The sequence below is a fragment of the Pseudophryne corroboree genome, chromosome 8 (assembly GCF_028390025.1).
Source record: "Pseudophryne corroboree isolate aPseCor3 chromosome 8, aPseCor3.hap2, whole genome shotgun sequence".
NCBI lineage: Eukaryota > Metazoa > Chordata > Amphibia > Anura > Myobatrachidae > Pseudophryne > Pseudophryne corroboree.
The window spans coordinates 46,521,427-46,809,784 of record NC_086451.1 but is presented as its reverse complement, the minus strand read 5'-3'; the positions used below and the strand labels follow the sequence as shown (position 1 = coordinate 46,809,784).

The 288,358-nt window shown below is 48.3% G+C and overlaps 1 protein-coding gene across 4 annotated transcripts; it reads right to left on the bottom strand.

Annotated features, from left to right (window-relative positions):
• Positions 1-115,777: 115,777 nt before the first annotated feature.
• Positions 115,778-247,812, bottom strand: BGN (biglycan). Of its 4 annotated transcripts, none has more exons than XM_063936319.1 (8): positions 247,321-247,812; positions 157,823-158,091; positions 138,421-138,533; positions 136,159-136,372; positions 132,799-132,909; positions 129,446-129,539; positions 122,699-122,837; positions 115,778-117,437 (listed from the first exon to the last, which is right to left on the bottom strand). In XM_063936319.1, exons 2-8 carry the CDS (start codon positions 158,073-158,075, stop codon positions 117,240-117,242), a joined length of 1,122 nt encoding a protein of 373 aa, XP_063792389.1. In that variant the 5' UTR covers positions 158,076-158,091; positions 247,321-247,812; the 3' UTR covers positions 115,778-117,239. The 4 variants fall into 4 exon arrangements, with proteins under 4 accessions (XP_063792389.1, XP_063792387.1, XP_063792390.1 ...); XM_063936317.1 differs by lacking the exon at positions 247,321-247,812 and adding an exon at positions 246,651-246,718; XM_063936320.1 differs by lacking the exon at positions 247,321-247,812 and adding an exon at positions 191,391-191,495.
• Positions 247,813-288,358: the final 40,546 nt, after the last annotated feature.

Here is a 288,358-nt window from a genome sequence, read left to right as displayed (position 1 = left end):
AGGCCACTGCTGTACCTACCTCTGTGTCGTCAAGTATACTATCCATCCATACCTGTGGTGCATTTCAGTTTTGCACAGTTTGCTGACCACCAGTATATAATATATAGCAGTACGGTACAGTAGGCCACTGCTGTACCTACCTCTGTGTCGTCAAGTATACTATCCATCCATACCTGTGGTGCATTTCAGTTTTGCACAGTTTGCTGACCACCAGTATATAATATATAGCATTACGGTACAGTAGGCCACTGCTGTACCTACCTCTGTGTCGTCAAGTATATTATCCATCCATACCTGTGGTGCATTTCAGTTTTGCACAGTTTGCTGACCACCAGTATATAATATATAGCATTACGGTACAGTAGGCCAGTGCTGTACCTACCTCTGTGTCGTCAAGTATACTATCCAAGTATCCATCCATACCTGTGGTGCATTTCATTTTTGCACAGTTTGCTGACAACCAATATAATATATAGCATTACGGTACAGTAGGCCACTGCTGTACCTACCTCTGTGTTGTCAAGTATACTATCCATCCATACCTGTGGTGCATTTCATTTTTGCACAGTTTGCTGACCCAAAACACGTGACATCCGTGAGCCAATAAGATGCCGTTTTGAGAACCGAGTAAAACCGAGTAAAACCGAATCCGCTCATCTCTATATAATATATAGCATTACGGTACAGTAGGCCACTGCTGTACCTACCTCTGTGTCGTCAAGTATACTATCCATCCATACCTGTGGTGCATTTCATTTTTGCATAGTTTGCTGACCACCAGTATATAATATATAGCATTACGGTACAGTAGGCCACTGCTGTACCTACCTCTGTGTCGTCAAGTATACTATCCATCCATACCTGTGGTGCATTTCAGTTTTGCACAGTTTGCTGACCAGTATATAATATATAGCATTACGGTACAGTAGGCCACTGCTGTACCTACCTCTGTGTCGTCAAGTATACTATCCATCCATACCTGTGGTGCATTTCAGTTTTGCACAGTTTGCTGACCACCAGTATATAATATATAGCAGTACGATACAGTAGGCCACTGCTGTACCTACCTCTGTGTCGTCAAGTATACTATCCATCCATACCTGTGGTGCATTTCATTTTTGCACAGTTTGCTGACCACCAGTATATAATATATAGCATTACGGTACAGTAGGCCACTGCTGTACCTACCTCTGTGTCGTCAAGTATACTATCCATCCATACCTGTGGTGCAATTCATTTTTGCACAGTTTGCTGACCACCAGTATATAATATATAGCATTACGGTACAGTAGGCCACTGCTGTACCTACCTCTGTGTCGTCAAGTATACTATCCATCCATACCTGTGGTGCATTTCAGTTTTGCACAGTTTGCTGACCACCAGTATATAATATATAGCAGTACGGTACAGTAGGCCACTGCTGTACCTACCTCTGTGTTGTCAAGTATACTATTCATCCATACCTGTGGTGCATTTCAGTTTTGCACAGTTTGCTGACCACCAGTATATAATATATAGCATTACAGTACAGTAGGCAACTGCTGTACCTACCTCTATGTCGTCAAGTATACTATCCATCCATACCTGTGGTGCATTTCAGTTGTGCGCAGTATATATAGTAGTAGGCCATTGCTATTGATACTGGCATATAATTCCACACATTCAAAAATGGAGAACAAAAATGTGGAGGTTAATATAGGGAAAGATCAAGATCCACTTCCACCTCGTGCTGAAGCTGCTGCCACTAGTCATGGCCGAGACGATGAAATGCCATCAACGTCGTCTGCCAAGGCCGATGCCCAATGTCATAGTAGAGAGCATGTAAAATCCAAAAAACAAAAGTTCAGTAAAATGACCCAAAAATCAAAATTGAAAGCGTCTGAGGAGAAGCGTAAACTTGCCAATATGCCATTTACGACACGGAGTGGCAAGGAACGGCTGAGGCCCTGGCCTATGTTCATGGCTAGTGGTTCAGATTCACATGAGGATGGAAGCACTCATCCTCTCGCTAGAAAAATGAAAAGACTTAAGCTGGCAAAAGCACAGCAAAGTACTGTGCGTTCTCCTAAATCACAAATCCACAAGGAGATTCCAATTGTGTCGGTTGCGTTGCCTGACCTTCCCAACACTGGACGGGAAGAGCTTGCGCCTTCCACCATTTGCACGCCCCCTGCAAGTGCTGGAAGGAGCACCCGCAGTCCAGTTCCTGATAGTCAAATTGAAGATGTCACTGTTGAAGTACACCAGGATGAGGATATGGGTGTTGCTGGCGCTGGGGAGGAAATTGACAAGGAGGATTCTGATGGTGAGGTGGTTTGTTTAAGTCAGGCACCCGGGGAGACACCTGTTGTCCGTGGGACGAATATGGCCATTGACATGCCTGGTCAAAATACAAAAAAAATCAGCTCTTCGGTGTGGAATTAATTCAACACAAATGCGGACAACAGGTGTCAAGCCGTGTGTTGCCTTTGTCAAGCTGTAATAAGTAGGGGTAAGGACGTTAACCACCTAGGAACATCCTCCCTTATACGTCACCTGGACCGCATTCATCAGAAGTCAGTGACAAGTTCAAAAACTTTGGGTGACAGCGGAAGGAGTCCACTGACACAGTGGCGTCACAAGGCGGGTGCGGGGGGTGCGGCCCGCACCCGGGTGTGACACCTGGAGGGGGTGACACCAAATGTCAGCTCCTCCGTAGTGACAGGAGCCAGGTGCTGCAGTGTGAAATTCCGCTACAGCACCCGGCTCCTGTCATAGCAGAGGAGCCGACAGCACACTGAGACCGTCTCTGGGGGAAGCCCAGCATCTCCGGAGATGCTGGGCACGCCCCCAGAGTGACGATACCAGTATCCCCGTGAAGCCACGCCCCCTAGCTGTACAGCCACGCCCCTTTTTTGCCGCGATCGCGGCAGTACATCAGGGGCGCGCACCGGGTGTCACCACACCTGGTGACGCCTCTGCACTGACAACTAAATCCCTTCCTCTTGTAACCAAGCTCCTGCAAACCACACCACCAACTCCCTCAGTGTCAATTTCCTCCTTACACAGGAAAGCCAATAGTCCTGCAGGCCATGTCACTGTCAAGTCGAGTCCTCTCCTGCCTGGGATTCCTCCGATGCATCCTTGACTGTAACGACTACTGCTGCTTGCGCTGCTGTTGTTGCTGCTGGGAGTCGATCGTCATCCCAGAGGGGAAGTCGGAAGACCACTTGTACTACTTCCAGTAAGCAATTGACTGTCTAACAGTCCTTTGCGAGGAAGATGAAATATCACAGCAGTCATCCTACTGCAAAGCGGATAACTCAGGCCTTGGCAGCCTGGGCGGTGAGAAACGTGGTTCCGGTATCCACCGTTAATTCAGAGGCAACTAGAGACTTGATTGAGGTACTGTGTCCCCGGTACCAAATACCATCTAGGTTCCATTTCTCTAGGCAGGCGATACCGAAAATGTACACAGACCTCAGAAATAGAGTCACCAGTGTCCTAAAAAATGCAGTTGTACCCAATGTCCACTTAACCACGGACATGTGGACAAGTGGAGCAGGGCAGACTCAGGACTATATGACTGTGACAGCCCACTGGGTAGATGTATTGCCTCCCGCAGCAAGAACAGCAGTGGCGGCACCAGTAGCAGCATCTCGCAAACGCCAACTCGTTCCTAGGCAGGCTACGCTTTGTATCACCGCTTTCCAGAAGAGGCACACAGCTGACAACCTCTTACTGAAACTAAGGAACATCATCGCAGAATGGCTTACCCCAATTGGACTCTCCTGGGGATTTGTGACATCGGACAACGCAACCAATATTGTGCGTGCATTACATATGGGCAAATTTCAGCACGTCCCATGTTTTGCACATACATTAAACTTGGTGGTGCAGAATTATTTAAAAAACGACAGGGGCGTGCAAGAGATGCTGTCGGTGGCCCGAAGAATTGCGGGCCACTTTCGGCATTCAGCCACCGCGTGCCGAAGACTGGAGAACCACCAAACATTCCTGAACCTGCCCTGCCATCATCTGAAGCAAGAGGTGGTAACGAGGTGGAATTCAACCCTCTATTTGCTTCAGAGGATGGAGGAGCAGCAAAACGCCATTCAAGCCTATACATCTGGCCACGATATAGGCAAAGGAGGGGGAATGCACCTGACTCAAGCGCAGTGGAGAATGATTTCAACGTTGTGCAAGGTTCTGCAACCCTTTGAACTTGCCACACGTAAAGTCAGTTCAGACACTGCCAGCCTGAGTCAGGTCATTCCCCTCATCAGGCTTTTGCAGAAGAAGCTGGAGACATTGAAGGAGGAGCTAAAACAGAGCGATTCCGCTAGGCATGTGGGACTTGTGGATGGAGCCCTTAATTCGCTTAACCAGGATTCACGGGTGGTCAATCTGTTGAAATCAGAGCACTACATTTTGGCCACCGTGCTCGATCCTAGATTTAAAACCTACGTTGTATCTCTCTTTCCGGCAGACACAAGTCTGCAGAGGTTCAAAGACCTGCTGGTGAGAAAATTGTCAAGTCAAGTGGAACGTGACCCGTCAACATCTCCTCCTTCACATTCTCCCGCAACTGGGGGTGCGAGGAAAAGGCTAAGAATTCCGAGCCCACCCGCTGGCGGTGATGCAGGGCAGTCTGGAGCGAGTGCTGACATCTGTTCCGGACTGAAGGACCTGCCAATGATTACTGACATGTCGTCTACTGTCACTGCATATGATTCTCTCACCGTTGAAAGAATGGTGGAGGATTATATGAGTGACCGCATCCAAGTAGGCACGTCAGACAGTCCGTACGTATACTGGCAGGAAAAAGAGGCAATTTGGAGGCCCTTGCTCAAACTGGCTTTATTCTACCTAAGTTGCCCTCCCTCCAGTGTGTACTCCGAAAGAGTGTTTAGTGCAGCCGCTCACCTTGTCAGCAATCGGCGTACGAGGTTACTTCCAGAAAATGTAAAGAAGATGATGTTCATCAAAATGAATTATAATCAATTCCTCCGTGGAGACATTCACCAGCAGCAATTGCCTCCAGAAAGTAGACAGGGACCTGAAATGGTGGATTCCAGTGGGGACGAATTAATAATCTGTGAGGAGGGGGATGTACACAGTGAAAGGGGTGAGGAATCGGAGGATGTGCAAGGAGAGATTGATTGCTTCTTTTTTTGGTGGTGGCCCAAACCAACCAGTCATTTCAGTCACAGTCGTGTGGCAGACCCTGTCGCTGAAATGATGGGTTCGTTAAAGTGTGCATGTCCTGTTTATACAACATAAGGGTGGGTGGGAGGGCCCAAGGACAATTCCATCTTGCACCTCTTTTTTCTTTCATTTTTCTTTGCATCATGTGCTGTTTGGGGACAATTTTTTAGAAGTGCCATCCTGCCTGACACTGCAGTGCCACTCCTAGATGGGCCAGGTGTTTGTGTCGGCCACTTGTGTCGCTTAGCTTAGTCACACAGCGACCTTGGTGCGCCTCTTTTTTTCTTTGCATCATGTGCTGTTTGGGGACAATTTTTTTGAAGTGCCATCCTGCCTGACACTGCAGTGCCACTCCTAGATGGGCCAGGTGTTTGTGTCGGCCACTTGGGTCACTTAGCTTAGTCACACAGCTACCTCATTGCGCCTCTTTTTTTCTTTGCATCATGTGCTGTTTGGGGACAATTTTTTTTAATCTGCCATCCTGTCTGACACTGCAGTGCCACTCCTAGATGGGCCAGGTGTTTGTGTCGGCCACTTGGGTCGCTTAGTTTAGTCACACAGCGACCTTGGTGGACCTCTTTTTTTCTTTGCATCATGTGCTGTTTGGGGACTATTTTTTTGAAGTGCCATTCTGCCTGACACTGCAGTGCCACTCCTAGATGGGCCAGGTGTTTGTGTCGGCCACTTGTGTCGCTTAGCTTAGTCACACAGCGACCTTGGTGCGCCTCTTTTTTTCTTTGCATCATGTGCTGTTTGGGGACAATTTTTTTGAAGTGCCATCCTGCCTGACACTGCAGTGCCACTCCTCAGAGCCGGCCTTAGCAATAGGCAGGCTAGGCATTTGCCTAGGGCATTCAAGCATGTCTAGGGGCATCCAAGCATGTCCCTGCAGCATCTCATGCTGAGAGGGACAGTCCGCAAACTAACTGTTACTTTCCAAATGTATTCAATCAGTACTTGTATACACTGCTGTTTACATTTGTCAAAAAAAATGTACACTGTGCCTTAAACTTCCTCCGACATGCTTGAATGCCCCTGACTTGTGAGACCTCAGACAGACAGCAGAAGCCCAGTAAATGCAATTCCTGGACCTGTGACATTTTTACTGACTATATAAGGTTATTACTGTATGGCTTCTTATGATAACACATGTGTATTTTGGAAGACTGCTTCACAGAAACCTGACATCACCTATACTGCTTGTGCACATGGGGGAGGGGGACCCTGCCATCCTGTGTGTGTCCCTTATCCCTGTGCAAACCCCAGGTGTCTGCAGGGACATAACATGGGCAGTGTTCTCCCCACACTTTATTTCCTAGTCAGTCCATACCGTAAAATTCCCCTGCCATCTAGCACTGTAACGTGGTCAGTAAGTTGCGTTGTGCTATTTCTATATGAAACATCAGCGCAGCGTGACTTTTGGACACATCAGACTGGAGGGCAGAGCATATCACTCCCACAGTATAAAGTAAAGTGCATGCAGTTAACGGGAGTAACAGACACCAGCAAACACACTGAATAGTGAAGAGAATGGACAGTTTCTACATGTTTGATACTGATCTTTTTGTATAACCAGCAAGTGTGGCAGTATCTGTGGCAGTATATGTGTATTATGGGCATTACTAATGTGGGGCATATGTGTAAGGTGCATTACTGTGTGGCATTATGTGTGTTATGGGCATTACTAATGTGGGGCATATGTGTAAGGTGCATTACTGTGTGGCATTATGTGTATTATGGGCATTACTAATGTGGGGCATATGTGTAAGGTTCCTTTACTGTGTGGAATTATATGTATTATGGTCATTACTGTGTGGCATTGTGCAGAGTTGAACTGGCCCACAGGGTAACCCCCCGGTGGGCCCCACTACCTGAGCGTTGCAGGTACAGATGCAGAACTAGCGGCGGAGCTAGGGGGCACCAGACAAAATTTTGCCTAGGGCATCAAATTGGCTAGGGCCGGCTCTGCCACTCCTAGATGGGCCAGGTGTTTGTGTCGGCCCCTTGTGTCGTTAGCTTAGCCATCCAGCGACCTCGGTGCAAATTTTAGGACTAAAAATAATATTGTGAGGTGTGAGGTGTTCAGAATAGACTGAAAATTAGAGATGTGCACTTGAAATTTTTCGGGTTTTGTGTTTTGGTTTTGGGTTCGGTTCCGCGGCCGTGTTTTGGGTTCGACCGCGTTTTGGCAAAACCTCACAGAATTTTTTTTGTCGGATTCGGGTGTGTTTTGGATTCGGGTGTTTTTTTCAAAAAACACTAAAAAACAGCTTAAATCATAGAATTTGGGGGTCATTTTGATCCCAAAGTATTATTAACCTCAAAAACCATAATTTCCACTCATTTTCAGTCTATTCTGAATACCTCACACCTCACAATATTATTTTTAGTCCTAAAATTTGCACCGAGGTCGCTGGATGACTAAGCTAAGCGACCCTAGTGGCCGACACAAACACCTGGCCCATCTAGGAGTGGCACTGCAGTGTCACGCAGGATGGCCCTTCCAAAAAACACTCCCCAAACAGCACATGACGCAAAGAAAAAAAGAGGCGCAATGAGGTAGCTGTGTGAGTAAGATAAGCGACCCTAGTGGCCGACACAAACACCTGGCCCATCTAGGAGTGGCACTGCAGTGTCACGCAGGATGGCCCTTCCAAAAAACACTCCCCAAACAGCACATGACGCAAAGAAAAAAAGAGGCGCAATGAGGTAGCTGTGTGATTAAGATAAGCGACCCTAGTGGCCGACACAAACACCTGGCCCATCTAGGAGTGGCACTGCAGTGTCACGCAGGATGGCCCTTCCAAAAAACACTCCCCAAACAGCACATGACGCAAAGAATTAAAGAGGCGCAATGAGGTAGCTGTGTGAGTAAGATAAGCGACCCTAGTGGCCGACACAAACACCTGGCCCATCTAGGAGTGGCACTGCAGTGTCACGCAGGATGGCCCTTCCAAAAAACACTCCCCAAACAGCACATGACGCAAAGAAAAAAAGAGGCGCAATGAGGTAGCTGTGTGAGTAAGATAAGCGACCCTAGTGGCCGACACAAACACCTGGCCCATCTAGGAGTTGCACTGCAGTGTCACGCAGGATGGCCCTTCCAAAAAACACCCCCCAAACAGCACATGACGCAAAGAAAAAAAGAGGCGCAATGAGGTAGCTGTGTGAGTAAGATAAGCGACCCTAGTGGCCGACACAAACACCTGGCCCATCTAGGAGTGGCACTGCAGTGTCACGCAGGATGGCCCTTCCAAAAAACACTCCCCAAACAGCACATGACGCAAAGAAAAAAAGAGGCGCAATGAGGTAGCTGTGTGAGTAAGATAAGCGACCCTAGTGGCCGACACAAACACCTGGCCCATCTAGGAGTGGCACTGCAGTGTCACGCAGGATGGCCCTTCCAAAAAACACTCCCCAAACAGCACATGACGCAAAGAAAAAAAGAGGCGCAATGAGGTAGCTGTGTGAGTAAGATAAGCGACCCTAGTGGCCGACACAAACACCTGGCCCATCTAGGAGTGGCACTGCAGTGTCACGCAGGATGGCCCTTCCAAAAAACACTCCCCAAACAGCACATGACGCAAAGAAAAAAAGAGGCGCAATGAGGTAGCTGTGTGAGTAAGATAAGCGACCCTAGTGGCCGACACAAACACCTGGCCCATCTAGGAGTGGCACTGCAGTGTCACGCAGGATGGCCCTTCCAAAAAACACTCCCCAAACAGCACATGACGCAAAGAAGAAAAAAAGAGGCGCAATGAGGTAGCTGTGTGAGTAAGCTAAGCGACCCTAGTGGCCGACACAAACACCTGGCCCATCTAGGAGTGGCACTGCAGTGTCACGCAGGATGGCCCTTCCAAAAAACACTCACCAAACAGCACATGACGCAAAGAAAAAAAGAGGCGCAATGAGGTAGCTGTGTGAGTAAGCTAAGCGACCCTAGTGGCCGACACAAACACCTGGCCCATCTAGGAGTGGCACTGCAGTGTCACGCAGGATGGCCCTTCCAAAAAACACTCCCCAAACAGCACATGACGCAAAGAAAAAAAGAGGCGCAATGAGGTAGCTGTGTGAGTAAGATAAGCGACCCTAGTGGCCGACACAAACACCTGGCCCATCTAGGAGTGGCACTGCAGTGTCACGCAGGATGGCCCTTCCAAAAAACACTCCCCAAACAGCACATGACGCAAAGAAAAAAAGAGGCGCAATGAGGTAGCTGTGTGAGTAAGATAAGCGACCCTAGTGGCCGACACAAACACCTGGCCCATCTAGGAGTGGCACTGCAGTGTCACGCAGGATGGCCCTTCCAAAAAACACTCCCCAAACAGCACATGACGCAAAGAAAAAAAGAGGCGCAATGAGGTAGCTGTGTGAGTAAGATAAGCGACCCTAGTGGCCGACACAAACACCTGGCCCATCTAGGAGTGGCACTGCAGTGTCACGCAGGATGGCCCTTCCAAAAAACACTCCCCAAACAGCACATGACGCAAAGAAAAAAAGAGGCGCAATGAGGTAGCTGTGTGAGTAAGATAAGCGACCCTAGTGGCCGACACAAACACCTGGCCCATCTAGGAGTGGCACTGCAGTGTCACGCAGGATGGCCCTTCCAAAAAACACTCCCCAAACAGCACATGACGCAAAGAAAAAAAGAGGCGCAATGAGGTAGCTGTGTGAGTAAGATAAGCGACCCTAGTGGCCGACACAAACACCTGGCCCATCTAGGAGTGGCACTGCAGTGTCACGCAGGATGGCCCTTCCAAAAAACACTCCCCAAACAGCACATGACGCAAAGAAAAAAAGAGGCGCAATGAGGTAGCTGTGTGAGTAAGATAAGCGACCCTAGTGGCCGACACAAACACCTGGCCCATCTAGGAGTGGCACTGCAGTGTCACGCAGGATGGCCCTTCCAAAAAACACTCCCCAAACAGCACATGATGCAAAGAAAAAAAGAGGCGCAATGAGGTAGCTGTGTGAGTAAGATAAGCGACCCTAGTGGCCGACACAAACACCTGGCCCATCTAGGAGTGGCACTGCAGTGTCACGCAGGATGGCCCTTCCAAAAAACACTCCCCAAACAGCACATGACGCAAAGAAAAAAAGAGGCGCAATGAGGTAGCTGTGTGAGTAAGATAAGCGACCCTAGTGGCCGACACAAACACCTGGCCCATCTAGGAGTGGCACTGCAGTGTCACGCAGGATGGCCCTTCCAAAAAACACTCCCCAAACAGCACATGACGCAAAGAAGAAAAAAAGAGGCGCAATGAGGTAGCTGTGTGAGTAAGCTAAGCGACCCTAGTGGCCGACACAAACACCTGGCCCATCTAGGAGTGGCACTGCAGTGTCACGCAGGATGGCCCTTCCAAAAAACACTCCCCAAACAGCACATGACGCAAATAAAAATGAAAGAAAAAAAGAGGTGCAAGATGGAATTGTCCTTGGGCCCTCCCACCCACCCTTATGTTGTATAAACAGGACATGCACACTTTAACCAACCCATCATTTCAGTGACAGGGTCTGCCACACGACTGTGACTGAAATGACGGGTTGGTTTGGACCCCCACCGAAAAAGAAGCAATTAATCTCTCCTTGCACAAACTGGCTCTACAGAGGCAAGATGTCCACCTCATCATCATCCTCCGATATATCACCGTGTACATCCCGCTCCTCACAGATTATCAATTCGTCCCCACTGGAATCCACCATCTCAGCTCCCTGTGTACTTTGTGGAGGCAATTGCTGCTGGTCAATGTCTCCACGGAGGAATTGATTATAATTAATTTTAATGAACATCATCTTCTCCACATTTTCTGGAAGTAACCTCGTACGCCGATTGCTGACAAGGTGAGCGGCGGCACTAAACACTCTTTCGGAGTACACACTTGTGGGAGGTCAACTTAGGTAGAATAAAGCCAGTTTGTGCAAGGGCCTCCAAATTGCCTCTTTTTCCTGCCAGTATAAGTACGGACTGTCTGACGTGCCTACTTGGATGCGGTCACTCATATAATCCTCCACCATTCTTTCAATGGGGAGAGAATCATATGCAGTGACAGTAGACGACATGTCCGTAATCGTTGTCAGGTCCTTCAGTCCGGACCAGATGTCAGCATCAGCAGTCGCTCCAGACTGCCCTGCATCACCGCCAGCGGGTGGGCTCGGAATTCTGAGCCTTTTCCTCGCACCCCCAGTTGCGGGAGAATGTGAAGGAGGAGATGTTGACAGGTCGCGTTCCGCTTGACTTGACAATTTTGTCACCAGCAGGTCTTTGAACCCCAGCAGACTTGTGTCTGCCGGAAAGAGAGATCCAAGGTAGGTTTTAAATCTAGGATCGAGCACGGTGGCCAAAATGTAGTGCTCTGATTTCAACAGATTGACCACCCGTGAATCCTTGTTAAGCGAATTAAGGGCTCCATCCACAAGTCCCACATGCCTAGCGGAATCGCTCCCTTTTAGCTCCTCCTTCAATGCCTCCAGCTTCTTCTGCAAAAGCCTGATGAGGGGAATGACCTTACTCAGGCTGGCAGTGTCTGAACTGACTTCACGTGTGGCAAGTTCAAAAGGTTGCAGAACCTTGCACAACGTTGAAATCATTCTCCACTGCGCTTGAGACAGGTACATTCCACCTCCTATATCGTGCTCAATTGTATAGGCTTGAATGGCCTTTTGCTGCTCCTCCAACCTCTGAAGCATATATAGGGTTGAATTCCACCTCGTTACCACTTCTTGCTTCAGATGATGGCAGGGCAGGTTCAGGCGTTTTTGGTGGTGCTCCAGTCTTCTGTACGTGGTGCCTGTACGCCGAAAGTGTCCCGCAATTCGTCGGGCCACCGACAGCATCTCTTGCACGCCCCTGTCGTTTTTTTAAAAATTCTGCATCACCAAATTCAAGGTATGTGCAAAACATGGGACGTGCTGGAATTTGCCCATATTTAATGCACACACAATATTGCTGGCGTTGTCCGATGCCACAAATCCACAGGAGAGTCCAATTGGGGTAAGCCATTCCGCGATGATCTTCCTCAGTTGCCGTAAGAGGTTTTCAGCTGTGTGCGTATTCTGGAAACCGGTGATACAAAGCGTAGCCTGCCTAGGAAAGAGTTGGCGTTTGCGAGATGCTGCTACTGGTGCCGCCGCTGCTGTTCTTGCGGCGGGAGTCCATACATCTACCCAGTGGGCTGTCACAGTCATATAGTCCTGACCCTGCCCTGCTCCATTTGTCCACATGTCCGTGGTTAAGTGGACATTGGGTACAACTGCATTTTTTAGGACACTGGTGAGTCTTTTTCTGAGGTCTGTGTACATTCTCGGTATCGCATGCCTAGAGAAGTGGAACCTAGATGGTATTTGGTAACGGGGGCACACTACCTCAAGAAATTGTCTAGTTCCCTGTGAACTAACGGCGGATACCGGACGCACGTCTAACACCAACATAGTTGTCAAGGCCTCAGTTATCCGCTTTGCAACAGGATGACTGCTGTGATATTTCATCTTCCTCGCAAAGGACTGTTGGACAGTCAATTGCTTACTGGAAGTAGTACAAGTGGGCTTACGACTTCCCCTCTGGGATGACCATCGACTCCCAGCAGCAACAACAGCAGCGCCAGCAGCAGTAGGCGTTACACGCAAGGATGCATCGGAGGAATCCCAGGCAGGAGAGGACTCGTCAGAATTGCCAGTGACATGGCCTGCAGGACTATTGGCATTCCTGGGGAAGGAGGAAATTGACACTGAGGGAGTTGGTGGGGTGGTTTGCGTGAGCTTGGTTACAAGAGGAAGGGATTTACTGGTCAGTGGACTGCTTCCGCTGTCGCCCAAAGTTTTTGAACTTGTCACTGACTTATTATGAATGCGCTGCAGGTGACGTATAAGGGAGGATGTTCCGAGGTGGTTAACGTCCTTACCCCTACTTATTACAGCTTGACAAAGGCAACACACGGCTTGACAAATGTTGTCCGCATTTCTGGTGAAATACTTCCACACCGAAGAGCTGATTTTTTTGGTATTTTCACCAGGCATGTCAACGGCCCTATTCCTCCCACGGACAACAGGTGTCTCCCCGGGTGCCTGACTTAAACAAACCACCTCACCATCAGAATCCTCCTTGTCAATTTCCTCCCCAGCGCCAGCAACACCCATACCCTCCTCATCCTGGTGTACTTCAACACTGACATCTTCAATCTGACTATCAGGAACTGGACTGCGGGTGCTCCTTCCAGCACTTGCAGGGGGCGTGCAAATGGTGGAAGGCGCATGCTCTTCACGTCCAGTGTTGGGAAGGTCAGGCATCGCAACCGACACAATTGGACTCTCCTTGTGGATTTGGGATTTCGAAGAACGCACAGTTCTTTGCGGTGCTTTTGCCAGCTTGAGTCTTTTCATTTTTCTAGCGAGAGGCTGAGTGCTTCCATCCTCATGTGAAGCTGAACCACTAGCCATGAACATAGGCCAGGGCCTCAGCCGTTCCTTGCCACTCCGTGTGGTAAATGGCATATTGGCAAGTTTACGCTTCTCCTCCGACAATTTTATTTTAGATTTTGGAGTCCTTTTTTTACTGATATTTGGTGTTTTGGATTTTACATGCTCTGTACTATGACATTGGGCATCGGCCTTGGCAGACGACGTTGCTGGCATTTCATCGTCTCGGCCATGACTAGTGGCAGCAGCTTCAGCACGAGGTGGAAGTGGATCTTGATCTTTCCCTAATTTTGGAACCTCAACATTTTTGTTCTCCATATTTTAATAGGCACAACTAAAAGGCACCTCAGGTAAACAATGGAGATGGATGGATACTAGTATACTTATGGATGGACCAGCGACTGCCGACACAGAGGTAGCTACAGCCGTGGACTACCGTACTGTGTCTGCTGCTAATATAGACTGGATGATAATGAGATGAAATTAATATATATATATATATAATATCACTAGTACTGCAGCCGGACAGGTATATATATTTATTATGTAATGACTGATGATGGACCTGCTGGACACTGTCAGCTCAGCAGCACCGCAGACTGCTACAGTAAGCTACTATAGTAGTATGTATCAAGAAGAAAAAAAAAAAACCACGGGTAGGTGGTATACAATTATGGATGGACCAGCGACTGCCGACACAGAAGTAGCTACAGCCGTGGACTACCGTACTGTGTCTGCTGCTAATATAGACTGGATGATAATGAGATGAAATTAATATATATATATATATATATATAATATCACTAGTACTGCAGCCGGACAGGTATATATATTTATTATGTAATGACTGATGACGGACCTGCTGGACACTGTCAGCTCAGCAGCACCGCAGACTGCTACAGTAAGCTACTATAGTAGTATGTATCAAGAAGAAAGAAAAAAAAAAAACACGGGTAGGTGGTATACAATTATGGATGGACCAGCGACTGCCGACACAGAGGTAGCTACAGCCGTGGACTACCGTACTCTGTCTGCTGCTAATATAGACTGGATGATAATGAGATGAAATTAATATATATATATATATATATATAATATCACTAGTACTGCAGCCGGACAGGTATATATATTTATTATGTAATGACTGATGACGGACCTGCTGGACACTGTCAGCTCAGCAGCACCGCAGACTGCTACAGTAAGCTACTATAGTAGTATGTATCAAGAAGAAAGAAAAAAAAACCCACGGGTAGGTGGTATACAATTATGGATGGACCAGCGACTGCCGACACAGAGGTAGCTACAGCCGTGGACTACCGTACTGTGTCTGCTGCTAATATAGACTGGATGATAATGAGATGAAATTAATATATATATATATAACATCACTAGTACTGCAGCCGGACAGGTATATATATATTTATTATGTAATGACTGATGACGGACCTGCTGGACACTGTCAGCTCAGCAGCACCGCAGACTGCTACAGTAAGCTACTATAGTAGTATGTATCAAGAAGAAAGAAAAAAAAAAAACACGGGTAGGTGGTATACAATTATGGATGGACCAGCGACTGCCGACACAGAGGTAGCTACAGCCGTGGACTACCGTACTGTGTCTGCTGCTAATATAGACTGGATGATAATGAGATGAAATTAATATATATATATATATATATATATAATATCACTAGTACTGCAGCCGGACAGGTATATATATTTATTATGTAATGACTGATGACGGACCTGCTGGACAATGTCAGCTCAGCAGCACCGCAGACTGCTACAGTAAGCTACTATAGTAGTATGTATCAAGAAGAAAGAAAAAAAAAAAAAACACGGGTAGGTGGTATACAATTATGGATGGACCAGCGACTGCCGACACAGAGGTAGCTACAGCCGTGGACTACCGTACTGTGTCTGCTGCTAATATAGACTGGATGATAATGAGATGAAATTAATATATATATATATATATATATATATAATATCACTAGTACTGCAGCCGGACAGGTATATATATTTATTATGTAATGACTGATGATGGACCTGCTGGACACTGTCAGCTCAGCAGCACCGCAGACTGCTACAGTAAGCTACTATAGTAGTATGTATCAAGAAGAAAAGAAAAAAACCACGGGTAGGTGGTATACAATTATGGATGGACCAGCGACTGCCGACACAGAGGTAGCTACAGCCGTGGACTACCGTACTGTGTCTGCTGCTAATATAGACTGGATGATAATGAGATGAAATTTATATATATATATATATATATATATAATATCACTAGTACTGCAGCCGGACAGGTATATATATTTATTATGTAATGACTGATGACGGACCTGCTGGACACTGTCAGCTCAGCAGCACCGCAGACTGCTACAGTAAGCTACTATAGTAGTATGTATCAAGAAGAAAGAAAAAAAAAACCACGGGTAGGTGGTATACAATTATGGATGGACCAGCGACTGCCGACACAGAGGTAGCTACAGCCGTGGACTACCGTACTGTGTCTGCTGCTAATATAGACTGGATGATAATGAGATGAAATTAATATATATATATATAATATCACTAGTACTGCAGCCGGACAGGTATATATATTTATTATGTAATGACTGATGACGGACCTGCTGGACACTGTCAGCTCAGCAGCACCGCAGACTGCTACAGTAAGCTACTATAGTAGTATGTATCAAGAAGAAAGAAAAAAAAACCCATGGGTAGGTGGTATACAATTATGGATGGACCAGCGACTGCCGACACAGAGGTAGCTACAGCCGTGGACTACCGTACTGTGTCTGCTGCTAATATAGACTGGATGATAATGAGATGAAATTAATATATATATATATAATATCACTAGTACTGCAGCCGGACAGGTATATATATTTATTATGTAATGACTGATGACGGACCTGCTGAACACTGTCAGCTCAGCAGCACCGCAGACTGCTACAGTAAGCTACTATAGTAGTATGTATCAAGAAGAAAGAAAAAAAAAACACGGGTAGGTGGTATACAATTATGGATGGACCAGCGACTGCCGACACAGAGGTAGCTACAGCCGTGGACTACCGTACTGTGTCTGCTGCTAATATAGACTGGATGATAATGAGATGAAATTAATATATATATATATATATATATATATATAATATCACTAGTACTGCAGCCGGACAGGTATATATATTTATTATGTAATGACTGATGATGGACCTGCTGGACACTGTCAGCTCAGCAGCACCGCAGACTGCTACAGTAAGCTACTATAGTAGTATGTATCAAGAAGAAAAGAAAAAAACCACGGGTAGGTGGTATACAATTATGGATGGACCAGCGACTGCCGACACAGAGGTAGCTACAGCCGTGGACTACCGTACTGTGTCTGCTGCTAATATAGACTGGATGATAATGAGATGAAATTTATATATATATATATATATATAATATCACTAGTACTGCAGCCGGACAGGTATATATATTTATTATGTAATGACTGATGACGGACCTGCTGGACACTGTCAGCTCAGCAGCACCGCAGACTGCTACAGTAAGCTACTATAGTAGTATGTATCAAGAAGAAAGAAAAAAAAAAACACGGGTAGGTGGTATACAATTATGGATGGACCAGCGACTGCCGACACAGAGGTAGCTACAGCCGTGGACTACCGTACTGTGTCTGCTGCTAATATAGACTGGATGATAATGAGATGAAATTAATATATATATATATAATATCACTAGTACTGCAGCCGGACAGGTATATATATTTATTATGTAATGACTGATGACGGACCTGCTGGACACTGTCAGCTCAGCAGCACCGCAGACTGCTACAGTAAGCTACTATAGTAGTATGTATCAAGAAGAAAGAAAAAAAAACCCATGGGTAGGTGGTATACAATTATGGATGGACCAGCGACTGCCGACACAGAGGTAGCTACAGCCGTGGACTACCGTACTGTGTCTGCTGCTAATATAGACTGGATGATAATGAGATGAAATTAATATATATATATATAATATCACTAGTACTGCAGCCGGACAGGTATATATATTTATTATGTAATGACTGATGACGGACCTGCTGAACACTGTCAGCTCAGCAGCACCGCAGACTGCTACAGTAAGCTACTATAGTAGTATGTATCAAGAAGAAAGAAAAAAAAAACACGGGTAGGTGGTATACAATTATGGATGGACCAGCGACTGCCGACACAGAGGTAGCTACAGCCGTGGACTACCGTACTGTGTCTGCTGCTAATATAGACTGGATGATAATGAGATGAAATTAATATATATATATATATATATAATATCACTAGTACTGCAGCCGGACAGGTATATATATTTATTATGTAATGACTGATGACGGACCTGCTGGACACTGTCAGCTCAGCAGCACCGCAGACTGCTACAGTAAGCTACTATAGTAGTATGTATCAAGAAGAAAAAGAAAAAAAAAACCCACGGGTAGGTGGTATACAATTATGGATGGACCAGCGACTGCCGACACAGAGGTAGCTACAGCCGTGGACTACCGTACTGTGTCTGCTGCTAATATAGACTGGATGATAATGAGATGAAATTAATATATATATATATAATATCACTAGTACTGCAGCCGGACAGGTATATATATTTATTATGTAATGACTGATGACGGACCTGCTGGACACTGTCAGCTCAGCAGCACCGCAGACTGCTACAGTAAGCTACTATAGTAGTATGTATCAAGAAGAATGAAAAAAAAAAAAACCACGGGTAGGTGGTATACAATTATGGATGGACCAGCGACTGCCGACACAGAGGTAGCTACAGCCGTGGACTACCGTACTGTGTCTGCTGCTAATATAGACTGGATGATAATGAGATGAAATTAATATATATATATATATATAATATCACTAGTACTGCAGCCGGACAGGTATATATATTTATTATGTAATGACTGATGACGGACCTGCTGGACACTGTCAGCTCAGCAGCACCGCAGACTGCTACAGTAAGCTACTATAGTAGTATGTATCAAGAAGAAAGAAAAAAAAAACCACGGGTAGGTGGTATACAATTATGGATGGACCAGCGACTGCCGACACAGAGGTAGCTACAGCCGTGGACTACCGTACTGTGTCTGCTGCTAATATAGACTGGATGATAATGAGATGAAATTAATATATATATATATATATATATATAATATCACTAGTACTGCAGCCGGACAGGTATATATATTTATTATGTAATGACTGATGACGGACCTGCTGGACACTGTCAGCTCAGCAGCACCGCAGACTGCTACAGTAAGCTACTATAGTCGTATGTATCAAGAAGAAAGAAAAAAAAAACACGGGTAGGTGGTATACAATTATATATATATTATATGCAATTATATATATATATATTAAACTGGTGGTGATTAATTAAACTGGTGGTCAGGTCACTGGTCACACTATCAGCAACTTGCAAGTAGTACTCCTAAGCAGACAATCACAATATATACTGGTGGTCAGTGTGGTCACAATGGCAGTGTGGCACTCTGGCAGCAAAAGTGTGCACTGTACGTTAAAATATGTACTCTTGCTCTCAGACTCTAACTGCTCCCCACTGTCTCCCCCACAAGTCAGATATACAGTCACACTATCACTTCAGCAAGTAGAAGTACTCCTCCTAATGCTCCCCAAAATTACTAAAGTAAATACTGTGTCTCTCTCTACTCTAGTCTCACTCTCTTCTCTATAAACGGAGAGGACGCCAGCCACGTCCTCTCCCTATCAATCTCAATGCACGTGTGAAAATGGCGGCGACGCGCGGCTCCTTATATAGAATCCGAGTCTCGCGATAGAATCCGAGCCTCGCGAGAATCCGACAGCGGGATGATGACGTTCGGGCGCGCTCGGGTTAACCGAGCAAGGCGGGAAGATCCGAGTCGCTCGGACCCGTGTAAAAAAACCTGAAGTTCGGGCGGGTTCGGATTCCGAGGAACCGAACCCGCTCATCTCTACTGAAAATGAGTGTAAATTATGGTTATTGAGGTTAATAATACTATGGGATCAAAATTACCCCCAAATTCTATGATTTAAACTGTTTTTGAGGGTTTTTTGTAAAAAAAAAAAACGAATCCAAAACACACCCGAATCCGACAAAAAATTTTCAGGGTGGTTTTGCCAAAACGCGTCCGAATCCAAAACGCGGCCGCGGAACCGAATCCAAAACCAAAACACAGAACCCGAAAAATGTCCGGTGCACATCACTAATTATGACACATCGGTATTGTATCCGTCGGTAAATCAATTGCTACCCCTTCCCACATGATATTTTCCTTCCCCATGAATCAGAATTCCATGGAGCTTTAGATACACCCGAGACAAAAACAGGTCTTTCCATCGCATTGTTGCATTTTTCGGCACTCCGTACCGCTAAGAAAATATTTTTACTTGTACCACTGAGAGTACCCCCTCTCTCTGCGCCACTACCTGTCCTTGCGTGGGATTCCTCCGGATGCTACGGTTTCCTCCCACAAGCCAGAAATATACAGGTAGGTTGTCTGGCTCTCGTTAAAAATTAACCCTAGTGTGTCCGTGTAATGGGCAGACTAGATGGGCCATATTTTCTTATCAGCCGTGATATTCTATGTTTCTAAGTATCTAAGAAAGCAGAAAAAAAGCAAAAAAACCTCTAATGGACATATTTATTAAAAAATTTTTTTACTGAAATATTGTGAAAAAGGGTGTTTTCTGTTTTCTGCTTTCACACCCTTTTCACATTATTTTAGTATCATCTGAAGGTATTAAAGGGCTTTTGGAGCAGATTCAGATGGCTGACCGAATACCGCAACTTCAGCTGACGTAATCAGGGCTCACTGTGAATCCTGTAACCCTGCACAGCTTTCTCTTCCCCCTGGCAGAGATAGTGGAGCGGGGACCCGGCCAGTGTGATCAGCTATGTGTGTACGATGGACACACAGGCTGATCACAGTTAAAAAAATAAAAAAATTAAATCATAGTCACCTACCCAAGGACCATTGTCCAGTGCCCTGGTGCGGGCTGTCGGTCATCAGGGCTCTCTGCTGCTCCTGTGACCACCGATGCAGTAAAGTGAAGCTGCAAAACGTCAGCTCACTTTACAGCACCGGAGGTCACGGCAGCAGGGAGCCCCTATGACCAGCAGCCCCATAACCTATCCCCGGGTGTTGGTGAGTATGATCACAGTCAGTGGGGGGTCGTCATGACGGGTGCAGGCGGTGGTGGTAGCAGCGGTGATGTCAGGCAGCACATGCACAGCACATAATCAGGGTATTTTTCTGAAAAATACCCCGATTTGGTGCCGGAGAGGCATCGCAGGGACAGAGCTTTCTCGCAATTGTGATAATTGATAAATCTATGCAATGTAATCAATTATAGCGGATTGGGACAATATTATCACAGCGCATCCGCACCCTCAGATGAGGAGGGTGATAAATCGGCCCAACAAAACTTTTTTTTACTCTTTACTGATTTGATAGGGAAACCACCTGTATAAAAATCACTGGTTCGCAAATTTGATCCTAAATGTACCTTAAAGCTGGGCATACTCTATACCACAGGTTCTCAAACTCGGTCCTCAGGACCCCACACGGTTCATGTTTTGCAGGTCACTTGTAGATTTTTGAAATGTGACAGTTGGTGATACACAGTGCAGCTGCTAGGTGACATGGAAAACGTGAACCGTGTGGGGTCCTGAGGACCAAGTTTGAGAACCACTGCTCTATACAATGGTCTAACAGACCATCTGTTCAATTTCCTGTGTTCGGTAGCAAATGGTGCTTTGTCATTTGTCCCCATACATTACCTGAACCCTATTTCCACCGACCAGATTGGACAGATGGTCTTCCAGATGGCTGTATAGTGCATGTCTTGCTTAAAAGTCCAAGTTTAAAGGTTTTTCATGCTTGAGCACTGGTGATTTAATTAGTACCTCAGTCAGTTTGATCATACTACTTGTGCACAGGTGCTTGTGATGTCGCTGATTAAGTTTACGCTGAAAAATTGGGGAGTAATGACGCAATAATGACTAAGTAGAGGTCTCAGCTCATCCAATGCATACTTACCTACTTTGCTGCCCCCTCCTCCGGGAGGAGACAGCGTTGTAGATGCATGGGGGTGTGGCCGGCAGCAGGATGGGTGTTCCGGGGCGTGGCCAACAGGGTAGTGGACAGTCTGGGGGCGTGGCATCAGATTGCGTCATCGTGGCTCCGCCCCCCCCACTATGCAGTGTCGAGAAAAGAGGCGCTGTATAGCAGGGGGCGGAGCTACGATGACGCGATTCAGTGCGAATCGCGTCATCGGACCCCCTTGGACCACCCACTAGTTCTCTGCTGCGGGCAGCCGAGGAGGGTCGTGGAGGGGCAGCATGGAAAGCGGGAGGCTTGTCCACCTTTCCGGGGGGCCGGGAGGGCCACCCGATTTTCGGGAGCCTCCCGGCCATTCCTTCTAAACAGTAATTATAGTAATGTTAGCATAAGTTGGGGTGTACTACCTTATACCGACGGTTGGGATACCGACGCCCAGCATACCGGCGCCGTCAGTGGGGCAAGCACAAAAGAGCCCCTTGTGGGTTTGCTGCGTTTGCCACGCTGTGGGCACGGTGGTGCGACGCTATTTATGCTGAGCGCCGGGATCCCGACAGCCGGCATATGGAATGCCTCCTCATAACTTGAGATGGGCCTGTATTGTTACTTAGTAGATTTGGTTTTAGTATAACTGCACTTTCAGCTCCATTCTAAGGTATTGCCTGTAGATTTTGCTTTCAGGAGTTTTAATTTGGAAACAGCTATGAATGGCTTACAGTCATTACACACTCATCAAAACCCAGTCTATTTAACACAGATTACTCTAACTAATACCCAGTCATTGCTTGGCTCCTCATTTATCCTGCTTAATTGAATGTGGTCAGCAGAGTTATTCACTGATTGGCGGAATTGCCCTAAAGTTATCTATCACTTATTTGACAACATCTGTTTTTTACTTCATAATGTACCTCACTTATTTAGTAACAGTTTCTTATATAGCGCAGCATATTGCGTTGCGTTTTACAATTGGAACAACAGTAATAGAACAAAACTGGGCAAAAACAGACAGACATATAGGTAGGAGGGCCCTGCTCGCAAGCTTACAATCTCCAGGGAACTAGGCATTGATACACAAGGATAGATGCTACCTATTGCATAATGGTACACCAGATTGCTAGGTTCTTAAAGGGCTGTTTGAAATGCTCCCCCAGCAAAGTTGGAGAAGGGTCAGGAGGGTGTGAAAGTAAAAAAAGACAAAATATGTGAGGTTGTGTGGACTGTACAGAGAGGATGTAATTAGATAGGGAAGTAATGAAGGTTATGTGGGTGGGTCCGTAATTTGATAGGCTTGCCTGAAGAGGTGAGTTTTCAGGGAACGTTTAAAGGTTTGCAGACTAGAGGTGAGTTTTATTGTGCGTGGGGAGGGCATTCCACAGAGTGGGCGCAGCCCACATAAAGTCATGTAATTTTGAGTGGGAGCAAGTAACGATGAGAGACGCAGATCTTGTGCAGAGTGGAGAGAGAGGTCAGGTAGGAAAATATTTTGAGATGAGTGAAGAGATGTACAGGTATGTTGGTGCAGTTTGGTTAATAGCCTTGTATGTAGGTAAGAGTGTTTTATATTGAAACAGGGCCGTAACTAGGGTGGTGCAATGTTTGCCACTGCACAAGGCACTGCAAAGCAGTTATGGACCATTCCTATTTTGTCTCTACATAAAAAATCTAAAATTAAAATAGCAGGCATAGTAATTAAAATGAGTAGAAAGTTATTGAAGCCACTTGTAAGTCTGGAGTCTACACAGCACAGCCAATACAACAGGGTCCAGTGCACCATACAGCAGCGTGTCCCCTATACTCTGACTATACACAGTACAGAGCACAGCCACTTTGAAGTCTGGAGTCTCACACAGCACAGCCAAAATAGCAGAGTCCAGCACAGCATACAGCAGTGTGTCCCCTATACACTGACTACACACAGTACAGAGCACAGTCACTTGTAAGTCTGGAGTCTGACACAGCATAGCCAATACAGCAGAGTACAGCACAGCATACAGCAGAGTGCCCCCTATGCACTGACTATACACAGTACAGAGCACAGACACTTTTAAGTATGGAGTCTGACACAGCACAGCCAACACAGCAGAGTACAGCGCAGCATACAGCAGCGTTCCCCCTATACACTGACTACATACAAAGCACAGCCACTTTTAAGTCTGGAGTCTGACACAGCATAGCCAATTTACAGCAGAGTACAGCGCAGCATACAGCAGCATGCCCCCTAAATACTGACCATATATAAAGCACAGCCACTTGTAACTCTGGAGTCTGACAGAGCATATCCAATACAGCAGAGTACAGCACAGCATACAGCAGCGTGCCCCCTATACACTGGCTATATACAGAGGACAGCCACTTGTAAGTCTAGAGTCTGACACAGCACAGCCAATACAGCAGAGTACAGTACAGCATACAGCAGCGTGCCTCCTTTACATTGACAATATACAGAGCACAGCCACTTGTAAGTCTGGAGTCTGACACAGCACAGTCAATTCAGCAGAGTCCAGCACAGCATACAGCAGCTTGTCCCCTAAACACTGACTATACACAGTACAGAGTACAGCCACTTTTAAGTATGGAGTCTGACACAGCACTGCCAACACAGCAGAGTACAGCGCAGCATACAGCAGCGTTCCCCCTATACACTGACTACATACAGAGCACAGACACTTTTAAGTCTGAAGTCTGACACAGCACAGCCAATAGTACCGCACAGCAGAGTACAGCGCAGCATACAGCAGCATGCCCCCTATACACTGACCATATACAAAGCACAACCACTTGTAAGTCTGGAGTCTGATACAGCACATCCAATACAGCAGAGTACAGCGCAGCATACAGCAACGTGCCCCCCTATACACTGACTATATACAGAGCACAGCCACTTGTAAGTCTGGAGTCTGACACAGCACAGCCAATACAGCAGAGTACAGCGCAGCATACAGCAGTGTGCCCCCTATACACTGACTATATACAGAGCACAGCCACTTTTAAATCTGGAGTCTGACACAGCACATCCAATACAGCAGAGTATACAGCAGTGTGCCCCCTATACACTGACTATATACAGAGCACAGCCACTTGTAAGTCTGGAGTCTGACACAGCACAGCCAATACAGCAGAGTACAGCACAACATACAGCAGCGTGCCCCCTATACGCTGACTATATACAGAGTACAGCAACAGGTAAGTCTGGAGTCTGACACAGCACAGCCAATACGGCAGAGTACAGCGCAGCATACAGCAGCGTGCCCCCTATACACTGACTATATACTAGAGATGAGCGCCTGAAATTTTTCGGGTTTTGTGTTTTGGTTTTGGGTTCGGTTCCGCGGCCGTGTTTTGGGTTCGAACGCGTTTTGGCAAAACCTCACCGAATTTTTTTTGTCGGATTCGGGTGTGTTTTGGATTCGGGTGTTTTTTTCCAAAAACACTAAAAAACAGCTTAAATCATAGAATTTGGGGGTCATTTTGATCCCAAAGTATTATTAACCTCAAAAACCATAATTTACACTCATTTTCAGTCTATTCTGAATACCTCACACCTCACAATATTATTTTTAGTCCTAAAATTTGCACCGAGGTCGCTGTGTGAGTAAGATAAGCGACCCTAGTGGCCGACACAAACACCGGGCCCATCTAGGAGTGGCACTGCAGTGTCACGCAGGATGTCCCTTCCAAAAAACCCTCCCCAAACAGCACATGACGCAAAGAAAAAAAGAGGCGCAATGAGGTAGCTGTGTGAGTAAGATTAGCGACCCTAGTGGCCGACACAAACACCGGGCCCATCTAGGAGTGGCACTGCAGTGTCACGCAGGATGTCCTTTCCAAAAAACCCTCCCCAAACAGCACATGACGCAAAGAAAAAAAGAGGCGCAATGAGGTAGCTGTGTGAGTAAGATTAGCGACCCTAGTGGCCGACACAAACACCGGGCCCATCTAGGAGTGGCACTGCAGTGTCACGCAGGATGGCCCTTCCAAAAAACTCTCCCCAAACAGCACATGACGCAAAGAAAAAAAGAGGCGCAATGAGGTAGCTGACTGTGTGAGTAAGATTAGCGACCCTAGTGGCCGACACAAACACCGGGCCCATCTAGGAGTGGCACTGCAGTGTCACGCAGGATGTCCCTTCCAAAAAACCCTCCCCAAACAGCACATGACGCAAAGAAAAAAAGAGGCGCAATGAGGTAGCTGTGTGAGTAAGATTAGCGACCCTAGTGGCCGACACAAACACCGGGCCCATCTAGGAGTGGCACTGCAGTGTCACGCAGGATGGCCCTTCCAAAAAACCCTCCCCAAACAGCACATGACGCAAAGAAAAAAAGAGGCGCAATGAGGTAGCTGTGTGAGTAAGATTAGCGACCCTAGTGGCCGACACAAACACCGGGCACATCTAGGAGTGGCACTGCAGTGTCACGCAGGATGTCCCTTCCAAAAAACCCTCCCCAAACAGCACATGACGCAAAGAAAAAAAGAGGCGCAATGAGGTAGCTGACTGTGTGAGTAAGATTAGCGACCCTAGTGGCCGACACAAACACCGGGCCCATCTAGGAGTGGCACTGCAGTGTCACGCAGGATGTCCCTTCCAAAAAACCCTCCCCAAACAGCACATGACGCAAAGAAAAAAAGAGGCGCAATGAGGTAGCTGACTGTGTGAGTAAGATTAGCGACCCTAGTGGCCGACACAAACACCGGGCCCATCTAGGAGTGGCACTGCAGTGTCACGCAGGATGTCCCTTCCAAAAAACCCTCCCCAAACAGCACATGACGCAAAGAAAAAAAGAGGCGCAATGAGGTAGCTGACTGTGTGAGTAAGATTAGCGACCCTAGTGGCCGACACAAACACCGGGCCCATCTAGGAGTGGCACTGCAGTGTCACGCAGGATGTCCCTTCCAAAAAACCCTCCCCAATCAGCACATGATGCAAAGAAAAAGAAAAGAAAAAAGAGGTGCAAGATGGAATTGTCCTTGGGCCCTCCCACCCACCCTTATGTTGTATAAACAAAACAGGACATGCACACTTTAACCAACCCATCATTTCAGTGACAGGGTCTGCCACACGACTGTGACTGATATGACGGGTTGGTTTGGACCCCCCCCAAAAAAGAAGCAATTAATCTCTCCTTGCACAAACTGGCTCTACAGAGGCAAGATGTCCACCTCATCTTCACCCTCCGATATATCAAAGTGTACATCCCCCTCCTCACAGATTATCAATTCGTCCCCACTGGAATCCACCATCTCAGCTCCCTGTGTACTTTGTGGAGGCAATTGCTGCTGGTCAATGTCTCCGCGGAGGAATTGATTATAATTCATTTTAATGAACATCATCTTCTCCACATTTTCTGGATGTAACCTCGTACGCCGATTGCTGACAAGGTGAGCGGCGGCACTAAACACTCTTTCGGAGTACACACTTGTGGGAGGGCAACTTAGGTAGAATAAAGCCAGTTTGTGCAAGGGCCTCCAAATTGCCTCTTTTTCCTGCCAGTATAAGTACGGACTGTGTGACGTGCCTACTTGGATGCGGTCACTCATATAATCCTCCACCATTCTATCAATGTTGAGAGAATCATATGCAGTGACAGTAGACGACATGTCCGTAATCGTTGTCAGGTCCTTCAGTCCGGACCAGATGTCAGCATCAGCAGTCGCTCCAGACTGCCCTGCATCACCGCCAGCGGGTGGGCTCGGAATTCTGAGCCTTTTCCTCGCACCCCCAGTTGCGGGAGAATGTGAAGGAGGAGATGTTGACAGGTCGCGTTCCGCTTGACTTGACAATTTTGTCACCAGCAGGTCTTTCAACCCCAGCAGACCTGTGTCTGCCGGAAAGAGAGATCCAAGGTAGGCTTTAAATCTAGGATCGAGCACGGTGGCCAAAATGTAGTGCTCTGATTTCAACAGATTGACCACCCGTGAATCCTTGTTAAGCGAATTAAGGGCTGCATCCACAAGTCCCACATGCCTAGCGGAATCGCTCCCTTTTAGCTCCTTCTTCAATGCCTCCAGCTTCTTCTGCAAAAGCCTGATGAGGGGAATGACCTGACTCAGGCTGGCAGTGTCTGAACTGACTTCACGTGTGGCAAGTTCAAAGGGCATCAGAACCTTGCACAACGTTGAAATCATTCTCCACTGCACTTGAGACAGGTGCATTCCACCTCCTATATCGTGCTCAATTGTATAGGCTTGAATGGCCTTTTGCTGCTCCTCCAACCTCTGAAGCATATAGAGGGTTGAATTCCACCTCGTTACCACTTCTTGCTTCAGATGATGGCAGGGCAGGTTCAGTAGTTTTTGGTGGTGCTCCAGTCTTCTGTACGTGGTGCCTGTACGCCGAAAGTATCCCGCAATTTTTCTGGCCACCGACAGCATCTCTTGCACGCCCCTGTCGTTTTTTTAAAAATTCTGCACCACCAAATTCAAGGTATGTGCAAAACATGGGACGTGCTGGAATTTGCCCATATTTAATGCACACACAATATTGCTGGCGTTGTCCGATTCCACAAATCCACAGGAGAGTCCAATTGGGGTAAGCCATTCCGCGATGATCTTCCTCAGTTGCCGTAAGAGGTTTTCAGCTGTGTGCGTATTCTGGAAAGCGGTGATACAAAGCGTAGCCTGCCTAGGAAAGAGTTGGCGTTTGCGAGATGCTGCTACTGGTGCCGCCGCTGCTGTTCTTGCGGCGGGAGTCCATACATCTACCCAGTGGGCTGTCACAGTCATATAGTCCTGACCCTGCCCTGCTCCACTTGTCCACATGTCCGTGGTTAAGTGGACATTGGGTACAACTGCATTTTTTAGGACACTGGTGAGTCTTTTTCTGACGTCCGTGTACATTCTCGGTATCGCCTGCCTAGAGAAGTGGAACCTAGATGGTATTTGGTAACGGGGGCACACTGCCTCAATAAATTGTCTAGTTCCCTGTGAACTAACGGCGGATACCGGACGCACGTCTAACACCAACATAGTTGTCAAGGACTCAGTTATCCGCTTTGCAGTAGGATGACTGCTGTGATATTTCATCTTCCTCGCAAAGGACTGTTGAACAGTCAATTGCTTGGTGGAAGTAGTACAAGTGGGCTTACGACTTCCCCTCTGGGATGACCATCGACTCCCAGCGGCAACAACAGCAGCGCCAGCAGCAGTAGGCGTTACACGCAAGGATGCATCGGAGGAATCCCAGGCAGGAGAGGACTCGTCAGAATTGCCAGTGACATGGCCTGCAGGACTATTGGCATTCCTGGGGAAGGAGGAAATTGACACTGAGGGAGTTGGTGGGGTGGTTTGCGTGAGCTTGGTTACAAGAGGAAGGGATTTACTGGTCAGTGGACTGCTTCCGCTGTCACCCAAAGTTTTTGAACTTGTCACTGACTTATTATGAATGCGCTGCAGGTGACGTATAAGGGAGGATGTTCCGAGGTGGTTAACGTCCTTACCCCTACTTATTACAGTTTGACAAAGGGAACACACGGCTTGACACCTGTTGTCCGCATTTCTGGTGAAATACCTCCACACCGAAGAGCTGATTTTTTTGGTATTTTCACCTGGCATGTCAACGGCCATATTCCTCCCACGGACAACAGGTGTCTCCCCGGGTGCCTGACTTAAACAAACCACCTCACCATCAGAATCCTCCTGGTCAATTTCCTCCCCAGCGCCAGCAACACCCATATCCTCCTCATCCTGGTGTACTTCAACACTGACATCTTCAATCTGACTATCAGGAACTGGACTGCGGGTGCTCCTTCCAGCACTTGCAGGGGGCGTGCAAATGGTGGAAGGCGCATGCTCTTCACGTCCAGTGTTGGGAAGGTCAGGCATCGCAACCGACACAATTGGACTCTCCTTGTGGATTTGGGATTTCGAAGAATGCACAGTTCTTTGCTGTGCTGCTTTTGCCAGCTTGAGTCTTTTCATTTTTCTAGCGAGAGGCTGAGTGCTTCCATCCTCATGTGAAGCTGAACCACTAGCCATGAACATAGGCCAGGGCCTCAGCCGTTCCTTGCCACTCCGTGTGGTAAATGGCATATTGGCAAGTTTACGCTTCTCCTCCGACAATTTTATTTTAGGTTTTGGAGTCCTTTTTTTACTGATATTTGGTGTTTTGGATTTGACATGCTCTGTACTATGACATTGGGCATCGGCCTTGGCAGACGACGTTGCTGGCATTTCATCGTCTCGGCCATGACTAGTGGCAGCAGCTTCAGCACGAGGTGGAAGTGGATCTTGATCTTTCCCTAATTTTGGAACCTCAACATTTTTGTTCTCCATATTTTAATAGGCACAACTAAAAGGCACCTCAGGTAAACAATGGAGATGGATGGATTGGATACTAGTATACAATTATGGACGGGCTGCCGAGTGCCGACACAGAGGTAGCCACAGCCGTGAACTACCGCACTGTACTGTGTCTGCTGCTAATATATAGACTGGTTGATAAAGAGATAGTATACTCGTAACTAGTATGTATGTATAAAGAAAGAAAAAAAAACCACGGTTAGGTGGTATATACAATTATGGACGGGCTGCCGAGTGCCGACACAGAGGTAGCCACAGCCGTGAACTACCGCACTGTACTGTGTCTGCTGCTAATATATAGACTGGTTGATAAAGAGATAGTATACTCGTAACTAGTATGTATGTATAAAGAAAGAAAAAAAAACCACGGTTAGGTGGTATATACAATTATGGACGGGCTGCCGAGTGCCGACACAGAGGTAGCCACAGCCGTGAACTACCGCACTGTACTGTGTCTGCTGCTAATATATAGACTGGTTGATAAAGAGATAGTATACTCGTAACTAGTATGTATGTATAAAGAAAGAAAAAAAAACCACGGTTAGGTGGTATATACAATTATGGACGGGCTGCCGAGTGCCGACACAGAGGTAGCCACAGCCGTGAACTACCGCACTGTACTGTGTCTGCTGCTAATATATAGACTGGTTGATAAAGAGATAGTATACTCGTAACTAGTATGTATGTATAAAGAAAGAAAAAAAAACCACGGTTAGGTGGTATATACAATTATGGACGGGCTGCCGAGTGCCGACACAGAGGTAGCCACAGCCGTGAACTACCGCACTGTACTGTGTCTGCTGCTAATATATAGACTGGTTGATAAAGAGATAGTATACTCGTAACTAGTATGTATGTATAAAGAAAGAAAAAAAAACCACGGTTAGGTGGTATATACAATTATGGACGGGCTGCCGAGTGCCGACACAGAGGTAGCCACAGCCGTGAACTACCGCACTGTACTGTGTCTGCTGCTAATATATAGACTGGTTGATAAAGAGATAGTATACTCGTAACTAGTATGTATGTATAAAGAAAGAAAAAAAAAACACGGTTAGGTGGTATATACAATTATGGACGGGCTGCCGAGTGCCGACACAGAGGTAGCCACAGCCGTGAACTACCGCACTGTACTGTGTCTGCTGCTAATATATAGACTGGTTGATAAAGAGATAGTATACTCGTAACTAGTATGTATGTATAAAGAAAGAAAAAAAAACCACGGATAGGTGGTATATACAATTATGGACGGGCTGCCGAGTGCCGACACAGAGGTAGCCACAGCCGTGAACTACCGCACTGTACTGTGTCTGCTGCTAATATATAGACTGGTTGATAAAGAGATAGTATACTCGTAACTAGTATGTATGTATAAAGAAAGAAAAAAAAACCACGGTTAGGTGGTATATACAATTATGGACGGGCTGCCGAGTGCCGACACAGAGGTAGCCACAGCCGTGAACTACCGCACTGTACTGTGTCTGCTGCTAATATATAGACTGGTTGATAAAGAGATAGTATACTCGTAACTAGTATGTATGTATAAAGAAAGAAAAAAAAACCACGGTTAGGTGGTATATACAATTATGGACGGGCTGCCGAGTGCCGACACAGAGGTAGCCACAGCCGTGAACTACCGCACTGTACTGTGTCTGCTGCTAATATATAGACTGGTTGATAAAGAGATAGTATACTCGTAACTAGTATGTATGTATAAAGAAAGAAAAAAAAACCACGGTTAGGTGGTATATACAATTATGGACGGGCTGCCGAGTGCCGACACAGAGGTAGCCACAGCCGTGAACTACCGCACTGTACTGTGTCTGCTGCTAATATAGACTGGTTGATAAAGAGATAGTATACTCGTAACTAGTATGTATGTATAAAGAAAGAAAAAAAAACCACGGTTAGGTGGTATATACAATTATGGACGGGCTGCCGAGTGCCGACACAGAGGTAGCCACAGCCGTGAACTACCGCACTGTACTGTGTCTGCTGCTAATATATAGACTGGTTGATAAAGAGATAGTATACTCGTAACTAGTATGTATGTATAAAGAAAGAAAAAAAAACCACGGTTAGGTGGTATATACAATTATGGACGGGCTGCCGAGTGCCGACACAGAGGTAGCCACAGCCGTGAACTACCGCACTGTACTGTGTCTGCTGCTAATATAGACTGGTTGATAAAGAGATAGTATACTCGTAACTAGTATGTATGTATAAAGAAAGAAAAAAAAACCACGGTTAGGTGGTATATACAATTATGGACGGGCTGCCGAGTGCCGACACAGAGGTAGCCACAGCCGTGAACTACCGCACTGTACTGTGTCTGCTGCTAATATAGACTGGTTGATAAAGAGATAGTATACTCGTAACTAGTATGTATGTATAAAGAAAGAAAAAAAAACCACGGTTAGGTGGTATATACAATTATGGACGGGCTGCCGAGTGCCGACACAGAGGTAGCCACAGCCGTGAACTACCGCACTGTACTGTGTCTGCTGCTAATATATAGACTGGTTGATAAAGAGATAGTATACTCGTAACTAGTATGTATGTATAAAGAAAGAAAAAAAAAACCACGGTTAGGTGGTATATACAATTATGGACGGGCTGCCGAGTGCCGACACAGAGGTAGCCACAGCCGTGAACTACCGCACTGTACTGTGTCTGCTGCTAATATAGACTGGTTGATAAAGAGATAGTATACTCGTAACTAGTATGTATGTATAAAGAAAGAAAAAAAAACCACGGTTAGGTGGTATATACAATTATGGACGGGCTGCCGAGTGCCGACACAGAGGTAGCCACAGCCGTGAACTACCGCACTGTACTGTGTCTGCTGCTAATATAGACTGGTTGATAAAGAGATAGTATACTACTAATATTATATATACTGGTGGTCGTCAGGTCACTGGTCACTAGTCACACTGGCAGTGGCACTCCTGCAGCAAAAGTGTGCACTGTTTAATTTTAATATAATATTATGTACTCCTGGCTCCTGCTATAACCTATAACTGGCACTGCAGTAGTGCTCCCCAGTCTCCCCCACAATTATAAGCTGTGTGAGCTGAGCAGTCAGACAGATATATAATATATATAGATGATGCAGCACACTGGCCTGAGCCTGAGCAGTGCACACAGATATGGTATGTGACTGACTGAGTCACTGTGTGTATCGCTTTTTTCAGGCAGAGAACGGATATATTAAATAAACTGCACTGTGTGTCTGGTGGTCACTCACTATATAATATATTATGTACTCCTGGCTCCTGCTATAACCTATAACTGGCACTGCAGTAGTGCTCCCCAGTCTCCCCCACAATTATAAGCTGTGTGAGCTGAGCAGTCAGACAGATATATATAATATTATATATAGATAATAGATGATGCAGCACACTGGCCTGAGCCTGAGCAGTGCACACAGATATGGTATGTGACTGAGTCACTGTGTGCTGTGTATCGCTTTTTTCAGGCAGAGAACGGATTATAAATAAAAGTGGTGGTCACTGGTCACTATCAGCAAAACTCTGCACTGTACACTACTGAGTACTCCTAATGCTCCCCAAAATTAGTAAATCAAGTGTCTCTCTAATCTATTCTAATTCTAAACGGAGAGGACGCCAGCCACGTCCTCTCCCTATCAATCTCAATGCACGTGTGAAAATGGCGGCGACGCGCGGCTCCTTATATAGAATCCGAGTCTCGCGATAGAATCCGAGCCTCGCGAGAATCCGACAGCGTCATGATGACGTTCGGGCGCGCTCGGGTTAACCGAGCAAGGCGGGAAGATCCGAGTCGCTCGGACCCGTGAAAAAAAACATGAAGTTCTGGCGGGTTCGGATTCAGAGAAACCGAACCCGCTCATCTCTACTATATACAGAGCACAGCCACTTTTAAGTCTGGAGACTGACACAGTACATCCAATACAGCAGAGTACAGCAGAGCATACAGCAGCATGCCACCTATACACTGACTATATACAGAGCACAGCCACGTTTAAGTCTGGAGTCTGACATAGCACAGCCAATGCAGCAGAGTCTAGCACAGCATACAGCATTGTGTCCCCTATACACTGACTATACACAGTGCAGAGCACAGCCACTTTTAAGTATGGAGTCTGACACAGCACAGCCAACACAGCAGAGTCCAGCACAGCATACAGCAGCGTGCCCCCTATACACTGACTACATACAAAGCACAGCCACTTTTAAGTCTGAAGTCTGACACAGCACAGCCAATTTACAGCAGAGTACAGCACAGCATACAGCAGCGTGCCCCCTATACACTGACTATATACAGAGCACAGCCACTTGTAAGCCTGGAGTCTGACACAGCACAGTCAATACAGCAGAATACAGCGCAACATACAGCAGTGTGCCCCCTATACACTGACTATATACAGAGCACAGCCACAGGTAAGTCTGGAGTCTGACACAGCACAGCCAATACAGCAGAATACAGCGCAACATACAGCAGTGTGCCCCCTATACACTGACTATATACAGAGCACAGCCACAGGTAAGTCTGGAGTCTGACACAGCACAGCCAATAGAACAGAGTACAGCGCAGCATACAGCAGTGTGCCCCCTATACACTGACTATATACAGAGCACAGCCACTTTTAAATCTGGAGTCTGACACAGCACATCCAATACAGCAGAGTATACAGCAGTGTGCCCCCTATACACTGACTATATACAGAGCACAGCCACTTGTAAGTCTGGAGTCTGACACAGCACAGCCAATACAGCAGAGTACAGCACAACATACAGCAGCGTGCCCCCTATACACTGACTATATACAGAGTACAGCAACAGGTAAGTCTGGAGTCTGACACAGCACAGCCAATACGGCAGAGTACAGCGCAGCATACAGCAGCGTGCCCCTATACACTGACTATATACAGAGCACAGCCACTTTTAAGTCTGGAGACTGACACAGTACATCCAATACAGCAGAGTACAGCACAGCATACAGCAGCATGCCATCTATACACTGACTATATACAGAGCACAGCCACGTTTAACTCTGGAGTCTGACATAGCACAGCCAATGCAACAGAGTCTAACACAGCATACAGCATTGTGTCCCCTATACACTGACTATACACAGTACAGAGCACAGCCACTTTTAAGTATGGAGTCTGACACAGCACAGCCAACACTGCAGAGTCCAGCACAGCATACAGGAGCGTGCCCCCTATACACTGACTACATACAAAGCACAGCCACTTTTAAGTCTGAAGTCTGACACAGCACAGCCAATTTACAGCAGAGTACAGCGCAGCATACAGCAGCGTGCCCCCTATACACTGACTATATACAGAGCACAGCCACTTGTAAGTCTGGAGTCTGACACAGCACAGCCAATACAGCAGAATACAGCGCAACATACAGCAGTGTGTCCCCTATACACTGACTATATACAGAGCACAGCCACTTTTAAATCTGGAGTCTGACACAGCACATCCAATACAGCAGAGTATACAGCAGCGTGTCCCCTATACACTGACTATATACAGAGCACAGCCACTTGTAAGTCTGGAGTCTGACACAGCAGAGCCAATACAGCAGAGTACAGCACAGCATACAGCAGCGTGCCCCCTATACACTGACTATATACAGAGTAGAGCCACTTGTAAGTCTGGAGTAATTTTGCCTCAAAGTGGAATCCGAGTCTGGTGGGAAAACCAGAGCCGCGGTTCGTGAAGACTCCGATCTTGGAAGCTTGGAGCGGCTTGGATTCCAAGGGACCCAGACCACTCATCTCTAGTACACACTGGGTGATATATTGGCCGTGCGAGCGAATGGCCAATATACAGTAGAGATGAGCGGGTTCGGTTCCTCGGAATCCGAACCCGCCCGAACTTCAGTTTTTTTTACACGGGGCCGAGCGACTCGGATCTTCCCGCCTTGCTCGGTTAACCCGAGCGCGCCCGAACGTCATCATCCCGCTGTCGGATTCTCGCGAGGCTCGGATTCTATCGCGAGACTCGGATTCTATATAAGGAGCCGCGCGTCGCCGCCATTTTCACACGTGCATTGAGATTGATAGGGAGAGGACGTGGCTGGCGTCCTCTCCGTTTATAGAGATTCGAGAAGTGAGTGAGACAGAGAGAGACACAGTAGTAATTTGGGGAGCATTAGGAGGAGTACTACTACTACTAGTACTTGCTGAAGTGATAGAGAGAGATAGTGTGACTGTATTATCTGACTTGTGGGGGAGACACTGACAGTGGGGAGCAGTTAGAGTCTGAGAGCAGGACTCAGGACTCAGGAGTACATATAACGTACAGTGCACACTTTTGCTGCCAGAGTGCCAGCCACACTGCCATTGTTTGTGACCACACTGTGACCACCAGTATAATATATATTGTGATTGTCTGCTTAGGACTCAGGAGTACTACTTGCAAGTTGCTGATAGTGTGACCAGTGACCTGACCACCAGTTTAATAATCACCACCAGTTTATGAGTTTAATATATATTATATATATATATATATAATTGTATATAATATATATATAATATTGTATACCACCTAGCACCTACCCGTGTTTTTTTTTTTTTTCTTTCTTCTTTATACATACTACTATAGTAGCTTACTGTAGCAGTCTGCGGTGCTGCTGAGCTGACAGTGTCCAGCAGGTCCGTCATCAGTCATTACATAATAAATATATAATATATACCTGTCCGGCTGCAGTACTAGTGATATTATATATACATATATATTGATTTCATCTCATTATCATCCAGTCTATATTATCAGCAGACACAGTACGTTAGTCCACGGCTGTAGCTACCTCTGTGTCGGCACTCGGCAGTCCATCCATAATTGTATACCACCTACCCGTGGTTGTTTTTTTTTTCTTTCTTCTTTATGCATACTACTATAGTAGCTTACTGTAGCAGTCTGCGGTGCTGCTGAGCTGACAGTGTCCAGCAGGTCCGTCATCAGTCATTACATAATAAATATATAATATATACCTGTCCGGCTGCAGTACTAGTGATATTATATATACATATATATTGATTTCATCTCATTATCATCCAGTCTATATTATCAGCAGACACAGTACGTTAGTCCACGGCTGTAGCTACCTCTGTGTCGGCACTCGGCAGTCCATCCATAATTGTATACCACCTACCCGTGGTTGTTTTTTTTTTCTTTCTTCTTTATACATACTACTATAGTAGCTTACTGTAGCAGTCTGCGGTGCTGCTGAGCTGACAGTGTCCAGCAGGTCCGTCATCAGTCATTACATAATAAATATATAATATATACCTGTCCGGCTGCAGTACTAGTGATATTATATATACATATATATTGATTTCATCTCATTATCATCCAGTCTATATTATCAGCAGACACAGTACGTTAGTCCACGGCTGTAGCTACCTCTGTGTCGGCACTCGGCAGTCCATCCATAATTGTATACCACCTACCCGTGGTTGTTTTTTTTTTCTTTCTTCTTTATACATACTACTATAGTAGCTTACCGTAGCAGTCTGCGGTGCTGCTGAGCTGACAGTGTCCAGCAGGTCCGTCATCAGTCATTACATAATAAATATATAATATATACCTGTCCGGCTGCAGTACTAGTGATATTATATATAAATATATATTGATTTCATATCATTATCATCCAGTCTATATTATCAGCAGACACAGTACGTTAGTCCACGGCTGTAGCTACCTCTGTGTCGGCACTCGGCAGTCCATCCATAATTGTATACCACCTACCCGTGGTTGTTTTTTTTTTCTTTCTTCTTTATACATACTACTATAGTAGCTTACTGTAGCAGTCTGCGGTGCTGCTGAGCTGACAGTGTCCAGCAGGTCCGCCATCAGTCATTACATAATAAATATATAATATATACCTGTCCGGCTGCAGTACTAGTGATATTATATATACATATATATTGATTTCATCTCATTATCATCCAGTCGATATTATCAGCAGACACAGTACGTTAGTCCACGGCTGTAGCTACCTCTGTGTCGGCACTCGGCAGTCCATCCATAATTGTATACCACCTACCCGTGGTTGTTTTTTTTTTCTTTCTTCTTTATACATACTACTATAGTAGCTTACTGTAGCAGTCTGCGGTGCTGCTGAGCTGACAGTGTCCAGCAGGTCCGTCATCAGTCATTACATAATAAATATATAATATATACCTGTCCGGCTGCAGTACTAGTGATATTATATATACATATATATTGATTTCATCTCATTATCATCCAGTCTATATTATCAGCAGACACAGTACGTTAGTCCACGGCTGTAGCTACCTCTGTGTCGGCACTCGGCAATCCATCCATAATTGTATACCACCTACCCGTGGTTGTTTTTTTTTTCTTTCTTCTTTATACATACTACTATAGTAGCTTACTGTAGCAGTCTGCGGTGCTGCTGAGCTGACAGTGTCCAGCAGGTCCGTCATCAGTCATTACATAATAAATATATAATATATACCTGTCCGGCTGCAGTACTAGTGATATTATATATACATATATATTGATTTCATCTCATTATCATCCAGTCTATATTATCAGCAGACACAGTACGTTAGTCCACGGCTGTAGCTACCTCTGTGTCGACACTCGGCAGTCCATCCATAATTGTATACCACCTACCCGTGGTTGTTTTTTTTTCTTTCTTCTTTATACATACTACTATAGTAGCTTACTGTAGCAGTCTGCGGTGCTGCTGAGCTGACAGTGTCCAGCAGGTCCGTCATCAGTCATTACATAATAAATATATAATATATATCTGTCCGGCTGCAGTACTAGTGATATTATATATACATATATATTGATTTCATCTCATTATCATCCAGTCTATATTATCAGCAGACACAGTACGTTAGTCCACGGCTGTAGCTACCTCTGTGTCGGCACTCGGCAGTCCATCCATAAGTATACTAGTATCCATCCATCTCCATTGTTTACCTGAGGTGCCTTTTAGTTGTGCCTATTAAAATATGGAGAACAAAAATGTTGAGGTTCCAAAATTAGGGAAAGATCAAGATCCACTTCCACCTCGTGCTGAAGCTGCTGCCACTAGTCATGGCCGAGACGATGAAATGCCAGCAACGTCATCTGCCAAGGCCGATGCCCAATGTCATAGTACAGAGCATGTAAAATCCAAAACACCAAATATCAGTAAAAAAAGGTCTCCAAAATCTAAAATAAAATTGTCGGAGGAGAAGCGTAAACTTGCCAATATGCCATTTACCACACGGAGTGGCAAGGAACGGCTGAGGCCCTGGCCTATGTTCATGGCTAGTGGTTCAGCTTCACATGAGGATGGAAGCACTCAGCCTCTCGCTAGAAAAATGAAAAGACTCAAGCTGGCAAAAGCACCGCAAAGAACTGTGCGTTCTTCGAAATCCCAAATCCACAAGGAGAGTCCAATTGTGTCGGTTGCGATGCCTGACCTTCCCAACACTGGACGTGAAGAGCATGCGCCTTCCACCATTTGCACGCCCCCTGCAAGTGCTGGAAGGAGCACCTGCAGTCCAGTTCCTGATAGTCAGATTGAAGATGTCAGTGTTGAAGTACACCAGGATGAGGAGGATATGGGTGTTGCTGGCGCTGGGGAGGAAATTGACAAGGAGGATTCTGATGGTGAGGTGGTTTGTTTAAGTCAGGCACCCGGGGAGACACCTGTTGTCCGTGGGAGGAATATGGCCGTTGACATGCCTGGTGAAAATACCAAAAAAATCAGCTCTTCGGTGTGGAAGTATTTCAACAGAAATGCGGACAACATTTGTCAAGTCGTGTGTTGCCTTTGTCAAGCTGTAATAAGTAGGGGTAAGGACGTTAACCACCTCGGAACATCCTCCCTTATACGTCACCTGCAGCGCATTCATAATAAGTCAGTGACAAGTTCAAAAACTTTGGGCGACAGCGGAAGCAGTCCACTGACCAGTAAATCCCTTCCTCTTGTAACCAAGCTCACGCAAACCACCCCACCAACTCCCTCAGTGTCAATTTCCTCCTTCCCCAGGAATGCCAATAGTCTTGCAGGCCATGTCACTGGCAATTCTGACGATTCCTCTCCTGCCTGGGATTCCTCCGATGCATCCTTGCGTGTAACGCCTACTGCTGCTGGCGCTGCTGTTGTTGCTGCTGGGAGTCGATGGTCATCCCAGAGGGGAAATCGTAAGACCACTTTTACTACTTCCACCAAGCAATTGACTGTCCAACAGTCCTTTGCGAGGAAGATGAAATATCACAGCAGTCATCCTGCTGCAAAGCGGATAACTGAGGCCTTGGCATCCTGGGTGGTGAGAAACGTGGTTCCGGTATCCATCATTACTGCAGAGCCAACTAGAGACTTGTTGGAGGTACTGTGTCCCCGGTACCAAATACCATCTAGGTTCCATTTCTCTAGGCAGGCGATACCGAATATGTACACAGACCTCAGAAAAAGAGTCACCAGTGTCCTAAAAAATGCAGCTGTACCCAATGTCCACTTAACCACGGACATGTGGACAAGTGGAGCAGGGCAGGGTCAGGACTATATGACTGTGACAGCCCACTGGGTAGATGTATGGACTCCCGCAGAAAGAACAGCAGCGGCGGCACCAGTAGCAGCATCTCGCAAACGCCAACTCTTTCCTAGGCAGGCTACGCTTTGTATCACCGGTTTCCAGAATACGCACACAGCTGAAAACCTCTTACGGCAACTGAGGAAGATCATCGCGGAATGGCTTACCCCAATTGGACTCTCCTGTGGATTTGTGGCATCGGACAACGCCACCAATATTGTGTGTGCATTAAATCTGGGCAAATTCCAGCACGTCCCATGTTTTGCACATACCTTGAATTTGGTGGTGCAGAATTTTTTAAAAAACGACAGGGGCGTGCAAGAGATGCTGTCGGTGGCCAGAAGAATTGCGGGACACTTTCGGCGTACAGGCACCACGTACAGAAGACTGGAGCAACACCAAAAACGCCTGAACCTGCCCTGCCATCATCTGAAGCAAGAAGTGGTAACGAGGTGGAATTCAACCCTATATATGCTTCAGAGGTTGGAGGAGCAGCAAAAGGCCATTCAAGCCTATACAATTCAGCACGATATAGGAGGTGGAATGCACCTGTCTCAAGCGCAGTGGAGAATGATTTCAACGTTGTGCAAGGTTCTGCTGCCCTTTGAACTTGCCACACGTGAAGTCAGTTCAGACACTGCCAGCCTGAGTCAAGTCATTCCCCTCATCAGGCTTTTGCAGAAGAAGCTGGAGACATTGAAGGAGGAGCTAACACGGAGCGATTCCGCTAGGCATGTGGGACTTGTGGATGGAGCCCTTAATTCGCTTAACAAGGATTCACGGGTGGTCAATCTGTTGAAATCAGAGCACTACATTTTGGCCACCGTGCTCGATCCTAGATTTAAAACCTACCTTGGATCTCTCTTTCCGGCAGACACAAGTCTGCTGGGGTTCAAAGACCTGCTGGTGAGAAAATTGTCAAGTCAAGCGGAACGCGACCTGTCAACATCTCCTCCTTCACATTCTCCCGCAACTGGGGGTGCGAGGAAAAGGCTAAGAATTCCGAGCCCACCCGCTGGCGGTGATGCAGGGCAGTCTGGAGCGACTGCTGATGCTGACATCTGGTCCGGACTGAAGGACCTGTCAACGATTACGGACATGTCGTCTACTGTCACTGCATATGGGCCCTCATTCCGAGTCGTTCGCTCGTTCTTTTTTTTCGCATCGCAGTGAAAATCAGCTTAGAGCGCATGCGCAATGTTCGCACTGCGACTGCGCTAAGTAATTCTGCTATGAAGAAAGGATTTTTACTCACGGCTTTTTGTTCGCACCGGCGAACGTAGTGTGATTGACAGGAAATGGGTGTTACTGGGCGGAAACACGGCGTTTTATGGGCGTGTGGCTGAAAACGCTACCGTTTCCGGAAAAAACGCAGGAGTGGCCGGAGAAACGGGGGAGTGTCTGGGCGAACGCTGGGAGTGTTTGTGACGTCAAACCAGGAACGACAAGTACTGAACTGATCGCACAGGCAGAGTAAGTCTGGAGCTACTCTAAAACTGCTAAGTTTTTTTTGTTCGCAATATTGCGTAAACTTCGTTCGCACTTTTAAGATGCTAAGATACACTCCCAGTAGGCGTAGACTAAGCGTGTGTAACTCTGCTAAATTCGCCTTGCGACCGATCAACTCGGAATGAGGGCCATGATTCTCTCCCCATTGAAAGAATGGTGGAGGATTATATGAGTGACCGCATCCAAGTAGGCACGTCACACAGTCCGTACTTATACTGGCAGGAAAAAGAGGCAATTTGGAGGCCCTTGCACAAACTGGCTTTATTCTACCTAAGTTGCCCTCTCACAAGTGTGTACTCCGAAAGAGTGTTTAGTGCCGCCGCTCACCTTGTCAGCAATCGGCGTACGAGGTTACTTCCAGAAAATGTGGAGAAGATGATGTTCATTAAAATGAATTATAATCAATTCCTCCGTGGAGACATTGACCAGCAGCAATTGCCTCCACAAAGTACACAGGGAGCTGAGATGGTGGATTCCAGTGGGGACGAATTGATAATCTGTGAGGAGGGGGATGTACACGGTGATATATCGGAGGATGATGATGAGGTGGACATCTTGCCTCTGTAGAGCCAGTTTGTGCAAGGAGAGATTAATTGCTTCTTTTTTGGTGGGGGTCCAAACCAACCCGTCATTTCAGTCACAGTCGTGTGGCAGACCCTGTCACTGAAATGATGGGTTGGTTAAAGTGTGCATGTCCTGTTTATACAACATAAGGGTGGGTGGGAGGGCCCAAGGACAATTCCATCTTGCACCTCTTTTTTCTTTAATTTTTCTTTGCGTCATGTGCTGTTTGGGGAGGGTTTTTTGGAAGGGACATCCTGCGTGACACTGCAGTGCCACTCCTAGATGGGCCCGGTGTTTGTGTCGGCCACTAGGGTCGCTTATCTTACTCACACAGCTACCCCATTGCGCCTCTTTTTTTCTTTGCGTCATGTGCTGTTTGGGGAGGGTTTTTTGGAAGGGACAACCTGCGTGACACTGCAGTGCCACTCATAGATGGGCCCGGTGTTTGTGTCGGCCACTAGGGTCGCTTATCTTACTCACACAGCTACCTCATTGCGCCTCTTTTTTTCTTTGCGTCATGTGCTGTTTGGGGAGGGTTTTTTGGAAGGGCCATCCTGCGTGACACTGCAGTGCCACTCCTAGATGGGCCCGGTGTTTGTGTCGGCCACTAGGGTCGCTTATCTTACTCACACAGCTACCTCATTGCGCCTCTTTTTTTCTTTGCGTCATGTGCTGTTTGGGGAGGTTTTTTTGGAAGGGACATCCTGCGTGACACTGCAGTGCCACTCCTAGATGGGCCAGGTGTTTGTGTCGGCCACTAGGGTCGCTTATCTTACTCACACAGCTACCTCATTGCGCCTCTTTTTTTCTTTGCGTCATGTGCTGTTTGGGGAGGGTTTTTTGGAAGGGACATCTTGCGTGACACTGCAGTGCCACTCCTAGATGGGCCCGGTGTTTGTGTCGGCCACTAGGGTCGCTTATCTTACTCACACAGCTACCTCATTGCGCCTCTTTTTTTCTTTGCGTCATGTGCTGTTTGGGGAGGGTTTTTTGGAAGGGACATCCTGCGTGACACTGCAGTGCCACTCCTAGATGGGCCAGGTGTTTGTGTCGGCCACTAGGGTCGCTTATCTTACTCACACAGCTACCTCATTGCGCCTCTTTTTTTCTTTGCGTCATGTGCTGTTTGGGGAGTGTTTTTTGGAAGGGCCATCCTGCGTGACACTGCAGTGCCACTCCTAGATGGGCCAGGTGTTTGTGTCGGCCACTAGGGTCGCTTATCTTACTCACACAGTTACCTCATTGCGCCTCTTTTTTTCTTTGCGTCATGTGCTGTTTGGGGAGGGTTTTTAGGAAGGGACATCCTGCGTGACACTGCAGTGCCACTCCTAGATGGGCCAGGTGTTTGTGTCGGCCACTAGGCTCGCTTAGCTTAGTCATCCAGCGACCTCGGTGCAAATTTTAGGACTAAAAATAATATTGTGAGGTGTGAGGTATTCAGAATAGACTGAAAATGAGTGGAAATTATGGTTTTTGAGGTTAATAATACTTTGGGATCAAAATAACCCCCAAATTCTATGATTTAAGCTGTTTTTTAGTGTTTTTTGAAAAAAAACACCCGAATCCAAAACACACCCGAATCCGACAAAAAAAATTCGGTGAGGTTTTGCCAAAACGCGGTCGAAGCCAAAACACGGCCGCGGAACCGAACCCAAAACCAAAACACAAAACCCGAAAAATTTCAAGTGCACATCTCTAATATACAGTACCTTGAGCCAGTCACCAGGTGCCGTGCCCCATTATATGTTTGTGAACAATGTCGTTCACAGACATGTCGCATCGGCTGTGCAGAAGATATATTAGCGCATCTGGCTGTGCTATGGCTCGCACTTGCTTTGGGAACTGAAGTCAAAGCTTGGTGGGCAAATTCAAATGGCCGCCCAGATGTGTCTTCAGGACAACACAAAGAGTGGCCATTCGGTAGGTGTGTATACATACCTAGGTTGCTGATAGATGGTAACTCGGCCGTCAAGTCGCCCAGGTGTGTACCCAGCTTAAGAGGCTGATTGTTTGCTCTTTTCTACTTCACTACTTTATTTCTCTCAAAGGAATGATACATCTCCCCCTTGGAGTGATTCTGTAAAATCAAACGTCGCACCCAGTGCGCCCACATATCACCAACTAATAGTGTTGTACAAAAAATCCCTTCAAAAACGGAATTCCCAGATGGGAAGCAGAAGGGCAGATGCTGCATACCAGGCTTCTTACGTCAGCGGTCTCGTGTGTAGCATGTAGCAGGCATCCTATGGAACGTCTGTACTTCAACATATAACCCTCCTAATTATGGGAATTGTGAAATATATACAGTACCTCATGGTATAGTATGTAAATATGAGCACATTTATTAGGCCATGAACTGCACAGACAAACATATAAACATATACAATCTTGAAACAAATGATAAAATCAATTAGTGATGTGCACCGGACATTTTTCGGGTTTTGTGTTTTGGTTTTTGGATTCGGTTCCGCGGCCGTGTTTTGGATTCGGACGCGTTTTGGCAAAACCTCCCTGAAAATTTTTTGGTGGATTCGGGTGTGTTTTGGATTTGGGTGTTTTTTTACAAAAAAACCCTCAAAAACAGCTTAAATCATAGAATTTGGGGGTAATTTTGATCCCATAGTATTATTAACCTCAATAACCATAATTTCCACTCATTTCCAGTCTATTCTGAACACCTCACACCTCACAATATTATTTTTAGTCCTAAAATTTGCACCGAGGTCGCTGGATGGCTAAGCTAAGCGACCCAAGTGGCCGACACAAACACCTGGCCCCTCTAGGAGTGTCACTGAAGTGTCAGACAGGATGGCAGATTAAAAAAATTGTCCCCAAACAGCACATGATGCAAAGAAAAAAAGAGGCGCAATGAGGTAGCTGTGTGACTAAGCTAAGCGACCCAAGTGGCCGACACAAACACCTGGCCCATCTAGGAGTGGCACTGCAGTGTCAGACAGGATGGCACTTCAAAAAATAGTCCCCAAACAGCACATGATGCAAAGAAAAAAAGATGTGCACCAAGGTCGCTGGATGGCTAAGCTTAGCGACCCAAGTGGACGACACAAACACCTGGCCCATCTAGGACTGGCACTGCAGTGTCAGACAGGATGACACTTCAAAAAAATAGTCCCCAAACAGCACATGATGCAAAGAAAAATGAAAGAAAAAAGAGGTGCAAGATGGAATTGTCCTTGGGCCCTCCCACCCACCCTTATATTGTATAAACAGGACATGCACACTTTAACAAACCCATCATTTCAGCCACAAGGTCTGCCACACGACTGTGACTGAAATGACTGGTTGGTTTGGGCCCCCACCAAAAAAGAAGCAATCAATCTCTCCTTGCACAAACTGGCTCTACAGAGGCAAGATGTCCACCTCCTCCTCATCCTCCGATTCCTCACCCCTTTCACTGTGTACATCCCCCTCCTCACAGATTATTAATTCGTCCCCACTGGAATCCACCATCTCAGGTCCCTGTGTACTTTCTGGAGGCAATTGCTGGTGAATGTCTCCACGGAGGAATTGATTATAATTCATTTTGATGAACATCATCTTCTCCACATTTTCTGGAAGTAACCTTGTACGCCGATTGCTGACAAGGTGAGCGGCTGCACTAAACACTCTTTCGGAGTACACACTGGAGGGGGGGCAACTTAGGTAAAATAAAGCCAGTTTGTGCAAGGGCCTCCAAATTGCCTCTTTTTCCTGCCAGTATACATACGGAATCATATGCAGTGACAGTAGACGACATGTCAGTAATCGTTGGCAGGTCCTTCAGTCCGGACCAGATGTCAGCACTCGCTCCAGACTGCCCTGCATCACCGCCAGCGGGTAGGCTCGGAATTCTTAGCCTTTTCCTCGCAGCCCCAGTTGCGGGAGAATGTGAAGGAGGAGCTGTTGATGGGTCACGTTCCGCTTGACTTGACAATTTTCTCACCAGCAGGTCTTTGAACCTCTGCAGACTTATGTCTGCCGGAAAGAGAGATACAACGTAGGTTTTAAATCTAGGATCGAGCACGGTGGCCAAAATGTAGTGCTCTGATTTCAACAGATTGACCACCCATGAATCCTGGTTAAGCGAATTAAGGGCTCCATCCACAAGTCCCACATGCCTAGCGGAATCGCTCTGTTTTAGCTCCTCCTTCAATCTCTCCAGCTTCTTCTGCAAAAGCCTGATGAGGGGAATGACCTGACTCACGCTGGCAGTGTCTGAACTGACTTCACGTGTGGTAAGTTCAAAGGGTTGCAGAACCTTGCACAACGTTGAAATCATTTTCCACTGCGCTTGAGTCAGGTGCATTCCCCCTCCTTTGCCGATATCGTAGGTAGCTGTATAGGCTTGAATGGCTTATTGCTGCTCCTCCATCCTCTGAAGCATATAGAGGGTTGAATTCCACTTCGTTACCACCTCTTGCTTCAGATGATGGCAGGGCAGGTTCAGGAGTGTTTGCTGGTGCTCCAGTCTTCGGCACGCGGTGGCTGAATGCCGAAAGTGGCCCTCAATTCTTCGGGCCACCGACAGCATCTCTTGCACGCCCCTGTCGTTTTTTAAATAATTTTGCTCCACAAAATTCAATGTATGTGCAAAACATGGGACGTTCTGGAATTTGCCCAGATGTAATGCATGCACAATATTGGTGGCGTTGTCCGATGTCACAAATCCCCAGGAGAGTCCAATTGGGGTAAGCCATTCTGCGATGATGTTCCTCAGTTTCCGTAAGAGGTTGTCAGCTGTGTGCCTCTTATGGAAAGCGGTGATACAAAGCGTAGCCTGCCTAGGAATGAGTTGGCATTTGTGAGATGCTGCTACTGGTGCCGCTGCTGCTGTTCTTGCTGCTGGAGGCAATACATCTACCCAGTGGGCTGTCACAGTCATATAGTCCTGAGTCTGCCCTGCTCCACTTGTCCACATGTCCATGTTTAAGTGGACATTGTGGACATAAGTGCATTTTTTAGGACACTGGTGACTCTTTTTCTGACGTCTGTGTACATTTTCGTATCGCCTGCCTAGAGAAATGGAACCTAGATGGTATTTGGTACCGGGGACACAGTACCTCAATCAATTCTCTAGTTCCCTGTGAATTAACGGTGGATACCGGAAACACGTTTTTCACCACCCAGGATGCCAAGGCCTTAGTTATCCGCTTTGCAGCAAGATGACTGCTGTGATATTTCATCGTCCTCGCAAAGGACTGTTGGACAGTCAATTGCTTACTGGAAGTAGTACAAGTGGTCTTCCGACTTCCCCTCTGGGATGACGATCGACTCCCAGCAGCAACAACAGCAGCGCCAGCAGCAGTAGGCGTTACACTCAAGGATGCATCGGAGGAATCCCAGGCAGGAGAGAACTCGTCAGACATGACAGTGACATGGCCTGCAGGACTATTGGCTTTCCTGTGTAAGGAGGAAATTGACACTGAGGGAGTTGGTGGTGTGGTTTGCAGGTGCTTGGTTACAAGAGGAAGGGATTTAGTTGTCAGTGGACTGCTTCCGCCATCACCCAAACTTTTTGAACTTGTTAATGACTTCTGATGAATGCGCTCCAGGTGACATATAAGGGAGGATGTTCCTAGGTGGTTAACGTCCTTACCCCTACTTATTACAGCTTGACAAAGGCAACACACGGCTTGACACCAGTTGTCCGCATTTCTGTTGAAATAATTCCACACCGAAGAGGGGATTTTTTTTGTAATATGACCAGGCATGTCAATGGCCATATTCGTCCCACGGACAACAGGTGTCTCCCCGGGTGCCTGACTTAAACAAACCACCTTACCATCAGAATCCTCCTTGTCAATTTCCTCCCCAGCGCCAGCAACACCCATATCCTCATCCTGGTGTACTTCAACAGTGACATCTTCAATTTGACTATCAGGAACTGGACTGCAGGTGCTCCTTCCAGCACTTGCAGGGGGCGTGCAAATGGTGGAAGGCGCCACCTCTTCCCGTCCAGTGTTGGGAAGGTCAGGCATCGCAACCGACACAATTGGACTCTCCTTGGGGATTTGTGATTTAGAAGAACGCACAGTTCTTTGCTGTGCTTTTGCCATCTTAACTCTTTTAAGTTTTCTAGCAGGAGGATGAGTGCTTCCATCCTCATGTGAAGCTGAACCACGAGCCATGAACATAGGCCAGACCATCAGCCGTTCCTTGCCACTCCGTGTCGTAAATGGCACATTGGCAAGTTTACGCTTCTCCTCAGACGATTTTGATTTAGATTTTTGGGTCATTTTACTGAACATTATTTTTTGGGATTTTACATGCTCTCTACTATGACATTGGTCATCGGCCTTGGCAGACGACGTTGATGGCATTTCATCATCTCGGCTATGACTAGTGCCAGCAGCTTCAGCACGAGGTGGAAGTGGATCTTGATCTTTCCCTATTTTAGCATCCACATTTTTGTTCTCCATTTTTTAATGTGTGGAATTATATGCCAGTAATATATCAATAGCAATGGCCTACTACTATATATACTGCGCACAACTTAAATGCACCACAGGTATGGATGGATAGTATACTTGACGACACAGAGGTAGGTAGAGCAGTGGCCTACTGTACCGTACTGCTATATATTATATACTGGTGGTCAGCAAAATTATGCACTGTCCTCCTACTATATATACTGCGCAAAACTTAAATGCACCACAGGTATGGATGGGATAGTATATTTGACGACACAGAGGTTGGTAGAGCAGTGGCCTACTGTACCGTACTGCTATATATTATATACTGGTGGTCAGCAAAATTATGCACTGTCCTCCTACTATATATACTGCTCAAAACTTAAATGCACCACAGGTATGGATGGGATAGTATACTTGACGACACAGAGGTAGGTACAGCAGTGGCCTACTGTACCGTACTGCTATATATTATATACTGGTGGTCAGCAAAATTATGCACTGTCCTACTACTATATATATACTGCGCACAAAAACTTAAATGCACCACAGGTATGGATGGATAGTATACTTGACGACACAGAGGTAGGTAGAGCAGTGGCCTACTGTACCGTACTGCTATATATTATATACTGGTGGTCAGCAAAATTATGCACTGTCCTACTACTATATATATATTGCGCACAAAAACTTAAATGCACCACAGGTATGGATGGATAGTATACTTGACGACACAGAGGTAGGTAGAGCAGTGGCCTACTGTACCGTACTGCTATATATTATATACTGGTGGTCAGCAAAATTATGCACTGTCCTCCTACTATATATACTGCGCACAAAAACTTAAATGCACCACAGGTATGGATGGGATAGTATACTTGACGACACAGAGGTAGGTAGAGCAGTGGCCTACTGTACCGTACTGCTATACATTATATACTAGTGGTCAGCAAAATTATGCACTGTCCTACTACTATATATATACTGCGCACAAAAACTTAAATGCACCACAGGTATGGATGGATAGTATACTTGACGACACAGAGGTAGGTAGAGCAGTGGCCTACTGTACCGTACTGCTATATATTATATACTGGTGGTCAGCAAAATTATGCACTGTCCTACTACTATATATATACTGCGCACAAAAACGTAAATGCACCACAGGTATGGATGGATAGTATACTTGACGACACAGAGGTAGGTAGAGCAGTGGCTAACTGTACCGTACTGCTATATATTATATACTGGTGGTCAGCAAAATTATGCACTGTCCTCCTACTATATATACTGCGCACAACTAAAATGCACCACAGGTATGGATGGATAGTATACTTGATGACACAGAGGTAGGTAGAGCAGTGGCCTACTGTACCGTACTGCTATATATTATATACTGGTGGTCAGCAAAATTATGCACTGTCCTACTACTATATATATACTGTGCACAAAAACTTAAATGCACCACAGGTATGGATGGATAGTATACTAGACGACACAGAGGTAGGTAGAGCAGTGGCCTACTGTACCGTACTGCTATATATTATATACTGGTGGTCTGCAAAATTATGCACTGTCCTACTACTATATATATACTGCGCACAAAAACTTAAATGCACCACAGGTATGGATGGATAGTATACTTGATGACACAGAGGTAGGTAGAGCAGTGGCCTACTGTACTGTACTGCTATATATTATATACTGGTGGTCAGCAAAATTATGCACTGTCCTACTACTATATATATACTGCGCACAAAAACTTAAATGCACCACAGGTATGGATGGATAGTATACTTGACGACACAGAGGTAGGCAGAGCAGTGGCCTACTGTACCGTACTGCTATATATTATAAACTGGTGGTCAGCAAAATTATGCACTGTCCTACTACTATATATATACTGCTCACAAAAACTTAAATGCACCACAGGTATGGATGGATAGTATACTTGACGACAGAGAGGTAGGTAGAGCAGTGGCCTACTGTACCGTACTGCTATATATTATATACTGGTGGTCAGCAAAATTATGCACTGTCCTCCTACTATATATACTGCGCAAAACTTAAATGCACCACAGGTATGGATGGGATAGTATATTTGACGACACAGAGGTTGGTAGAGCAGTGGCCTACTGTACCGTACTGCTATATATTATATACTGGTGGTCAGCAAAATTATGCACTGTCCTCCTACTATATATACTGCTCAAAACTTAAATGCACCACAGGTATGGATGGGATAGTATACTTGACGACACAGAGGTAGGTACAGCAGTGGCCTACTGTACCGTACTGCTATATATTATATACTGGTGGTCAGCAAAATTATGCACTGTCCTACTACTATATATATACTGCGCACAAAAACTTAAATGCACCACAGGTATGGATGGATAGTATACTTGACGACACAGAGGTAGGTAGAGCAGTGGCCTACTGTACCGTACTGCTATATATTATATACTGGTGGTCAGCAAAATTATGCACTGTCCTACTACTATATATATATTGCGCACAAAAACTTAAATGCACCACAGGTATGGATGGATAGTATACTTGACGACACAGAGGTAGGTAGAGCAGTGGCCTACTGTACCGTACTGCTATATATTATATACTGGTGGTCAGCAAAATTATGCACTGTCCTCCTACTATATATACTGCGCACAAAAACTTAAATGCACCACAGGTATGGATGGGATAGTATACTTGACGACACAGAGGTAGGTAGAGCAGTGGCCTACTGTACCGTACTGCTATACATTATATACTAGTGGTCAGCAAAATTATGCACTGTCCTACTACTATATATATACTGCGCACAAAAACTTAAATGCACCACAGGTATGGATGGATAGTATACTTGACGACACAGAGGTAGGTAGAGCAGTGGCCTACTGTACCGTACTGCTATATATTATATACTGGTGGTCAGCAAAATTATGCACTGTCCTACTACTATATATATACTGCGCACAAAAACTTAAATGCACCACAGGTATGGATGGATAGTATACTTGACGACACAGAGGTAGGTAGAGCAGTGGCTAACTGTACCGTACTGCTATATATTATATACTGGTGGTCAGCAAAATTATGCACTGTCCTCCTACTATATATACTGCGCACAACTAAAATGCACCACAGGTATGGATGGATAGTATACTTGATGACACAGAGGTAGGTAGAGCAGTGGCCTACTGTACCGTACTGCTATATATTATATACTGGTGGTCAGCAAAATTATGCACTGTCCTACTACTATATATATACTGTGCACAAAAACTTAAATGCACCACAGGTATGGATGGATAGTATACTAGACGACACAGAGGTAGGTAGAGCAGTGGCCTACTGTACCGTACTGCTATATATTATATACTGGTGGTCTGCAAAATTATGCACTGTCCTACTACTATATATATACTGCGCACAAAAACTTAAATGCACCACAGGTATGGATGGATAGTATACTTGATGACACAGAGGTAGGTAGAGCAGTGGCCTACTGTACTGTACTGCTATATATTATATACTGGTGGTCAGCAAAATTATGCACTGTCCTACTACTATATATATACTGCGCACAAAAACTTAAATGCACCACAGGTATGGATGGATAGTATACTTGACGACACAGAGGTAGGCAGAGCAGTGGCCTACTGTACCGTACTGCTATATATTATAAACTGGTGGTCAGCAAAATTATGCACTGTCCTACTACTATATATATACTGCTCACAAAAACTTAAATGCACCACAGGTATGGATGGATAGTATACTTGACGACAGAGAGGTAGGTAGAGCAGTGGCCTACTGTACCGTACTGCTATATATTATATACTGGTGGTCAGCAAAATTATGCACTGTCTTACTACTATATACTACAATGCAGCACAGATATGGAGCTTTTTCAGGCAGAGAACGTATAATACTGGTGGTCACAGGTCAGCAAAACTCTCCACTGTCCTCCTATATAATACTGGTGGTCCCCAGTCCCCACAATAAAGCACACTGAGCCCAGATATTTGCAGCACACTGAGCACAGATATGGAGCGTTTTTCAGGCAGAGAACGTAGATATTTGCAGCACACTGAGCACAGATATTTGCAGCACACTGAGCACAGATATTTGCAGCACACTGAACACAGAAACTGAGAGAACGCCAGCCACGTCCTCTCACTATCATATCCAATGCACGAGTGAAAATGGCAGGGACGTGCGGCTCCTTATATAGAATACGAATCTCGCGAGAATACGACAGTGGGATGATGACGTTCGGGCATGCTCGGGTTAACCGAGCAAGGCGGGAAGATCCGAGTCTGCCTCGGAACCGTGTAAAATGGGTGAAGTTCGGGGGGGGTTCGGATTCCGAGGAACCGAACCCGCTCATTACTAAAATCAATGGAGGTAATGCTTTACTGCCAGAGATTGACTCCTTAGTACTAAGGCATCTGCAGGCCACCTCTCTATACTGGTGCCCAGTCACTCTGGTCTGCTGGACTGCCACACTCCACTACCCTCTAGATATCCGCTCACTGTCTTCTCTACTTTTCCCAACTCCTCCTCTCCTGCACTTTCTGCTCTTTCCTTCTCCTCCTCTCCTGCACTTTCTGCTCTTTCCTTCTCCTCCTCTCCTGCACTTTCTGCTCTTCCCATCTCCTCCTCTCCTGCACTTTGTGCTCTTTCCATCTCCTCCTCTCCTGCACTTTGTGCTCTTTCCATCTCCTCCTCTCCTCCACTTTCTGCTCTTCCCATCTCCTCCTCTCCTGCACTTTCTGCTCTTTCCATCTCCTCCTCTCCTCCACTTTCTGCTCTTCCCATCTCCTCCTCTCCTGCACTTTCTGCTCTTTCCATCTCCTCCTCTCCTGCACTTTCTGCTCTTCCCATCTCCTCCTCTCCTGCACTTTCTGCTCTTTCCATCTCCTCCTCTCCTGCACTTTCTGCTCTTCCCATCTCCTCCTCTCCTGCACTTTCTGCTCTTTCCATCTCTTCCTCTCATGCACTTTCTGCTCTTCCCATCTCCTCCTCTCCTCCACTTTCTGCTCTTCCCATCTCCTCCTCTCCTGCACTTTCCATCTCCTCCTCTCCTGCACTTTCTGCTCTTCCCATCTCCTCCTCTCCTGCACTTTCTGCTCTTTCCATCTCTTCCTCTCCTGCACTTTCTGCTCTTTCCATCTCTTCCTCTCATGCACTTTCTGCTCTTCCCATCTCCTCCTCTCCTGCACTTCCAGGAACCCAGGTGGAGGACTCCTCATTAACTACTTTCCCCCTATGGTGAGCCCTCTGAGGATGTAGTTTCTGCTCTACATCAGACTGTGCTGTCTCAGAAGTCCAATGACTGTCCTTTGCAGATCCTCCTGCCAAGTATGCAGACGGGGTTACATAAACCCCCTATCGTCAGATGTGAGATAGAGTGTCCCCCACATTAAGCCATAACCCCCCTTAACAATAAAATCTAAACTTATCTAAATAACGACACTGACAATAGAAAGGCCATTAAAATTGGTCAAACTTTTATTCTATTATAAAGAAGCTTTAAAATTAAGTATGGTGGCAAAAAGAAAGAACGGCCAGCTGCTCAGTGACATTACGACTTACGCTTATACAATGTCCACGACATTTGCTTAACCCAGGGCCGGCTCCAGGCACGTTCCAATAGATCGACCGAACAGGGCGCCACACTTTATGGGCTCCGCTAGCTCTGACCACCATATTGGAGCCTGGAGCCGTCCCTAGAGAGCAGCAGTGTCGCCTACTAGCAGAGACTTGCTGTGCCGTGTGCCCTGCATCAAATCCCACAGCCCAAACCCCCTCCCCGCTAACTGGCCCGTGAGCCAATCAGAGCTCTCGGTCCGGCAGCTGAGGCTCCTGATTGACTGCCGGACCGCGAGCTTTGATTGGCTCACAGACCGGCGCCTAGTTGGAGTCAAACACCACCACGGCCACCGGAGACAGGGGCAGGAGACGCGCACGCTGCGCTCTCCTCCCCACCCTCAATTTAAGAGCAGAAGCCAGCAGCAGCCTCCCCGCTCCTCAACACACGAGATGCGTGGTGAGCAGCCAGGGGGGGGACACATATCTGGCACTGGGGACATATCTGGCACTGGGGGCATATCTGGCACTGGGGCATATCTGACACTGTGTAGGGTCATGTGTATCTGGCACTGTGTAGGGACATGTGTATCTGGCACTGGGGACATATCTGGCACTGGGGACATATCTGACTGTATAGGGACGTGTATCTGGTACTGGGGACATATCTGGCACTGTGTAGGGACATGTGTATCTGGCACTGGGGACATATCTGGCACTGGGGGCATATCTGGCACTGGGGCATATCTGGCACTGTGTAGGGACATGTGTATCTGGCACTGGGGACATATCTGGCACTGGGGACATAGCTGACTGTGTAGGGACGTGTATCTGGTACTGGGGACATATCTGGCACTGTGTAGGGACATGTGTATCTGGCACTGGGGACATATCTGGCACTGGGGGCATATCTGGCACTGGGGCATATCTGGCACTGTGTAGGGACATGTGTATCTGGCACTGGGGACATATCTGACTGTGTAGGGTCATGTGTATCTGGCACTGTGTAGGGACATGTGTATCTGGCACTGGGGACATAACTGGCACTGGGGGCATATCTGGCACTGGGGCATATCTGGCACTGTGTAGGGACATGTGTATCTGGCACTGGGGACATATCTGGCACTGGGGACATATCTGACTGTGTAGGGACGTGTATCTGGTACTGGGGACATATCTGGCACTGTGTAGGGACATGTGTAGCTGGCACTGTGGGGACATAATTGGCACTGGGGGCATATCTGGCACTGTGTAGGGACATGTGTATCTGACACTGGGGACATATCTGGCACTGTGTAGGGACATGTGTATCTGGCACTGGGGACATAGCTGGCACTGGGGACATATCTGACTGTGTAGGGACGTGTATCTGGCACTGGGGGCATAACTGGCACTGGGGGCATATCTGGCACTGTGTAGGGACATGTGTATCTGGCACTGGGGACATATCTGGCACTGTGTAGGGACATGTGTATCTGGCACTGGGGACATAGCTGGCACTGGGGACATATCTGACTGTGTAGGGACGTGTATCTGGCACTGGGGGCATAACTGGCACTGGGGGCATATCTGGCACTGTGTAGGGACATGTGTATCTGGCACTGGGGGCATATCTGGCACTGTGTAGGGACATGTGTATCTGGCACTGGGGACATAACTGGCACTGGGGGCATATCTGGCACTGGGGGATATCTGGCACTGTCTAGGGACATGTGTATCTGGCACTGGGGACATATCTGGCACTGTCTAGGGACATGTGTATCTGGCACTGGGGGATATCTGGCACTGGGGGATATCTGGCACTGTCTAGGGACATGTGTATCTGGCACTGGGGACATATCTGGCACTGGGGACATATCTGGCACTGTGTGAGGACGTGTATCTGGCACTGGGGACATATCTGGCACTAGGGACATATCTGGCACTGTGTGAGAACGTGTATCTGGCACTGGGGACATATCTGGCACTGTGGGGACATGTGTATCTGGCACTGGGGGCATATCTGGCACTGTGGGGACATGTGTATCTGGCACCTGGGGCATATATGTATCTGGCTCTGTGGGGACATGTGTATCTGGCACTGCTGGGGGGAATATCATGTGTATCTGGCACTGCTGGGGGCATAGCATGTGTATCTGGCACTGCTGGGGGCAAATCATGTCTATGTGGCACTGCTGGGGAGCATATGATGGCTATCTGGCACTGCTGGGGGGCATATGATGGCTATCTGGCACTGCTGGGGGGCATATCATGTCTATGTGGCACTGCTGGGGGGCATATCATGTCTATGTGGCACTGCTGGGGGGCATGTCATGTCTATGTGGCACTGCTGGGGGCATGTCATGTCTATGTGGCACTGCTGGGGGGCATGTCATGTCTATGTGGCACTGCTGGGGGGCATGTCATGTCTATGTGGCACTGCTGGGGGCAAATCATGTCTATGTGGCACTGCTGGGGGGCATATCATGTGTATCTGGCACTACTGGGGGGCATATCATGTGTATCTGGCACTGCTGGGGGGCATATCATGTCTATCTGGCACTGCTGGGGGGCATATCATGTCTATCTGGCACTGCACTACTGGGGTCATTATGGGCGGGATGTACTAATGTACATCGCCGCCCTGCGCCACAATGCTGATCGCATATGTACTAACATATGCGATCAGCATTGCGGAGGACAGCTCTTCCGATAAGAGCTGTCCTCCGCGATGCACAGCAGCAGCCTGACTTCCGGGATTCGGCCCCAGGAGTCAGTCTGCGCATGCGCGGGGTGACGGGGGCGGCCGCAGGGCATGCTGGGAGGGATCCCTCACAGCTAAAGTTGGCGGACCCCGCCGCGGCGCTGACCTGCCGGACGGGGCTTAGTACATCAGGAAAATGCGGTAAACAGGGGGTTTACCGCATTTTCCGCTTAGTACATCCCGCCCAATGTGTCTGACACTATACTGGAGACATTGGGGGTCATTCCGAGTTATTCACTCGTTGCAGATTTTCGCAACGGAGCGATTAAGGCAAAAATGCGCATGTGCATGGTTCGCAGTGCGCATGCGCTAAGTATTTTAGCACAAAACTTAGTAGATTTACTCACGTCCGAACGAAGAATTTTCATCGTTGAAGTGATCGGAGTTTGATTGACAGGAAGTGGGTGTTTTTGGGCGGAAACTGACCGTTTTCTGGGAGTGTGCGGAAAAACGCAGGCTTGCCAGGATAAAACGCAGGAGTGGCTGGAGAAACGGGGGAGTGGCTGGCCGAACGCAGGGCGTGTTTGTGACGTCAAACCAGGAACGAAACGGGCTGAGCTGATCGCAGTGTAGGAGTAAGTCTCGAGCTACTCAGAAACTGCTAAGAAATTTCTATTCGCAATTCTGCTAATCTTTCGTTCGAAATTCTGCTACGCTAAGATTCACTCCCAGAGGGCGGCGGCCTAGCGTGTGCAATGCTGCTAAAATCCGCTAGCGAGCGAACAACTCGGAATGACCCCCATTGTGTGTAAGGAACACTACTGTGGCTGCTATGTGTAAGGCTGCTAATTGTGGCCCTCATTCCGAGTTGTTCGCTCGCAAGCTGCTTTTAGCAGCATTGCACACGCTAAGCCGCCGCTTACTGGGAGTGAATCTTAGCTTATCAAAATTGCGAACGAAAGATTCTCAAAATTGCGAATAGAAATTTCTTTGCAGTTTCTGACTCTGACAATTACTCTGCCACTGCGATCAGTTTAGTCAGTTTCGTTCCTGGTTTGACGTCACAAACACACCCAGCGTTCGCCCAGACACTCCCCCGTTTCTCTGACGTCCTAGTGGATGCTGGGAACTCCGAAAGGACCATGGGGAATAGCGGCTCCGCAGGAGACTGGGCACAACTAAAGAAAGCTTTTAGGTCACCTGGTGTGCACTGGCTCCTCCCACCATGACCCTCCTCCAAGCCTCAGTTAGATTTTGTGCCCGGCCGAGGTTGGATGCACACTAGGGGCTCTCCTGAGCTTCTAGAAAGAAAGTATATAATTAGGTTTTTTATTTTACAGTGAGACCTGCTGGCAACAGGCTCACTGCAGCGAGGGACTAAGGGGAGAAGAAGCGAACCTACCTGCTTGCAGCTAGCTTGGGCTTCTTAGGCTACTGGACACCATTAGCTCCAGAGGGATCGACCGCATGGAACTGGCCTTGGTGTTCGGTCCCGGAGCCGCGCCGCCGTCCCCCTTACAGAGCCAGAAGCAAGAAGAGGTCCGGAAAATCGGCGGCAGAAGACATCAGTCTTCACCAACGTAGCGCACAGCACTGCAGCTGTGCGCCATTGCTCCTCATGCACACTTCACACTCCGGTCACTGAGGGTGCAGGGCGCTGGGGGGGGGGGGGGGCGCCCTGAGCAGCAATAAAAACACCTTGGCTGGCATATATATCACAATATATAGCCCCAGAGGCTATATATGTGATAAATACCCCTGCCAGAATCCATAAAAATGCGGGAGAAAAGTCAGCGAAAAAGGGGCGGAGCTATCTCTCTCGGCACACTGGCGCCATTTTCTCTTCACAGTGCAACTGGAAGACAGCTCCCCAGGCTCTCCCCTGTAGTTTTCAGGCTCAAAGGGTTAAAAAGAGAGGGGGGGCACTAAATTTAGGCGCAATATTGTATATACAAGCAGCTATTGGGAAAAATTCACTCAATATAGTGTTAATCCCTAAATTATATAGCGCTCTGGTGTGTGCTGGCATACTCTCTCTCTGTCTCCCCAAAGGGCTGTGTGGGGTCCTGTCCTCAGTCAGAGCATTCCCTGTGTGTGTGTGGTGTGTCGGTACGGCTGTGTCGACACGTTTGATGAGGAGGCTTATATGATGGCAGAGCAGATGCCGATAAATAAAATGTCGCCCCCTGTGGGGCCGACACCAGAGTGGATGGATAGGTGGAAGGTATAAACCGACAGTGTCAACTCCTTACATAAAAGGCTGGATGACGTAACAGCTATGGGACAGCCGGCTTCTCAGCCCGCGCCTGCCCAGGCGTCTCAAAGGCCATCAGGGGCTCAAAAACGCCCGCTCCCTCAGATGGCAGACACAGATGTCGACACGGAGTCTGACTCCAGTGTCGACGAGGTTGAGACATATACACAATCCACTAGGAACATCCGTTACATGATCCCGGCAATAAAAAATGTGTTACACATTTCTGACATTAACCCAAGTACCACTAAAAAAGGGTTTTATGTTTGGGGAGAAAAAGCAGTCAGTGTTTTGTTCCCCCATCAAATGAGTGAATGAAGTGTGAAAAAGCGTGGGTTCCCCCGATAAGAAACTGGTAATTTCTAAAAAGTTACTGATGGCGTACCCTTTCCCGCCAGAGGATAAGTTACGCTGGGAGATATCCCCTAGGGTGGATAAGGCGCTCACACGTTTGTCAAAAAAGGTGGCACTGCCGTCTTAGGATACGGCCACTTTGAAGGTACCTGCTGATAAAAAGCAGGAGGCTATCCTGAAGTCTGTATTTACACACTCAGGTACTAGACTGAGACCTGCAGATAGTGCTGCTGCAGCGTGGTCTGTAACCCTGTCAAACAGGGATACTATTTTGCGAACATAAGACGTCGTCTTATATATGAGGGATGCACAGAGGGATATTTTGCCGGCTGGCATCCAGAATTAATGCAATGTCCATTCGGTCAGGAGGTTATTAGAGACCCGACACTGGACAGGTGATGCTGACTTTAAAAGGCACATAGAGCCTTATAAGGGTGAGGAATTGTTTGGGGATGGTCTCTGGGACCTCGTATCCACAGCAACAGCTGGGAAGAATTTTTTTTTACCTCAGGTTTCCTCACAGCCTCAGAAAGCACTGTATTATCAGGTACAGTCCTTTCGGCTTCAGAAATGCAAGCGTGTAAAACGAGGGAAGAGGGAAAAAGCTACACCAGTCAGCCAGTTCCCAGAATCAAAATTCTTCCCCCGCTTCCTCTGAGTCCACCGCATGACGGGGGGGCTCCACAGGCGTAGCCAGGTACGGTGGGGGGCCGCCTCAAAAATTTCAGCGATCAGTGGGCTCGCTCACAGGTGGATCCCTAGATCCTTCAAGGGGTACAAGCTGGAATTCGAGGCGTCTCCCCCCCGCCGTTTCCTCAAATCTGCCTTGCCGACAACTCCCTCAGGCAGGGAGACTGTGCTAGAGGCAATTCACAAGCTGTATTCCCAGCAGGTGATAGTCAAGGTGCCCCTACTTCAACAAGGACGGGGTTACTATTCCACATACTGAAACCGGACGGTTCGGTGGGACCCATTTTATATTGGAAATCCTTGAACACATACATAAAAAAATTCAAGTTCAAGATGGAATCGCTCAGGGCGATTATTGCAAGCCTGGAGGAGGGTGATTACATGGTATCCCTGGACATCAAGGAGGCTTACCTACATGTCCTCATTTACCATCCTCACCAGGAGTACCTCAGATTTGTGGTACAGGATTGCCATTACCAATTCCAAACACTGCCGTTTGGACTGTCCACGGCACCGAGGGTCTTTACCAAGGTAATGGCAGAAATGATTATACTCCTTCGAGAAAGGAAGTTTTAATTATCCCGTACTTGGACGATCTCCTTATAAAGGCGAGGTCCAAGGAGCAGTTGTTGGTCGGAGTAGCACTATCTCGGGAAGTGCTACAACAGCACGGATGGATTCTATACATTCCAAAGTCACAGCTGGTTCCTACCACACGCCTACTGTAACTTGGGATGGTTCTGGACACAGAACAGAAAAAAGTGTTTCTCCCGCAGGAGAAAGCCAAGGAGCTGTCATCTCTAGTCAGAGACCTCCTGAAACCAAAACAGGTATCGGTGCATCACTGCACACGAGTCCTGGGAAAAATGGTAGCTTCTTACGAAGCAAAATTCCATTCGGCAGGTTCCATGCAAGAACTTTTCAGTGGGACCTCTTGGACAAGTGGTCAGGATCGCATCTTCAGATGCATCGGCTGATAACCCTGTCTCCAAGGACCAGGGTATCTCTACTGTGGTGGCTGCAGAGTGCTCATCTTCAAGAGGGCCGCAGATTCGGCATACAGGACTGGGTCCTGGTAACCACGGATGCCAGCCTTCGAGGCTGGGGGGCAGTCACACAGGGAAGAAATTTCCAAGGACTTTGGTCAAGTCGGGAGTCGTCCCTACACATAAATTTTCTGGAACTGAGGGCCATTTACAATGCCCTAAGTCTGGCAAGGCCTCTGCTTCAAAACCAGCCGGTACTGATCCAATCAGACAACATCACGGCAGTCGCCCATGTAAACCGACAGGGCGGCACAAGAAGCAGGATGGCGATGGCAGAAGCCACAAGGATTCTCCGATGGGCGGAAAATCACGTCTTAGCACTGTCAGCAGTGTTCATTCCGGGAGTGGACAACTGGGAAGCAGACTTCCTCAGCGGACACGACATACACCCGGGAGAGTGGGGACTTCATCCAGAAGTCTTCCAACTTTTGGTAAACCGTTGGGAAAGGCCACAGGTGGACATGATGGCGTCCCGCCTAAACAAAAAACTAGAGAGATATTGCGCCAGGTCAAGGGACCCTCAGGCGATAGCTGTGGACGCTCTAGTGACACCGTGGGTGTACCAGTCAGTTTATGTGTTCCCTCCTCTGCCTCTCATACCAAGGGTACTGAGAATAATAAGAAAACGAGGAGTAAGAACAATACTCGTGGTTCCGGATTGGCCAAGACGAGCGTGGTACCCGGAACTTCAAGAGATGATCTCAGAGGACCCATGGCCTCTGCCGCTCAGACAGGATCTGCTACAGCAGGGGCCCTGTCTGTTCCAAGACTTACCGCGGCTGCGTTTGACGGCAGGGCGGTTGAACGCCGGATCCTGAAGGAAAAGGGCATTCCGGAGGAAGTCATTCCTACGCTGATAAAAGCCAGGAAAGATGTAACTGCAAAGCATTATCACCGCATATGGCGGATGTATGTTGCTTGGTGTGAGGCCAAAAAGGCCCCAACAGAGGAATTTCAACTGGGTCGATTTCTGCATTTCCTACAAGCAGGAGTGACTATGGGCCTGAAATTAGGCTCCATTAAGGTACAGATCTCGGCTCTGTCGATTTTCTTCCAGAAAGAACTAGCTTCACTACCTGAAGTTCAGACGTTTGTTAAGGGAGTGCTGCATATTCAGCCTCCTTTTGTGCCTCCAGTGGCACCTTGGGATCTCAACGTGGTGTTGAGTTTCTTAAAATCACATTGGTTTGAGCCACTTAAAACCGTGGATCTAAAATATCTCACGTGGAAAGTGGTCATGTTGTTGGCCTTGGCTTCAGCCAGGCGTGTGTCAGAATTGGCGGCTTTGTAATGTAAAAGCCCTTATCTGATTTTCCATATGGATAGGGCAGAATTGAGGACTCGTCCCCAGTTTCTCCCTAGGGTGGTATCAGCTTTTCACTTGAACCAACCTATTGTGGTGCCTGCGGCTACTAGGGACTTGGAGGATTCCAAGTTGCTGGACGTAGTCAGGGCCTTGAAAATGTATGTTTCCAGGACGGCTAGAGTCAGGAAAACTGACTCGCTATTTATCCTGTATGCACCCAACAAGCTGGGTGCTCCTGCTTCTAAGCAGACTATTGCTCGCTGGATTTGTAGCACAATTCAGCTGGCGCATTCTGCGGCTGGACTGCCGCATCCTAAATCAGTAAAAGCCCATTCCATAAGGAAGGTGGGCTCATCTTGGGCGGCTGCCCGAGGGGTCTCGGCTTTACAACTTTGCCGAGCTGCTACTTGGTCAGGGGCAAACACGTTTGCAAAATTCTACAAATTTGATACCCTAGCTGAGGAGGACCTTGAGTTCTCTCATTCGGTGCTGCAGAGTCATCCGCACTCTCCCGCCCGTTTGGGAGCTTTGGTATAATCCCCATGGTCCTTTCAGAGTTCCCAGCATCCACTAGGACGTCAGAGAAAATAAGATTTTACTCACCGGTAAACTATTTCTCGTAGTCCGTAGTGGATGCTGGGCGCCCGTCCCAAGTGCGGATTGTCTGCAATACTTGTACATAGTTATTGTTAACTAAAGGGTTATTGTTGAGCCATCTGTGGAGAGGCTCAGTTGTTTTCATACTGTAAAACTGGGTATGGTATCACGAGTTATACGGTGTGATTGGTGTGCTGGTAAGAGTCTTACCCGGGATTCTAAATCTTTCCTTATTATGTCAGCTCGTCCGGGCACAGTGTCCTAACTGAGGCTTGGAGGAGGGTCATGGTGGGAGGAGCCAGTGCACACCAGGTGACCTAAAAGCTTTCTTTAGTTGTGCCCAGTCTCCTGCGGAGCCGCTATTCCCCATGGTCCTTTCGGAGTTCCCAGCATCCACTACGGACTACGAGAAATAGATTTACCGGTGAGTAAAATCTTATTTTCTCCAGCCACTCCCGCGTTTTTCCCAGAAACGGCAGCGTTTTTTCACACACTCCCATAAAACGGCCAGTTTCCGCCCAGAAACACCCACTTCCTGTCAATCACATTACGATCACTAGAACGAAGAAAAAACCTCGTAATGCCGTGAGTAAAATACCAAACTTCTTAGCAAATTTACTTGGCGCAGTCGCAGTGCGAACATTGTGCATGCGCAAATAGCGGAAAATCGCTGCGATGCGAAGAAAATTACAGAGCGAACAACTCGGAATGAGGGCCTGTGTGTGTAGAGGGGATGTGAAAATATATTTATTTATAGTTTGATAATGTGAAATTGCGGGGCCACGCCCACTTTTCCTGGAGCGCACGCGCCGAAGGCGCGCGCATGGGGGGGGAGGTGCTTCAAAATTTTCTTGCTCAGGGTGCTAGTAGGCCTGGAGCCAGCCCTGGCTTAACCTGGCCAATAGGCCGTTACCAATAAAACATGTTGAGGCTCCAACTCTCCCACCAATACACCGTAATGGGCCGGCCAGACAGCCAGTGCGGTTGACAAACTCCAACAAGCTAAGAAAAAATTATAATAATTTGGGGTGGGAAGGCGGGGAATGCAGGAAAAGAGGCAGACCCTAGCTAGATTAGCAACACAATACCTAACACCCCACCCTAAACTCGCCCCCGAAAACCTAACTGGCTAACAATTCCTTACCACTAACCCTAACACTCCCTGTGTGCAGGTCCCCAACCTCACACTGTCTAGGAGTTTACACTTGCTTAGGCTCAATCAAGCACTGGCTCGTCATAATGTATATTCTTCAACACAGGGGCGCTTTTTCCGTTTGGGCCCCCTCCTCTCTGGTGGCAGCGTGGAGAGTCTGAGCCCTAGATGGCTCAGACTCTACCGTGCATGTGCAGATCACCAGTAAAAGGGCCGTTTTCCCAGTGATTTCTCTACTGCGCATGCGCAGAACAACACTACCATTTTCACAGTGATTTCTCATACGTCCTAGAGGATGCTGGGGTCACTTCAAGAACCATGGGGTATAGACGGTATCCGCAGGACACATGGGCACTTTAAAACTTTCAAAGGGTGTGACCTGGCTCCTCCCTCCATGCCCCTCCTCCAGACTCCAGTTTAGAATCTGTGCCCAGGCAGACTGGATGCACACTGAGGAGCTCTACTGAGTTTCTCTGAAAAGACTTTATGTTAGGTTTATTATTTTCAGGGAGTACTGCTGGCAACAGTCTCCCTGCTTCGTGGGACTTCGGAGAGAGAAGTTAGACCTACTTCTGTGAGTTTCAAGGCTCTGCTTCTTTGGCTACAGGACAACATTAGCTCCTGAGGGTTTGATCACTAAATATGCCTAGGGGCTCATTCCCAGAGCAGCCGTCACCCCCCCTTGCAGAGCCAGAAGTCAGAAGACAGGTGAGTAGAAGAAGCAAAGAAGACTTCAGTGACGGCTTCTGAGGTACCACACAGCGATCGCGCTGCGCGCCATGCTCCCACACACAGAGGCACTACATGGTGCAGGGCGCGTGGGGGGGGGGGGGGGGCGCCCTGGGCGGCATAGATACCTCAATATAAGACTGGCAACAGGGGACATAGGTGCCAGGGCACTGTCCTAACCCCCGCCAGTATAAAGATTTTAACAAAAGTAGCGGGACTGAAGCGCGCCATTATGGGGTCGGGGCTTAGCGCTCACAGCTCACACAGCCAGCGCCATTTTCTCTTGCAGAGACGCTGGTCCTTCCTCACACTGCTGAAAGTATCAGGGTGCAAAACGGGGGTGGGGCACAGTAAAATTGGTGCAATATATGTTTAATATAAAAGCGCTGCAGGTCTGGGGACATTCTATAGTGTTCAGAACTGTTGATTAAGCGCTGGGTTATGAGCTGGCAAACTCTGTGTCTCTCTGACATGTTTGGTTCAAGTGTGTCGGCATGTCTGAGGCGGAGTGCTTCCCACAAACGGCTGTGGGAGTGACCCTGTCGGCACCGCCGACTCCTGATTGGTACATGTGTGTCAACATGTAGGTGGATGAATGTTGTTCCCAAGTGAAAACTATATTAGGGACACAGACGCGGGTGGGTGGCCCTGTCGGCACCACCAATATATGACTGGGTAAAAAATTGCATGTTAATGTGATGCATATCAGAAAGGGCTATGTATATATATGTATATATATACATATATATATATATATATATATATATATCTCCTATATAATAGCCCTATTCTGTGACCTTGTGATTCATTTGCTAACGCTGGGCGGAGTCACAACAGTGGGCGGAGTTATTCAAATGAGTCACAGAGATCTGGCCAAATCTACAGGAGACTAGGAGCAGAAGCAGATAGCATGGGCATTGGGCATGGCACAGGCAGGGGTGCAGACCTCCCAGCTTTCTGCAGGAGCTTTCTCCAGGCAGAAGGAGGGAAACACTCGGCGAAAAGGGGGCGTGGCTTCACGGGAGGGTCCCCGTTTTCGTCAGTGAGGGGGCATGCCCAGTGCTCTGTGAGCTGCTGGCATGCCCCCAGGGGCTGATTATGAGTCCGGGGGGCCCAGGGCACTTGAGACAGGGGAGCCCTATCTCATTGCTGTGCCTGCTGGGGGTTGGGGGCGTGGCCTAATCGCGGCCCGCGCGGCCACGCCCCCTTATGCAAATTCCGATTTTTGTTTTTATTTTTTTTATGGGATTTTGGCCCCTCAGCTAGGGCTAAATCCAGAGGAGGTGGTCGCTCCCCCCTACACACCCGCACAGGGAGAAGAAAGCAGGGAGACTGCTGCCTCCCTGCAACACCACAGACCTGCCAATATGCAGCAGCGTGTGCTGACTGTAGCACAATGCTGCCACTGTTGCTGGCAGGACGGGGGGGGGGGGGGGGGGCTTCTGAGCTGGGACAGAGCTACTCCAGCCGGGGGGGGCCCCCTAAAACTGTGGGGCCAACGGTACGTATCCCCCCCCCCCTTAATCCGGCTCTGCTGCTGGAACCCCCCCATTAATCCGTACCCCCTGATGCCCCCTCTCCCTCTGTCTCCACTATTCACCGCTGCTCTGCTAAGCAGAACAGCAAGTACAGGAGCTTTCCAACTGCCCCCCCCCACCGCAGGACACTGCGACCCGCGGGTGGGACAGCGGGACAGACCCCAAAAAATGGGACTGTCCCGCGAAAATCGGGACATTTGGGAGGTATGGGGGTGTGTGAGGGGTATGTCATACAGACAGACGGGCACCGGCTCACTGTGTGCTTGACCCCCCACATCGGCATACTCAGCAGGGTCTCTCTGGTGCGGAGGAGCGTCACTTTCTGACACACTCCACGCTTCTTAGCTGCAGTTTAGTGAGGCACCTGCCGCTGTGCAGGTTCCATACTGCCTCTGTTATCTCCAGCCCCGGCAACCCCACCGCTAGCTGCAGCGCTGCCACCCGCAGTGGAGTGCGCCCAGCTCATTCACACACTTTAGCTGGCGGGTAGCGCTGCAGAAATCCGAGCTGCTTGCAGGCTCTGACCCACTCCTCCCTCCAGCCGCAGCGTCTCCTGGGAGCTAACCAGTCACTCCCAGTCTCCCCTTACCACAGTGCCCGGAAGCCGTGAGGTCCGCGCCACGTGCATGCTATGACCCCCTCCTCCCTCCAGCCGCAGCATCTCCTGGGGGCTAACCAGTCATTTCCAGTCTCACCTTACCACAGTGCCCGGCAGCTGCGCGAGGTCTGCGGTGTGTGACTGAGGAGGGGGGGGAGGGATGCGGACTGGCAGAGAAAGCAGGACTCCAGCCTGAGAGAGTCAGCCATGCCAAGTCTCCAGCAGCAGCAGATCCCAACAGGTTGGAATGGAACAGCAGCAGCCAGCAGCAGTGACTCCGGTAAGACACATCTGTCTGTCACCACTGTTTTGTCCCTAATACCAATCTCTCCCATGCCCTGTGTTCTGTCATGTCCCTGGCCTTGCCCTGCCACCCTTATTCTGGCCCTTTCACCCTTATCCTGGCCCTGTCACCCTTATGCTGGCCCTGTTACCCCTATCCTGGCCCTGTCACCCCTGTGCTTGCCCTGTGAACCCTATACTGGCCCCGTCACCCCTGTCCTGGTCCTGCCGCCCCTACCCTGGCCCTGTCACCCCTATCCTGTCCCTATCATTTCTGTCCTGGCCCCGTCACCCCTGTCCTGGCCCCGTCACCCCTGTCCTGGCACCGTCACCCCTGTCCTGGCCCCGTCAACCCTGTACTGACCCTGTCGCCCCTGTCCTGGCCCTGTTACTGCATACCCTCCAACTACCTTTTATGGCATGTACAGTACCCGCAGCGCCTCCAGACCTCTCCCCAATGCACCACACCTCCGCACCTTCCCCTCCACCACATGCGGCACTCCACCCCTCCCCCACATGCTGTGCCTCCAGACCCCCTACACCACCCGTGGCTCCCACTCCTCCACCCCTTCACCACCCACAGCACCTCCAGGCCCCTTCCACCATTCACCCCCCTTATACGTCTCCCCCCACACCTGCCCCCCTCCACCCGCAGCATCTGCAGACACCCTCCTCCATCAGCGGTCCCCCCCTCACCCACCCCTCCCCCACCAATGGCACCCCTGCACCTGCCCCTCCACCACCTGCAGCACCTCCGGACCTCCTTTCCCATCCGCCGCAACACCCGTACCTGCCCCTACCCTACCCATGGTGCCTGCGGTCCCCTACCCAACCCCCGGCACACCCGTCCCTTCCCATCCCACAGCACCTCCGGAACCCTTCACCCATCCACAACATCCCCACACCTGCCCCTCTCCCACCCGTGGCACCCCTGCCCCTCCCCCACCTGCGGTGCCTCCGGACCCCTCCCCCATCTGCATCCCCCACTCCTCTGCCCCTCCCCCACGCGCAGCACCTCCCGAACCTTCCCCATCCGGGCCCCACCCCCACTTCTGCCTCCCCTCCACCCGCAGCATCTACAGACACCATCCGCAGTCCCCCCCGCACCCGCTGCATTCTGTACATCGTGCCCTGCAGGTGCTGTTCACGCCGTCGCAAGGGGCTGCGCCTCCTTCACCATCGCACGCCCTTTCATTGTGCAATATTTAACCACTAACAAAGGAATGCAGGTAATACTCCATATAATACAAATATTAAACCCCAGAAAGGCATGCAAGGGTTAAGGGGGCGTAGCCCCTTGCGACGGTGTGAAGAGTGCCCGTAGGGCGCGATGAAGCACCTAGTATATATATATATATATATATATATATATACCAGCTAGGACAAATGAGGCGGCACTCAGAGTCTTCACACAAATGAAAAATTGTAATAGTGCTATTACAATTTTTCATTTGTGTGAAGACTCTGAGTGCCGCCTCATTTGTCCTAGCTGGTATCCATCTGGTAGTTATACCTGGAAGAGGGCACCGGAGCAAGTCAGCCCCATTGCTGGGGCATTTCCTAGTGCCGGAGCATAGAACTGGCTATATATATATATATATTAAAGATAGTGATGTGCACCGGACATTTTTCGGGTTTTGTGTTTTGGTTTTGGATTCGGTTCCGTGGCCGTGTTTTGGATTCGGACGCGTTTTGGCAAAACCTCCCTGAAATTTTTTTGTCGGATTCGGGAGTGTTTTGGATTCGGTGTTTTTTACAAAAACCCCTCAAAAACAGCTTAAATCATAGAATTTGGGGGTCATTTTAATCCCATAGTATTATTAACCTCAATAACCATAATTTCCACTCATTTTCAGTCTATTCTGAACACCTCACACCTCACAATATTATTTTTAATCCTAAAATTTGCACCGAGGTCGCTGGATGACTAAGCTAAGCGACCCAAGTGGCCGACACAAACACCTGGCCCATCTAGGATTGGCACTGCAGTGTCAGACAGGATGGCACTTCAAAAAAATACTCCCCAAACAGCACATGATGCAAAGAAAAAAAGAGGTGCACCAAGGTCGCTGGATGGCTAAGCTAAGCGACACAAGTGGCCGACACAAACACCTGGCCCATCTAGGAGTGGCACTGCAGTGTCAGGCAGGATGGCACTTTAAAAAAATAGTCCCCAAACAGAACATGATGCTAAGAAAAATGAAAGAAAAAAGAGGTGCAAGATGGAATTGTCCTTGGGCCCTCCCACCCAACCTTATGTTGTATAAACAGGACATGCACACTTTAACAAACCCATCATTTCAGCGACAGGGTCTGCCACACAACTGTGACTGAAATGACTGGATGGTTTGGGCCCCCACCAAAAAAGAAGCAATCAATCTCTCCTTGCACAAACTGGCTCTACAGAGGCAAGATGTCCACCTCCTCCTCATCGTCTGATTCCTCACCCCTTTCACTGTGTACATCCCCCTCCTCACAGATTATTAATTCGTCCCCACTGGAATCCACCGTCTCAGGACCCTGTGTCCTTTCTGGAGGCAATTTCTGGTGAATGTCTCCACAGAGGAATTGATTATAATTAATTTTGATGAACATCATCTTCTCCACATTTTCTGGAAGTAACCTCGTATGCCGATTGCTGACAAGGTGAGCGGCTGCACTAAACACTCTTTCGGAGTACACACTGGAGGGAGGGCAACTTAGGTAGAATAAAGCCAGTTTGTGCAAGGGCCTCCAAATTGCCTCTTTTTCCTGCCAGTATACGTACGGACTGTCTGACGTGCCTACTTGGATGCGGTCACTCATATAATCCTCCACCATTCTTTCAATGGTGACAGAATCATATGCAGTGATAGTAGACGACATGTCAGTAATCGTTGGCAGGTCCTTCAGTCCGGACCAGATGTCAGCACTCGCCCCAGACTGCCCTGCATCACCGCCAGCGGGTGGGCTCGGAATTCTTAGCCTTTTCCTCGCAGCCCCAGTTGCGGGAGAATGTGAAGGAGGAGCTGTTGACGGGTCACGTTCCGCTTGACTTGACAATTTTCTCACCAGCAGGTCTTTGAACCTCTGCCGGAAAGAGAGATACAACGTAGGTTTTAAATCTAGGATCGAGCACGGTGGCCAAAATGTAGTGCTCTGATTTCAACAGATTGACCACCCGTGAATCCTGGTTAAGCAAATTAAGGGCTCCATCCACAAGTCCCACATGCCTAGCGGAATCGCTCTGTTTTAGCTCCTCCTTCAATCTCTCCAGCTTCTTCTGCAAAAGCTTGATGAGGGAAATGACCTGACTCAGGCTGGCACTGTCTGAACTGACTTCACGTGTGGCAAGTTCAAAGGGTTGCAGAACCTTGCACAACGTTGAAATCATTCTCCACTGCGCTTGATTCAGGTGCATTCCCCCTCCTTTGCCTATATCGTAGGTAGCTGTATAGGCTTGAATGGCCTTTTGCTGCTCCTCCATCCTCTGAAGCATATAGAGAGTTGAATTCCACCTCGTTACCACCTCTTGCTTCAGATGATGGCAGGGCAGGTTCAGGAGTGTTTGCTGGTGCTCCAGTCTTCGGCACGCGGTGGCTGAATGCCGAAAGTGGCCCGCATTTCTTCGGGCCACCGACAGCATCTCTTGCACGCCCCTGTCGTTTTTTAAATAATTCTGCACCACCAAATTCAATGTATGTGCAAAACATGGGACGTGCTGGAATTTGCCCAGATGTAATGCACGCACAATATTGGTGGCGTTGTCCGATGTCACAAATCCCCAGGAAAGTCCAATTGGGGTAAGCCATTCTGCGATTATGTTCCTCAGTTTCCGTAAGAGTTTGTCAGCTGTGTGCCTCTTATGGAAAGCGGTGATACAAAGCGTAGCCTGCCTAGGAACGAGTTGGCGTTTGCGAGATGCTGCTACTGGTGCCGCCGCTGCTGCTGTTCTTGCTGCGGGAGGCAATACATCTACCCAGTGGGCTGTCACAGTCATATAGTCCTGAGTCTGCCGTGCTTCACTTGTCCACATGTCCGTGGTTAAGTGGACATTGGGTACAACTGCATTTTTTAGGACACTGGTGACTCTTTTTCTGACGTCTGTTTACATTTTCGTATCGCCTGCCTAGAGAAATGGAACCTAGATGGTATTTGGTACCGGGGACACAGTACCTCAATCAATTCTCTAGTTCCCTGTGAATTAACGGTGGGTACCGGAAACAAGTTTTTCACCACCCAGGCTGCCAAGGCCTTAGTTATCCGCTTTGCAGCAGGATGACTGCTGTGATATTTCATCTTCCTCGCAAAGGACTGTTGGACAGTCAATTGCTTACTGGAAGTAGTACAAGTGGTCTTCCGACTTCCCCTCTGGGATGACGATCGACTCCCAGCAGCAACAACAGCAGCGCCAGCAGCAGTAGGCGTTACACTCAAGGATGCATCGGAGGAATCCCAGGCAGGAGAGAACTCATCAGACTTGATAGTGACATGGCCTGCTGGACTATTGGCTTTCCTGTGTAAGGAGGAAATTGACACTGAGAGAGTTGGTGGTGTGGTTTGCAGGAGCTTGGTTACAAGAGGAAGGGATTTAGTTGTCAGTGGACTGCTTCCGCTGTCACCCAAAGTTTTTGAACTTGTCACTGACTTCTGATGAATGTGGTCCAGGTGACGTATAAGGGAGGATGTTCCTAGGTGGTTAACATCCTTGCCCCTACTTATTACAGCTTGACAAAGGCAACTCACGGCTTGACACCAGTTGTCCGCATTTCTGTTGAAATAATTCCACACCGAAGAGGTGATTTTTTTTGTAATTTGACCAGGCATGTCAATGGCCATATTCGTCCCACGGACAACAGGTGTCTCCCCAGGTGCCTGTCTTAAACAAACCACCTCACCATCAGAATCCTCCTTGTCAATTTCCTCCTCAGCGCCAGCAACACCCATATCCTCATCCTGGTGTACTTCAACAGTGACATCTTCAATTTGACTATCAGGAACTGGACTGCGGGTGCTCCTTCCAGCACTTGCAGGAGGCGTGCAAATGGTGAAAGGCGCCACCTCTTCCCGTCCAGTGTTGGGAAGGTCAGGCATCGCAACCGACACAATTGGACTCTCCTTGGGGATTTGTGATTTAGAAGAACGCACAGTTCTTTGCTGTGCTTTTGCCAGGTTAAGTCTTTTAATTTTTCTAGCGGGAGGATGAGTGCTTCCATCCTCATGTGAAGCTGAACCACTAGCCATGAACATAGGCCAGGGCCTCAGCCAGTCCTTGCCACTCCGTGTCGTAAATGGCATATTGGCAAGTTTACGCTTCTCATCAGACGCTTTTAATTTTGATTTTTGGGTAATTTTACTGAACTTTTGTTTTTGGGATTTTAAATGCTCTCTACTATGACATTGGTCATCGGCCTTGGCAGACGACGTTGATGGCATTTCATCGTCTCGGCCATGACTAGTGGCAGCAGCTTCAGCACGAGGTGGAAGTGGATCTTGATCTTTCCTTATTTTACCCTCCACATTTTTGTTCTCCATTTTTTAATGTGTGGAATTATATGCCAGTATCAATAGCAATGGCCTACTACTATATATATACTGCGCACAACTTAAATGCACCACAGGTATGGATGGATAGTATACTTGACGACACAGAGGTAGGTAGAGCAGTGGCCTTCTGTACCGTACTGCTATATATTATATACTGGTGGTCAGCAAACTGTGCAAAACTGAAATGCACCACAGGTATGGATGTATATATACGACGACGACACAGAGGTAGGTAGAGCAGTGGCCTTCTGTGCCGTACTGCTATATATTATATACTGGTGGTCAGCAAACTGTGCAAAACTGAAATGCACCACAGGTATGGATGGATAGTATAATTGACGACATAGAGGTAGGTAGAGCAGTGGCCTACTGTACCGTACTGCTATATATTATATACTGGTGGTCAGCAAACTGTGCAAAACTGAAATGCACCACAGGTATGGATGGATAGTATACTTGACGACACAGAGGTAGGTAGAGCAGTGGCCTTCTGTACCGTACTGCTATATATTATATACTGGTGGTCAGCAAACTGTGCAAAACTGAAATGCACCACAGGTATGGATGGATAGTATAATTGACGACACAGAGGTAGGTAGAGCAGTGGCCTTCTGTACCGTACTGCTATATATTATATACTGGTGGTCAGCAAAATTATGCACTGTACTCCTACTATATACTACAATGCAGCACAGATATGGAGCGTTTTTCAGAAAGAGAACGTATAATACTGGTGGTCACTGGTCACTGGTCAGCAAAAACTCTGCACTGTACTCCTCCTATATAATACTGGTGGTCCCCAGTCCCCACAATAAAGCAGTGTGAGCACAGATATATGCAGCACACTGAGCACAGATATGGAGCATTTTTCAGGCAGAGAACGTATAATACTGGTGGTCACTGGTCAGCAAAACTCTGCACTGTACTCCTCCTATATAATACTGCTGGTCCTCAGTCCCCACAATAAAGCAGTGTGAGCACAGATATTTGCAGCCCCCTGAACAAAACTGAGAGGACGCCAGCCACATCCTCTCACTATCATTTCCAATGCACAAGTAAAAAATGGCGGCGACGCGCGGCTCCTTATATAGAATCCGAATCTCGCGAGAATCCGACAGCGGGATGATGACGTTCGGGCGCGCTCGGGTTAACCGAGCAAGGCGGGAGGATCCGAGGCTGCCTCGGACCCGTGTAAAATGGGTGAAGTTCGGGGGGTTCGGATTCCGAGGAACCGAACCCGCCCATCACTAGTTTCAACCTTTCCAGAAGGTGGAGTTGAAATTCCTCACTTGGAAAGTGGTCATCCTATTGGCCTTGGCATCTGCAAGGCGGGGGTCTGAGTTAGCGGCCTTGTCTCACAAGAGCCCTTATTTGTTCTTCCAGGAAGATAGAGCTGAATTGAGGACACGTCAGCAATTTCTACCGAAGGTGGTTTCCTCTTTCCACATAAACCAACCTATTGTGGTGCCTGTGGCTACTGACGCCTTCGCTCAGTCAAAATCTCTGGATGTGGTCAGAGCTTTGACGATTTATGTCTCTAGAATGGCTCAGATTAGGAAAACAGAGGCTCTGTTTGTCCTGTATGCTTCCAACAAGGTTGGGTGTCCTGCTTCCAAGCAGATCATTGAATGCTGGATCTGGAACACAATTCAGCACGCTCATTCCACGGCTGGATTGCCGTTACCGGTATCGGTGACGTCCCATTCTACAAGAAAGGTGGGCTCATCCTGGGCGGCTGTCCGGGGGGTCTCGGCATTGCAACTTTGCCGAGCAGCTACTTGGTCGGGGTCAAACACATTTGCAAAGTTCTACAAGTCTGACACCTTGACCGATTAAGACCTTAAGTTTGGTCAATCGGTGCTGCAGAGTCATCCGCACTCTCCCGCCCGTTCTAGAGCTTTGGTATAAACCCCATGGTTCTTGAAGTGACCCCAGCAGGACGTATGAGAAAACAGGATTTTAATACCTACCGGTAAATCCTTTTCTCTTAGTCCGTAGAGGATGCTGGGTGCCCGTCCCAGTGCGTACTGTATCTGCAGTTAATGGTTGTGGTTTCACACAGGTTGTGTTACGGTTTTGTCAGCATATTGCTGAAAATTCTTCATGCCGTTGGCTTGTGTTCTATTGAATGCCACGTTCTGCGGCATACTTGAGGTGTGAGTTGGTAAGATGCTCACCGTGGTTTAACAATAAATCCTTTTCCTCACAATGTCCGTCTCCCTAAGCACAGTTTCCTTAAACTGGAGTCTGGAGGAGGGGTATAGAGGGAGGAGCCAGGTCACACCCTTTGAAAGTCTTAAAGTGCCCATGTCTCCTGCGGATCCCGTCTATACCCCATGGTTCTTAAAAAGTGACCCCAGCATCATCTACAGACTAAGAGAAAAGGATTTACCGGTAGGTATTAAAATCCTATTTTCTCTATTGCGCATGCGCAGAACAACACTGCGCCATTTTCACAGTGATTTCAGAGCACTGCTTATGTCGGCACGGAACTCCGGAGGGTTATTTTAAAAAATGGGTGCTACGGGGGAGCCCCTTCTGGACTCAGGGGCTCGTGTGCACCTATTATAGATACGCAAGTGCTCCAACACGTCCGCTGCCACCAGGGACAAATGATCTGCTCGCGGACTTCCCATGTGTGACTGTAATCACATGGTTACTAGCCCCAAAAAGAAATTAAGTATAATGACCGCGGACAGTTCTGAGCTGAGGCATGAAGGCCCCACATGGAATGCAGGGGAAATGAAATGGTAGAGGCCTGCAAAGTATTGTGTGCACTTTTTCAAAGTGTGGGATATGACCTGCTGCTAGGGGGAGTGAGTGCAGTAGGGGGAGTGAGTGCAATATTCAATTGAAGTCGAAAGCCGCCGTCTTTCGAAAAGACGGCAGTTTTCGAGTTTTTTAGGTCGGAAGGGGTTCCGACCTTTTCAATATAACCCCAAATTATTCGACAAGTCGAGGAATTCGACTTGTCAAAAAGCACGTGGATCGGCGGAATAGCTGCCGATCCACATGCTTGTGTCGAAAACCGGGCCAAAACCGACAGGTTTTGGCCCCCTTTTCGACCATCTCAATTCCACTTTAAAAAAAGTCGAAGTGAGATGAGTGACCTGAGACCGGGAGAGCAGCGGGCAGACAGAGAGCAGCGCCGGAGGATGTCACAGCCACCGCTCACAGCAGCGTCCACCCAGCTCCAGCAAGCGAGACCTCGCTTGCTGGAGCCGGGTGGACGCAGCCGTGAGCGGCGGCTGTGATGCGGGTACGGGGAGTGGAGGGACGGAGAGAGGCAGAGAGACAGGGGAAGGGGAGACGGGGGAGAGCCGCGGACAGACGAGAGAGAGCAGCGCTACAGCAGTGGCTATATAGCCGCTGCTGCAGCACTGCTCTCCACCGTCTGCCCGCAGCTCTCCCCGGTCTCAGCTTCCGCATCTCAATTCGACTTTTTTTAAAAGTCGAATTGAGATGACATTGAATAGCCCAGGTCGGATCCATTCCGACAAATGAATGTCGGAATGGATCCGACTTCAATTGAATATACCCCTAAAGCAGACAGCGGAAGCGAAATACTCAGGTACAGACAGGAGGAGGGCAGAAAGGCTGGCACAGTAAGAGGAAGGACAGAGGGTATGGTACAGTCAGGGTAAGGGAAGAGAGGAAAACGCAGACAGTGGAAAGTGAGAGAGAGAGAGAGAGAGAGAGAGAGACAAGTGCAGATGGGATGAACAGAGACGGTGGTATAGACAGGAGAAGGGCAGTAAGACAGCAATAGCTCTAATATGGTAATGCAGCACTATTACTGATCCGTACTGCATCTCCGACACCATCAGCCGATGCGTGAGCCATGGGGTCGCGCAAGCTGGCCTCTGCATTTGGTACACCGAGGCCAGGAAATCTCTGTCCTCTGACGGAGATCCCTGGCCTCTTCCCTCCCCAGCAACACCAGCGTTCTGCCTCCATTGCAAGAAACGTTGACCGTCCCAGCCCCTTCTTATCCCCAAACGGCATCAGATTATCAATCACAGACAGCCTGATGCTGTTCCACATTTGCTGAACCGTACTGCACATGCGCAGTACAGGTCCAGTGCATGCGAAAAGTACAGAACATCGGTACTTTGCGGCATGTGCAACAGATCCTTTGGGATCTGAATGAGGGCCTGTCATTGGGATTATCAATTTCATCTCTGTGGTTGATATGAAGAATATGCTTTGATTTTGCACCCTGATTAGTCGCACAATGAGATATATTTGAATTTGTCTCCCAGGTTTTCTTCTTCTCTGTGTTTTTCTTAATTTACCCCCTATATATTGTCTTATAGTATGTAACACTTTAAGGCGCTCATAACTTTATTGTGATTACATAAACCTTTTCTTTAAGCTAGCTTATCACTAAATTAAACAACACCACACACTGAAATAAAGACACGGACACAGTAGCTGGAGTTAAAGGTCAGACAATGTTTATTAACCGCTGACCAACTCTTTAAACTATAATTGTGATCGAATTAGAATTGATTTTGAATATAGACTTAAATTTAGTTTGGAGGATGGCAAACAGAAAGTCGCTGCCAAACACCAGCACCAGTCACCTAGATGAAAACCACCAAACCAAGGAGGGGAGTACACATACCCCGCCTCCTTCCCGCATAACCCGCATTGTGCTGGCCTTACCCCTCTTTCTCTGGCAAACGTTCGGTTCCCGCAGGGGAACGTCTAAATGTCCAACCGCAAGAAAAGGACACACCTGCCGTCCTTCTAAAGAGGGAGCCCCACAATGACCACTTATGCCTGTGTGACAGCTGGTTGGTAGCGACTTCCCGCCAATCTGGCTTTCAAATAGCCAACTGCAAAATCAACAAACCGTAGCTGAAATCCGGGAGGGCGGGCGGGCATAAAATGAATGGCAAGAGGAAGTCTAGGAAAATGGCCCCCACCTATATACTATCCTAAGACCCTCCTATTAAGCTTGATGCACAACCTTCCAATCCAATAGGAAAAAACCAACAGGAAAAACTGATCTGCCTAGCAACTGCTTAGTCATTTAACAACCAATCACAAAAAGTGGATCTCTTATATGGCCTCAGGCTTATGCAGCCTTCAGCTTATCTAAGGCGCTCATAACTTTATTGTGATTACATAAACCTTTTCTTTAAGCTAGCTTATCACTAAATTAAACAACACCACACACTGAAATAAAGACACGGACACAGTAGCTGGAGTTAAAGGTCAGACGATGTTTATTAACCGCTGACCAACTCTTTAAACTATAATTGTGATCGAATTAGAATTGATTTTGAATATAGACTTAAATTTAGTTTGGAGGATGGCAAACAGAAAGTCGCTGCCAAACACCAGCACCAGTCACCTAGATGAAAACCACCAAACCAAGGAGGGGAGTACACATACCCCGCCTCCTTCCCGCATAACCCGCATTGTGCTGGCCTTACCCCTCTTTCTCTGGCAAACGTTCGGTTCCCGCAGGGGAACGTCTAAATGTCCAACCGCAAGAAAAGGACACACCTGCCGTCCTTCTAAAGAGGGAGCCCCACAATGACCACTTATGCCTGTGTGACAGCTGGTTGGTAGCGACTTCCCGCCACAAAGGTTTACAACCGCCACCGCCATCCGCAACCAGCAATTAAAACCAACTAAGAACAAACTAAATAGCCCTACCGAAAAGGACCAAAAATATCCTACAGGAAAATCTGCACTCCTTCCGGAGAAAGATGAACCCCATCCTCCTTGTAGAACTGCCTATTACGCAGCACAAGTAAAGGATGCCTGATCGCTACTCCATCTATGGCCCTAACGAAGAGAGACGCTGCCGAATTCACCTTTCTGCGGGCCTTCTCCAGCGCCGAGAAACGCACCGCAGCACGCCAATGAAAAACGCGGCACTATCTCCGACCAAACAATGCGCTTTCCTGGCCAGTGACAACGAATCGCCACCAAATCTGCCTTAACGGACAAATCAAACCTAAGCCCTTAACTCGACCTAGATCGTTACCACCTAAATGAAGGACAATCAACTAGGGCGACCCCAGCGGCGCTCCCGAGGAAAAAGGAGCCGCAACAAATCACCCCACAACATACCTCTGACACCTAACCATCAAAATTCCCAAGACCCCAAAAACTTCCGCTGCCATAAGTGCCCTGTGATGCCTTGCCGCCCAAAATTTATAGGCATGGCCAACCAGCCATATATGTTCCCCAAAATTGATGATAGCTGAAAAGAAAACATCCTAACATCAGAATTGTGAACACAATACATAGAATGCATAACATAACCAAAAAAAACCCAAGTGAAGGAGAAAAATCAAAAAACCTCCCGTGGACCTTGATGGAACAGCCAATTGAAATTAGGCCCCCTCGGAGGAAAAATTTTAAAAATTCACTTCACACCCTCGATTCCTGAACGGTAGTCGTTCAAAAACCGACGAGTAAACATGTTTTTGGGTTAGCGCAACAGGCGCACCTACAACTTATCCAACTGACATAAGCCTATAGGAGTCAGACTTCCAACGGCCCAGCTCCCTAATAGCCGTAGGGGATTAACCCATAGCTGCTGCATGGGTAGCCGTCCCAATCCGAAAAGAATGGGTACCGAAGTCCGCCCCCCACAAACCGCCAAACATTTTTTAACACAGCAGCAAATTGAAACTTTGTCAGCGGGCCAACCTGCGCGTGCACCAGCAACTGGTCGCCCCCCGGAGGCCTCCACCGTCTATACTCCTGCGTCAACCGCAGCGGGCAAGCACCCGTTTCCTCCTGGGCCTCCAAGGCCACTCCGCGACCCCGACCTGTTTGATCTGTCTTGGACCGCACAATCCTACAGAGTAAACAGGCCATCCTGCATGCGCCCCTTTCCGTAGAGAAGACCCGAATCCACCTCGAATTCCGAGGTCGCAATTAGCGGCAGCACACACAGCAACTCAGTCAGAAGTTGCACGTCACAGGTCTATGGGAGTCCGGGGGCGCCGGACGCAAACCTAGCCCAACTTTTCAGCGCTCTGGAAAGGACCAAAGACCCCGTGGGGTCCGTCGTCCCGTGGAGCCGCGAATGAAAAGCAATGCCCGCAAGGGCAGATGCCATAGCCGCTTTCGGCCTACCAATTTGGCAATGTTCCCAAACAAAGACCATCAAGGCGCAGCCGAGGACTCACCCGCTACCCCGTGCCTACTCTGAAAGACCGACCCATCGCGCCAGGTTGCATCATAAGCCCTGATAGTGGAGGGAGCCAGCGCGCACGTGGCCAGAGCGGCTAACCCGATTCTACAATCTGTCAGACAGAAGGCGGGCACAGTAAACCCTCAGCCGCCTCTCCCGGAACCAACGCCCGGAACTTGTCAAAATGGAATCGAGACCACGCATCCGCCATTCCGTTGTTGATTCCAGGAACGTGACGGGCCCTGACATTAAAACTGCGCCGCAAGCAAACTAATACTAGATGCCGTAACAGCCGCAGAGCCTGCAGGAGAGGAGGAACGCTAATTATTAATCGCATGTACCACCCCCAAATTGTCGCAGCGAAACGAGATGTCCCTATCCGCGCACTGGCAGGCCCCTAAATCAAGGGCCACTATGATCGGGAACAATTCCAGCAAAAGGAGGTTCTTGGTAAAACCTAGCGTTACCCAAGGGGACGGCCAAGCAGCAGCGCACCATGCCCCAGGAAAAAACCGTCTACGTGCACCATTGTCGCAGCTTGCTGTAACAACAAGGTGCAGGCCACAAAAACCTCCCTGATGAAGGACACCAGGAAAGAGACCAACTCCGCAAATCATACCTGATTTCGCGTGGAAGGTACATGGTGCGATGCCGCCGGACCGTCCTAGCCGTGGCCCGTTCAAGTCTGCGACAGAAAATCCTCCTCATGGGGATAATCCGGCCCGCAAAGTTGAAAGAACCCACCAAGGAGTGTACCTGCATAAGCCGAACCCCGCGTTTTTCCAAACCGTCAGTGATTAAACCCAAAAGCTTACGCACTTTATCTTCGGGTAGACGACAGCAACCCTCCACCGTGCGTATTCCAATTCCTAAATAGCTAAGACAAGTGCAGGGGCCCTCAGACTTGTCCGGCGCGACTGGCACCCCTAAACTGTCGAACAAGGATTTGGCAAACCGACAGAATATCCCCACAGATCGAAATGTCCCCCGGACCCACAAAAGAGAAAGTCGTCCAGGTATTGAGCCACCCCGCGTTGGCCGGAGACGGACTGGACGCACCAATGCAAAATTGGGCTGACACTCTCAAAGCAGGCGCAGGAGACCAAACAACCCATGGGGAGACACCGATCCATGTAAAACTCGCCCCCTAGTTTGAAAACCAGAAACCACCGGGAATCCGGATGCAGTGGAAGTAGCCAGAAATCCGGCTCCACGTCCCATTTTTTGCCAACAGACCCCCCGGACCACAATTCCGCACCAAGCGCAGAGCGTCATCAAAAGATTGATAACGTACCCTGCACTAAGCCTGCGATCAGGGTACGTTATGAGGGTGCGATCAGTGCTGTATCCGGCGGAACTTGCCCGTGGCCTGCTTGGGCACCACCCCAACGGGAGAAATGCACAAGGAGGGCAACGAGAGAAAGGCGTAGGGCCCAGACATGCGCCCTAAGCCGATCTCCCCGTCCACTTGCCGCCGGACCCACTGCAGTAATTCGCGCGCCGATCTCAAATTCCGGTGGGCCACCACGTGCACCTAATCCGAAATGGGCAAACGGACACCGTGTAGCAAACCACCAAGCGGAAGGACGCTGCCGTCTTGTCGGGGTATAAGCTCAGCCAGCGCCGCAACTCGGGAACTTGAATCGTGGAGGAGGTTGTACTTGCCCATTCCCCCGGCCTCGGCAGGAGCGGAGGGCTTACCGCTCGCCGCTGAGGTGCAATCTTTATCTGGGTGACTGGCCCCGCAAACTTACACGAGTGGCGAAAAATGACAATTCACCCCCTTGACGCACTTGCCCTCGCTGTAGGCAAACCTTCCCTTTCCCTATCAACCGGGGACCCGGAGCCCCGGCCGCCCCGGGCTTCTTGACCGTGACGTCCGGGGTGGGCTGTGGGCTTAACCTGCTACGTGACCTACAACCACACCCTGACATCCTTAAAAACCCGCGGGCAGGATGGGGTTGCCATCCTGATTACGACGGAACTTCCATCGTAATCCCGCCAAGCGAAACCCTTGGATTCTAAGTACATGTCATGTGCTAAAAACAGATATTTAACTACACTGGCATACTCCCCGGGTCACGATTCCATAAAAGAGAAAAACCAAAACCTTCACAATGACTGGTGGAAATTGCGGAAAGCACTTTCCCCAATGCCACCCGGTTTCCTAGCTGCGTCAAAAACCAGCCGCATCTCATCCGTAAGGGTGAAGATGTCAACGTACTTTTTTGTTTTCGTGCATCCGTTTATTCACCCCACCTGCAACTGCCGTGTTGGCGCAATGCACCATCTCCGTATAACGGGAGGGGTCGGGAGGCACCGCCAACGCCAGCGCTGCCCCTTTCCGCGATTCTTTCACCATGCACCGCGCAATAAGTCTAGCTAATTTACGCGGGCGCCGCGGAGAACCTAAAGATACAATGCTAGACGAGGAGGAAAAACTACTAGACTAAACAGTGTGAAGGAATAGCGTGCTCACCCGTGCTTGAAGGACCCGGAACAGCCTCGACGGATGCACCCGACTCCGGTGGCGGCCGAACCTCTCCCGTCGGTGCCGCGGCCGCGACCCTCACCGACCTCCGTCCCCTCCGCGACGCCGACCAGGAATCAGCCAGCACCTGTGAGTAGAAACATAAGGGACAACATGCGCAGGGGAGACCTGCGCGTCAACGACAATGGGGGTAACAGGAGGGGGCAGGGGCCAAACCCCGGCGCGGAGTGCCCGCGGGAAGCGGCGGGGCAGGACCCCCAACTGGGGGGTACGCAGAGGCCCGGGGGAAGGCAGACCCGGCCACGGGGAAGACGACTATGGTGTAAGCAGGACGCCATGAAGGATGCGGCAGGTACTGACTGCCCATGAAAATCCCGACGAAACCGGAAGTAACTGGGGAGGAGCCGGGGGGGGGGGGGGGTCGGCCAACCGTGCGCTAACGGATTCGCCCCAGCCAGTGACGGCCCAGAATATGAGCCCGAAAATGCAGGGGGGGGGGGACACCGCAACCCGAGGGCCGCCGACCGCCCGCGTGGGCTGGACGCCGACGCCCGAGCCGCGAACGTCTGGGAAAAATTGTGGGGCGGATGTAACTGGTATTCCTATGGGCGACGCTCCGACGGCCGTAGGGACCGCCGATGCAAGAGGCCAGGGAAGGCCCCCGGGGAAAAATTGATCCGCAGCGAACCCCTTGAGGCGCGCCCAACGTGAGAGCAGGGGCCGGGTTGGTGAAACTGCGTCGCCACCAGCTGCAACGCTCCCGGCGGGCCAGGGGGAGGAGCCAGAAGCCCGACACCCGGGGGCGACGCCACGGGATCCCGTGCAACGGGCGACTGGGAGCCCAGCCAAAAGGCTCCCGATGCGGGATTACCGTCCGGAAACCCTCGCCCTGTCACATTAGGAGGGGTGGGCGCCGCTGCAGTCCCAGCCCCGCCCCCCGCCCCGAAGATCCCCGGGCCCGCCCTCGGCCCGCCATCCTCCCCCCCATAGACGGGGGGGGAGGGCCACGGTCCCCCCTTCAGGGAGGGGCACCTGCGCCCCAGCTGCGGGTCTGGGGGCAGAGGGCACCCAACCCCGCTGCCCCAGAGTGAAAGTCCTGCTGCGCAACGGAGCCCCCCCCCTTCCCCCGCATCCCCACTGCGGCCGCCCGGCGCCACGTGTGCGCCCGAGCCGCCGCTCAGAGCCACCGGCGGGGAGGGAAGGGGAGGCCCGGCGCCGACCAGCGCGCCGGACGAGGAACAAGTGGTTGTGCAGAAACCGCCGGGGACGCTGGTGACCGCGGGCCGGCCGAGCCGTGCGTCCCGGCGGCACGAGCAGAGCAGCCGTCGTCCGCACACTTCGAGCTGGCGGGGAGAGCGGGCCGCACGGCCCGACCCCGCCGCGTGTCCGCCGCCGCTGACAGCAACCCACGTGGGGCCGCACTACGGGAGCGGGCGATGTGGTGTCCGCGGCCTCTACTAGGCGGCGGGAGGGGGGAGCGGCACGGCGTGGAAGAGGCAGCAGGGTGAGAGGAGCAGCAATATAAACCTTAAAAACTGCAGTATGACAGGGAGGACAGATAAAACGTGATAAATCCACAAGGGAACAAATATAAGAGTATTGGATATACTTATCCTTCCTGGGCCATAAAATGAATGGCAAGAGGAAGTCTAGGAAAATGGCCCCCACCTATATACTATCCTAAGACCCTCCTATTAAGCTTGATGCACAACCTTCCAATCCAATAGGAAAAAACCAACAGGAAAAACTGATCTGCCTAGCAACTGCTTAGTCATTTAACAACCAATCACAAAAAGTGGATCTCTTATATGGCCTCAGGCTTATGCAGCCTTCAGCTTATCTTAGTAGATCCTCAATTTACTGCATACGTATTGCTGAAATATTGATTATGCACATAATAGGGTAATCTAAAAGGCAGTAATCAACTATCCCGCTGTTAATGATTGCCTTACACTCGGGTGAATAATAACCTCTTTTCCCATTATAGACTCTTGCTAGACTACTTTCGTGCTATTAACACTCCTGTTTTCATCATTCCTTGTATATATTTAGTAGAGATGAGCGGGTTTGGTTCCTCGGAATCCGAACTAGAGATGAGCGCCTGAAATTTTTCGGGTTTTGTGTTTTGGTTTTGGGTTCGGTTCCGCGGCCGTGTTTTGGGTTCGAACGCGTTTTGGCAAAACCTCACCGAATTTTTTTTGTCGGATTCGGGTGTGTTTTGGATTCGGGTGTTTTTTTCCAAAAACACTAAAAAACAGCTTAAATCATAGAATTTGGGGGTCATTTTGATCCCAAAGTATTATTAACCTCAAAAACCATAATTTCCACTCATTTTCAGTCTATTCTGAATACCTCACACCTCACAATATTATTTTTAGTCCTAAAATTTGCACCGAGGTCGCTGTGTGAGTAAGATAAGCGACCCTAGTGGCCGACACAAACACCGGGCCCATCTAGGAGTGGCACTGCAGTGTCACGCAGGATGTCCCTTCCAAAAAACCCTCCCCAAACAGCACATGACGCAAAGAAAAAAAGAGGCGCAATGAGGTAGCTGTGTGAGTAAGATTAGCGACCCTAGTGGCCGACACAAACACCGGGCCCATCTAGGAGTGGCACTGCAGTGTCACGCAGGATGGCCCTTCCAAAAAACCCTCCCCAAACAGCACATGACGCAAAGAAAAAAAGAGGCGCAATGAGGTAGCTGTGTGAGTAAGATTAGCGACCCTAGTGGCCGACACAAACACCGGGCCCATCTAGGAGTGGCACTGCAGTGTCACGCAGGATGTCCCTTCCAAAAAACCCTCCCCAAACAGCACATGACGCAAAGAAAAAAAGAGGCGCAATGAGGTAGCTGACTGTGTGAGTAAGATTAGCGACCCTAGTGGCCGTCACAAACACCGGGCCCATCTAGGAGTGGCACTGCAGTGTCACGCAGGATGTCCCTTCCAAAAAAACCCTCCCCAATCAGCACATGATGCAAAGAAAAAGAAAAGAAAAAAGAGGTGCAAGATGGAATTGTCCTTGGGCCCTCCCACCCACCCTTATGTTGTATAAACAAAACAGGACATGCACACTTTAACCAACCCATCATTTCAGTGACAGGGTCTGCCACACGACTGTGACTGATATGACGGGTTGGTTTGGACCCCCCCCAAAAAAGAAGCAATTAATCTCTCCTTGCACAAACTGGCTCTACAGAGGCAAGATGTCCACCTCATCTTCACCCTCCGATATATCACCGTGTACATCCCCCTCCTCACAGATTATCAATTCGTCCCCACTGGAATCCACCATCTCAGCTCCCTGTGTACTTTGTGGAGGCAATTGCTGCTGGTCAATGTCTCCGCGGAGGAATTGATTATAATTCATTTTAATGAACATCATCTTCTCCACATTTTCTGGATGTAACCTCGTACGCCGATTGCTGACAAGGTGAGCGGCGGCACTAAACACTCTTTCGGAGTACACACTTGTGGGAGGGCAACTTAGGTAGAATAAAGCCAGTTTGTGCAAGGGCCTCCAAATTGCCTCTTTTTCCTGCCAGTATAAGTACGGACTGTGTGACGTGCCTACTTGGATGCGGTCACTCATATAATCCTCCACCATTCTATCAATGTTGAGAGAATCATATGCAGTGACAGTAGACGACATGTCCGTAATCGTTGTCAGGTCCTTCAGTCCGGACCAGATGTCAGCATCAGCAGTCGCTCCAGACTGCCCTGCATCACCGCCAGCGGGTGGGCTCGGAATTCTGAGCCTTTTCCTCGCACCCCCAGTTGCGGGAGAATGTGAAGGAGGAGATGTTGACAGGTCACGTTCCGCTTGACTTGACAATTTTGTCACCAGCAGGTCTTTCAACCCCAGCAGACCTGTGTCTGCCGGAAAGAGAGATCCAAGGTAGGCTTTAAATCTAGGATCGAGCACGGTGGCCAAAATGTAGTGCTCTGATTTCAACAGATTGACCACCCGTGAATCCTTGTTAAGCGAATTAAGGGCTGCATCCACAAGTCCCACATGCCTAGCGGAATCGCTCCCTTTTAGCTCCTTCTTCAATGCCTCCAGCTTCTTCTGCAAAAGCCTGATGAGGGGAATGACCTGACTCAGGCTGGCAGTGTCTGAACTGACTTCACGTGTGGCAAGTTCAAAGGGCATCAGAACCTTGCACAACGTTGAAATCATTCTCCACTGCACTTGAGACAGGTGCATTCCATCTCCTATATCGTGCTCAATTGTATAGGCTTGAATGGCCTTTTGCTGCTCCTCCAACCTCTGAAGCATATAGAGGGTTGAATTCCACCTCGTTACCACTTCTTGCTTCAGATGATGGCAGGGCAGGTTCAGTAGTTTTTGGTGGTGCTCCAGTCTTCTGTACGTGGTGCCTGTACGCCGAAAGTGTCCCGCAATTTTTCTGGCCACCGACAGCATCTCTTGCACGCCCCTGTCGTTTTTTTAAAAATTCTGCACCACCAAATTCAAGGTATGTGCAAAACATGGGACGTGCTGGAATTTGCCCATATTTAATGCACACACAATATTGCTGGCGTTGTCCGATGCCACAAATCCACAGGAGAGTCCAATTGGGGTAAGCCATTCCGCGATGATCTTCCTCAGTTGCCGTAAGAGGTTTTCAGCTGTGTGCGTATTCTGGAAAGCGGTGATACAAAGCGTAGCCTGCCTAGGAAAGAGTTGGCGTTTGCGAGATGCTGCTACTGGTGCCGCCGCTGCTGTTCTTGCGGCGGGAGTCCATACATCTACCCAGTGGGCTGTCACAGTCATATAGTCCTGACCCTGCCCTGCTCCACTTGTCCACATGTCCGTGGTTAAGTGGACATTGGGTACAACTGCATTTTTTAGGAGACTGGTGAGTCTTTTTCTGACGTCCGTGTACATTCTCGGTATCGCCTGCCTAGAGAAGTGGAACCTAGATGGTATTTGGTAACGGGGGCACACTGCCTCAATAAATTGTCTAGTTCCCTGTGAACTAACGGCGGATACCGGACGCACGTCTAACACCAACATAGTTGTCAAGGACTCAGTTATCCGCTTTGCAGTAGGATGACTGCTGTGATATTTCATCTTCCTCGCAAAGGACTGTTGAACAGTCAATTGCTTACTGGAAGTAGTACAAGTGGGCTTACGACTTCCCCTCTGGGATGACCATCGACTCCCAGCGGCAACAACAGCAGCGCCAGCAGCAGTAGGCGTTACACGCAAGGATGCATCGGAGGAATCCCAGGCAGGAGAGGACTCGTCAGACTTGCCAGTGACATGGCCTGCAGGACTATTGGCATTCCTGGGGAAGGAGGAAATTGACACTGAGGGAGTTGGTGGGGTGGTTTGCGTGAGCTTGGTTACAAGAGGAAGGGATTTACTGGTCAGTGGACTGCTTCCGCTGTCACCCAAAGTTTTTGAACTTGTCACTGACTTATTATGAATGCGCTGCAGGTGACGTATAAGGGAGGATGTTCCGAGGTGGTTAACGTCCTTACCCCTACTTATTACAGCTTGACAAAGGGAACACACGGCTTGACACCTGTTGTCCGCATTTCTGGTGAAATACCTCCACACCGAAGAGCTGATTTTTTTGGTATTTTCACCTGGCATGTCAACGGCCATATTCCTCCCACGGACAACAGGTGTCTCCCCGGGTGCCTGACTTAAACAAACCACCTCACCATCAGAATCCTCCTGGTCAATTTCCTCCCCAGCGCCAGCAACACCCATATCCTCCTCATCCTGGTGTACTTCAACACTGACATCTTCAATCTGACTATCAGGAACTGGACTGCGGGTGCTCCTTCCAGCACTTGCAGGGGGCGTGCAAATGGTGGAAGGCGCATGCTCTTCACGTCCAGTGTTGGGAAGGTCAGGCATCGCAACCGACACAATTGGACTCTCCTTGTGGATTTGGGATTTCAAAGAACGCACAGTTCTTTGCGGTGCTTTTGCCAGCTTGAGTCTTTTCAGTTTTCTAGCGAGAGGCTGAGTGCTTCCATCCTCATGTGAAGCTGAACCACTAGCCATGAACATAGGCCAGGGCCTCAGCCGTTCCTTGCCACTCCGTGTGGTAAATGGCATATTGGCAAGTTTACGCTTCTCCTCCGACAATTTTATTTTAGGTTTTGGAGTCCTTTTTTTACTGATATTTGGTGTTTTGGTTTTGACATGCTCTGTACTATGCCATTGGGCATCGGCCTTGGCAGACGACGTTGCTGGCATTTCATCGTCTCGGCCATGACTAGTGGCAGCAGCTTCAGCACGAGGTGGAAGTGGATCTTGATCTTTCCCTAATTTTGGAACCTCAACATTTTTGTTCTCCATATTTTAATAGGCACAACTAAAAGGCACCTCAGGTAAACAATGGAGATGGATGGATTGGATACTAGTATACAATTATGGACGGGCTGCCGAGTGCCGACACAGAGGTAGCCACAGCCGTGAACTACCGCACTGTACTGTGTCTGCTGCTAATATATAGACTGGTTGATAAAGAGATAGTATACTCGTAACTAGTATGTATGTATAAAGAAAGAAAAAAAAACCACGGTTAGGTGGTATATACAATTATGGACGGGCTGCCGAGTGCCGACACAGAGGTAGCCACAGCCGTGAACTACCGCACTGTACTGTGTCTGCTGCTAATATATAGACTGGTTGATAAAGAGATAGTATACTCGTAACTAGTATGTATGTATAAAGAAAGAAAAAAAACCACGGTTAGGTGGTATATACAATTATGGACGGGCTGCCGAGTGCCGACACAGAGGTAGCCACAGCCGTGAACTACCGCACTGTACTGTGTCTGCTGCTAATATATAGACTGGTTGATAAAGAGATAGTATACTCGTAACTAGTATGTATGTATAAAGAAAGAAAAAAAAACCACGGTTAGGTGGTATATACAATTATGGACGGGCTGCCGAGTGCCGACACAGAGGTAGCCACAGCCGTGAACTACCGCACTGTACTGTATCTGCTGCTAATATATAGACTGGTTGATAAAGAGATAGTATACTCGTAACTAGTATGTATGTATAAAGAAAGAAAAAAAAACCACGGTTAGGTGGTATATACAATTATGGACGGGCTGCCGAGTGCCGACACAGAGGTAGCCACAGCCGTGAACTACCGCACTGTACTGTGTCTGCTGCTAATATATAGACTGGTTGATAAAGAGATAGTATACTCGTAACTAGTATGTATGTATAAAGAAAGAAAAAAAAACCACGGTTAGGTGGTATATACAATTATGGACGGGCTGCCGAGTGCCGACACAGAGGTAGCCACAGCCGTGAACTACCGCACTGTACTGTGTCTGCTGCTAATATATAGACTGGTTGATAAAGAGATAGTATACTCGTAACTAGTATGTATGTATAAAGAAAGAAAAAAAAACCACGGTTAGGTGGTATATACAATTATGGACGGGCTGCCGAGTGCCGACACAGAGGTAGCCACAGCCGTGAACTACCGCACTGTACTGTGTCTGCTGCTAATATATAGACTGGTTGATAAAGAGATAGTATACTCGTAACTAGTATGTATGTATAAAGAAAGAAAAAAAAACCACGGTTAGGTGGTATATACAATTATGGACGGGCTGCCGAGTGCCGACACAGAGGTAGCCACAGCCGTGAACTACCGCACTGTACTGTGTCTGCTGCTAATATATAGACTGGTTGATAAAGAGATAGTATACTCGTAACTAGTATGTATGTATAAAGAAAGAAAAAAAACCACGGTTAGGTGGTATATACAATTATGGACGGGCTGCCGAGTGCCGACACAGAGGTAGCCACAGCCGTGAACTACCGCACTGTACTGTGTCTGCTGCTAATATATAGACTGGTTGATAAAGAGATAGTATACTCGTAACTAGTATGTATGTATAAAGAAAGAAAAAAAAACCACGGTTAGGTGGTATATACAATTATGGACGGGCTGCCGAGTGCCGACACAGAGGTAGCCACAGCCGTGAACTACCGCACTGTACTGTGTCTGCTGCTAATATATAGACTGGTTGATAAAGAGATAGTATACTCGTAACTAGTATGTATGTATAAAGAAAGAAAAAAAAACCACGGTTAGGTGGTATATACAATTATGGACGGGCTGCCGAGTGCCGACACAGAGGTAGCCACAGCCGTGAACTACCGCACTGTACTGTGTCTGCTGCTAATATATAGACTGGTTGATAAAGAGATAGTATACTCGTAACTAGTATGTATGTATAAAGAAAGAAAAAAAAACCACGGTTAGGTGGTATATACAATTATGGACGGGCTGCCGAGTGCCGACACAGAGGTAGCCACAGCCGTGAACTACCGCACTGTACTGTGTCTGCTGCTAATATATAGACTGGTTGATAAAGAGATAGTATACTCGTAACTAGTATGTATGTATAAAGAAAGAAAAAAAAACCACGGTTAGGTGGTATATACAATTATGGACGGGCTGCCGAGTGCCGACACAGAGGTAGCCACAGCCGTGAACTACCGCACTGTACTGTGTCTGCTGCTAATATATAGACTGGTTGATAAAGAGATAGTATACTCGTAACTAGTATGTATGTATAAAGAAAGAAAAAAAAACCACGGTTAGGTCACTGGTATATACAATTATGGACGGGCTGCCGAGTGCCGACACAGAGGTAGCCACAGCCATGAACTACCGCACTGTACTGTGTCTGCTGCTAATATAGACTGGTTGATAAAGAGATAGTATACTACTAATATTATATACTGGTGGTCAGGTCACTGGTCACTAGTCACACTGGCAGTGGCACTCCTGCAGCAAAAGTGTGCACTGTTTAATTTTAATATAATATTATGTACTCCTGGCTCCTGCTATAACCTATAACTGGCACTGCAGTAGTGCTCCCCAGTCTCCCCCACAATTATAAGCTGTGTGAGCTGAGCAGTCAGACAGATATATAATATATATAGATGATGCAGCACACTGGCCTGAGCCTGAGCAGTGCACACAGATATGGTATGTGACTGAGTCACTGTGTGCTGTGTATCGCTTTTTTCAGGCAGAGAACGGATTATAAATAAAAGTGGTGGTCACTGGTCACTATCAGCAAAACTCTGCACTGTACACTACTGAGTACTCCTAATGCTCCCCAAAATTAGTAAATCAAGTGTCTAAACGGAGAGGACGCCAGCCACGTCCTCTCCCTATCAATCTCAATGCACGTGTGAAAATGGCGGCGACGCGCGGCTCCTTATATAGAATCCGAGTCTCGCGATAGAATCCGAGCCTCGCGAGAATCCGACAGCGTCATGATGACGTTCGGGCGCGCTCGGGTTAACCGAGCAAGGCGGGAAGATCCGAGTCGCTCGGACCCGTGAAAAAAAACATGAAGTTCTGGCGGGTTCGGATTCAGAGAAACCGAACCCGCTCATCTCTAATCCGAACCCCCCCGAACTTCACCCATTTTTCACGGTTCCGACTCCGAGCAGACTCGGATCCTCCCGCCTTGCTCGGTTAACCCGAGCGCGCCCGAAAGTCATCCCGCTGTCGGATTCTCGCGAGATTCGTATTCTATATAAGCAGCCGCGCGTCGCCGCCATTTTCACTTGTGCATTGGAGATGATAGTGAGAGGACGTGGCTGGCATTCTCTCAGTTTCTGTGTTCAGTGTGCTGCAAATATCTGTGCTCAGTGTGCTGCAAGTATCTGTGCTCAGTGTGCTGCAAATATCTGTGCTCAGTGTGCTGCAAATATCTACGTTCTCTGCCTGAAAAACGCTCCATATCTGTGCTCATTGTGCTGCAAATATCTGTGCTCAGTGTGCTTTATTGTGGGGACTGGGGACCACCAGTATTATATAGGAGGAGTACAGTGCAGAGTTTTGCTGACCAGTGACCACCAGTATTATACGTTCTCTGCCTGAAAAATGCTCCATATCTGTGCTGCATTGTAGTATATAGTAGTAGGACAGTGCATAATTTTGCTGACCACCAGTATATAATATATAGCAGTACGGTACAGTAGGCCACTGCTCTACTTACCTCTGTGTTGTCAAGTATACTATCCATCCATACCTGTGGTGCATTTAAGTTGTGCGCAGTATATATATAGTAGTAGGACAGTGCATAATTGTGCTGACCACCAGTATATAATATATAGCAGTACGGTACAGTAGGCCACTGCTCTACCTACCTCTGTGTTGTCAAGTATACTATCCATCCATACCTGTGGTGCATTTAAGTTGTGCGCAGTATATATATAGTAGTAGGACAGTGCATCATTTTGCTGACCACCAGTATATAATATATAGCAGTACGGTACAGTAGGCCACTGCTCTACCTACCTTTGTGTCGTCAAGTATACTATCCATCCATACCTGTGGTGCATTTAAGTTGTGCGCAGTATATATATAGTAGTAGGACAGTGCATAATTTTGCTGACCACCAGTATATAATATATAGCAGTACGGTACAGTAGGCCACTGCTCTACCTACCTCTGTGTCGTCAAGTATACTATCCATCCATACCTGTGGTGCATTTAAGTTGTGCGCAGTATATATAGTAGTAGGCCATTGCTATTGATATATTACTGGCATATAATTCCACACATTAAAAAATGGAGAACAAAAGTGTGGAGGGTAAAATAGGGAAAGATCAAGATCCACTTCCACCTCGTGCTGAAGCTGCTGCCACTAGTCATGGCCGAGACGATGAAATGCCATCAACGTCGTCTGCTAAGGCCGATGCCCAATGTCATAGTAGAGAGCATGTAAAATCCAAAAAACTAAAGTTCAGTAAAATGACCCGAAAATCTAAATTAAAAGCGTCTGAGGAGAAGCGTAAACTTGCCAATATGCCATTTACGACACGGAGTGGCAAGGAACGGCTGAGGCCCTGGCCTATGTTCATGGCTAGTGGTTTAGCTTCACATGAGGATGGAAGCACTCATCCTCCCGCTAGAAAAATTAAAAGACTTAACCTGGCAAAAGCACAGCAAAGAACTGTGCGTTCTTCTAAATCACAAATCCCCAAGGAGAGTCCAATTGTGTCGGTTGCGATGCCTGACCTTCCCAACACTGGACGGGAAGAGGTGGCGCCTTCCACCATTTGCATGCCCCCTGCAAGTGCTGGAAGGAGCACCCGCAGTCTAGTTCCTGATAGTCAAATTGAAGATGTCACTGTTGAAGTACACCAGGATGAGGATATGGGTGTTGCTAGTGCTGAGGAGGAAATTGACAAGGAGGATTCTGATGGTGAGGTGGTTTGTTTAAGTCAGGCACCCGGGGAGACACCTGTTGTCCGTGGGACGAATATGGCCATTGACATGTCTGGTCAAATTACAAAAAATATCAACTTGTCGGTGTGGAATTATTTTAACAGAAATGCGGACAACATTTGTCAAGCCGTGTGTTGCCTTTGTCAAGCTGTAATTAGTAGGGGTAAGGACGTTAACCACCTAGGAACATCCTCCCTTATACGTCACCTGGAGCGTATTCATCAGAAGTCATTGACAAGTTCAAAAACTTTGGGTGACAACGGAAGCAGTCCACTGACAACTAAATCCCTTCCTCTTGTAACCAAGCTCCTGCAAACCACACCACCAACTCCCTCAGTGTCAATTTCCTCCTTAGACAGGAAAGCCAATAGTCCTGCAGGCCATGTCACTGTCAAGTCTGACGAGTCCTTTCCTGCCTGGGATTCCTCCGATGCATCCTTGAGTGTAATGCCTACTGCTGCTGGCGCTGCTGCTGTTGTTGCTGCTGGGAGTCGATCGTCATCTCAGAGGGCAAGTCGGAAGACCACTTGTACTACTAACAGTAAGCAATTGACTGTCCAACAGTCCTTTGCGAGGAAGATGAAGTATCACAGCAGTCATCCTGCTGCAAAGCGGATAACTCAGGCCTTGGCAGCCTGGGTGGTGTCAAACTTGTTTCCAGTATCCACCGTTAATTCACAGGAAACTAGAGAATTGCTTGAGGTACTGTGTCCCCGGTACCAAATACCATCTAGGTTCCATTTCTCTAGGCAGGCGATACCGAGAATGTACACAGACGTCAGAAAAAGAGTCACCAGTGTCCTAAAAAATGCAGTTGTACCCAATGTCCACTTAACCACGGACATGTGGACAAGTGGATCAGGGCAGACTAAGGACTATATGACTGTGACAGCCCACTGGGTAGATGTATTGCCTCCAGCAGCAAGAACAGCAGCAGCGGCACCAGTAGCAGCATCTCGCAAACGCCAACTCGTTCCTAGGCAGGCTACGCTTTGTATCACCGCTTTCCAGAAGAGGCACACAGCTGACAACCTCTTACGGAAACTGAGGAACATCATCGCAGAATGGCTTACCCCAATTGGACTCTCCTGGGGATTTGTGACATCAGACAACGCCAGCAATATTGTGCGTGCATTACATGTGGGCAAATTCCAGCACGTCCCATGTTTTGCACATACATTGAATTTGGTGGTGCAGAATTATTTAAAAAACGACAGGGGCGTGCAAGAGATGCTGTCAGTGGCCCGAAGAATTGCGGGCCCCTTTCGGCATTCAGCCACCGCGTGCCGAAGACTGGAGCACCAGCAAACACTCCTGAACCTGCCCCGCCATCATCTGAAGCAAGAGGTGGTAACGAGGTGGAATTCAACCCTCTATATGCTTCAGAGGATGGAGGAGCAGCAAAAGGCCATTCAAGCCTATAAAGCTACCTACGATATAGGCAAAGGAGGGGGAATGCACCTGACTCAAGCGCAGTGGAGAATGATTTCAACGTTGTGCAAGGTTCTGCAACCCTTTGAGATTGCCACACGTGAAGTCAGTTCAGACACTGCCAGCCTGAGTCAGGTCATTCCCCTCATCAGGCTTTTGCAGAAGAAGCTGGAGAGATTGAAGGAGGAGCTAAAACAGAGCAATTCCGCTAGGCATGTGGGACTTGTGGATGGAGCCCTTAATTCACTTAACCAGGATTCACGGGTGGTCAATCTGTTTAAATCAGAGCACTACATTTTGGCCACCGTGCCCGATCCTAGATTTAAAACCTACGTTGTATCTTTCTTTCCGGCAGACACAAGTCTGCAGAGGTTCAAAGACCTGCTGGTGAGAAAATTGTCAAGTCAAGCGGAACGTGACCCGTCAACAGCTCCTCCTTCACATTCTCCCGCAACTGAGGCTGCGAGGAAAAGGCTAAGAATTCCGAGCCCACCCGCTGGCGGTGATGTAGGGCAGTCTGGAGCGAGTGCTGACATCTGGTCCGGACTGAAGGACCTGCCAATGATTACTGACATGTCGTCTACTGTCACTGCATATGATTCTGTCACCATTGAAAGAATGGTGGAGGATTATATGAGTGACCGCATCCAAGTAGGCACGTCAGACAGTCCGTACGTATACTGGCAGAAAAAAAGAGGCAATTTAGAGGCCCTTGCAGAAACTGGCTTTATTTTACCTAAGTTGCCCCCCCCCCCTCCAGTGTGTACTCCGAAAGAGTGTTTAGTGCAGCCGCTCACCTTGTCAGCAATCGGCGTACGAGGTTACTTCCAGAAAATGTGGAGAAGATGATGTTCATCAAAATGAATTATAATCAATTCCTCCGTGGAGACATTCACCAGCAATTGCCTCCAGAAAGTACACAGGGACCTGAGATGGTGGATTCCAGTGGAGACGAATTAATAATCTGTGAGGAGGGGGATGTACACAGTGAAAGGGGTGAGGAATCGGAGGATGAGGAGGAGGTGGACATCTTGCCTCTGTAGAGTCAGTTTGTGCAAGGAGAGATTGATTGCTTCTTTTTTGGTGGGGGCCCAAACCAACCAGTCATTTCAGTCACAGTCGTGTGGCAGACCCTGTCGCTGAAATGATGGGTTTGTTAAAGTGTGCATGTCCTGTTTATACAACATAAGGGTGGGTGGGAGGGCAGAAGAAAGCAGGGAGACTGCTGCCTCCCTGCAACACCACAGACCTGCCAATATGCAGCAGCGTGTGCTGACTGTAGCACAATGCTGCCGCTGTTACTGGCAGGACGGGGGGGTAGCTTCTGAGCTGGGACAGAGCTACTCCAGCCGGGGGGTCCCCTAAAACTGTGGGGCCAACGGTACGTATCCCCTGCCCCCCCCACCTTAATCCGGCTCTGCTGCTGGAACCCCCCCATTAATCCGTACCCCCTGATGCCCCCTCTCCCTCTGTCTCCACTATTCACCGCTGCTCTGCTAAGCAGAGTACAGGAGCTATCCAACTGCCCCCCCACCGCCGGACACTGCGACCCGCGGGTGGGACAGCGGGACAGACCCCAAAAAATGGGACTGTCCCGCGAAAATCGGGACATTTGGGAGGTATGGGGGTGTGTGAGGGGTATGTCATACAGACAGACGGGCACCGGCTCACTGTGTGCTTGACCCCCCACATCGGCATACTCAGCAGGGTCTCTCTGATGCGGAGGAGCGTCACTTTCTGGCACACTCCACGCTTCTTAGCTGCAGTTTAGTGGGGCACCTGCTGCTGTGCAGGTTCCATACTGCCTCTGTTATCTCCAGCCCCGGCAACCCCACCGCTAGCTGCAGCGCTGCCACCCGCAGTGGAGTGCACCCAGCTCATTCACACACTTTAGCTGGCGGGTAGCGCTGCAGAAATCCGAGCTGCTTGCAGGCTCTGACCCACTCCTCCCTCCAGCCGCAGCGTCTCCTGGGAGCTAACCAGTCACTCCCAGTCTCCCCTTACCACAGTGCCCGGAAGCCGTGAGGTCCGCGCCACGTGCATGTTATGACCCCCTCCTCCCTCCAGCCGCAGCATCTCCTGGGGGCTAACCAGTCATTTCCAGTCTCACCTTACCACAGTGCCCGGCAGCTGCGCGAGGTCTGCGGTGTGTGACTGAGGAGGGGGGGAGGGATGCGGACGGGCAGAGGAAGCAGGAATCCAGCCTGAGAGAGTCAGCCATGCCAAGTCTCCAGCAGCAGCAGATCCCAACAGGTTGGAGTGGAACAGCAGCAGCCAGCAGCAGTGACTCCGGTAAGACACATCTGTCTGTCACCACTGTTTTGTCCCTAATACCAATCTCTCCCGTGCCCTGTGTTCTGTCATGTCCCTGTCACCCCTGGCCTTGCCCTGCCACCCTTATCCTGGCCCTTTCACCCTTATCCTGGCCCTGTCACCCTTATCCTGTCCCTATCATTTCTGTCCTGGCCCCGTCACCCCTGTCCTGGCCCCGTCACCCCTGTCCTGGCCCCGTCACCCCTGTTCTGACCCTGTCACCCCTGTCCTGGCCCCGTCAACCCTGTACTGACCCTGTCACCCCTGTCCTGGCTCTGTTACTGCATACCCTCCAACTACCTTTTATGGCATGTACAGTACCCGCAGCGCCTCCAGACCTCTCCCCAATGCACCACACCTCCGCACCTTCCCCTCCACCACATGCGGCACTCCACCCCTCCCCCACATGCTGTGCCTCCAGACCCCCTACACCACCCGTGGCTCCCACTCCTCCACCCCTTCACCACCCACAGCACCTCCAGGCCCCTTCCACCATTCACCCCCCTTATATGTCTCCCCCAACCATACCTCCCAACTTTGTATCTATGTGGAGCGGGACACTCGCGCGGCGAAGCCGCGCGCGCTCCCGAAAAGGGGATGTGGCCTATGAAAAGGGGGCGTGGCTTCGCGGGAGGACCCGCGATCGCGAGCCACACCCATGTTTTCGTCACTGAGGGGGCATGCCCAGCGCTCTGTGAGCCGCTGGCATGCTCCCTCTCCCTCTAACTCCACTGAACAGACGCTGTGCGCATGCGCACCGCGTCTATTCACCGCTGCTCTGCTAAGCAGAGCAGCGATTGACAGAGCCTCCCAACTGATCCCCCCCACCGCGGGACACTGTGGCCCGCGGGTGGGACAGCGGGACAGTCCCCAAAAAATGGAACTGTCCCGCGAAAATCGGGACAGTTGGGAGGTATGCCCAACACCTGCTCCCCTCCACCCGCAGCATCTGCAGACACCCTCCTCCATCAGCGGTCCCCCCCTCCCCCACCCCTCCCCCACCAATGGCACCCCCGCACCTGCCCCTCCACCACCTGCAGCACCTCCGGACCTCCTTTCCCATCCGCCGCAACACCCGTACCTGCCCCTACCCTACCCATGGTGCCTGCGGTCCCCTACCCAACCCCCGGCACTCCCGTCCCTTCCCATCCAACAGCACCTCCGGAACCCTTCATCCATCCACAACATCCCCACACCTGCCCCTCTCCCACCCGTGGCACCCCTGCCCCTCCCCCACCTTCAGTGCCTCCGGACCCCTCCCCCATCTGCATCCCCCACTCCTCTGCCCCTCCCCCACGCGCAGCACCTCCCGAACCTTCCCCATCCGGGCCCCACCCCCACTTCTGCCTCCCTCCACCCGCAGCATCTACAGACACCATCCGCAGTCCCCCCCACACCCTCTACATTCTGTACATCGTGCCCTGCAGGTGCTGTTCACGCCGTCGCAAGGGGCTGCGCCTCCTTCACCATCGCACGCCCTTTCATTGTGCAATATTTAACAACTAACAAAGGAATGCAGGTAATACTCCATATAATACAAATATTAAACCCCAGAAAGGCATGCAAGGGTTAAGGGGGCGTAGCCCCTTGCGACGGTGTGAAGAGCGCCCGTAGGGCGCGATGAAGCACCTAGTTTTTTTTAAGTGCCATCCTGTCTGACACTGCAGTGCCACTCCTAGATGGGCCAGGTGTTTGTGTCGGCCACTTGGGTCGCTTAGCTTAGCCATCCAGCGACCTTGGCGCACCTCTTTTTTTCTTTGCATCATGTGCTGTTTGGGGACTATTTTTTGAAGTGCCATCCTGTCTGACACTGCAGTGCCACTCCTAGATGGGCCAGGTGTTTGTGTCGGCCACTTGGGTCGCTTAGCTTAGTCACACAGCGACCTCGGTGCAAATTTTAGGACCAACAATAATATTGTGAGGTGTGAGGTGTTCAGAATAGACTGGAAATGAGTGGAAATTATGGTTATTGAGGTTAATAATACTATGGGATCAAAATGACCCCCAAATTCTATTTTTTGTAAAAAAAAACACCCGAATCCAAAACACACCCGAATCCGACAAAAAATTTTCAGGGAGGATTTGCCAAAACGCGTCCGAATCCAAAACACGGCCGCGGAACCGAATCCAAAACCCAAACACAAAACCCGAAAAATGTCCGGTGCACATTTCTAATATTTAGGTATCTCACTTGTCCATACTGCTCCTCCTCCCACCATGCACTGCTCCTCTTCCTCCATCTTGATCACACTCCCTCACTTCCCCATGTTGCTCCCACCATGTTTTGCTCCATTTCCTCCATCCTGTTCCCACTCTCTCACTTCTCCATGTTGCTCCCACCATGCTTTGCTCCTTTGCCTCCATCCTGTTCCCACTCCCTCACTTTTACATGTTGCTCCCACCATGCACTGCTTCTCTTCCTCCATCCTGTTCCCACTCCCTCACTTCTCCATGTTGCTCCCACCATGCACTACTCCTCATCCTCCATCCTGTTCCTAATTCCTCACTTTTCCATGTTGCTCCCACCATGCACTACCTCTTCCTCCATCCTGTTCCCGATTCCTCACTTTTCCATGTTGCTCCCACCATGCACTACCTCTTCCTCCATCCTGTTCACGATTCCTCACTTTTCCATGTTGCTCCCACCATGCACTGCTCCTGTTCCTCCATCCTGTTCCCACTTCCTCACTTCTCCATGTTGCTCCCATCATGCACTGCTCCTCTACCTCCATCCTGTTCCCACTCCCTCACTTTTCCATGTTGTTCCCATCATGCACTGCTCCTCTTCCTCCATCTTGTTCACGATTCCTCACTTTTCCATGTTGCTCCCACCATGCACTGCTCCTCTTCCTCCATCCTGTTCCCACGCCTTCACTTCTTCATGTTGCTCCCACCAAGCAATGCTCCTGTTCCATCCTCTATGCTGTTCTGACTCCCTCACTTCTCCATACTACTTCCACCATGCACTGCCCCCTTCCAGTCTTCATACTGATCCTGCTCCCTCACTTCTTCATAAGGTTCCTTCTATGTACTGCTCCTCTTCCTCATTGCCATACGCTGCACATGTCATTAGAGTGGGCACCCCAGGAAATCTAGAGAGGTATACTCCGCACCTATATGCCCATCACCGATTTCCCCCCCATATCATCATATCCTTCCTCAATCCCCCCAACTCCGTCACCTCACTTGCCCATTACCTTATTATGTCACACAATAGCTCCCCCAATTCATATTATACTACATCACCAGCATGGGCCACTGTGGTTTATAGTGAACTCCAGTTTCTGTGTGGCATAATGTGAACTACGGGGCACTACAGTGTGATTAATACATTTGTGGTACTGGGAGTATTTACACATTCTACTTTATAAAAACACCCCCAGCATATCCTATTGACAATTTTATTTGGTAGAGGTCCTAACAAGATAGTTGCCCCGGGGTCCCCACAAACCTATACCCGAACTTGCATGCGCTGCTCCCTTTCCATTCTTCATCCCGCTCCCTGACCTCTCTATGCTACTCCAACTACAGTATGTGCTGATCCTCTCTCTCTCTCTCTCTCTCTCTCCCTCGTTGGGGGGGCATTTATTAAGCAGTGATAAGAGCAGAGAAGTGAGCCAATGGAGAAGTTTTCCATGGCAACCAATCAGCACTGAAGTAACATCTATAATTTGCATACTATAAAATGATACAGAGGCGCTGATTAGTTGATGGGGCCTCTTCTCCACTGACTCACTTCTCCACTCTTATCATTGCTTAGTAAATGTCCCCCAAATTATCTCTGTCTATATCTCTTTTTATATATGTTGGACTCCAGCATCTAACCTCATTTCCAGGATCATTCCAAGCAATGTAAAATAACACTTTGCACACACAAAATGTACACGAAAGACCCAATCAGGGTCCTGGAAATGGTGGACCAGCACAAGGGTCACCACAAGTTTTGCTCTGGATCCCTGTGATGCCGTATTCTGTCTCAGCCATAACTAAGGGTGTGCAACTGATGCCTTTGCCCTGGCACAAGGCCGAGGTGGCAGCACAGTCACTGCACCAGTGGCTCTCTGGAAGGGCATCCTGTTGCTTGGAAGCGATCGGCACACAGGTCCATGCCTCTCATTGAGTGGCCCCTCACTTCCGTGACATTATCACGTCACATGTGTCGGGAGCGTCATCTGCCAGCCACGAGGAAGACCAAACTGAACAGTATTTGTGGCGTAAAAATTGTGTTGGTGTTTGTCGCCCCCTCTTCCCCCCAAAAAATAAAAAGATAAATTAAAAAATAAAAAATAAAATAACAAAAAGTAATTTTAGACTTTGGATCTTAAAAATGAGCAGACCATTTGCTTTGAGATATATCACCATGTATTATATAAGACTGCAAGAGTGGTGAAATGGGAAGAGAGGAAAATACAATTGAAGTCTATGCATCAGTGCAGAACATCTGAGTTCCTTTTCTCAAGGTTTTACATAGGAACAATAATGGCTCTGATACATCAAAGGAGTAAGCTTGAGAATTTCCGACAGCTATAATAGCCAGGCCACTGAGTTGCTCCTGTGCCATAGTGCTCCAGAGGTGGTTCTTTATCATTCTCAGCTTTGAGAAAGAAGGTTCAGCTGTTGCAGCAGCTACTGTGGATTCATCAGGAGAAGTGCAATGATCTCCTGGAGATGTGGAGAAAAGTGCAGGATTTTCAGTGAACAGAAGTTCAGCAATTCCTTGTACAGGTGATTTCCTTTCAATTTCAAGTTTCAAACAAGAGACAAATGAGAGCATTTTAGCTGGGAGAGCCGAAAATATATATCTGATTTATGTTGACGGCTGTGTTCTTCTCCAGCAGAGTCCAGGTCTGTCTCTGTTGCAGATGGAGGCCCCTTTTTCGCCAGTAGATGCTGTGGGTCCACAGCTGGTCTCCATCACTCTTTAGTTCCATTCTGTAGCAGGGCACCTGTTCAGACTCCTTACATCCCTGGGCACAGAGGGTAAAAAATGTGAAAATGTGGAAAAGTTTTCTCTGCACATGCAAGTCATTCAACAGTCACATATATTATTACCCAAGAGCTGACACTTTATGTCTGCAGGATAATCACTCTTGTTCTGTGTATTGGCTGTGTAACGTTTTCTCTACTGACCACTCCACTATCAGGTAATTTTACATTTCATTTTAAGGTCTCTCTTTCCCTCTCCCCCTCTGGTCATAGGTTTCTCACTTACATTACGATTCTCCCACTGTCTGCAGCAGTATTTCATGCGGACTGGCCGTCTGTATGGAATACAGCTGAAGATGTCCCTGCCAAAATGGCCACCAAAGAGGAGACATTATAGCGGCCCTACCTGACCTCTAGTAACAAGGAAATAATACAATACGTGGAAGTGCCGACCGTGCTGACCCACCGGCGGCCGGGAAAAGGGGGAAGATGCTGACACCTACCCCTGACAACAAGCCAGGAGAAGAGGGGAAGATGCTGGCACCAACCCCTGACAATGAGCCAGGAGAAGAGGGGAAGATGCTGGCACCAACCCCTGACAATGAGCCAGGAGAAGAGGGGAAGATGCTGGCACCAACCCCTGACAATAAGCCAGGAGAAGGGGGGAGGGGGGAGAATACTGGCACAAACCCCTGACAATGAGCCAGGAGAAGGGGAAAAGATGCTGGCACCAACCCCTGACAATGAGCCAGGAGAAGAGGGGGAGGGGGGGGGGGAGATGCTGGCACCAACCCCTGACAATGAGCAAGGAGAAGGGGGGAAGATGCTGGCACCAACCCCTGACAATGACCCAGGAGAAGAGGGGGAGGGGGGAAGATGCTGCCACCAACCCCTGACAATGAGCAAGGAGAAGGGGGGAAGATGCTGGCACCAACCCCTGACAATGACCCAGGAGAAGAGGGGGAGGGGGGAAGATGCTGCCACCAACCCCTGACAATGAGCAAGGAGAAGGGGGAAAGATGCTGGCACAAACCCCTGACAATGACCCAGGAGAAGGGGGAAGATGCTGGCACCAACCCCTGACAATGAGCCAGGAGAAGGGGGGGAAGACACTGGCACCAACCCCTGACAATGAGCAAGGAGAAGGGGGGAAGATGCCTGCACCAACCCCTGACAATGAGCAAGGAGAAGGGGGGAAGATGCTGGCACAAACCCCTGACAATGAGCCAGGAGAAGGGGAAAAGATGCTGGCACCAACCCCTGACAATGAGCAAGGAGAAGGGGGGAAGATGCCTGCACCAACCCCTGACAATGAGCAAGGAGAAGGGGGGAAGATGCCTGCACCAACCCCTGACAATGAGCAAGGAGAAGGGGGAAGATCCCTGCACCAACCCTTGACAATGAGCCAGGAGAAGGGGGGAAGACATGGGCACCAACATCTGACAATGGCAGTTAATTTAAAAGATGGTAGCCTCACTGTGTGTGCCATAATTTGCAAGGGGCATTATTGTGTAGGTCATGTTATAGTGTCGGGGGCATAACATTGTGGCATAATGTGTAAGGGGCATTACTGTGTGGGTCATGATATGGTTAGGGGCATAACTGTGGGGCATAATTGGTAAGGGTCATTGTTGTGTGAGTCATAATATAGTGTCCGGGGCATAACTGGGGTGTAAAGTAGTCTTTTCCTGCAAGGCCACTCCCCTTGTATCAAGGCCACACCCCTTTTTGGAAATGTTTGCAGTTTTTACTGTATGCTCTGGGAGCCAAATTGTCTAGAAATGGTCCTTCTCCTGTGTACCTAGCCAATGGGAGTCTTGGGGCGGGCTTATATAGGAAGGGGGACTGAAGCTGAGTGCTGCCTCCCGGGTGCAGCGGCGGCTATGATACACAGTGGCACTGCAGATCCCCGAGGTCAGAAGTCAGCACACATATTACACACCCCTCGTATTGATTAAATGTGAGTGCTGTTGATGTAATTTTGGGCTGGATTAGGGGAAGGACGTCTAGCATGTCCTCTCATTACCCAGATTAAGACACCAGCAGGTGGTCAAATTTGCAAGAATAGGTAGGAAAGAAAAGCGCAGAAGTCTGCCAGCTCTCCTGGTTCTGTCAGGGTGGTCACAATTTGTGTCTGTGATACTTGTATTGTGTATCTGTAAATATATATTTTTTGGGTTATTTTCTACTTTTCGTTCTACCACTTCTTTGACAAGTTTGAGATTTAGAATACTTGAGTGTTATGTACAGTATTCCATAAATCTTTATTATTTCCTGCCATGGTAGCCATAATATCCTGCAACTTAAAGAGCTTTAACTCATTCTGCAAGAGGAGGAAAGCATTTATCGATTATATGAGAAACTGTCCTGATATACTTATGGCTGGGTTATAAAATGAGTCTCTTGGAACACATCAAAAGAATTTCCAGAGTCATCATAATCAATATATTTTGTAAACCCACTACAATGCGGTTTAGATTCTGTTCCAATATAAGTGTCATTTTTTTCCTTGTGAGTCCACTACAGATGAGCGAAGAATATCAGGACAGGAGACGTTTACACGTTGGCATCACATGAGGGGCATCTTACACTTACACTTATGGGCCCTACACACTGGGCGAGAATACTGAAAGATATGAATGATCTCGTTCATTAATGAACGAGATACCGTTCATATCTTTCAGTGTGGAGGCACCAGCGATGAAAGATGCGCGGCCCTGCGCTCGTTTATCACTGGTGCCCCGTCGCTTGTGCATGTAGGCCAATATGGACGATCTCGTCTATATTTGCCTGCACTGCTATGGTGACGGGGGGAGTGAAGAAACTTCACTCCCCCCGTCACTGCCCCCCCGCCGCCGGATCGACAAATGTGTAGGGCCCATACCACTTAAAACCCCATGGGCATCCCACATACAGATAAAGTGACATCCTGTGCAGACTGAATCCTTGCAAAGAGCTGGATATTTGCATTGTATCACAGATAAGGGCACTCCGGGTCATGGTCCCAGTCTGTCCATGACTGGAAGTCGCTGCACCACATGGGTCTCCAGCTCTTCTCCTGCTGTGAGGAGAAGATTGGTGCTGCTGTAGAAAAGCAGCAGGTACAGTTGCCAGTGGGCCTCATGGGTGCAGGGAGGCCACAAGTCTGACCATTATATGCCATCGGATGTTTCCACATGCCCCTTATATGCCATCAGACTTCTGCACATGTTTCTTATATGCCATCAGAATTCTCAACATGCCCCTTGTATGCCATAAGGGCCCTCCATAAGTCCCTTATACGCCATCAAACTCTCACATGCTCCTTACATGACATCACATATCCCCCATATATCCTTTATATGCTCTCAGGCCACTCCACAGACTTTCCTTCCCCCACTTCACCCCACTTTCTTTTTCATCTGGACTCCAAGCAGTGGAATGGGAGACAGTGTGTTACATAGAACCATTCCCTATGCCACGCCCAGCATGCATGCCGGGAGACATGTCCAAATGTAAATTACCTTAATTGAAAGGGATATTAAAGTCCTGTTAGAAAATTACCGACTCTTAGGGGGACATTTACTAAGCAGTGATAAGAGCGGAGAAGTGAGCCAGTGGAGAAGTTGCCCCATCAACCAATCAGCAGCTGTGTATAATTTTATAGTATGCAAATTGTAGATATTACTTCAGTGGTGATTGGTGGCCATGGGCACTTCTCCACTGGCTCACTTCTCCACTCTTATCACTGCTTAGTAAATGTCCCCCTTAAGTTATCCCAAGAGGTGGGTAAATCACTGAGGTGGCCGAGTCAAAATAAATATTACTTTTCATATAAATCACACTCTTATGTGGGAAGCAGTTAGCTTCCCGACGAACGGGATCCCGGCGATTGATATACTGACGCCGGGATCCCAAGGAAGGACACAATCCTGGCGTCGAAATACCGATGCCAAATGGGATGCCGGCGTTAAAATACCGACAGCCAGCATCCCAAACGTCCTGACAGCGGGATGCGTTGCAAATCCTGTCGCGGGTGTGGGGGGTGTCTGGGGAGTTAGATTTCGGCAGCAGAAGGGGGGTTAGGCTTAGGGTGCCGACACGGGAAGGTTAGAGTTAGGGATCGGGGAGGGAGGGGGTTTGGCACATAGAAGGGGAGGGTTAGGGTTAGGCACCACCGGGGAGGGTTAGGGTAGGGAAAAGGTGAGGGTTAGGGGGCTAAATGGGGGCTGTTGGGATTCTGATGGACGGGATGCCGCTGTCTCTATACTGACTGACGGCATCCCATCCATTGGTAAGTCATACTGAACCCTCTTATGTATAGGAAATTGTAGGCTAAAGTCCTTCATATACAGTACCAAGGCTATAGATTGGACAGTTGACTCAACACTAAATTAATTAAGAAGAAATATCAGAAGAAATGTTTCAATACTTCTGGTCCATTCGTGCCCCAAGTCCGATGTCAGAGTCAACAGGACTGCAGGGATCTTCCAGTAGCCTCTATCCAGCTTTCAGGACAAGAAGTAAGGTGGACATTCGCTGCCGGTATGGAGTGACCAGGCCCGGTGACCCGCCATGAGCTGTGGAGGAGATTTTTATTTGTTTGGCCAAGAAGCCTGTTCTGCTGCGGGAGGTATATGCAGGATAAATATACTTTAAATATTTAGATTGGATATTAAGGTCCCTAATGTACTGTGGTTAGTTTCTGTGGATAACAGCAGGTACTGAATACATGCACTTCTTTAATATCTGCCCAATAACCCCCCCTCCCTTCCTTCCCCCAATAAGGTTGTATGAACACTATATAACCACACATTACATCAGCTAAATGAAACTCAGAACTACTGTATGGCCCTCATTCCGAGTTGATCACACATAGCAACTTTTTGCTGCTCGTGCGATCAACTAGACGCCGCCTATGGGGGAGTGTATCTTAGCATAGCAGGGCTGCGATCGCTTGTGCAGCCCTGCTATGCTAAAAAAGTTTCCTGCAAAACAAGACCAGGGTCAGACTTACTTACCTTGTGCGACGGATCCAGCGACGAAGCTCCCGGGATTTAGGTTTGACATCCGTCCTCCAAGCGCCTGGACACGCCTGTGTTCGGATCACCATGCCCGGAAAACGGTGAGTATCCACCCCGGAACGCCTCCCCTTTGTCAATCTTCTTGCGATCGCGCTAGCAATCACTTTCTTCTCTCTTCTGGTCGTTGCCTGGCGACGGCTGTCGCTGGGCAACGACGCACGTGCGCATTGCGGGCACCGTGCATGCGCAGTTCTGACCCGTTCGCACTGTAGCGAAGAACCGATGCATACGAACGGGTGGGAATGAACCCCTATGTACTATGGCTTAAAACTCATAACGGGGTAGGGAATTTTGGGATGCTTCGTATACATCACAATAGAAAATGCCTGCAAAACTGTGTAATAATTGTGTAATAAAAATATGTTTAAAATAGGTTGAAAAGTGTCTAATACACAACTATAAAAAAGACCATACACATTTCCGAAAGCTGTCCACCTAAATCTTGGCATCTCTCGCCTGGACGGTTGTCGCTGATGCTAAATGCTAAGACCGTTTGTGCAGCATAAACCTCTCTGCATGCCCAGAAATGTATACAGCCAAGTGTGAGCTATAGACAGTGCCGATGATTGGTTCATACTTATCATACCTGGGTGTAGCCTTATGCTTGGGATTTCAGTGTAGTGTCTCTGTATTAGTGAGTGGGAGTGAGACTGCTTGCTCCCTTCACTATTGAATATTGATTCTGAACTTTTTTTCGTCTATATTTGATAGGCCCTAGTAGTGAACACCAGTCCTGGTGGCAGCACCAATAAGCATGGAAATGGTGATACTCAGGATGAAGGTCCCGCTAGGGAGAGAGAGAGAGTGAGAGGGAAGGAGGGAGAGAGAGAGAGGGAGAGATGGAGAGAGAGAGGAGAGAAAGAGAGAGAGGGGGGAAGGGGAGAGAGAGGAGAGAAAGATAACAGAGGAGAGAGGGAGAGGAAGGGAGAGATAGATGAGTGAGAGGAGAGAGGGAGAAAGAAAGAAAGAAAGAAAGAAAGAAAGAAAGAAAGAAAGAAAGAAAGAAAGAAAGAAAGAAAGAAAGAAAGAAAGAAAGAAAGAGAAAGAGGGAGACAGTAGAGAAACTGGGAGGGAGGGGGAGAGAGAGAGAGAGAGAGAGAGAGAGAGACAGAGAGGGAGAGAAAGACAAAGAGGTAGATGGGGAAGGGGAGAGAGAGGAGAGAAAGATGATGGAGGAGAGAGAGAGAGAGAGGAAAGGAGAGAGAGTGAGTTAAAGAGAAAGAAAGAAAGAAAGAAAGAAAGAAAGAAAGAAAGAAAGAAAGAAAGAAAGAAAGAAAGAAAGAAAGAAAGAAAGAAAGAAAGAAAGAAAGAAGGAAGAAGGGGGGAGAAGATGGAGAGGGAGGGAGAGAGAAAGGCAACAGCGGAAAGAGAGAGGAGAGAGAGAAAGAGAGAAAAGAGTGGAGGGCAAGAGAAAGAAAGAAAGAAAGAAAGAAAGAAGTGGAGAGAGAGGGGGAGAGGGAGAAGGGAGAGAGAGGGAGACAGAGAAAGAGAGAGGGGAGAGAGGAAGGGGGATAAAGAGAGAGTGGGGAGAGAGAAGAAGAGAGAGAGGGGGAGAGAAAAGTGGGGGAGAGGGAGGGGAGAGAGAGAGAGAGAGAGGGGAGAGAGAAGAGAAAGAGGGGTAGGGGTAAGCTTAAAGCAAGGGGGTGATGCCCAAGAAGAGAAAAAAACTGTCAACTTGGAGAAGGGGTGACTTTCTGGGAGGAAATAAAAGAGGGAGTGTACAGGTAAGTTCCTAGGTGAAGTTAGTGAGGGAGGATCACATGTGTAGACACAGTGAAGTACTCACACATATGGGCCTAATTATATACTAATACAAAATATTACCCTGATAATTATAATTTATTATCGCTGCATATTGTGGCAATAAGAAATTATGTATATGGGCTCTGGTAGAAGCCCATCCTTACGAAGTCTAAAAACTAAAGTGGGTTCGGACTTGGCTGAGCTACTGCTCAGGATTTCATAGTCTACGATGGACTCTTCCACGATTGGTCCTTAGGCTACAAGTGCTTCAGGTACTAAAATAAAAGAAATAAGTTCTTCAAGTAGCAATAGAAGAATCAGTTCAGCTACTTGCCAGCAAATCATAGAGATGTTATGTATTATAGATTGAGGTGAGGTTTCATGATAAGACAGAAGAGCCAAAGAGGGAAAGGACAATGGCTTTAGAACTTGTGTTAAATGAATATATATCAATCACACCTACCCTTCCCAGATACAAAATGGTAGAGGCTCAGATCTCAGGAGGAACAAATTTGACATCAGTTTCATGACAAGGAACAAGGTAGAAGGGACGTAATATTAGAAAGTCATTAATTGTAGACATCTTGACATGTGCTCTCCCTTTCAGAAGATCGAGAGGCCAGATGTCAGGGATGTGGTGGAATGCTGGGCTGCCTCCAGAGAATGTAATCTCCTCTCAGTGTAATGGAATGCTTCCTCTGTAGGCCCCTGGAGCACAGTTTCCTCCTAGGAAATACATTACTCAGGTGAAAGTGAGATATATAAGGGTATGACTGAGGGAAAACAACATAAGGAAGTAATTGGTTATGAAACGTTTCCTCCAACCCTGTCTCTCTAGAGGACTCTTTTTGGACCCATGTCTCTCAGGCAATCTTTGTCCCTCACAGAGCTGTCTGTTCAACCGGGACTTTTACAAAGGTCAATTCACCTTCCTTTGTTTCATCCTAGGAATATTATAAAAGATGAGGTGGATGCTCAGGTGAGAGGGTAAAAATAGGGATCACGATGATTAGGGAGAGATAAAACATTCCTGCGCCTTTTCACCATATCACGTCTGCCGCACGATGAGGAAAAACAGGGCATAACATTACTGCGTTTATAGTTAAAGAAATGAATTCTCTCTGAAAGTAATTAACTCGCCAGTTTGTGGTTTTCGAGAACAGCATATTCTTTTCAGTAGGCAACCGCAAAACCTAAAATGTTATTCCCTACATAAAGCCATATGTTTCTCTGTAGCACAGACTGTGCGAGCGCATTCAGATTCACTTCACAGAAACCAGTGCATAAACTTTCAAGTGGATGACTCAAGGATAGGATTAAACTTTAAGGGGGCCTATTTATTAAGCAGTTTTTTTTTCTCCAGAAAATACTCTGAAAAGGGTCCAGAGGACTTAGGACCTAATTCAGCATGGAACGCTGCTGCGGAAGCCGTTCGTATGCTAAAGCCCTGTGTAGTGTACGCACGTGCAACAGCCGCACCGCGCGTGCGCACACTGGGAGATGTGACGGCATCTCACATCTGCGAACGCCTCTGCTGGGAGGGGGCGTCGCGGTAGCATTTTCGGTGCACGGTCCGGACATTGCAAGCGAGTCCGGACCGATTGTGGGACGGGCCAAGGTGGCTGCGTGACGTCACACGCCCTGTGCTGGGTCATCTTTAGGTACCAAACAGGTGATGGCATTGTAGCCTATAGATTGCATTAATGCAGTTTTTTTGGGGGTGGGAGGAGGTTTGGAGAAAGATTCGAAGGATCCCTCTCAATTAAGTAGCTGTTGCACATGTGTAACCCTATGGCTGCAAATACGCAGTAGCTCATACATGTCTGAAACAAAAGTAAAGTGACAGTGACAACATAAGCTATCATTGAGGGTTCTATTTATTACCAAAAGCATACCCAATGCGTTTTGGGTGTGATATTGACACCCAGATTTGCATTGCAGTATGCACTTACACCAGGCAGATGTATGAATGAACAATCGCAGAGATTCCAGGGCTCCCATCCCTGCAATGTGTTCAGAGGTTTAGAGTCGCAGCGGGACTCTTGCACAAGCGTGGCAGCCATTGCCGGGGAGGGAGGAGCCCTCTGCCGGCTAAATTTGCAATCTGTAGCCCATAGACTACAATGGGCTAACACCGTCTTCAGTTAAATGAGCCCCTTAACCTTTTAGCTTTCGCTTGTGGTATCCGGATGATAGGTTGACAGTGCCTAGATAGACAGTCAATAAATTGACACCATGCGCTAAGTTGATAGGGTCAAAAAGTCGCCAGGTAAAAGGTAAGCAGTGCTTAAGGTCAACAGGTTCAAAAGGTCATAATGACAATGGCCCTCATTCCGAGTCGTTCGCTCGGTAATTTTCTTTGCATCGCAGCGTTTTTCTGCTTAGTACGCATGCGCAATGTTCGCACTGCGACTGCGCCAAGTAATTTTGCTATGAAGATAGTTTTTTTACTCACGGCTTTTTCATCGCTCCGGCGAACGTAATGTGATTGACAGGAAATGGGTGTTACTGGGCGGAAACACAGCGTTTTATGGGCGTGTGGATGAAAACGCTACCGTTTCCGGAAAAAACGCAGGAGTGGCTGGAGAAACGGAGGAGTGTCTGGGCGAACGCTGGGTGTGTTTGTGACGTCAAACCAGGAACGACAAGCACTGAACTGATCGCAGATGCCGAGTAAGTGTGGAGCTACTCAGAAACTGCTAAGTAGTTTGTAATCGCAATATTGCGAATACATCGTTCGCAATTTTAAGAAGCTAAGATTCACTCCCAGTAGGCGGCGGCTTAGCGTGTGTAACTCTGCTAAAATCGCCTTGCGAGCGAACAACTCGGAATGAGGGCCAATGTTCGAAAACATATGGTCGACTCAAGTTTTTTGGGGTTTTTCACATATTTTTCAACTTATGCTTGTGGACTATGACTGGGAATAGTAACCTGCTCGAAGCGTGGCGAGGGAAGCGAATCGGCGTTGGTTTTCATTTGCACTAATTGTGGTTGCAGTTGATGAACCATAGAAAATGACACCCAAAAACGTAAAAAAAAATCTATTGACCTTTTTTGTCACTCCTGTCCATGTTGACCTTTGGACTCTGTCGACCTTTGTACCTGGTGACGTTTTCTACTATCCATCTTTTCCACGTTGACCTTTTGACCCTGTCAACCTAATGCATGTCGACCATATGGGGCCGACCTATTGACTAATTACTGTAGATCTTCTGTACCACACTTTCCGCTGGCATTGCTTCTTACTGGAGCCTATGGGAGTAATTCTGAGTTGATCGCAGCAGCAAATTTGTTAGCAGTTGGGCAAAACCATGTGCACTGCAGGGGAGGCAGATATAACATGTGCAGAGAGAGTTAGATTTGGGTGGGTTATTTTGTTTCTGTGCAGGGTAAATACTGGCTGCTTTATTTTTACGCTGCAATTCAGATTTCAGTTTGAACACACCCCACCCAAATCTAACTCTCTCTCTGCACATGTTACATCTACCCTCCCTGCAGTGCACATGGGCCCTCATTCCGAGTTGTTCGCTCGCTAGCTGCTTTTAGCAGCATTGCACACGCTAGGCCGCCGCCCTCTGGGAGTGTATCTTAGCTTAGCAGAATAGCGAACGAAAGGTTAGCAGAATTGCGACTAACTATTTTCTTGCAGTTTCTGAGTAGCTCCAGACCTACTCACAGATTACGATCAGCTCAGTCCGTTTAGTTCCTGGTTTGACGTCACAAACACGCCCTGCGTTCGGCCAGCCACTCCCCCGTTTCTCCAGACACTCCCGCGTTTTTCCCTGGCACGCCTGCGTTTTTAGCACACTCCTCGAAAACGCTCAGTTACCTCCCAGAAACGCCCCTTTCCTGTCAATCATTCACCGATCAGCAGTGCGACTGAAAATCGTCGCTCGAACACCAGCAAATCTACTAAGTTTTGTGTTGAATAACTTAGCGCATGCGCTTTGCGTACCATGCGCATGCGCAGTTAGCAAAAAATCGCAGCATAGCGAAAATTGGCAACGAGCGAACAACTCGGAATGACCACCATGGTTTGGCCCAACTGCTAACAAATTTACTGCTGCGATCAACTCTGAATTAGGCCCTATGTCCCAGGGTCTCCACAATGGTAAATAACCCAGAAAAAGCATTTCTGATTGCTGCAATTTGTGGCTATAAAGTTTGATAATTTTCATTGCAATAAACCAAGCAAAAATAATTACCCATTGATGTTTGTGATTGTTTTTTTTTGTATATATAAGTGCCCTTATTTATCAATGAGTGATAAATTTCACTGTGAGTGATAAATTGCACCAGCCAATCCGCTCCTGTCATTTTTCAAACATTGGGGCAGATGTATTAACCTGGAGAAGGCATAAGGAAGTGATAAACCAGTGCTATGTGCAAGGTGATAAATGCACCAGCCAATCAGATCCTAACTGTTAATTTACACATTGGAGCTGATTGGCTGGTGTGTAGCGCCTGTATTTACAGTGGTATTATTTTTGTCCCACTACCCGAGGGCCTACCCCTTCCTCTAGGGGGTCAAGTTCCAGACAGTGCACTCAAATTAGACATTGTTAGGGGTCAAGTATTCATGAAGCAGTGAAAAGAGTGGAGAAGTGAGCCTGTGGAGAAGTTGCCCATGGCAACCAATCAGCTGTTCCGTACAATTATATAGTATGCAAATTATAAATGTTACTTCAATGCTGATTGGTCGCTATGGGCAGATTCTTCACTGGCTCACTTCTCCACACTTTTCACTGCTTCATGAATAGACCTCGCCCTCTCTCTATTAGAGAGTCAGTTGCATGGTCTCTAATGGCTGTAAAAACCACTGTGGGGCATACTTACCTACTTTGTTGCCCCCTCCGGCAGCAGGATGGGCGTTCCGGGGGCGTGGCCAACAGGGTAGTTGACAGTCTGGGGGGGGTGGCATCAGGATTGCATCATCATGGCTCCACCCCCGCTATGCAGTGCAGAGAAAAGAGGCGCTGTATAGCGAGGGGCGGAGCTACGATGACGTGATTCAGCGCGAATCGCGTCATCGGACCCCCTCGAACCGCCCACTTGTTCTCTACTGCGGGCGGCCGAGGAGAGTCGTGGAGGGGCAGCACGGAAAACCGGAGACTTGCCCACCTTTCCGGGTTGGGGGGGGGCACCCGATTTTTGGAAGCCTCCCGGCCATTTCGGGAGGGTAGGCAAGTATGCTGTGGGGGCTGGTCTCACCCCGTGGTGACTGGTCACAGCCCTTGAGCATGGGCCCTTACTACTGCATCCCCCCCCGGTGGGCCCTTCATGCCCCAGTCCAACACTGATCGGGCCCCCTAAGCCTCTGGTCTCCATAGCAATGGCACCCCTTGCACTCACTATGGGGTAAATTTACTAAGATGGGAGTTCTATTTAAGATGGGATGTTGCCCATAGCAACCAATCAGATTCTACTTCTCATTTATCTAGAGCCTTCTAGAAGATAATACCTGGAATCTGATTGGTTGCTATGGGCAACTTCCCATCTTAAATAGAACTCCCATCTTAGTAAATTTACCCCTATCGCTACACCCATGAACCTGTGTCATTGTGTTAGGACAGGGCAGCATGGGAGAGGGTGCTACTAAGACGTGAGGAGATTGTGATGGAGGAAAGTTGGAAGCCACCTCCTGAGAATGTGTGGAAGGGACAGGGTACCCCAACAGCACATAATTACTGCTGTGAGCAGGTGTGTGTAACTAGAAAATACTAGAGCAGGCATGTCCAAACTGCGGCCCTTCAGCTGTTGAGAAACTACACATCCCAGCATGCCCTGACACAGCTTTAGCATTCTCTGACAGCAAAACTGTGTCAGGGCATGCTGGGATATGTAGTTTCACAACAGCTGGAGGGCCGCAGTTTGGACATGCCTGTACTAGAGGTTCCTGCTGACGCAGTATCAAACTCACTGAAATATGTAGCAAAAACCATTCACATGATATGTTTTCCAAATGCAGCTGTTTAGAAATAAAACATATATATAAGGCAGAATGGCAATATTTTAATATATCATAATTTGATTGTAAGAAATAAAAAAAATATATGATTAAACTGTAATACAAATTCCTAAAGTTGTCCGAAAGTATCCACAGCTGATTTTATTATTTGTAATACATAAAAAAAAACCAAAAAAAAAAACCATTTATTCATTAACACTGTGTTTCTGTATGCGAGACAAAACAAACCAACACATTTTTGATACTGTAGCTGGTGATTACAAAAACAGGTACATAAAATATTTAAAGTGTTTCACTTTTAATTCCATCACATTTTTTTTTTTTTTTTTTAGCGAGCGCCCTGCTTTCGGAGCAACGCCATTTATTTCCTCTAGGTGGCAGTGTTACTCCACTGATCCATTCTGGAAGCAATTTACAAAAGCACACAATTAAAGTAAAGCTGACTAATTTTGCATGCTGTTTTTTAATGCTGTTTGCATGATCCTGCATGAATTAGGGGTAACTAAAGTGCTGTGCCATTATTGCAGGCTTCTTAATCCCTTTACCACCAGAAGGGCGCTCCAAACTGGCAGGGAAGGAGTTAAATGCTATGCACTGCACCGTGAATGGAGTTTAACTCTTCCACGGCGGAGAGAGCCCGCCGTGCCTTGCCCTGCAAAGCACAGGGAGTGTGTTTGTGTCATAGGCGAGCATTAAAATAATTAATAAAAATGGAAAAATGAAGCAAGAAGATTCTGTGGGGTGGTAAATTTTATTCTAAAGTGTCAAGTAATTTACCAAGACCCACACTGGTCCCATCTGTTATAAGGAATGTGTGTGCTGATTACAAAACGATTGTCATTTTACTGTACACGATACGTAATGACAATGTGCAAAGGTTAACCTGTGCGGTATTGGATGCAAGCTGTTTATACATCACCAATGCGTTGCTGCCTGACTATACTGTACACAGATGGCGATAAAGTCTCAGAAGACCGCTGACATCCAGGTCTCTTTAGTGTGTGTTAGTAAACAAAGGAACTTTCGATTGTGTTTGGAATTGGATCATGTCTTGGGACATATGTTACGTGATTTATGTACTTTCAGTACAATAAACCAAAGATGGGCGTCCAATTGCAGGCCCGGGAAAGAAGCATCCTGGGAGCAGTAGTTCTTTACCATTTGGAGAGCTACAGGTCGGCTAATAAGCTCACCAGTAAGGGGTTACAGAATTATGGCTATACAGGTTTAGTGCAGCTACTACCTACCTGCAATTACATTCTGGTTACTTATACAGTTGTGCCAGAATTTAGGCAGCACAGGAACGTTACCTAAAGCGCGGGATTTAGTTACCGCTTTACACACTGTCTCGTGGCGCATCACTGGATTTATTTTTTATTTTTATTTCTTTATTTTATTGTTTTCACTCTAGTTGGATTCTTCTCTTCATCGCATTTTCTCTCTCGCTCCATCACTTCCTTAGGTACTTTGGTGAAACGCCCCCAAATTACTTCCTGTAGTTTCCAAACTGGATGGCCAAGCGGTCAGTGACGCAGCGGAAGGTGGCGGGCTGCACCTCCCAGTAAGGAACCGGGTTATTGAAGAGGCTGATTCCATTGTAGTAAGCGCGCTTCACGCCAAATCCCACTGGGCAGAAGTCATTGACGCCAATCTGGGTGATGTTGTTGGAGTGCAAGTAGATGACCTAGTCAAAATAAATAAAAAATAAATAAAAGGTGAGAATTATCAAACACTTATTCAGGCTCGTACCTAAACAACTTCCAGAACATTCTAGAAAATCCACCCTAGACAGTCACATACAGATGTTTTCTTATCAAATAGCCCTGTGCCGCAGATCATGCGACTTAGTCGTGCCATGGCCATACCACATAGTTTTGTACCAAACGTGTGTCTTATTCGCACCTCAATTACAACGGAAGTGTAAGGCATGAGTGCGACTCGGGGTGCTAACCTGGGAAATAGGCAAAAGACAGAGGACCAATACCAGTGAGCCGTCACTTGGCGTTTTCCTTAATCCGCCACTTTATACAGACTTGGTGTGCCAAAAATACAAATTCTGAGCACGCTGTCCATGATGGGATGTAGTACGGAACCCGGCAGTCACAATCTCGGCAACGGAATACAGACGGTCCCAATCCCAATGGTGAGTATTAGGGTTAAGGTTAGGAACTATGGTGAGGGTTAGGGTTAGGAACTATGGTGAGTATTAGGGTTAGGGTTAGGAACTATGATGAGGGTTAGGAACTACGGTGAGTATTAGGGTTAGGGTTAGGGTTAGGAACTATGTTGAGGGTTAGGAACTATGGTGAGTTTTAGGGTTAGGGTTAGGAACTATGGTGAGTATTAGGGTTAGGAACTATGGTGAGTATTAGGGTTAAGGTTAGGAACTATGGTGAGGGTTAGGGTTAGGAACTATGGTGAGTTTTAGGGTTAGGGTTAGGAACTATGGTGAGTATTAGGGTTAGGAACTATGGTGAGTATTAGGGTTAGGAACTATGGTGAGGGTTAGGGTTAGGAACTATGGTGAGTATTAGATTTAGGGTTAGGAACTATGGTGAGGGTTAGGAACTATGGTGAGTTTTAGGGTTAGGGTTAGGAACTATGGTGAGTATTAGGGTTAGGAACTATGGTGAGTATTAGGGTTAGGAACTATGGTGAGGGTTAGGGTTAGGAACTATGGTGAGTATTAGGGTTAGGAACTATGGTGAGTATTAGATTTAGGGTTAGGAACTATGGTGACGGTTAGGAACTATGGTGAGTTTTAGGGTTAGGGTTAGGAACTATGGTGAGTATTAGGGTTAGGAACTATGGTGAGGGTTAGGGTTAGGAACTATGGTGAGTATTAGGGTTAGGAACTATGGTGAGCATTAGGTTAGGAACTATGGTGAGCATTAGGTTAGGAACTATGGTGAGGGTTAGGGTTAGGAACTATGGTGAGTATTAGGGTTAGGGTTAGGAACTATGGTGAGGGCTAGGGTTAGGAACTATGGTGAGTATAAGGGTCAGGGTTAGGAACTATGGTGATAGTTAGGGTTAGGCTGCTGAAGGGGACAGTTAGGGTAAGCCTGCTGAAGAGGATGGCTAGGGTTACAATACTCACCAAAATTCGTTGGGGTTGTGACTGTTGGGATTCTGCCCGCCGAGATATTGTACCTAACCCTACACCAAGGACCTGATTTAGTAAGGATTGCAAATTCTGCTAAGTAGCAGAATTTGTAATGCTTTGGATCGCATGCTGGGGGCTGCCATCGCAGGGCAAGGCCGCCCAGCATGCTAACAGACGCCCACCCCCTTGACCATGCGGTCGCACCACAATTTCAGCGTGATTGCTAAAAATGAGGTAGCTTCCTGCCGGCACAGCTTGGCTGCGCTCTCAGGAGGCCTGCCACCATTTTACTGATTGCAGTGGCTGCGTGTGATGTCCCGCAGCCGTCCAGTCACGTCCTCGCCACGCACCCCAATCGCGCCTCTGTACCCCCGTTTCTCCATCGCCACCCCCGCAACGCTCCATCTCTGCCTTGGAAACAGAGTGCTGCCGCCCTCAACCCCCTGCCCGGCGAACACCTCTGCCTGATTAAGAGGCAGAGGCGATTACATTTTCTGCGGGGCACCTGCGCATGTGCCCGCATCCTTTTAGCATTTTTTGCGGGTGGATTGCGTATTGCCCTATAAGCGAGTTTGGATGCAGCTGAGATGTGACACAGATGCTAAATTAAGGCATACTGTAGGTACGAAATGGTAATGAAGGAAGAAACCATATGTCGCCATTACTGTATCTTAATTACATCACTCACCCAGGATCCGATATATTTTCTCGTCGGGCCGACATATTGGCTGGGTACACGCCGGCCCAGTGTATACCAAGCTTAAGCCAGACACACAGAAAGTATGCAATACAGTTATGGGGTCTCTTTATCTGTAACCCATCATCCAAAAAATTCCCAATTACACAGAAAGAAAAAGTGGATTTATTACTTTTTCCTGATTTTATCACTCAGCCCTGAGTTATGGTTTTATTTATCAAGCTGTGAACAGTCAATGATGTCAATTCTAAATTGCAGTGTAGAAATAAAGCAGCCAGTATTTACCATGCGCAGACTTAATATAACCCACCCAGATCTAACTCTCTCTGCACATGTTACATCTGCCCCACCTGCAGTGCAACATGGTTTTGCCCAATTGCTAACGTTTTTGGTTTGCTAACAAACACGAATAACCCCCATAGGGTGAAGGGGTTATTTAGAGTCCTGAGCAGTTTTAGCTAAATTAGCAAAAACTGCTAAGGACCAAATGGCATGCTGGGGGCTACCCAGCACAGGGCATGGCCTCCCAGCATATATGGGGCCTCACCGTGATGCCATCGCAATTCAGTTGCGATCGCATCGCAGAATCCAGAATTAGAGGCTAACCAGGCGCGCCGCTGCCATGTTTCTGATTGCAGGAAACGCAGGTGACATCATCGCCCCCGAATGCCTTTCCGGGATGCAATCGCTTAATGAAAGCCTGCGCATGTGCAATGTGGCCGTATCGCATGCGCAGACGGACGAAAAGCGCTCGTTTGTGAATTTCTCAACACTGCGTCCAACTCTGAATAACCCCCTATATGTAATTAAGAAAAGTGATCTACATTTTGTGCATGGTGAACCAAGATATTTCTTCCACATGCATATATAATAGACGGCATAATGGTTACTTAGTCCACAGCACTTATCCCTGCACATAGACATTAATGCTCGCCGTTCCCTATGGCTATTATGTGAAAGTCTTTACCTCAGATCCACCTCAGCACCAGCCTCCCCTGTGGTACAGTCTCAGACAAACTCGCTGCTCATATTTTTGACCTTTGCTAATTGCAAAGCATGGTGTTAGGCCGGAGCTGTCACACAGGACGGCTTTGAGCCGTGTGTAATGCTGTGCATATGCGGCTTTTTCCCGTGCCGGCATTGTAGTTAACAGTGTGAGGGCTAAAACACACTACCCGGCTTTTGCCGGCCGGGAAAAAGCCGGACGGCTTTTTCCCGTGCCGGCATTGTAGTTAACATTACACTGCACGGCCCCGGCCCGGCTGCCGGGTTGCAGCCGGAACTATACACTGGAAGGTCCGGCTGTCGGGCCGTCTTTGCAGTCAGTAAACCATGTGTGTGAAGGGGAGCTTTCACACACACAACGGTTTTTTTCCAAGCCGTGTCTAATGCTGCGCGCACACACGGCTCAAAGCCGTCCTGTGTGACAGACTCTGCCGGTTTCTCCCGGATGGCAAAAAGCCGGACAAAGTTTGTCCGGCTTTTTGCCATCCGGGGAAAACCGGCTAGTGTGTTACAGCCCTAAGATGTGTTGTTTGCAATCTGCAACTTCATGGGTAACCAGTAAATGGCAGCTGCACAACTCCCACCAACTCAGAAGTAAAGTTCAGCTTCACAGGAAAGTGTCAGACGGACCTGTGGGCGCAGCCCCTTCGCCTTTCACACATAAATACCGGAGAGCAACCTGTGTTTTTCCACAGCAATCCTGCCTTTGCCACATAGGACTTTTTCACTTTCTACTCTTGATTTTATATTTTCTCCCTCCATAAAAATGTTCTTGCTGTTGCCGAAAAAAGAAGGCCGCAATTTTTTGTGCTGGACTAATATTAATATTGCTAATATGGCGCAGTGCTCAGTTTTGCAAGATGGATCCACACAAATGTAATTGGGAGCAACTCTGATTCATCTCCAGGGGGAGATGTATCAAGCTTTGGAGAGAGAGAAAGTGAAGTTGCCCAGAGTAACCAATTATCTTCTCACTCTTATTTATCTAGCACGGTCTTTGAAATGACTGTTATAAGTTAAGTGTTTGCTGTGGGCAACTACTCCACTTTATCACTCTCCGGGGGAAGGAGCTGTATTAAACCGTGGAAAACAATAAAGTGGAGAGAGATAAAGTACCAACCAATCAGCTCTGTGCTGTCATTTTTCAGGCTGAGTAGGAAAAATGACAGGAGCCGATTGGTTGGTAGTACAGTAGTTTATCTCTCTCCAAGCTTTGATGTATCCCCCCAAGTCTTGTTCACATTAAATAATGCATTTGACGCAAATAGATAAGATGAGCCATGCAGCGCAATTTTCCTAAGACTTGGAAAACTTTACAGAGAACGGAAAGGAAATGAATCCATACTGTATGCATAAATAGGATATATTTAATCTTATATTTGTTTTTTAATATATAGGAATTGCAGATAACACTATTATCTAGCAGGATATCCTGAATATCCTTGGTATTGTATTTTGAGACATTTTGTAAAGTATAAGAAGCTGGAGGCAGCTCAGTGTTAAATAAACCATTACTGTACATCATACACATAAAGATACCTAATTAGTTATTTAATCTCGCACAACTATATATTACAGGGGTGTGGTATGGAGGGTCGACAGTAACTAGGTCACCAGTGTCTAGGTCGACTACTATTGGTCGACAGTAACTAGGTTGACAGTAACTAGGTCGACCACTATTGGTCGACAGTAACTAGGTTGACAGGGTTTCTAGGTCGACAGGGTCTCTAGGTCAACAGGGTCTAGGTCGACAGGGCAAAAGGTCGACATGAGTTTTTTATAGTTTTTGTGTGTCGTTTTCTTCATACAGTGACCGTACAGCTTCGCTTGCCATGCTTTGGTTACCGTTCCCAATCGTAGTCCGCGTGGATTGTTAAGTATGAAAAAGTTTAAAAAAAGGTCAAAAATGTGGAAAACTCATGTTGACCTTTTGACCTGTCGACCTAGGACATGTCAATTTAGAAGCCCTGTTGACCAATAGTGGTCGACCTAGACTGTCGACCTAGTTACTGTCGACCTAGAGACCGGATACCATATTATAGTGGCCTTGCTGTATGTTCTGGGGAAAGACACTTCCATCTTTATTTACCAGGCGATATAAGAGAAATGGACATTCAATGTATTGTGCTATACTCACTTGTAGGAACTTCAGGTCGGGCAGTCCTAGGGGGACCTTGGAGAGCTTGTTATTGTCCAGATGGAGCTCTCGCAGGATAGGGAGGGAGGAGAGGCTGCCGTTCTCTACATTTCTGATGGTATTGTACCCCAGTCCTAGCCTGAAATATTACAGACACGGTCATCATCAGATTACAAATACTATCATATGAGATTAGGGTTGGTATCGAAATACCGGCAGATCCAACAGCATAATCCCAACGCTCGGAATGCCAATGGATCCAAGTAAGTATTTTAACCATAACCCATCCCTCCTGCAGGCTAGCCCTAACCATCCACTCCGGCAGTCTAACTATAACTAACCCCTCCTGCAGCCTAACCCTAATCGTCCCCTACCGCAGCCTAAGCCTAACCCTTCCCCTAGTGCCTAACCCTAAATCTAAAACTAACCCTAACACCATAACCACCCCTCTGCAGCCTAACCCTAATCATCCCCTACCGCAGCCTAAGCCTAACCCTTCCCCTAGTGCCTAACCCTAAATCTAAAACTAACCCTAACACCATAACCACCCCCCTGCAGCCTAACCCTAATCATCCCCTACCACAGCCTAAGCCTAACCCTTCCCCTAGTACCCAACCCTAAAACTAACCGTAGCACTATAACCACCCCCCTGCAGCCTAACCCTAATCATCCCCTACCGCAGCCTAAGCCTAACCCTTCCCCTAGTACCTAACCATAAAACTAACCGTAGCACCATAACCACCCCCCTGCAGCCTAACCCTAATCATCCCCTACCGCAGCCTAAGCCTAACCCTTCCCCTAGTACCCAACCCTAAAACTAACCCTAACACCATAACCACCCCCCTGCAGCCTAACCCTAATCATCCCCTACCGCAGCCTAAGCCTAACCCTTCCCCTAGTACCTAACCATAAAACTAACCGTAGCACCATAACCACCCCCCTGCAGCCTAACCCTAATCATCCCCTACCGCAGCCTAAGCCTAACCCTTCCCCTAGTGCCTAACCCTAAAACTAACCCTAACACCATAACCACCCCCCTGCAGCCTAACCCTAATCATCCCCTACCGCAGCCTAAGTCTAACACTTCCCCTAGTGCCTAACCCTAAAACTAACCGTAGCACCATAACCCCCACCTGTAGCATAACATTAACCGTCCCCCCCTGCAGCCTAACCCTAGCCGTCCCCCACCACTGTTTCTTTAGTGCCTAACCCTAAAACTAATCCTAACACCATAGCGTCCCCCCCACTGCAGCCTAACCCCAACCATCCCCACCTGCAGTCTAACCATAACCCCCCCTGCAGCCTAACCCCAACCGTCCCCTACCACAGCCTAATTGTTCCCTAGTGCCTAACCCTAAAACTAACCCTTACACCATAGCCCCCCCCCCCCCCCCCCGGCAGCCTAGCCCTAACCATCCCTCCCGCAGTCTAATCCTAACACCATAGCCCCCCCTGCAGCCTAACCCTAACCATCTCTCCTGCAGTCTAACTTCAATACCATAGCACCCCCTGCAGCTGCCTAACCCTAACCGTCCCTCCCGCAGTCTGACCATAACCCCCCCCCCCTATCCCTAACCCCCCCTCCCACAGTCTAACCATACCCCCCCCCCCCCCCCCCCTCTTCACAGCCTAACCCTCACCCAGTGGTTTCCAAACTTTTTTGAATCACGGCGCCCTAGAATATCAGAATTTTTTTCACGGCACCCCTAGGCCAAAAATTTCTTATTGAGAAATGTAGAAAGAAATATTACATTAAGTAGATGGCGTTTATATGTCATCCTTAGGGTCAGCTGTGTGGTGAGGGACAGGATTTGCTTCTGTTTGGCCACATATTTTATGACTGACAGTCACCAGCACTGGTTTTGCCTATTATATTGACCATGAATAATTTGAATTGGTCCTGGACCACCAACCCAGGGCACCCCTGCAAGTGTCCCGAGGCACCCCAGGGAGCCACGGCACACGGTTTGGGAACCTCTGGCCTAACCATTGCCTTCCGCAGCCTGACCTTAACCCTAACCCTGAAACTAACACTAACAGTTATACTCACCTTGGGCATGCGTCGGCATTTTGAGCGCCGGGATTCTGGTGTCAGGAATCTGACCACCGGAGTCCTAACTACATCCCATGGGATTATGCACCCCCTACTGTGAAATTATAAGGATATGTAAAGTGTACAGAGCGGGAGTCCACATCCAGGATGGGCAGTGCGGCTGAGGTGTCTGTCTGCGCCATGGTGTGTGTGGTTTTGCCTACGATCAAGTTTTTTGGAGGGAAAAGAATGCAATTTATTGGGGAATCCCTGACAACCCCGTGCAAATCACTATACTGTATATAAGAACGAGGCAGTATACAGTAGGTGTAATACTTCACAGGACATAAGAGAAGTTATTATATGAAAACCAAATATAATAAATCAGTAATTTAATGACCATTGTGTTGTACTGTATTATGCATTTCATGCTCTATTTTGTGCTCAGGTATTTTCTTTCTTTCTGTGTCATGTGAGAAGGTTGTGTGGCAGACGCTGCATGCGCCCCAATACATGTATAGGACAGGACCTAGTTACCTCAGATGTGACAGAGGGGCAGATGTATTAACCTGGAGAAGGCATAAGGAAATGATAAACCAGTGATATGTGCAAGGTGATAATGCACCAGCCAATCAGATCCTAACTGTTCATTTACATATTGGAGCTGATTGGCTGGTGCCTTTATCACCTTGCACATATCACTGGTTTATCACTTCCTTATGCCTTCTCCAGGTTAATACATCTGCCCCTATGTCATGTCCCCTTTCCGGAGATCATAAAGCTGTGCGACCTCTGAAAAGCAGGGAACTCCCTCTTATAAACTCTCCCAATCCCTTCATCCACCACATCGGGATATGCAGCACATTTAGGGTGTGCACTAACATAGGGGGGGATTCAGGTCTGATCGTTGATGTGCTAAATTTAGCACATCTACGATCAGTTTCTCAGACATGCAGGGGGGGACGCCCAGCACAGGGCTAGTCTGCCCCGCATGTCAGACCCTCCCCCGCAAGGGTGCAAAAACATCGCACAGCGGCGATGCTTTTGCACCCGCTGAGTAGCTCCCTGCCAGCGTAGCTCCTGCGCGCTGGCAGGCCACTACTTTCCGCGCCCGGGGTCGCAGCGGCTGCTGGTGACGTCACACAGCCGCCGCGACCCGCCCCCACAACGGTTCGGACACACCTGCGTTGTCCAGACCGCGCCCCGCCAACGGCATTCTAACTGTCAATCAGGCAGAGGCAATCGCAGCCCAGAGATGCTTTTACTGGGCTCCTGGGGTGCACGTGCGCACTCCACACAGGGCTTCAGACTGCGGCAGAGATCCAGTCTGAATTAGGTCCATAGTCATAAGTGGGACACTCTGCACCGAGGGTGAAACAATCCTGTACTTTATTGTCAGGGTGGGAAACAGTGTATATATAAACACACATCCAATTCTCCTTCTGCAGTCTCTAGGGCTCTATTTCCTTCAAAGCTGATTGGTTGCTTGCTATGGGCAGCCTCTCCACTGGGGATTTTCTCCACTCTTTTCACTGCTTCATGAATAGACCAATGGAATCATTTGATATAGTTACATAGTCAGTGAGGTTGAAAAGAGGCAAACTGCCCATCGGGTTCAACCTGTATTCTGTGTTAATCTGTTCATTTTATAATGTGCCTGCTGAAGTAATGGCTTAGTACCAATTGACAATAATGATTCTTACCACTCCCAGATCATTTAATGTCAATATGTTAAAAGCTACAGCCCTGGATACATTTTCTAGTTAGGAATTTGTCCAATCCGCTTTTAAATACATTTGCAGAGTCTGCCATTATTACCTTCTCCGGCAGGGAGTTCCAAATCTTTATTGCCCTTACCGTGAAGAACCCTTTCCTACGCTGTGTACGGAATTTCCTCTCCTCTAGCCAGAGGCGTATCTAGGGTAGGGCGAGTGGGGCACGTGCCCTGGGCGCCTTGGCAGGCCCAGGAGAGGGGGGCGCCGCCGGCGTCCAGGGCATCATGCCCCACTCGCCCCCGTCAACCCTAAATGTGAGGGGAGGAGAGCGCAGCGTCTCTCCCTCCCCTCACCGCCGCTGCCAGCACTAGCAGCGCTGCTGTGTCCGGTCTCCGGCGCTAGCCAATTAGAGCTTGCGGACCGGCTCCTGATTGGCTGCCGGTCCGCGAGCTCTGATTGGCTAGCGAACCGGCGACAGACAGCCGCCGGAGACCTGGAGCGGTGAGGGGAAGGAGAGGCGCTGCGCTCTCCTCCCCTCACATAACAACAAGCCAGCGGCCGGTGAGTGACGGGGGGGGGGGGGGTCCGGTGGCACGGGGGGTCCGGCGGCACAGTGGGGCAAGTATCTGGCACCAAGTGGGGCCTGGCACTGTGGGGCAATGTAACTGGCACTGTGGGGCAATGTATCTGGCACTGTGGGGCAATGTATCTGGCACTGTGGGGCAATGTAACTGGCACTGTGGGGCATTGTATCCGGCACTGTGGGGCAATGTAAGTGGCACTGAGTGGGGCATGTATCTGGCACTGTGGGGCAATGTATCTGCCACTGTGGGGCATGTATCCGGCACTGTGGGGCATTGTATCCGGCACTGTGGGGCAATGTAACTGGCACTGTGGGGCATGTATCTGGCACTGAGTGGGGCATGTATCCGGCACTGTGGGGCATGTATCCTGCACTGTGGGGCATTGTATCCGGCACTGTGGGGCAATGTAATTGGCACTGAGTGGGGCATGTATCTGGCACTGTGGGGCAATGTATCTGGCACTGTGGGGCAATGTATCTGGCACTGTGGGGCATGTATCCGGCACTGTGGGGCATTGTATCCGGCACTGTGGGGCATTGTATCCGGCACTGTGGGGCAATGTAACTGGCACTGAGTGGGGCATGTATCTGGCACTGTGGGACATGTATCCGGCACTGTGGGGCATTGTATACGGCACTGTGGGGCATGTATCTGGCACTGAGTGGGGCATGTATCTGGCACTGAGTGGGGCATGTATCTGGCACTGAGTGGGGCATGTATCTGGCACTGTGGGGCATGTATCCGGCACTGTGGGCCGGGGCAATGTAACTGGCACTGTGGGGCAATGTAACTGGCACTGTGGGGCGTGTATCTGGCACTGTTGGGCATGTATCTGGCACTGTGGGGCATGTATCTGGCACTGTGGGGCAATGTATCCGGCACTGTGGGGCAATGTATCCGGCACCGTGGGGCATGTATCCGGCACTGTGGGGCAATGTAACTGGCCCTGTGGGGCATTGTATCCGGCACTGTGGGGCAATGTAATTGTCACTGAGTGGGGCATGTATCTGGCACTGTGGGGCAATGTATCTGGCACTGTGGGGCATGTATCCGGCACTGTGGGGCATTGTATCCGCCACTGTGGGGCATTGTATCCGGCACTGTGGGGCAATGTAACTGGCACTGAGTGGGGCATGTATCCGGCACTGTGGGGCATGTATCCGGCACTGTGGGGCATTGTATCCGGCACTGTGGGGCATGTATCTGGCACTGAGTGGGGCATGTATCTGGCACTGAGTGGGGCATGTATCTGGCACTGAGTGGGGCATGTATCTGGCACTGTGGGGCATGTATCCGGCACTGTGGGGCAATGTAACTGGCACTGTGGGGCAATGTAACTGGCACTGTGGGGCAATGTAACTGGCACTGTGGGGCATGTATCTGGCACTGAGGGGCATGTATCTGGCACTGTGGGGCAATGTATCCGGCACTGTGGGGCAATGTATCCGGCACCGTGGGGCATGTATCCGGCACTGTGGGGCAATGTAACTGGCACTGTGGGGCATGTATCCGGCACTGTGGGGCAATGTAACTGGCACTGTGGGCCATTTTCAGTGGCCACACCCCTTCTGGAGCGTAGCCACACCCCTTCTGGTGTGTGACCACGCCCATTTTTTTTCACCGCGCGCGCATGTGTCTTTTTATGTGGGATTTTTTTTTGGGGGGGGGGGGGGGGCGCCATTTTCCATCTTGCCCTGGGCTCCGAAAACCCTAGTTACGCCTCTGCCTCTAGCCTAAGCGAGTGCCCTCGTGTCCCATTCAGAGTTCTTTTAATAAACAAATCCGCTGCTAGCTCCTTGTAGTGCCCCTTTACATATTTGATGATATTAATATAATGTCTCCTCTTAGACACCTCTTTTCTAGTGTATACATATTTAACCTAGCATGCCTTTCCTCGTACTCCAGAGACTCTAGCCCTTTTATCAGTTTAGTAGCTCTTCTTTGAGTTTGAACTCTTTCTAGTTCCCTGATATCTTTTTTATAATATGGTGCCCAGAACTGAACACAATATTCCAGGTGCGGACGTACCAATGATTTGTACAGTGGCAGGATTACATCCTCGTCCCTTGTCTCTATGCCCCGTTTAATGCACGCAAGCACTTTACTTGCCTTATTTGCTGCACTTTGACTTTGTGTACTGTTATTAAGCCTATTATCTATGAGCACCCCAAAATATTTTTCCACCATAGTTAGTCCATGTCCCCAATCCACTATGACCGCTCCCTGGTCTGGGTAAACCATGACTGCTATTTTTTGAGCCCCCACCACTGACTGACAAAGACAGTGAATTGTTGGTGGTATATATGGGACGGGACTGGCTGTGAAAGCAGGACGGCTGGGGAGGGGTATGCTATTGGTCCAGAGATGCTCCCTGCCCTTTGTTCATTGTGTGTTTGTTGTGATGCCTGTGACTTACCTGTATAAACTTGGATACTGGCTAAAGTCTCCCATTTCAATCGCCTGGATTTTGTTGTGGTCAAGGTGGAGCTCGTTTAGACTGCTGGGGAGACCTGACAACAGAAATGCATTAACTTGGGTGAAAAACTCCACTATGTAAAAGATGTTAGGCACTGTAGGCTCATTGACGTAAGAGTATAGGGGCCAGATGCATTATCGCTTAGAAAGTGATAAAATGGAGAGTGAAAAAGTACCAGCCAATCAGCTCCTAACTAACACTTTTCGTTAGGACCTGATTGGCTGGTACTTTTGTCACTGTCCATTTTATCACTTTCCAACTGATGATGCATCTAGCCGATTATCTGTATAATGAGCTGGAGAGATCTGCCTTATGGAAGAAATGGAGAATGTTCCTCAGTGCTTGCATTACTTCCAATAGGCTCTATTAGTTGCACAATTATTAAACAGTGCTAAGCCATAAATCCTGTAACATCAGCCGTTACACAGGATTATGGGAAAGTTTAGTAAGGGGACATGTACTAAGCAGTGATAAAAGTGAAGAAGTGAGCCTGTGGAGAACTTGCCCATGTCAACCAATCAGCTTTGACGTAACATTTATAATTTGCATGCTATAAAAGTATACAGAGCAGCTGATTGGTTGCCATGGGCAACTTCTCCACTAGCTCACTTCTCCACTTTTATCACTGCTTAGTACATGTCCCTTTTTTTTGCTATTTAGTATGCTGACAGTGATATGGGGCTATTTAACCTGCTTAGCTTTTCAAATCATGTCTCTGATAGGTATGGGGAAAGTCCAGCCGGAGAAGGGTCTTCTCCCTTCCTACTAGACTGGATGCCCCTTCACTCCTTCTCAATAATAACTTTTTTTAATCATAGAAGGGCACAAATTATCTGCAGTGCTGCACATTGATGATAATCAGTACCATTTAAATAAATACAGAATATAACTACAAACATAAGCACACAGTAGAGAGTAGGGTAGAATGTCTCACTATGGCTTTCAGATGCAAGCATTAGTGGCTAGCGCAGGGTAGTAGGACGCAAAACAGCACTAAAGGGGACATTTACTAAGCAGTGATAAGAGCGGAGAAGTGAGCCAGTGGAGAAGTTGCCCATGGTATGGTAACCAATCAGCACTGAAGTAACATCTATAATTTGCATACTATAAAATGATACAGAGCTGCCGATTGGTTGATGGGGCAACTTCTCCACTGGCTCACTTCTCCACTCTTTTCACTGCTTAGTAAATGTCCCCCTAAGTGAGCCTGAGCCCATAATGAGCAGACGGACATGATCAGTCACCTGTGGGGATAAGGGAAAAAGCGTCAGGTGTAACTGCCAGGGGGCAAATTTAGGGGTCAGGCCCCCCGTAGGCACAACATTATCAGTCGCCACCCATCAAGTCAGTGCACCCTTCATGTCGGGCCCTACTGACTGCCAAAGCAGCACCAATCTCATCCCCCCACTTCCAACACCATAAGTTACTGATCATTGCTCCCTCCTCCCTCCCCAGGTACAAAATAAGTCATAATGACAACAACAAAAAAGTCACCAGGGCTCCCTCTGGCCATCGGCCAATCACTAGGGCTCTCATGAAAGTGGAGGAGGAGAGAACAAGGCAAGAGGGCCCTTCCCGTGAGGGCTTACAGTAAAAAAGGATGGTGAATTTGGAGATATAATAGGTGGGAGGTCAGAGGAACTGTATAGTGGGAAAAGTAGAGGGTATTTTGCCCCAGAGCAATTCAACAATATGCTTTGTTTAATGCACGGAACCAGTGAGATCCTAAAGAACCACGTTACATTTGATGCCAGTGTAATCCTTGCTCTTCAGTATTGTAGATGTTGCACTTGAGCTGTCTGGTAATCGCCATGCCCAGTGTTTTCACACCATAGTCTACTACAAGTGTTTTCTTGTACACTGAAAGAGGCTGTGCCATCTGTACTGACGTAGAGTGAACCATTGGGGAAATACAGGTCTTGTCTTACATGTACAGTAGCAGGACTCTCCCTAATATATTGCACCCCATTGCTCTGCCCACCCAACTGAAGTATGACTGTACGTATATATTAATTACATTTAGGGCTGTATTCAATAACTGTCGGAAGCTGCCGTCTTGTCGGAAAGACAGCAGCTTTCCGACAGAAATAGGTCGGAAGGGGTTCCGACCTATTCAGTAGGGGACTTGTCGGAAAACACGTAGATCGGCGGAATAGCCACTGATCTGCGTGTTTCTGTCGGAAATGGGGCCAAATCCGACAGGTTTTGGCCCCCTTTCCGACAAACTCAATCCAACTTGAAAACAAGTCGGATTGAGGTGACGAGACAAGCGGTGCTGCGGGCCGCGGGGGGGAGCAGAGATCGGCGGCCGGTGGGGGGAGCTGGTTGCGGGGGGACGTGTCTGCGGTGCCGGGGGGAGGCACTGCAGGGAGAGACATGTCCCCCCACAGCGCCTCGCCCCGCCGCCCCAGACATGTTCCCCCGCAGCCAGCTCCCGCCGCCAGCTGCCGATCTCTGCTCCCCCTGCGGCCCAGCTTACCCGTGCAGCCGTCCCGCTCACGCACGCCACCATCTGCCCTCCTGGCCGCTGTTGTCAGCGCATCCGCAGCCGCTGACAGCAGCGGCCGTCCATTGAATAGGGGTTTTCGGATCCATTCCGACAACTGCATGTCGGAATGGATCCGACTTTTATTGAATATACCCCTTAGTGCAGTTTGTAAAAACATAAATAGGATGGTTTCTGCAATTCGTATAATAATGATCAATGTTGATAGTCATCTAGAGCAGGCCTGACCTACCTGTGGCTCTCCAGCTGTTGTGAAACTACAAGTCCCAGCATGCCCTGCCACAGTTTGGCTGTTAGGGTATGCTAAAACTGGTGCAGGGCATGCTAGGATGTGTAGTTTCAGCACAGCTGGAGAGCCACGGGTTGGACAGGCCTGATCTAGAGCGTAATTGGTGTTTTGATCAGGAGTGGTTACAGTACAATCAGTGGATTTTCAGTGCCTATAAAAAGGGACATGGATTATTATGGCAAAAACATAAATAAATAATACATGAAAGAATATGTACAGATTACCAGGGGCGGTTTAAGAGATGAGAGGGCCGGTGTGCAGGTTCTATGTGGGCCCCTCCTCTAAGGCAGCCCAGTAGACTCAGCGGGTGGCTCGAGTATATAGTAGATATAATTGATAGTGTCTTTTGGTAGCTGGAGGATGATGTCGGAATTATGGAGGACAATAGTGTAGGGCAATGGAAGGCGCAGACGTTATAGTGACAAGATGTTGACCATGTTCCTCCTGCGCAAACTCACTTAACAGATTACAAGGAAAACAACAGATATAATTGGTTACCTTTAGGGATGCCTGACAATTTAGCTTCTGAGATTCGCAGGTAATTCAGTTTCAAACCGTCGAAAGCTCCAGCTTCAATGCCTCCATTCTGAAGAGGGTTTCCTCCCATTTCTGGAGAGAAGGTAACAAATGAAATTCTATTTAATTTATAGTTAGTTTTTTTCTTTAGTGAAAACTTCTGGTTTGCCTCTTGCTGGCTAAAACACAGGACCGGTGGAGGGGTCAGAGGAGGCGGACGTTACAATCTGTGCTCTCTGTGATGCCGCTACTGTGTGTCTGCTGTTCCTCCATGTCAGCTACAGGCTGGAAGTGTAGCACTGACCTGTCGGCACCTGATGCCTAAATAAAATAATGACTGAGATCGGCCATCTATTTAGGTCCTTACACTCTGCATTTCCTGTTCACAATTCATTCATACTTTTTGCGGAGAAACCCTTTGATACTTTTTTGCATATATGTGCAAAACAGACCAAAGGATCTATTTTGCAAATGTAACAGACAACCTTGAGGATAGTTATCAAAGCTTAGAGAGAAATTAAGAGGAGAGAGAGAAAGTTCCAACAATAAACTCCTGTAATTTTTCAAACGCAGTCTGTAAAATGGCAGTTATAAGCCGATTGGTAGGTACTTTGGGGGTAATTCAGGCCTGATCGCTCGTTAGCATTTTTTGCAGCGCTGCGATCAGGTCAGAACTGCGCATGCATACGCACCGCAATGCACAGGCGCGTTGCACAGGTACAAAGCGTATCGCCGCTCAGCGATGGGTTTGTGCGGAGAATCCATTCGCACGGGCGATCGCAAGGAGATTGACAGGAAGAGGGCGTTTGTGGGTGGTAACTGACGGTTTTCTGGGAGTGGTTTGAAAAACGCAGGCGTGTCCATGAGTTTGCAGGGAGGGTTCCTGACGTCAATTCCGGTCATGGACAGGCTGATGTGATCGCAGCGGCTGAGTAAGTCCTGGGCTACTCAGAGACTGCACAAAATCTGTTTGTACCGCTCTGCTACATATGCAATTGCACACTTGCAAAGCGAAAATACACTCACCTATGGGCGGCGACTATCTGTTCGCAATAGTGCAAAAAACCCCTAGCGAGCGGTCAGGTCTTAGACCCATTATCTCTCCACTTTATCTCTCACCAAGCCTTGATAAATACCCCTCTCTGTTAGAAATGATTCAGTACACTCTTAAGTTGTATCTACCTGGTACCTCTCACTGCCATCTTCATATTGAGGGGCTTTTTGCAAGAGGTTTAATGGGAAAAGGCTACTAACGCCATCTTACAATGGCGTTAGTTTGGCTGCCGAGGACAAGCTCCAAATAGCTACGCTTTTTCTTAGCTTCATATATTAGGTAATATCGCCATCCCCCTAGAGATGTATGGGGATGGCAGTATCCTTTGTTAACTATTAACATGGCAGAGATTAGTGAATTTCTTGGTGTTAGAGTTTTAATAAACTGCCCTGATTCTAATATGACCCTTTCTAGGGCAAAAACTGCCAGAATTATGGCTTGATAAACCTGACTCCTTTGTGGCTGGAAACCAGAAATAAATTGATCAGCTCGTCAGTTTATGAATGACATGTCTTGAAGCTGAAACATTGTTGCAGCAATAAACAAAAACTACTGTAGGTTACGCAACGTGACCGTCTCTGTCTAGTGAATTGGGAATGACGGGATATAAAAGTCCAGACGTCTAGCTTATTCAATTGAACTGATACATGTCTGCTGAACTATAGCTTACGTTCAAAGCCTTAAACCACTCTTCCTCTCTCTACATCTTTAGGGGCGTAATCATTTAGGGCGGGATGTATTAAGACACATCGCCGCCCCTCGCCGCTTACCGCAGCGATGTTGATCGTATATGTACTAACATATGTGATCAATATCGCAATGTGGTGACGGCGGCCCCCCCGCAATACCTGTGAGGTGGTCTGCGGGGGGTCTCCGTCACCTCCCAGGGGTCTCCACACTGCCTGGATGCTGGGAAGCAGCAGCAGGCTGACTCCGGCGCCTCCTCCTCCCCCCTGCAGCCGGAAGGACCTCCGGCTGCGTTGCTAGGGGGAGGAGGAGATTACCTTCCGGGAGGAAGGTAAGCTGGGGGCGGGGGGGGGGGGGGGGGGGGCGGTGTCGGTGTCGGTGGGTTGCGGCGGTCGGCGATAAGAAGCCCATAGGCTTCTAGATAACCTGGACGGCGAAAACACGGCGGTAGGGTCCTTAGTAAATTTGAAAATGCGGTAAAATCCCCATTTTCGGGGGTTTTACCGCATTTTTTCCTTTAGTACATCCCGCCCTTAGTGCCGGTTCTTTCGTCCAGGCGAAAAATGGCACTTTTCGGCTGTTTATAGGTCGAATTTACATTCGACCTATTCAATGCCCGTGCCGTTTTTTTTCAACTGGAGGAAAAAAAAAACGTCACGGCCGAAAACCACGTGGATTGGCGAATTTGCCGCCAATCCATCTGTTTTGGCGAATTTGCGGGTGTTTTTGCCGGTTTGTGGTCCAATTTCGCCCACGCCGATTCGTCCACCAAAAAAAAAAAAAAAAAGGCATGGGCGAAAAGTGACTCCAAAATGGGCGAAAACGCTCACAACTGAAGACACTGATGTCGAATTAGTGTCGTTTCTTCGTCTAGCCGAAGAAAACGGCACTAAATGAATATGCCCCTTAGCCTCATCCCTCTCCATGTTCCCTACTACCCTCTCCGCTCCTCCTTTGACCAAAACCTTTTCTCCACCCTTGGTCATTTCCTCTCACGCTTGTCCCAAGATGTCGCTCAAGTTGCCCCCATCCTATGGAACTCACTCCCATGCACAGCTTTATATACTGTACACCCTTAAAACTAACCTTTTTTATGAAAGAGAACCAGCCCTCCTGATAGCTCCTCACTATTCTCCTCTACCCCTCTTCCATATAACATTTGCAGTTCAGCCATCAACCATTCTACCAGATTGGCAAGGTGGTGGGGGGCATAGCACAATCAAGTGGGCAGTGTGGGGTAGGTGACACCAAGCTTACATCACGATGACTCCATTCAGCGCATTGCGTAATCAAGCCGTCCGGGACCACCCACTTCACTCAGGAAATGGGCAGCAATGGGTGGTTTCTGGAAGTCTTGCCTACTTTGCCAGCCATCCAGATGAGCCACCCGAGATTTGTGAGTCTCCCGGACATAGGCAAGTATGCTCTTCTCCTTTGTCTTCTTCTCCCTTTCAGTGACTCTGTTTGCTCGCCCATACATTGCATACATTTATGGGGCACTTGTCTCTGTATGCTCCTGCTAGATCCCGCAGGTTGCGCTGTAACGCAGATCTGCTGGTGAGTAGCCATGCATACGGTCGCAACACCCAGAGCAGACTTACCGATGCAGTTCATGTTTTTGAGTCCATTGAAGACATCCTTTGGAATCTTTTTGATGTTGTTTTCATGAATCCGTAGTTCCACCAAGGATTTGGGCAGGCTCTTTGGAATCTCCTCAAGGTTGTTTTTTGAAATGTACAACTTTTGCAGCTTGTGCAATGGTTCAAAAGCCTTCTCGTTAACTTTGGAGATTTTGTTGTTTACTAAAACCAGGGCCTGGATTAATTGAAAACAGATGAAGTAATTGAATTATACTGAGCGGCCTTTTATTTGCTTATCGTTACTGTGTGTCATGCTGACATAAACCTCCGCTAATGTTCGAACACTAACCCATTGTCTTGGCGTTGGAAAACTCTTCAGCGGGCGGTTGGCCCATTTGGCCGCTATAATACTACACTAAAACAAGCAGTGTACCTTTCAGTTTAAGTTTATGTGACTGTGGGAAAGGTAATATAGAGGGGCAATTGTGCACAGTGCTACATGACAACTCTCCCCTCTTCAAATACAGTATATTTCACAGAGTGTTTTAAGTGCTTATTAGAAGCTACAGGGGGAACAGTATCAAACTTTGGAGAGTGATAGAGAGGAGCGAGATAAAGTACTAATCAATCAGCCCCTGTCATTTTTCAAACGTAGCCTGTAACATGACAGTTAGAAGCTGATTGACTGGTACTTTATCTCTCCCCACTTAATCATTCTCCTATATTTGATAGGTCTCCCCCACAATGTTTGATAACGCCGGATGTGCAATAAACATTCAAGAAAAGCTGTAAAGGCAACAGCGTTAAAATTGTATATGTGACACCACAATAAGGGGCATTGGGGGTCATTCCGAGTTGATCGTAACTGTGCTAAATTTAGCACAGCGACGATCATCTTCCCTGATATGCGGGGGGACGCCCAGCACAGGGCTAGTCCGCCCCACATGTCAGTCCGCCCCCGACCCCCCCGACCCCCGCACAAATACAAAAGCATCGCACAGCGGCGATGCTTTTGTATTTGAGGAGTAACTCCCGGCCAGCGCAGGTCCTGCGGCTGGCCGGGAGTTAGCTGTCGCTGCCACTGGCCGCAGCGGCTGCATGAGACGTCACGCAGCCACCGCAGCCCCCCCCCTACGGTCCGTCCACCCCTGCGTTGGCCGTACCGCTCCCCCTAAACGGCAGCTTAACGCCGCCGTTCAGCCCCCCTCCCGCCCAGCGACCGCCTTTGTCTCAGAGGTGATCGCTAGGCAATGAAAGCTGCAATGCGCTGGTGCACTGTGGCGTTGGTGCATGCGCTGTTCCGACCCGATCGCTGCGACAAACTGCAGTGAGCGATCGGGTCGGAATGACCGCCATAATTACAGGGATATTTCTGGAAACAAAACACAGTCATTTTGGGGGGATACCAACAAAAATTGAGTGGTAAATTTACTAAGATGGGCGTTCTATTTAAGATGGGATGTTGCCCATAGCAACCAATTAGATTCTACTTCTCATTTATCTAGCACCTTCTAGAAGATAATACCTGGAATTTGATTGGTTGCAACATCCCATCTTAAATAGAACTCCCATTTTAGTAAATTTACCCCTAAGTATCCCCTAATATAAAATGGGGAGCCACATCAGGTATCTGCCATTTCCCCCATAGGCTTCTATAGGGGTTGCTAAATTGGGAAATTACCAAGCTCCGAAAAGCAAATGCCATCTTAAGTGGGCTACACATTGCAAAATCTCCTGGAAGAGGGATCACTTTGCTTGTAACACATTGAGGAACAGTTGGGGTCCCTATCAGGCGATACTTCATTTCTTGCTGCCGCGATATACGATAAAAAAATGGCAATTATCGGGACCAATAAATTGTAAATGCACCCCTAAGGCTGCAGCTTATAAAAGGTGTCCATTTACTGTAATGTTCCTAATAGCAAGCCCCAAAAGCAGTTCCAGATTAAGGGAGGGGCGACAGGGGCGGCCGCCCAGGCCCCCCACACACTAGGGGACTGCTTTTGCAATTGGAGCAGTCTCCCTCCGGTGGCTCATCTACTGCTCCGGCGCTGTCCCAGGCCAGGCTGCTGTTCCATGATGCCAGGTAGAGTGAGTGTCTCTCGTGGGGAAGTGGGGTCATCTTTGGCAGCAATTTTAGTAATGGGGTACCCACACCTTCGTTGCCCTGGCCTTATTCCGGCCCATCAGTGTAACTCATAAATAGCACAATTACATTCAGCTATGTGTTGGACCTCTGAGTTTCTACTACAGAATATAACAGTAAGTGTAAGCGTTTCTCACGTATAGGCTGGTAAGTCCCTTAAAATCGTCTTTTTTTATTTCCATTATTTTGTTGTTCTGTAGGTCCAGGAGGGTGGTGTCCTTGGGAATGTTTTTGGGCACACTTATCAGACCTAAAACAGAAATAAACATTTTGTAAATGGTTGCATAGTTAAAAACTATGGATTCTAGCTGTATGCATGCACTAAGGGGGACATTTACTAAGCAGTGATAAGAGCAGAGAAGTGAGCCAGTGGAGAAGTTGCCCATGGCAACCAATCAGCACTGAAGTAATATCTATAATTTACGGGTCTGGGACTCCAGGTCGACAACAAAATTGTCGACACACCTTAGGTCGACACCAATTGGTCGACACACCTTATGTCGACATGGACAAAGGTCGACATGGAAAAAGGTCGACATTAGTTTTTTATGTTTTTTTGGTGTCGTTTTCTTCGTAGAGTGACCGGGAACCCCAATTAGTGCACCGCGTCCCCTCGCATGGCTCGCTTCGCTCGCCATGCTTCGGGCATGGTGCCTTCGCTCCGCTCCGCTTCGCTCGGCACAGATTACCGTTCCAATCGTAGTCCACATGGATCGTTAAGTATGAAAAAGTTCCAAAAAAGAAAAAAATTGTGAAAAAGTCATGTCGACCTTTATCCATGTCGACCTTGTTCATGTCGACATTTTGTCCATGTCGACCTAAGGTGTGTCGACCAATTGGCGGCGACCTAAGGTGTGTCGACCTTTTTGTTGTCGACCTGGAGTCCGGATACCATAATTTACATACTATAAAATTATACAGAACTGCTGATTGGTTGATGGGGCAACTTCTCCACTGGCTCACTTCTCCGCTCTTATCACTGCTTAGTAAACGTCCCTCTAAGTTCCCGATGGATACAGGTTGGGGGGGAGATGCCTTGGAGAGAGATAAAGTACCAAACAATCAGCTCTCAACTGCCACTTTTCAAACACAGGGGCAGATGTGTTGTGCTGCAGGCTCAGATATTATTTGTGCGGACCCCTTCACCTCTGGATCATGGTGAAGGGGATCCAGATTATGGCAGCATGTATTAATGTCTAGTTTTCTGAAGAGGGAGAGTGTTAAATGACCTGTTCCTCATGTGCACGCTCCCTCCTTTGGCTCTTCTATATCGCGGGTTAGGCTCTGTGCGCATGTGCAGCTGTTTTTTCCCCCAGCGGCAACCACTGGGCTATTGAAAAAAATAAATAAATTATTGTTTAATCCCTGGCTGTTGAAGCCGACAGCCAGGGATAGTGCTATGCATGTGTCGACACATCGGCATGCTATCTTCTAGATAGCAGCGTTGATATACAGATGGGTCCACATTTATCTTGACCTTTAATAGGATTAACTGAGACTGACCAATCGGACTTAATCCCCTGCTGTAATGACTTAATCCCCTGCTGTATTGTTCTCTGTATTGTATTGCAGCTGAGAACAATAGATTAATGGTTTATGCTAATAAATCATGTTGTGCCTAGGCGCAGAAAACTAGTCAAGATAACCGTGGACCCATCTGTACACCGGGGCGGCCCCGTCATTACCGACACATCTCAACATTACTACATGGGGAAGAAATGGTATCAGTGTACGTAATGTGCGCTGATACCACTAAACCCCATAACGGAAGTTCATACATCTACCCCACAGCCTGTAAACTGACAGGAGCTGTTTGGTTGGTACTTTATCTCGCTGCACTTTATCTCTCTCCAAGCTTTGATAAATCCCCCCTTTAGGGGGACATGTACTAAGCAGTGATAAATGTGGAGAAGTGAGCCAGTGGAGAAGTTGCCCATGGCAACCAATCAGCATCAACGTAACATTTATAATTTGCATACTATAAAAATGTGCAGAGCAGCTGATTGGTTGCCATAGGCAACTTCTCCACTGGCTCACTTCTCCGCTCTTATCACTGCTTAGTAAATGTCCCCCTTAGTCTCTATATATATGAATCATAAGTTTTTCTGTTTCCTTGACAACTGAGGAAGAATAGTACCCACTATAACTTGTTGCTTTAATCCAACCTAAACAATTTCTTTATACAAGGTGTGCCTTGGAATCGTCTGATTTTCCAGTGACTATATGAAACGAAACGTCTGTCTAGTTCCCTACATGCAAATTGCTCTGACGCAGAGTGGGATGTACAACAGTGTATGTAGCGCCAACAAATGGACGCACGCATATGCGCTTAAGACTTGCACAATCCTGTCTCTGCATCCGGAGAGGAGGAAAGGGGCAGTACTGGCGTGCAAACACCTTGTAGCAGAGCAGATGAAAATGCACAATGATGAAGATGATGATGAGGATGGAAACCAGAAGCCTGTGCTGACGCTGTAGGGGCAGACCTGAGATGTGTACGGTTAGGCATATGTACAGAAATACAGTCCTTTGTGGTGCTCTTAGAGGAATTTACGCCCTTATTGCCAACAACTCTGCGCCAAGTTGTCAACAACTCTGCATAAGTGTTCCTTGAGTATAGTGTGGACACAGATGGCTCAGGCAAATAAAATAGTGGCTTTCTGCCATTTGCATAACATACTTACACATTTCACCTTGTTAGTTGTGGCTTTGATGCTGACGGCTGATGACATTTCCACGTTATACAACCCAAGAGTTTGCGTTTCCGCCTATTAGGGCCCCAGTAAACTAGTTCATGGTTCATCTACATCATTCGTTATGTGCGATCAGGGCCGTAGAGAGCGGGGTTGGGCCTGGGTACTGTAGGGGGTGTGGCCTAATCGTGGAAGTGTGGCCCCGTGCAGTGGCGTAAGTTCATCCCAGTCGCCCGGAGGCGAGGTGAAGTCTGGTGCCCCTCCCCATACCTCCCAACTATTCAGATTTTCGTAGGACAGTCCAGTTTTTTGGGATTGTCCCGCGGTTGGGGGTGTGGGGGGTGGGGAAGGGAGGGGGGGGGTGTTGGGAGGCTCCTGCACTCGCTGCAGAGAATAGACACTTGCGCACAGCGTCTATTCGGTGGAGACAGAGGGAGAGGGGGCATGCCAGCAGCTCACAGGGCGCTGGGCTTGCCCCCTGAGTGATTAAAATGGGGGCGTGTCTTGCAGTTGTGTCTCTCCCATGAAGCCACGCCCCTTTACACAGACCACACTCCCTTTTCAAAATTGGGTGCGGCTTTGCCGCACAAGTGTCCCTCCTCCACTCCCCTAAATGTTGGGAGGTATGCCTTCCCCCATTAAAGGAAAATAGAAAACAAATATGATGTTTGTGAGTGTGTGTATGTATATGTGTATGTGGCACCTCTCAACTTTTCAAAGGGGTTTTGTAACCCTGAAATGTTCGTATTCATGTTGTGATTTTTTCCAATACACTTTGACGTGTTGGAAGTCTCCAAGTGCCGCTGCGTTTACTCTAATACTGTCTGTTTTGATCCCAGAATAATAGCAGGCTCCATCCCATCTAATACTACAAGTTCTTTTTGTTGGTAACCTTTTAATGGACTATGGGTGGGATGTACTAACGAGAAAATGTAGTTTTACTGCATTTCCCGTATGTACTAAGACACGGCCGCTGTGTTTTTCTGATGCGGAGGGTAAGCCTATGGGGTTCTTTCTGCATCAGTGTTGTCAGAGGGATCTGATTGGATCGATCCCAGCATCCCCCTGGCCGCTGAATCCTTCTGTGCATGCGCAAATAGACTTCCGGGTCATAAACCTGGAAGTCCAGGGACCGGCGGCCATTGCAAAGGAATGCTCTTATCGGGACTCGAGAGTGCTGCCCTTTATAATACTAATTACATATGTAAGTACATATGCGATTGGTGTCGGTGCGGTGCAGCGGGATGTACCGCGCAAGGTTGGTACATGACGCCCCGTATACGAACGTCTGTGGCATATTCTTTATGAACTCAAGAGTAAGTCATTATTCAGTGATGTAGAAATAAATCATAGAAGATACCAAATTTGTATGTAATGCAGTGGCGGAACTGCGACCAAAAAGGAGGCGTGTCATCGTTGGTAGGGCATAGCCTTGCCCCCCCCCCCATCCTCAGTTACATCACTCTGGGGGCGTGGTACAACAGCCCCGGAGCTGCTGGGTTGCCCCCGGTGACTAGTGTCTGCAATGTCAGCTTCTTCTCAATGACAGGAGTCGGGCGCTGCAGGAGAATGTCACACTGCAGCACCCAGCTCCCAGTCACTGCAGAGGAGCCGCCATTTTGGTGTCACCCCCCTGGAAGGGTGACACCTCAGTACGACCCGCGGCCCCCATGTAATATAAGAGAAGAAAAATGATGGATTTATCATTCCTTTATAATTGCTGCTTGGAACCTTTAAGGTTTAACAATGCCGGAAATGTATTAAAATCCAACATATTTGCCATATTTACGTTGCACAACCCAGAGCATGCTTATGCAGTTATGTAATGCGGATTGCACAGCTGCATATTTTTAACATGATTATTTTTATGTGTTTTTTGTGTTGTTTTTTTAACATTGTGATCTTTACATTCCCAGGACTCTATCAGTATGTACCAAGGAGTTTCTGGCAAATGTCATCAGTCAGACATCTGCCACACAGGGTATCCCGCAGGGCACTTTCTCCTCCATAGGGTCAGACTTTTACCTGTTCTGCTTCTGCTCACTTAGTAAAACACATCACCCCCTTTGGTTTTCATTACCCCATGGTAATGCCCCCTCTCTGCGCTGGCCGGTAATGGAAATGATTATACAGAGCGCTGAGCATGCTGGGGGAAAGTATACAGCAGCTGGCTGGGAGTGGGTCCCACATAACTCACGTTTGTCTTTACTAAATAGGTTGTCAATTAGCAATGCCAACTTCACGGCTCACTACAGCCGCAGCCGCACCACTCGCAGCACAGTTTTTAGAGTTTGTTTAAAATTCACAGTTGCAGATTCAAATGAATCAATGGCTGACACATGTGAGCAAACATTTCCATCCACGTCTGGGTATCGGCCGGGGGTGTATATTTTCTTTAACTGAAAAGCTTGAAATTGGACAAAAAATATTTACGTAATGGGAAATGTGGAAGTGTCAAAATGTAATATGGGGGTAAAATTGGGAAAAACATTGAGGAGGAACAATTAAACGCAGAGCCGGCCATAGCTATAGGCAAACTAGGCAATTGCCTAGGGCATTTGATATGCCTAGGGGCATCAGCAGCTTCTGCTGATTAAAATGATATGCGGCATGCCTATATTCTTTGTGTAGCATTTCATATGCAGATACAGCCACAGTCTCACACAGTATATAGGCATGCTGTATATCATTCTAATCAGCAGAAGCTGCTTGTGCATCCTAGCCACATAACAATGCAAATAAGATGCATTTTCATTAAAAAATTTGCCCGACGTTAGCACTGAGGCAAGATTTATGAGGACACATCTGTATCCAAGCAGAGGCAGAGGTCACAGTGTTAGTGGAAGTGTGAGTGCTGTGTGCATGTGAGTGGGTTGGTTGTGCAGTAGTGTTCGGAATATGTGTAAGGAGCATTATGTGTGTCATGTAAAAATGCATTAATAATGTGCAACATATGTATAAGGGGCACTATGTGTGTCATTATGTGTTTAAGGGCATTAATAATGTGTGGCATACTGTATGTGTAACAGGGTACTACTGTATGTGTCATTATGTGTATAGGGGCACTAATAATGTGCATCAAATGTGTAGGGGGCACTGTGTGTGTCATTATGTGTATTAGGGCATTAATAATGTGCGGCATATGTGTAAGGGACATTATGTATAAAAGGGCATTAATAAAGGTTGTCATAATGTGTAAGCACATTATATTTAGAAGGACATTAATAATGTGTCTCATATGTGTTAGGGGCATTACTATGTGGAATTATGTGTTTAAGGTGCTCTTCTATGTGGTGTTGCGTATAGAAAGGGCACTACTGTGTTGTCTAATGTGAATAAAGAGCAATAGGGTGTAGAGTAATGTGAATAAGGAGCAATTCAGTGTGATGTAATGTGAATAAGGGTCTCTACTGTAAGGAGTAATGTTTAAGGTTAAGTGATACTACTGTGGGATGTAATATGAATTATGGACACTATCGCATGATAAAATGTGAATAAAGTGCAGTACTGTGTGGCGTATTTGGAATTGGGGTTACTATTGTGTGGCCATGCCCCTTGCCAGCAAAAACACACCCCTTTTTGGGCTGTGCGCCAAATGTGCGAACTGTTCCTATTTTAAATATAGGGGGTACAAACACCAAAATAAGGACTGCTATGGCTGAGGGGTGATGGTTCTGGGAAAGAAGTGCAAGGTCAGAGGCAGAACCAGCAGTGGTGCTAGGGGGCACTAGCCAAAATCTTGCCTAGGGCATCATATTGGTTAGGGCCGGCTCTGATTAAACAGGATCTTTTTTTTTTTTTTTTTTTTAAATAACCTTATCCCTCCTAAGCAGAGGTTCCCGACCACAGTCCTTAAGGCACACTTAGGGGTAAATTTACTAAGATGGGAGTTCTATTTAAGATAGGATGTTGTCCATAGCAACCAATCAGATTCCTGGTATTATGTTATAGAAGGTGCTAGATAAATGAAAAGTAAAATCTGATTGGTTGCTATGGGCAACATCCCATCTTAAATAGAACTCCCATCTTAGTAAATTTACCCCTAACACTCCAGGTTTTAATGATGTCCATGCTTGAGCGCAGATGGTTAGATCAAAACAACTAAGGTACTTATTTAGGGGGACATTTACTAAGCAGTGATAAGAGCGGAGAACTGAGCCAGTGGGGAAGTTGCCCATGGCAACCAATCAGCACTGAAGTAACATCTATAATTTGTATACTATAAAATGGTACAGAGGTGCTGATTGGTTGATGGGGCAACTTCTCCACTGGCTCACTTCTCCGCTCTTATCACTGCTTAGTAAATGTCCCCCTTAGTCACCTGTGCTCAAGTATATCCTTAAAACCTGACTGTTAGGAGACCGTGGTTGGGAAACCTGCTCTACACCCACTAAATTATCAGCCGGAGTCTCCCCCTAGAGCATTGTTTCCCAGCTCCGGGACACTAATACATAACTCACAGCTGTCCTGATTCCAATGGGCAACCTTGTCCTGCGGGGGGAGTTAGGGTTGTTCAGGGTAATTCTGGATCTACGTAAACCTGAACTGCGCCTGTACAGATCTGGGGCTGTGATGTTGCTTGCAGTGATCCAAATGTCACAGCATGATTGACAGGCTGTTGGTGTGAAGTGGTGACAAGCAGCGTTCCATAAAAAGGGAGCGTGGCGGTCCTGTTTTCTGGGCGTGCTGAAACTGGTGGCTGCATTTCTAGCTGTAGCTTGATTGGCTCTGGCAGTGTGATTTCATCGGACATCCTGAGTGAAGATGCAGTTACATTGCCGGCGGTCAGGATACCGACGCCGATATCCCAACTGCAAACAATGCCGCCTACCGGAATCCTGGCTCACAGCTGTTCCCACTCGTTGATGTCTATGACACCCATAGAGTGGGAATAGAACCTGTGGCGAGCGCATCGTGCCCGCAAGGGACTTCCTATCGCTCGCCCCGCTACCGGCATACTGACGGGCGGGATGCTGTTTGTCTGTATACTGGTGGCTGACATCCCGACCGTTGGTAATACATATTGATCCCCCTGAGTGACCTGAGGGTGACTCAGATGTCCGACTGTCACGCAGTTGACCTGATGCTTCGTCCTTGGATTGCAGAAGCTCGCAGTCGGCATCTTTTAACGACAGATGCATCCTGCGGCTTTTGCACTTTTTTGCATATGTCCTTTGTACGCCGCAGCGGTGCAATTAACGTCCACCTCTGAACTAGCCCCTGAGTTAGGGACATATAAGGAGGTGCTGTCAGCAAGGAGATACACATAATAAAACATGGATGTGAAGTACAGTACTATGACATTTTCAGAGGAAAAATATAAGCCAATTTAATGAAGAAATAATAAATCCACAACTTGATGCCTCCATAAACTCTGCAAGTGTCGGATGAGTTGTCTGTTGGCAAATTCCCTGCGATGTATCATGTCAGGAGGAATCCCCCTGATCTCATTCAGATTTTACAAACAACTTGAGGGGAAGACAGACATTGCACAGCCACTGCCAGCATGGCATCCCTGAGGGACCCTGCACAGCCGAACACTTCCCCTTCATGGAAATGACGTGTGATAAGTACACCTTGGCCCATTTACAATAATATAATTACAGTTGTCCTATCATTCACGTACCAATCCACTTCTCTGTTACTAAAACATAGGTGGTCATTCCAAGTTGATCGCTCGCTGGCATTTTTTAGCAGCCGTGCAAACACTATGCCGCTGCCCACTGGGAGTGTATTTTAGCTTAGCAGAAGTGCGAACAAAGGGATCGCAGAGCAGCTACAAAATAATTTTGTGCAGTTTCAGAGTAGCTTCAGACCTACTCAGCGCTTGCGATCACTTCAGACTATTCAGTTCCTGTTTTGACATCACAAACATGCCCTGCGTTCGCCCAGCCACGCCTGCGTTTTTCCTGGCACGCCTGCGTTTTTTCGAACACTCCCTGAAAACGGTCAGTTGACACCCAGAAACGCCCACTTCATGTCAATCACTATTCGGCCAGCAGTGCGACTGAAAAGCTTCGCTAGACCCTGTGTGAAACTACATCGTTCGTTGTAATAGTACGACCCGCATGCGCATTGCGCCGCATACGCATGTGCAGAAGTGCCAGTTTTTTTGCCTGATCGCTGCGCAGCGAACTAAAGCAGCTAGCGATCAACTCGGAATGACCCCCATAAGCTGAAAATATTTATGACGCTCAAAGTTGCAGAAGCAAGTGCCAACCTTCTTTTTAGACACCTATGATGCATGCTGAATCTGTCTCTTGTTTGCAAAGGTTTCTAAAGCCTGTAGCACAGATCTGACAGGATAGGACGAGGAGGAGACTGTGTATGTATGTATATAAATAGAGAAAATGCAAGCGGATCTTTACATTTTTAGCACAACACATGCTCTGTATAGCTGAACGCACGCATCTATACGGTGATTCCGAGTCATGAACATCGATCTTAATTGCAACACCACTTGCAGATGAATGGATGAAACTGGTTAGTGATAGGACATTTGAGCGTAAGTTAAGTTTAATGTGGCCGTGGTGTAGGCAGTGGCATCACAACGGGGTGACAGGAGTCGGGTGTTGCATCTCTGGGACCCTTGGAGTGACAAAAACGGGGGTTCGGGCCATGAGGCCACCTCACTTACCCACAAAGCCATGCCCCCTTTTTTATGGGCAAATACACCACACCAGGTGTCACCCCTATTAGTGATGCCCCTGGCTGTAGGTGTGTAGTCGGAATTGTGGACTATGGTAAGTATGCAGAGATCTGTCTGATATCACATGCAGGGCTGGTGCAAGTGTGCTCAATCAATGGTGGCGGTTATTTGAACAAGCGGTAGCATAGGAGTGGGGCGGTTGCATAGATATGTATACATCCCAACTTTTGTAAATCGTGTTGCCCACGCTGCAGGGGGAGTGACCTTGGGTCTATGGGGCCACACCCCCTGGTGCATGATGTTGTGGGTGTGTGACCACGTGTGACCCCAGGAGTCCATGAGCCGGGCGGGGAGGCCTGCGTTGCGCCTGGGTCTGGTGGACATTAGAAAAAGTGGGGCACTGTAAAGAACAGGAAAAATAGAGGAATAGGAGACAGCAGGGAGTAGGATAGAAGGAAGAGTAGGGAAAGAACAAGAGAGAGTGAGATAGGAAATATAATGGAGTATGGAAAATGAAGTAGGTAATAAAAATTGTGTAGTAGTTAGCAGCCTCACGAGAAACTGGAAAGAGGCAGGAAGTCCTAGGTCAGCAGCCTATATGTATGACAGGCCAGCCCCTATCCACGATCCAGCCAATCAAGATCCTGAACGTTCTCCCTACGTTCCTCCCGCCACAAAACATTAACCCCTTCCAAGCCAAGGTGATGCATTGAGAGGCGCGCCGCAAGCCCAGACGGTGAGTTTATGCTGCTCGGTCACATTATATGCCCTACGCAGTCTTTCTCGTCATGCAGGGGGTTTGCCCAGTGCTTCAGGAGCTGCTGGGCAATCCCCAGCCTCTTCCTGCACTGGGTGGATGATGTTCACAGAGCGGTCCCCCAAACACCCCCTACGGGACACAATTGCGAATGACTTGCATGCAACTCTGAAACGGGACGACTGTATACAGATAAAGGGTACATAATCCATTACCTAATAACAGAGCAGGGAAAAGCCTCACAGCATGCATTAGTTGGACTGATCTGTGCATGGTTTGGGCATATTGGGGAGCTGGTTAGGGTGTAGTATGGCTGACCAATGGTCTCCTGACTGCCCGGTCAGCATACCGATGCTGGGATCCCTGCAGCATACAGGCGCCGGGATCCCGACGGGGAGGGGCGAGTGCAGCAAGCCCCTTGCGTGCTCACTGCGGGCTCTGTGGCTATCTGCGGTTGCCACGGGTTCTATTCCCACTCTATGGGTGTTGTAGACACTTACGAGTGGAAATAGTCCCTGTTGATCGGCATGCTGACCGTCGGGATAGTGAGATGGCGGGATTTTGGGGAAGGGCATGTGACCGTTGGTCTGCTGACCTCCGGCCCCATGAATACCATCCATCTAGCTACAGTACTTAATAGAAAGGCTGCATTCTGCTGAATGTGTGTTCAGCTCACAGAAGGCCTGGTGCACTAGCGCACACCTTAGCGTGCAAGCCCTGAGACACCCACTATCTGCGCAATGCATGCGGTAACACCTCCTGTGGTTCAGTCTGCCATCGGCGCTCCATCGCGTGCACCAGCGACACTTGCACCTGCCATAGCGCAGTATATCCGTCTGAAGTGAACGCAGTCTCTTTGGAAGCAGCGATACGCCTGAGAACGCCAGTGCTTTCACTGACACGGCCGTAACCTTCCCATAACATGCACATCAGACAAATTATTTGTGTTCCCAGTGTCCTATATGTGCAGGCAACATGCAGAGTCGTCAAGAGCTGTGATTGGCCCAGGTACTGAAATGGGTGTGCCTAAATTTCCAAGAAGATGTGGCCATGCCCCCCTTCAAAATGTTAAAGAACTGTGTGTAGGGGGCAGCTGCAGGGGACACCCTATGGGGGTATTCAAATAGGTCCGTTTTTTTCGCATAGGTGAAAAAATGGGACTTTTCACTACATTTAAGTAGAATGGGGATTCACCTTATTCAAAAGCAGGGCTGTATTTTTCACCTAGGTGAAAAATTCAGCAGGAGCGAAAAACATGTGGATTGGCAAATGCACGTTTTCTCACCTGCGTCGGCAAAAACGCGGGCCGTTTTCGACAATTTGGAGGCATTTTTCGCCATTGCCTTTTTACTTAAAAAAAAGGTGAAAAGGCATTGGTGAAAATTTCCCTAAAAAATGGGTGAAATCAGGCCTCAACTGAATAGGCAGGGGGGCAAATTCAATAGCTCCTACATTAATGGAGCTAATTGAATACCCCCTATGGGGTATATTCAATAAGTGTCGGAAGCTGCCGTCTTGTCGGAAAGATGGCAGCTTCTGACAGATTTAGGTCAGAAGGTATTCCGACCTATTCAATGCCGGGCCATTTTTTCCGACAAGTCGGGAATTCCTGACTTGTCGGAAGCCACGTGGATTGTTGTATTAGCTGTGGATCCATGTGTCCCGCATCAAATTCAACACGTTTTGGTCCAGGTTCCGGAACCGGGGAGATGAGACAGGGAAAAAAGGTCAGCGGGGACGGGACCATGGGGGGTCATTCAGAGTTGATCGCACGCTGCCGATTTTTGCAGCGCAGTGATCAGGTTACTATTGCGTGTGCGTATGCACCGCAATGCGCACGCGCGTCGTACGGGTACGAACAGCATTCTAGCGACGATTCCATTCGCACAGCCGTTCGCAAGGAGACTGACAAAAAGAGGGTGTTTATGGGTGTCAACTGACCTTTTTCTGGGAGTGGTAGGGAAAACGCAGGCGTGTCCAGGCGTTTGCAGGGCGGGTGTCTGACATCAATTCCGGGACCGGACAGGCTGAAGGGATCGCAAGGACTGAGTAAGTTCAGACCTACTCAGAAACTGCAAAAAACTTTTTCGTCCCCCTCGGCTGCACATGCGTTCGCACACTTGCAAAGCGAAAATACACTCCCCCATGGGCGGCGACTATACGTTTGCACGGCTGCAAAAAGTAGCTAGCGAATGAGGGCCCATGTGTGGAGACGAGCGGGGACGGAGTGGCGTTAAAATAGATAAATCCCTATGATCCTCAATTTCTTATTGCCGCAATAATTATCGAGACCAAGTTGCAATAATGAATGCATATGACCCTTAGTCAGCCACCATGCACCCACCCTTGCTGCAAGACTGTTCCATCCATCAATTAAGTATAAGCGTGGAGTGATATTCCCAGACTCAGTCAATCTGTGGTTATTCAGCTTTAGAAAATGTTTAATTCTTTCTTGTCTGTAACACAAACCACATCATCTAATTTACTAACTCTGGATGGTTTCATTATAATCAAGCGTCATTGTTACAATATCGCCAAAGGGGCCATTAGGCAGGAAAGGCCTTTTTATAGTTGAAGCATTTTAGCATTCCCATCTCTCACCAGCCAATCATATCTACCGTAAACATTCCGATTCCATAAATCACCGACTGTTTCCTCTCCACAGTGAAGTACGATGCCTTCTAATGGGACCCTGAGCACCGGTTGTCTGAAGGTTTTCACTGAGCGAAGGAATTCAAACAAAGATATTTCTTTGCCTTTCCAGAGTAAAGAAGCTGTCCCTTAAGGCCTGGGAAATACTTTAGTATAATAAAACCCTGACTATATACATATGGCTGGTCGTCTGGATGTTTATTCTGCCTTTGAAAAGATCCAGCTCTCAGTGCTGTCCAGCTGCACACTGACACATCTGAATACGTGGATTTTGGGCAACGCAAATGAAACATTTTACGCAGAATTAGCTTCGAAAGATGCCAGATTTATTCAGCACCGGCCCTCATTCAGATCCTGGAGGATCTGCGGCGCGTGCTGCAAAGTACACGGGACGGCATCAAACTGTCTGATGCTGTTTGGAGGCGGGGAGTGGGCGAAGACGACCTCAGTTTCTCCAAATGGAGGTGTGTCGCTGCCGTTGCGGGGAAGGGATGAGGCCAGGATCTCCGTCAAAGGACTGAGATTTCCTGGCCTCTGTGTAGGTCTTGTGGTGGCCGGTTTGTGCGATCCTATGGGACTCGCAGCCGGCTGATGGTGTCAGAGATCATCCGATAAGCAGGAGGCGTCTACTTACATCAGATGCACCCTGCTGCATTACGATATCAGAGTATCACTGCTGCTTCCATGTAAGCAGCAGCAATTGCAACTCTAACCACATCTGCATGAGGGCCACTGTCCAGTCCTTATCCACAAAATGTGTCTAAATTGTGGCAACACTCTAAGCTGAACCTGCAACTGCTGGGATGGCAAAACTTAAGTCTTTAGTACAGGGCTGGCCAAACTAGTCCTCAAGATCTACCAACAGTACACATTTTCCAGATCACCTAGCTGGTGCACAGGTGTAGTCATTACTAATTAAGATGTGCTGCATTCATTCCTAACTGACAATTCTACAGGTCTCCAGGAGGCCTGGAAAACATGAACTGTTGGTAGATCTCGAGGACCGGTTTGGCCAGCCCTGCTTTAGTAGGTTAAGTATAGAGGTAAGAGAGATGAGGGTTCAATTCCCATCATGGCCCTAACTGTGTAGAGTTTGTACGTTCTCCCCGTACTTGCGTGGGTTTCCTCCGGGTACTCCGGTTTTCTTCACAATCCAAAAATATACTGGTAGGTTAATTGGGTCCCGACAAAAAATTTACCTTAGTGTGTGTTTGTGTGTACAGTATGTGGTAGGGAACATAGATTGTTAGCTCCACTGGGGTAAGGACGGAAGTGACTGGCCAAATATTCTTTGTAAAGCGCTGCTGCATATGTGTGCGCTATATAAATATCTGGTAATAAATAAAGTAATAACTAATAATCAAAAAGGGGGGAAGGAACTGATAAAGATAGACCTAGCTCAATGGTCATATCTACCAGAACATCTTAGTCCTTCACACCCTGTGGGCTCTGTATTGCCTTCAGAGTTTCCCGTTTGGGAATATCAGCGGAGAAGTTGCAGGACACTCCATGGCTTTGGCAAGCAGTGTGTGGGGGGGGGGGGGGATTTCTGTCACCAGTCAAGCCACCTAACTGGAGGAGTTCAAGCCCTCATGAAGCTGAGGAGAGGGGAACCTAGGAGAGATTAGGATAAAGAGCAGGAATGAAGGTTTGAGAGTTGGCAGATAATTTGACGGTGTGGCATAATGTTTGTCTGCAGAGACTTTAGACAGTAGAGTGCACCGTAGTCCTACAGAGTTAATGATGGCAATGCTGCAGATGAGGCTCATGGACAGGAGAAAGCCAACCAGTGACGGGGTCTCGGCCCCGGTATCTAACGTGGCCTGGTCAGGTGGCACAACTGACAAGACTGACATGTACTCAGTTCCACGGTTTCACATTGTAGGGTGTATTCATGAAGCAATGAAAAGTGTGGAGAAGTGAGCCAGTGGAGAAGTTGCACATGACAACCAATCAGCATTGAGGTAACATTTATCATTTGCATACTACACTGTTGTATGGAGCAGCTGATTGGTTGCCAGGCAACTTCTCCACAGGCTCACTTCTCCACTCTTTTCACTGCTTCATGAATAGACCCAGGGCCAGATTAACAATGGGGCGGATGGAGCTCCAGCTCGAGGCCTCCACATAAAAATAGGCCCATCATTATAACTAGCCACCAGCTGGCCACATGGTCAGCCATAAATCACAACTATTAAGATTGCATTTCTATTTTTCTCACAAAATTATGCAATTTTATATATTTATACATCAGGGAGACATTGGACCTGATAGTGTAGGTGATGTACACGCCCACATGGATCTCGCCACACCCACACAGCACTGAACACACCTCCCCGTTCTCACAATAGGCCCATGAATATTTTCAGCTCCAGGCCCATGTGGCCCTTAATCCGACCCTGAATAGACCCCTGTATCATTAACACCTTGGTTGGAAAATGGGCATGAACGAGTCAGGAAGTAGAGGCTTTGTCACACATCCCCTCACCAGTTAAGTTATCGCAACTCATCTTGACAAGCTCTTCACCTATTACCTATAGCAACCCGAGATCCCATGCAACTCAACATGTTCACAATTACTGCGATTAGTTCTCCCTGGTACTTTATCTAGGAGTACTGATAATTTGACTGATGATGGTTGGAATGATGGAATACTAATGTAAATGACACTCTGACCTGAAGGTACTATGACAGCGAGGACAAATGGTGCACCAATAAGAGACAGATGTTTGGCTGATATGTTGGATGAAGCGGAACCACGCACAGCTGTAGTGGCTGATTTATAATAGAAGTTTGCAGTAGGATGTAAAGTGTGAAAGAATAAATGGTTCAAGCAGCAAATAAGCAGAGTAGGAGTCACAGGCATAAGTCGATCCAGGAAGAGAATCCAAGTCACTGGCAAAAGTTTAGTGCATGTAGCAATATGGAAAATGCAGAGTCACAGACACAGACGGTGTCAGGCCAGACAACAGTAAGGCAAAATTGGGGTCAAAGGCAGCATACCTCCCAACATAGTACTCATTATGTTGTGGCCAAGTCCCCTAGTAAGAAGCAACCCTCCCCTCCCATGACAATTGCTGGGACTTGGACATGTTTTAAGTAACAACCCCATTCATTATTAGGAGCCCAATCGGAAAAAGGAAAAGTTTTCAGTGTTTGCTTGCGGGAAACGGGTGTAGTAGGGTATGCCAGCTACGTGCGCCACGCTATCTATTCTCCCTCCAGGGGAGTCGTGGACCCCCAAGAGGGAGAAAAAGTGTCGGTATACCGGGTGTCTTGATTCCGGCGCCAATATACTGTGCGCTGGGATCCCGACAGCCGGCAAACTGAAGACCACCCACGGGAAACAACACCATCTTCAGATGGTGTTGGTTTCTGATTTCCTGCTCCTTCCTTTGGAAGGAGGACCGGGATTGCGAAGAGGGATCTGAGAAGATCCCTCCCCTGTCTCCACAGTGCTTGGCCTGCTGTGACCTCAGGTGACACATGTGTACTGGGCAGGCACAGCATCAGTAAGAATCACTGCTAGTATAGTAGCAGTGTTACTGATTGCGGGGACAGATGCTTTTCAGAGCAGCTGTCCCTATACCAAAGCACTTGCTCTAGTAATTAAGTATTCATTGCTTCAACTTGATACTTAATCCGGCCCCCAGGTGATCAACAGGACCCTAATAACCGTTCACATTGAGCAAAAAACCCGGGATATCTCTGGGGCAAGCCGGAGCTACCTGGGAACTTTGTGAAAGGGTCTACCTCGGGTCTGAATTGCCGGGGCCCCATCCGTAGTCGCTACGGCGTGTATTGTGCAACTCGGCTTATTCAACCAGGGTAGCCTTTTAAAGTGGCTGATTGGCTGTGTATGTCGAGGTCCACTTCAAAGTAGTGTCTACAGTCACTTGCAATGCAGATATGGATGCAGACGCAGATTCAGTGTGAAAGGGTTCGACCCAAGAATAACTCAGGACAAAGGTGCAATGTGAAAGGGGTATAGGAGCTAAAATCCAAGTCCAACCTGTGTTCAATAACCTGGGCAAAAGCAGGGTGGAAAGTACCAGCTTTGGTGTGAAAGTGCCATAAGTGTCATATGCATATGAGGTTATATTTTCTTGCCAGTTTAGTAAATGCTTACTAGCCATATTTTCAATATTTTCAATTAAAAAGGTAATTAAATACAAACACCATCGTAGTAGTCCAGAGGCAATTTCAATTAAGTAATCCGTGTATGAAGCTGCGCTAATGATTTAAGTATTATAAGTTGGAAGGGTAAATACACAGCCAATCAGGAACGGTTAGATAGAGTTATTGATACTCATCATCATTGTGTATCATTGCACGCCCACGTCTAATAATTATGCCACAGCTGCACTCAGCTTACACCTGACCTCTCCTGCGCAAAGGTACAGAAGTCAGTGATACACCAAATCCTGGAAGTTAAATTCTACATACACATTTTTGTTGTGCAAACATAGTATGGTAATCAGGGTGGACTGGCCCACAGGTGTACAGTGGAAATCCCCGTTGACCCCCAACCATTGGAGGGCCACAACCATTCCCTTGGGGGTCAGCAACTTGGCGGATCAGGATCATGGATTAACTTAATGCTTGGTTTGTTTCAATGGAAACGACACCAAATTTAGCCCTCCTGCCTATCAAAGTGGGTGGTCCTGGCACACTCCTATCCCTTCCTTTATAAATGGACCCTTTTCTTTTCATGTCCTCTGTAATAGTTGGCCAAGTCCTGTGGTGGTTGGCCACACCCCTTCTGGTGGAAGACCACACCCCTTGTGCCTGGGCCCCTTCTACTGCATTCCCTGGAGGGCCCTTCATGCTCCAGTTGGGATGTAGTTGGAATCCCGGCACTGGCGTTTCTATAATGAGTCCAGAGGGGGCCCACACCGCACACACTGCACCCATTTGTAAAATACTCACCCCTCCGAAGTCCAGCGCCGGCATCCGCAACGCCGCTAGAACACAGTGAAAATGGCCCAGCGGCCATTATCACGGCGTTCTGCGCATGCGCAGTAGAGAAATCTCAGGGAAAATGGCCGCCGCGCCATTTTCCCAGAGATCTGCGCATGCGCAGTAGAGTCTGAGCCCTCTAGTGCTCAGACTCTACAGCGCTCCGGGCAGAGAGGAGGGGGCCCGACGGAGGAGGCTGAACACAGGCCTCCTCCTCTCTTAAAACGCCCCTGAATCCCGGCGGTCAGAATACCGCCGCCACCGTTATTCCCACTCCTGGGTGTCCACGACATTCATGGAGTGGGATTAGAACCTGTAGCCCACAGCGTGGCAAGAGTAGCGAGCCGTCAAGGGACTCTGTTCTGCTCGTCCCCCTGCGGGCATGCTGACGTTCGGGATTCCGGTGTCTGTATTTTGACCGCCGGGATTCCGACTGCCGAGATCCCGTACCCAACCCCCCCAGTCCTACACTGATGGTAATACTGGTGTACATTACATTGAACACCCTGCACCAGTTATTGTGTTGGACCTGGAGGTCACCTGAGCTATATTACCGGTGATTTCTTTGGAAGAATGGCACCAGTACAATACTTCTGAAGAAATTAATTAAAATATGGCACAAGCGCATTATTTCCAAAGATATTGACAGAAATACAGGGGGTAATTCCAAGTTGATCGCAGCAGGAATTTAGTTAGCAATTGGGCAAAACCATGTGCACTGCAGGGGAGGCAGATCTAACATGTGCAGAGAGCGTTAGATTTGGGTGGGTTATATTGTTTCTGTGCAGGGTAAATACTGGCTGCTTTATTTTTACACTGCAAATTAGATTGCAGATTGAACACACCCCATCCAAATCTAACTCTCTCTGCACATGTTACATCTGCCTCCCCTGCAGTGCACATGGTTTTGCCCAATTGCTAACTAAATTCCTTCTGCGATCAACTTGGAATTACCCCCACGGTGCAGGAGATAACACAGATACTGTGCAAGAGTCTTTGTAATCTTCTGATCTTGTGCTGCTGCCATATTGTAAGAAACAGAGGCATACCTCCCAACATTTGATAACATTTATTCATGAAAGCTGCGCCCTTGAATGAAAAAGGGGCGAGGTCTCATCGGAATTGGGGCATGACCTCGAGGGGGTGGGCGTGGCCTTGTGGTACGTCCCACCTTTTCCATATTTTGGGGGCGTGCCCAGCGGGACTGTGCCGCTGAAACAGGGATAGTTGGGAGGTATGCAGGGGTCCTGTCATATCTTGTAATGCCCCACTGATTGCATTATGCCATTCATCACCTGATTCACTTCATCATTAAAAATAACATTAAAAATAACATTGGAAAGATACCCGTTAGTCATGTAATAAGGGTAAATGTATGAAGCAGTGATAAGAGCGGAGAAGTGAGCCAGTGGAGAAGTTGCCCATGGCAACCAATCAGCATTGAAGTAACATTTATAATTTGCATACTATAAAATTATACAGAGCAGTTGATTGGTTGTCATGAGCAACTTCTCCAATGGTTTACTTCTCCACTCTTATATCACTGCTTCATACATTTACCCCTGTGTTCCTTAGTTTTAAACTGTGCTTTACGTAGGCCTCTATTACGTACAGGAAAGCCATGAATGCAACTAATACTGCGGGAAGACATGTCTAAACAGCAACAGACGTGTATTATGTTACATACCCTTGTTTTGGCTTACCTACGTTTCCTGTTACATCACTGCTTTTATAAGATAGGTGCCTGCTCAATAAGATAATATCCCACAAAATATTCAATGTCAGTCTTCTGCTAAATTAGAGGTCATGGTATAGAATCATAGACTTACCCAGGTCAGAGCACTGTACCACACGCAAGTGGCACTGGCACCCAAACGGACATATGTCGAAGCCAGGTATGTTTGTTCGGCCTGTGGGTAGTGAGGCATTAGGAATTGTACCAAAGCCTGAGCCATCCTCAGCGGCCTCATCTTTCATCATTGCAAATCCATCATCCATGGAAAAGTCCCAGAATCCTCTCTGTTCAAAAGGCAGGGCGTTGCAGAGGATCACCCAAGCGCACAGGAGAAGTAAGGTTTTCATTATTCCAGGGGATATCCTTAAAAAAAATTAAAAAAGAGTGTATGAAATTAATTGGTCAGTTGTATAACGTATTTCCAAGTGGTAGTTTATTGTGCTTTAAATTTTATTTTCCAATTTTTTTTCAATTCACCTCCACTGTGTAACAAACAAACATATACAACCTCCTAATAATGGCTGCGTCCAGAGCTTTCCTTTGAGTGCCTCTCGCCTACACAGTGGAGAAGCCATTTTGGGGGTAATTCCAAGTTGATCGCAGCAGGATTTTTTTTAGCAGTTGGGCAAAACCATGTGCACTGCAGGGGAGGCAGATATAACATGTGCAGAGAGAGTTAGATTTGGGTGGGTTATTTTGTTTCTGTGCAGGGTAAATACTGGCTGCTTTATTTTTACACTGCAATTTAGATTGCAGATTGAACACATCCACACCCAAATCTAATTCTCTCTGCACATGTTATATCTGCCTCCCCTGCAGTGCACATGGTTTTGCCCAACTGCTAAAAAATTTCCTGCTGCGATCAACTTGGAATTACCCCATACTTGCCTACTCTCCCGGAATGGCCGGGAGGCTCCCGAAAATCGGGTGACCCTCCCGGCCCCACGGAAGAGCAGACAAGTCTCCCGGTTTTTCAGTACCCCCCTGCCCGGCCGCCCACTTTGAGAGTAAAGTGGGCGGTCCGGACAGTAGATGACGCGATTCTTGTTGAATCGCGTCATCATAGTCACGCCCCCTGCTGTAAAATGCCGGTTATAGCGGCATTACAGAGCGGGGGGCGTGGCTTAAGCAGTGTCCCACTGTAACCCCGCCCTCGTTCTGCCTCTGCCCCCTCCTCCGCCACACCCTGTTACGCCTCCTCCTCTCATCATTGTTCAGCCCAGCCCCTCCACTGAGCCGTCCTGGCAGCTCTCTCCCGGAGAGAGCTGCCAAAAAGTAGGTAAGTATGAATCACCCCCTTTGTCGTAGAACAGTGGGAATCTCATGCCCTCCATCCATGAGGAGCTCTACTCAGCAAGTGCCTCAGGTTCTTCAGCTTTTCAGCCTACAGATGCTGAAACAGAAATTGCTCTGCAAGATGGCTGGTTGGAGTCCGTTTGGGCACAAGTCGTGGTTAGGAGCAGCATCAGTGAATGGATTGTGGGGGTAATTCAGACCTGATCGCAGCAGCAAATTTGTTAGCTAATGGGCAAAACCACGGTGGTCATTCCGAGTTGATCGCTCGCTAGCAGTTTTTAGCAGTCGTGCAAACGCATTGTTGCCGCCCACCGGGGAGTGTATTTTCGCTTTGCAGAAGTGCGAACGCCTGTGCAGCAGAGCGCCTGCAAAAAACATTTTATGCAAAATAAGACCAGCCCTGTAGTTACTCTTTGTGTGCGTTGATTCTAACATTGGAGGGATGGCTTTTGACGTCACACACCCGCCCAGCGTTCGCCCAGCCACGCCGGCGTTTTCCCTGGCACGCCTGCGTTTTTCTAAGCACTCCTTGAAAACGGTCAGCTGACACCCAGAAACGCCCTTTTCCTGTCAATCTTCTTGCGGCCGCCAGTGCGAATGAAAACGTCGCTAGAACCTGTGCAAAACCACAAAAGCCTTTGTACCCGTACGTCACGCGTGTGCATTGCGGTGCATACGCATGCGCAGAAATGCCGATTTTTAGCCTGATCGCTGCGCTGCGAACAACGGCAGCTAGCGAACAACTCGGAATGACCCCCTATGTGCAGTGCAGGTGGGGCAGATGTAACATGTGTAGAGGAAGTGAGATTTGGGTGGGGTGTGTTCAAACTGAAATCTGAATTGCAGTGTAAAAATAAAGCAGCCAGTATTTACCCCGCACAGAAACAATATAACCCACCCAAATCTAACTCTCTCTGCACATGTTATATCTGCCCCACCTGCAGTGCACATGGTTTTGCCCATTAGCTAACAAATTTGCTGATGCGATCAGATCTGAATTAGGCCCTTTGTGTGGTTTTAATGCAGTCGCCATGTGTCCAGCACTAGAGGCTCAGAATACCGTTAGTGGAGACCTTCTGGAAAATGCAATAAACCCACATATGCTTTTCTATGACAGTTTCCCTAAAAATAAAAGCAAGAAAGAAAGGAATAATTTGTCTAAATTCTGTGGTATGACCTTTGCCTTAAATGCCCATTCTGTATCTGAATGTCCATCGAAAATAGCTGGCAAATTATAGCTTGCGACCAGCTGACGACTCACAATTATAGGTGCAAACTGTCCAGGGGAAAGTTACATATTGAGCAGAAGTAGCTGAGTTCTCTTGGGGCATAAGCTGTAATTGTAATTTAGAGACACTTGTTTGCGTAGTTGGTGTAATTAGACATTACTGACCAGAGATAGAGGTAAATGCAGCCGTCATAGGGGGTCATTTTGCGTTGATCACAGTAGCACGTTTGTTAGCAATTGAGCAAAACCATGGGGGTCATTCCGAGTTGTTCGCTCGTTGCCGTTTTTCGCTATGCTGCGATTTGTTGCTAATTGCACATGCGCAAGGCACGCAGGGCGCATGCACTTAGTTATTTAACTAACAACTTAGCAGTTTTGCTGTGGATTCTGCGGCGCTTTTCAGTCGCACTGCTGATCGGTGAATGATTGACAGGAAAGGGGCGTTTCTGGGTGGTAACTGAGCGTTTTCCGGGAGTGTGCTAAAAAACGCAGGCGTGTCAGGGAAAAACGCGGGAGTGTCTGGAGAAACGGGGGAGTGGCTGGCCGAACGCAGGGCGTGTTTGTGACGTCAAACCAGGAACTAAACGGACTGAGCTGATCGCAATCTGTGAGTAGGTCTGGAGCTACTCAGAAACTGCAAAGAATTATTTATTAGCAGTTCTGCTAATCTTTCGTTCGCTATTCTGCTAAGCTAAGATACACTCCCAGAGGGCGGCGGCCTAGCGTGTGCAATGCTGCTAAAAGCAGCTAGCGAGCGAACAACTCGGAATGAGGGCCCATGTGCACTGCAGGAGGGGCAGATATAACATGTGCAGAGAGAGTTAGATTTGGGTGGGTTATTTTGTTTCTGTGCAGGGTAAATACTGGCTGTTTTATTTTTACACTGCAATTTAGATTTCAGTTTGAATACACCCCACCCAAATCTAACTCTCTCTGCACATGTTGGCCCTCATTCCGAGTTGATCGGTCGCAAGGCGAATTTAGCAGAGTTACACACGCTAAGCCGCCGCCTACTGGGAGTGAATCTTAGCTTCTTAAAATTGCGACCGATGTATTCGCAATATTGCGATTACTAACTACTTAGCAGTTTCAGAGTAGCTCCAGACTTACTCTGCCTGTGCGATCAGTTCAGTGCTTGTCGTTCCTGGTTGACGTCACAAACACACCCAGCGTTCGCCCAGGCACTCCCACCGTTTCTCCGGCCACTCCTGCGTTTTTTCCGGAAACGGTAGCGTTTTCAGCCACACGCCCCTGAAACGCCGTGTTTCCGCCCAGTAACACCCATTTCCTGTCAATCACATTACGATCGCCGGAGCGAAGAAAAAGCCGTGAGTAAAAAGACTTTCTTCATAGTAAAGTTACTTGGCGCAGTCGCAGTGCGAACTTTGCGCATGCGTACTAAGCGGATTTTCACTGCGATGCGATGAAAAAGAACGAGCGAACAACTCGGAATGAGGGCCGTTATATCTGCCACCCTGCAGTGCACATGGTTTTGCTCAACTGCTAACAAATTTGCTGCTGTGATCAATTCAGAATTAGGCCCATAGGGGGTCATTCCGACCTGTTCGCTCGCTGCGTTTTAACGCAGCAGAGCGAACGGGTCCCTGCTGCGCATGCGCCGTAGTGCGCCTGCGCATGCGGGACGGCCGGAGGCCGTAGCAGGATAGCGATCGCCTCTGCCTAATTGACAGGCAGAGGCGATCCATGGGCGGGAGGGGGCGAAACGGCGGCATTTAGCCACCGTTTCGTAGGCGCGGTCCGGCCAACGCAGGTGTGGCCGGACCGAACGGGGGGGGCGTGCCGCATCGGCTGCGTGACGTCATACGCAGCCGCTGCGGGCCAGGGAGCGAGGAGTAGATCCCGGCCAGCTCGCTAAAGCTGCGCTGGCCGGGAGTTACTCCTGAAGTGCAAAGGCATCGCCGCTGTGCGATGCCTTTGCACTTCTGCGAGGGGGGGGGGCCGGACTGACATGCGGGGCGGACTAGCCCCGTGCTGGGCGTCCCCCCGCATGTCAGAGAAGAAGATCGTAGCTGTGCAAAATTTTGCACAGCTACGATCAACTCGGAATGACCCCCATAGTGTGTATGCAGCAGTGTTTTACCACACCTTATTTATTGCACCATGTAACACTTTGAGTATTGGTGTAACATAAGTGATAGTGATCTGCCTGGGTAATTAACGTACACTTCTCCCCTAGCTCACTATTGCTTTAATGTTTTGAAAAGACCACTAACCCCCTTATTCCCCTTTTTTGGTTGAGTCATTGACCATGAAGGTAAAATCTGATATGATTATTTTGTATATATGTAAAATTAGACAGATCTTATTATTCTACAACTTGTTACCCTGTACACTGATACCCCTTTCACACCGCACAAATAACCCGGTATCGACACAGTATACTGCCAGGTTGACGTGGGTCGCTGTGCGGTGTGAAAGGGTCAGTCCCGTATTCCTGGGTCGCCTGACCCGTTAATTCAACTCGGGAATAAAGAAGGATTATTCCCGGGTTATTACCGGGTCAGGTGCAGTGTTAACGGGTTTCCCGGGTCGATGCGACCCGGTATCCGTCCACAGCAGAGGCGGCACAGATCTGATCTCATCTCCTAGCACCGCCTCTGCCCCCGCCCCTGATGACGCTGCAGTCCCCAGGTCGGGGAGCCAGTTCTCAGGGTCCAATGCCGTGTCGTACCCGTGAAGGACCCGTTTCCAATTCTCGGCTGCGACCAGGCATTTGCGATCTGAAAGCGGTATAAGAGAAAGGAGCCCCCTCCACTATGATAGAGCATCCTCCTTGGCAGGGCTGCCAAGAGAAATCATGGGCCCCGGTACAACATCTCCCTGCACCCCCCCTCCTGTGACCACAACATGCTGGGGGCATGGCAACACCTCCTTGGGGGAGTGTGTAGCACATGAGGAGCACCAACTCTCAGGAGCATGCCCCTGGCTGGGCCCAGGTACTTTTCAGGGGGCGTGGTGTAATCACAGGAGGCGTGGCAATGCACCCTTAGAAATAAATAAATAAAATTATTTTTAGCACCTCCCTGGCCACACTGCAGCCCAGTACACAGTGGCGTGTGCTGGGCTGAGGAAAGGAGCTGCAGCTGCTACTGCTGCCAGGTAAGGGGTGGACCTGGGCCCCTCCATCAGACCTGGGCCCAGGTAAATTGTACCCTCCCCCCCCCCCCCCCTCTCGCCAATGCCACTTGGTCTTTTCCCACACCTCTGCTTGCTGGATAAGCGATAATTAAATGTTTAAATACAGCTACATTTGTAGCTATCTGTCACCTGGGGGCACAGCGGCCATGTATGGTTTGGGCTGTCACCTGGGGGCACGGCGGCCATGTATGGTTTCGGCTGCCACCTGCGGGCACGGCGGCCATGTATGGTTTGGGCTGTCACCTGGGGGCATGGCGGCCATGTATGGTTTGGGCTGTCACCTGGGGGCATGGCGGCCATGTATGGTTTGGGCTGTCACCTGGGGGCATGGCGGCCATGTATGGTTTGGGCTGTCACCTGGGGGCACGGCGGCCATGTATGGGTTGGGGACTGCCTATTGTATGTTCCTTTCATTTTAATCTTACATTATGTCAATCATGCTGTTTAGTTCTTATTGTAATGTGATTATGCATTTGTTGTATATCTGTGACACAACTTGTGCTACTGTACACTATTTTCTCTCCAACGAATAAAAAAACTTTGAGGGGAAATAAAATATCATTTCTTTTGCTGGAGGGAAAGAGGAGGAGGGTGGGTTTTCTTAGGCTTCTGCTTCCAGGCTCGCAGTCCAAATTTATATAAAAAAAAAATGAACAACATTGGGCCCCACTGATGTTTGTAAGTAAAGCAAAGAAAAAACCAGAAAGTACTGTAACTTTTCGTCTGGAACAAACCATGCTGCAATGTCAGGGGAGCAAATACACTCATATGTTTTCTGTGCAGGGTAAATACAGGCTGCTTTTGCATGTCGCCCACAAATGTTAGACAGTTTTATTTTTACATTGCAATTTAGATTTCAGTTTGAACACACCCCATCCCAATATAAATCTCTGCCCTTCTGCAGTGCAGCATTGTTTTGCCCAGTTGCTTGCTATTTTGCTTTACTTACAAACACAAATCAGGCGCTGTGTTGGGAATTGGTTCATACACATCTAGATTGCATTTTATACAAGACCATACATAGTGATGCCAAGCAAGGCTGTTTCTAGCCAATTTGGCTCCCAGTGCGAGATTCAAAAATGCGCCCCCCCATGACATAAAAAAATGTGCCCCCCCCCCACACACACACACCTAGATAAAAAAAAACTCGCGCGCGCACCCGGCAAGGGGGTGTGGCCTCATCTAAATGGGTGTGGTCTCATTTAAATGGGCATGGCCTCGTCTGAAAAGACTACCTCACAATCCAGTTTTTGACCCTGCTCCAACAGATCACGACCACCACAGGAAAAAAAAATCTACCATATTAAGCCCCACACAGTAATGCCCCCTGCACCATATTATGCCACACACCGCAATGCCCTTGATACATTAAATCCCCACACTACGGCAGGCAAGAGTCCCCATTTCACACATTACGGCAGGTGTCCCCATTTTACACATTGAGAGAGAGAGAGAGATAGAGAATACTTACAGAGGCGATTACCGCTCTTCGGCCCGCCTCACCAGTCGCTCCTCGCGCCGGCCCTTCCCTCTTCCTAACTTGGATCCCCCTCTGTACTCCGCTCGGGGGGGGGGGGGGGAGTTTTGCGGAGTGACGGGGCTGCGTCGTGACGTAACGACGCAACTGCGTCATTCCGTGAAACTCCGCCCCCCCGAGCGGGTTACTCGGGGAGAAATAGGAGGGGGAAGCAAGGAGCCACAGTTAGTGAGCGGCGGGCGCCCAGTGCGGTTGCACTGCTCGCCTGCCCCAAGAAACGGCCCTGACGCCAAGAGGGATGGGGGCGGGTACAGATCACCCGGTCCTAGAATTGTTGTAGGGGCCCGGCCTGGAACGCAGGCCAGATGCTGAGGGGAACATATATCCCCTTTGTAGCGTGTGGCCAGCCATGCATAGTATTTATATAATTTTTTTGGGAGGGGGCATGGGTCTGCATCCCAGATTCGGCCATGTTCCTGTCTAGTTTTACGTCTGGAGTGACAAGAGCGGTGAGTAAAGAAGCGGCTTGTTAGTGTTGGTTACAAATGTGCATGTCGCATTACACTATTTTTGCTAAATATAATAATGTAATAAAGTGCCATAAATCAGAGAATAATGTCTGGATAATGTCGTTAATAAATGCGGAAGTTACATTTATGTTGTAAAATATAATTAAATACACATTAATATTGATCAAATTACATGAAATTAAATACAGACATCTTTTATTTTTCCCCAATTAAAAATCCTTTCCTCCCCAAGTCCAAATGGAAACATCAATTAAGTAATGCAAATGAACAAATGCAACTTAATATAGCGTAGCAGCGACACTGATGAATTAATCAGCGGGTGATGCCAAGCCGCAATCACCCAGTGAGACGCTGCTAATTGTCACCATACAGTGTGCGGATTTCCCCAGTAGCTCTAGAGATACAGAGCCTGACACAAGGGCATATTAAGAAATCAGAGGGCCAGTGTGCAGTCCCGGCCCCCTACTCTTTAGCAGACAGCGGCAGTGACAATGACTCTGAGCCAGGGCCGGATTAAGCCTTGGAGGTGCCCGGGGCACTTAAGACTGGGGGGCCCCAGTGAAAGGTGGGGGGTGTATACTAGATTGTGCATACCTCCCAATATGTCCCATTCCAAGACGGACAAAATGCTGTCTGCCTGAACTTCTCACTTAATATCATACTTGCCTACCTGACCCTCTCCATGAGGGAGAAAATTATCTGTTCCTGGACTTTCCTTGTAATGTATGATTGCCATTACCTGTGGTGAGCTAGTTAATTGATAAGAAAGGGGTTTCACCACAGGTGATGGCAATCATACATTACCAGGAAAGTTCAGGAACAGAGCATTTTCTCCCTCATGGAGAGGGTCAGGTAGGCAAGTATGCTTAATATATGATTGGCGTCACCTGAACAAATGTATTTCAACACAGGTGATTGCAATCATAAATTAAGAAGGAAGTCCAGGTAGAGAGCATGTTGTCCTTCCTGGAATGGGTCATGGTGGGAGGTATGGATTGTGTATATTAAATTTAAACCAATGGTGTATATTAGTTTTAACTAATAGTTTAGTAATGGTTGGATACTGTTTATAGCTCCACCTAATTGAAAGACAACTATTTTGTACAATTTTCTTGTAGTGTTACAAAAACAACTCAATCTTAAAATACACATAGAAAAATAAAATAATTTATCTGGCCAGATGCAAGAATATCAGCAGCCTCTGTACTACTTACACACTGGGACAGGAGTCAAGAAGACTCTGTGTGTGTCTGTATCTCTAGACCCAAATGGTTTAGTTGCATAACAGTTTTACACAGGACTCAGACACCCAGGCATGGAGGAGGAGAAGCTGGGATCCCTGTGTCACTTACAGCTCTCTCCACCCTCCTATCTCTCCTAAAGCTCTGTCGCTAGCTCATGAAACATGATACTCCTATGTCTCTGCCTGCACTGCATACTATCCTGCTCGCATTCTAGCTGCTAGTTCTGCTGCTGCTTAAGAAGGAAAGCTAGTGATGTCAGTGTGCTCTGGCTGCGGGGCCCCCTGACACAGGGGGGCCCGGGGTACAGTATGCCCTGTTTCCCCCCTTAATCTGGCTATGCTCTGAGCACTAGGTGATCTCTGGCAGCCATTTTCCCTACTGTGCATGTGCAAAATGCTAGGAAAATGGTGCAATGGCCATTTTTCCAGCTCTTTGCGCTTGTGCAGTAGGGAAAATCACCAGGAAAATGGCTGCCACTACATTTTTCCGGAGACATGCACACCACCTAGTGCCCAGAGTCACTGCCGCAGCCTAGGGACTCCGGATAGGTAGGTATTGAAAAAATGGGTGCAGGGTGTGTGGCGTGGCCCCATCTGGCCCCGGGGGCCGTGTGCAGTGGCCTGACAGGTGTGGCTCAAGGTTACCTCAGCAATACCTACATGAACACACCCTTACTGTACTAGGATTACATTTACCTGCACTATCCCTCCCCTATTCTGTCTCTCCTGTCATGACTAAGGGTCGATGCTCTCAGTCTCTGTACGAGTTGCATGCGCAAGCGTCCCAATGGTTGCCCTTTACATGCAGAGATCGAAATTTCACGCAGATCTAGGTGACCGTCTGAGTGGAAACAGGAGGGGATGGCTATCCAGACATGGGCATGTGTCATGGTCTGCGAGTGGCACGGGCAGCCATATTCAGTAGGAGATTCTGTGCCTCTGTAGGGCTGGTGCAGTCTTTGTTGGTGCAACCAAGGGTGAGTTTTAATAAGCGCAGTGGTGGATTAGTGCCGCAGCCAGTGGGCGTTTCTGTAGGAAGACCATCGGCCGCCACATTAGCACTGCAGTAGCATAAAGTCTCAGTAGCAGCTGTGGAAAAAACGCAGTCGCAGCTGCGTACACTGGTGAATCAGGCCCTGACTCTCCCAGATGAAAATATGTGCATGCTTTTTTTTTAGTGCACATGCATAGTACTGAAATGCAAATCTAACAGATGTGCGTCCATTTCTGCCTCAGGCTCTCTGTGACTGACAATGTTGGGAAAATGATATGAAAGGAGAGATTTGCGTACATGTTTATGACAACGACTGTAAAGAATGAAGGGAGAAGGTATCCATCAAATGGTTCAAAGTTTTCATTTGCAGCGCCTAGAAATTTTAGAGAAATCCATTTTTTGTGAAATGGATTATTCCATTGCCCAGAGTGTCACGGGCAGCAGAGGACAATGCTATTTTATTGCATGATGGGCCATTACAGTTATGGCAATTTATGTTTATTGGAAATCACCACCTTCCCAGTATGAGCAGGGCCCCCTCTTTTAAAATGCCACGGCAGGCAGTGCTCTTCTTACTGGTGCTGGTTGCTCCGCCCCCTCTGCATAACATTGATACATGCTCGGGTAGACAGAGTTGGCACAGACTATTGGGTAGACAGGGTTGGCACAGAGTCAGGGGCGTTTCAACAGAGGGGGCTCATGTGCACCTCACGGTGGGCCCCGCCTCTCCCCAGAGGTGTAGCTAGGCACCATGGTGCCCGGAGCAAGGGTATGTTTCGGCGTCACCATCCCTGCACTGAATTGGGGCCTGGCCAACATGTGGCATGTGGTGGCATGTTACATTTGAAAAGAAAAAAAATCTAAATTGGTCACTGGGCCGGTTGTAGACCTTGTGGAGCTCAGGGCAAAAGTTTCCTCTGGGTAACCCCCCAAATTTAAAACAGGGACAGTGCTTCATGGGGAAGGGGCGTGGTCACAAAATAGTACCAATTCACATTACACCGCACAGTAGTATATGTTATTCACACTACACCACACAGTAGTACCCCTTATACACATTATGCCACACAGGAGAGCCCTGACACACGTTACAGCACCCAGTAGAGCCCCTTATACACATTACACCACACAGTAGAGACACTTATACACGTTACACCACAGAAGAGCTGTTTATACATGTTGTGCCACAGTAGAGTCGCTTATTCACATTACACCGCACAGTAGTATCTGTTATTCACACTACACCACACAGTAGAGACACTTATACACGTTACACCACAGAAGAGCTGTTTATACATGTTGTGCCACAGTAGAGTCGCTTATTCACATTACACCGCACAGTAGTATCTGTTATTCACACTACACCACACACTAGTACCCCTTATACACATTATGCCACACAGGAGAGCCCTGACACACGTTACAGCACACAGTAGAGCCCCTTATACACATTACACCACACAGTAGAGCCCCTTATACACATTACACCACTCAGTAGAGACACTTATACACGTTACACCACAGAAGAGCTGTTTATACATGTTGTGCCACAGTAGAGTCGCTTATTCACATTACACCACAGAAGATGTTATACATGTTACGTTGCAGCTTCTAATGTATAGAGAGGTGCTGCAGCATCAGTGTATAGAGAGGTGCTGTATCAGCTGGGGCAGAGAGAGGTGCTGTATCAGCTGGGGCAGAGAGAGGTGCTGTTTCAGCCGGGGCAGAGAGAGGTGCTAAGAGAGGTGCTGCAGCAGCCGGGGGCAGAGAGCGGTGTTGCAGGATAGAAGTAATCCTGCTGCACAGTGAGACAGTGAAACTTATACAGTGAGACATATAAAGAGGGCGGGCAGAACTCCGGGATGTGCCGGCTGTCAGTGTCTTCTGCTGTCACCTCTGGCCTGCCCTGTTCCCTACCTAGTCTCCTGTTCCAAGTCAGTGTGTGCCCCCTCTAACTGTTTTCGGCGCCCGGAGCTCGCGCTCCACTGGAGCCACCATCGATACACCCCTGCCTCTCCCCTGCTACAGCCACAAAATCCAGTATAAGAGATGGAACAGAACTGCTGTGCAGGCCCAGTGGTGTCAGCTTCTCCTACTAAGTCTGCTGTGTGTGCGGATTTCAGCGCAACCAGAGAGCAGCTGCCAGCAAGAAGAGGCAGGTGTCTTACCTTGAGCTGGGAGAATGTGTGTGTTTAGAAAACTCAGTCCCTCATTCATCATTGATTGCATTTGCAGGTTTTTTTTTGGGGGGAAATAGATGTATTAAATGTGAATATTTTTTTTTGGGGGGGGGGGGTGAAATAGGGTTATTTATTAAATGAGCGCGAAATTCATTGAGTGATGGGGCTGTTTGGGGGATATAAATATGATTATTAAATGTGATTGCTATCACGAGCCTACAACCCAATGTAAGGGCAAACACACAGTATCAGTGACTAAACTGAGCTATAAACCAAAGACATGGGCAGGTTTGAAGCTGGCGAGGGAATGTTGCAGAGAAGAATGGCATAGCAGGATTAATGTTAGAGCAGACGTGAGAGGAGGTAATCGGGGTGTAAATCATGTTATTACATGAACCACATTAAGTTGGGGGTATTGATATAGACTATTGGGATGATGGACACAATAGGTGCACAGCAGATGTTAAGGTGACTGCAAAGCACTTAATGATGTGTACCCAGCATGACATCACAGGATGGAACTCAGCAGGGGAGCGGCATCAGCAAGTGCATACACACTTGCCGATGCCGACAGTGACGGTGTGAAGACAGGGGCCATGCCGCATGGCCCTCGCCAGCGATGTCGCCCGTCAGTCCTGCATGTAGGACTGACGGAGGATGTAGCTGATGATGTACCGGAGCGCACACTGTCGGTGACATAGCGGGTACAGACTAGACGATATGCCTGATATCGTGTAGTGTGTACCCATCCAGAGAGACCTTAACCAGGCTGCTGGGTTTACTGGTAAACAGCAGGTACAGGGTAATGCTGGAACACAGTGGTAATGCAGGGGTGTAACAGTTATCAAGCACAGAGTATTGCAGCAAATAGGTGTCTCACCTTAGGCGCTAAGTACTGCACATGCACAGTACTGTGACACTCTAAAGGCCCATACAGACGGGCCGATGCGGGAGAGATGTGTGCTGAGCGAACCGCTCAGCACACATCTCTCCCGCCGCTCAGCACAGCGCGATGTGTGCTGAGCGTGCGGGGGGAGACGGGGGTGGGCGCTCAATTCACCCGGCGGGTGAAGTGAGCGACCCGCTAGATTGGCCTGCACGGCAGGCCAATCTAGCACCAGCGATAGCGATGTGCGGGGCTGCGCATCCCTATCGCTGTAGGTGGTACACACGGAGCGATAATGCTTAAATTCTAAGCAATCTAGACAGATTGCTTAGAATATCGCTCCGTGAGTACCCCCCCTTTACACTGTAAATATGGCTGCAGTTGGAGGTTTCACCTCCCTGCAGACTCTGGGTCCTAGTGCCTGGAGTTTATGCAGCATAGGGGACAGTGCAGAGTGCTGCTCTCCTAACAGGGGGGTGGTAGGAGAGATTGACCACAGCACAAGGGTATGAGTTATCCATGCACAAACAAATCATAAACTGGTCACATATGCAGCGATATCAGACACTTGGCAGGATATTGCAGCTTATGGGGGTCTATTTACTAAGCCTTGGAGAGAGATAAAGTGGCAAGAGATTAACTGCCAACTAACCAGCTCCTGTCTTTATTCAAACATAGCCTATAACATTGAAGTTAGGAGCTAGTTCGCTCATACTTTATCTCTCTCCAAAGCTTAGTAAATAGACCCCATGGTCCCAAAGCCTTTGATTGAATCATTATGGTCATGTTGATAAATGTGGTAGGAAGACGATGACCATAAACTCATAAACTTGTGTATGCAATTATTTCCAGACCACACTAACAGGCTCCGACATCGGCAGAAGTGATTTTACGCCTGTTGCCAAACTAAGAATTGATGCAAACTGCGATTATTTGCACATAAACACATGCACTGTATTATGACAGAGATAAATGAGTTCTTTACCAACACTGGGCCTAATTCAGACATGATCGGTGCTGTGCGATTTCGCACAGCAGCCGATCAGGTCTGAACTGCGCATGCGCTGGCGTTTGGCTGCCGTTTTAGGGGCACGGTCCAGGCAGCGCAGGCTTGCCTGGAACGTGCGGGGGGCGGGCCGCAGTGGCTGCGTGACGTCACACGATGCCGCTGCGACTCTCACAGCGACGAGTAGCTCCTTGCCAGTGTGCAGGAGCTGTGCTGGCTGGGAGCTACTCCTAAAGTACAAAAGCATCGCCGCTGTGCGATGCTTTTGTACTTATGGGGCGGGGGAGGGCCTGACATGCGGGGCGGACTAGCCGTGTGCTGGGCGTCCCCCCGCATGTCTGTGTGACTGATCGTAGATGTGCTAAATTTAGCACATCTACGATCAGGTCTGAATTAGGCCCATTGTACAAAGGTAGTTAGGCCCTCATTCCGAGTTGTTCGCTCGCTAGCTGCTTTTAGCAGCATTGCACACGCTAGGCCGCCGCCTACTGGGAGTGAATCTTAGCTTAGCAGAATTGCGAATGAAAGATTAGCAGAATTGCTACTAACTAATTCTTTGCAGTTTCTGAGTAGCTCCAGACTTACTCACAGATTGCAATCAGCTCAGTCCGTCTAGTTCCTGGTTTGACGTCACAAACACGCCCTGCGTTCGGCCTGCCACTCCCCCGTTTCTCCAGACACTCCCGCATTTTTCCCTGACACGCCTGCGTTTTTTTGCAAACGCCGGGAAAACGCTGATTTACCACCCAGAAACGCCCCTTTCCTGTCAATCATTTACCGAACAGCAGTGCGACTGAAAAGCGCTGCAGAATCCTCAGCAAATCTGCTAAGTTTTTAGTTAAATAACTAAGCGCATGCGCCCTGCGTGCCTTGCGCATGCGCAGTTTGCAACAAATCACAGCATAGCGAAAATCTGCAACGAGCGAACAACTCGGAATGACCCCTTTAGTTGTAAGAATATCTAGCACAGTGTAGGGCGGTAGCAGAGATTACAAGTTATAATCGGGCCTACAGAACTAGATGTGCAGGAACGGTATGGAAAGTGTTCAAGACTGGAAATAAAGGCACAACAGATGTGACTTCAGCGGCAGGAAGGCAGGAAGTTTCCGCTGCCCTTACCTCATGTGTTGTTCTGAGCAGGCTGCTAAGTGGGAGCAGAACACACAGCAGGGGGAAGCTGAGATCGTGTATGACAGCGGCGTGAGATAACCACATTCAGCCGTGGTACATGGCAACTGATATGGGCCCTGGCGGGATCACTATTTATGGGCCCCTACACCTAATTCTCTGATGCCTGAAGGCAGCACACAGCCTCTTGTAATGTCCATTGTTGATCATTAAATAATATACACTGTAAACAGTGGCAAACGCAGGATTTGCATGGGGGGGGTTTCCAGAACTGGGTGGAGCCAATCACGGGGGTGGGGACTGAGGTGACCCAGTATATGCTGGGTCCGTAAAACTAGTGTGTGTATCTACACATATATATACCGTGTATATATATATATATATATATATATATATACAGTATATATATATATATATATATACATAAACACATATACATAGCATATTAAACATGCATACATATATATATATATATACACATACAGTACACGTATATATACATATGTATACTGTATATATCATATGTGTGTGCGTTTATATGTATGTATATACATGTGTATATAATATATGTATGCACATGGATATATATGTACTGTAATTAAAATAAAGTAAACTTTTACTGCACTTACAAGTGCCACCAGGAAGACAGCAGGCTGCAGAGGACGCTAGACAGCCATTAATAATACTCATGCAGCTAAAAAAACAAAAACATTGGTTTTTTTTTAGTGGAGGGGGGTTTCTGGGTGCTCGGAAACCCCCCCTGGGTGCGCCACTGGTAAAGACTCATAACCTAGGTAATTGCAACAACCAGGAAGAACTATTCGCCATGGTTACCGGTAGAGATGTGGGCTGGACCATTTTTGCTGGATTTGGATTTGGCTCCGATTCATCGCCTTGCTTTGGATTTGGACTTGCATTTTTTTTATTTTTTTTCAAAAATTTACTCAAAAAGCTAAAATCACATAATTTGTTCCTAAAGTATTATTAACCTCAATAACATTCATTTCCAGCCAATTTCGACCACCTCACAGCCCATAATATTGTTTTCACCAATATTGGCCAAACAATGACGTTTGGCCTCAATGTGGGATCCGAGTCTGTCTGGAACACCCAAGCCGCGGCTCTGGTGAACTCGGATCCCCAATGTTCGGAGCGGTCCGGACCTCTTATCTCTAGTAACTAGAATACACAGCATTCCAAGCTCAATGTGTCCTGATAATACGTTCATCACTAGTAAGTCTGAAGGTGGAGGACTTGGCTTAGGTATACCACTCCGAAAGGGGATCCGGTCTGAAGATCGACAGTGTCTAGGTCGACAATGTTTAGGTTGACCACTATAGGTCGACAGTCACTAGGTCAACAGGGTCAGAAGGTCGACAGGGTCAGAAGGTCAACATGTTCTAGGTCGACAGGTCAAAAGGTCGACATGAGGTTTTTATTTTTTTAATTTTTTTTTTTACTTTTTCATACTTAACGATCCACGTGGACTACGATTGGAACGGTAATCTTGCCCGAAGCATGGCGAGCGGACACGGTGCACTAATTGGGGTTCACGGTCACTCTACGAAGAGAATAACACCAAAAAAACCATCAAAAACTCATGTCGACCTTTTGACCTGTCGCCGTAGAACATGTCGACCTTCTGACCCTGTCGACCTATAGTGGTCGACCTAAAGATTGTTGACCTAGACACTGTCTATCTTATGATCCACACCCCTCAGAAAGTCCCTGTACTCATTTCTTATTCTATCTCCCAGTGTTACTCTGACTTACGTCTTAGGAAGTTCTTCCATGTAAATACCCTTGGTGATATGTACTAAGCCTTGGAGAGTGATAAAGTGGAGAGAGATTATGTACCAGCCAATCAGCTCCTAACTGTCATGTTACAGGCAGTAGCCAGGATGCATCAATGCTTATTTTTTTTGCGGTCAAACCTCAGAAAGTGCCGTTTTTTGGAGGTTTGGACGCTTTTGCCTATGTACCAAGCTCCAGAATGCGATAAATTCCGGAGCTTGGACCTGGTGGGTATGTGCTCAGTGCACCCTGCTCAGAGCGGCTCCTGAGTCACCTCATCAGCATCACGGACGCGGTGTCATGTGATGCAGATGAGGAGAATCGGGAGCCGATTTGCGCTGTATGCACTGTGCATACAGAAAAGAGAACACAGCGCCCGCCAAGGAACAGGTGTTGATAAACGCTGTTATGCTTGCGATGAATTGCTTAATGCATGGCATGCAAAATGTGACGATTGATGCATCGTATCCTGCGTTTGAAAAATGATAGGAGCTGATTGCTTAGTAGTTTATCTCTCTCTCTACTTTACCACTCTCCAAAGCATAGTACATGTGTCCATCTAAGTGATAATGGGCATGATTCGAGATGTACGCAATGTCTATTTTGTATGCAGCTGAGCGAGTTCTTTGGCAGTTGCGGATTTATATGCGAAGGGATTGACAGTAATGGAGCATTTGTGGGCGGTGACGGCATCGGCATACCTCCCAACTGTCCAGACTTCAGAGGGACAGTCCCACATTTTGGACGCTGTCCTGCTATCCCACCTGCTGGCTACAGTGTCCTGCAGGTGGAGGGGAAGGGTGGAAGGGCACTGGCATGCGCACGGCATATATTCACAGTCCAGGGAGAGCCTGGGGAGAGCCTAGCATCTCCGGGCGTCACAGTGATGTAGGAAAGATGTATCTTTACGGCCTATGGGGGCCATTCCGAGTTGATCGCTCGCTAGCAACTTTTTGCAGCGATGCAATCAGGTTAAAACTCATCAAAACTGCGTATGCACCGCAATGCGCAGGTGCGTCGTACGGGTACAAAGAGGATCGGTACTGGGCGATGGATTTAACGAAGAATCCATTCGCACAGCCGATCGCAAGGTGATTGACAGGATGAGGGCGTTTATGGGTGTCAACTGACCATTTTCTGAGAGTGTTTGGAAATACACAGGCGTGTCCAAGCGTTTGCAGGGCGGGTGTCTGACGTCAGTTCTGGGACCAAAAAGTCTGAAGTGATCGCAGCGGCTGAGTAAGTCCAGAGTTACTCAGAAACTGCAAAAAACGTTTTTGTGCCGTTGGCTGCAAAAGCATTCACACACTTGCAAAGCGAAAATACACTCCCCATAGGCGGCGACTATCTGATCGCAGCGCTGCAAAAAGTTGCTAGCGAGCGATCAACTCGGAATAACCCCCCATATGCGCTTTATGGCATCACTCACATTTGAAATGGACTACAGACATTCCGACTCTCATGCCATTCTATATAATAAAAGGTTAATGCTGCTACTCATCTCTATGGGGGGGAATTCAAATGTTTTGTATGCAGGTGGGCACTAGATGGCACCTGACAGAGCAATTCAAGTGCATAGACAGCTGCCGACTCTGACATTACTGTTATGTTGTTCCGTCATTTTGATGGGCTTGTAACTAGTCAGCAATAATGTTAAACCCTTATGTGGTACCATGACCCCAATCCTCTCTGACCCATGTTTTTTTTTTAACTATCACGATTAGTGAGTTAGCCTTTTCCGTATTTTCTGGGAAGGTCTTCCTAACAATGGGCCTAATTCAGACCTAATCGCTGCTGTGCGTTTTCACACAGCAGCCGATCAGGTCTGAACTGCACATGCCAGACAGCCGATGGCCATCTCAGCCCTGCGATCGCCTCTGCCTGGTGGTCGCTGGGCGGGCCGGCGTCGTTTGGCCGCCACTTTAGGGTCGCGGTCCGGGCAACGCAGGCGTGCTCGGACTGTGCGGGAGGCGGGCCGCGGTGGCTGCGTGACGTCACACGCAGCCGCTGTGACCCGGACAGCGACGAGTAGCTCCCAGCCAGTGCACAGGAGCTGCGCTGCCAGGGAGCTACTCTTCAAGTACAAAAGCATCGCCGCTGTGCGATGCTTTTGTACTTGTGCGGCGGGATAGGGCCTGACATGAGGGGCGGACTAGCCCTGTGCTGGGCGTCCCCCCGCATGTCAGGGAAGCTGATCGTAGATGTGCTAAATTTAGCACATCTACGATCAGGTCTGAATTAGGCCCAGTATACCACACGTTCGTTAGTTTTTGTGTCTTTCTGTTTATTTTTTCTGTTTATTTTCATTTGGGAGTCATAGGTGGTCATTCCGAGTTGTTCGCTCGCTGCTATTTTTGGAAGAATTGCTAATAGGCTAAAATCCGGCAGTTCTGCGCATGCGTATGCACAGCAGGGCGCACGGGCTAAGCAATTTTACACAAAACTATGCTATTTTACTCACGGGCGAACAAAGCTTTTCAGTCGCTCTGTTGATCGGAGAATGATTGACAGGAAGTGGGTGTTTCTGGGCGGAAACTGGCCGTTTTCCGGGAGTGTGCTAAAAAACACAGGCGTGCCAGCAGAAAACGCAGGAGTGGCTGGAGAAATGGGGGAGTGGCTGGCTGGACGCTGGGCGTGTTTGTGACGTCAAACCAGGAACTAAATGGACTGAGGTGATCGCAATCTAGGAGTAGGTCTGGAGCTACTCAGAAACTGCAAGGAAATGCTTAATAGCAGAATTGCTAACCTTTCGTTAGCAATTCTGCTATGCTAAGATACACACCCAGAGGGCAGCGGCTTTGTGTTTGCATTGCTGCTAAAAGTAGCTAGCGAGCAATCAACTCGGAATGACCACCATAGTACCTTCCATGTAATATAAAAATGTTCTTGTTTTTGGTTATTTTCTCTGAAAATGTGCCCAACATTTTACCAGTGGCACCTTCATCAGCTCCAAGCACCACCCAGCGCAATTCACGACAGCGCAAGAAATGCTACGTTTGATCAAAGGACAAAAAAGCCAAATTCATCTGTAATGAGTGTAATAAGTGTGTGTGCGGAGAGCACAGCAAATGGTTGTGCAACCAATGCCAGCAGTAACAGTCAGTCCTAAAATAATCAGAAACTTACACATGAAGTGTTGTGCAATATTATTTGGATTTTGTAATACATTTCTGTCCCTGCTTCTATATAGGCTATTTGACAGTTCTGATAAGTACGCCTCTGTTTGTCGAGATTTGTGTACAAACGTTTGTTGTATAATCGTATTTGGAGAAAAACAAAATATTGTAATAAACAGTGTTTTTATTCTGGTGATATAGGGCCTTCAGTTTTGTTAGCAAACTAAAAAAGCACAGTAATGGGCACAACCATGCTACACTGCAGGTAGGGCAGATGTAACATGTGCAGAGAGAGTTAGATTTGGGTGGGGTGTGTTCAAACAATTGCAGTGTAGAAATTAAGCAGCCAGTATTTACCCTGTACAGAAACAATATAACCCACTCAAATCTAACTCTCTCTGCACATGTTACATGGGCCCCACCTGCAGTGCACATGGTTTTGCCCATTACTGTGCTTTTTTTTTTGTTTGCTTTTTTGAGCTTTATTCAGCTTCAGTTGCAGGTTTGCTAAAATTGCAAAACTGCAACTACTATCAGTCGCATGTTGGGGACTGGACAGCACAGGGCATGGCCACCCAGCATGCTATTGGCGGCCAGTGATGCGATCGCAATTCAATTGCAATCGCATTGCTAAAGAAGGGAAGTCGCCTGGCAGGCTGCAAATGCCATCAGGCCGCTGCAATGTTTCCCGTCTCAGCGGCTGTGTGTGATGTCAGGCGGTCGCCCCGTTTTCCGTGCACTGCCCACACAATGCTGCGTTGCCGCCTGTGACCACCCCGCAAACATCTCAGCCTGTCAGTCAGACAGAGGTGTTCGCATTACATTGCGGGTCCTGCGCGGGTAAACCAAGGAAATGCCAGATGCATTCACTGCCGAATAGAGCCCAGTACTCCCTTGCTGTTACTCTTACAGGTGACAGAAAATGTATACTTACTAATTAGATTAGCAGAATACCCATACAATTTTTAGGGTTAAGAATATGCTTCTATGCATATGGTGTTTAGAATGGTATCCGGTCTCTAGGTCGACCACACTTAGGTTGACAATGTCTAGGTCGACCACTATTGGTTGACAGAAACTAGGTTGACAGAGTCTCTAGGTCGACAGGGTCTCTAGGTTGACAGGTCAAAAGTTCGACATGAGTTTTCATAATTGTTTACTTTTTTTAAACTTTTTCATACTTAACGATCCACGTGGACTACGATTGGAACGGTAATCTGTGCTGAGTTCAGCAGTAGCGAAGCGAGGCACCTTGCCCGAAGCATGGCGAGCGTAGCAAACCATGCGAGGGGACACGGTGCCCTAATTGGGGTTCCCAGTTGCTGTACGGAGAAAACAACACACACAAAAAAAAAAACCTCATGTCAACCTTTTGACCTGTTGACCTATAACATGTCGACCTAGAAACCCTGTCGACCTAGAATCACTGACGACCTAGTTACTGTCGACCAATAGTGGTCGACCTAGACACTGTCAACCTAAGTGTGGTCGACCTTTCATACCACACCCGTTTAGAATGACAAGCCACATTGCCTGATGTGGAAAAAGGGGTTCCCCGCTTCTACCAAAAATTGGGCATTATAGTCTAGACAACACTGCTCAACTACACATCCAAAAACTAATTGAATCAATTGGTTTTTATTTCGTCAAATTGCAAATGCTGACTACAGTACAGTGGAAAATGCAGGATTTCTAAAGGGGGGTTTCCAAATACAATCCACAACCTCCCACTCCGCGGAACATGGAATACAGTATTAATATTTAACACTATAGATGGTCTATAACAGGGGTAGCCAACCCTGATCCTCGAGAGCTACCAACACTTAACGTTTTCCAGGTCAGAGGCAAACGCAGGATTTAGTGAGGGGGGTTTCCGTGGGTGGGTGTGTATGTATATGTCCATGTATGTGTACTGTGTGTGTGTGTGTGTGTGTGTGTGTGTGTGTGTGTGTGTGTGTGTGTGTGTGTGTGTGTGTATATATATATATATATATATATATATATAAGATGGAGAGAGACGGCGGCACTCAGAGACTTTCACTTCCAAGTTAATCAAAGCAAAAAGTGCATTTATTCGTCAACGTTTCGGGGGACGAACCCCCTTCCTCAGGACACTGCAAACTAGTGATTATGCAAAGAACAACAACTTAAATACCCTACCTGTACCGTGTATCTGTGTCTGCCTCCACGTCCCCGCCGTCCTGTGCACGGAACCCGCACTTCCGGCAGCGTGTGGCATGCGAAATCCGGAAGTTGCGTCATCCCGCTGCACCGACCCCTCAGTGACGTGGCTGCAGACAGGAGAGAAAACGGTAACCATGGAGATGCGGCGCAGCATCGTAATGCTGCGTAGCCTCATAGTAAATGTGAGCCTTACAAAAATACAAAAATACAATACAAACTACCAACGTGTGAGAGCATAACAATAATGACAAAGCAAAACAGCACAAGTATACTGCATTACAGTGAATCGTGAAATCGTGGTGCAGTACTCATAAAAACAGTGACAATAAATGCTTTATAGGTAAATGCACAAGTTAACTTCTGAGATCAGCCCAGTGTGGTCAATAATAAACCATACTCAATCCTGTCACACCAGAGAAAATCAATAAAAAGTGAAAAAATAAATAAAATAAATATATATAAATAAAAAGACTGGAGTATAGTGAATCATAGAACAATTCATTTAGGCATCATACAATGTATAATGAGTATGATACATACGTAGCCCTGTTTACGGTATACCTATATCACAGTAACATATCACACTAGAGCCCTACTGTGTGGCCAAATAGTGTTTAGGGCTTATTAAAGTTTACCGGTATTATTGGGCAAACTGGACAAACTGAAAACCAACTGAAAAAACAGGCATGGAATGACTGGATGGCCATATATGCCAACCTCACCTAAAGAAAGCATTGTAAATTCAGTTGTTCATTAAGACCTCTAGGGTGGATGGTGTCTAATTTAAAAATCCAGCGAGCCTCAAGTTGTAACAATTGAGTCGCTCTGTCTCCACCGCGGACAGAGGACGGGATGTGGTCCACTATCTTGTATCTGATGGCTGCCAAACTGTGTCGCATCTGAACAAAATGGCGTGCGACCGGTTGGTCGCTTTTACCGGTGTTGAGGGCAGCCCTAATGGCCGACCTGTGAAGGGCCATTCGTTCCTTAAAGAGGCATTGTGTCTTGCCTACGTAATATAGGCTACAAGGACAGACCAATACGTATATTACATATGAGGAACTACAAGTCAATGGCCATCGGATGTTAATTTTTTTCCCGGTATGGGGATGTGGAATGGAGTCACCCGTGAGCATGTAGCTACATGTGGTGCAGCCCAAACATTTAAAACAGCCAGGTTTTCGGCTCAAAAAATGTTTGGCTGTCGTGGCTGTTTTAAAGCCCGTGATGTCATTTTTAACCACTAAATCCTTGATGTTAGCGCTACGTGTATAACATGGCATGATTCTGGAATGTTTCAGGGCTGATAAGCCCGGATCAGAGCTGATAATGGGCCACATCTGTTTAATCCTCTTGTTGGTCCTGGAGCTGTTGGTATTAAATTCGTTAACCCAGGTAACTTTGTCATTGGTTGTTCTGGGGTTGTCACCCCTCAACGCCTCACTCCTACTAAGGGCCATGACCTTCCTGCGTGCCTGCTTCAGTATATCAGTGGGGTAACCCCTCTGGCGGAATTTCTCCGACATCAGATCTAGCTGCTGTTCAAGGTCCTCAGGTTCGCTAGTAATTCTGCGGACCCTGAGAAACTGAGAAAACGGCAGGCCTCTGACCAAAGGTCTGGGGTGAAAGCTGTCATAACGGAGCAGGGAATTCCGATCGGTAGGCTTACTATACAATGACGTGCGGATCGTGCCATCATGGAGTGTAATTTTGATATCTAAAAAGCAAATTTCTTTGGCATGTGACGTGAGGGTGAACTTGACCGGGCTGGTAGACCCATTATGTTCCTCAATTAAAGTGCAAAGTATCTGGGGATCATGTGTCCAAAACACAAGCAAATCATCTATATACCGAAAATATACTGAAATATGTTCGGCAATAGAAGTCTGTTCAAAAAATAAACGGCGTTCTACCTCCCACATGTAGGCATTGGCCAGTGACGGAGCCACTGCCGACCCCATTGCACACCCTCTTTTCTGAATGAAGAACCGGCCATTAAACAAAAAATAATTATGTGTTAGTGTGTATTCCAGTAGTGTGATAAATAAGTCAATGTCAGGCCCGGTGTACAATGGATTATTAGTGATGAGGTGTCTCACTGCCGCTAAACCTGCTGTGTGCGGGATGCATGTGACGAATAAATGCACTTTTTGCTTTGATTAACTTGGAAGTGAAAGTCTCTGAGTGCCGCCGTCTCTCTCCATCTTGCATATTGGGGCTGCCATACCCTTAGGAGGGCACCGGAGCAAATACCCCTACGGGGACCACGGAGTGCCGGGCTGCTTCCATGGATTGCATATAGTGGATCCCAGGCTTGCACCAGTGGCTCCATTACAGCCAAGGCACCCGTATGATTTTTACCAAGTTTAAGTCACACAGGATTACAGCTTTCTCCTTGCACTGGGGATTTTGGCACTTTTTTGCGATTTTTGCACAGTAAGCATTTGCACTTTTTGCACTGTCACTTTAATGCACCACTGTGTGTTCTGGCACAGTTACACTGAGATCACCAGCCTGCCACATTGGATACAGTCGGCATCATGTCGGCTGTCGATACGGATACAGGAGACGCTATGTCATACATCCTCCAATGTGACACATATGACACATTAAGTTTTTCAGACATAGAGGCGGATCACATTCTAATTAAGGAATCAGCGTTTGACGAGAGTATAGGCACCTCCAATGAGGAACTATACCGTGAATTCTACAAATTAAAGAAACGGGAAATAGATTTCATGTTCCATGGCCGCACGCTGTCCGATTATTTTAGAAACAAGCAGATACCCAGGGGGTTTCGAGTACAAAACTCCCCCACCATCGGACGTCACAATCCCACCTTCTGCAAAAGGTGGATTGCAGTTTTAAACAAATGTGCTATGGACTTGATGCTGTTGGTGATCGAGGAGTCCACCAGAGAGGTCACCTGCACACGTGACAAACTAAAGGCATTTGAGGAACAACATCTGAATACCCTCACTGGAGACAAAACCACTAATTGGCTAGACAAACTAAAGACTCAGGTTGAACTGTACCGCACTGAGCTTATCAAGTTCAAGAAGGATAAATTGAAGAAGGTGCAATCCGACTACGAGCAACATCGGGTCTACACTTGGTTAACTAATTCCACAGCTCCCTCTGGGTCACACAGAGGTAGAGGCTTCCGGAGACAACGTGTTCATCATTCACAACGTAGCACTTCAGCTAGCGAAACTGATGACGCACTCACTGCTGAACAGACCCCCCCCTCCACAGGGGGCCCCTTTAGGGGCAATCACCAGGGCAGTGGCCTCCGGCAGAAGAAAACGCCCACCCGCAGGGGCGGGCAGTCGAGGCGGCAAAAGGGGCGGCCGCCCCCCACGATAGACTCGGATGCCATCTTCAACCTTTCCTCGGTACCCCTCTCCCCGGCGGAAACATCTGTCTTAGCCAAAGGACTCGCATACGTCCCCACAAAGTCTCCCGACAAGTTTAGGTGGAAGGTAGAGACTTTTAAATTTAACAGATCCCTCAAGCTCCGTGAACATTTCGATAAATCACCCATGCATCCAGTTAAACCCAGTTTACATCCCCAGATTAGGAAACTAGGTACTGCTTCTAAATTTGATCCAGTTTCCACCAATGCGTCCATCAAAACCTTCTCACGGATGATGGATGGCTTACAGGATGTTCCAGCCCCCCGGATTAACAAAAATCTCACACGAGAAGAACAACTGGCCCTTAAATCTCTCCAGGGGAGGCAGGACATAATTGTTAGGGGAGCAGATAAAGGCGGTGGGATCGTCGTCATGGACACGGACTTTTATATTGCAGAATGTGATCGTCTGCTGGCTGACAGTGACACATATAGCGTACTGTCTGCTGACCCTACCCATGAGTTTAAATCTGAGCTGGACGATATTTTAAGTTTAGCTTTGTCTGAAGGGCTTATTTCACAAGAAATATACAACAAGCTTTGCTGTAGGTTTCCTGTCACCCCCATATTTTACGCTATCCCCAAATTACATAAAAATGCCCAACATCCCCCTGGCCGGCCCATCATCTCCGCCAGGGGCTCATTGTGTGAGGCATTAGCCATTTTCCTGGATGTATATTTGCAACCTTGCATCCAGGCCACTTTTACCCACCTCAAGGATTCTAACATGCTTTTGAGGAAGCTGGTTGAGTTTGGGCCGGTCCACCTTGACACCACATTAAATACGCTAGACGTAACAAGCCTATACACATGCATCCCGCACACAGCAGGTTTAGCGGCAGTGAGACACCTCATCACTAATAATCCATTGTACACCGGGCCTGACATTGACTTATTTATCACACTACTGGAATACACACTAACACATAATTATTTTTTGTTTAATGGCCGGTTCTTCATTCAGAAAAGAGGGTGTGCAATGGGGTCGGCAGTGGCTCCGTCACTGGCCAATGCCTACATGTGGGAGGTAGAACGCCGTTTATTTTTTGAACAGACTTCTATTGCCGAACATATTTCAGTATATTTTCGGTATATAGATGATTTGCTTGTGTTTTGGACACATGATCCCCAGATACTTTGCACTTTAATTGAGGAACATAATGGGTCTACCAGCCCGGTCAAGTTCACCCTCACGTCACATGCCAAAGAAATTTGCTTTTTAGATATCAAAATTACACTCCATGATGGCACGATCCGCACGTCATTGTATAGTAAGCCTACCGATCGGAATTCCCTGCTCCGTTATGACAGCTTTCACCCCAGACCTTTGGTCAGAGGCCTGCCGTTTTCTCAGTTTCTCAGGGTCCGCAGAATTACTAGCGAACCTGAGGACCTTGAACAGCAGCTAGATCTGATGTCGGAGAAATTCCGCCAGAGGGGTTACCCCACTGATATACTGAAGCAGGCACGCAGGAAGGTCATGGCCCTTAGTAGGAGTGAGGCGTTGAGGGGTGACAACCCCAGAACAACCAATGACAAAGTTACCTGGGTTAACGAATTTAATACCAACAGCTCCAGGACCAACAAGAGGATTAAACAGATGTGGCCCATTATCAGCTCTGATCCGGGCTTATCAGCCCTGAAACATTCCAGAATCATGCCATGTTATACACGTAGCGCTAACATCAAGGATTTAGTGGTTAAAAATGACATCACGGGCTTTAAAACAGCCACGACAGCCAAACATTTTTTGAGCCGAAAACCTGGCTGTTTTAAATGTTTGGGCTGCACCACATGTAGCTACATGCTCACGGGTGACTCCATTCCACATCCCCATACCGGGAAAAAAATTAACATCCGATGGCCATTGACTTGTAGTTCCTCATATGTAATATACGTATTGGTCTGTCCTTGTAGCCTATATTACGTAGGCAAGACACAATGCCTCTTTAAGGAACGAATGGCCCTTCACAGGTCGGCCATTAGGGCTGCCCTCAACACCGGTAAAAGCGACCAACCGGTCGCACGCCATTTTGTTCAGATGCGACACAGTTTGGCAGCCATCAGATACAAGATAGTGGACCACATCCCGTCCTCTGTCCGCGGTGGAGACAGAGCGACTCAATTGTTACAACTTGAGGCTCGCTGGATTTTTAAATTAGACACCATCCACCCTAGAGGTCTTAATGAACAACTGAATTTACAATGCTTTCTTTAGGTGAGGTTGGCATATATGGCCATCCAGTCATTCCATGCCTGTTTTTTCAGTTGGTTTTCAGTTTGTCCAGTTTGCCCAATAATACCGGTAAACTTTAATAAGCCCTAAACACTATTTGGCCACACAGTAGGGCTCTAGTGTGATATGTTACTGTGATATAGGTATACCGTAAACAGGGCTACGTATGTATCATACTCATTATACATTGTATGATGCCTAAATGAATTGTTCTATGATTCACTATACTCCAGTCTTTTTATTTATATATATTTATTTTATTTATTTTTTCACTTTTTATTGATTTTCTCTGGTGTGACAGGATTGAGTATGGTTTATTATTGACCACACTGGGCTGATCTCAGAAGTTAACTTGTGCATTTACCTATAAAGCATTTATTGTCACTGTTTTTATGAGTACTGCACCACGATTTCACGATTCACTGTAATGCAGTATACTTGTGCTGTTTTGCTTTGTCATTATTGTTATGCTCTCACACGTTGGTAGTTTGTATTGTATTTTTGTATTTTTGTAAGGCTCACATTTACTATGAGGCTACGCAGCATTACGATGCTGCGCCGCATCTCCATGGTTACCGTTTTCTCTCCTGTCTGCAGCCACGTCACTGAGGGGTCGGTGCAGCGGGATGACGCAACTTCCGGATTTCGCATGCCACACGCTGCCGGAAGTGCGGGTTCCGTGCACAGGACGGCGGGGACGTGGAGGCAGACACAGATACACGGTACAGGTAGGGTATTTAAGTTGTTGTTCTTTGCATAATCACTAGTTTGCAGTGTCCTGAGGAAGGGGGTTCGTCCCCCGAAACGTTGACGAATAAATGCACTTTTTGCTTTGATTAACTTGGAAGTGAAAGTCTCTGAGTGCCGCCGTCTCTCTCCATCTTGCATATTGGGGCTGCCATACCCTTAGGAGGGCACCGGAGCAAATACCCCTACGGGGACCACGGAGTGCCGGGCTGCTTCCATGGATTGATTATATATATATATATATATATTTATTTATTTATATCATATATATATATATATATAGAACAGACAGTAGAGGCACTCTCCAGAATTCATAAAGATGCAAAAAGGTGAATTTATTTATACGTTACACAATACACTCGAATGGTATTCCTTGATATGTCCTCAAGCGCTTTCGGCCCACAGAGGGCCTTCCTCAGGAGGCAGTATGTAGTAATTCCATCAGAACATAAGACCAAACACAGGGTCTACCCGGATATCCAGCATATATATATATATATTTATATATATATATACACACACACAGAGTAAAAACCACAGCACTCACCGCACCAGAAGCGGGGCACAGCTATGCACTTACCACTCACAGGGTGGGGTGCATGTAACACTGCACTCTCCACCACAGAAGCGGGGTACACAGCTGTACTTACCACTCACAGGGCGGGGTGCATGTAGCCCATGACCACATCGCTCTAATAAATACAAACAGAGAACCCAGCACTCACCAAAGTAAACTCACTTATCCTCAACAATTCAATAAATAAATGATGGGGGTTTAGTTGGTGGATTGGCCAATGCACGGAAGCCTGTATACCGATTCAAGGTACCCCACCTTCATACAGGTCCTACACTATCACAGAGTCTTAAAACCTGACTACCACACTGCTGCATCATCTGCCTGCTAGATGTAATGTGTACCTGCCACAGACTTTATGGCTTTTAAAGGCACACTAGTCACCTATTGCACTGGCTCAAAGATGATTGCTAAAAAACAGCTGAGACAGGTTCAGGATAATAAAGTCCACACAGGGGTGCATGAGAAAGCTAGTGGCCACGGTTAATAAGAGCTAACCATAGATTAACCCCTTCATATACACACAGAGTAAAAACCACAGCACTCACCGCACCAGAAGCGGGGCACAGCTATGCACTTACCACTCACAGGGTGGGGTGCATGTAACACTGCACTCTCCACCACAGAAGCGGGGTACACATATATATATATATATATACACACATACACACACACATATATATATATATATATACACATACATAAATACAGTATATATATATATATATATATAGTATAATATACTGTATGTATATATATATATATATATATGTATTTGTATATGAATATATACTGTATACTCTTAAGTATATATATTCATATACAAAAACATATACTGTACCAGTGACATGCGGTGAGGTTAGTGGCTGGAGAGGCACACACGTGGGTGTAAAGGGGAAGGGTGTTATGCTTTCACTCACCCCAACTCCTCTGACATTTACTGACTCCCACTGTCTGCGGCTGTAAGCTCCGGAGAAGGATGGAGGAAGCTTCAGATAAACGTGATCCCTGCTGCCCACAGTTGCAAGCTCATGCGGGGGGGTGGCTCTTGGTATCCACGGCTGCACACTCCGGTGGGGGGAGGTCGGGTCTAAATACCCACGCTGCATGCTCAGGCAGTCTGCAAGCTCCAGCAGGGGAGATTAGTGCCCGCGGCTCTGCAGCACTCCGTGATCCCAGCTTTTTATTGAGACGGATACACTGCTGTCTCCGTCTTAAAATAGAAAATTCAGCTCTTCAGGGGGGGTTTCCAGGTACTCGGAAACCCCCCCTGCGTGCACCACTGCAGGTCTCCTCACAGAATCGCAAGTAACGTAATTACCTCCACCTGTGGATCTTTTAAAATGTGTCAGTGAGTAATGACTACACCTGTGCTCCTGTTAGGTGAGCTGGAAAACATGAACTGTTGATAGTTCTTGAGGACCAGGGTTGGCTACCCCTGGTCTATAGTATAGGCTGTATCAAACATATTTAAATAATATAAATAAGATAAGTGGTCAGGAAAAGATTAAACATACCACAATAAATGCACAAACATAATAGAACCAGTACTGCACTTTCTAAGCACACATTCTCCCACCTCACAAAAAGGCTCCTGTCTCTTCTTCCTGGTAGCTACTCTCTGGTACAATGCACTGATTTAGGACTCAGATCCACACACAGGAGAAGGAGCTGATACCACTGGGCATGTGCAGCAGCTCTGTTCTGTCCCTTACACTACATGATGTGGCGACAGCACTAGTAATCGCATCATATACTATTGATATTGTGGTCATAATCTGAACCCTTGGCCAAGAGGAGGGAGGTTTCCGGCATGATATGATTCATGTCATTGTATGTTCTGACATGTATACTACTTCCATCTTTTATTGTATAATTTGTTGTGCTTTTAATTACTGTACATTGGCAGTCAATATACGTGGCTGTACTTTGTTCTTACATTGTTATCCTCTATTTTGTGCATATCACCTTTCGTTATATATTATCTAACTGTATCACTGCCTCCTGACTGTTTTCAATACCTTTTAAACCTAAAATAAAGAAATAATAAGTAAATTGCTTTTGAAAAACAAAGTATATATTTAATGACCTATGATAACAGAATGAGCAGTTGCTGTAATAAATAAAACAAGCACTAACATGCATAGCCAGATTAAGGAGTGGATGCAGGGCATACTGTACCCCAGGACTCCCTTTGTCAGGGGGCCCCACCCGGCCAGAGCACACTGATATCACTAGCTTTCCCTCTTAAACAGCACCAGAACTAGCAGCCAGAATGCGAGCAGAACAGTATGCAGTGCAGGCAGAGACACAGGAATATCAGGTTTCATGAGCTACCGACAGAACTTTCTGGCCAGAGGAGAGATAGGAGTGTGGAGAGAGCTGTAAGTGACACAGGGATCCCAGCTTCTACTCCTCCCCTCCTGGGTGTCTGAGTCCTGTGTAAACTATTATGCAACTAAACCATTTGGGTCTAGAGATAGAGACACACTCAGAGTCCTCCTGAGTCCTGTCCCAGGGTGTAATTAGTACAGAGGCTGCTGCTATTCTTGCATGTGACAAGATAAATTATTTTATTTTTCTATGTGTATTTTAAGGTTAAGTTGTCTTTGTTCCACTACAAGAAAAGTTTATAAAATAATTCTTTCAATTAGGTAGATCTATAAACAGTACCCAGCCATTATTAAACTATTAGTTAAAACTAATATATACCATTGGTTTAAATTTAATATACACAATCCATACATCCCACCATGACCCATTCCAGGAGGGACAACATGCTCTCTACCTGGACTTCCTTCTTATTTTATGATTGCAAACAAGTGTTGAAACACCTTTCTTATCAATTAAATCGTTCAACACAGGTGAAACCAATCATACAGTATATTAAGTGGGAAGTCCAGGTAGAGAGCAGTTTGTCCTTCCTGGAATGGGACATGTTGGGAGTTATGCACAATTTAATCTACATCCCCACCTTCCATCGGATTCCCCCTGTTTTAAGTGCCCCAGGCACCCCCAAGGCTTGATCCGGCCCTGATAACATGTAAATGAAATAAACATCATTATTATGCTGCAATAAAATCTATAAACAATGAAATCTTGTTGGGCTGAAAGGTTAGCGCTCCTATGAGTATGGTGACATCCGGAACTGTAAGTGGGCTATAGGGGAAAGTTCACCTTGTGAGGATCCTACAATGTTAATGTAGCCATACCCCCAGTGATAGGATAACAGCTAGTTCCAGGATAAGTATCACTGATGTCCAGTCTGCAGCTTGTAATCTGTTGGCCGCCCACACCTGAGACGCAGAAGGTGGTCTCCTGGTTACACCACACGGAGCACTTACCCAGTGTAACGCGTTTCACAACAGCTTCGTGACTTTATATCAAAGTATAAGGATTCTACATGTTTGTTTTATTACATATTGCTGCTTGGTGTATTTGTTACATTACCTGTTCATTCTAATATTGCTTTTATGTTTCTATGCAATTATGTTGTTCATTTGATACATACTGTATGTAATTCTATCTACAGTGTCTGTCTGTCTATCTGTCTGTCTTCCTGCCTGCCTGCCTGTCTGTCTGTCTGTCTATCTATCTATCTATCTATCTATCTATCTATCTATCTATCCAGGGCAGCCATCAGGGGGGGACTGTGGGGACTGGTGTCCCGGGCCCTTACAGAGAGGGGGGCCCACCCCTGGCTCCTACCACCAATACCTGTAGAGCGGCATCGGTCTGTGAATCAACAGCAGGCTGATGCGCATGGAGGACTTCTTAAAACAAGCCTTATCTGCGCATCAGCTCTCTGTAAACCGTTCCTGTAGGTCCGCAACACTCCACCTATATGTAACGTCACAATGTATGACATCACACAGGGGTGGAGCAGTGCAGCAGAATATTTTGTTAATCCCCGGGCCCCACAATTTTTGATGGCAGCCCTGGATCAATCAATCTATCTATCTATCTATCTATCTATCTATCTATCTATCTATCTATCTATCTATCTATCTATCTCTGTTGGTCTATTTATTAAACAGGATGGTATCGGCTATCGGGATCCCGGCACTTGGGATGCCGGCGGTATAATGACAGTGGCATCCAGACGCGCCATTGCTGACCCCTGAAAGGTAAAGAAGACTAAGCCTCCCCTGCCTTACCCCCTAACCCTCCCTTCCCTCAGTCTTGCCCTAGCCAACTGCCCCCCCTCCAATCTGACCCTAACCCTCCCTGGTGACGCCTAAACCTACTCCCCCCCCCCCCCCCCCCAACCTGTGGCTTAAGCCTAACTCTCCCACCCCTGAAGCCTTATCCCAACACTCCCTGGTGGTGCCTAACCTTAACAACCCCCCCCCCCCCCCACCACCACCACCACCACCCCGCCGCGCAGCCTAACCCTAACCGTCCCCATGCAGCCTAAACCTAACCTTCCATCCCCACGGCCTATCCCTGAGGAGCCCCGGCATACTTACGTTCAGGATGACGACAGTCAGTATTCTGGCGCTGACATGCTGATCCATGTCGGGATCCCGGTGTCAGCATTCAACGCCGGAATGATAACTAGATCCCCTATTAAACATATATGTATGCTGAATTTTTTGGGATCCTCTGATATCCCGCTGCGACATAGTCATCCGGCCACTTGTCCATAATCCTGATTACTGATTTCAGCAACTACCTGAGCAAACTTCTGGCTACAATGCCAAAGATAGATCTACTGGATTTCTATGAGACTGTTATCTCCAGTGGTTCTGCTGAATCTTTGGTCTCGTGGGCGGTTATCTGCGAGGCTCCTGCACATATGGTTTCTGTTTTATTTCTGCTTTGCTTATTGCAAAATTCCCACAACAGGGTTTATCTCAATTCACAAGCCAAGCCCCAAAAATGTCATCTGTATTATATTCTTGGCACTGCGCAGTGTGTCGGCACATTTCTGCTAAGGGGCCTTCTGCTGTCTCACTTCACAGCAGCTAATCCTGGAGATCTTAGTCTTTGTATACAGGAATGGGCTGTACTGCAAATGGACTATTGGTTATGTATTAATGCAGCCGCTGTTATTATTACTATTACAGGTTGAGTATCCCTTATCCAAAATGCTTGGGACCAGAGGTATTTTGGATATCGGATTTTTCCGTATTTTGGAATAATTGCCTACCATAATGAGATATCATGGTGATGGGACCCAAGTCTAAGCACAGAATGCATTTATGTTCCATATACACAGTGGTTAAAGTGGGCCGGAACAGGGCGGAACTGCGTTCCGTCACCTCTAATTGCAGGCGGAACCAGTTCCGCCTCCGTCCGGCCACAGCATCAGGTCCCCACTGCATTGTAAAGGTGGCAGCGGCCACAAGCCAATCCTGGCTCGCGGACCGGCTGCAGCACCAATCAAAAGAAGGGGCGGCATTTTTAAAATCGGGTATGAGCCAATCACGGCTCGCGGACCGCCAGCCAATGAGAAGCTGCCAAATGTCAGCTTCTCATTAGCTGGCGGTCTGGGAGCCGTGAGTGGCGCACAATCAAAGTGCGGCTTCGCTTTTTCCAATAGCAGCCCTGCCAGGTCCACTCACATCACATCTCCCCCCCCCCCCCCAGCCGCCACTCAGTCACACCGCATCTCCTCCCCCAGCCGCTACTCACACCGCATCTCCCACGGAGTCCCACCTCTACCCCTCTCCTGCCAGGGACAGCCAAGGCGTGGGATTACTAATGTATTGCATGGCACAGTTTTCCAGCGTGGCGGCGCGTCCTCTGCTGTGTGACGTTACACATCACTGCCGTCAGGTGTGAAGGAGGCGGCGGCCAGCGGGATTTGTGACAAGACTGATGCTGCTGTCTGCTGCTGCTTATCAGAGGTGACCACCTAGCTGCTGCTAATCGGGGATGGGGTCCGTGTCCTGCAGCTTCAGTCTATTAGGGCAGTGCCTCTGAAAAAGGTATGAGTGCACCTGCCACTGACTGTGAAGACTTTAATGTTTATAATGTTTTGTGTGTCAGAAAGGGGTGTGGCCTTATAAGGAAGGGGTGTGGTCACACAAAAGTTGCAGTTGGAAAAAAGCGCAGGAGGTGAGTACCCGGGTGGCATGGGGGTTGCCTGGGGTGCACTGTGACTCACAGTGCACCCCAGGCAACCCCCATGCCACCCGGGTACTCACCTCCTGCGCTTACTGCAACTTTTGTGTGGCCACGCCCCTTCCTTGTAAGGTCACACCCCTTTCTGCGAAGGCGCGCGGGGTCGTGGGGGAGGTGAGTTCCCCCACCTCTCCAGGACCACTTTAAGCCCTGCATATACACCTTATACACACAGCCTGAAGGTCATTTTAGCCAATATTTTTAATAACTTTGTGCATTAAACAAAATGTGTCTACATTCACACAATTCATTTATGTTTCATATACACCTTATACACACAACCTGAAGGTCATTTAATACAATATTTTTTACAACTTTGTGTATTAAACAAAGTTTGTGTACATTGAGCCATCAAAAAACAAAGGTTTCACTATCTCACTCTCACTCAAAAAAGTCCGTATTTCGGAATATTCCGTATTTCGGAATATTTGGATATGGGATACTCAACCTGTATTAACATTTACAGTACTTATATAGTTGCTCTTTACAACATACCTACTCTCCCGGAAGGTGCGGGAGACTCTAGAATTGCGGACAGTCCTCCTGACTCCGGGAGAGTAGGTGGACCTCCCACATCCCGTCCACTTCCTAGCAAACTGGGCACTATGGGGAGGATAATGTAGTGTTTCGTAAATGGGAGGGGGCGGGGCCAATATGACAAGTTTCTCACGTCATATTAGCTATACATCACTAGGCCACGCCCCCACTCTGGGGATGCTGCAAATTGTGGGTCGAGAGTAGGGGTGGGGCCTAGTGATGTATATCCCCAGGCCCCACCCCCTCCTCCAGTCAGCTACAACTCCCCTTTGGGCTTCTCCTTAAGTACAAAAGTAGGTAAGTATGCATTACAATTATAGAAGTAACAACATGGCAGCCTCAAGTTTTATGCTAATTGAACCAGTGGGAAACTTGGCTTTGCATTACCATGTAAGTGCATTATGGGAGCAAATTATCTTTGCATCTGGAACAAACCATGGCCCTCATTCCGAGTTGATCGGTCGCTAGCTACCTTTTGCAGCCGTGCAAACGCATAGTCGCCGCCCCCAGGGGAGTGTATTTTCGCTTTGCAAGTGTGCGAACGCTTGTGCAGCCGAGCGGGACGAGAAAAGTTTGTTGCAGTTTCTGAGTAAATCTGGACTTACTCAGCCACTGCGATCACTTCAGTCTTTTTGGTCCCGGATTTGACGTCAGACACCCGCCCTGCAAACGCTTGGACACGCCTGCGTTTTGCCAAACACTCCCTGAAAACGGTCAGTTGCCACCCACAAACACCCTCTTCCTGTCAATCTCCTTGCGATCAGCTGTGCAAATGGATTCTTCGTTAAATCCATCACCCAGCAACGATCCGCTTTGTACCCGTACGACGCGCCTGCGCATTGCGGTGCATATGCATGCGCAGTAGTAAAGTGTTTGCTGTGCTGCGAAAAAACGTCAGCGAGCGATCAACTCAGAATGACCCCCATGTTGCAATGCAAGGGGTGCAATTACATTTATTTTATTTTCCTTTGCATGCAGTGCAAATACTGGCTGAAATTACCATCGTCTTCTGTTATAAAAACAGACAGTTACTGTCTTCAAGAACTGTCGTATCGATGTTCAACTAACTTAAATATATGTTAGTGACAGAAGATATGTGATCTATTTTTATTTTATTCTTTGTTTTCTGCAAGTATGAGAGCGCCGGGGACACTTTTATACTGCCCAATTTATAATTAATTATTTGCAAATATTGTTATTCATTTTCTCTACTGCTTTATAGCTGAAAACACTTGATTACACTTATTTATCAACTTCTTTAAATCACTAAGGGCCGGATCCCGAGACGCAGGAAATCACATGCAATGCTGGTGTTTATGTAGGTGCATGATTTTTTTTTTTTTTTAGAGAATGCACATGCGTGAATATTTATAAAAACACCTGCTGCTTATTTAAGCACATTGAAACCACTTTGGAAGCAATGGGTGGCTGGCATGTTGGCATGATGATGATGCATTTAGTCTTCCCTTAGAGGAAGGCTACGTACTCGGCAGTGGCGTGGGGTTGCAAAGTTTTTAATTGGATAACAAGAAAGTGATCCTATCCCTTTCTAGGAAATCTATTATTTTTTTATTTTTTTATTAGGCCAATAAAAGAAGCCAAGTGCATTCAGATTGATCCACTGCCTTTTAGTAGCCAGAAAGGGCTTGTTAATGATGCCATTGATCCTTGTGTATGGAGGGTAGCGTATACCATCTTTGTGGGCATTGAGTGTTCATTGCTTAAATAGATATAGGTTACAGCGTTTAGATTGCTCCCTATACACCAGTGAGGCACGTGCCTAGGGGCACCACTAGCTGGGGGCAGCACGGCAGTCCTCTGCATCAGAGCTTTCCAGTGCCCCAATTCAGATGCTGCTATTTGGAGTGGACACAGAACAAACACATACATCTCCCATGATGCATCAGGGGGAGCCTCAGGAGTGGGCGCAAGTGCAGTCCAGGAACCTGGAAGATTAGGTTTGTATCGGGGAGAGTCTTGGGAGCAGGGTTGGACTGGCCCACAGGGGTACAGGAGAAACCACCGTTGGGCCCCACTGCCTGGGCCCCCCACCTCCTACTCTAGGGATCAGGTTTCAGACTGTGCACTTGAATTATACATTATAAATGTTACCTTATACTGCACATTACTATGGTGTATTTTCTATAGTGCATGGCTGTTATTAATGTGGTACATTATCATGCATGCACTATCAGCATTTACTGTATCTATTTATCAAGGGGCCCAGACCATGCACTCTCTACTGGTTAGCCAAGCCTCTGTGGCAGCTGGCCACACCCCCTCTGGAGACTGACCACACCCCAAAATATGGGCCCCTATCATTGTATTCCCCTGGTGGGTCCTTCATGCCCCAGTCCGACACTGCTTGGGAGCATTCATATGTGCAATCCAGTAGCCCAGAAGGTTAGGTTCACATCAGGGATAGTCTGCAATCCAGGAGCCTTGAATAGGAGGTTCCTAGCCCACAGAAAGCCTAAAAAACAGGGAGCTGGATGGTGCGAAGCTTCGTCAGAATCCCATGTGGGGATCAGGTGCCTGGTAATATTCTGCCTAGGGCTGCCTTGACTCCTAAATCCACCCCTGTTATCCACCCTCTTATTTTCATGGTCTTTCTTTCATCATAGATAGATCTCTTGCAAAGGGTTGCGATATTTCTTGTAGGTTATTTGAAACATCCAGGTTCTGTTGAGAGTAGATTGCCTAGCCAGGTTATAAGGTTGTTTTCCACTACTTGAATGATTTCCAATACACAAGTCATTGCCACGCAGGGATATGTATTTGTGATAAGACGGTGGCATTTTTTCATCATTTGACTGAAGACTTTGAAGTGCCATCAGCACCAGAGAAGACCCAATGGTGGCTATGTCATTGCTGCGCTGTGAAAGTGACATGGAGCGGCGGATATAACGCTTACAGTAGCAGGAGTTGCACAGTTTAATAGGAGGCATCTGTGAATTTCTGGCAGTGAGAGATGTGATATTTATTGTGGAGGGAGGAACAATTCCAGAGCTGACCTGTTTACTGCTACAGAATGTGGCACAGGGTTTGCAGGAACATGGTGTATAGATTGGGTATCAGCTGGCTGACGCTCAGTGTGGTGCTTTTAGAACTGTTTCTGGTCCTAGTGGCAGTGGAGGTATGAGGTGCAGAACGAGGCGCTGCAGTTCAGGCTGGACAACGAGGAGTAGTGGGTGTTTGGAATACTCTTTCAACAGAGGCAACTCCAGTACTGACATTATTGTGCACATCAATTTTTTAAATGTTTCAAGCACAACATAAGCAGGTACTGTATAAAGTACTGTAGGCACATTCCAGGGGCCAATAACACAACTGCAGATGTCGTATCTGTATAAAGTACTGTAGGCACATTCCAGGGGCCAATAACTCAACTGCAGATGTCGTATCTGTATAAAGTACTGTAGGCACATTCCAGGGACCAATAATACTCACCTGCAGATGTCGTATCTGTATAAAGTACTGTAGGCACATTCCAGGGGCGAATAACACAACTACAGATGTCGTATCTGTATAAAGTATTGTAGGCACATTCCAGGGGCCAATAACTCAACTGCAGATGTCGTATCTGTATAAAGTACTGTAGGCACATTCCAGGGACCAATAATACTCACCTGCAGATGTCGTATCTGTATAAAGTACTGTAGGCACATTCCAGGGGCCAATAACTAAACTGCAGATGTCGTATCTGTATAAAGTACTGTAGGCACATTCCAGGGGCCAATAACTCAACTGCAGATGTCGTATATCTGTAAAAACTACTGTAGGCACATTCCAGGGACCAATAACTCAATTGCAGATGTCGTATCTGTATAAAGTACTGTAGGCACATTCCAGGGGCCAATAATACTCACCTGCAGATGTCGTATCTGTATAAAGTACTGTAGGCACATTCCAGGGGCCAATAATACTCACCTGCAGATGTCGTATCTGTATAAAGTACTGTAGGCACATTCCAGGGGCCAATAACTCAACTGCAGATGTCGTATCTGTATAAAGTACTGTAGGCACATTCCAGGGGCCAATAATACTCACCTGCAGATGTCGTATCTGTATAAAGTACTGTAGGCACATTCCAGGGGCCAATAACTCAACTGCAGATGTCGTATATCTGTAAAAACTACTGTAGGCACATTCCAGGGACCAATAACTCAACTGCAGATGTCGTATCTGTATAAAGTACTGTAGGCACATTCCAGGGGCCAATAATACTCACCTGCAGATGTCGTATCTGTATAAAGTACTGTAGGCACATTCCAGGGGCCAATAATATTCACCTGCAGATGTCGTATCTGTATAAAGTACTGTAGACACATTTCAGGGGCCAATAACTCAACTGCAGATGTCGTATCTCTATAAAGTACTGTAGGCACATTCCAGGGGCCAATAACTCAACTGCAGATGTTGTATCTGTATAAAGTACTGTAGGCACATTCCAGGGGCCAATAACTCAACTGCAGATGTCGTATCTGTATAAAGTACTGTAGGCACATTCCAGGGGCCAATAACTCAACTGCAGATGTCGTATCTGTATAAAGTACTGTAGGCACATTCCAGGGGCCAATAAAACAACTGCAGATGTCGTATCTGTATAAAGTACTGTAGGCACATTCCAGGGGCCAATAAAACAACTGCAGATGTCGTATCTGTATAAAGTACTGTAGGCACATTCCAGGGGCCAATAAAACAACTGCAGATGTCGTATCTGTATAAAGTACTGTAGGCACATTCCAGGGGCCAATAACTCAACTGCAGATGTCGTATCTGTATAAAGAACTGTAGGCACATTCCAGGGGCCAATAACTCAACTGCAGATGTCGTATCTGTATAAAGTACTGTAGGCACATTCCAGGTGCCAATAACTCAACTGCAGATGTCGTATCTGTATAAAGTACTGTAGGCACATACCAGGGGCCAATAACTCAACTGCAGATGTCGTATCTGTATAAAGAACTGTAGGCACATTCCAGGGGCCAATAACTCAACTGCAGATGTCTTATCTGTATAAAGAACTGTAGGCACATTCCAGGGGCCAATAACTCAACTACACATGTCGTAACTATCTAGGTTTAGTATCACAACATTTGAGAGGAGGGTAGGCAGAAGAGAGGAGGGTAGGTAGGTGAGAGGAGGGTAGGTAGGTGAGAGGAGTGGTGGCAGGTGAGAGAAGGGTAGGCAGGTGAGAGGAGGGTAGGTAGGTGAGAGGAGTGGTGGCAGGTGAGAGGAGGGTAGGCAGGTGAGAGGAGTGTAGGCAGGTGAGAAGAGGGTAGGTAGGTAAGAGGAGTGGTGGCAGGTGAGAGGAGGGTAGGCAGGTGATAAGAATGTAGGCAGGTGAGAGGAGTGTAGGCAGGTGAGAGGAGTCATAGGTGGAGGAGAGTAGGCAGGTGAGAGGAGTGTAGGCAGGTGAGAGGAGTCATGGGTGGAGGAGTGTAGGCAGGTGAGAGGAGGGTAGGCAGGTGAGAGGAGGGTAGGCAGGTGAGAGGAGTCTAGGCAGGAGAGAGGAGGGTAAGCAGGTGAGAGGAGGGTAGGCAGGTGAGAGGAGGGTAGGCAGGTGAGAGGAGTGTAGGCAGGAGAGGAGAGTAAGCAGGTGAGAGGAGGGTAGGCAGGAGAGAGGAGGGTAGGCAGGAGAGAGGAGGGTAGGCAGGTGAGAGGAGGGTAGGCAGGAGAGAGAGGAGGGTAGGCAGGTAAGAGGAGGGTAGGCAGGAGAGATGAAGGTAGGCAGGTGAGAGGAGTGGTGGCAGGTGAGAGAAGTGTAGGCAGGTGAGAGGAGGGTAGGCAGATGAGAGGAGTGTAGGAAGGTGAGAGGAGTGTAGACATGGAAGAGGAGGGTAGGCAGGTGAGAGGAGTGTAGGCAGGTGAGAGGAGTCATGGGTGGAGGAGGGTAGGCAGGTGAGAGGAGTGTAGTCAGGTGAGAGGAGTGTAGGCAGGTGAGAGGAGTCATGGGTGGAGGAGTGTAGGCAGGTGAGAGGAGGGTAAGCAGGTGAGAGGAGTCTAGGCAGGAGAGAGGAGGGTAAGCAGGTGAGAGGAGGGTAGGCAGGTGAGAGGAGGGTAGGCAGGAGAGAGGAGGGTAGGCAGATGAGAAGAGGGTAGGCAGGTGAGAGGAGTGTAGTCAGATGAGAGGAGGGTAGGCAGGTGAGAGGAGGGTAGGCAGGTGAGAGGAGTGGTGGCAGGTGAGAGGAGTGTAGGCAGGTGAGAGGAGGGTAGGCAGGTGAGAGGAGTGTAGGCAGGAGAGAGGAGGGTAGGCAGGAGAGAGGAGGGTAGGCAGGTGAGAGGAGGGTAGGCAGGAGAGAGAGGAGGGTAGGCAGGTAAGAGGAGGGTAGGCAGGAGAGAGAGGAGGGTAGGCAGGTAAGAGGAGGGTAGGCAGGAGAGATGAAGGTAGGCAGGTGAGAGGAGTGGTGGCAGGTGAGAGAAGTGTAGGCAGGTGAGAGGAGGGTAGGCAGATGAGAGGAGTGTAGGAAGGTGAGAGGAGTGTAGACATGGAAGAGGAGGGTAGGCAGGTGAGATGAGTGTAGGCAGGTGAGAGGAGTCATGGGTGGAGGAGGGTAGGCAGGTGAGAGGAGTGTAGTCAGGTGAGAGGAGTGTAGGCAGGTGAGAGGAGTCATGGGTGGAGGAGTGGTGGCAGGTGAGAGGAGGGTAAGCAGGTGAGAGGAGTCTAGGCAGGAGAGAAGAGGGTAAGCAGGTGAGAGGAGGGTAGGCAGGTGAGAGGAGGGTAGGCAGGAGAGAGGAGGGTAGGCAGGTGAGAAGAGGGTAGGCAGGTGAGAGGAGTGTAGTCAGATGAGAGGAGGGTAGGCAGGTGAGAGGAGGGTAGGCAGGTGAGAGGAGTGGTGGCAGGTGAGAGGAGTGTAGGCAGGTGAGAGGAGGGTAGGCAGGTGAGAGGAGTGTAGGCAGGAGAGAGGAGAGTAAGCCGGTGAGAGGAGGGTAGGCAGGAGAGAGGAGGGTAGGCAGGAGAGAGGAGGGTAGGCAGGTGAGAGGAGGGTAGGCAGGAGAGAGAGGAGGGTAGGCAGGTAAGAGGAGGGTAGGCAGGAGAGATGAAGGTAGGCAGGTGAGAGGAGGGTAGGCAGATGAGAGGAGTGTAGGAAGGTGAGAGGAGTGTAGACATGGAAGAGGAGGGTAGGCAGGTGAGAGGAGTGTAGGCAGGTGAGAGGAGTGTAGGCAGGTGAGAGGAGTCATGGGTGGAGGAGTGTATGCAGGTGAGAGGAGGGTAAGCAGGTGAGAGGAGTCTAGGCAGGTGAGAGGAGGGTAGGCAGGTGAGAGGAGTGTAGTCAGATGAGAGGAGGGTAGGCAGGTGAGAGGAGGGTAGGCAGGTGAGAGGAGTGTAGTCAGATGAGAGGAGGGTAGGCAGGTGAGAGGAGGGTAGGCAGATGAGAGGAGTGTAGGAAGGTGAGAGGAGTGTAGACATGGAAGAGGAGGGTAGGCAGGTGAGAGGAGTGTAGGCAGGTGAGAGGAGTCATGGGTGGAGGAGTGTAGGCAGGTGAGAGGAGGGTAAGCAGGTGAGAGGAGTCTAGGCAGGAGAGAGGAGGGTAGGCAGGAGAGAGGAGGGTAGGCAGGTGAGAAGAGGGTAGGCAGGTGAGAGGAGTGTAGGCAGGTGAGAGGAGGGTAGGCAGGTGAGAGGAGTGGTGGCAGGAGAGAGGAGAGTAAGCAGGTGAGAGGAGTGTAGGCAGGAGAGAGGAGGGTAGGCAGGAGAGAGGAGGGTAGGCAGGAGAGAGGAGGGTAGGCAGGTGAGAGGAGGGTAGGCAGGAGAGAGGAGGGTAGGCAGGTGAGAGGAGGGTAGGCAGGAGAGAGGAGGGTAGGCAGGTGAGAGGAGGGTAGGCAGGAGAGAGGAGGGTAGGCAGGTGAGAGGAGGGTAGGCAGGAGAGAGGAGGGTAGGCAGGCAAGAGGAGGGTAGGCTGGAGAGATGAAGGTAGGCAGGTGAGAGAAGTGTAGGCAGATGAGAGGAGTGTAGGAAGGTGAGAGGAGTGTAGACATGGAAGAGGAGGGTAGGCAGGTGAGAGGAGTGTAGGCAGGTGAGAGGAGTGTAGGCAGGTGAGAGGAGTCATGGGTGGAGGAGTGTAGGCAGGTGAGAGGAGGGTAAGCAGGTGAGAGGAGTCTAGGCAGGAGAGAGGAGGGTTGGCAGGTGAGAGGAGGGTAGGCAGGTGAGAGGAGTGGTGGCAGGTGAGAGGATGGCAGGTCAAGATCCAACAGGTACTGGCTATATACAGTATATGGTCCTAACATTGGGAAGGTACTTGAGTTGTTAGCTGATTGATATACTGTAGAGCAGAGATTTTCAACGTTTTACAACTCGCGGCACACTAAACAAGATTTAAATATTGCCAAAGCACATTCAAATATAATGGTGATGCATGGTGCAGTAGCGTGTCCTAGGATGTCATGTCGCAGCTTCTCCATAGGTAACGCGTGAGCCACATCTGAGAAAGCCAGAAGAGCCCAACACTGCACTTGCCCAAAATTAGAACTGGCTCTGCAACCACTAAACCCATCAGTATTGATTGTTCCAGGGCCTCAGTAGCGACAAAACACTGACGGGCCTGGCTGTGCTTCTATGGCGGCACACCTGGAGACTGCTCAGGGCACACTAGTGTGCCACGGCACAGTGGTTGAAAAACACTGCTGTAGAGCATTGTATAGGATGAGCAGGGTGGAATGTGAGTCTTAGGGTGGGTACATATCAGAATGAACGCCAATTGGGCCGATGGTCGGATCAATTTCCTTCGCCGTGCACCATGCCAGATTGGCAGTACACACCAGGAAGATTTAATGAACGACGGAGCGATCTCTGTTCCATCCTTCATTAACATGCACGGCGCCACATTGAGATATCGTCCAGTTGGCAGTGCAGTGCGGCTGACCAGAAGATGCCACATGAGACCTGCAGGAGTGTGCAACTGAGATGAGCGCCTGAAATTTTTCGGGTTTTGTGTTTTGGTTTTGGGTTCGGTTCCGCGGCCGTGTTTTGGGTTCGAACGCGTTTTGGCAAAACCTCACCGAATTTTTTTTGTCGGATTCGGGTGTGTTTTGGATTCGGGTGTTTTTTTCAAAAAACACTAAAAAACAGCTTAAATCATAGAATTTGGGGGTCATTTTGATCCCAAAGTATTATTAACCTCAAAAACCATAATTTACACTCATTTTCAGTCTATTCTGAATACCTCACACCTCACAATATTATTTTTAGTCCTAAAATTTGCACCGAGGTCGCTGTGTGAGTAAGATAAGCGACCCTAGTGGCCGACACAAACACCGGGCCCATCTAGGAGTGGCACTGCAGTGTCACGCAGGATGTCCCTTCCAAAAAACCCTCCCCAAACAGCACATGACGCAAAGAAAAAAAGAGGCGCAATGAGGTAGCTGTGTGAGTAAGATTAGCGACCCTAGTGGCCGACACAAACACCGGGCCCATCTAGGAGTGGCACTGCAGTGTCACGCAGGATGGCCCTTCCAAAAAACCCTCCCCAAACAGCACATGACGCAAAGAAAAAAAGAGGCGCAATGAGGTAGCTGTGTGAGTAAGATTAGCGACCCTAGTGGCCGACACAAACACCGGGCCCATCTAGGAGTGGCACTGCAGTGTCACGCAGGATGTCCCTTCCAAAAAACCCTCCCCAAACAGCACATGACGCAAAGAAAAAAAGAGGCGCAATGAGGTAGCTGTGTGAGTAAGATTAGCGACCCTAGTGGCCGACACAAACACCGGGCCCATCTAGGAGTGGCACTGCAGTGTCACGCAGGATGTCCCTTCCAAAAAACCCTCACCAAACAGCACATGACGCAAAGAAAAAAAGAGGCGCAATGAGGTAGCTGACTGTGTGAGTAAGATTAGCGACCCTAGTGGCCGACACAAACACCGGGCCCATCTAGGAGTGGCACTGCAGTGTCACGCAGGATGTCCCTTCCAAAAAACCCTCCCCAATCAGCACATGATGCAAAGAAAAAGAAAAGAAAAAAGAGGTGCAAGATGGAATTGTCCTTGGGCCCTCCCACCCACCCTTATGTTGTATAAACAAAACAGGACATGCACACTTTAACCAACCCATCATTTCAGTGACAGGGTCTGCCACACGACTGTGACTGATATGACGGGTTGGTTTGGACCCCCCCCAAAAAAGAAGCAATTAATCTCTCCTTGCACAAACTGGCTCTACAGAGGCAAGATGTCCACCTCATCTTCACCCTCCGATATATCACCGTGTACATCCCCCTCCTCACAGATTATCAATTCGTCCCCACTGGAATCCACCATCTCAGCTCCCTGTGTACTTTGTGGAGGCAATTGCTGCTGGTCAATGTCTCCGCGGAGGAATTGATTATAATTCATTTTAATGAACATCATCTTCTCCACATTTTCTGGATGTAACCTCGTACGCCGATTGCTGACAAGGTGAGCGGCGGCACTAAACACTCTTTCGGAGTACACACTTGTGGGAGGGCAACTTAGGTAGAATAAAGCCAGTTTGTGCAAGGGCCTCCAAATTGCCTCTTTTTCCTGCCAGTATAAGTACGGACTGTGTGACGTGCCTACTTGGATGCGGTCACTCATATAATCCTCCACCATTCTATCAATGTTGAGAGAATCATATGCAGTGACAGTAGACGACATGTCCGTAATCGTTGTCAGGTCCTTCAGTCCGGACCAGATGTCAGCATCAGCAGTCGCTCCAGACTGCCCTGCATCACCGCCAGCGGGTGGGCTCGGAATTCTGAGCCTTTTCCTCGCACCCCCAGTTGCGGGAGAATGTGAAGGAGGAGATGTTGACAGGTCGCGTTCCGCTTGACTTGACAATTTTGTCACCAGCAGGTCTTTCAACCCCAGCAGACCTGTGTCTGCCGGAAAGAGAGATCCAAGGTAGGCTTTAAATCTAGGATCGAGCACGGTGGCCAAAATGTAGTGCTCTGATTTCAACAGATTGACCACCCGTGAATCCTTGTTAAGCGAATTAAGGGCTGCATCCACAAGTCCCACATGCCTAGCGGAATCGCTCCCTTTTAGCTCCTTCTTCAATGCCTCCAGCTTCTTCTGCAAAAGCCTGATGAGGGGAATGACCTGACTCAGGCTGGCAGTGTCTGAACTGACTTCACGTGTGGCAAGTTCAAAGGGCATCAGAACCTTGCACAACGTTGAAATCATTCTCCACTGCACTTGAGACAGGTGCATTCCACCTACTATATCGTGCTCAATTGTATAGGCTTGAATGGCCTTTTGCTGCTCCTCCAACCTCTGAAGCATATAGAGGGTTGAATTCCACCTCGTTACCACTTCTTGCTTCAGATGATGGCAGGGCAGGTTCAGTAGTTTTTGGTGGTGCTCCAGTCTTCTGTACGTGGTGCCTGTACGCCGAAAGTGTCCCGCAATTTTTCTGGCCACCGACAGCATCTCTTGCACGCCCCTGTCGTTTTTTAAAAAATTCTGCACCACCAAATTCAAGGTATGTGCAAAACATGGGACGTGCTGGAATTTGCCCATATTTAATGCACACACAATATTGCTGGCGTTGTCCGATGCCACAAATCCACAGGAGAGTCCAATTGGGGTAAGCCATTCCGCGATGATCTTCCTCAGTTGCCGTAAGAGGTTTTCAGCTGTGTGCGTATTCTGGAAAGCGGTGATACAAAGCGTAGCCTGCCTAGGAAAGAGTTGGCGTTTGCGAGATGCTGCTACTGGTGCCGCCGCTGCTGTTCTTGCGGCGGGAGTCCATACATCTACCCAGTGGGCTGTCACAGTCATATAGTCCTGACCCTGCCCTGCTCCACTTGTCCACATGTCCGTGGTTAAGTGGACATTGGGTACAACTGCATTTTTTAGGACACTGGTGAGTCTTTTTCTGACGTCCGTGTACATTCTCGGTATCGCCTGCCTAGAGAAGTGGAACCTAGATGGTATTTGGTAACGGGGGCACACTGCCTCAATAAATTGTCTAGTTCCCTGTGAACTAACGGCGGATACCGGACGCACGTCTAACACCAACATAGTTGTCAAGGACTCAGTTATCCGCTTTGCAGTAGGATGACTGCTGTGATATTTCATCTTCCTCGCAAAGGACTGTTGAACAGTCAATTGCTTACTGGAAGTAGTACAAGTGGGCTTACGACTTCCCCTCTGGGATGACCATCGACTCCCAGCGGCAACAACAGCAGCGCCAGCAGCAGTAGGCGTTACACGCAAGGATGCATCGGAGGAATCCCAGGCAGGAGAGGACTCGTCAGAATTGCCAGTGACATGGCCTGCAGGACTATTGGCATTCCTGGGGAAGGAGGAAATTGACACTGAGGGAGTTGGTGGGGTGGTTTGCGTGAGCTTGGTTACAAGAGGAAGGGATTTACTGGTCAGTGGACTGCTTCCGCTGTCACCCAAAGTTTTTGAACTTGTCACTGACTTATTATGAATGCGCTGCAGGTGACGTATAAGGGAGGATGTTCCGAGGTGGTTAACGTCCTTACCCCTACTTATTACAGCTTGACAAAGGGAACACACGGCTTGACACCTGTTGTCCGCATTTCTGGTGAAATACCTCCACACCGAAGAGCTGATTTTTTTGGTATTTTCACCTGGCATGTCAACGGCCATATTCCTCCCACGGACAACAGGTGTCTCCCCGGGTGCCTGACTTAAACAAACCACCTCACCATCAGAATCCTCCTGGTCAATTTCCTCCCCAGCGCCAGCAACACCCATATCCTCCTCATCCTGGTGTACTTCAACACTGACATCTTCAATCTGACTATCAGGAACTGGACTGCGGGTGCTCCTTCCAGCACTTGCAGGGGGCGTGCAAATGGTGGAAGGCGCATGCTCTTCACGTCCAGTGTTGGGAAGGTCAGGCATCGCAACCGACACAATTGGACTCTCCTTGTGGATTTGGGATTTCAAAGAACGCACAGTTCTTTGCGGTGCTTTTGCCAGCTTGAGTCTTTTCAGTTTTCTAGCGAGAGGCTGAGTGCTTCCATCCTCATGTGAAGCTGAACCACTAGCCATGAACATAGGCCAGGGCCTCAGCCGTTCCTTGCCACTCCGTGTGGTAAATGGCATATTGGCAAGTTTACGCTTCTCCTCCGACAATTTTATTTTAGGTTTTGGAGTCCTTTTTTTACTGATATTTGGTGTTTTGGTTTTGACATGCTCTGTACTATGCCATTGGGCATCGGCCTTGGCAGACGACGTTGCTGGCATTTCATCGTCTCGGCCATGACTAGTGGCAGCAGCTTCAGCACGAGGTGGAAGTGGATCTTGATCTTTCCCTAATTTTGGAACCTCAACATTTTTGTTCTCCATATTTTAATAGGCACAACTAAAAGGCACCTCAGGTAAACAATGGAGATGGATGGATTGGATACTAGTATACAATTATGGACGGGCTGCCGAGTGCCGACACAGAGGTAGCCACAGCCGTGAACTACCGCACTGTACTGTGTCTGCTGCTAATATATAGACTGGTTGATAAAGAGATAGTATACTCGTAACTAGTATGTATGTATAAAGAAAGAAAAAAAAAACCACGGTTAGGTGGTATATACAATTATGGACGGGCTGCCGAGTGCCGACACAGAGGTAGCCACAGCCGTGAACTACCGCACTGTACTGTGTCTGCTGCTAATATATAGACTGGTTGATAAAGAGATAGTATACTCGTAACTAGTATGTATGTATAAAGAAAGAAAAAAAAACCACGGTTAGGTGGTATATACAATTATGGACGGGCTGCCGAGTGCCGACACAGAGGTAGCCACAGCCGTGAACTACCGCACTGTACTGTGTCTGCTGCTAATATATAGACTGGTTGATAAAGAGATAGTATACTCGTAACTAGTATGTATGTATAAAGAAAGAAAAAAAAACCACGGTTAGGTGGTATATACAATTATGGACGGGCTGCCGAGTGCCGACACAGAGGTAGCCACAGCCGTGAACTACCGCACTGTACTGTGTCTGCTGCTAATATATAGACTGGTTGATAAAGAGATAGTATACTCGTAACTAGTATGTATGTATAAAGAAAGAAAAAAAAACCACGGTTAGGTGGTATATACAATTATGGACGGGCTGCCGAGTGCCGACACAGAGGTAGCCACAGCCGTGAACTACCGCACTGTACTGTGTCTGCTGCTAATATATAGACTGGTTGATAAAGAGATAGTATACTCGTAACTAGTATGTATGTATAAAGAAAGAAAAAAAAAACACGGTTAGGTGGTATATACAATTATGGACGGGCTGCGGAGTGCCGACACAGAGGTAGCCACAGCCGTGAACTACCGCACTGTACTGTGTCTGCTGCTAATATATAGACTGGTTGATAAAGAGATAGTATACTCGTAACTAGTATGTATGTATAAAGAAAGAAAAAAAAACCACGGTTAGGTGGTATATACAATTATGGACGGGCTGCCGAGTGCCGACACAGAGGTAGCCACAGCCGTGAACTACCGCACTGTACTGTGTCTGCTGCTAATATAGACTGGTTGATAAAGAGATAGTATACTCGTAACTAGTATGTATGTATAAAGAAAGAAAAAAAAACCACGGTTAGGTGGTATATACAATTATGGACGGGCTGCCGAGTGCCGACACAGAGGTAGCCACAGCCGTGAACTACCGCACTGTACTGTGTCTGCTGCTAATATAGACTGGTTGATAAAGAGATAGTATACTACTAATATTATATATACTGGTGGTCAGGTCACTGGTCACTAGTCACACTGGCAGTGGCACTCCTGCAGCAAAAGTGTGCACTGTTTTAATATAATATTATGTACTCCTGGCTCCTGCTATAACCTATAACTGGCACTGCAGTAGTGCTCCCCAGTCTCCCCCACAATTATAAGCTGTGTGAGCTGAGCAGTCAGACAGATATATAATATATATATAGATGATGCAGCACACTGGCCTGAGCCTGAGCAGTGCACACAGATATGGTATGTGACTGACTGAGTCACTGTGTGTATCGCTTTTTTCAGGCAGAGAACGGATATATTAAATAAACTGCACTGTGTGTCTGGTGGTCACTCACTATATAATATATTATGTACTCCTGGCTCCTGCTATAACCTATAACTGGCACTGCAGTAGTGCTCCCCAGTCTCCCCCACAATTATAAGCTGTGTGAGCTGAGCAGTCAGACAGATAATCAGATATATATAATATTATATATAGATAATAGATGATGCAGCACACTGGCCTGAGCCTGAGCAGTGCACACAGATATGGTATGTGACTGAGTCACTGTGTGCTGTGTATCGCTTTTTTCAGGCAGAGAACGGATTATAAATAAAACTGGTGGTCACTATCAGCAAAACTCTGCACTGTACTGAGTACTCCTAATGCTCCCCAAAATTAGTAAATCAAGTGTCTCTCTAATCTATTCTAAACGGAGAGGACGCCAGCCACGTCCTCTCCCTATCAATCTCAATGCACGTGTGAAAATGGCGGCGACGCGCGGCTCCTTATATAGAATCCGAGTCTCGCGATAGAATCCGAGCCTCGCGAGAATCCGACAGCGTCATGATGACGTTCGGGCGCGCTCGGGTTAACCGAGCAAGGCGGGAAGATCCGAGTCGCTCGGACCCGTGAAAAAAAACATGAAGTTCGTGCGGGTTCGGATTCAGAGAAACCGAACCCGCTCATCTCTAGCGTACATATCAGAATAATTTGCCCGATTTGCCCGATATCGGCCTAATGTGTTCCCACCCTTAGAACCAACCAGGAGGAGGAGGCAGAGAGACTGGTTCAAGTCAAACTGTGTTTAATGTTAAGAAGATATTAATTTTAAACTATATAATCAAGTTAAGTAGCAACAAATAAGAACTAGTGTACCCGCTAAAAGGAGACTGCGGAAGGGGCTGGAGCCTGTATGAATAGAGTGCAAATGTTAGGTATGGATATAATAGATATGGAGTAAGGAGGCTATGTTTCATAGGTTCATTTCCCATCAAGGTGTGGACATGTGGGTATGCCTACTGTACATTCGTTGGGTTGGATTAAAGGCAGTTAAGAAGCCACTGGGGCAGAACCTGAGACTGGACCTGCAGAGCTTGCATAGATCCACCAATTCACAAACTACATTTTGGCAAAGCAAGTTTACAAAACTGTCACTCTAACCCTGCCTACTTACTTAGGAAAGCCTCTATCTTCTAGCCTGGCAACTTGCTCTATTGAAGTGACAGATCGTACGAAGGATGTACTTACATTTAAACATTCACCCGAGGTGTTTCATTTATATTAATGTCTAAAAGTAACATACTAGACTTCCGGTTCCGGCTCCCATGTGATCGGGAGCCTGGCGTGAGAGCTCCGTTGCTACCCCGGCCAGCACAGCAAGCAGAGCCGCGTTCGCGGACACAAACCCGGCGGCTCCCGCAGCCTCAGTGAGGGGAAGGTCTCCTCCACCATATGGAGAAGTTTCTCACCTCTTCCATGCCGGCAAAGCAGCAAAGATCCTGCTCTGAGCGGCGCCGGGCAGAATCCAATATGGCCGCCACACCGGACACACAGGAGGGTCCGCAGCTGGATGATGGGTCTCGGCCTGCCTCTCCCGACCCTGCAGCCCCAGCCTCATATGAGGATGTCGTGAAAGCTATCAAGGTAACGATGGGGCCCCTCATGGACACACACGCTGCTAAGTTAACGCAAGTGGCACAGGACATTAAGTCTCAGATGAAACAGCTGTCCCAGAGGGTATTAGTCACGGAGCAGAGATTGGGGGAAGTGTTCCAAGATGTAGCAGAATTGAAAACGAACGCTGACACTATGCAGAAATCTTATTACCAAGTTATGAATAAATTAGACGACCTGGAGAACAAATCGAGGACTAACCTCAGGGTCATGGGCCTAGCAGAATCTCTTAAAGGGCCAGACCTATACCGTTTTCTACAGGAGTCTCTTCCGGAGTTGCTGGACATTAAGGATACATGTGCAGACATGGTAGTGGAGAGGGCCCATCGTCCCGGACCGCCCAGGACGGGTCAGAACGCGAGGCCACGCGTGGTAATTTTTCGTTGTTTAAACTTTCTGCATAAAGAAGCTATTTGTTCTGCTTCCAGGAGACACAGAGCTCTGGCATGGGATGGTAGGGACATTCGTCTCTTTCAGGATTACTCCGAAGAAGTCTCCCGAGCCCGCAAGGATTTCTCCCAGATTTGTTCACGCCTGGTCCATGAGGGCAAGAAATTTGCACTGTTGTACCCTGCACGATTACGGCTCTTTGAAGGGGAATCGTTTCGTGACTTTTCTAATGCGGCTGACACAGCTGGCTACCTGTCTGAAGGAAGAAAGTCGGGACACTCATCCTCTCCTGCTTCTCCACGTTCTGCATCATAGGCCCTGTGCTGTGAGATTCACGCGTCACTTGATGAAAGGCCTGGAGGTTCCGGATGGGACTGCTTGCATACCTGCTATTTGTATGGTATCCATATGCGGGGAAAAAATAGCTTAAGTGATACTTATACAGTTTACAAGTACTAAACACCCTCTTTTCCTTAATCTCAGTTTAGTTTGCTCAGTTGGGCTGGGGGGAAGCTGGGAGTTTCATTTTTTCATTGAAGGTAGCTATTGACCGGGGTGTGCTAGGGGTAAGCACGCCATGTTTGAAGTTAATATCACGGATTTCTAAATGGCTGGAAGTCCTTATTTCTTGGATGATGGAGGCGAGTTGCAGCCTCCTGTCCTGCTCTGCTTTTTTGTTTCTATATGTTGTTACCCTCTCTGTGTCTTGTCTAGTCCCCCCTGTATGTTTGCTCAAGAAGCGTGGTGGGTGGAGCAGCGGTGGCTGGACCGCCACTGCATTTATGTGCTCGTCATTACTTCACTGGGTCTATTTAGATTGGCTGCATGTCGTCTTTAACGATTAGCACATGGAACGTGGGGGGTATTAACTCCCCGGCTAAGAGGAAAAAAATTCTTATGTATATGAACAAGCTCCGTATGGATATAGCTTTCCTGCAGGAAACGCATCTCCTTCCTCTAGAGATGGCCAAACTTAACACACTTCGGTGGTCAGTGTTGGCCTCGGCCCCATACTCCTCTAAGGCACAGGGGGTAGCCATATTGATTAGACAGTCTCTTTCTTACACTGTTCATTCTGTAAAGGTGGACCCGCAGGGTCGGTATATTATTGCAGACGTCACAGTAGACTGCACACGTCTATTGCTATGTAACATATATGCTCCGAATAATCGCCCCAAAGGGTTTTTTCTAGAAATGCTGAACAAACTGTATGGTCATATAGATTCCAACATTGTGTTGGGGGGGATTTTAATGTGGTTTCGTCTCATGTTATGGATAGGAATGTGGCTTCCAGTCGAGGGCTTAGTGACCCTAAAGTGGGTGTTAACTATATAACCCGCCGGCTGCGGCTGGTGGATGTGTGGAGGGTGTGCTATCCGCTAGAATGGGATTATACTTGCCTGTCAGTTGCATATGGTACGCTTTCCCGCATTGATTACTTGCTGTTGTCAGAACATATGTTCCCTAAGGTTATGGATGCTGGGATCGAAGCTATAAGTATCTCGGATCATGCCTTATGTTGGATTAAGCTGGCGGTGCAGATGGATAAGGGTCCGGTGCGGCAGTGGCGGTTCCCGGCACATCTGGCTAATTCATTGAAATTTCGTAACATGTTGGAGGCGGCGTGGCTGGATTATAAAAGTAATAACGCAAGTTATGAGTCCGAGAAGCCTCTGACATTCTGGCAGGCATCTAAACCCGTCATGAGAGGGGTAATTATGTCTTACTGCGCACACAGGGATAGGCAATTAGACGGCTCATACTTGGAAGCCCAGGCAAACTTAACGACTTCCTTTCAGAGGTTTAAGCATTCACCTACTCCAACTAATAGGGCTGATTATAATAACAAAAAGGCCATTTTCTATAATATTTTGAATCACTTAGAAGCCAAGCACACTTTCTATAGGTCTGCTTCTTTTCACAGATATGGTAATAAACCGGGGAAATGAATGTCCTTCTTATTGAAAGGGCGCCATTCTTCCTCAGTAATTAAATCCCTCCGCACTAGCGACGGTACTAGGGTCAGGTCTAATGCCAAAATAACGGAGGTACTGAGTTCTTTTTATGCCCAATTGTATTCTCAGCCTCCTAGTAATCTGCCCAATAAAGAGGCCTTTTGGGCTAATATGAGTTTACCTCAGATGTCTGACAGCCAGGCCTCATCCCTTATGACACCCATCTCGGGGGAGGAGGTGGAGAGGGTGATTAAGGCACTGAAGACTGGAAAGGCGCCGGGACCGGACGTCCTCTCCAATGATTATTATAAAATCCTAATGCCCCATATCCGGGACACATTGCAGGTATCTTTTAATGAATTACTCTCCGGTCGGGCCCTGCCTGGTTTCTTTAACTCAGCGTTCCTCAGGGTGTTGCCGAAGCCTGGCAGGGATCCAGAACTCCCGGAATCTTATAGGCCTATTTCCCTGCTTAATACGGACTATAAGCTGTTTACCAAGATATTGGCTGACAGGTTAAAACTTGTATTGCCCTCCATTGTCCACCCAGATCAGTCGGGATTCATTTGGGGCCGCCAGGCGGTGGTAAATATAAGAAAAGTCTTAACAGTAATGCAGAGGTTACAGTTTTCCTCAGATACGGGCACCAATGTAATTTTATCACTTGACGCCGAAAAGGCATTTGATATGGTGACTTGGGACCATTTATTTGATACCCTACATAGGTTCGGGGCCCCGTCAGCCTTTGTAGAAATGTTGGTCCGCCTATACACAGACCCGGCCACGCAAGTATTAGGCAATGGCTATATTTCTTCCCCCTTCTACATCCAGAGAGGCACCCGTCAGGGCTGTCCTCTATCCCCTCTATTATTCGCCCTGGCCCTGGAGCCACTGGCGATATCCCTACGTGGCGTGTCTTCCTTTAGAGGCATTTTGGTGGGCAGGCTGGAGGTTAAGATAGCGTTGTTTGCTGACGATATGCTGCTATTTATCGCTGACCCCAGCAGGTCGATAGGACCTATAGTCTCCATCATTGATGGCTTTGGATCCTTTGCGGGTTACAAGGTTAATCTTTCCAAATCAGAACTCATGCCTCTATCGGGTGATGCGTCCTTCTTTAATAGGCACCCGATATTGTCCCAGTTCCCTAGGACCCAGAGGGCTCTTAAGTATTTGGGGATAATGATACCCACATCACTGGAAATGTTGTATACAGTTAACGTTGCCCCGGTCCTGACGGCTGTCCGGGCTCTCCTAGACGGGTGGGTTAATTTGCCCTTGTCCTTGCTGGGAAGGGCCACGGTCCTCAAAAGTGTAGTGTTCCCGAAACTCTCATATATTTTGCAGATGCTGCCATTACGCCTTACAAAAAAAGACTGTAGGTCTGTAAACTCCATGTTCTCTAAATTCTTATGGGGGCGGAGGAAACCAAGGATTTCATATGCTAAACTTCAGATGCCAAGGGCGGAGGGGGGGCTGGGGATTCCAGACTTGGAAGCGTTTAGCAGAGCAATGATGTTCCGCTATGTCACAGACTGGTTATGGCAGCGTTCTTGTTTTACAAATTATACATTGGAGGAGGAACTGTTTGCCCCCTTCTCTCCCAGCGCCCTCCTTCACACCCCAAGGAACAAGCTGCCAGCATCACTCAAGGCGAATATTATCCTTTCAGATACTCATGGAGCCTGGCACTATTCCAATTCAAAATTACATAGAAAGAAACCCGGCCTCCTCCCGTTACACAACTTTCTGGGGGAATCCCTGCTTCAGTCCTGGGCTGGAAAATGCTAACTTTAAGCAGTGGCGGGAGCCGGGAATTTCGTCTATTAGAGACGTATTTGACCCTGGGGGAAGGCATATGCTCTCCTTTGAGGAATTAAAATCCAAATATGGTATAGCAAACTCAAATTTTTATATGTACCTGCAAGCCCGACATTTTGTCATTACTATGGCTGCCCCTATGTCCTCGCCAGACAAACAGGATCCGATAGCCACTCTCCTCACTCTCACGAATGCCTCGGCTTATCGTATATCTTATTATTATGACCATTTACGGGTGATACAGACGGAAAAGCTATGGAAACGTACGGTTTCTAATTGGGAGAGGGATGTACCGGACTTCCCGGCGCATCCAATTCTACTGAAATCCTGTCAGTATACATTTAAATATCTACACTCGGCTCAGCTTCAGGAAGTGTACTTTAAGTTATTACACAGGGCTTATATAGCCCCGGCCCAAAGAGTGCATATGATCCCGGATGGGAATAGTGAATGTTTAAAATGCCACATGTCAAGGGCCTCCTTTTTTCATTGTTTTTGGACATGTAGGAAGATTGCCACGTTTTGGAACAAAGTTATTGTATTTATTAATAGAACTCTCTCATTGAGGGTCGCCAGAGACCCCATAGCTTGTTTATGCAACTGTTTTGAGGGTTGGCCTCTTGGCCCGGATAGGAAACGAGTTACGCCCATTCTCACGGTCATCCTCACGGTGGCTAATAAGGTTATCTTGAACCATTGGACGAAGAAGTCATCTCCCTCTTTGGGGGAATTAAAAAATGTTCTTTTACGGGTTCTCTATTTCGAGCGCCAAGCCACCTTGCCAGACATTGAGAGGGGAGTCGCTCGCTTCTACTCGAAATGGGAGCCTTACATTGACAGTCTAGACATTGACACACAGAGCCACATTGAAAAGCTCTTTGAAAATACCTCCTGGGTTCTTCACAAACATGTAGATGCTAATTGATATGAGTTAATACCTTGCTATATTGAGGTTGATGGGCACATGGAATGGGGTAATGTATGTATGTATGCCACGCGACTAAGGAGTGAACTGTCTTGTCTTGTCCCCCCCCCCCCCTTCCCTTTTCCCTTCTTGTGTTCTCCCTTATTATTTTATGATGTTTATAAGTGAGTGATGACAGTTTACAGTGTATAAGTATAGGGTATGTGAAACTAAGTGGTACGAGTTGCAAGGCACAGAGACACTAGCAGTAATGTTAATGCTGAAATGTATGTATGTATCTTGGCCATTTCCTATCTTTTTTCATTTTGACTCACCACTGTATGTAAAATTTTATATTATAAAAATGAGAAAATAAAAACAGTTTAAAAAAAAAAAGTAACATACTTGATCTTTAGGTTATTTGCCCAAAACACAGATGATTTACGTACTGTTGCGCAAATTGCTGCATAGTGCAAAAGCATTACATTTTGTGGAGCTAGATCATTACAGTGATATACAAAGGGGAGGGAACAGTTTAGGGTAATTCTGGTTGTGCAGACGAGGTACATGCTTTCCCTCCCCTAACGGACCTAAGTATTGTCTTGTCGTCTTAACCCAAACCGCTAAACCAACATTAATATCCTATCCCTAATCTTCTAACACCTAGCCCTTACCCCTCCAACTAACTCTAATACACTAACCCCCCTCATACAAACTCTAAGTCAGACAGAACCTGAGATATCTGGCTGGGAAAAGCAATTAACAGGCTTGGATGGGGACCACTGCTTTCAAGTTGGATATCTCTGGTTCCCCAGGGCCGATTTTCAAAAATCTGGTACCCCTGGAAAGAGGGGACCCTCAGCTATCAGCCTAGGGCCCTTATACTCCTGGGGCCCTTGGGCAAGAGCCCATTGAACCCATACGAAAAGACGGCCCTGAGGGTCCCCTAGTGACCCTAGTGCCCAGAGTCTACAGCCTAGTGCCAGCAAGAGAGGAGGGGGCCCAGACCGAGTCTGCACACAGGCCTCCTCCTCTCTGTGTTTGTAAATCTAAACACTTCATAAAATAAAATAAAAAAATCTATTCATAAAACCAAAGGCACATGAACATTGGTATACTGTATATCAGTATCTGAATACATAAATTCACGTCGCTACTGCTAAATTGGCTGTAATGCACAAATAGTAAAATATAAATGTTATGCCTGCTAGCGATCAGGTCTGAATTACCCCCATGGGGGTAAATTTACTAAGATGGGAGTTCTATTTAAGATGGGATGTTGCCCATAGCAACCAATCAGATTTTACTTCTCATTTGTCTAGCACCTTCTAGAAGATAATACCTTGAATCTGATTGGTTGCTATGGGCAACATCCCATCTTAAATTGAACTCCCATTTTAGTAAATATACCCCCTGGTCTCTGGTCCTTTGGCTATATGCACACCTTTGTTCTAAGTTCCGTCCTATTAACTGTCAGGCTCCAGCTGTATGATTTTAAAACATTCATCTATTGCCATTTGGGTGCTACAGCCTATTCAGGTGCTGCTACAGGAATTTATTTAATCAGATGCCGATATACAGTATACCAATGTTTATGCGATTTCTATGATTTTATGAATATGTTTGTTTTTTTAATTTCATGAAGTATTGTAATAATAAGAATTTACTTACCGATAATTCTATTTCTCATAGTCCGTAGTGGATGCTGGGGACTCCGAAAGGACCATGGGGAATAGCGGCTCCGCAGGAGACTGGGCACAAAGTAAAAGCCTAAGGACTAGCTGGTGTGCACTGGCTCCTCCCCCTATGACCCTCCTCCAAGCCTCAGTTAGGATACTGTGCCCGGACGAGCGTACACAATAAGGAAGGATTTTGAATCCCGGGTAAGACTCATACCAGCCACACCAATCACACCGTACAACTTGTGATCTGAACCCAGTTAACAGCATGATAACAGAAGGAGCCTCTGAAAAGATGGCTCACAACAACAATAACCCGATTTTTGTAACAATAACTATGTACAAGTAATGCAGACAATCCGCACTTGGGATGGGCGCCCAGCATCCACTACGGACTATGAGAAATAGAATTATCGGTAAGTAAATTCTTATTTTCTCTAACGTCCTAGTGGATGCTGGGGACTCCGAAAGGACCATGGGGATTATACCAAAGCTCCCAAACGGGCGGGAGAGTGCGGATGACTCTGCAGCACCGAATGAGAGAACTCCAGGTCCTCCTCAGCCAGGGTATCAAATTTGTAGAATTTAGCAAACGTGTTTGCCCCTGACCAAGTAGCTGCTCGGCAAAGTTGTAAAGCCGAGACCCCTCGGGCAGCCGCCCAAGATGAGCCCACTTTCCGTGTGGAATGGGCTTTTACAGATTTTGGCTGTGGCAGGCCTGCCACAGAATGTGCAAGCTGAATTGTACTACAAATCCAACGAGCAATCGTCTGCTTAGAAGCAGGAGCACCCACCTTGCTGGGTGCATACAGGATAAACAGCGAATCAGATTTTCTGACTCCAGCCGTCCTGGAAACATATATTTTCAGGGCCCTGACTACGTCCAGCAACTTGGAATTCTCCAAGTCCCTAGTAGCCGCAGGCACCACAATAGGCTGGTTTAAGTGAAATGCTGAAACCACCTTAGGAAGAAATTGAGGACGAGTCCTCAATTCTGCCCTGTCCGTATGAAAAATTAGGTAAGGGCTTTTATAGGATAAAGCCGCCAATTCTGAGACACGCCTGGCTGAAGCCAGGGCTAACAGCATTACCACTTTCCATGTGAGATATTTTAAGTCCACAGTGGTGAGTGGTTCAAACCAATGTGATTTTAGGAATCCCAAAACTACATTGAGATCCCAAGGTGCCACTGGAGGCACAAAAGGAGGCTGTATATGCAGTACTCCCTTGACAAACGTCTGAACTTCAGGAACAGAAGCCAGTTCTTTTTGGAAGAATATTGACAGGGCCGAAATTTGAACCTTAATGGACCCTAATTTGAGGCCCATAGACAGTCCTGTTTGCAGGAAATGCAGGAAACGACCCAGTTGAAATTCCTCTGTAGGGGCCTTCCTGGCCTCGCACCACGCAACATATTTACGCCAAATACGGTGATAATGTTGTATGGTTACATCCTTCCTGGCTTTGATCAGGGTAGGGATGACTTCATCCGGAATGCCTTTTTCCTTCAGGATCCGGCGTTCACCCGCCATGCCGTCAAACGCAGCCGCGGTAAGTCTTGGAACAGACATGGTCCCTGCTGGAGCAGGTCCTTTCTTAGAGGTAGAGGCCACGGGTCTTCCGTGAGCATCTCTTGAATTTCCGGGTACCAAGTCCTTCTTGGCCAATCCGGAGCCACGAGTATAGTCTTTACTCCTCTCCTTCTTATGATTCACAGTACTTTTGGTATGAGAGGAAGAGGAGGGAACACATACACTGACTGGTACACCCACGGTGTTACCAGAGCGTCCACAGCTATTGCCTGAGGGTCCCTTGACCTGGCGCAATATCTGTCCAGTTTTTTGTTGAGGCGGGACGCCATCATGTCCACCTTTGGTTTTTCCCAACGGTTCACAATAATGTGGAAGACTTCTGGGTGAAGTCCTCACTCCCCCGGGTGAAGATCGTGTCTGCTGAGGAAGTCTGCTTCCCAGTTGTCCACTCCCGGAATGAACACTGCTGACAGTGCTATCACATGATTCTCCGCCCAGCGAAGAATCCTTGCCACTTCCATCATTGCCCTCCTGCTTCTTGTGCCGCCCTGTCTGTTTACGTGGGCGACTGCCGTGATGTTGTCCGACTGGATCAACACTGGCTGACCCTGAAGCAGAGGTCTTGCCTGACCACAAGCCCTGGAAATTTCTTCCCTGTGTGACTGCTCCCCAGCCTCTCAGGCTGGCATCCGTGGTCACCAGGACCCAATCCTGAATGCCGAATCTGCGGCCCTCTAGGAGATGAGCACTCTGTAACCACCACAGGAGAGACACCCTTGTCCTTGGAGACAGGGTTATCCGCTGATGCATTTGAAGATGCGATCCGGACCATTTGTCCAGCAGATCCCACTGAAAAGTTATTGCGTGGAATCTGCCGAATGGAATCGCTTCGTAAGAAGCCACCATCTTTCCCAGGACCCTTGTGCATTGATGTACTGACACTTGGCCTGGTCTTAGGAGGTTCCTGACTAGGTCGGATAACTCCTTGGCTTTCTCCTCCGGGAGAAACACCTTTTTCTGTACTGTGTCCAGAATCATCCCTAGGAACAGCAGACGTGTCGTCGGAATCAGCTGTGATTTTGGAATATTTAGAATCCATCCGTGCTGTCGTAGTACTACTTGAGATAGTGCTACTCCGACCTCTAACTGTTCTCTGGACCTTGCCCTTATCAGGAGATCGTCCAAGTAAGGGATAATTAAGACGCCTTTTCTTCGAAGAAGAATCATCATTTCGGCCATTACCTTGGTAAAGACCCGGGGTGCCGTGGACAATCCAAACGGCAGCGTCTGAAACTGATAGTGACAGTTCTGTACCACAAACCTGAGGTACCCTTGGTGAGAAGGGCAAATTGGGACATGGAGGTAAGCATCCTTGATGTCCAGAGACACCATATAGTCCCCTTCTTCCAGGTTCGCTATCACTGCTCTGAGTGACTCCATCTTGAACTTGAACCTTTTTATGTAAGTGTTCAAGGATTTCAGATTTAAAATGGGTCTCACCAAGCCGTCCGGCTTCGGTACCACAAACAGCGTGGAATAATACCCCTTTCCCTGTTGTAGGAGGGGTACCTTGATTATCACCTGCTGGGAATACAGCTTGTGAATGGCTTCCAATACCGCCTCCCTGTCGGGGGGAGACGTTGGTAAAGCAGACTTCAGGAACCGGCGAGGGGGAGACGTCTCGAATTCCAATTTGTACCCCTGAGATACTACCTGCAGGATCCAGGGGTCCACTTGCGAGTGTGCCCACTGCGCGCTGAAATTCTTGAGACGGGCCCCCACCGTGCCTGAGTCCGCTTGTAAGGCCCCAGCGTCATGCTGAGGACTTGGCAGAAGCGGGGGAGGGCTTCTGTTCGTGGGAAGAGGCTGTTTGCTGCAGTCTTTTTCCCCTTCCTCTGCCCCGGGGCAGATATGAGTGGCCTTTTGCCCGCTTGCCCTTATGGAGACGAAAGGACTGAGCCTGAAAAGACGGTATCTTTTTCTGCTGCGAGGTGACTTGGGGTAAAAAGGTGGATTTTCCAGCCGTTGCCGTGGCCACCAGGTCCGATAGACCGACCCCAAATAACTCCTCCCCTTTATACGGCAATACTTCCATATGCCGTTTGGAATCCGCATCCCCTGACCACTGTCGCGTCCATAATCCTCTTCTGGCAGAAATGGACATCGCACTTACTCTTGATGCCAGAGTACAAATATCCCTCCGTGCATCTCGCATATATAGAAATGCATCCTTTAAATGCTCTATAGTCAATAAAATATTGTCCCTGTCCAGGGTATCAATATTTTCAGTCAGGGAATCCGACCAAGCCACCCCAGCACTGCACATCCAGGCTGAGGCGATTGCTGGTCGCAGTATAATACCAGTATGTGTGTATATACTTTTAAGGATATTTTCCAGCTTCCTATCAGCTGGTTCCTTGAGGGCGGCCGTATCAGGGGACGGTAACGCCACTTGTTTTGATAAGCGTGTGAGCGCCTTATCTACGCTAGGGGGTGTTTCCCAACGCGCCCTAACCTCTGGCGGGAAAGGGTATAATGCCAATAATTTTTTAGAAATTAGCAGTTTTTTTATCGGGGGAAACCCACGCTTCATCACACACCTCATTTAATTCATCTGATTCAGGAAAAACTATGGGTAGTTTTTTCACACCCCACATAATACCCTTTTTTGTGGTACTTGTAGTATCAGAAATGTTCAAAACCTCCTTCATTGCCGTGATCATGTAACGTGTGGCCCTACTGGAAAATACGTTTGTTTCCTCACCGTCGACACTGGAGTCAGTGTCCGTGTCAGTGTCTGTATCGACCTGAGGTAACGGGCGTTTTATAGCCCCTGACGGTGTTTGAGACGCCTGTACAGGTATTAACTGATTTGCCGGCTGTCTCATGTCGTTAACAGTCTTTTGTAAAGTGCCGACACTATCACGTAATTCTTTCCATAAGACCATCCAGTCAGGTGTCGACTCCCTAGGGGGTGACATCACTATTACTAACACAGGCAACTGCTCCGCCTCCACACCATTTTCCTCCTCATACATGTCGACACAGCGTACCGACACACAGCACACACACAGGGAATGCTCTGATAGAGGACAGGACCCCACTAGCCCTTTGGGGAGACAGAGGGAGAGTTTGCCAGCACACACCAGAGCGCTATATATATACAGGGATAACCTTATATAAGTGTTTTTCCCTAATATAGCTGCTGTATATATTAATATGCCAATTTAGTGCCCCCCCTCTCTTGTTTTACCCTGTTTCTGTTGTGCAGGACTGCAGGGGAGAGTCAGGGAGCCTTCCTCCAACGGAGCTGTGAGGAAAAAATGGCGCTTGTGTGCTGAGGAGATAGGCTCCGCCCCTTTTTCGGCGGCCTTTCTCCCGCTTTTTTGTGGAAAACTGGCAGGGGTTAAATACATCCATATAGCCCAGGAGCTATATGTGATGTATTTTTAGCCATTTAAGGTATTTTCATTGCGTCCCAGGGCGCCCCCCCCCAGCGCCCTGCACCCTCAGTGACCGGAGTGTGAAGTGTGCTGAGAGCAATGGAGCACAGCTGCGGTGCTGTGCGCAACCTTATTGAAGACAGGACGTCTTCTGCCGCCGATTTTCCGGACCTCTTCACTCTTCTGGCTCTGTAAGGGGGCCGGCGGCGCGGCTCCGGGACCCATCCATGGCTGGGCCTGTGATCGTCCCTCTGGAGCTAATGTCCAGTAGCCTAAGAAGCCCAATCCACTCTGCACGCAGGTGAGTTCGCTTCTTCTCCCCTTAGTCCCTCGATGCAGTGAGCCTGTTGCCAGCAGGTCTCACTGAAAATAAAAAAAACCTATTTAAACTTTTACTCTAAGCAGCTCAGGAGAGCCACCTAGATTGCACCCTTCTCGTTCGGGCACAAAATCTTAACTGAGGCTTGGAGGAGGGTCATAGGGGGAGGAGCCAGTGCACACCAGCTAGTCCTAAAGCTTTTACTTTGTGCCCAGTCTCCTGCGGAGCCGCTATTCCCCATGGTCCTTTCGGAGTCCCCAGCTTCCACTAGGACGTTAGAGAAAAATTGTTTAAAGTTTCATTCAGTCTTGATTACTTTTCTCCCAGCAAGAGCGGCCACAAGTCCTATTTACTGTATGTTTTCTCTGTACACTTCTCAAACGCTGAGGTATCTCCTAAAAGGGTAGTTGTGCGCTTTTATATACAGTACGTGGATGGACAACTTATATAGTGGCACCAATACAAATCCAGGGTGTTTTGCTGTGTGCTCTGTCTGATCTTCATTAATGAACTCCATACTCTCCACATATACCTCCCAAATGCAGGCCAATGCAGACCGGACAGTCCTGATTGGATGGTTCTGTCATGCCTTCCTGATTGAGACAGCTTTTTCATGTGAGTAATACCCCTTTCACACCGCACAAATATCCCGGTATCGACCCGCTATATTGACGGGTTGGCGCAGGTCGCTGTGCGGTGTGAAAGGGGTCACTGCCGAATTCCCGGGTCACCTGACCCGGTAATTCAACCCCGGAATAAAGAAGGGTTATTCCCAGTGGTGCAATTAGAAAAAATGTCTTACAGGTACTGTGTGCGTGCGCCAAAGACGCGTGCACCAAAAAAAAGGGTGTGGCCAAATGCCACATGGGGCATGGCCAATGAAAATGGGGGCGTGATACACATATGGGGGGAGGGGCAGATACACATATGACCCCAATAGTGCCTGATACACGTTGCCCCACAGTGCCAGATATACATTGCCCCACAGTGCCAGATATACATTGCCCCACAGTGCCAGATATACATTGCCTCCCAGGGCCAGATACACATAGGCGGATCCAGGGGGGGGGGGGCACTCAGGCCCATGCCCCACCCCCCTGTCATTTCTGACTTCTTCTTTTTTTTCAAAAGGAGAACAGCAGCAGCACTACTGCTATTTCCGTCAGTCAGATTTGATAAAAGAGCCGGCAGGCACTAGGACCCGCCGCGGCTCTAACAGCAAGTCCGTGTGGTAACCAATGGGGAGCTCACACCGCAACCTACCTCCCCCACTGCCAGAGTCCAGGCCAGGTGCCGGGTTCAAATGCCAGCATTGAGTAAGACTGTTACTTATGAGGGCGCAGAAGGCTTCATTAGCCCTCACTGCACCACACAGTATCCCAGCACTTCCTCCTCCACTTCCTTTACCACCATGCTAGGTGCAGTCACACTCTGCCTCAGCTTTGAGAAGGCGGCCCGTGTGATTGTGACAGGGCTGTCCTGTAGAAGTATTATGCTGCTTGTTGGAGATCCAGCTGGCTGCTTCTGCTAATCAAAGATGGGCAGTTCGTGTCCTGCAGTCTGAGTCTCAGTGCAGTGCCCAAAACAAGGTATGCTGCACCTGCCACCACCAACTAAAAACTACAATAATTATATTGTGCTGGGGTGCCTTCCAGGCTCCCATAACTAATGGAACAGGTGACCAACATTTCAAGGCCCACTCAGCCTTTTCATCAGGGTGAAACTTTGGCAATAAACCAGGATGCATTCCTACAGCCAATCATTACCTCATGGCGTATTCTATGAGGCCACGCCCCCTGTGATACCACACCCCTTATCTGGGAGCACGCGTGCCTTAGGTGCATGTAAATATAACTATTACCATTCCCCTATCATGGTGCCCCCCCTTTCATTTTCTTCTGGATCCGCCCCTGCAGATACACATTGCCTCATTGTGCCAGATACACAAATGCCCCCAGAGTGCCAGATATACATTGCCTCACAGTGCCAGATACACATTGCCCACAGTGCCAGATACACAAATGCCCCCACTGTGTCAGATATACATTGCCTCCCAGTGCCAGATACAGAAATGCCCCCACAGTGCCAGATATGCCCCCAGTGCCAGATACAGAAATGCCCCCAGTGCCAGATACACATGTCCCCCCAGTGCCAGATATGCCCCCAGTGCCAGATACACATGTCCCCCCCAGTGCCAGATATGCCCCCCAGTGCCAGATACACATGCTCCCACAGTGCCAGATATGCCCCCCAGTGCCAGATACACATGCTCCCACAGTGCCAGATATGCCCCCAGTGCCAGATACACATGTCCCCGCAGTGCCAGATATGCCCACAGTGCCAGATACACATGTTCCCGCAGTGCCAGATATGCCCCCAGTGCCAGATACACATGTCCCCCCAGTGCCAGATATGCCCCCAGTGCCAGATACACATGTCCCCGCAGTGCCAGATATGCCCCCAGTGCCAGATACACATGTCCCCCCCAGTGCCAGATATGCCCCCCAGTGCCAGATACACATGTCCCCCCAGTGCCAGATACACGTGCCCCCGCAGTGCCAGATATGCCCCCAGTGCCAGATACACATGTCCCCACAATGCCAGATATGCCCCCAGTGCCAGATACATATGCCCCCCCAGTGCCAGATATGCCCCCAGTGCCAGATACACATGTCCCCCCAGTGCCAGATACACATGTCCTTACAGTGCCAGCTATGCCCCCAGTGCCAGATACACATTCCCCCCCAGTGCCGGATATGCCCCCAGTGCCAGATACACATGTCCCCCCAGTGCCAGATATGCCCCCAGTGCCAGATACACATGTCCCCCCAGTGCCAGATATGCCCACAGTGCCGGATACACATGTCCCCCCAGTGCCAGATATGCCCCCAGTGCCAGATACACAAGTCCCCCCAGTGCCAGATATGTCCCCAGTGCCAGATATGCCCCCAGTGCCAGATATGCTCCCAGTGCCAGGTATACATGCCCCCCCAGTGCCAGATATGCTCCCAGTGCCAGGTATACTATACATGCCCCCCCAGTGCCAGATATGCTCCCAGTGCCAGGTATACATGCCCCCCCAGTGCCAGATATGCCCCCAGGGCCAGGTATACATAAAGCCCCCTCCCCTCCCCTGCTGCTCACCACCGCTGCTGCTGCTGTCCTGTGTGTGTCTGTGTGAGGGGAGGAGAGCGCAGCCTGCGCCTCTCCTTCCACTCAGTCTCCGGCGGGTGCGGGTGTCTTAGTTCAATTCAGCGCCGATCCGTGAGCCAATCAATGCTCACGGTCCTGGCAGCCTTGGCTGCCGGTCCGCGAGCTCTGATTGGCTCACGGGCGGCGCTGAATTGAACGAAGACACTGAGGGGCAGGAGAGACGCAGGCTGCGCTCTCCTCCCCTCACATCAGCGGGAGCGGCGGTGAGCAGCAGAGGGAGGGGGAGGGACGGAGCGGCGAGGAGCGGCGGCCCGTCGGTGTGGGTATGGCGTACCCACGGCTAAATTCTTAAGGGTATGCCGTACCCACCTGTACCCGCACACTTGCACCGCTGGTTATTCCCGGGTTATTACAGGGTCAGGTGCAGTGTGAATGGCTTGCCGGGTTGATGCGACCCGAGAACCGTTTACGGTATAGGCAGAGGTGGCGTGGAGATGATCTCATCTCCCAGCGCCGCCGCCACACCTGCTTCCGATGCTGGCTCCGCCCTCGCCCTCTGTTGGCAACCCGACCCAGCATATTGCCAGGTTGGGAAGCCAGTGTGTAAGGGTCCAACGCCGTGTCACACACGGGAAGGACCTGTTTCCAATTCCTGGGTGCAACCCGGCATTGCGATGTGAAAGCGGTATAAGGGTCTATTTACTAAGCCTTGGATGGAGATAAAGTTGCTGGAAATAAAGTACCAGCCAATAGGCTCCTAACTGCCATGTCACAGACAGGAGCCGATTGGCTGGTACTTTATCTCCAGCGACTTTATCTCCATCCAAGGCTTAGTAAATAGACCCCTTAGGAGGTATTTCCCTTTCTGGACCAAAATCACTAGCAATTAATGGGTAATTGTAGAGGCAGTGGCGCACACAGGGGGGGGGGGTTTGAGAAACCTACAATAGTAACCCTGACTGACTACAACCGGAGGCTTGCCCCCACACAGCTTAATGCCGTGATTCGCTGGTGTCATTTTGGCACCGCCCACTCCCATGTGAAATGCAGAATTATGCTGCCTAATGACACAACTTGCATTGTCCCGCCCCCAACAAGAGCTGCAACTTTCCCCTAAAGGTGTGTACGTACTGTAAGTAGCTAGAATCTGACTGGCTACTATGACCAACACCTCCGCATGTCAACTTTAGAAGGTTTGATAAATGCCCCCCACACAATGGTAAATCTTTGCGTGTTGAAGCTCACTAGTTAATGCATTCTTCAGCCCTGAGTCATACATGGGGAAAGCGGGAGCCTGTTTCCAGACTGATCAGTCATTATGCTGCTGATAGGAAACACGTCCATAAGGAATAAAGGAATATTTTGGAGCTAGACACAAGCCATGTTTTTGGTGCAACGTTTTTAGATGACTTCTGTGATACCACAAAAAAATAAATGTTTACATTCCAGAAGAATAAAAATATAATTTTTCTTTTTTTTCTCTCCATTAACATCCAAATACCTCTTTTTCGTCAAGAGATAGGAAGTCACGCTCAGTTTTATAGCACAAGCCTTAAAAGGACATACGGAGCCAGACAGATTGAATGTACAGAATATGACGTTATTGGTATTTACAGTATGACACATTCCAACATATTGCAATAGGCTTTTCTAGAGTCTGTCTTGTGCATATTTCATGGAAAATAAGATTTTACTCACCGGTAAATCTATTTCTCGTAGTCCGTAGTGGATGCTGGGACTCCGTAAGGACCATGGGGAATAGCGGCTCCGCAGGAGACTGGGCACAACTAAAGAAAGCTTTAGGACTACCTGGTGTGCACTGGCTCCTCCCACTATGACCCTCCTCCAGACCTCAGTTAGGATACTGTGCCCGGAAGAGCTAACACAATAAGGAAGGATTTTGAATCCCGGGTAAGACTCATACCAGCCACACCAATCACACCGTATAATTCGTGATACTATACCCAGTTAACAGTATGAAATATAACTGAGCCTCTCAACAGATGGCTCAACAATAACTCTTTAGTTAAGCAATAACTATATACAAGTATTGCACACAATCCGCACTTGGGATGGGCGCCCAGCATCCACTACGGACTACGAGAAATAGATTTACCGGTGAGTAAAATCTTATTTTCTCTGACGTCCTAAGTGGATGCTGGGACTCCGTAAGGACCATGGGGATTATACCAAAGCTCCCAAACGGGTGGGAGAGTGCGGATGACTCTGCAGCACCGAATGGGCAAACTCTAGGTCCTCCTCAGCCAGGGTGTCAAACTTGTAGAATTTAGCAAATGTGTTTGACCCCGACCAAGTAGCTGCTCGGCAAAGTTGTAAAGCCGAGACCCCTCGGGCAGCCGCCCAAGAAGAGCCCACCTTCCTTGTGGAATGGGCTTTCACTGATTTAGGATGCGGCAGTCCAGCCGCAGAATGTGCAAGCTGAATCGTACTACAGATCCAGCGAGCAATAGTCTGCTTTGAAGCAGGAGCACCCAGTTTGTTGGGTGCATACAGGATAAATAGCGAGTCAGTTTTCCTGACACTCGCCGTCCTGGAAACATACATTTTCAGGGCCCTGACTACGTCCAACAACTTGGAAGCCTCCAAGTCTTTAGTAGCCGCAGGCACCACGATAGGTTGGTTCAAATGAAAGGCTGATACCACCTTAGGGAGAAACTGGGGACGAGTCCTCAATTCTGCCCTATCCATATGGAAAATTAGATAAGGGCTTTTACATGACAAAGCCGCCAATTCTGACACACGCCTGGCCGAAGCCAAGGCCAACAGCATGACCACTTTCCACGTGAGATATTTTAATTCCACGGTTTTAAGTGGCTCAAACCAATGTGACTTTAAGAAATCCAACACCACGTTGAGATCCCAAGGTGCCACTGGAGGCACAAAAGGGGGCTGAATATGCAGCACTCCCTTAACAAAAGTCTGAACTTCAGGTAGTGAAGCCAGTTCTCTCTGGAAGAAAATCGATAGAGCCGAAATCTGGACCTTAATGGAACCCAATTTTAGGCCCATAGTCACCCCTGACTGTAGGAAGTGCAGAAAACGGCCCAGCTGAAATTCCTCCGTTGGGGCCTTCCTGGCCTCACACCACGCAACATATTTTCGCCAAATACGGTGATAATGGTTTGCGGTCACTTCTTTCCTAGCTTTAATCAGCGTAGGAATGACTTCCTCCGGAATGCCCTTTTCCTTCAGGATCCGGTGTTCAACCGCCATGCCGTCAAACGCAGCCGCGGTAAGTCTTGGAACAGACAGGGCCCCTGCTGCAGCAGGTCCTGTCTGAGCGGCAGAGGCCTTGGGTCCTCTGAGATCATTTCTTGAAGTTCCGGGTACCAAGCTCTTCTTGGCCAATCCGGAACAATGAGTATAGTTCTTACTCCTCTTCTCCTTATTATCCTCAGTACCTTGGGTATGAGAGGAAGAGGAGGGAACACATAAACCGACCGGTACACCCACGGTGTCACTAGAGCGTCCACAGCTATCGCCTGAGGGTCTCTTGACCTGGCGCAATATCTTTATAGCTTTTTGTTTAGGCGGGACGCCATCATGTCCACCTGTGGCCTTTCCCAACGGTTTACAATCAGTTGGAAGACTTCTGGATGAAGTCCCCACTCTCCCGGGTGGAGATCGTGCCTGCTGAGGAAGTCTGCTTCCCAGTTGTTCACTCCCGGAATGAACACTGCTGACAGTGCTAACACGTGATTTTCCGCCCATCGGAGAATCCTTGTGGCTTCTGCCATCGCCGTCCTGCTTCTTGTGCCGCCCTGTCGGTTTACATGGGCGACTGCCGTGATGTTGTCTGACTGGATCAGTACCGGCTGGTTTTGAAGCAGGGGTTTTGCCTGACTTAGGGCATTGAAAATGGCCCTCAGTTCCAGAATATTTATGTGTAGGGAAGTCTCCTGACTTGACCATAGTCCTTGGAAGTTTCTTCCCTGTGTGACTGCCCCCCAGCCTCGAAGGCTGGCATCCGTGGTCACCAGGACCCAGTCCTGTATGCCGAATCTGCGGCCCTCTTGAAGATGAGCACTTTGCAGCCACCACAGCAGAGACACCCTGGTCCTTGGAGACAGGGTTATCAGCCGATGCATCTGAAGATGCGATCCGGACCACTTGTCCAACAGGTCCCACTGAAAAGTCCTTGCATGGAACCTGCCGAATGGAATTGCTTCGTAGGAAGCTACCATTTTTCCCAGGACTCGCGTGCAGTGATGCACCGACACCTGTTTTGGTTTTAGGAGGCCTCTGACTAGAGATGACAGCTCCTTGGCCTTCTCCTCCGGGAGAAACACTTTTTTCTGTTCTGTTTCCAGAACCATCCCCAGGAATAGTAGACACGTAGGGACCAGCTGTGACTTTGGAATATTTAGAATCCAACCGTGCTGTTGTAGCACCTCCCGAGATAGTGCTACCCCGACCAACAACTGCTCCCTGGACCTCGCCTTTATCAGGAGATCGTCCAAGTACGGGATAATTAAAACTCCCTTTTTTCGAAGGAGTATCATCATTTCGGCCATTACCTTGGTAAATACCCTCGGTGCCATGGACAGACCAAACGGCAACGTCTGGAATTGGTAATGACAATCCTGTACCACAAATCTGAGGTACTCCTGGTGAGGATGGTAAATGGGGACATGCAGGTAAGCATCCTTGATATCCAGTGATACCATGTAATCCCCCTCGTCCAGGCTTGCAATAACCGCCCTGAGCGATTCCATCTTGAACTTGAATTTTTTTATATATGTGTTCAAGGATTTCAAATTTAAAATGGGTCTCACCGAACCGTCCGGTTTCGGTACCACAAACATTGTGGAATAGTAACCCCGTCCTTGTTGAAGGAGGGGCACCTTGACTATCACCTGCTGAGAATACAGCTTGTGAATTGCCTCTAACACTGCCTCCCTGCCTGAGGGAGTTGTTGGCAAGGCAGATTTGAGGAAACGGCGGGGGGGGGGGACGTCTCGAATTCCAGCTTGTACCCCTGAGATACTACTTGAAGGATCCAGGGAACCACCCGTGAGCGAGCCCACTGATTGCTGAAGTTTTTGAGACGGGCCCCCACCGTACCTGGCTCCGCCTGTGGAGCCCCAGCGTCATGCGGTGGACTTGGAGGAAGCGGGGGAGGACTTTTGCTCCTGGGAACTGGCTGTATGCTGCAGCTTTTTCCCTCTACCTCTGCCTCTGGGCAGAAAGGACGCGCCTTTAACCCGCTTGCCCTTATGGGGCTGAAAGGACTGTACCTGATAATACGGTGCTTTCTTTGGCTGTGAGGGAACATGGGGTAAAAATACTGACTTCCCAGCTGTTGCTGTGGAAACGAGGTCCGAGAGACCATCCCCGAACAACTCCTCACCCTTATAAGGCAAAACTTCCATGTGCCTTTTAGAATCTGCATCACCTGTCCACTGCCGAGTCCATAACCCTCTCCTGGCAGAAATGGACATTGCACTTATTTTAGATGCCAGCCGGCAAATATCCCTCTGTGCATCTCTCATGTATAAGACTGCGTCTTTAATATGCTCCACGGTTAGCAATATAGTGTCCCTGTCTAGGGTATCAATATTTTCCGACAGGGAATCTGACCACGCAGCTGCAGCACTGCACATCCATGCTGAAGCAATAGCTGGTCTCAGTATAATACCTGTGTGTGTATATACTGACTTCAGGATAGCCTCCTGCTTCCTATCAGCAGGCTCCTTTAGGGCGGCCGTATCCGGAGACGGTAGTGCCACCTTTTTTGACAAGCGTGTGAGCGCTTTATCCACCCTAGGGGATGTTTCCCAACGTGACCTATCCTCTGGCAGTTTCTTATCGGGGGAAGCCCACGCTTCTTCACACACTTCATTTAATTCCTCAGATGGAGGAAAAACTACTGGTAGTTTTCTCTCTCCAAACATAATACCCTTTTTTGTGGTTCCTGGGGTAACATCAGAAATGTGCAACACATTTTTCATTGCCTCAATCATGTAACGTGTGGCCCTATTGGAAGTTACATTAGTCTCATCGTCGTCGACACTGGAGTCAGTATCCATGTCGACATCTGTGTCTGCCATCTGAGGTAGCGGGCGTTTTAGAGCCCCTGATGGCTTTTGAGACGCCTGGGCAGGCACAGGCTGAGAAGCCGGCCCTATCCCATATTTGGTATGTCCTCAAACCTTTTATGTAAGGAGTCGACACTGTCGCGTAATTCCTTCCACATAACCATCCACTCAGGTGTCGACCCCGCAGGGGGTGACATCACATTTATCGGCATCTGCTCTGCTTCCACATAAGCCTCCTCCTCAAACATGTCGACACAGCCGTACCGACACACCGCACACACACAGGGAATGCTCTGACAGAGGACAGGACCCCACAAAGCCCTTTGGGGAGACAGAGAGAGAGTATGCCAGCACACACCAGAGCGCTATATAACACAGGGATGAACACTATAACTGAGTGATTTTCCCTTATAGCTGCTCATATATATACTGCTGCGCCTAAATTTAGTGCCCCCCCTCTCTTTTTTACCCTTTGTAGTCTTGAAACTGCAGGGGAGAGCCTGGGAGCGATAATTCCAGCGGAGCTGTGAGGGAAAAATGGCGCCAGTGTGCTGAGGGAGATAGCCCCGCCCCTTTTTCAGCGGACTTTCTCCCGCTTTTTTATGGATCCTGGCAGGGGTATTTTTCACATATATAGCCTCTAGGACTATATATTGTGATTATTTTGCCAGCCAAGGTGTTAATATTGCTGCTCAGGGCGCCCCCCCCCCCCCCCCCCCCCCAGCGCCCTGCACCCATCAGTGACCGGAGTGTGAGGTGTGCATGAGGAGCAATGGCGCACAGCTGCAGTGCTGTGCGCTACCTTGTTGAAGACCGAAGTCTTCTGCCGCCGATTTTCAGGACCATCTTCATGCTTCTGGCTCTGTAAGGGGGACGGCGACGCGGCTCCGGGACCGGACGATCGAGGTCGGGTCCTGTGTTCAATCCCTCTGGAGCTAATGGCGTCCAGTAGCCTAAGAAGCCCAAACTAGCTGCAAGCAGGTAGGTTCGCTTCTTCTCCCCTTAGTCCCTCGTAGCAGTGAGTCTGTTGCCAGCAGATCTCACTGAAAATAAAAAACCTAAAATATACTTTCTTTTCTAGGAGCTCAGGAGAGCCCCTAGTGTGCATCCAGCTCAGCCGGGCACAAGATTCTAACTGAGGTCTGGAGGAGGGTCATAGTGGGAGGAGTCAGTGCACACCAGGTAGTCCTAAAGCTTTCTTTAGTAGTGCCCAGTCTCCTGCGGAGTCGCTATTCCCCATGGTCCTTACGGAGTCCCAGCATCCACTTAGGACGTCAGAGAAATTAGCATTTCCCGGGTAGTGCGGACAATGGGCCTAATTCAGACCTGATCGGTGCTGTGCGTTTTCGCACAGCAGCCGATCAGGTCTGAACTGCACATGTGCCGGTGGCCGTCTCAGCCCTGCGATCGCCTCTGCCTGTCAATCAGATTGACAGGCAGAGGCGGTCGCTGGGTGGGAGGGGGCGGGCTGGCAGCGTTTGGCCGCCGTTTTAGTGGCGTGGTCCGTGCTGAGGCGTGCCGCGGCGGCTGCGTGATGTCCCACGCAGCCGCTGCAACCCTCACAGCGATGAGTAGCTCCCTGCCAGTGTGCAGGAGCTGTGCTGGTAGGGAGCTACTCTTCAAGTACACAAGCATCGCCGCTGTGTGATGCTTTTGTACTTGTGCAGGAAGGGGAGCAGACTAGCCCTGTGCTGGGCGTCCCCCCGCATGTCTGTGTGACTGATCGTAGATGTGCTAAGTTTAGCACATCTACGATCAGGACGGAATTAGGCCCAATGATTTTTGACAGAGTTATCACCTCTGGGCGGGAAATAAAATGGCCAAGAAATTGGCATTGATCTAGAGATGAACGGGTTCAGTTTTACTCAGTTTTACTCGGATTTACTCGGTTCTCAAAACAGCATCTTATTGGGTCACGGATGTCACGTGTTTTGGATAGCCAATATGAAAAATCTGGATAAAACTGAACTGGCGTTAATTCTGGCGTTACATCCGAACCCGCTCATTTATCACAAAGGTGGTCATTCCGAGTTGTTCGCTCGTTGCTGATTTTCGCTATGCTGCAATTTGTTGATAAATGTGCATGGTACGCAGAGCGCATGCGCTTAGTTATTTAACACAAAACTTAGTAGATTTGCTGTTGTTCGTGCGACGCTTTTCAGTCACACTGCTGATCGGTGAGTGATTGACAGGAAAGGGGCGTTTCTGGGTGGTAACTGAGCGTTTTCCGGGAGTGTGCTAAAAAAACGCAGGCGTGCCAGGTAAAAACGCAGGAGTGGCTGGGGAAACGGGGGAGTGGCTGGCCGAACGCAGGGTGTGTTTGTGACGTCAAACCAGGAACTAAACGGACTGAGCTGATCGCAATCTGTGAGTAGGTCTGGAGCTACTCAGAAACTGCTAAGAATTATGTAATAGCAGTTCTGCTAATCTTTCGTTCGCTATTCTGCTAAGCTAAGATACACTCCCAGAGGGCGGCGGCCTAGCGTGTGCAATGCTGCTAAAAGCAGCTAGCGAGCGAACAACTCGGAATGAGGGCCAATATACAGTACGCCTGGAAATGTGTATCCCCTGCAGGGTGCATGTGTTCTTTTTATTGTGTTCAAATGGTAGCCTCTATGACCCAGTGATTAGTTTAAGAACTACTTCTCTTCTTATCAAACTCTAGCTATTTAAAACTCATTGCATATGATAAATAGCGCTCCAGCCAATCAGCTACCAACTGTCATGTGTTTGAAAAATGACAATTGAGAGCTGATTGGCTGTTACACCAATTGATTATACACGAGTTTTAAATAGCTAAAACTCGTTGATAAATGGGCCCTTTGTTTTGGTGCCATAGTTTATCCACCTAGACATTTCCATTAAAAAAGGCTATTGCTAAGTTATCTTCAACAAAATGTTGTACGCTCCCTAAAGCCAATATACGAAGGGAGATGTTGCTTTACCTGCACTACTGTTGCCTGGTAACATGAATAAATTGGGCCGGTTGTATAAAAAGGAAATAGATGGTAAAAGCTCTGAATTCTGTCCTTTTTAGAGGTTTGCCACGATACATTTGGATCCCCATATGTATTAAAAATGTCTACAGCAGATATTGGAGATATTCCATGGAATAGCAAGCCTCATAGTCAGTGGTGTCACTTGTGTGGGTGACACCCAGTGCTGCTCTGAGAAACACTCGCATGCTCCTTTTACAATTAAACCATGCCACTTTGTGTGATATTTTGGGGGCGGTGACTGTGTCTCTTGCCCCCATTCTCATCCCGCTGGGCGCTGGCCCGGTTTTTCGGGAGCTGCTGGGCAGCCCCATCCTCCCCCAGTGTGGATGACATGACCACACCCCCAGTATGTGCCTATAAAACAATAGGGGCATGTCCACTTCGTCATGTGGCATGACCATGCCCTGTAGGTGTGTCTCCGTAATACTGGAGTGTCTCCACAACATATTGGGGCATGAAAACACCCCTCAGGGTGTGTCTATGTAGCAATGGCCCGTGTCCACGGGTTGGGTTGGGTATGGGTCCACAGGTTTGGGATCCCATACCGACGCCGGGATCCCAAGGTTTAGAGTGCCGGCGGGGGTGGGCGAGCACAACAAAGCTCCTTGTGGGAACGCTGCGCTCGCCACGCAGCAGGCTCGCCACAGGTTCTATTCCCACTTTATGGGTGTTGTGGACACCCACGAGTGGGAATATTCCCTGTTAGTCGGCATGCCAACTGTTGGGCTTTCAATCGCTCGGGATCCCGGCGTCGGTCACATGACTACATCCCGTGTCCACATCATAATCAGGCATGATCACGCCCAAGGGTGTGTCTACATAACAATCGGGGCTTGTCCACATCATAATTTGGCATGACCGACCATGCCCCATGGGTGTGTCTCCATAATTATGGAGTGTGTCCACAACATAATGACGTGCGATCCGCCTCCTTCTCATGAGGGGATGGATCCAGCGGAGGTTAGGATTAAGCTGCGGGACTACGATTCAGCATTACTGGGGAGGCTAGGGTTGTGCAGCGGGGAGAGGTTAGGGTTAGGCTGCGGGACTATGATCCAGCACTCCCGGGGAGGTTAGGGTTAGGTAGCGGGAGGGGATGGTTAGGGTAAGGGGAGGAGCAGGAGGTGGGACAAGGTCCTTTAGCCCACTTGGATCTGGACTCAACCTGTTAATGTAGCACCTCATCTATACAATGACACATCAGTTATTTTAAATCATTATTTCAGCCAAGCCATACCCTATCCTCGTATACTGTAATACTTTGAAGTATAAAAATAAAATATCTAGATTTCTAATGAGAAATCTGCAAACTTGAAATTCACAGTAGAAAGACTACAGTATGTAACTCCTTTCCTTTGGCTTCCTACGTTTCATAGATGGATCCGTTCCGAGCATTCCTCATGCGACTTTGTTTAGTCTACAACTTTACTTCACCTTTTGCAACATCTGCCAGATTCACGTAGTTGGCAAAAAAAAATAAAAAATTGTATATATTACAGTAAGTAGAAATATGTATTTCAGAAAAGGCTTACATTAATGGTAAGAATAATATGAGTGAGTTTCCAAGCCGTTAGTTTCCAATTAGATTGTTCGCTCCAGCCTTGTCCACCTGTCCATAACTATATTAAGGGCCTCATTCAGACCCGATCGCCGTTGTGAGAAATCGCACAGTGGCTGATTATTGAACAACTGCGCATGCGTATGAATCGTAATGCGCAGGCGTGAGGCCAAACTGCAAAAAAAATCCTGCGTTTTTTTTGATCGCTGGGTGTACGCAGGTTGATTGACAGGAAGCAAACTTTTGGGGGTGGTAACTGGCTGGTTTCTAGGAGTGTCAGAAAAAATGCAGGCGTTCCCTAGCGTTTTCAGGGTGGGTGTGTGACGTCAGCTCCGGCCCCAAACAGCCTGATCCTATCGCACTGTAGGAGTAAGTCCTGTCCTACGCACAGACTGGAAAAATCATTTGATGGTGAGTGAGTTGAGAACGGATTTGCAGCTGACCGGCATTTGCAAAGCTTTTCGCACGGCATATGCAGACTTGCACAGGGCGGATTTTCACTCTGTCTTGGCAGCGACTATCCGATCGCAAACCTCTGCAAATTCGCAGAGGTGCGACCAAGTCTGAATTAGGCCCTATGGGCGGGATGTACTAAATATAAAATGCGGTAAACCACCATTTACTGCATTTTCCAAATCTACAAAACAACAGACGCCGGTTCGGCGCCACTAAGGGGTTCGCCAGCTTCTGCTGGCGATACTCCATAGAAGCCTATATGGGCTTCTCTCCGCAGCGCTGTGTGAGGGATCCCTCCCAGCATGCCTCGTGCCCGCCCCCGTCACCCTGCTCATGCGCAGAATGACACAGGCGGTGTTAGGCGCCGGGGTCCGCTCGTCGGTGCGGCCCGGCGCCTAGCAACCAGGGACGCCGTGCGCGTTCAGCCGCCGGCTCCCTGGCAACGCTAGACGCCGGGCGCACGGAGCCGCTCAGACCCTAGCAACGGGGACGCCACGTTCGGGCCGCGTTCCCCGTTGCTGGGTCTTTTCTAATTGTATAATGGTGTGCTGGCCGTGCAGCATGCAAGCTGCACGGCATTACTTGTGATTACCCAGTCTGGCTCCTGATTGGGGAGCTCACAGTTATAAGCACCCTTTGGACTTCTCACAGACGCCGGTGATAGCTTCCTGTTTGCTGTGTCAGTTACAGAGAGTTTCCAGTCCTGCTCAATCCGGTTGTTCCTGTCCTCAGTGTTCCAGTACTCGGAAGTTGTCATCTGTTCCTGGAGTCTGACCGAGCACCTTTAACATCCTGTGGTGTTCGTGAGTCGCGGCGTAGCCGTGTGTTGCGGCTTGACCGCTTACTGTTTATTATTTTGTATCTTTGTGTTCTGGAGCTTTTGCGGAGGATTCCGCTCCCCCTGATCCACTCTGGTATCCAGCGGTGCTGGATAGGAGTTACGGATCAGTGGATCTTTGGTTGTCCTTTTCCCTGGCGGCTAGTCCGCACATACTTTTTGGTTTAGTTAGTTAGCTTGTAACCCCTGGCCTGGTTGCTTAGTCAGAGGGCCCCTTGTTATCACCCTGTCTCGGATTTCCCTTTGTCTCCCATTAAGACCTGAGGGGGCATCGGGGTTGGGCAGACATAATCCGCCCTTCGAACGCGGCTGCCATGGGCTCAAGCAACCATAGTCTCGCAGGGGATTTCTGATAACACGGGCGAGACAACGGAGTTAGGGCGCCAGGGGTTACTAGGCTCTCCTGCTCCCACAACCAGTATATCTTTCCAGTACTCAGACCTCTGCCATAAGATCTCCTCTGGTCTGGAGTACGGGAATCATAACATTATCACCGGCCAGACTAAAATTTAAAATTAAACAGGAGTTAATTTTTCCCTTGTTCAGTTGGGAGATTTGTCGGCCTCATGAATCCCACCGGTGTCGGGCCAAATCCTGGCCAGCTTCTAGTTAGCCAGATTCAAGAACTTACTCAGATGGTTCAGGATCTGTCCCTTTGGGTGAGGTCACAGGAAGATCTGTTACGGACTTCCCCGAGGGTCATTCCTGAACCAAAAATGCATCTGCCTGACCGTTTTTCTGGGGATAGAAAACAGTTTTTTAATTTTAAAGAGTCTTGTAAACTTTATTTTCGTTTGAGACCAGTCTCCTCAGGTACGGAGGCTCAGCGGGTTGGAATTATTATTTCTCTGCTTCAGGGGGATCCTCAGACCTGGGCTTTTGGTTTAAAGACAGACGATCCGGCTTTATTTTCTGTAGACGCCTTTCTAAAGTCTTTAGGGCTATTGTATGACGACCCTGATAGAGAGGCATCCGCCGAGAGTCAGTTGCGTGCTCTCAGACAGGGTAGGAATCCCGCAGAGATTTATTGTACGGAGTTTCGCCGTTGGTCGAACGACTGTGGATGGAATGACCCAGCCCTGCGCAGTCAGTTTCGCTTCGGCTTATCTGAGTCTATAAAAGACAGTCTCCTTCAGTATCCCGCTCCTGAGACTCTCGATAAACTCATTGAGCTCTCTATTAAGATTGATCGTCGGCTCAGAGAGCGGAGGGCTGAAAAAGGAGCATCTGTCGGGTCAACTCCTTGTGTTTTTTCCATCCCTGTGGACATAGAGGAGCCTATGCAGATAGGTCTCTCCAAACTGTCTCCTGAAGAAAGAACCAGAAGGCAAAATTCTGGTCTTTGTTTATACTGTGGAGGTAAGGGACATTTTGCCCGTAGTTGTCCGAACAAGTCGGGAAACGTCTCGACCAAGTGAATTGTGAGGGGGTTCACTTTGGTCTGCAGCTTATCTCCTCAAATAATTCACTGTTAGTCCCAGCTAAAGTTTCCTTTGGCAGCCTCTGTTCCTCGGTCTCTGTTTTTGTGGACAGTGGAGCTGCAGGGAACTTTATGGATTTAACATGGGCCAAGACCTTAGGTATTCCTCAGTTAGCCTTGGGTAGGTGTATCACCATGCATGGTTTAGATGGGAGTCCCTTGTCCAATGGGGTTATTTCTCTCTGTACACCTCCTGTTCTACTCTCGGTAGGAGCTCTGCATTCTGAAAAAATTGAGTTTTTCCTCACCCATTGCCCAGCAGTTCCAGTGGTTCTGGGTCACCCTTGGCTGGCCTTTCATAATCCCATCATTGATTGGCAGTCGGGGGAGATCTCACAATGGGGTACCATCTGTAATAAGGAATGTATTACGCTTCCCATCAGAATAGCTGCTGCCATTCCCGCACCCATTCCTGTGGAATACCAGGATTTTGTTGATGTTTTTTCCAAGGGCAATGCGGATATTCTGCCTCCCCATAGGCCTTATGATTGTGCTATTGAGCTAATTCCTGGTGCCACTTTGCCTAAGGGAAGGTTATATGCATTGTCCGGACCTGAAACTGTGGCCATGAATGAGTATGTTAAAGAAAGCCTAGGGAAAGGATTTATCAGGCCATCTAAATCCCCTTTAAGTGCAGGCTTCTTCTTCGTAGAGAAGAAGGATGGTTCACTCAGACCCTGCATTGACTTTAGAGCCTTGAATAAAATCTCAGTAAAAAATACTTACCCTCTGCCACTGATCTCTGTCCTCTTTGATCAGCTACGTTCGGCTGTGATTTTTTCTAAGATTGACCTGAGAGGAGCATATAACCTCATCAGAATCAAGTCAGGGGATGAGTGGAAAACGGCATTCAGTACTCAGTCAGGCCACTATGAGTATCTGGTTATGCCATTCGGCCTGTCTAACGCTCCGGCAGTTTTCCAGGATCTCATTAACGATGTGCTCCGTGAATTTCTTGGAAAATTCGTTGTAGTCTACTTAGACGATATTTTGATTTATTCTGACTCTGTAGAACAACATGTTACCCAGGTGCGTCAGGTTCTAAAAAAATTACGTGAAAATCACCTATATGCCAAGCTGGAGAAGTGTGAATTTCATGTCACGGAGGTATCCTTTTTAGGATACATTATTTCCCCTCGGGGATTCCGTATGGAACCAAAGAAGCTCCAAGCCATCCTTAGTTGGGCGCAACCCACCAACTTAAAAGCAATTCAGCGCTTTTTAGGGTTTGCGAACTACTATAGAAGATTTATTCACTCTTTCTCTGACCTAGTTGCTCCCATTGTGGCACTGACTAAGAAGGGAGCGGATCCTACCAATTGGTCACGTGAAGCCGAGCTATCTTTTCAGGCCTTGAAACAAGCCTTTGTCTCAGCCCCTGTCCTCAGACACCCCAACCCAGAATTGCCTTTCATTGTTGAGGTTGATGCCTCAGAGGTTGGAGTAGGGGCTATCCTATCTCAGAAGGATCCGGATTCCCTTGAATTACACCCTTGTGCCTTTATGTCCAGGAAATTCTCTTCTGCTGAATCCAACTACGATGTTGGTAACCGGGAATTGCTGGCTATTAAATGGGCTTTCGAGGAGTGGAGGCATTGGCTTGAGGGAGCGACTCATATCATTTCAGTTTTGACTGATCACAAAAATCTTCAATACATTGAATCAGCTAAACGACTGAATGCCCGGCAGGCTCGTTGGGCTTTATTTTTTACTCGTTTCAAATTCATTATCACCTTCAGGCCAGGTTCCAAGAATACCAAGGCAGATGCCCTGTCACGCAGTTTTCTTCCAGTTCAAGACAACAGTCCTGTTACTCCCATACTTCCGTCTTCAGTCATTCGGGCAGGCCTCACACAGGATTTATTTACCCAGTTAAAGCTGCTTCAACATCAGGCTCCTGGAAATACTCCTGCTGGTCGTCTTTTTGTCCCTGAGTTTTTGAGAGCAACTGTTTTGACGGAGTTTCATGATAGCAAAGTTGCCGGGCATCCGGGAATCGCTAAGACTTTGGAATTAGTCTCCCGCTCAGTATGGTGGCCTGGTCTTTCCAAAGACATTAAGGAGTTTGTTTTTTCGTGTCAGGTCTGTGCACAGCATAAAGTTCCCCGTTCTTTGCCTATCGGTCAGCTTATGCCCTTGAATGTTCCTCTTAGGCCATGGTCTCATATCTCCATGGATTTTGTGGTGGACCTCCCTCTGTCAGCCGGATGCCGAGTCATATGGGTGGTAGTGGACCGTTTTAGTAAAATGGCCCATTTCATTGCTCTTCCCCGATTGCCATCTGCCCAGGGATTGGCAGTCTTGTTCCTCCGCCATGTTTTCAGACTCCATGGGTTACCCACTGATATTGTTTCCGATCGGGGTCCACAATTCATTGCACAGTTTTGGAAATCTTTTTGTGTCTCATTGAAGATGAAATTATCTTTAACGTCAGGCTACCATCCCCAATCCAACGGGCAGACTGAGCGAGTTAATCAATCACTAAAACAATATTTGCGGTTGTACTCGGCCAAACTCCAAAATGACTGGTCTGAGTTTCTTCCATTGGCGGAGTTCGCTTACAATAATGCCTGTCATTCCTCCACCAATGTGTCTCCATTTTTTGCAGTTTTTGGTTTTCACCCCAGAGCTAATTCCTTTTTTCAACATTCCTCTGTCTCCTCACTTACCTTGACCTCTCATCTTAGGCTCATTTGGAGAAAAGTGCACCTGGCTCTCAGAAAAGCGGCATTTCAGGAAAAGAGATTTTCTGACAGGCTCCGGCGGCCGTGCACTTTTAAAGTAGGAGATAGGGTGTGGTTGTCGACTCGCAACATTAAACTTCGACAAACCTCAGCCAGATTGGGTCCTAAATTTATTGGACCATTTCACATTATCAAAAAAGTCAATCCAGTTGCTTTCCGGTTACGTTTACCAAAAACTTTACGGATCGGAAATACTTTCCATTGCTCATTGCTGAAACCATATGTTTCGTCCAGTAGATTTCCTCGTAAGATATCTCAGGGGAGATCACCAATAGTTGTACAGGGTCAGCAGGAGTTCTTGGTGGAGAAGGTTCTCGATTCCAAGTTGTCCCGGGGTCGGCTTTATTTTTTGGTGCATTGGAGAGGTTATGGTCCAGAAGAAAGGTCTTGGGTCCTGGATAAGGATCTCCATGCCCCGAAGCTCAAGAGGGCATTTTTTCGAGAATTTCCTCGGAAACCTGGCTTTAGGGGTTCCTTGACCCCTCCTCAAGGGGGGGTACTGTTAGGCGCCGGGGTCCGCTCGTCGGTGCGGCCCGGCGCCTAGCAACCAGGGACGCCGTGCGCGTTCAGCCGCCGGCTCCCTGGCAACGCTAGACGCCGGGCGCACGGAGCCGCTCAGACCCTAGCAACGGGGACGCCACGTTCGGGCCGCGTTCCCCGTTGCTGGGTCTTTTCTAATTGTATAATGGTGTGCTGGCCGTGCAGTATGCAAGCTGCACGGCATTACTTGTGATTACCCAGTCTGGCTCCTGATTGGGGAGCTCACAGTTATAAGCACCCTTTGGACTTCTCACAGACGCCGGTGATAGCTTCCTGTTTGCCTGTGTCGGTTACAGAGAGTTTCCAGTCCTGCTCAATCCGGTTGTTCCTGTCCTCAGTGATCCTGTACTCGGAAGTTGTCATCTGTTCCTGGAGTCTGACCGAGCACCTTTAACATCCTGTGGTGTTCGTGAGTCGCGGCGTAGCCGTGTGTTGCGGCTTGACCGCTTACTGTTTATTATTTTGTATCTTTGTGTTCTGGAGCTTTTGCGGAGGATTCCGCTCCCCCTGATCCACTCTGGTATCCAGCGGTGCTGGATAGGAGTTACGGATCAGTGGATCTTTGGTTGTCCTTTTCCCTGGCGGCTAGTCCGCACATACTTTTTGGTTTAGTTAGTTAGCTTGTAACCCCTGGCCTGGTTGCTTAGTCAGAGGGCCCCTTGTTATCACCCTGTCTCGGATTTCCCTTTGTCTCCCATTAAGACCTGAGGGGGCATCGGGGTTGGGCAGACATAATCCGCCCTTCGAACGCGGCTGCCATGGGCTCAAGCAACCATAGTCTCGCAGGGGATTTCTGATAACACGGGCGAGACAACGGAGTTAGGGCGCCAGGGGTTACTAGGCTCTCCTGCTCCCACAACCAGTATATCTTTCCAGTACTCAGACCTCTGCCATAAGATCTCCTCTGGTCTGGAGTACGGGAATCATAACAGGCGGTCCGAAAAACGGAAGTCATGGAGACGTCGGGGATCGCGAAGGACGGCTCTTATCGGAAGAGCTGTCCTTCACAATGCTAAGAGCATATGTAAGCTCCAGGATCCAGGATCTCTTGCATGTTTTTTTTGAGGGAGGGTGTTGTGGCACGCTTAGGACTTTGGTAGAGCTGTATATGCCCCCAGGAGACGTTGTTATTTGCCCCCAGAGCGGACAGCCAGGCCAACACAGCAGGGACCATGACACGGCATAGGTGGTTAGTGCGAGGAGCATGGCGGCACAATTGCATCATTGTGACCTCGCTCCCACTAGAGATAGCCAAGACTACCATCATTGTAAAGCAGGGGGTGGGGAGGTTCTAGGATGACATGCCATTGACCGCCTGGACTGCCACTTCACTCGGAAAGTGGGCACCCTGGATGCAGGGAGATCCAAGAGAGTTGAATACTATTCTGGCCAGCCAAGCTTGCCATATTTAGGAGTCTTCCGCACGTTTTGGGACGTAGGTAAGTCTGGTGTATGAACGTATGTACATATCAGTTTCTGTCCCATCAAGCCAAAAGGAGCTTATTTTCTGCACACATTACAGATAACACTCACATCTCAGTGCCCTACATATAACCTTAGCAAATGATGTATGACTGGGAACAATATTCTATTTCCCTATCAGTTCTACCGTGACATCTGTACTTATCAGGAGTGCTTGTCTGACGTCTGTCTACTCGTCCCGGGATAACAACACCTGCGGAATGTTCTGTTATCCATCACTAATCATAATTGTGTGCAACACTATACTACAGAAAGCCGGTGGGATGTCCTGCAATCCACTGGTGGGCAGGACTTACGAGAGCCTCTGGCTGGCAGGACATGCTGGGACTTGCAGTTTCACAGTCCCCGGAAAGCCATATGCTTCCTACACTTCATGGGTTCTGCATATCTAGATTAATGCCTTGTTTAAAAGGTGGCAGTGGTTATAAGGGATGCTTTTGCTCCGATCTATCTCTTTATTTTTGCCACTATGGCCCTCATTCCGAGTTGTTCGCTCGCTGCTAATTTTAGCAGAATTACTAATAGGCTAAAATCCGGCAGTTCTGCGCATGCGTATGCACAGCAGGGCGCACGCGCTAAGCAATTTTACACAAAACTATGCTATTTTACTCACGGGCGAACAAAGCTTTTCAATCGCTCTGCTGATCGTAGTGTGATTGACAGGAAGAGGGTGTTTTTGGGCGGAAACTGGACGTTTTCAGGGAGTGTGCTAAAAAACGCAGGCGTGCTAGGTAAAAACGCAGGAGTGTCTGGAGAAATGGGGGAGTGGCTGGCCAAATGCAGGGCGTGTTTGTGACTTCAAACCAGGAACTAAACGGACTGAGGTGATCGCAATCTAGGAGTAGGTCTGGAGCTACTTAGAAACTGCAAGGAAATTGCTTTCGTTAGCAATTCTGCTAATGGGGGTAATTCCAAGTTGATCGCAGCAGGATATTTTGTAGCAGTTGGGCAAAACCATGTGCACTGCAGGGGAGGCAGATATAACATGTGCAGAGAGAGTTAGATTTGGGTGGGTTATTTTATTTCTGTGCAGGGTAAATACTGGCTGCTTTATTTTTACACTTACACTTGCAGATTGAACTCACCACACCCAAATCTAACTCTCTCTGCACATGTTATATCTGCCCCCCTCCCCTGCAGTGCACATGGTTTTGCCCAACTGCTAAAAAATTTCCTGCTGCGATCAACTTGGAATTACCCCCAATAATAGCAGAATTGCTAATCTTTCGTTAGAAATTGCTAATCTTTCGTTAGCAATTCTGCTATGCTAAGATACACTCCCAGAGGGCGGCGGCTTTGTGTTTGCATTTCTGCTAAAAGTAGCTAGCGAGCGAACAACTCGGAATGAGGGCCTATGTCACTATATAACGCATATATAGGTGTACAGTATGTTACATTTCCCGGTATGGGGCAGGTCACATGATCATGTGTAAGAAAAGGGAAAACCACACTTCATAGTCCTGTTTACTGAATTAACTCCTGTTTTCCAATGTCTCGCCCGTGCAAGGAAACTGCGCAACTACTCCCTTTAGAAGGCCACGTTTTTTTGCACCCCATCACCCGCCACTGTCTTGCTGTTATAATCTATGCAAAATGCATACTTTTGTGGAAATAAAGGTGCGTAACGTCACACACTAGTATTTGCACTGTTTGTAAAAATAATTTTAATCCTTGTAAATAATCTTGACTGTTTAACATGATATGCTGGAACTTGTAGTCCTACAATGGCTGGAGCCACAGATGACTTACCTTTAGCTGTGGTGCTGTCACCACGCACTACAGTTTACTTGCTGACACTTCCCTGTATGTTTTCTATCTCTGTATACAAGCTTGTGTCTCAGGCATTGGCTAGGTAATCCAATAACTTAATCATAGTCAAAATGAATTGAGTTACAAACAGAGTAATGATTGGAAAGTTTTCTCAGACTTTGCAGCTGTGAAATCTCCTGTTTTCTTTGTTAGCAGATTCCTGGCAGCGTTTTGGGCTGTGGTTATAGGGCTGAAATGAACAATGTAGGGTATGAAGCTTTCACTAATGGGGGCAGTGACTCCTATAATGCAGACCTCCCAGTCAGTGATATCTCCCGCTGGGGCCAAACCCTATCACGTCTCTGGGATCAAACCCAATCACGTCTCTTAAACTGTGCAGGGATGCCCATAGATTATATTTCCTAATCAATATTCTCTTAAACCTTCTAAACACATTACAGAGTAATTTGCCTTTGTTACTTCCCCCTTTATCAGATAGACACATTACATATGGCAGAGATCTATGCCAAGTACTGTTACTATACATTTTAGTGTGTGAGCAGTTTAGGGTCTAGAAAATACAAGTATTTGTCTAGTTATTGCCATAATACCCGTCCACTATTAGTGTACTGTGTTGGATAATCAGAGAATATGTTCTGCGTCATATTATTGCATACTATTCTTGTTCTGCACTTTAGATGTTGCAGAACTACAAGTCCCAGCATGCCTTGCCAGACAACAGCAATAGCTGCAGAGGCGCATTTTGCCTAACCCTGCTTTAGACTTACTTTAAGCTATGTACATACTACTCTCTGCTACTTAGATGAGGTGGTGGTTGCTGACAGCTGTATAATAATAACTCCCCAACACTGTAGATTATAAGGGGGAAGCGGTTAAAACACCGCTAGTTGGGATCCAGACTAGGAGGGAAATGCTGCCGCCAGAATATACCGACACCACAGCCTATTCTCCCTCTGTGGGTGTCCACGACACCCATAGAGGGAGAATATAACCTGAGGCGAGATCAGCGAGCCACCGTGCCCGCAGCGTGGTGAGGCTTTCTAGCGCTTGCCCCGCTGCCGGCATTACGGCGGACGGAATCTCGCTGTCGGGATCATGACAGCCGGGATCCCGTCCGCCGGCATTTCATACTGATCCCCCCTTTTAAGGATATGATTTTTGGAAAGAAACTTAAAAAGTCTAAAAGTTGGAAGAGAATAATAATAAGAAGAAGAAGAAGAAGAAGAACTTAGGAACAGTGTCTGAAGGGTCTCCATAAACACTACATCCAACAAAGGAAAAAGAACATTCCCACATATGCACAGTGACTTAGCAAACCCTAACCTTGTGGATGAGTCCCTGAAGCCCATCAGAATTGCTGACTTCATAAACTGCATGGCACTACGACCTCCCTAACCTGATCCATCTCACAGAATCATTGTACAACATCTGCTTTCCCAACAGAAAGCTCCGCACATGTCCAGCCTCACTGGAATCCTGCGGCTTCTCTGCTAGCGGTTACTAGAATCCAGACTGGCTGGTCCTGACCGAGCGCTGCAGCTGTCCCATTCATACACTTCAGAAGCTTCTGCAACTATCTCTGCAGCCCATTCAGTAAAACTGGCAATTATGCTAACACAAGAGAATGTACTGCTCAAAACTCTGCTGTATTCCAGTGGGGAAAACTACATTCATTATGGCTACTAAAACCTCTTCCCTGCTCCCCAAAAAGGTTTCTCATAAATTGCCACCTACTACTTGTTTTCTATCAGCTCTGAGACAATACAACTGAAATAGGAAATATTGCAGAATTGTCTTTGCCACCTCGTAGAGAATGAGAATGCAGAGACTGGACCTTAAACAATAGTACCCAGAACATATTGTTAAAATCAATAAAAGATCGGTATTGGCCACCCAAGGACCACACAGCGTAACCTGGTCTATCAAGGTCTATCACACACAAAGCACACGCATTAACACACATAAACCTACAGAGAATACGTTTCCACGTTACCTTTTCTTAAGCGTCAAATAAAGGTCTCTTTTCAGCCGAAACACTTCAAATGTATTTTTTTAAGTTCCAAGGAGACGGTTCCTTCCAGGAGAGTTTATTGTTTCTCAGCCTCTTTCGCCTGGTCTTCCAATTCTTCTGAGTAAGGAGGCACCCACACTGCTTCCCCCTCTTAGTCTGACTGACTGGACTAGGAAAGTTTCCTGCAGAGTTTTGTGTGTGAGGTTTAAGGATGTAATTTCCTTGCAGACAGCAGAGCCCTCAAAGCTGAGATTGCCTTTACCTCCTCCTCCCAGCTCACAATATAATGCATGTAAACCACTTTGGGTTCCAGTGACATGTGGCTTTTATCACCGCACCTGCCAACAAAATAACCCTCATCTGCTTCTCTGCGTCCTTCCGAATGTTTCTCTGAGATGAATAATATCCTGAGGACTTTTATAGTCCACAATATAAAACTGAATGTTGCGATTTGCTTTGATTACGGTGAGCGACAGGCTGTTTTCATATCCCGCTCCGGAGCTACGTCATAATGAGCTTTGTTTGTGCTTTTGGAATTTGTTTTGAGGATGGAGACATGATATTAAACGCACGTGAAACCTTTTGGGCATCTTACTCTGGGCCTGACCTCCTCTTGTTGGACTATTCCAATAAACACACTTCCATCCTTACTGGGACTCTCTCAGGTCCATGATATGCATATTTTTGGGCAGTTATAACTTATTATGTGGGAGATGTATCAGACAACGGAGAGAGATAAAGGGGTCTATTCATGAAGCAGTGAAAAGTGTGGAGAAGTGAGCCAGTGGAGAAGTTGCCCATGGCAACCAATCAGCATTGAAGTTACATTTATAATTTGCATATTATACAATTGTACGGAGCAGCTGATTGGTTGCCATGGGCCACTTCTCCTCTCTTTTCACTGCTTCATGAATAGACCCCAAAGTACAAACCAAACAGCTCCTAGCTGCCATGTTACATACTGCATTTTCAAAATGACTATGGCTGCTTGGTTGGTACTTTTTCTCTCTCCAAAGTTTAATACATATCTCCCGATTTCTGTTACAAGTACTGCCCGTAACAAACGTCTCCGGAGATATTGTAAGTATAACATTAAATGCGGGAGATCATCCAAAACATTCTAAAGAGGACAGGAGAAGTTGCCCATAGCAACCAATTAGGTTGTAGTTATCATGTATCTAATACATGATTGGTTGCTATGGGAAACCACTTCACCTGTCCACTTTTGGAGGTTTGAGACATATCCCCCATTGTCTGACACCTGCTACTCAGGGACGTGTACATATTGATCATCTGGAGAACATCTGTGAACATGCAAGCCTACCAGGAGTGAATGTCTGGCCTGCCCGAATATAGGTGAGCAGGAACATTAGGAGGTAGATTTACTGAAGCTTCTAAAAATGAAAAGTGGAGGAGTTGCCCATAACAACCAATCAGATTCTAGTTATCATTTCTCTATTGCATCCTAGAGAATGATAGAGTCTGATTGGCTACCATGGGCAACACCACCATCAGTTAATAAATATATTCTCAGTATAGTCTTCTAGCCTGCTATTCTTCCACCCCTTTAACTGATACTTGACGACCTTTTAGCTGACCCCTCCGGGAGGAGGCAGCCAGGTCGACATTGCGGAGGGTGTGGCGTTGTGGGTGGGTATGGAGGGGTGTGAAGACGTGATCATAGCATCATAGCCCCGTCCCGCTACACAATGCTAATATTACCAGCATTGTGAAGCGGTTAGTGGAGTCATGATGACTTTATTCCGCGAGAATTGCGTCATCGGGAGCTGGGTGACTGCGGTCATGATCTGTGATGGACAGCCGCCTAGTGCAATCAGAGTGGTGCTGGAAGGGTTCCCAGCCACTTCCTGTTTCCTCTGAGGGAGTCATGAAGATGACAGCAGCACACAGTGGGTGGAACTCAATTGTTTGAAAAGTCAGTTGGGTGTCTGTTTTTTTCCTATCTAATAGACAGGAAAAAAAACAGACACCCAACCGACTTTTCAAACACTTGAATTCCCCCCAGTGAGTGTAATGCTGGGTACACACTGGCCGATATATCGCTGGCCCATTGGCCAGTGTGTACCAACGATATGTCTGTGAATGCCGTCAATCACAGACACATTGCGTTGGCCCTGCAGCACACACATCGTTGTGTGTGTGTACGGGCAGTCAGCCGATCGCTCGCACACATGCTGCAGCAGCCAGCAGTGATTGACGACTAAACTGGGCAGGTCATGCGCCCGACGTCAGTCACGACGGATCGGGCAGTTTGTATGCACAACACACTGCCCGATCTGGCTATAGATATATCTGCAGATCCATTGATTTGCAGATAAATCTATCAGTGTGTACCCAGCATTACGGTGCCCATACACTTGTGAGATAATCAGATAATCGGTGCTAACTTTCGATTTCGACCGCATCTGTGAGAGAAATGGAAGGATTGTATGCACATTTTAGGTACCTTTCGACATGATGCGCGGGCACGCCGGTCGAAACTCACGTCTCAAGATAGTATGTGCTACTCTTAATATTTATGGAATCGCAGTGCGATCGCATGTGTTTTTAAAAACACGTGCTATATATCGCACTTGCGACGTGCGATGGGCACCCACCGGGAGCAGACGGAGGCCACTCCCACTCGGCTGTGACATGCCCATCACGTGATTACCATGCGATCTATCGCATGATCGCATGGTAATCACTTTGGCAGTTCAGGTGCGATTTCATCACCATTAGAAAGGCAGCAGCATGTGGGCGGGTGGCTGCAGCCTCTGAGAGACTTGCCCTCTTTTCCGGGTGATCGGGAATGCCACCCGAGTTTTGGGAGCCTCCCGGCCGTTCTAGGAGGGTAGGCAAGTATGCTTTAACTTGTCTCCAACTGTCCCGGGACAGTAATTTCTTATGGGACTGTCAAGCTGTTCCACCCACGGGCCGCAGTGTCCCCCAGTGTGTGTGTGTGTGTGTGTGTTGGGGGGGGGTTGTGGGGAGCACACACTGCATAGCATCTCGAGAGTGCCGGGCACGCCGCCAAAGTTACAAGAACGGGGGGGGTAGGGGGAGTTGTGAGGTTCTGTCCCCTTTCACTGAGGCCCCGTCCCCCTTTTGGTGCACGCAGGGTCCAGGTGTGCTGTTATGAAAACTTGTCCATAGAGAAAACATTATTTAAATCAAAGCAACAAATTTATTTCTTAACAATTATATTAGCCCACACGTATTCTGTTCAGACCCTGCCTTGATGGAGTTTACAATCTATGGGGCTTATTCAGAGTTGTTAGCAAACCAAAAAAGCAATTGGGCAAAACAATGTTGCACTGCAGGGTGGACATATGTAACATGTGCAGAGAGAGTTAGATTTGGGTGGGGTGTGTTCAAGCTGAAATCTAAATTGCAGTGTTAAAATAAAGCAGCCAGTATTTACCATGCACAGAAACATTATAACCCACCCAAATCTAACTCTCTCTGCACATGTTACATCTTCCCTACCTGCAGTGCACGTGGGGGTTCATTCCGAGTTGATCACTAGCTGAAAATGTTCGCTGCGCTACGATTAAGGTAAAAACCGGCACTTCTGCGCATGCGGTGCACGCGCGACGTACTTTCACAACGGCCAATGTACTTTCACACAAGGTCTAGCGAAGCTTTTCAGTTGCACTGCTGACTGCAGAGTGATTAACATGAAGTGGGTGTTTCTGGGTGTCAACTGACCGTTTTCAGGGAGTGTTCAAAAAAACGTAGGCGTGCCAGGAAAAACGCAGGTGTGGCTGGCCGAACGCAGGGCATGTTTGTGACGTCAAATCCGGAATTGAATGGTCTGAAGAGATCGCAAGCGCTGAGTAGCTCTGAAGCTACTCAGAAACTGCACAATTTTTTTTTGTTGCCGCTCTGTGATCCTTTCGTTCGCATTTCTGCTAAGCTAAGATACACTCCCAGAGGGCAGCGGCTTAGCGTTTGCACGGCTGCTACAAACTGCTAGCGAGCGATCAACTCGGAATGACCCACATGGTTTTGCCCAATTGCTAACTGTTTTGATTTGCAAACAACTCTGAATAATCCCCAATATTCCCTATCATATACACACAGTAGGGTTAATTTATTGGTAGAAGCCAATTAACCTACCAGTACCTTTTGGATTTTGCAAGGAAATCGGAGAATCTGGAGGAAGCCCGCAGAAACATGAGGAGAGCATACAAATTCCACCCAGAATCTATCCAATCACACGCGCACGCAGGGGGGGGGGGTTTCCGAGTACCTAGAAACCCCCCCTGGCCGCCGATCCATCGGCGCTGGCGGACGATTTTTTTTTTTTTTAGAGGGAGAGGCTCCTCTTCGGCTCCTTACACTGTCCGTATGACAGTGAGAAGCTAGCTGCTGGCTGCCTGTAGGTGGAGCTGCAGCGAAGCGAGCAGCTCCTCTCAGGCATTGGCTATACACGGGGCTTGTTTTAAACAGTCAGGTGAGGCCAGGGCGGTGTTCGTGATCAGTACTAAAGGCCGCCGGCCGGAATCCCGGTGGTCGAAATCCCGACGCCGGAATCCCGACCACACAATCCCGACAGGGGTGGCGAGCGGCACGCAGCCCCTTGCGGGCTCGCTTCGCTCGCCACGCTCGGCACACTATTATATTCTCCCTCTATGGGTGTCGTGAACACCCACGGAGGGAGAATATGTCGGGATTGTGGGGGTCGGGATTCCGGCGTCGGTATTTCGACCGCCGGGATTCCGGCTGGCGTCATCTTGACCGCATCCCCGGTGTTCAACACTCACAGTGAAACTGCAGCAGCCAGGTATGTCTCTTACATACTGTACAGTATGTCAGGAGGTAAAGGAGGGGCACTCTAAAATGAATTGCTGCTGTAATTAGTACAGCATGAACCTCACCTGGCCAGCACTGTTTGTGTGACTAACATGTATATAGGTGCAGGGATGAGGGACTGTGTTTCCTGTTAATAGGTGTTTGTATGCTGTGTGCATGTATATTATGTGTGTATGTATGTATGTATGTATGTGTGCTGGTTGCATGTATACTATGTGTTTATGCATGTATGTATGTACTAGGTGCTTCATCGCGCCCTACGGGCGCTCTTCACACCGTCGCAAGGGGCTACGCCCCCTTAACCCTTGCATGCCTTTCTGGGGTTCAATATTTGTATTATATGGAGTATTACCTGCATTCCTTTGTTAGTGGTTAAATATTACACAATGAAAGGGCGTGCGATGGTGAAGGAGGCGCAGCCCCTTGCGACGGCGTGAACAGCACCTGCAGGGCACGATGTACAGAATGTAGCGGGTGCGGGGGGGGGGGACTGCGGATGGGGGAGGGTGTCTGTAGATGCTGCGGGTGGAGGGGGGGCGGAAGCGGGGCGGCCCGGATGGGGAAGGGTCGGGAGGTGCTGTGGGTGGGGGAGGGGCAGAGGAGTGGGGGCCGCAGATGGGGGAGGGGTCCGGAGGCACTGCAGGTGGGGGAGGGGCAGGGGTGCCACGGGTGGGAGAGGGGCAGGTGTGGGGATGTTGCGGATGGGTGAAGGTTTCCGGAGGTGCTGTGGGATGGGAAGGTGCGGGGGTGCCGGGGGTGGGGTAGGGGTCCGCAGGTGCCGTGGGTAGGGGAGAGGCAGGTACGGGTGGTGCAGCGGATGGGGAAGGAGATCCGGAGGTGCTGCAGGTGGTGGAGGGGCAAATGCGGGGGTGCCATGGGTGGGGGAGGGGTGGGTGAGGGGGGGACCGCGGATGGAGGAGGGTGTCTGCAGATGCTGCGGGTGGAGGGGGGCAGGTGTGGGGGGAGACATATATGGGGGGTGGATGGTGGATGGGGTCTGGAGGTGCTGTGGGTGGTGAAGGGGCGGAGGAGTGGGAGCCGCGGGTGGTGTAGGGGGTCTGGAGGCTCAGCGTGTGAGGGAGGGGTGGAGTGCCGCATGTGGTGGAGGGGAAGGTGCGGAGGTGTGGTGCATTGGGGAGGGGTCTGGAGGCACTGCGGGTGCTGTACCTGCCAAAAAGGTAGTTGGAGGGTATGCAGTAACAGGGCCAGGACAGGGGTGACAGAGTCAGAACAGGGGTGACGGGGCCAGGACAGGGGTGACGGGGCCAGAACAGGGGTGACGGGGCCAGAACAGGGGTGACGGGGCAAGCACAGGGGTGACAGGGCAAGCACAGGGGTGACAGGGCCAGGATAGGGGTAACAGGGCCAGCATAAGGGTGACAGGGCCAGGATAAGGGTGAAAGGGCCAGGATAAGGGTGACAGGGCAAGGCCAGGGGTGACAGGGACATGACAGAGCACAGGGCACGGGAGAGATTGGTATTAGGGACAGAACAGTGGTGACAGACAGATGTGTCTTACCGGAGTCACTGCTGCTGGCTGCTGCTGTTCCACTCCAACCTGTTGGGATCGGCTGCTGGTGGAGACTTGGCATGGCTGACTCTCTCAGGCTGGAGTCCTGCTTCCTCTGCCCGTCCGCATCCCTCCCCCCCTCCTCAGTCACACACCGCAGACCTCGCGCAGCTGCCGGGCAATGTGGTAAGGGGAGACTGGGAGTGACTGGTAAGCTCCCAGGAGATGCTGCGGCTGGAGGGAGGAGGGGGTCATAGCATGCACGCGGCGTGGACCTCGCGGCAGCTGGGTACTGTGGTAAGGGGAGACTGGGAGTGACTGGTTAGCTCCCAGGAGATGCTGCGGCTGGAGGGAGGAGGGGGTCATAGCATGCACGCGGCGTGGACCTCGCGGCAGCTGGGCACTGTGGTAAGGGGAGACTGGGAGTGACTGGTTAGCCCCCAGGAGACGCTGCGGCTGGAGGGAGGAGGGGGTCGGAGCCTGCAAGCAGCTCGGACTTCTGCAGCGCTACCCGCCGGCTAAATTGTGTGAAAGAGCTGGGCGCACCTCACTGCGGGTGGCAGCGCTGCAGCTAGCGGTGGGGTTGCCGGGGCTGGAGATAACAGAGGCAGTACGGAACCTGCACAGCGGCAGGTGCCCCACAAAACTGCAGCTAAGAAGCGTGGAGTGTGCCAGAAAGTGACGCTCCTCAGCGCCAGAGAGACCCTGCTGAGTGTGCTGATGTGGGGGGTCAAGCACACAGTGAGCCGGTGCCCGTCTGTCTGTACGGCATACCCCCTCACACACCTCCATACCTCCCAACTGTCCCGATTTTCGCGGGACAGTCCCATTTTTTGGGGTCTGTCCCGCTGTCCCACCCGCGGGTCGCAGTGTCCCGCGGTGGGGGTGGGGGGGGCAGTTGAAAAGCTCCTGTACCCGCTGTTCTGCTTAGCAGAGCAGCGGTGAATAGTGGAGACAGAGGGAGAGGGGGCATCAAGGGGTACGGATTAAGGGGGGGGGGTTCCAGCAGCAGAGCCGAATTAAGGGGGGGGGGGGCAGGGGGTACGTACCGTTGGACCCACAGTTTTAGGGAGCCCCCCGGCTCGAGTAGCTCTGTCCCAGCTCAGAAGCTCCCCCGTCCTGCCAGCAACAGCAGCAGCATTGTGCTACAGTCAGCACACGCTGCTACGTATTGGCAGGTCTGTGGTGTTGCAGGGAGGCAGCAGTCTCCCTGCTTTCTTCTGCCTGTGCGGTTGTGTAGGGGGGAGCGACCACTTCCTCTGTATTTAGCCCTAGCTGAGGGGCCAAAATTCCATTTAAAAAACAACAGGAATTTGCATAAGGGGGTGTGGCCTCGCGGGGCGCGATTAGTCCACGCCCCCAACCCACAGCAGGCTCAGCAATGAGATAGGGCTCCCCTGTCTCAAGTGCCCTGGGCCCCCTGGACTCATAATCAGCCCCTGGGGGCATGCCAGCAGCTCACAGAGTGCTGGGCATGCCCCCTCACTGACGAAAACGGGGACCCTCCCGTGAAGCCACGCCCCCTTTTCGCCGAGTGTGTCCCCCTCCTTCTGCCTGAAGAAAGCTCCCGAAGAAAGCTGGGAGGTATGCACCCCTGCCTGTGCCATGCCCATACTATCTGCTTCTGAATCTGCTCCTAGTCTCCTATAGATTTGGCCAGATCTGTGACTCATTTGACTAACTCCGCCCAGTGTTGTGACTCCGCCCAGCGTTAGCAAATGAGTCACAAAGTCACAGATCTGGGCTATTATATAGGAGATATATATATATGTGTGTGTGTATATATATATATATATATATATATATGTTATATACACATACACACACACGAACACATGTACGGAACCCCCCCCATGAAAATCCTGCGTTTGCCAATGGCTGCAATTTTATGAGGTGCCAATGCTAACCCCTTTGCCACCGTGCCATATGTTTATGAATAATTTTGACTCATGAATGCATTTGTTCAGTATCGATTTTTGCCCTATGTTTGTGTAAATGAGAAATTGCTAAATTATTAACAGTCTTTTCTCTTACGTCCTAGAGGATACTGGGAATCCATTTAGTACCATGGGGTATAGACGGGTCCACTAGGAGCCTTGGGCCACTTTATGAATGAAAGTGTGTGCTGGCTCCTCCCTCTATGCCCCTCCTAGTAGACTAAATTTAGAAAATATGCCCGGAGGAGCCGATCACGTTGCTGGAAGCTCTTTAAGAGTTTTCAGCATTTATTTTATCCATTTGTTATTTTCAGGCAGGACTGGAAGGCACCAGCCTGCCTGCTTCGTGGGGACTTTGGGAGGGGGGTGATTTGGGACGGCCCAGCCTCTTCAAGGGTTAATGGTCCCGTTCCCCGCTGACAGGACACTAGCTGCTGAGGGAACTATTTGCACGCCCCACCACGGCAAGCGTACATTCCCGCAGCACGCCGCCACCCCTGACACAGACAGAAGACAGAAGAGTGGTGAGTACTAAGCCGGTGTCCCGGTTAGCGGGTCGCCGGCCATTATGGCGGCATGAGCGTACAGAGACGCATGGCTTCTCTAGGGGTGGCGGAGTCTCCAGACTCAGCACACAGTGCAGACGCACCGCTTCTGAGGTAGCGAACTGAGTCTAAGTACACTACGGGTGTACACAGTACCCAGACTGGCATTACAGACTTAAAAGGCGACTGATTCCATTTTAAGCACTAAAAATTACCTCAGACAGTATAAAAAAGTGGGAAGACTGTGCGCCATTGACGGGGCGTGGCTTCACTATGAGCGGATCCAGCAGCTCACCAGCGCCATTTTCCCTCTGCAGTGGACACAGATGCTAACTGACAGGGACGCACAGCTCCTCCAGAGAGACTCCAGGTTACCTCAGCAGTACCAGGGGGTCATAGCAGGGGGGGAGCGCTTATTAGTGTACTAAGTCCCCAATCTGGGTACTTAGTTTGCGACCCGGCTAAGCTTGGCATTAGCAGTAAGGGCGCTGTGTGCTGGCTCCAGGCTATCCCTGTGTCTCTCTTGATGGGCTCTTTGTGGGTTAATTGTGCATTTAACCTTTTCCTGTGTGTGTGTGCTGTCACTGTCACAGTATGTCAGACAAAGAGTGTGTTTCATGTAAGGCACAGTGTTCCTCTGCTCCAGGGAGTTCACTACAGTGTACTCAGTGCAGTGTGCCCTCCCAGGTATAGTGGGGCAGAGCCAACTTGGCTGGATTCCATTAGAGGAATGATTTCCAATATCTCTTCTAAATTGTCCCGCAATGAGAAAGAGATGCAATACTTATGACAATCGATGACTGAGTTTATGAACAGAGACTCAGTACCCAAACCAGCATCTCAGTCCCCTGCCGTTTGCCCGCAAAAACGTCCTTTGGCTCATATCCTGCAGTCTGACTCCGATGATGACGGGTCAGACATAGATGAGGGGGAGGTGGGCTCAGAGGTGGGGGAGGCTACTCTGTCACAGGGTATAGAGGCTCTCATAGAAGCTATCAGAGACATTCTGCATATCCCTGATAAGGTGACAGAGGAGACTGAGGAATCTTTTTTTAATATAAAAAAAGAAATCCTCAGCCACTTTTCCTGTGTCAAAGGAACTTAAATACCCTGTTTGAAGAACCGTGGGTTAACCCTGATAGGAAATTTCAAATCCCTAAAAGGTTGATATCATCTTTTCCTTTTCCTCCTGAGGATAGGAAAAAATGGGAAAATCCACCGATAGTGGATGCATCAGTATCTAGGCTGTCACGGAAAATTGTATTGCCTGTCCCGGGTGCAGCTTCCCTGAAAGACACGGCTGAATGTAGAGTTGAGAATACACTCAAATCTTTGTATACAGCTGCTGGGGTGGCCCAGAGACTCACTATAGCATGTGGGTTGACTGATCGGGAAACCTAATTGAGGGGTTAGGTACCTTGCCTCAGGGGGAGATTATTTTACTCCTGCAACGTATACAGGACTCTACAAATTTTATGGTAGAAGCCATAAAATAAATAGGCTTGCTTAATGCACGCACCACTGCTATGGCAGTGTCAGCACGCAGAGGCTTATGGCTACGCCAGTGGACTGCTGCTGCGGACTCCAAGAAAGGCGTGGAAGGCCTACCCTTCACAGGAGAGGCCTTATTTGTAGATGAACTAGACAAATAGATCTCAAAAGCTACTGCGGGTAAGTCTATGTATCTTCCTTCCGCAGCTTCCCCAGCCAGGTAGGCCTACTCAGTCAGGACCTAATCTACAGTCCTTTCGGACTGCAAAGTTTAAGGGCAAAGCCAGAGGTTCTTCTACAGCCACCAGAGGCGCTAGAGGTAAACCACGCAAACCAGCAACTGCCAGTTCACAGGAGCAGAGCTCAAGTTCTGCGTCCTCAAAGCCTTCAGCCTGACGGTGGGCCATGATGCCTGGAGGACTGGCAGGTGGGAGCACGACTAAAATTTTTCAGTCACATCTGGACAACATCATGCCAGGATCCCTGGGTCATAGATCTTATTTCCCAGGGCTACAGACTGGAGTTTCAGGAGCTCCCACCTCACAGAGTCTTCAAATCAAGCTTACCAGTTTCACAGGAAGCAACTGTAACCTTACAGGACGCCATTCAAAAACTGGTACAGACTCATGTCATTGATCCAGTTCCACCTCATCTGCAAAACAAGGGATATTATTCCAACTTGTTTGTAGTACCAAAGCCGGACGGTTCGGTAAGACCAATTTTGAACCTCAAGTCGTTGAACCCGTACTTACGAGTGTTCAAATTCAAGATGGAGTCTCTGAGAACGGTGACCTCAGGTCTGGAGAAGGGGGAATTCCTAGTGTCTCTGGATATCAAGGATACGTACCTTCATATTCCGATCTAGCTGCCTCATCAGGCTTATCTACGGTTTGCAATGCAGGACTGCCACTACCAGTTCCAGGCCCTGACATTTGGTCTCTCCGCAGCACCGAGTGTTCACCAAGGTGATGGCAGAGATGATGTTTCTACTCCGCAAACATGGAGTGAACATAATTCCGTACCTGGATGATCTTCTGATAAAGTCATCGTCCAGGAAGCGGTTGTTGGACAGCATTGGCCACTCAACCAAACTACTCCTGGATCACGGGTGGATTCTGAACTTACCAAAATCTCACCTGGAACCGATGCAGAGGCTCTCCTTCCTGGTAATGATACTGGACACAGAGTCTCAGAGAGTGTTCCTTCCTGTGGAGAAGGCTATATAAATCCAGTCGATGGTTCGGACTGTCCTGAAGCCAACCCGGATCTCGGTGCACCTGAAAACGGGGGGAAACGGTGGCCTCTTACGAGGTGCTTCAGTACGAAAGGTTTCATGCGAGGCCCTTCCAGCTGGATCTGTTGGACAAATGGTCTGGGTCGCATCTTCACATGCACCAGAGGATCTGTCTGTCGCCAAGAGCCAGAATCTCCCTTCTGTGGTGGCTACAGACTTCTCACCTCGTCGAGGGTCGGAGGTTCGGGATTCAGAATTGGATTCTGCTAACCACAGACGCAAGCCTCAGAGGCTGGGGAGCAGTCACCTAGGGGGTGCAGTTTCAAGGAAGATGGTCAAGTCGGGAAGTTGTCCTTCCAATAAACATCTTGGAACTCAGGGCAATCTACAACGCCCTTCTGCAGGCCTCATCTCTACTTTGGAATCAAGCCATTCAGGTACACTCGGACAATGTATTGGCGGTAACGTACATAAACCAGGGTCAGAGGTGACAATAATCCTCCTCTGGACGGAAAAACATGCCATGGCGTTGTCGGCGTTCTTCATTCCGGGAGTAGACAACTGGGAAGCAGACTTGCACCTGGGGGAGTGGGGCCTCCAACCGGAGGTGTTTGGGTGGTTGACACGTCTGTGGGGATATCCACATATCGACTTGATGGCCTCTCGACTCAACAAGAAGCTCAAGCGGTATTATTCCAGGTTGAGAGATCCACAAGCAGTGGCGGTAGACGCTCTGACAACTCCGTGGGTCTACCAGCTGGTGTACGTGTTTTCTCCACTTTCTGATCCCAAGAATTCTAAAAAGAATAAAAAGGGAAAAGGTTCAAGCAATCCTCATTGCTCCGGACTAGCCTCGAGGGGCCTGGAACGCGGATCTTCTTGAGATGCTGTTAGAAGATTTGTGGCCTCTACCACTTCGCGAGGATCTTCTGCAACATAGATTGTAAGCTTGCGAGCAGGGCCTTCCTACCTCTATGACTGTTTGTTATCACCCAGTTTGTTATTGTTATTTCAAATTGTAAAGCGCAACGGAATTTTCTGCGCTATATAAGAAACTGTTAATAAATAATAAATAAACAGGGCCCGTTCGTCTATCAAGACTTACCACGGCTACGTTTAATGGCATGGAAGTTGAACAGCTGATTCTAGCCAGGAGAGGGATGTCAGGAATCGACTCACCAAGCCGACATCCGTCCGCCGCTGCGGACTCCGTCCTGGCTCCCTGCGGTCACCTGTCATCTGTGTCTCTGCCATGGGACGCCATCACGGGCCTGGGAACACTCCTGTGACAGCGGGCGTGTAGCGCGCCGCGTTCCCGCTAGGCCGCGGCATGGGCACCGCCATGACAGTCTACAAACAGCCAGCATACAGCGGCCAATCCGGTGCTTGGCCGCACCCACTTTCCCTCACTCACCCAATCCCTGTGCACCAAGGGGTATATAAGAGACTGCAGGATCAGTCTGCAGGCATCCTGGACTTTGTGTCACTCCTGCGACCCATGTGTAAGGATCTGTTCCGTTACCCCTGTGTTCCTGGCTCTCTGGCTAAAGACCTGTACTCCTGGTTATCTGCACAAGCTCCGTGGAACTTCAAGGCCCAGCAATACCTGCAAACAGGCTTCACACTCATCACCACCTTGTGTGCTTCAGCCTGCAGTTGAGACTGACTCCAGGTGTGTCTCATTCCAAACACCTGTGATACAGCTTGCTGCTGCCAGTGCTTCAATACCTGCACTGTGAAGTCAGACTCCTGCCTCTGCTACCAGGTTTGCCATTTAACACCTTGCTGCCTAAAGTTTCCTGTTTTATATCTGCACTGGTTTCCAAACCAGAACCACTTTACAAGCACCCGTTCTTCTGTTTATTACATTTCCGGTTATTATTTCTACAGTCATCTGCCATCCAGTTGCCATAGACTTTTCAGCTATTACGCTGTGTGATTGACATTTTACATCTGTGATTATTATTTCTGCTGCCATTTCTGTTATTATCATCTGCAAATAAATATCATTGCGCTGATGCGCTGAAACAACATCCAGCCTCCTCGTTTCCTCCCTTATACCTCCACTGACCCACTAGCGCCCCCTCTGGGGACACAGACAAGTCCAGACCTGACAGTAAGTCCAGGATCGATGGACTCAGATGGTGGACGGAGTGTGGGGTCAGAGGCCTTGCAAAACCTGGTCTCCCGTCTGGATGGTCAAGAGGCTGCGCAGCAGCAGATGTTTCAATTTCTGCAAGGGATGTCCTCCCGGATAGATACACTACAGCAATCCCTGCCTAGTGTCTTCACTCCTGTTGTTCCTGTTACTCCAGCACCTGCCAGTGCCGTGAGTTCCTCTATGCCGACTGCATCAGCTCCAGTGTCACGTCTGCACCTGCCCGTGCCGAGCAAGTATGATGGCAGTCCAAAGTTATGTCGCGGGTTTCTCAACCAATGTGAAATCCAGTTTGAGTTGTTGCCACATAATTTCCCCACGCCAAGATCCAAGGTTGCCTACATCATCTCCTTACTTTCTGGATCTGCTCTGAATTGGGTGTCTCCTCTGTGGGAACGTGCTGACCCTTTGATTAACAACTACACAGACTTCGTGTCAACTTTCAGACGGATCTTTGACGAGCCTGGTCGTGCAACATCAGCTTCCGCTGACCTGATTCAACTCTGCCAAGGTACCCGTAGTATGGGACAATATGTTATTCTGTTCCAGACGTTGGCCGCTGAGGTTCAGTGGAATAATCAGGCCCTGGTAGCAGCCTTCTGGCATGGACTTTCTGACCGGATCAAGGATGAACTGGCGACCCGCGACCTTCCTGTTCAATTATCTGACCTGATCTCCTTGTGCATTAAGTTGGACTCTCGCATCCGCGAACGCAATAATGAACGCGCTCGGAGTGAGCCACGCAGATCAAGGATAATACCTTCTGTACAGTTTCAGTCTCCCTCTTCTGACGAGCCTATGCAGATAAATAGGTCCCGCCTAACTCCTGAAGAGCGGGCAAGAAGAATACGTGAGAGACTCTGTCTGTACTGTGCGGCTGCGGGCCACCAGATTAACTCCTGCACAGTGCGTTCGGGAAACGCCAGATCCTGACTTGCAAAGGAGGAGTCAAGTTGGGATCTTTTTGTCAAGCTCCTTCTAATCCAGTCCTTATCCTTCCAGTGACGTTAGAGACTTCAGTTGGGCTCCAGTCCGCATCAGCATTGGTGGACTGTGGAGCTGCAGGAAATTTCATCACCCAAGCTGCGGTAAATAAATTCTGCTTATCTACTTGTGAACTTTCCTGTCCAGTTTATATTACCGCTGTGGATGGAAGCCGAATCTCCAAGGGGAATATTTCCCATCAAACTGCCCCAGTGGTCCTGGGAGTTGGATTCCTACACTCTGAACTGATTAAGTTCTTGGTCATCCCTCAAGCCACCCAGGAGATCGTCTTGGGCATGCCCTGGCTCCAGCTACATAATCCACAGTTTAACTGGTCAACGTTGCAGCTTACCTCTTGGGGTTCACAGTGTCATCAATCTTGTTTAGCCCAAGTGTGTCCCATAAAGTCTACCGAAGTTAAGACACAGTCAAGTCTCCCAGCTGCCTATCAAGATTTCTCAGACGTCTTCTGTGAAAAGGCCGCTGATGTCCTGCCGCCCCATAGGGAATGGGATTGTCCCATCGATCTCCTTCCTGGCAAGAAGCCACCTAGGGGGCGCACCTACCCGTTGTCTGTTCCTGAAACTGAGGCGATGAGCGTTTACATCAGAGAGAATCTTCAGAAGGGATTCATCCGTCCGTCATCATCACCCGCTGGCGCAGGTTTCTTCTTTGTTAAAAAGAAGGATGGAGGACTGCGTCCATGCATTGACTACCGGGGTCTCAATGACATTACCATCAAAAATAGTTATCCATTACCACTCATTACCGAATTATTTGACAGAGTCAAAGGAGCCCGCATCTTCACCAAGTTAGATCTCCGCGGTGCCTACAATCTCATCAGAATCCGGAGTGGTGACGAGTGGAAAACAGCTTTTAACACTCGAGATGGCCATTATGAATACCTAGTAATGCCATTTGGATTGAGTAATGCTCCAGCAGTGTTCCAACACTTTGTGAACGAAATTTTTCGTGATGTCCTGTATAAGTACCTCGTTGTTTACTTGGATGATATCCTCATCTTCTCCCAAGATCTTCCATCTCATCGTCTACAAGTCCGAGAAGTTCTCCGACGTCTTCGTGAGAACCGTCTTTACGGAAAACTATCTAAATGCACCTTTGAAGTACCCTCTATACCCTTCCTGGGTTATATAATTTCCGGATCGGATCTTCAGATGGACCCGACAAAATTGGAAGCTATTGCCAATTGGTCCATTCCAAATTCTCTCAAGTCTATCCAGCGGTTCCTGGGTTTTGCCAACTACTATAGGAAATTTATTCGGGGATTCTCCACTCTCATCGCTCCTATTACCAACCTGACTCGGAAAGGGGCAAACCATTCCAACTGGACAGAAGAAGCCTTAGCAGCCTTCCAGAAGATCAAGCTGGCCTTTATGTCTGCCCCAGTTCTGTCTCAGCCAGATGTTAACAAACCGTTCGAATTGGAGGTGGACGCCTCTACAGTTGGGGTTGGAGCTGTTCTCTCCCAGAAGGGAACCGATGGGAAAGTCCACCCTTGTGGGTTTTATTCTCGCAAATTCCTTCCTGCAGAAGCTAACTACTCCGTTGGAGACCAAGAACTACTGGCGATCAAGCTGGCTCTCGAGGAATGGAGATACCTCCTAGAAGGGGCCAAACATCCGTTTAATATCTACACGGATCATAAAAACCTGCTATACTTAAAGGCAGCTCAGTGCCTTAATCCTCGCCAGTCCAGGTGGGCTATGTTTTTCTCACGTTTTAATTTTAAGCTTCATTTCCGCCCAGGTTCGCAGAATGTTAAAGCTGACGCTCTATCCCGATCCATGGAATCCGAAGAGGAAACGCCTGACTCAGTGCCTCATTCCATCCTGAGTCCAGTGGTATTCGCTGCATCTCAAGTCTCCCCAGCTCCTCCTCCTGGTAAGACTTTTGTTTCCCCAGAGCTCCGTCCCAAGTTGCTATCTTGGGCTCATCAATCCAAGTTCACCGGTCATCCTGGTGTTCTGAAGACCTTCAAGTTTCTCTCTGAGACGTACTGGTGGCCAAAGATGAAGGCTGACATCAAGGATTTCGTGGCATCCTGTCCTAAGTGTGTGCAGCATAAGACTCCTCGTCAGTCTCCAGCAGGTCAGTTACAACCATTGTCTGTTCCTAGTCGTCCCTGGTCACACCTGTCCATGGATTTTATCACCGACCTTCCTCCTTCCCAAGGATATAATACCATCTGGGTTGTAGTGGACAGATTTACCAAGATGGCTCATTTTGTCCCTCTCCAGGGTCTCCCGTCTGCCCCGAAACTTGCCCAAATCTTCCTACGGGAGATTTTCCGCTTACATGGTCTACCCTCTGAAATAATATCTGATCAGGGGGTACAGTTTGTAGCGAGGTTTTGGAGGGCCCTCTGTGCTGCCATGCAGGTCAAACTGAAGTTTTCGTCATCATACCATCCTCAGACGAATGGGCAGACAGAGAGAGTTAATCAAGATCTAGAGACGTTTTTAAGATTATATGTTTCATCTTCCCAGGATGACTGGTTCGATCTGCTCCCATGGGCCGAGTTTGCCCACAACTTCCGATACCATACTGCTACTGAAACAACACCATTCTTTGCAGTATATGGGCAACATCCCCGTGTTCCTGACTTCCAAGAACTCCCTCATATGGATGTTCCTGCTGCCACTACTGCTCTGTCTCAGTTTTCATCAATTTGGAAAAAGATTCATGTATCTCTCAAAAAGGCCTCCAGCCGGTACAAATTCTTTGCTGACCGCAAGAGACGTGCGGTTCCTCACCTGAAACCTGGGGACAAGGTTTGGCTATCAACCCGTAACCTCCGTCTTAGGGTTCCGTCCATGAAGTTTGCACCCCGTTTCATTGGTCCTTTCCCTGTTGAAAGAGTCATCAACCCTGTGGCCTACAAACTGAAGTTACCACCTTCTCTTCGTATACCTAACGCTTTTCATATTTCTCTCCTCAGACCTCTAGTCCTGAACCGTTTTCAGAGTTCTCTTCCAGTTGGCCCCAAAATTCGAACTCAGCGGGGCGTGGAATTCGAGATCGGTAAAATTCTGGACTCCCGTTGCCGGTATGGACGTCTTCAGTACCTGGTCGATTGGTCCGGTTATGGCCCAGAGGAGAGGAGTTGGGTAAACTCATCTGATGTCCATGCTCCAAGGTTGGTCCGTGTTTTCCACAGCACTCATCCTTCCAAGCCACGTGGGTGTTCGGTGTCCACCCTTAAAGGGGGGGGTACTGTCAGGAATCGACTCACCAAGCCGACATCCGTCCGCCGCTGCGGACTCCGTCCTGGCTCCCTGCGGTCACCTGTCATCTGTGTCTCTGCCATGGGACGCCATCACGGGCCTGGGAACACTCCTGTGACAGCGGGCGTGTAGCGCGCCGCGTTCCCGCTAGGCCGCGGCATGGGCACCGCCATGACAGTCTACAAACAGCCAGCATACAGCGGCCAATCCGGTGCTTGGCCGCACCCACTTTCCCTCACTCACCCAATCCCTGTGCACCAAGGGGTATATAAGAGACTGCAGGATCAGTCTGCAGGCATCCTGGACTTTGTGTCACTCCTGCGACCCATGTGTAAGGATCTGTTCCGTTACCCCTGTGTTCCTGGCTCTCTGGCTAAAGACCTGTACTCCTGGTTATCTGCACAAGCTCCGTGGAACTTCAAGGCCCAGCAATACCTGCAAACAGGCTTCACACTCATCACCACCTTGTGTGCTTCAGCCTGCAGTTGAGACTGACTCCAGGTGTGTCTCATTCCAAACACCTGTGATACAGCTTGCTGCTGCCAGTGCTTCAATACCTGCACTGTGAAGTCAGACTCCTGCCTCTGCTACCAGGTTTGCCATTTAACACCTTGCTGCCTAAAGTTTCCTGTTTTATATCTGCACTGGTTTCCAAACCAGAACCACTTTACAAGCACCCGTTCTTCTGTTTATTACATTTCCGGTTATTATTTCTACAGTCATCTGCCATCCAGTTGCCATAGACTTTTCAGCTATTACGCTGTGTGATTGACATTTTACATCTGTGATTATTATTTCTGCTGCCATTTCTGTTATTATCATCTGCAAATAAATATCATTGCGCTGATGCGCTGAAACAACATCCAGCCTCCTCGTTTCCTCCCTTATACCTCCACTGACCCACTAGCGCCCCCTCTGGGGACACAGACAAGTCCAGACCTGACAAGGGATTCCTGACAAGGTCATCCCGACTATGATCCAAGCCAGGAAGGGGGTAACGTCTAAACATTACCACCGTATATGGAAGAAGTTTGTCTCTTGGTGTGAGGGCAGACAATATTCCACGGTGGAATTTCATCTGGGACGTTTCCTGCTTTTTCTGCAGTCGGGAGTGGATGTGGGCATACGCCTAGGCTCTATTAAAGTCCAGATTTAGGCTTTGTCTATTTTCTTTCAGAAACAACTGGTCTCTCTCCATGAGGTCCAGATGTTCTTGAAAGGTGTTCTGCACATCCAGCCTCCCTTTGTGCTTACCTTGGCACCTTGGGATCTCAATTTGGTGCTGCAGTTCCTCCAATCGGACTGGTTTGAACCGTTACAAGACGTAAAGTACCTTTCGTGGAATACCGTCACACTGTTGGCCTTAGCCTCAGCAAGACGTGTGTCGGTGCTAGGGGCGTTGTCTCACAAGAGTCCCTATTTAGCTTTCCATGAGGATAGATCTGAACTCGTCAGCAATTTCTTCCTAAGGTGGTGTCCGCTTTTCACATCAACCAACCTATTGTGGTTCCAGCTGTGACGGACACCTCTGCTACTTCAAAGTCTTTGGATGTTGTGCGGGCTTTGAAGGTATATGTAAAGAGAACAGCTTGTCACAGAAAATCCGACTCGCTGTTTGTTCTCTATGATCCCCCCAAAATTGGGTGTCCTGCTTCAAAGCAGTCTATCGCTCGCTGTATCAGGCTCACTATCCAGCATGCTTATTCCATGGCAGGAATGCCGGTTCCAAATTCTGTACAGGTCCACTCTACTAGGTCGGTGGGTTCTTCTTGGGCGGCTGCCCGGGGTGTCTCGGCTTTATAGCTCTGCCGAGCTGCTACTTGGTCTGGTTCAAACACGTTTGCAAAGTTTGACAAGTTCGATACTTTGGCCTCTGAGCACCTTCAGTTTGGTCAATCTGTTCTGCAGGAACCTCAGCACTCTCCCGCCCGGTTTGGGAGCCATGGTACTTCCCCATGGTACTAAAAGGATTCCCAGTATCCTCTAGGACGTAAGAGAAAATAGGATTTTAATTACCAACCGGTAAATACTTTTCTCGTAGTATGTAGAGGATGCTTCGTTCTTCCTGCGCTATTACTTGGTTAAGTATTCTGGTTTGTTCAGCGGTTGCTGTTCATGTTTCAAGTTTGGTTAACATGGCTTTCCTATTTATCTGTGTGCTGGTTCGTAATGTCACCACTTTCCTTATCTATCCTTCTCTCAAAGTATGTCCGTCTCCTCGGGCACAGTTTCCTAGACTGAGTCTGGTAGGAGGGGCACAGAGGGAGGAGCCAGCACACACTATTAAATTCTTAAAGTGCCCAAGGCTCCTTGTGGACCCGTCTATACCCCATGGTCCTAAATGGATTCCCGGTATCTCTACGGACTACAAGAAAAGGATTTACCGGTAGGTAATTAAAATCCTATTTTTACCCGCTGAATAATTATTGTAATCATTGCATGAAACAAAAAACGGTAAACATTAATCACCTATTCTTTAATTGTAGTAGACTAATAAAAAAAAAAGAAACTGCTTCAGTTGGATGACTCCTTGCTGGCTCTGTAATTAAACTTATTACTGTCATTAGAATATATTGCCGTGACAGCGTAGGACGCTGATAATTATACATAGTTCCACATTTTGTTTCGACTCAATGTGCCCTTGGAAGAAGAAGCCCACGTAAGCACTGTCCTGTGAGTGCTATTATTCATCAAAGAAAGAAGTCTACATTGTATTTAGAAAAAGAGACTTTTTAATTGAATGTAAAATGAACATGTCTAAAGGCAAATGTTATACGCCTCAATTTGCCGGGCGGTGCCTGGATTTCCACCAATGTGTGTGGGCTTGCCAGTGAGTTAGATGGCGGTAGAGGCAGGCATTAGCACAGGGTGATGGGAGGAGAGGGTATGGGTCATTAGGTGGACAAGACTTAGGTCGACAGTCATTAGGTCGACCACTATTGGTTGACATGCACTAGCTCGACAGGGTGACTAGGTAGACATGGTCATTAGGTCGACATGGAAAAAAGTCAACATGAGTTTTCATACTTTTTTTGGTGTCGTTTTCTTTGTAAAGTGACGGGGAATCCCAAATAGTGCACCTTGTCCTCTCGCATGGCAAGCGAACGTCAGGCAAGGTGCCTCGCTCTGCTTCCGCTGCGCTCGACACAGGTTACCGTTCCCAGTTGTAGTCCACATGGATCGTAAAGTATGAAAAAGTTTAAAAAAAATTTGAAAAACTCATGTCGACCTTTTTCCATGTCGATCTTGTTCATGTCGACCTATGACCATGTTGACCTAATGACTATGTCGACCTAGTGCATGTCGACCAATAGTGGTTGACCTAATGACTGTCGACTGAAGTCTTGTTGACCTAATGACCGTAAGCCGGAGGGGATGGGACAATAGACTGGCCAAATACAGAGGACCTGAGCGCCTATATTTGCAGGAAGCCATGAATGCTATATTTAGTGCCAGATTTATCAAGGCTTGGAAAGAGATAAAGCGGAGAGAGATAAAGTAACAACGAATCCGCTCCAAACTTTCATTTTACAGGCAGTGTTTGAAACAATACAACTAGGAGCTGAGTGGTTGGTACTTTATCTCTCTCCACGCTTTGGTAAACCAGCCCCTTTCTACCGTATGCTACTGCGAGGATCTGTAGGGCTTCAAGCAGGAAGCTGCTCTGCTCAATGGTGACCCCGGAGTTGGTGACACCCGTTGCGCACCATAGATGTGCGCATCTGAAAAGGGGTGTGACTTCTGAGAAAGGGCATGGCCTCATGGGTGTCCCCTGCTGATGTCACGTCACTAAGGGGCATGGTGTAGCCAGAAGGCCCCTCCCCCCGGTTACATCACTCCGGGGGCGTGCCTACTGCCCAGCATTCCCAGAGATACTGGGCTGACCATGGAGACTGGTGCATGCAATGATGGCTCCTTCTCAGTGACAGGAGCCGGTTGCTGCAGGATAATGTCACACGGTAGCACCCGGCTCCTTTTTCCAGGTTACCTGCCCTGAGGCGCTAATTCGTGAGGATTTCTGCTCATGCCCTCAAGAGGGTGTGAATAGACATCCACTAGTCACGTACTTGAAATACATACAGTATGTGATGCTGGCTGTGAGGATCCAGACAGGCGACAGCGGCATCCCGCTAGGCGGAATCCCAGCAGTAAGCACAGGGGGTCATTCCGTGTTGATCGCTCGCTAGCAACTTTTTGCAGCGCTGCGATCAGATAGTCGCCGCCTATGGGGGAGTGTATTTTCGCTTTGCAAGTGTGCGAACGCTTTTGCAGCCGACGGCACAAAAAAGTTTGTTGCAGTTTCTGAGTAACTCTGGACTTACTCAGCCGCTGCGATCACTTCAGACTCTCTGGTCCCAGAATTGACGTCAGACACCCGCCCTGCAAACGCCTGGACACGCCTGCGTTTTTTCAAACACTCCCAGGAAACGGACAGTTGACACCCACAAATGCCCTCTTCCTGTCAATCACCTTGCGATCGGTTGTGCGAATGGATTCTTCATTAAATCCATCGCCCAGCACCGATCCTCTGTGCATCAACTGTGAATCACCCGCAGTCTCCAACACATGCGCAGAGCAGACTTGAGTGCAACTCTGAAACATCCTACTTCGCCCAATGTGAAAAAAACAACTTAAAACACACAAAATAAACACATGTACAATAAAAAGGACCTTGCTGATGTCCCACATTCTCATGATTCATTTAACATATCATAGGCAAATGCAGGGGGGGGGGGGGGGGGGGTTTCTGGTTGCCCGGAAACCCCCCCCCCCCCCCTTCTCTTGGCTCAAATTTTGACAATACCAACGGTATATAATACGATTACTGGAGCTGCTGCCACATCATGCAAGTTAAGAGATAGAGCAGAGCTGTTACACATGCCCAGTATTAGCAGCTTCATCTATCAAGTTTGCGGTGTGTGGATCTGAGCACTCAATCAGTGCACTGGACAAGAGAGTAGCTATCAGGAAGAAGAGACAGGAGCCTTATCATGAGGTGGAAGAATGTGTGCTTAGAAAGTGTAGTACTGGTTCCATTGTGTTTGCGTACTTATTTATTATAGTATGTTTAACCTTTTTCATGACCACTTATCTTATTTGTATTATTTAAATGTTTGATACAGTCTATACTATAAACCGTCTATAGTGTTACATATTAATTTAATACTGTATTCCATGTTCTGCAGAGAGGGAGACTGTGGATTACATTTGGAAACCCCCCCTCTAGAAATCCTGCGTTTGCCACTGCATATACTGTAAATGAGGCTAAAAAAAGGAGTAAGGAAGGTACAATAGCGCCAGTGATGGATTTCCCACTGTGCACGCGGGACTCCGAAGGGTAAGTACTGAAAAAGATGGGTGCAGGGTGGGCAGTGAGGGCCCTCTGGCACTGTACCCATTATCGATACGCTTAGGCCATTTGTTTTAGGGGGGGGGGCAAATAGTGTTGCATGACATTTCTTCTTCTACTGACAGCATATAGTAGTTTTGGATAAAAGCTGCATTACAAGGGTGGAGATCCACAGCTACAAGTTGCGTAATACTGTATATAATCTCCTAAACACAGGGTTGTCTCTTTGCCCATGAATAATGAGGCATTCCTAAAATTCCATCAGTTCCCTATTCCGTCTTCCCCAAAGCAAATGAATTGCTATCAGTACTATATGTCAAACACGTCTAATAAAACACATCTGTGCAGTGTGTGGCAGGTGACACAGCCCTGAGCTGCCAAGGGTCATCCGGTTATCAGATTACACTTGACAGGAGTAATGTTAACCTTTTTCAGTCCTGGGATCCATGCTTCAGTTTAGAAGCATGGATGAATAGAAGCATGGATGTTTAGAATGAATAAACCGACAGCGGCATCCTGATGGTTAGAATCCCAACACATTTAGGTAAGTAGGATGACACTCCCCGTTACCTTCCCCCTAACCCCCCCTACCCAGTGGCGGATCTTGCCACGGGCAAGCAGGACTTTTGCCCGGGGCGCCGCCTTCCGGAGGGCGCTGGCGCCATCCGGAGGGCGCCGCACCGTGGCAAGATCCGCCACTGCTGCCCGCTGTCCGTTCTGTTGTGAAGGGAAACTAGACGCTACGCGTCTAGTTTCCCTTCGTGGGCTGCCGCAGTGAAGGGAAACTAGACGCTACGCGTCTAATTTCCCTTCCTGGAGAGGACCTTCACTGTAATGAAGTGCGGTGCGCGTTGACGTCATCGCGCACCGCACAGCAAAGGTCCTCTCTACGAAGGGAACTAGACTCATAGCGTCTAGTTTCCCTTCGTGGAGAGGACCTTTTGCTGTGCGGTGCGCGATGACGTCATTGCGCACCGCTCAGCATTCAAGCGGCGCTTTTAATGTACAGGGGGCGTAATTGACCACGCCCCCTGTATTAGGCCACGCCCCATTTCCTGCCCGGGGCGCAGAGCGCCCTTGAACCGGCCCTGCCCCTACCCACAGCCTAATCCCAACCCTCCCCTCCCGCAGCCTAATCCTAACCCTCCCCTAGTGCCTAACCCCATGCCCCTCTGCCCCACCGCAGCCTAACCCTCCGCCTAACCCTTCCTACCCACAGCCTAATACTCACCCTTGTCTCCTGCAGCCTAACCCTCCCTTCCTGCAGTCTAATCCTAACTCTCCCCCTAGTGCCAAACCCTAACCCTCCCCCTAGTGCCTGACCCCCATGCCCCCCACCCCCACCGCAGCCTAACTCTCCTCCTAACCCTTCCTACCCACAGCCTAATCCTCACCCTCCCCTCCTGCAGCCTAACCCTCCCCCTAGTACCTAACCCCCCCCAGCAGCCTAACCCTCCCCCTAGTGCTTAACCCTAACACCGCCTGCCTCCCTCTCCCCCCTCACAGCCTAACCCTCCCCCTAGTACCTAACCCCCCCCGCAACCTAACCCTAACCCTCCCCCTAGTGCTTAACCCTAACACCGCCTGCCTCCCTCTCCCCCCTCACAGCCTAACCCTCCCCCTAGTGCCTAACCTCCCCAGCCTGCAGCCCAACCCTGACCTTCACTGGTATACTTACATGCAGGATCCTGACTGTCAGAATTCCGGGATCAGGATTCTGACTGCCGGCATCTCACGCATCGGCATCTCGCTGCACTCGCCACGCTGCAGGCGCGGTGGCTCGCAACAGGTTATAGTCTTCCTCTATGGGTGTTGTGGACACCCACAGAGGGAGACTAGCCTGTGTCGCCGATATTCCGGCGCTGGCGTTCCACTGCTTGTGGGGATTCCGGCGTCTGTATTGTGATCACTGGGATCCCGGCTGGCGGTATGTTAACCGCTTCCCACCACAAGTACGCGCATATAGGGGGTGATTCCGAGTTGTTCGCTCGCAAGCTGCTTTTAGCAGCATTGCACACGCTAAGCCGCCGCCCTCTGGAAGTGTATCATAGCATAGCAGAATTGCAAACGAAAGATTCGCTAATTTTCTCGTAACAATTACCCCGCAGTTTCTGAGTAGCTCCAGACTTACTCTGCCATTGCGACCAGCTCAGTCCTTTTCGTTCCTGGTTTGACGTCACAAACACACCCAGCGTTCGGCCAGCCACTCCCCCGTTTCTCCAGCCACTCCCGCGTTTTTCCCTGAAACGCCTGCGTTTTTCCGCACACTCCCAGAAAACGGCCAGTCTCCGCCCAGAAACACCCACTTCCTGTCAATCACACTCCGATCAGCAGAACGATGAAAAAACTTCATTACGCCGTGAGTAAAATACCAAACTTATGTGCTAATTTACTTGGCGCAGGCGCACTGCGTACATTGCGCATGCGCAGTTTGCGACTAACCGCTCCGTAGCGAAAAAAAATAACGAGCGAACAACTCGGAATGACCCCCAATGTACACACTAGTGTTCATTTTTTTTTGGAGCCAATTTACCTACCAGTATATTTTTTGGGATTGTGAGAGGAAACCGGAGTACCCAGTGGAAACCCACCCAGGCACTGGGAGAATGTTCATGACATCTCTTCTTTGCTGCAAACCTCTAGCTGTAGAACACTGAGAAACTATCACGTGAAGCTTAGTAGGTAAACGCATTGAATTGTCAGAGCCTGTGGAAAGGAATAAAACCAATTACTGCTGTATGTTACACAGTATGTAGTAAAACCTTTATCTGATGATCAGGGCCGGTTCCGGGGCTTTGGGCGCCCCGGGCGGCATTGGGGGGCGTGGCTTCATACAGGGGGCGTAGTCAGTTACGCCCCCTGTACTGCTGTAGGATGTGCGGTGCGCGATGACGTCATCGCGCACCGCACAGCAAAGGTCCTTTCCACGAAGGTAAACTAGACGCTAAGCGTCTAGTTCCCTTCGTGGAGAGGACCTTTGCTGTGCGGTGCGCGATGACGTCAACGCGCACCGCACTTCATTACAGTGAAGGTCCTCTCCAGGAAGGGAAATTAGACGCGTAGCGTCTAGTTTCCCTTCACTGCGGCAGCCCACGAAGGGAAACTAGACGCGTAGCGTCTAGTTTCCCTTCACAACAGAACGGACAACGGGACAGCGGGCCACGGCAGCGGGGGGGCACCACAGCAGCAGCGGATCTTGCCATGGTGCGGCGCCCTCCGGATGGCGCCGGCGCCCTCCGGAAGGCGGCGCCCCGGGCAAAAGTCCTGCTTGCCCGTGGCAAGATCCGCTACTGCTGATGATTAAGAAATGGAAGCGAGAAATTAAGATTAGGGGGAGCATTCTGACCCGATCGCACGCTGCAGTTTATCGCAGCAGTGTGATCTGGTCAGAACTGCGCATGCGCCGGTGCCGAAGGCCATCGGGCCGCTACGATCGCCTCTGCCTGATTGACAGGCAGTGGTGGTTGCTGGGCGGGGGTGTTTGGAACGGCATTTCGTAGGCGCGGTCCGGCCAACGCAGGCATGGCCGGACCGAACGGGACGCGGGACGCAGCGGCTGCGTGACGTCACACGCAGCCGCTGCGGGCCGGGCAGCGATGAGTAGCTCCCGGCCAGCACGCTAAAGCTGCACTGGTCGAGAGATACTCTTGAAGTGCAAAGGCATCGCCACTGTGCGATGCCTTTGCACTTCTGCGGGAAGGGGGAGGCACTGACATGCGGGGCGGGCTAGCCCTGTGCTGGGCGTCCCCCCGCATGTCAGTGTGAAAGAACGTAGCTGTGATACATTTAGCACAGCTACGATCATCTCAAGATGACCCCCTAGGAGCGAGAAATTAGATGGTGCCGTCAATGCAGAATAAGTATGTCACTATGGAGAGCTGATTATAAGCCAGAGGTTCCCAAGTGCGGTCCTCAAGGCACCCCAACGGTCCTGGTTGTAAATGTATCCATGCTAGGCCACAGGTGACTTAATTAGAACCTTAGTCAATTTGATTTAACCATCTGTGCTGAGCCATGGCTATACCTAAAACCTGGACTGTTGGGGTGCCTCGAGGACTGCGTTTGGGAACCTCTGTTGTAAGGGGAGCTGGGACCTAGCTAGGATGAATCATATTTGACGGCCGGGAGGCTCCCAAAAATAAGGTGACCCTCCTGGCCTCCCAGGCAAGTGTCCCGGATCTGGTGGCACCCCCCAGACCCCCATTCTGCTTTTAGTGAAAGTGGTCCTTGGGGGGGCTGATGATGGGATTTGCAATGAATCACTTCACCGTAGCCCCACACCCTGCTCTAGAGTGCCTGTTTCCTCAGCACTGTAGAGCGGGGGGCAGAGCCACAATGATGTGCTCTCAAAGCCACGCCCCTGGCATGCCCTCCGTCCTGCCTACTACACACCCAGCAAGGAGCAAGCCCTGCACCCGCCGGCCCCCACTTCTATTCGCTGAGTGCTGCCCCCTCCTGGAAGAGTATGCCCCAACAGCTAGCAATATACACAAAGGTAACAAACTGTTAATGACAAGTACAGTGTTTAGAATGGCAAGGTATGAAGGGGGAGATGAACTAAGCCTGGCCTGGAGAGAGATAAAGCACCGCCCAATCAGCTCCTAACTGCCATGTTACAGTCTGGGTTTGAAAAATGACAGGAGCTGATTGGTTTGTAGTTTATTTCCATCTACTTTATCTCTCTCCAATGCTTAGTACATAGGGGGTCATTCCAAGTTGATCGCTCGCTAGCTACTTTTAGCAGCAAACACATAGTCGCCGCCCACGGGGGAGTGTATTTTCAATTTCTAGGAGTGCGAACGCCTGTGCAGCCGAGCGCCTGCAAACACATTTTGGGGGTCATTCCGAGTTGTTCGCTCGCAAGCCGTTTTTAGCAGCTTTGCACACGCTAAGCCTACGCCTACTGGGAGTGAATCTTAGCATAGTAAAATTGCGAACGATGTATTCGCAATATTGCGATTACACACCTCGTAGCAGTCTCTGAGTAGCTTCAGACTTACTCGGCATCTGCGATCAGTTCAGTGCTTGTCGTTCCTGGTTTGACGTCACAAACACTCCCAGCGTTCGCCCAGACACTCCTCCGTTTCTCCGGCCACTCCTGCGTTTTTTCCGGAAACGGTAGCGTTTTTTCCCACACGCCCATAAAACGGCCTGTTTCCGCCCAGAAACACCCATTTCCTGTCAATCACATTACGATCGCCAGACCGATGAAAAAGCCGTGAGTAAAATTACTAAGTGCATAGCAAATTTACTTGGCGCAGTCGCAGTGCGGACATTGCGCATGCGCATTAAGCGGAAAATCGCTGCGATGCGAAGATTTTTACCGAGCGAACAACTCGGAATGAGGGCCTTTGTGCAGAACAAGACCAGCCCTGTAGTTACTTATCCTGTGCGATGATTGCTGCGACGAGTGACACGGTAATGACGTCAGATACCCGCCCAGCAAACGCCCGGCCACGCCTGCATTTTTCCAAACACTCCCAGAAAACGGTCAGTTGACACCCAGAAATGCCCTCTTCCTGTCAATCTCCTTGCAATCAGCTGTGCGATTGGAAACGTCGCTAGAACCTGTGCAAAACCACAAAAGACTTTGTACCCGTACGACGCGCGTGCGCATTGCGGTGCAAACGCATGCACAGCTTAGCCGTTTTTTTCACTGATCGCTACGCAGCGAACAACGGCAGCTAGCGATAAACTCGGAATGACCCCCATATACCCTAAAGTTCCTTATGCAGTAGCAGGACATGAATGTGCCTGGGAACCAGCTGTGCTGGTGCCTGCAGATGTGGGAGAGGGCAAGAATAAATGGGCATGGGGCATTATTGGTGCAGTGTGTGGGGGCACTTGGTGCTGGGAGGAATGTATCAAAGATCATCAATCAGCTTCTGTAATTCTATAGTCTGTGCTAGATAAATGATAGCTGGATGCTGATTAATTGCTCTGGGCAACTTCTCCACGTAATCTCTCTGGAAGGTTTGAGGCATCTTCCCTAGCCTATTAGAAGTGACGGGTGACAACTGTCACCACGCACTGAGGACAAGCTGCCTCCACCACCACCTGGTTCTCTGACTCACATTCCAGAAGATGAACCATAACGAAAGAGTTTGAACCCATTGGCCCCCAACACCGAAACTTTTCCTCCGTCCTATTCATACCACCCTCTTAGAGGCTACACTTTTGTTTTTGGTTCCAGCACATTACATTTTACTTGCAAGTAAGATTAGTTTGGTAAGACTTGGCTTGTAACCTGTTTATTAGATGCTAATCTATGTCAGCATAGCCTTCCATACTCAGTGAATAAAGTGAACAGACATGGCGAAAGCACAAAACTTGATGGGAAGACAACGTATGAAACTGTACTGAGGGTTCAGACGTTATAACTGGGATGTGAGCACAATCTGCTGTGTGTGTGTGTGTGTGTGTGTGTGTGTGTGTGTGTGTGTGTGTGTGGTTTGTTTTATCGACAGTATCTAGGTTGACAATGTTTAGGTCGACCACTATAGGTCGTCAGTCACTAGGTCGACATGGATAGAAGGTCGACAGGGTTTCTAGGTCGACAGGTCTAAAGGTCGACATGAGGTTTTTGTTTTGTTTTTGTGTCGTTTTCTTTGTAAAGTGACCGGGATCCCAAATTAGTGCACCGCGTCCCCCCCTCGCATGGTGCCTTCGCTCCGCTACTGCTTCGCTCGGCACACTTTACCGTTCCAATCGTAGTCCTCGTGGATCGTTAAGTATGAAAAAATCCAGAAAAAAAAAAACGAAAAAAAAAAACTTATGTCGACCTTTAGACCTGTCGACCTAGCACATGTCGACTTAGAAACCCTGTCGACCTTCCATCCATGTCGACCTAGTGACTGTCGACCTATAGTGGTCGACCTAAACATTGTCGACCTAGACACTGTCGATCTTCAGACCGGATCCCGTGTGTGTGTGTGTTAAGTTCTGCCATTAGCTTGTGGAAAAGTCTTGCACACTACCCTTCAGATGTGTAATCCATAAGCATCTGTAATGAAAGCTGAGGTCATGGCAATTCTGAGGCACAGCAGGGTCCATGGTGTGTAAACTGCAGCTATGATCTTAATCTACGACCCTTCGATATAGAGAAAGAAGCTTATGTTTTCAAAATATTATTATAAAAGGATTGTGGAACATGCCAAAAAGTACTATTTTTAGCGTTGTAAGGGGGAATGAAGGGAAACACTAAGGAATGCAGGGGTAGGGGACCAAGCTTAAGGGGTGTGGCCAGCCACAACAGAAGGACTTAGCCAACCATTAGAGAAGACATGCAAAGAACAGGGTCCATTTATAAAGGAAGGGACATGGGTGTGTCAGAACCACCCACTTTGATTGGCAGAAGGGCTAACGTTGCCGTAATTTCCATAGAAACTAACCAAGCACCCAAGTGATCAATGATCCTGCTCCACCAGGTTACTGACCCATAGAGGAAGGGGTGTGGCTTTCAGGGATTGGAGCCCACCTGGAATTTCCCCTGTATACCAGTCCGACCCTGTGTGCTATTAATGTCATATATGTTATTTTACATGTATTTATGGTAAATATATACACTATAGGGTTTGCTGTGCCAAGGAGTCATAGCAGAGATCTCTGATTCATATTGGGATCCATAGGTATTACAGGACACCTGCAAAAATGTCTATGACTAATAATAAAAAAAGAAAAGAAAGGAAAACTCCCAAGAGTTAATATTGTTGGCAGAGTGTATTGGATTCCCTGGTGCAGTGACGTCAGTCCACACACTTAATGACTTAAACAGTGATGCAGGTTTATTCAGTAAACACAGGTGACTCAGATACAGTATTGATATAGGCAATTAGGGGCCCTTATATCATACAAGGTAACAGTAGTGGTACTTATCAGGAGTTGTCTCCTGTGGTGAGGGACGGAGGACTGCACAGCCGTGCAGTCTGACTCCCGCTGTAGAGAAGATGCGGCTCCCGGTTCAGCGTCATCTCCGGAGCTGCGATACATGCAATGGAACGTTGTGAGTCTCTATAGGCGAGATCCGCTCGGTCTCAGCTCTGCACGCTTGCACACACCAGGACTCAGTCTCTCTTACTCACTCTAAGATGGAGGAGCAGGGATTACATCACATAGCTCTGCCTCCGAGTGACACTTGGCACTAGGTAATTAACACTAGGGGATGCGTCCATAGACTGCTGTGTAGAAGGAGACAGGCATAGAGCGCACCATCTCCTAACACTCCCCCTCGCTTAAGACTGTCTCCAGTCACATATTTAAAGAACATGACATTTTATCAAACAAATCAATAAAGTCATTCCTGTAACCGAAAACATGATGGGAAGCAAAAACAGTAAGAACAAATCAACATTAACCATATTCCAGTCCACATGCCATCAGGAATGCATGTAACAAGTGTGATGACAGTCCATTTGTCAACATGTCGGCAATATTTTCTTAACTTGCAACATATTCCACATTGACGGACTTGTTTTCCACCAACTCACGGATGAAGTGATGTCTTATAGCAATGTGCTTAGACCGTCCATGATGCTTTGTGCTACAAGAAAGATCAATTGCTCCCTTGTTATCACACTTTGTGTTGATGATCTCACTGTGGTAAAGAAGACCTAATTCACGTAAAGTCTCTCTTATCCAAAGCGCTTCTTTTGAAGTTTCTGTGAGTGCCATGTACTCTGCCTCTGTTGTAGAAAGAGCAACTGTGGGTTCTTTCCTACTTGCCCAGCTTACGGCTGCACCTGCCAGTGCAAACAGGTATCCAGTATAAGAACGTCTATCATCCTCATCTGATCCCCAGTCGGCGTCACAGAATACTTTTAAGCTGGTATCTGATGATCTTGTAAATCTCAGCTTTAGTGAACTTGTACCTTTGAGGTACCTTAGTATTCTCTTTACTGCAATCCGGTGTTGTCTCCCAGGATTATTTGCGATCTGGCTTACCCAACTCACTGTATGTGTGATGTCAGGTCGTGTCCCAATACTTGCATACATCAAACTACCAATAGCATTTTGATAAGGGATTTCTTGCATTTCCTCTTTCTCCCCCTTGCTACTTGGTGACATGGCCTTGACCATCTTTGTACTTTTATCAATGGGAGTACTTACTGGTTTTGCATCTATCATTCTGTATTTGGAAATTATTGTCTCAATGTATGTTTGTTGGTCAATTGTGACAGTTCCCTCTTGCAGGTTTTGTACAATTTTCATACCTAATAGATGATCTGCAGGGTCTAGATCTTTCAACTTGAATCATTGTTTAAGCTGGTGCTTGACACAGTGATGTGATGTTCTTGACCTGCCAACAGTAAATCATCCACATAGACAGCTATGATGAACAACTTTTCTTTGATAGTTTTGTGGTATAGGCAGTGATCAGTCTCTGACCTAAGAATGTTAAATTCTAGAAGCACTGCATCCAACTTCACATACCAGCAACGACCACTTTGCTTGAGGCTGTATAGTGACTTCTTTAAGAGACAAACTTTTCCAGTTTGGAATATATCCATATCATAGTGTTCAGGTGGCTCCATGTAAATTTCCTCAACTAACTCTCAATTCAGGAATGCAGAATCAAAGTCTAGCTGATATAACAGTAGATCATGAAGTGTAGCAATAGCAATCACTAACTTTAAGGTGCTATACCTTGCGACTGGTGAGTAGATCTCTCTGTACTTTATTCCATACTTCTAGGTATATCCCTTGGCAACAAGGCGGGCGTTGTAATGAGCTACCATCCCAACTGCGTTCAACTTCTTGCAGAAAACCCACTTGTTTTTAATCGTTTTACAGTTGCTTGGTCTATCAACCATAGTCCATGTACTGTTATCATTTAGTGCTGACAGTTCTGTATCAATTGCTGACTTCCACTCTGTCCAATCACTGCCTGACTTTGCTTCTTGTATGTTTTGAGGTTCACAGTAAGCTTTGTTTGCATACTCCGCACTGTATTTATTGGCTGGTACACCTTTGTTGCTCCTAATGGAACTCCTGTTCCCCGACTTGTTGTCTGCTTTGACACTCTAAGATTCAGACACGCTTTCTGATGCCTGTACAGCCAATGATACATTTTCTTGTTGCTCCACTGCTCCAGTTAGTGGTGCTGTCTCATAGAATACCAAATCTCTGAATTTAAGAAGACGTTTACTTGTAATATCCCAAAGTCTGTTTCCTTTGCTTTCGTTGCAGTATCCGAGCATTATACATTCTATGGATTTTGGATCTAGCTTTCTCCTTTCCTCCTTTTTATATGTGCAAAAGCTTTGCTCCCGAAGACACGGAGGTGACTGGCACTTGGCTTTTTCCTGGACCACGCCTCCAGTGGCGTTTTACCTTTGACGGCCACTGTAGGTGCACGATTCTTTATGTATACTGCAGTAGATACTGCTTCTGCCCAAAACTTGTTTTCCAGGCCAGCATCACTTAACATAGTCCGTGCTCTTTGAACAATTGTGCGGTTTGCCCGCTCACGCCATTCTGTTCCGGTGTGTAGGCAATTGTCAGCTGATGCTTTATGCCATATTTCCTAAGGAATGCGGCTAAGACTTTGTTATCATACTCTCCACCATTGTATGAGCTCAGGATCTTTAGTTTCAGACCTGTCTGATTCTCCACTAGGTTTTTGTATACCACAATTTTGTTGACAACTTCACTTTTCTCTTTAAGGAAGTACACGTGTGTCATTCTTGTGGTGTCATCAATGAGAGTCATGAAATACCTATAGCCACTGATTGATTCTTCCTCCATTGGACCACACACGTCTGTGTGCACTAGAGGTAACGGTGTCTCTGCTCTATTAACTGACTTTGGAAATGGGTTGCGAATTTGCTTGCCTTTTATGCAACTCTCACATCATTGGTCTTTCAGCGTTGCTCACGGTGATACCTGTTACCATTCCATCTAGCAGTTTCTAAACATTGTCATATCCCAGATGACCCAAGTGTTTGTGCCACAGCTCCATTGACTGTTTCTCCTCAGTAGCCATCATTGCAGTACACTCCTCCGTGTCCAGGACATATAGTTGGTTGCACCGGGTTGCTGAAGCAATAACAGTCCCTCTTTTATTCTGCACCATACACTTGCCCTTCTGAAATTGGACTCAAATTGTAGCCTTTTTTCTCTAGGACGCTGATAGCAATGAGATTACTTTCTATATCAGGCACGTACAATACATCTTGGATATCTGTAACAACTATTTCTCCTCCAATTCTTAAACGTACTGTGACTGTCCCAGCTTGTAATGCAGTAAGGACCTTAGTTCCAATCCCTGTAACTGTAGTGGGTACACCCGGTGTTAAAGAATTGAACCAATGCTTATTGCAACTGAAATGTCTAGTGGCCCCCGAGTCCATGTACCAGCAATCCTTCCTGTGACAGTCTGCTACATTCAGTGCTGACTCGTTTGGCTTGTCACAGTGCTTCTGCACACCACTGGAATTTCTCATTCTGCAATCTGACGCTTTATGTCCTATCTTGTGACATACAAAACATTTGAATTTGTGCTTTTTGGACTTTGTTCCCTTTGTGATCAAGGCAGAACCCTCAGCTATGGTCTCGATGGGAATACGTTCTTGGAACTGCAGCAAATTGGCCCTTACAATCTCCGTTGTCAGTTTAGTGTCATTGACTCTAACGCAACCACCAAAAAAATCAAATTCTAGCATCAGATTCTGTAACATAGCCACTGTGACTTCTTCCTCGTCCACCTGTGCCTCCACAGATGCCAACTGCTGAGCTATCGACAATAACTTATCAATATAATCGTTCATGTCCTTGCAGGCACTCAGATTCGTTCCATATAGCATGCATCTCAAACTTATCCTTCTCATTAGACCTATGTCTTCATATGCATTTTGCAGGGCTGTCCACATGTCCTTAGCTGACACTTTCCCACTGACTATTGAATAACCATGCTGCCACACAGCTAAACCTATCGTCCCAATGGCTCTGTCTTCATCATCTGGGTTTGGACCTGCTCCTGGGTCTATAGTAACCTTCCACAACTTTTCCTGCTTAAGCTGCATCTCCATGGCAAACTTCCATGTAGCATAGTTCTCTGAACCTTTCAGCTTAGCAAAGTTCATGCTGTGTCCTGTGCTATACATCCTTTCTGCACTTGTAGAAAATGCAACTTTAAACTTTGTGTGATTATTCAAAAGCACTCAGGGGGTTAATATTCAGGCACATGCGGGTCTGGGGCACAGGACTGGACCTGTAACCTGTTGGCAGAGTGTATTGGATTCCCTGCTGCAGTGACGTCAGTCCACACACTTAATTACTTAAACAGTAATGCAGGTTTATTCAGTAAACACAGGTGACTCAGATGTAATATTGATATAGGCAATTAGGGCCCCTCATATCATACAAGTTAACAGCAGTGGTAGTGGTACTTATCAGGAGTTGTCTCCGATGGTGAGGGACGGAGGACTCCCGCTGTAAAGAAGATGCGGCGCCTGGCTCAGCATCATCTCCGGAGCTGCGATACATGCAATGGAACGCAGTGAGTCTCTGTAGCTGAGATCCGCTCGGTCTCAGCTCTGCACGCTTGCATACACCAGGACTCAGTCTCTCTTACTCACTCTAAGATGGAGGAGCAGGGACTACATCACATAGCTCCGCCTCCGAGTGACTCTTTACACTAGGAAATTAACACTAGAGGATGCGCCCATAGACTGCTGTGTAGAAGGAGACAGGCATAGAGTGCACCATATCCTAACAAATATACATTCACAAAAATCCTGTAGAACAGCTGCTTTTATACCATTGCTTTATATATATATATATATATATATATATATAGTCTGCTATATTGCCCGGCACTCCTGGTCCTAAGTGGGTCAATTGACTAGGTGCCCTCCGCAGCGAGATTAGTATAGTAATAAAGAAACGGCGTCACTACAGGTCTTGTAAAGTAGTAAAATACTCAAACGTGTATCAATCAAGGGGAAATGGAATTGTGATTTTTTTTTTAATACACGCTTGAGTATGTTACTACTTTACAAGACCTGGAGTGACGCCGTCTCTTTATTACTATATATATATATATATATATATATATATATATATATATATATAAAAGTTACCAGCCAACGGAACAGCCTAGCAGCAATGTCAGCACCAGTGCTGTGCATGGCTGATCGGAGCAACACTTGAATTGCTCTGTCGGGCGCCATCTAGTGCCCGCTGGCGCGCAAAACACTTACATTCCCCCTATAGAGGTGAGGCACAGCATTAGCCTTTTTATTATATAGGATATATAGGTGTCTTCCTGAGTCCTCTCCCAGTATATGACTTGTGACTATCTCTTTCTCTTTCAAGCGTTAACCGAAGTCATTCTTGAAATTGGAATCTGTCCAGACTCATGAAGAATGAGATCTGGGAACGTGTATTAAAGAGTGGGCAGAAAGCCATTTAAGCAGACGAGCTGGAGATTGCACATATCAGATGGTTAAGCTGTGTGGTATGCCTGACAAGCACTCAGTCATTACTAAGGATATGCTTTATTGCAAGTATCTATTTGATACGCATATCAGCTTGTGTCTTACTGATCAAGAACTATCTTCCTATGTTGAACACACTACACTATTTGGCTCATGTCTCTCTCCCTTCGTATGTATATATATATATACGGGAGCTCTTCACACCGTCGTGAGGGGCTATGACCCCCTTAACCCTTGCACGCTCTTGTAGCGTGCAATAGTTGTATTATATGGAGTATTACCTCCAATCATAATTGTGTGAGTGGTTAAATATTGCACGGACAAAGGGCGAACGATGGTTAAGGGGTCGTAGCCCCTTGCAATGGCGTGAACAGCGCACACAGGGCCTGATGAATCACCTAGTAGGTGCTGTGGTTGGGGGATTTGCGGGTGCGGGGGAGACGCGGAAGGAGGCTGGGGGTGCCACGGGTGGGGGAGGGGTGGTTGCGGGGGTGAGAGGGGCTGGTGCGGCGGTGGGGGAGGGGCGGGTGCCGCAAGTGGGGTCTGGAGCCACTGCGGGTGGGGAGTGGCGGGTGCAGGGGTGCTGCGGGTGGGGGAGGGGGTCCGGAGCCACCGTGGGTGGCGTAGGGAGGGGTGTGTGTGCGGGAGCTGTGGATGGGGCCCGGAGGTACTGCGAGTGGGGGAGGGGTAATGCTTCTCCTCCTGGAAGCAGCTAGGCTGCTGTCCTCCCTTTGGCAGTGGCTCTCCCGGAGACTCGCACAGCAGCCAGTCACTATTGTTAGCGCCGGTGTCCCAACGCACCGCATTACACTACAGCTCCCAGCAGCCCTTAAAAACTACAGCAGCCCTTAGCGCCTGAATGCTTCAGCGCTAAGGGTTGCTGGGAGCTGTAGTTTATTTAGGGGGTAATTCAGAGTTGATCGCAACAGCAAATTTGTTAGCAGTTGGGCAAAACCATGTGCACTGCAAGGGGGGGGGGCAGATATAACATTTGCAGAGAGAGTTAGATTTGGGTGAGTTATTTTGTTTCTGTGCAGGGTAAATACTGGCTGCTTTATTTTTACACTGCAATTTAGATTTCAGTTCGAACATACCCCACCCAAATCTAACTCTCTCAGCACATGTTATATCTGCCCCCCCTGCAGTGCACATGGTTTTGCCCAACTGCTAACAAATTTGTTGCTGCGATCAACTCTGTATTACCCCATTAGTGCGTATACTTCCCTGTAATGTGGCGCGTTGGGACACCGGCGCTAACAATAGTGACTGGCTGGCAGAACTGACTGACTCGCTGAATCAATGTAAAAGGTGAAAGTACTGTGCAGTGTCAGTGTCAGCATCCAGACATTACCCTCCACGATATCACCCACTCTATCCGTTACATTAGCCATCTCGAGGGCTTCCAGGCCGGCAGCCCAGGTGCTGTATTGCGGAGTCAGGGCCTCTGGGGATCTGGGTGCGGCTGTGGCGGGGAGGCACTTCTGTGACATCATGCGCAGAGGAGGCTCCGGGGCTCAGAGAGTATACGGCGCTGGGAGGGCTATGAAAGCCTTCTGCTGCGCAGCTTTCATACACATCTATGCCGGTGGCCGCAGCAGCTTTTGTCCAACGTGCGCCGCGGCTAGGGAGTGGGGATTGTTGATGCCGGAGGGGGCAGGCGGACTGGCAGCAGGACATAGGGGGTCATTCTGACCTGATCGTAGCTGTGCTAAATTTCGCACAGCTATGATCACTTACACTGACATGCGGGGGGACGCACAGCACAGGGCTAGTCCACCCCACAAGTACAAAAGCATCGCACAGCAGCGATGATTTGTACTGGAAGAGTAACTCCCAGCCAGTGCAGCTCCTGCGGATGGTCGGGAGTTACTCATCGCTGGCCGGGTTGCAGCGGCTGCGTGTGATGTCACACAGCCGCCATGGCCCGCCTGAGTTGGCCGGGCCGCGCCCACAAAACAGTGCCGCCCCCTCCCACCCAGAGACTGCCTCTGCCTGTCAATCAGGCAGAGGTGATCGCTAGGCAACGACAGCCGTCGGCTGTCAGCCATGTGCCGGCGCACTGCGGTGTCGGCGCATGTGCATTTCTAACCTGATCGCTGCACTGTGATGAACTGCAGCGAGCGATCAGGTCAGAATGGCCCCCATAGGGCGCTGCAGTAAAAGGTTGTTTCCCCCCCCCCCCCTATCTACAGCACAGAGACGTGCTGCAGATGCAGTGGCATACCCTCCAGCTGCACCTTTTTGGCAGGTACAGTCTCTTTTTTTTATGGTCTGTACCGTTTTTTGGCTCTCCAAGCGGCCATTGAAAGTATAGGAAAAGGGGCGTGGCCACATCACTGTACCCGTGACCACGCCCCCTTTTCAAGTTTGAAGTGATTTTTATGTGTACATTGTGGGAGGGTATGTTGCTGCAGATGCAGTGGGCCTATTTTGGGGTGTGGAGCTGGAGCTGCAGCTCCATCAGCCCCATTGTTAATCCTGCTCTGGGAACAGAGCCTCCCATTGGATGTAACCTGTGTGGGAGGGCGTTTCTCACCCAATCAGCTGTGGACTGGGTGTGATAGACCTGCTGCTAACCCAATGAGAGCTCCTAGCCACGCCCAGCATTAGCCACACAGTCACAGAGTGACAGATCTGGACAATTATATAGGATATATATATATATATATAGGATGTGATAATCCCGGCACTCCCTGTCCCACTGTCAACGTGCTGCGGTGCCCTCCTGGAGAAGCAATGCTGATCCTCTAAATATGTAGTGGAGACCGGCGGCACTCAAGCAGACTCAAATCATGTAGACAAAATGCGGTTAGTTTATTCCGACATGTTTCGGGGAACTCCCCGTCCGTACATATATACACACAATGCGCAATGGGCGGCACTCCTCGGACTTGTAAATAAGAAACGGCAGCTACAACAGCTTCACCGTGTCAACGTTTCATATATGGATAGTTATTGATTTATTTTGCACTTGTCAAAGTCAGAAAAATGTCTCAATGCACGTTGCCATATTTGCACCGCACACTGGTCCGTACTGCGCATGCGTACGCTCTCCCGTGGAAGCGCATACCCGCAATAGCGTGCACTCGCACGCGCAGTATGCGCATTTACGGTAGAGTTTATGTGATCGTAGCGTGCGACTCATTAGTTACAAATGTTCACAATTAATGTAGTTTACAGATCATGATCCCTTTGATAGTTTCTGTAAGTTTGGGTAAAGTACAATGTCCCAGAGCTGAGGAGTCCCTCTTTGCATCGTACGAAGGGTCTAACAGGAATCATACTGCAGTGTTTGGTACCCATCGGAAGAGTATTTAAATAGCAATATTCCGGTGTTGGTTTGGAGCGTATTAATCGCTCGTGCGAATAGTTATGGACATAAGAAGTTTATGTCCATTTCTATGATTTACACATACTCAGGTATGCGGCGGGAAACCCAGTTTCCCACCCACCTGAGCTGTTGGAAATCGTCACAGCCCACCTGTATGAATCACCCTATGACCTTTTGTTATGATACGGGGCCGAATTCCTTCGGCCAATGTACAATGGGATTGTAGGACCAGGAGATTGCATTGTGTGTGGGGCATAAATAGGCAGGCCGACCACATCCAGCTCTCACTCTCTCATCAACGGTTATCTGCTGATAATCGGGAGCTGGATATCGAGGCGCTGGCGATCATACCCTTTGTGCGTAAGTTCTCTCCATAATCATTGTCTTTCTGCGAGCCAATCTCTCTCTCTCTCTCTATCTCTCTCTCTCCTCTTTTCTCTTAAATACCTTATAGTATTATAGTATTGTATTGTATTTCATTTAGGTCAGCGTAGTATTGTCTTATTGTATTTATTGTTTAGTTCTGTGGTTAGGAGGTCTCTGTTATATTGTAGCGTATCATATGTACTGTTATCCCCTTTTACAAGTATATTAGATATAATACAGTTAATAGGCTTTGGAAACCTAAACCAGTATCAGTGTATTTACTATAGTGTTAAGTGTTCACTTGAGCGTCGGTGACGCTCAATCAGCTTTGTAGTTAGTCAGGTTACACAAGGTTGCATTTACACCCTGTACTCACATTAAGGTATTCTGTGTGTTTCATCGGTATAAGGTTTAACATAAAGGTATAGTGTTGTGAGCGTCTGCATCGCTGGTGACCTCCTCGTGGTCTCTAGCGTACGCTACGTTACAGCGAATCTTTCCCCTAGACATAACCAATAACGTGTCCTGTGATCCCTGGGCCGTGAGCGAACGTGACGCCTGAGCGTCTCGCCTACGGCTGAGCGATCGTTACGCAACTAGCGTACCATTACGGTA

Excerpts from the sequence above, each read along its gene's own strand:
- BGN (XM_063936317.1), bottom strand. The coding sequence starts at position 246,703 with ATGCAGTTTATGAAGTCAGCAATTCTGATGGGCTTCAGGGACTCATCC. Across the intron at positions 138,534-157,822 it reads GGTACAGTGCTCTGACCTGG|GTCTGATAAGTGTGCCCAAA; the intron begins GTAAGTCTATGA and ends TTTCTGTTTTAG. Across the intron at positions 117,438-122,698 it reads CCGACCTGAAGTTCCTACAA|GTCATCTACTTGCACTCCAA; the intron begins GTGAGTATAGCA and ends TATTTTGACTAG.